The sequence below is a fragment of the Pelecanus crispus genome, chromosome 5 (assembly GCF_030463565.1).
Source record: "Pelecanus crispus isolate bPelCri1 chromosome 5, bPelCri1.pri, whole genome shotgun sequence".
Classification (NCBI taxonomy): Eukaryota; Metazoa; Chordata; class Aves; order Pelecaniformes; family Pelecanidae; genus Pelecanus; species Pelecanus crispus.
Window position 1 is genome coordinate 82,958,535 of NC_134647.1, and position 288,358 is coordinate 83,246,892.

Consider the following 288,358-nt stretch of genomic DNA (forward strand, 5'->3'; position numbering starts at 1 on the left):
TGCCAAGAAAGCCAATTTCCAATCCTTCTGTGCTTTGAATACTGCCAACTCTATTATTGATTTGCAAGGAGAGAAGAGGAAACTGAATAATGAGTTTTGTCCAACAAAATTTATTTGAGGAGTATTAAAGTACAGTCAAAGTGGTTTTGCTCTAGTCCTACCTCAGATTGTAGTTGTTACATACAGCAGTTGGAGAAATGGAAGGATAAAAGAGAAGTTTTCCCAGAAAATGTGTGTTTGAATAGACTTTGCATACTGAACTCTATTTTTCCTATTTTGAACTTAGAAAGGATGAACTTTTGCAGGTATTAGTAAACTTTTTGTTTCAGTGAATGATTATTCTTTTTGGAAAGCTTTTTTCATGCTGGTAAGAACCAGTTACATTAATTAGAACATAAACTCATTTCTTGGGGAGGTATGGGGGACAGGACATTTATCAGACTATGGTCTGGGTAGCAAAAATATAACAGCTAACGAAATTCCATAGCAGCCAGATAATATATAATACTAAACCAAGTCCACAAATTATTAATTTTGCAATAGTTGCTGTAGTCTTGCTCTGCTATATTAATCTAGTAGCTGATTTGTACACTAAAGTAATTACAATACTTCAGTAAGAGGTAAGGCAGAAGAAATAATTCATAACAATAGCAGTAGTAGCAAATTGTCTACATAAACCTTAATAAAATCAATCCTGGTAGCTGAACATGTTCTTTATTAACTTTATCCCAGTTTCCCAAAATGCAAAAGAAGAAAGGGGAAAAGTGCTGACTTAAAGCCATGTGAAATAAAGCAAAAGGTGAGAAAAGGTACTGTGAAATAGTGCATCTGGCTTATAATACATTCCACAAGCCAAGATCCTGGAATATTAAGTGTCTGGTGTTGTGTTTCAGGCCTAATTTTCAATTTCTGTGGAGGACGTGGGAACTCAAAGTATGGCTTTGCTTTTTCAAAGCTTTGTGAAACCTGAAAAATTGGGAGGGGAAAGAAACCTCTTTGAAGAACAATGATAAATTAGAGACTTCATTTTTTTGCTAGGTGTGGCTGATGGGCAGCGGTGAAAGGTGCAAAAGATCTTCTCTCTGCACAGTCCAAGTCTTGGTTTTTGGCTTCCTGGATACACGAAGTGTTTAGCTGCTTAACACCAGGAAAGCAAATGTAAGCTTTTTTTGGAGGAGTGATCCGGGAGTGGATAGTTGCAGATCCAAATTTGTTAGGGAATTGGCCTAAGGTACAGGACGTGGAAACATCAGTGATGCCTGTGCAAAAACATTGACTTCCACACTTGTCCTGGAAGGGCTTTTGGAAGGTGGTTGGGAAGATGGCAATGTACTCTGTATAGCCCCTCTTCCACTGACTGCCCTGAAGAATTAGCCAACCTGCCAAGTGCCTTTGAGCCTCTTATCTTCCTCTTATGACTTCTCACTCTGAAAGCCAAGCTAGACAAGGATGCAGCTCCTCTGTTTTTTTCATTTGGGGAAATCCTGGTGCCAAGTCCATAATTAGCAAGACATTATGGTACTGTGACTACTGTTGTCCAGAATGCCTTGCAGTCTCTCCCCTCAGTTCTTTGACTACTACATTTGTTTCAAACTATAATGTATTCTATCTTTAATGAAAGTTGGTTGGTAGAAGAAATATTTGGTTGATTTTTTAAATGACTTGAAGGTCACCTAGAGAAATCTTTAAACACCTCAGATACAGTCTGAAGGAATATTTGGGCCCAGAAGACAATGTTTTATACAGAAATCTAATCTGATGGTAACTTGTTTGTTCCTTGGGTTCATTATTTAATGTTTTCTGATATTAACTGTAGCATGATCTAGTAACAGAAATCACCATTGCTTATCCCAATAGCAATGGTTTGATGGAAAATACGACCATGATATCGTTCTGTATGAAAGACAGATTGTGAGTGTTTGATCAGTGTAAAAGAAAGGAGAAAAGGGAATATGAGGAAATAAAAAAATAAAACCTGGAAGGAAGGAGAAATTAAAAGCTAAAGCATGCAGAAGGAGGCTGGTATGATGTGTCAGGGAAAGAAGATTTCTTCCTCATCCTCTTTTTTCTGCCTGCTGAGGCTTGTTCGCTATCCAGTCCTGAATATTCACCTGCTAGAATCAAGTGTCATTTGTGCAAGCTAAGTAATAAATCCATCAGTAGGATTTTTCTTTCAAGTTGGTAATTTACCATGTGGTTGAAACATAAAAAAAATATAAGAAGAAAGTGTAAGACATAAAAGGATAGAAATCTGAGTAAAAGCTTCATCTGAAGTATATTAGATATGCCTACTGAGTTCAGAAAATTAGGGACTAGCCCCAGATAGTTTCAGAAAACCTGAATAAGCTCTGTTCACTGACTCGAACAAGAGCTCTGACGTGAAAGAAGTGACTCCGTCAACATGATATATATCAGGCTGCAGACCTTATACACCTGGGTGAAATTCAACGCTGTTCAAAGAGCTGCAGCTTGTAACTCACACCCTGGAGCGGCCCATGGCATAATTTTGGAAGCCCCAAGGAGCCACCTAAACGAGTGCAATCACCCTCTGCCTGCGGGCCAGCAGCACTGCCCAGCTCTCTGCAGCTCTACCTGGTTCAGCCCTGGTTTTGAAAAACCTGCCCCATTTTCAGGCTTGTGCCAGGCATGTCCCTTTACACAGGGTTTGTGAGGCGCTCTTTAGATGCCCGCTTATGACTTGCCAGTACCTCATGCCAAACCACTCATTTTGCATCGCTGAAAGGGATGAACAAAAACCTCAGCCCAGGAGCACAGTATTGATGGCGTCAGACACACAGGCTAGAACAGTCTGTGTCATTGATTGATACTGCTCTGTTATTACTACAAAGAACTGATTCTGAATAATCCCTCCCATAAGGTATAAATACGTAAAATTACAACTGTGTAGTGTACAATGAGGGTGGCAGAACGGTTCATGTCGCAAGATTAGAAACCATGACAGTGCCTGTTTAAGCTGTTGAAGACTCTGTACGTGAATGATCCGGTGAGATCCTACACGTTAGTGCAAACTACTGCAGACTTGGGTCTCGGGTACCTGCAGTAAAGTTAAGAAGTATATAAATCAGGGTGGAACTTGTGTACGTTAGTGCAAACTACTGCAGACTTAGGTCTCGGGTACCTGCAGTAAAGTTAAGAAGTATATAAATCAGGGTGGAACTTGTGTGCAGGTTCTAAAATGGAAACACAAATGATAGTTTGGTGCAAGTTTGAGCAATTTGGGATCAAATTTTGAAGAACTGTCGTGAAATTAGAGCTATTAGAATGTCTGGAAGCCATTGAATTGTGAGAGCGTCTCAATACGTGGAAGATATTGATTCAGAACCATACAACAGGTGTAAAATTGTACTAAGAAGTCACTCATATAATGAAGGATTGGACTTTTAGTAAAGCCTTTGACACTGTTTCCCACAACGTTCTCCTGGAGAAACTGGCGGCTCATGGCTTGGACAGGCCCACTCTTTGCTGGGTGAAAAACTGGATGGATGGCTGGGCCCAAAGAGTTGTGGTGACTGGAGTTAAATCCAGCTGGTGACCGGTCGCAAGCGGTGTTCCCCAGGGCTCCGTATTGGGCCCAGTTCTGTTTGATACCTTTATTAATGGTCTGGAGGAGGGGATCGAGTGCACCCTACTACATTTGCAGACAGCGTGGCCAGCAGGAGCAGGGAAGTGATCATCCCCCTGTGCTCGGCACTGGTGAGGCCGCACCTGGAATACTGTGTTGAGTTTTGGGCCCCTCAGCACAAGAAGGACATTGGGGGGCTGGAGCGTGTCCAGAGAAGGGCAGCGGAGCTGGGGAAAGGTCTGGAGCACAGGGCTGGTGGGGAGCGGCTGAGGGAGCTGGGGGTGTTCAGCCTGGAGAAGAGGAGGCTGAGGGGAGACCTCATCGCTCTCTACAGCTGCCTGAAAGGAGGGGGCAGGGAGGGGGGTGTTGGTCTCTTCTCCCAAGTAGTTAGCGATAGGACAAGAGGAAATGGGCTCAAGCTGCGCCAGGGGAGGTTTAGGTTGGAAATTAGGAAAAATTTCTTCACTGAGAGGGTGTCAAGCACTGGAACAGGCTGCCCAGAGAGGTGGTGGAGTCCCCATCCCTGGAGGTATTTAAAAGACGTGTAGATGTGGTTTTTAGGGACATGGTTTAGTGGTGGACTTGGCAGTGTTAGGTTAACGGTTGGACTTGGTGATCTTAAAGGCCTTTTCCAACCCAAATGATTCTATGATTCTATGATCTTCCGCCTGTAGACTTGCAAAGCATGCTGGTTTCAGTGAAGCCATGTCAATTTACAGCACCTGACAAATTGGCTTTAAGGGTGTTGAATAGAAGCTAAGCTATTTAGAAACACCAGCAATAGATTACAAGTACAGCGTCATGAGGACAGATGCTTAACACTTGAGAAACCATCTCCTATCAAACACATGAGAAAAGAAAATAATAAAATTTTTTTAAGCATGTTGTAGCAAAAGACATCTTTGAGAACAGTGCCTGAAAGAATTCAGACATCTATGATAGTATCTTATAAAATATATTTCTAAGTGATTGTTGATACTGTCTCAGACACAAGCAATAAATCTACACCAGACAACTTAATGTTTAGCATGGTGTTAGAAACGCACAACCCAGAAATCATGGAAGAAATCTAGTCATTGATACTTTATTTTGGAAATGAGCTGCCTTCTAATTTTTTTAAAGGAGCTATAGCATATGAAGATCCCTGAATCCAAGCCTATGTTCAGCTTTTATAGCCAAAAGATGGGCTCCAAGTGAAACAATCTTTTCAGACCAAAGAAATTGTCCCTTTTAAAGTGGTGCCAGTTTAAGAAAATAAGGACAATCATCTTGACAACTGTAGAAACAGAGATCCATGAGAAGAATAGCCATATCTAATGTCATTAAGATGAATGGCCCAAACAGTAGCCTGTAAGAAAGGAATCAGAAGGCAGGTCTGTTAACATCTTTGATTTCAGCTAAATTCTACTGGAGCTGCTTATGCTTTTAGACAGAGTTAATTTTCCCTGGGAATGTAGCATTGAACCTTGTTTGCATATAGAACCAAAATTAAGGAACAGATACATCTTTCTAAGTAATTGGCTGAAGCTTTATTTATATAGTAATGCAAAAAAAAAAAAAAAAAAAAAGACTGCCTCATGGCCAAGACTATTTTATTTATACTAAAAGGAAAGCTATTTGAATAGGTGATTTTTGGAAGCAAAAATATTAAAAAATTGTTTTCTATGCTACTTATTCTAAAACTTTTACTTCTGGGTAATCTTTTACTGCTCACCTGCATTCTTGCAGGCAAACATATTTCTGACCTCAGACTGGGAACTTCAGAACTTCTGGCCTTTAAGACCTGGCTGGCAGTTGTTCAAGAGTACAGCTTCTTGACAGATTTTCTTCAATCACTGAATTCACAGTAACAGCAAGCATTTAACAGAGTCTTCTTCTAGAATATAAATCGTTCACAGAATCATAGATCTGCTTGATTGGAAGTGACCTTCTGAGGTCATCTGCTTCATCTCCTTGTACTGAGGCTGGAACAAGAACTCCTGTTCTTAGAACCTGTTACTGAAGGGATTCCATAGCTTCCTCTGACAGAGTATTTTAGTGCTTATTTTCAAAGTTGCAAAGTTGTTTCTAATATCTAACTTATATTTTGTCTACCGAAACTAAATTGATCTTTTTTTCTTGGGCTTCCAATGGAAAACCGATAACTGATGATCATCTTGCTTACATTTTCCATCCACTGCTCTTCTGAAGGTGGTCTCTAGATTTCCCTCCTTCCTTGCAATTCAGGGTTTGGGGTCTTGGCTCTGCAGGGTCTCTGCAAAGACGCTGTCAATCACCTGTCTTGCCTGGATTGGACACGATGCAATACGCCACCGCACTCTCATCACTGTATAGGAGAAATGATGGGCTTTGGGGCTTTTGTGTGCTTCTGTTGCACAGCTAATCGCTGTGACTCTGTTAGCTTGCCGTGCTCTGGGAGCCATGCTCTTGCCTACTCTTGTTCATGTCTTAGTAAGGTTACAATGTGCTAGCTGAGACCTTACCACAACAGTAAGTACATAGGAATAATTATATTACAGACTGCAAGATAGCTAACTCCCTTCCACACTGTCCTGGTTTCAGCTGGGATAGAGTTAATTTTCTTCCCAGCAGCAGGCACAGTGCTGTGGTTTGGATTTAGGATGAGAAGAATGCTGATAACACGCTGATGGTTTAGTTGTTGCTCAGTACTGCTTATGCCAGGCAAGGGCTTTGCAGCTTCCCCTGCTCTGCCGGGGGCACAAGAAGCTGGGAGGGGGCACAGCCAGGAGAGTTGATCCCAACTGCCCCAAGGGCCATTCCATACCATCCGGCGTCATGGGCAGTATGGAAACTGGGGGGGTTGGCTGGGGAGCAGCGATCGCTGCTCGGGGACAGGCTGGGCATCGGTCGGCGGGTGGTGAGCAATTGCATTGGACATCACTTGCTTTGGATATCGTTATTATCATTATTATATTGTTATTATTATCATTACCATTTTCCTTTATTTCAACTATTAAACTGTTCTTATGTCACCCCAGGAGTGTTTCTCACTCTCACTCCTCCCATTCTCTCCCCCATCCCATCGGGGCAGGGGCAGTGAGCGAGCGGCTGCGTGGTGCTGAGCTGCTGGCTCAGCAGTGGGGCTAAACCGTGACACACACGCCTTTTAAATATTGATTCTTCCACACCTTTGTTAGAAGGTTGTCATTGTTGACTTACTTTCCGGTTGTGATTCACTGTCTACCATGTTTTCTGTAGTGCTGTTACCCGAGCAGCTGCTCTCTCTTGTGTCTTGGTCACATGGTTTCTCCTCATTTTATTTTCTTTGAAACTGCTTTGAAAATTTAAGTCTGACTTCTTAAAATGCTTTCCATCCCACCCTTTTTGGTATCAGTCAAATACAGTCCCTTCAACTTTTCTAACTATAATTTAAATGCCCTATTAAAAAAGTTGCAGGGAAAATACAATCACAAAAGCAAACCCTAGGGTGAGCCCCTGTGTGACAGACAACTGAGATTACAGCTGACATAACGTTCCTGCAGCAAAGAAAGGTACATTTTGTTTGCAGTGGAAATCTTTATTATTTTGACTGATTAAATTTTTCAAAAGTTTTCTTAGAATCATAGAATCATAGAATCGCTTAGGTTGGAAAAGATCATCCAGTCCAACCATTAACCAACACTACCAAGTCTACTCTAAGCCAATCAAGGGTAGACCAGACTGAACCATGTCCCCAAGTGCCACCTCTGCCCGTTTTTTGAACACTTCCAGGGATGGGGACTCCACCACCTCTCTGGGCAGCCTCTTCCAATGCTTGACTACCCTTTCCGTAAAGACATTTTTCCTAATTTCCAACCTAAACCTCCCCTGGCACAGCTTGAGCCCATTTCCTCTCGTCCTATCGCTAACTACATGGGAGCAGAGCCCAACACCCCCTCCCTGCCCCCTCCTGTCAGGGAGTTGTAGAGAGCAATCAGGTCTCCCCTCAGCCTCCTCTTCTCCAGGCTGAACACCCCCAGCTCCCTCAGCCGCTCCCCACCAGCCCTGTGCTCCAGACCCTTCCCCAGCCCCGTTGTCCTTCTCTGAACACGCTTCTTAGAAGCTTCCGCTGCGTGCACTCCTGTATTGATGCCGTTCAAAACAACGCTGGAAGGCAAGGACTAGCAAACGGAAGGACTAGTAAATCAGCTTACAGCTAACTGAGCTCAGAGAGAGCTCGGCAAGGAAGGGAAGCCAGGCTTCCGAACTCCCAGGTTCAGTACCAGTTTGTGATGTAAACCTGCTTATCCGTCTTCTTTCTACCGCTCGGTGGAACCGAACTGACTGGCACACGCTGTTTTCCGGATGGCTTTAGATGAAGCGGCGATGTCTCTAGAGACTGGCGTTCTCTCCTCCGTTGAAGATAAGCTCTTCTCTCTGCTGCTTTTCCTCAGAAGTTAAAACAGAGTTTTATGCTGACTTGGCAATCTAAAAATAGCACTGCTGAATCTGCTTTTAACTCCTTAAATCTGCTTCAAACTCTAAGTGTTTTTTTAATCCATAACATTAACGCTGCTGTGCTATTCTCACATGTGCTGTTCTCACAATTCACCGCAACTCTTGGAGAGATCATTGTGAGAGACTTTGGTTTTAATGACCTGTGAGCTGTGGAATCCATTGGGGTCTTGTTAAGCATCTCTTTCCCAGGCTATCAAGATAGATATCAATACCTTCTGGAAAGGAGGCTTTCTCTAGTGTGATAAGGGCAGCATGGGCTTAGCAAATCAGGCTATAGGCAGCATGCTGGTTACAAATGTCCACTGTTTTGAGACATACCTTTTGGAAGAAAAGTTAGGTTTAATTTTTAAAAAAAAATATCCTTTTTTAATCTTTTCTTAAATATTTTTTTTTGTTTTTGGACAACAGGCACATTATTCCATCACTGGAATTTCAGTTCACAATTTCTGTAATTTCTGCTAACAGCCGTGAGAGAAGAATGAATATTTAAAAGAAGATATCATTCAGGACTGTTAGGTAATATATTTTCCTGTATGTGTGTTTTTCCTACATGACAAAACCTTGTTTCCCCAGTTTAAGAAGGTAGTTCTTCAACACACAGAGCATTAAGGCCTTGAGTAGTCCTACGGACTCCAGGACATTGAGGAATGTATGGGAACAGCAGCTATTGCAGACTTCTGTTTGGGGCTCAAACTTTCAAATTGCTGTTCCTTTGAGCAATTACTAAATATCGCACGAATGTATCTTGACTAATGTAGTAGTGTGTCCTCCCAGTGTTGGAAGCAAATACCCGGATCAAAGATTATCTCAAAGATTATCTCAATTAGTTCTAAGACATAAGCCCTAAGTATGATAATTAAGAGAGAAGTGCTGAACATCTGGTATCTTGTGATAATGGTAGCATCAGATATGAAAATTACGTGAGGGTATTATAAAACACATAGCACCACAAATATTGAACTTTTAAAAGGCAAACTTTGAAGGAATAAATAATGGATGGGAAGAGATTGATGAGAACCACTGGCTGTTTACTATGGGATGTTAGAGGTGATTATGATACAGGGAGGAAAAAAAATCACACTTAGTTCAATAAAAATAAGGATAAAAATTAAATCTGAGGTGGCTAGAAAGGAATATAAGAACTGTTAAAAATGATAAAATAAAACGTTTAAAAGCTGCAAAGTATTTAATACATAGCAGGGCAGAACAGAACAGTAAATAGCTGCAAATATGGAAAAATAACATATCAGCAAAGAGTACGACTCTTTTTTATCACCAGTAAGTAGCTTTAGGCATAAATGTTGTCCTCTTAAAAATAATCTAGCAAGATTTTTTTTTTTCTTTCCCAGAAGGAATAAAGTTTTTAAATAAGAGGAAAAACACTAAAGATTCAGTAAGCACCCTGTGAGCATTGTGGTAATTATTGAGGTCCTGCAAGACTACTGAATTGAAATCTGACCACTTTTAAAACCCAACATTCCTAAGAAATTGCAAAACGTTATATGTAAGTACACCCTTTAAAACATTCTTTGAGGGGGCATGAAGCAAGAAGAGAAATCCAGTAATTTCAAAGCAACCGTATGTTTGGTAAACTTGTTTAGTAGTAGTTGAATTGAAGGTCATAGAATCAAGACAACGTTACATGAGAGGACAGAGAATCCTTGAGAGCTGAGCAGTGGCTAGGAGATCTCGGGTCACCCTTTCAAAGCTATGTAGATGACTTTGAGACATTGGCACCCCAACATCAATAATTAGGAAACAGCCATAGAGACAACATATGATACATATCATATCATATCATATCATATCATATATTGTCATGAGACAACAATAGCCTCTCAGTCCCAGAAGTGATTTAAGCCTTTTGGACTGTATATTCAGAGGTATTTTCTGTAAAATAGTTGTAATTTTTTTATTGACTTGCAGCAGAAGTTAGACACCTGAATACATTTAAATATAAATGGTACTGGGAGGTAGAGATGTTTAACAGCAAAAATGGAAATTTAGCAACATTTTGTTTTCTTTTGAAAGGTGACACCTAATCACACCTGGTTTCTTGGAATGATATCCTTCTATTTTTGAAAGCAACTTGGACCTAAGTATACTTCAGCGCTCTTGAATATTTCCTTACAATCTGTATGTCAAATACAAAGAGGGTTCCAGGCAACTTCTTACATGGGGAAAATAATGCACGCAGTGAGGAGTAATGGGAAGGTACAGCATCATAACGAAGCAATTATTTTGTAAATACAATGTCTGTAAATGAGGAAAAGTGATATTCTAAAGGTGGAGGTGCTGAGGCCATTTTGTCTGTTAACTGGAAAGAAGTGAATACAGTACAGTGAGCAAAATATTCATGTGTGCCAACTGGGTAACAGAACAAATAGAAAAATCCAATCAGATCTAGAGGAATTAAGATAATTTAACTTTTCTAGTTCCTTTACTCCAATCAATTATTCTGCTGTGTGTCCCAAGTATTCAAGCTGAAGTTTGGCCAGGTTTCAAAAATCGATTTCTCTGTATCTTATCAAGCTCTCAGATGTCTTTGATGACAGCTGCTTAGATCCCAGTCCGTTGGATTCCTGTGACTGTCTAAAATAAGAGGGCAGCTGAAATGGTTTTCTGACATAACCACTGCTGCCAAATGTCTTTCAGCGACTCTCTGTCACTAGTTTGTCATACTTTTTAATAAATTAAGATTTCTACTTATAACATAGACCACCTTATTTTCATTTTTTAAGTGCTTGGGTTAGTCCTATACAGCTATAAAGCATCAGCTGCTATAGGAAAATGTGGTATCATCAGAAAAGTAAAAAACATCAGTCATGAATGCTGAATTTCTTCTTTAAAGCACGAGGTATCTAGCCTACACATCAGTATAATTTTTTGATTTTTCAAGAATGAGGATGAAAACTTTTTCACCTCTGAAGATGATGAAATACCAGTAGTGCATTACAGCATTAGCTGAAAAAAAAAAAAAAAAAATCCTTCAAAAATTGCCCTGTCTTTGAAACACAGCTGCATCACAGTAACTGGAAAAAAAAGTGGACTTTCTTAAAGATGCTCACACTTTCAAATGTTATCTCAGATTATGCAGGCTGTGCTAGGCACCTTTTCCTTATCGAAGGAAGGTTTAGATTGGGTACGGGGGAGGTTTAGATTGGATATTAGGAAAAATTTCTTTATGGAAAGGGTAGTCAAGCATTGGAACAGGCTGCCCAGAGAGGTGGGGGAGTCCCCATCCCTGGAAGCGTTCAAAAAACGGGCAGAGGTGGCACTTGGGGACATGGTTCAGTCTGGTCTACCCTTGATTGGTTTAGTGTGGACTTGGCAGTGTAGGTTAATGGTTGGACTGGATGATCTTAAAGGGCTTTTCCAACCTAAACGATTCTGTGATTCTAAAGGCATTTCTTTGTTTACACGTGCTAATACGTATCAGATAGAGATTTAATTACATTTTAAACTCTACTGTTTAGAACAGTTCTGATCTGAGAGCTGTCCTGATTTGAGGGGGGAAAAAAAATAAAACCCCGGTGCGTCATCGTTGCCCAGGCCAGTGACAATTGCCATTCAGAGAAGCGCTGTCACCTGCACGGTCCTTGCGTGCTTCTACAAGTCAGAGCTGTGCGCTGTCATGTACCTGCCTGCCCTGAGACATTGGGCTCTGGGAATCTATTTCAATATTTATAACCCCCCCCTTTTTTTTTTTTAGTCTGACTGATTGGTTCCAAGTAAGGGAAATTCTGCGTTTCACACCTGCGTGCTTAGAGCTGTCTCCGCATAGCAGCAAGGGAGGTCAGGCGGGCCCATGGGCTAACAGACTTCAAGTGCAAAACCATTCAAAACAGATCTGCGTGAATTATCGGAGCTTTAAAGTACTGGGGGTGGTCTGCGCTTTTTGTCCTTAACACTTGGCAGTTTCTGGCTTATTATGTTCCTCGAGTCAGGCATTTCTGGCTTATTACATGAAAGCTGGCAGCTTTTAATGAGCACTCCGATCAGAATGGCAGCTGCTACTCAGCACTTGGGGCTCCTGAATTGTCCAGCTGGGTATATTATGCTTTTTTATGCTCCTCTATGTACCATGTTTGCTTGAATGAATTCACCTTGCTGGTTTTCCCTGCCAGAAGCCATGTGTCATGACAAAGATTCTAGTCCCTGGCATTACGGTTTCTCAGGAAAGTTAAATTTAAAGCTAAGGTTGAATATCTGATCATGGGAATACAAGACAGATGAGCCACATACTGAATGATGCTAAAAAGAGGGAATAAGCAGTTAAAATTAAAGGTCAACTATTCTATTTCTGTATGATGTTGTATAACTCTCCAAAACCAGCGACACAGTGGGAAAACATCGCCGAGTCACTTGCTCAGCGGTAGTGGCAATTCCAGATTTTTCAGCACTTTTGGAAAAAAGCGAAAATGATTTGCTAATTACTAGTATGGGAGGCATCTGAAGGGCATCAACATCAACAGAGAATTTTGTCTCTTTAGATACACAGTGAAAGTAAGATGTGGCCCTCACCCAAGGGAGGGGAGGGACAAAGAAAAGGAATCGCTTTTGTTGGACACATGGAGAAATGGAGTGAAGAGATACTCAATGCTTTGTTAAAGACAGAACAAAAAAATGTCTGGCAAGACTAGAACATGAACTTGTTAGTTTGGATAAGAGCTTTTAGACAGTGTCTCCTTCCCTTCTTAGGTAAGGAGTGCTCCTTGTCAAGCTCAGAACTCGCTGTTGTGTCAAGATAAATTGAGTCCTCAAAGCCTTGCATATGCTTCTACGGGGATCACGCTTGGATAGAATACCTTCACTGATGGAAGCCCTGCCCACGTGAATCAAGCCCTGTATCTTACCGAAATCTGTTTCCTAGGATGCTGTTAAGTAGAAATGCCGTTTGATGTGACAACTCCAAATCCTTGTTGTCTGCAGTCATTGAAGATCCCATTATATATTTACTGCAACTTAAGCCATACATTCTAGTGCATGAAATCTTCAGCTGGATTCCCTTCTTTTTATAATACATTTCTTGTCGGTATACTAGAGATCATAGAATCATAGAATCATTGAGGTTGGAAAAGACCTTTAAGATCATCCAGTCCAACCATTAACCTAACACTACCAAGTCCACACTAAACCAATTCAGGGGAGAGTAATAACAAATTTCATGTTTCCTGGCTTGGTAGCTAGATTATTTTTTAATGAAAGTAAAAACTAGGAATCATTAAGATCATATGAACTGAAGTTAAAAAAAAAAAAGAAAAAGGTAATTTTTGACCTGGCTTCTAGTGAAAGACTGAAAGGTTATTCCCTAGGAAATGTTGAGGTAATTTGTTATCTTGTTTTATGAGTGTGCTGTTAAAGAGTTGATACGTTTCCAATGATAGGTGGCTGCAGTGGTGAAATGAAATCAATTGCTTTGGTGAAATGATCCCCAGAGCTGGATAATTAATTGCATTTTATTTTAGGTTTGTGCGATCTTTTGATTGTCTTTGGGACCAAAGGCAATATGGAGTTAGAAGGTTGCTTTTATTTATTAATGAGGATTTTTTTTAGCACCAAAACTATACGAATGCAACACGTAAGTGAAGAGATACAGAGAAATGCAGACAAATGGAGACCCTCTCTCCTTCTCTCTCTCTCTCCACCCCTCCCTTTCTCTTTCTCCTTTTCCTTTGGCAATAACAATTCATTCCCTTGGTCCAGGAAATTGAAAAAGGAAAGGGGAAGGCAAGTGCAGGCTGAAGTAATTAACTGGGTGAAGACAAACCGAACCAATCATCTCTATTATTGCTTCCCTTTTAGTTGGTGCTTGTCTTAGGTACAGCCTGACCCTAAGGACAGCACAAGATGGAGCAAAAGAACTAATATTAGCATAGTAAAATCCATTCTAGTGCAGGATTGATAAAATCTCTGTATCTACCTCCAGACCTCACCTCTGCGATGGGATTAGTTTAAACATTACGTTTTAGCACTGCTGGTTACTTGAGGACAACAAATCAGATGTCTCCAGAGACAATATTGTAGTGGAACCAGTTGCTTTCATTTATCTTTCGATTTTATTAACTGTTTTTTCCTCACGTGAGTTTCTCTAACCAGTTCTTACATACAGATGCATTCTCCAAAGGAGCGGAACATAGCAAAGTGTATCCACTGCTGATGTTTCCTTTGTTTTGCTTACCGACAGGAGACAGACAGCAGCGTAAAAGCTTCTGTGTCTTTAATAATTAACCTGGGCTGCCTAATTAGGAAATGTCTCCCAGAAGACTGCAGCTAATACTTTGTATTGCAGTATTTTAGAACCTAGAAATTACCAGTAAGGTTACAAAGTTGTCCAAATTCTGCAGTCCACCCAAAGGGCAGCTGAGGTGAACCTCATCACCAGGGCAGTAACGCGCGGGAGCGCACACGAATCCTGTGCCCGCTGTGGTGGGTTGGCCCCGGCTGGATGCTGGGTGCCCACCAAAGCTCTCAGCTGGGCAGGGGAGACAAAATAAAATGAAAAATCTCAAGGGTCGAGATAAGGACAGGGAGAGCACCCAGCAGTTACCGTCACGGGCAACACACACTCGACTTGGGGAAAATCAGTTTAACTTATTGCCAGGCAAAACTGAGTAGGAGAGAGGAGTGAGAACCTGTGTAGGGCAATGAGAAATGAACCCAAATCTTAAAACACTTTCCCCCACCCCTCCCTTCTTCCCGGGCTCAACCTCACTCACGATTTCTCTCCCTCCTCCCCGCAGTGGGGCAGGGGGACGGGGAATGGGGGTTGGGGTCAGTCCATCACACGCTGTCTCTGCTGCTCCTTCCTCCTCAGGGGAGGGCTCCTCACACTCCTCCCCTGCCCCAGCGTGGGCCCTTCCCCGGGTGCAGCCCCTCAGGAGCCGCCTGCTCCCCGTGGGTCCCCGCGGGGTCCCCAGCCCTGCCAGCAACCCTGCTCCAGCCTGGGCTCCTCTCCCCACGGGGCCACAGCTCCTGCCAGGAGCCTGCTCCAGCGCGGGCTTCCCCCGGGGTCCCAGCCTCCTCCGGGCACATCCCCTGCTCCGGTTGGGCTCCTCCCCGGGTGCGGGGGGATCTCTGCTCCCCGGGGGCCCCCATGGGTGCAGGGCACAGCTGCCTCGCCATGGGCTGCACCGGGGGTGCGGGGGAATCTCTGCTCCGTGCCTGGAGCCCCTCCTGCCCTGACCCGGGGGCTGCAGGGCCGCTCCTCTCACATAGCCTCACTCCAGCTGCACCTTGTTTGGGTTTTTTTCTTTCCCCCTGTTTAAATCTGTCACCCCCGAGGCGCTGCCACCGTCGCCGATGGGCTGGGCCTTGGCCAGCGTTGGGTCCATCTTGGAGCCGGCTGGCGTTGGCCCTGTTGGCCATGGGGGCAGCTTTGGGCAACTTCTCACAGGAGCCCCCCCTGTAGCCCCCCACTACCAACCCTTGCCAGGCAAACCCAATACACCTTTAATTTGCTGCCTAGCGTTTCAGCTCAGTATATTCTAATGCAGAGAGTCAAATTTTCAGGGAAATAAGACTTGATTTTCAAAATACTTCCTGGCCGCTTGACACGTCAATACACCCTTTTTTTTTTTTTTTTTAATTCTTGCTAAAACATTTACATTTAGAGTGTCTGTTAATTAACATTGCATCTGTATTCACCACAGCTTTATTTTTCTCCAGGGTTTGCTTAGCTTGAAGAGGCAATTGTTATAGAAAATGCCAACCAAGTATTATGACAAACCCATCTGCAAGAACGTAAGCTGCTGGTGTAAGAACAATTAGAAAGGCTCAGATGAGCAGCTCTGCATTGTTCCTTGGCTTACGGACGTGAAGGGCTTTACACATTTATACAAAACCCAGCATCGTTATTGAACAGCTGTGAGGTGATCACTAGAGGCCCAAACTTCGTCAAGAAAGATCCTGAAGCTCAGAAACATGCTTAGATTTTGTTCTCAAGAGTGGAACACTCATTTTGTGCACTTTTCTCACTGGGCATCTGAAAGAGGGAATGTAGTATTCCAAATAAGAGTAGAAATGTAGATTTCCTTTTCTTTTTGGAGGGGAAAAAAAGTAAGTATTTAATAGGGTGGTTTTCTTAATGTTACAAATCCCTATTTTTGAATATAAGAGAAATTTCCAGATCAGGTGGAAGATTCAAGATCGGAATGGGAGGATTAGAATGATAACGCCAGACTTAGCATCAAGCTTTATTTAATCTTCTGAAATTATGACCCACTACCAGAGGGCAAAAACGTAAGAACAAGTGCTTTAAGTAGATGTGGATAAAACTTTTTCATTGATGAGGATATTCTGAGGTGGCGGTATTTTGTAATTGCCTTTAAGACACGTAAATAACTGTGCCAGCCACAAGACGGTGCGTAATCGGTCCCCAGATATGAGGTCTGTGCCACCTGCCAGCAGAGCTGCCATATGTTGGTGAGATGAGCAGCCAAGCAGTAATTTGGACGACGTAAATTAAAAATATGTGGATAGTGGTACATGAAGGAGAAGGATTTAAAGCTAAAGGGGAGGAAATAGGGAGGCCTGGGAAGAAGATGTTAGTGTTGCTTATGGACAAGGGGAGCAGATGGTCACTTGTTTCATGTAGGGAATTGAAATAGTCACCGAATTATGGGTCTGGTGAATATAGCTCCCACTTTCTTGTTTCCTAGTGAAATCACCATGATTCGAACATAATTCTCTTTGAGGTTCCAGCCCAAAACCATGGGAAAATCCTTGCGCAAGAAGAAGATTATTGCTACATATGCGATGCCTTTGATGTTGGCCAGTACGCAAGTTGAACCGGCAATCTCCAGATTTCAAAAATATGAGCAGTTGCAGCCTGAGCCAATTCTTCCTCCTGCACCGAAACGAAGTCCCTTGGAACTGCTGCAGCTGAAACTGTAGCAGGCTCATGATCTGTTTCTTCAGTAGAGAAGCAGAGCATGCTCATGAGCTGGTCGCACACCTGCTTATGAGGGAGGAAAGCTGGGTCTCATGCTGGGTTCTCCCTTTAGCTGGTCTACATTAAGGTCTGCCCTTGGGCTGACAAAGTATCAGTTTCTTGGCCTGTTGGGAGCACAAACCACCCAAGTATTCAAGAAGAATTTAATATATTTTAAAATTTTACCTGTGGAACAGGCAGCCTATCCAACCAGTTACAAACCCTGTCAGTTTAAAGAGTTAAGTTGAATGTCTTAATATAAAGGGTGCTGGAATAGGGGAAGTAAAAGAAAATTTCTTCTTATAGCTTAAAGGCTTGAGCGTGAAATTTGGGGGAGGAAAATCTCAAATGGAGAAAAGTATGTTAAAGTGATAATACTTATCCTTAAAGGAATCCTATTATATAAAATTACATGATTATTTTCAAAGTGCAGCTGACAATTGATGTGGGTACCTTTTATTAAATACTTTATTAAAGTATTTTTTTATTAAATACTTTACTAAATATCTGTTAAATACTATTAAATACAGACTTTTGCTGTCGTAAAGTAAATGTATCTGGTTTCTGTTAAGGTGACTTGCAAGGAAAAAAAGGGTGTGGGTCCCTTCTTTGCTTCCATTTACTATGTACAGTTCAATGGAAATACGGACATTTTAATGTAGCTTTGAGGGTTGCATATGTTTCCTTATTTGAATCTTCTCTTTTTTTGCATTAGCATTTTGGTGTTTGGGTTTATTTCTATATATGGGGGTTGTACCGTATTTGACTTTTTTACTAAGACTCTATAATCTCTTTTCTTGGATGCTTCTTGGGTAATTTCACTAATTGCAGTAGGAGGTCACCAATCACAGAACTGTTGCTTGGAAGGGACTTCTGGGGGTCATCAGCTCCAGGCCCCTGCTTGAGGTGGTGCTATCTCTAGGACTTGGTCCAGCCAGCCCTGGCTGGTTTTGCTGAGCCTTGAACACCTCCAAGGTGTTCTCGCGCAGCACCCTGGCCCTGTGCGGCATTACCTTCCTTGAGAAAAAGGGGTTTTTCCTGATGTCTACGTGACTTTCCTTCAACTTGTTTTTCTATTATCAATTTCATATTAATCTTGAGCTTTTGGAGGGAAAAAAAGCCTCTCGCTGCTTACATTTCAGTTCTGTTGCCCTGTTACCAAAAAGCTGAACAATCCTGTTGTGGTGGTGGTTTTTTCTTTTTTTTCTTTCAGTGAATCTTGCAGTATAATCAGGGAAGAAAAAAATGAGTTACTTCTAAGAATTCTGTTCTTTTATACAGACCCCAAACATTTTTAGGGAGTAAACAAGCAGAAAATGGAAAAGGAACAGATTTTCAGGCTCCTTTCTAAATGGAAACCAAGCTTTTCTTTCCTTACACGCAAGGGACATTCACAGTGAAAAACCTATATTTTGTGTTTTCAAGTAATAGACGCAATAACTAAATAGTTGCCAAAAATAACTTACAAATTGGTCTGAATATCTTTTTATCACTTTATGTTTAGAATAAGATGGTTGAAAACGGTAACACAGAAATCCCAGTGTAGTGGGTAATCTAGTACCAATTAGCTCTTTGAAATCTTTTTACATCTTCAAAGTGCAGTACTTTAACTAATCCTAACTGCCTCTCGTGGGTACGGGATTCTTACGGGAACTAATTACTGGTGGCCTGAGGACACCTCCTCGCAGCATGTGTTCTTTCCCAAACTTACGTCCTTCAACAAAGGAGTGCATCTGGCTGACTTGTTTCCTGACAATGAGTGCAAGCCTGAGAAGGCACACAAACGGCTTCAGAAACCCACTCCCTTCCTGTCTTCCCAAGGTAATCTCAATGACGTTTATGGCTTGGCAACGTACTCTGGGTTTAAAATTATTTCTTTTGTTAGAATCCTGACCATCTGAACATGTAGTTTAAGAGAATATTTTTACAATTTTTCAATCATTCTATATCCATAAAGACAAATTAGGAGAAACTTCCAGTCAGGACTCTTTTTAACACACCATTAGAACAAAAATGGGCTTCACCGAGTGGTGGCAAACCACTTGGGTGCTTGTTTTGCAGTTCAGTTACAGAGTCTGTCTCCAGAAATTTCTCCGGTTTACATTTTTGTTGAAGCTGAGACCCCCTGTGAGCTGAGATCTCTTATGAGCTTCCCACACAGAGAACACAACGGTCATTAATCTGTTACTAATGTCCAGGAAACAGTTGATTTCGGTATGTGAAGGCTGTAAAATCCTAATAACTATTTACATGATTGAATGACAGATATTAAAACAAATCGGCTCCCCATCTAATAATAAGTGTTACTTCATTTTACTTCATTATGAATACTCCAATGTGCCTTTGAGAAATGAAGATATTATTCATGCAAGCAGCTTGGAAACTTGCAGTTCTTTAAAATAACAAAGAGACTTTTGAGAACAGGTACATTGCAAGCTGGCTGCATGTATCTTGTTTTCTGCTGTTATTGGAGAGTTCTTATTTATCATAACAAACAAATTCTATTTGACTGTTGAAACAGAATGAGAAATACAGGCCTGGATAATACATTCATCTACTCTGTCAAGCTGAGGGCTGATTTGAAGGTCAGTCCTATGTCCTTTTTCCACGTATCTATAAAATGATGGCTATAATGATATGTGTGTAAGCTAATTTGGGAAGAACAAAAAAGGTTTTCAGATTTCTGACTATAATTCTGTTTGAGGTTTTAAAATAAATGTGTTTTTTTAAAAGTGAAACAGAATTTTATACATTAGCATCCTTATAGCATTCGTCATCGGAGCCAACCCTATTTTTGCCTGAAGTGTAAATGCTGACAGAATCAGAGCATGCTGTCCTGCATGAGCTTGTTCCTGATTCGGTGGGATTACAAGGGTAGTGGGATGTCAGGTTGATGCTTTTCCTCTCTCTCCAGAGAGCAGAACAGGCCAAGATACTCAAGAGATGTAGTTCCAGTGCCAACACTGGGGTGAGCCATCGGTACCATTCATTGCTCAGGAAATCTAAAAAGGCAGGTACATGTAGACATACAGAGAAAAAACAGATGAATTCAGCAGTTAGCAGTGTAGCAAATTAGATTTGATTATTTGATTTATGTAGTCCCAGCTTGGGCTCAAAACAGCAAATATGAATACTTGGGAATGTATTTCTGGAAAAGGGGTGTGGAGAGGCAGGCAGGGAAGAGAGTTGAGAAGCTCTCCAAAGAGACAGCTGGCTCCAAAGCTGGCCATATCAAAAAAGCTAGGAAGGAGGTCTGTTACCATCAGAAACATAGACTATAAGAGCTTAGTTACATACAAGGACATAGATCTATCATCTACTGGACAATGTTGCCTACTCACAAAATCACAATTTGTGGTTGCTGTAGCCGGGACTGGTCTCTCTTGCTGGTTGGGAACTAGTTGCGATTTGACCCAGATGATGGATTGAGGCATTCTGAGTTTGAGTAGCATCACTCTTGTTACTCTCAGCTCTGTATCCGCGATCACCTCCACGTACAGATACATGAATGCTATGCCAGTGGGAGATGAGTTATTTCTTCTAGCCTATCCACTGCTTAGGCATGTTCTCATGAAGTTCACTTTGAGCATCTTATTAACTCCCCTGTGGCTAATGCGGAAGAAGAGTAAGGTGTACAGAAAGGAAAGGAGTGCACATAGGCATATATCCTTCATGAAGCTGTTTCTTATCCTGCAGACATTTTTACTCTTAAATGTATTTCAGAGAAAATGAAAACGACAAGTGTTTCTAAAAAACACACCTGCATCCGATCTGATCTCAGCGGGTCCTTCAATTCCTCCAGCCCATCTGCTGCTGCACGGTGACAAACCACTTTGCTTCCGAAGGAGCATGAACCCGGTTATCTATGCACAGACCCCATGACTTCACTGTAGGCGAGAGCTGAGGAGCAAACCTGAGCTGCTGATAAATGTTGATTCTTTAGTGAAGTGGGGAATATTCAAATTAACCTATTTCCTTAAGTGTGCATTTTTAGACTTATTAAGCTCAGTGCTGTAAAAGGCAAAACTATTCTCTCCATGCTCTCAGCCCACAGTAGTTACATTTCTTCTATTACCAAAGGTTGGAAGCCAAGGACTGGTAGTAAAAGGCGGCTGTAATGTCAAAAGCAGCCCTGGGAATGTTGAGCATGATAATTACTGGGGACAAATTTAACATACGGACTTTGTAATGCTGTGTGGGATTAGTCTAGTCTAGGATCCTAACTCCTCAATGATCAGCACCAGCTGATTCGGAGGATAAAGCCAGCAGCTGGTACTTACACGAGACAGTATCTTCAAGAAAAGTTCTTTTTAAGGCACAGTAGCTAGAGATTGTAGAGGTGCTTCAAATGGCCTTGTGTTTAAAGGCTCTGTTGCATCTTTCCAAGAACTGAATATCTTGAACATCTGCTAGATATTCAAAAGTGATTCAGATGTGGTCTCTAAAGAGGAAAAGTAACAAGGTTTTGTAAATATGATCACCTCCTACAATAATAACTGAACCTCAGTGCCAGCATTAACGAGGAAAACCAGAAGGTGTTAAAATGAGCTAGAAAGCTTTTAGGCCTATTAGTCGCTCTGCCAAATGAACAGATTTAATACGCAAGTGTCTAGGATGCTCATGCAGTTATCCCAGTATGTTTTGTAATGCTCGTCTTGCCAGTGAAAGATAAGGATTTCATGACAACAGAGCCACTTTTAGTGAAAATATCTGCTATTTCCTGATTGCTTAACAATTCTGATTTCTTCTGATTTTCAATCCCACAACAAGAATTACAAGCGAAGGAGGATTCCTATGCAGCTGCTTCAGAAACTGTGTGTCTGCAGTGGCACATTTGTTTTCCATCTGAGTGTTCGCTTAAATTGCGTTTCATCCCTCACTTATATTTTTCATCTGCGTGATAACGTCGCCCACGCTGATGCAGTTTCTCTTGCTATCATCCACATGACTTTCTGATTTCATTTGATGCTGTATTAAGGTAGACCACGTTCTTGTTAAGAGTAATAAGCACCAAGGCGGTTGAGTGCTGCTTTGAATGAAGACGAATGGAGGGAGAGGGAATGACTGTACACATTGTGAAGCAAAAAGGGTGTCTTAATGGCCCGAAATCAGCTTATGAGGATAAAATGACCTCACTAACATACAGTCGAGATGGATTTGACTGATTCAGGCAACAGCTTGCTTAAGGTACCATATCATTACCATATCACTAAGATCTACACGGTGAAGGGTTCTCTGAGTCTGATAGCTCTGGTAGCACTCATGCCTGTAAAACCTAATTTTACTCCTGGGTAGGTACTTAGTCTAATTTATTTCACTAACATATGCTTATTGCAGAGAATATATTTGGGCATAGCATTTGTTCCTTAAGTACTTTGAAATAAAAAAAGCCAAAGCTACCAGAATGTCCTATAAGAACAGATGTCACAAAGCGAGTGGCCAGTTCAAGAATTGTTTTCAGTGAAACTGGCTGTGAAATCACGGTAAGGTTTTCCCCTAGTCTAATCTTCACACATTGCATAACTTAAACTGTCAGCTGCTGGATGGCACAATATACTTCCAGTTGCAACAAGCATTCACACAAACACTATATGATGCACAAAGAAAAAAAAAATTATTATAATGATTTTATCATGGTTAATGGGCCAGTAGAGTTCCACATGGTGCTACAGCATGTCTGCACAAAGGTTTTTGTTATTTTAAACTTGCTAAGGCAGTTAATTTGGAAGGAATACTAGCAGGAAATAAACTTTAATACTTGAGAGATGGTTGAAATAAAAAATACATTAAATCCAAGGCAGCATTAAAAAAACAGTTGGGAGTTCTCCGTCTTTATTTTGTACTTCTACTGCTAACATACAAAACCATCACTGACTTTATATATCCAAGGGTATTTTTCATATTATATCATTACTTTGCTGTGTCTTCTAGCAAGTGACATTACTGGGAGTAGGTCTATGTATGTATATGGACAATTTTTTCCAATATTTTTACTCAAAAGTCTTGATAAGGTGAAGCATAAATGTAGCAAGGATGTCTATTCTGTATCCCAAGAACTTTCTTATGAAAGTTGGGACACCCATTTTCCAAGAATTCCATGGAGAGACAGGACTTTGTCGTGACTTTCATTTTTGACAGTGAATTTTATGTGTTGGGCAAGCATTGATTCAACCAAGGAGCAGGCTTTAAGAAAAGCCCGATCTTTTAGCAAACATAAGAGATACTGAAAACCACTTCTCTGTATATTTTTGAGGATGGGCAAATAATTCCAAGCAACAAGTCTATAGGAAACACATTGGACCACTTTCTGCGGCACATTGACTGTACTTGCTATTCATTTTAAATGGCTTCTTGTATTGTGTATAAAGCGCAAATATTAGAAGTGTAATGTAACCGTGACTGGAACTTTCTGTCCTTTTGGCAGTGAACACGGAACATTATTCAGATCCTGAGAATGTCAATCATTTAAAACAAGTGGCATTAAAGAAGTAACAGGAGCTCCTTTTTCATCCAGTCACAAATGTTACCTTCTAGGATTGCTCTGGTAGTGAAGGCCAATGGAGTGGATACACACTGCTAGAATTCATGGTCCGAAGCACGTTGTGTGCGCTATGTTTTGTGCAAAGATACAGCACATTATTAAGAGAGAAGTGCAGTAAGGGATCAATAGTACTGAACAAGGAACTCTTGCCTGGTTGGTCTGAAAACAAAGACGTTGTATAAAAAGTAGAAGCACGCTTGAGAAGGAGCAGAAAGGAATGGTATACATGTGGCAACAGAGCCTGGAAATGTTAAGTCACAAGGTTAACTTTAATGGATTAATTTAGAACTGAAGGAAAATAATTTTTTTTTAAATAACTCCATTCAAAAGGAAAGAGAAAACCAGAAAACATAAAATATAAATCTGATGCTGAATGGATAAAGAGGAATAGCAGATAACAGGAAGTAGGCTCATGCATTCAATGCATTTTTATATCATTCTTCATAAAGGTTAATTATGAGAGATTCAGTTTATTTAACAGGAGAAAAGCAGACCAGAATTGGAAAGAACTATTTATTTGTTTGTTTGGTTTTGATGCATTATCATCATGCAGGCTGCCCAGAGAGGTGGTGGAGTCCCCATCCCTGGAAGTGTTCAAAAAACGGGCAGAGGTGGCACTTGGGGACATGGTTCAGTCTGGTCTACCCTTGATTGGTTTAGTGTGGACTTGGTAGTGTAGGTTAATGGTTGGACTGGATGATCTTAAAGGGCTTTTCCAACCTAAATGATTCTAGGATTCTATGATTCTAAGATAATAAGATAGCACAGAGTAGGCAACAGTGGCTTTACATGACTTGCTCTTGACAAGTCTAGCCAATCTTTTCCTTCAGCGGTGTAGCTGCCTCAGTGGAGAGGCAAAGCAATGGCTGTCACATTGTGACTGTGCTGCGGCTTTTGATACTGTTCACTACGACTTTCTCATATGCAAACCATGGAAACTTAACTCCAGGAAAATGCTGTAAGTGGGTGCACAGTGACTGAAAGGTCCTATTTGAAACAGCTTTCAGGGGTTCATTCTCCAAGGGGCAAGATGCCGAGGTGAAGGCTAGATGGGTCTTAGATTTTTTCTAGGCAAATTCCCAGTGCCACCTCCTACACTGTTAAAGACAACACTGCTTAGAGCCAGACTTTGTGTGTGTGTGGCACTGAGTCAGGAGAAATAAGAAGGAAGACAGAAAGTGTCCGGAGTTCAAAATCATCTAGACAGAGGGGTGGATTTGGTCTGAAGGCTGTAAGACAGAACTCAGCAATAAGTGCAAAAGTCCTACCTGTGGAAAAAGAAATTAAATGTGCAATACAGGTGGTCTCATCATCCACACATCAGCAAGGTGGAAAAGGATGAGTCCCAGACTGAATATAGGGTTAGAACGTGAGGCTATTGCAAGAAAGAAACTGTCATATATAAAGCCTAGGAAGTAATTTTTCCTTTCTGTTCAGTGCAGGTGAGGTCTCAGCCAGCTAATTCTGGCACCACAGTATTTTTAAAAAAGAGATGTGGACTAATTGAAGAGGATCCAGAAGAGAACCATGAGAACTGTAACAAGATTAGAAATACTTCCTATGAGGCAATGCTGAGGTGATTTCAATTGGCTTCAAATTGTTTCAGGGAAATGAAATCTCTGGATATTGCATAGGATAATAGCAAGTTCAAGCCGTACTTGCTGTGGTTGGATTCACTGAGACTGAAAGAAATATCCTCTTTGACATTAGTGGACATTCAAACCTCAGAGGAAAGAGAGCATCACTAGCTAACAGACACGGGTATTTTTTGAAAATGGGGAACTTGCTGCAAGTTATAATAATGCCAATATGCAACCAGCATTACAGAGAAAACCTGCACGTACAACACACGCAGAGGTTAAAAATTCTAGCCCTGAGAATGCCTTTTAATTGCTCCATTCTCTGTTCTTACTATCAAAGATTAGACAGAGATGTTCTGCATCAACAAAGGACAAATATGGTCCAAGAACAGCTTTAAAAATTGCTTACTTGATGAATGAAAATATTATGTTGGCTTCCGTTGCAGAGAGAGAAAAATATATATGCAGTCTAATCGTAGTAGAAAGCAGCTGGATGTGGCGCGTTGACAGAACGATGACCACAGGCACAGGCTGTACTAATGACTGAAGGCTCTGGTCAGACTGTGCACAACAAATAAGCACCACAAGCTCTAGGCCACCGAGGCCTTCATGGTGATTGTCACTGTGCCGCCCAACACGGACGACAAACTTCGCAGAGGCACTCGGAACAGAGCTCATGTCCGCACCCCGACAAGGCAATGACATAAATTCCTGCCTGGCAAATTGCTCTTAAGAAGGTCTTCAGAGAACCTCTGTCTTCCTGCTCGACTACATCCCCATTGACACCCTGCGCTCGCACCCTCATACGTCCCCGTCGCTACCAGGCAGGAGAACAGACTAAATGTGTGGACAGAGGGAGAAGAGGAGAAAGGCCCCTGCATGCCAAAATGGACCAAAAAGGAGACAAATCTCTGTAAGACCAGCGCTGCTATGACCCAAAGTGCAGTCCCCGCAGCCTCTTCAGACCTGAGATTTTGGACTTCATCCATCTTTATTTCTGACCTTCTCTATAGTTAATATCTTCAGATTTCCCCCCCCCCCCCCCCCATGTATTTTGAGGTATCGCCTATTCTCCTTTCCAAGCTCTCCATAAAAAAGAGAAAAGTAAGCTCGTATAGAAGAAAATTCCTTAGAAAGAATAATAAGATGTGCATTATTTTGGCTGTAAAATCCATCACAATGCTAATCAGAAAATCAGAGTCTCTGGAAACCTTTACAAGTTTGATTCTCTGACAGATGTTATATCATAAACTGATTTATTGCAGCAACAATTTTTGAAAAATAAGTTCACCGTTTCTGTAGAGCTGTGTTCTAATTTTTCTTGACCCTTATTTATGTAAGTCTAGGAGAAAAGTTTCAGCCACCAATGAGGAAATTTTCATATGAAATTCTCGCTGTTTTTAATCAGAAGTAATAAGCTGCTGTGTTTCATGGCTAACACCTTATACACTGCAACTTATTGATAAACTGATGCAAAAGAAAATCAATAGTAGCTAGATAGGGACATACAATTTAATGAAGCGTTTGCATATATGCCAATAAATGGAAGACTGTCACTTACATTCAGATTATTTTTCTCACTGTTGTAGATGAGAGTCAAAAAAATCTCATTTGCACAATCAGTACTGGTTTGTGTCATAGCAAAAATAAGAGTGAGCTTTGAAAAAAAGAAATTTTAAGTACATTTTGATATTTTTGTTGTGTTTATTGATCACATGCTGTTGCAAATGCAACAAAAAAAGATGGTCCATGTAACATATTACAGTCAGAGTCTTATCGATGAAGTAATTGCCACATTGCTTCAAGCTTTGCTAAATATTCCCCTGTTCCTGCTACTGATTCCAAGCAAGCTGGCTGCTTTACCCTGAGAATAAATATCAGAGACCAACCATAACTACAAATGCTGCTTTGCTGTTTATGATTTGGAATTATTTTTTTCCCCTACGACCAGTCTTTGAAAATTTATTCTCCTTAGTCTACTTTCAAATCCCTAAATAAAACCAGGCAAGGTGAGGAGCTGCCAGCTGATTCTCCTGTGGTGCATAGTACTCCTTTGTGTGCTCAACACGGCTGAAATGCTGACCTCCTGTTTTGGAACTGACGTCTTTTAGCAGACTTTCTGCTCCAAAATCTTAGGCCAATAATGAGCAAGCAATGAAGTAAATAAGTAGGTCCTTGACTAGCCAGAAAGCGCAGCTACTGGCCTGTTCGCGAGGGATGATTTTACATTTCCCAGCACGCGTCAATTTTGGAAGTTATTGAGGGGGATTTGGACTTCCAGGCCACCGCAGAATGATCACTGAACAGTCATTTGCTGGAGACAATCACTATTATTATGGCCCTGGCTCCACATCCTTTGAAGGCATTGAAGGATTGGTATTGATTTTTCAGTAGCGTTTGTAAAGGACCTGTGCGCCTGACCACAACTGGACCGACCATAGCAGTAGACTAGCCGAGGGATTGTTCATCAAATACATTTCTAAAGGTAATGCTAATAGAGGAACTCTTAACCTCTGAATCAGAAGACGGATGTGCAAGAGGGGTTAGTATTTTAAAAGAAAGAGCGTCAAGAAATCAGCTGCTAAAAGTTTGAAGTTATGGCTCACAGCTAGTCCTCTGATTTATGAAGGCAGCACAGTAACAGTTTTCTAATTAATTGATCTGATTGTCCTCAAGGGTGTTGGATTCCTAATATTCACAGGAGTCGATGAATAGCAAAAACCTATTTCTTGGCTCCAAAACAAAGCGGGCTCTCAGAAAAAAGAACATAAGAGCTGCTTGGCCACACTCAATGCGCCTGTGGCAGCTGATAACGCAGAATGTCGAGTCCCATGCTCACGGACTGACTCAGCCAACCTTCTCCTCTGACGTGGTCCTTCCTCCCTCGTATCTGCATTTTAAACATTCCCAGCACAGCTCTGAAGCTGCCTGGCTCTGGTGACGCCGGGAACTGGCTGGGTGGGACCCTTTCCCACCACGTAGCGTGAGAAACCCTGCTTTGCGCTGGGCTTTGGGTGAACGCACCTGAATGTCTCGCAGAACAATTCCTGGGATTTTGTAACAGGATTTTAGAATCAGGCCAGATTGGGTTAACTGAGATGTAGGTGAGCTTACAGTAAATTTCACCTCTAGTTAGTTGAGCACTGATAGCACCTCAGCCAGAGAGGCTGTCACTACTTTGGTAGCAAGAACAGATTTCCACCCCCCCCACCCCCCTCCCCCCGCCAAGTTACAAATAAAATTTTGCACGGTTAACTTGGAAACAATGGCATCTATAGCTGCCAAGCAAAGACTAAAATTTATTTACTGCAAGGAGCTAGAATTTAAAAAATCAAATTGACTTTCTTTTTCTAAATTTTTCTTTAAAAAAAAAAAAAAATCAAGCACACAACTCCAGTTTTGTCTTTTGTCTTTGATTACTTTTAATCTCAGGTTCTCAAGCAACCTAACTCACTGTTGCAATAAATAGAATCCAAACAAGAATGCTGGTTTTTTTGGAAAGAAAATACATATTCCCAGGGTTCTACACTCAGAATCAAGAGAAAACATGAGGAAATTAGTCTTCAGTTCTAGGAGTTTCCCTTCTTACTACAGTCTGGTAGTTATCTTGACCACCTTCTTAGCTATTAAGTTTACCCAAACATGTCAGGTACTATTGTAATTGATACTGACAAAATGCTTATGAATACCTTCTCCAAATTTGTGACATTTATTAGCAAGTGAGAAATATGAACTTGAGAAAGCCAACAAATTTTTATCTTTACGAGTCTGGAAATGCCCTTCCGAAGAACACAGATTTTTTTCCCAGAAGTTTGGCTTTAAGAAGTCAAAAGGTTTTTGAAAATATTTACTTAAAACACAACACTTTGCACCTGTTTTGCTTGTAAATAAAGGCTAACGTAGTGCAGAAGAAGCTTATTTAAACTACGCATACAAACATGCGTGAATGCCAATTGTATTCAATTTATCCTGACTTAATTTGAATTAATTTGATGGGTCTTTTGACACAAGCTGTACTGACTAATTGTTGCTTATTTGGGTGCACTCTGTCAGTGAGCATGGCAATCACAAGCTCAGCCAGATGTTCATATTTTCTTTGATTGCCCACAGCCTTCGGTTTGAAGAAAAGTCAATCAGCAAAATGATTCTTCCCAGCATCTGTCAAGGTAACGCTGATCGCATTACTGTAGGAGCGGCAGAATACGCGGAACGGCTGATCCCCCTTGCACGTACCCTGGCACCGGCCTTCCGTGGATCTCTGCAGTCGTGGTCTGGTACCATCACAGACCATGGAAATGATGTGAAATGAGACCAAAAGTCTTTAGAAGTAGTTGATATCAGCAGAGTGAATGTATTTTTTTCTTCATATGAACTTATATTAATGTGAGTCACTTCTATAACAGTATCTTCTATACATTTTATACTGGTATATGTTTATGATGAGTTATTGACGGAAGGGTTATTTTTTCCAAGCATCAACTAAAAGCTTTCAATAAGCTGAAAAATGAAATGTATTTCACCTGTGTGCAGGAAACCTAAGCCTACTGAAACAGTTTCTTTGTATTTACTTTAAAGCTTTTGGAGACCTGTAAGACACACCAAGCTTTTTATTTCCTGCACAAACAATGTTTTTCAATTCAATAGTGTTTTCATGAAAGCAAGCGCAGAAAATCAAGGGTTTGTTTTGGTTTTTTTTTTTCCTTTTTGTGAATTTTTTTTTCAGATGTTCTGAAAGCATCTAACAGGTGAAGAATTTGCATTTATTTTCAGGAAGGATACAGCTCAAACCTGTCTTAACCTTTCTCTCCTTTCATCCCTAGGTGTTCTTGCATCTGCATAACTGGATCCCAGCTCATTAAGGGTAAGACTTTTTTTTTTTTTTTTGCGATCCAGATATAGGAACAGTGGTAACAAGGAGAATGCATGGTTTGCAACTGTGTTAATTTCAGAATTACCATGGTCTGGAGTTCTCCCAGGAATGTTTTAACTTACAGTCCCCACCTGCCTGCCTGGCAGCTGAAAACTTTGAGCAAGAATTATCTTTCCATTTCTTTGCCTAGGACACCCTCAGCCCAAGACAATTCATAGCTAAGGAGAACTGAGGGGAAGAGAGCTCCAGCTAGACCACAACTGGTAACTTGCTGCTTGGCTGTGTAGGACTGGTGCAGGTCTCTTACTTTGCTGTACGTGTTACATAGAAACATTGTAAAACTGTGAACATAGAAGAATCCTTGCCATGGTCCTTGAAGGTGATGGACGGTGGACAAGAGGATTCCTGATTTTCAACTGTTTATCTTAAAAGTTGCAATGAAATGTCATTTGATTTCAGCAAGTGCAAAAGCAGACCTGTGGATGGTAACTGCACTGTGTGCTTCTTCTCATGGCCTCAAGCTGCGCCAGGGGAGGTTTAGGCTGGAAATTAGGAGAAATTTCTTCACAGAAAGAGTGGTCAAGCATTGAACCAGGCTGCCCAGAGAGGTGGTGGAGTCCCCATCCCTGGAGGTGTTCACAAAACGGGCAGAGGTGGCACTTGGGGACATGGTTTAGTGGGTATGGGGGTGTTGGTTTGATGGTTGGACTGATGGTCTTAGAGGTCCTTTCCAACCTTAGTGATTCCTAGTTTTACTTTAATGAAAAAATAGTCCAGCCACCAAGCCAGGAAACTAGAAATTAATTATTACTCTACCCTGAACTGGTTTAGTGTGGACTTGGTAGTGTAGGTTAATGGTTGGACTGGATGATCTTAAAGGTCTTCTCCAACCTAAGCGATTCTATGATTCTATTCTATGATTCTCCCTTTTGAGTAATGAAACTTGTACTTCTCGTTTACACAGTTTAATGAGTGTCATGTCAAAAAGATGAATTTAACCTAACAGATGAAGATAATAGGGGAAAGATTCTGGAAATGTTATTATGGGCGATGAGCTCCAGCAGCAATTGATTCAGGAATGAGTTTACTGAAGGCAGCTCCCAGGCTCAACCACAAAACCCTGAATGTGGCTTAGCTTTCAATCCAGGCTTTCAGAGGAAGAGATTGCATGAAAAAGGGGCTACCACATCCGCCACTAAGCTGCTTAATATGACTCACGTCTCAATGGAAGAGTTTTCAGTGTAAAAACTCTTTAAACGCTGTTTCAAAACTAATGACACAAATCGCTAGGTAGTCTATAAAGTTGTTTAAATATCGTTAGTGTTTGCATACCTGCTGTCAGAAGTCCCACGGCTAGTCAGGTTTGGCAGAACTGTGCAGCCCTTTCTACCACAGAAACACCCAGGAAAATGAAACAAATAACCCCTTTTTCTTCCCTTTACTCTTTCAAAAGGTTTCTCACCTTAGGTCGCATACGTGCAGCTCTTCAGAGAATAATCCTCAGATCGGTGCTAAATCGTAGGAAGTGTTTTGGCATGACGGGACAAAACATGAGCGAGTGGGAGGTGGCACTGAGCTCTGTACGACAGCAGACATGCGATGGGTTCATGTGTCTGAAGGAGGGGAAGGCAAAGTTTGTATTTTGGTGGTTTTTTTACCATGCTTATGCCTCCATAGAGGGAATAACTAAACTTGAATTCACCTCTTCCACATGCAGAGATACAAAAATCTGAGGGTCTGCGACTGGTACGTTCTTAACGGGACATTTTTAGGAGAAATAAGAGTTGAGGGGAGAAAAAACCTGACAAAAAAATAGCAGGATTTTTTGGGCGCTGAGGGAGATGGGTCACTCTGAAACCATGCTCCCCTCGGCTGGCTGCGGGTGGAGCCGACCGATGGTTGGCTTTGGGGCGTTCTCCATGTGAAGGGAATTCTGCAGGTGCTTCCCCCGGGTCGTTTCGGGCTTGCTGTTCTCAGCCGCGGGATCGTCAGACCCATAGCTCGGGGCCAAGGCTGCCTCCCACCGCAGCCGAGCCAAGGCCACCGGCTGCCGCGCCACAACGAGCCCTGCCGACCGCTTGCAGCCCAAACTCCCTCCTTGGTGGCGGTGGAAGTTTTGCTCAGAACAACCACCCAAATAAGCGCCCTTACCACCACCTGTTAAGAGCGGGTTTTAGCGTAAATATTTCCTCAGCTGTACGTGGTCACCTTTCTCTTCATTTATAATCCTCTTCTGTCATGTGCGTAGTGTTTGCAGGCGCCGGTCTTTACCCTTTTCTGCTCTTTGCCTTGTTACAGCCCCGGCCTCCATGCGTGGGAGTTGGCCCGCGTTTATTTACAGAGGTTCAAAAGCATGCGTCAAGCTGTGCGTTCCTTCATCGTGTTTAAACAGAAGAGGGCTGAATGCTATCTGGCTGTCACTACCTCTGTAATGAAAATATCCCAGCGTTGCAAGAGTGAGAGCGCCCTGAAGTACGTTGGTGGGTTTTTTTTGCTTCCTCTGAGTTATGCGTCTCATTAGAGTTAAACGTATCATTTCATACACCATCACAGCCGAGTTCCACTTGGGTAACATGCATCCAAATTTGCCGTACGTCTATACGAAGTATTTATCGTTGTGCATATTAAGAGGGTATTAACTAACTGTGCTTGCATATGTTTCAGCCCTTAGTTGGCTTTCAAATCTGTGATTTCGCTTTCATCTTCATTTTATAGTAGATAATTCTAACCTACTCATTAAATTTAATGAGTAATCACACTGGCTAGCTGCTGTTTCTACATGGTACACTTGCGCATACAGTCATCAGAAAGATTATGCAAAAAACATGAGAAATGAATGCACACATGCAAAACTGCAGAATGCCTTGATAGTCAAGAATCCTTTAACGAGGAAATTTTTCAGGTATCACCAGTTCGTGCGTACTGTCCTTTGTTTAGGTTTTTTTTTTTTTTTTTATTGCTTTCTCCAGGAAAATTGTCGTGGCGAGATGCGACACTAGTTCAAATGGGTCCTCAGGATATTACAGCTTTGTTTTGAGGTTAATATGTTTAGAAAACAAAGTGAACCAACATTAATGTTGTCGTGGTCCAGCCCCAGGCAGCAGCTCAGCACCATGCAGCCGCTCGCTGCCCCTGCCCCATGGGATGGGGGAGAGAATGGGAGGAGTGAGAGTGAGAAACACTCCTGGGGTGACATAAGAACAGTTTAATAGTTGAAATAAAGGAAAATAGTAATGATAATAATATAATAATGATAATAGTAATAATAATATCCAAAGCAAGTGATGCCCAATGCAATTGCTCACCACCCGCCGACCGATGCCCAGCCAGTTCCCAGCAGCGATCGCTGCTCCCCGGCCAACCCCCCCAGTTTCCATACTGCCCATGACGCCGGATGGTATGGAATGGCCCTTGGGGCAGTTGGGATCAACTCTCCTGGCTGTGCCCCCTCCCAGCTCCTTGTGCCCCTGGCAGAGCAGGGGAAGCTGAAAAGCCCTTGACTGGCATAAGCAGTGCTGAGCAACAACTAAACCATCAGCGTGTGATCAGCATTCTTCTCATCCTAAATCCAAACCACAGCGCTGTGCCTGCTACTGGGAAGAAAATTAACTCTGTCCCAGCTGAAACCAGGACAAATGTGCAGAGAGAGGTTTCACACAGTCGTCAGGGTGAACTGGTGCTGTTTTCACTGGACTTTTGCTGTAGGCCGCCAGGTACCGTGGTGCTGCCTGAGCCGCACGCTTCTCTGCCGCAGGAACAGGCCACAGCAATGGAGCAGCCCTTGTCACTGCCTATTCCCGATCGGGGCACCCGGACGGCCCAGGCAGGCTTTACCTTTCATGAGCCTGGCAGCACGTTAGCGTGGCCGTGTGTTGAGTCCCCAGCCTGCTCCCCCTCCCGCCTCGGCCTGTCTCCCTCCTCCCAGTACCTGACCTTCACAGTTACGCCTCTCGTCCCCCTTTTCAGCCCTCCTGCACCTTTCAGTGCCACAATAAAATGTGGCTGCTCCGTGAGAACGGAGCTCCTGCAGAGGAAGCAGCTTCAGGAATGTCTGGCAGAGGCGTGCGTGGGGAGGGAGGCGAGGGCCGGGACGCGGCTGCGGGCAGAGCTGCAGGTGTCGGAGGCGCCATGCTTCCCTCTGAGGCCTGCAGCGTTTGCTGCTCGGTTTGGGTGCCAGGTTACAAACAGTTCTTTATAAATCAGTTTTGCTGCTGCCCCCACCTTGCAACGACGCTGAGGAGCAACGCTTGACCACTGCTGTACTCCAGCAATCCCGAGGGATGCTCCCGGACTGGGCCATAAAGATTTCTTGCCCTCCCGCCCTGGGCTGAGGAGAGGAGGGAGCCAAGTTCTGCTCCCATCGTGCTCTTCCCATGTATTTCCCCGCTGCTTCCTTCTTTCCTTTCTTCCGCCACATTTTTCTCCCTTCTGTCGCACACCGAGAACCATTCCCACTCGGGTTTATTGTGCCTTCCTCTTAGAGCTGCCCTTCTTCAGCTGTCAGCGTTGCACTCGCCTCCTGTCCCCCTGCGCACGGGGAAACGATCTCAGCGTGGCTACCAGTGGCGTTCCTCCTACCTGTCCTGGTTTCGGCTGGACAGAGTTAATTTTCCTCCCAGCAGCAGGCACAGCGCTGTGGTTTGGATTTAGGATGAGAAGAATGCTGATAACACGCTGATGGTTTAGTTGTTGCTCAGCACTGCTTATGCCAGTCAAGGGCTTTTCAGCTTCCCCTGCTCTGCCAGGGGCACAAGGAGCTGGGAGGGGGCACAGCCAGGAGAGTTGATCCCAACTGCCCCAAGGGCCATTCCATACCATCCGGCGTCATGGGCAGTATGGAAACTGGGGGGGTTGGCCGGGGAGCAGCGATCGCTGCTCGGGGACGGGCTGGGCATCGGTCGGCGGGTGGTGAGCAATTGCATTGGGCATCACTTGCTTTGTGTATTATTATTATTATTATTATATTGTTACTATCATCTTTACTATTTTCCTTTATTTCAACTATTAAACTGTTCTTACGTCACCCCAGGAGTGTTTCTCACTCTCACTCCTCCGATTCTCTCCCCCATCCCATCGGGGCAGGGGCAGCGACAGCTGCGTGGTGCTGAGCGCCTGCCTGGGGCTGGACCCCGACACTACCACTCAAATATTTTTCAGTCAGTTTGAAGAAAAACACCTTAGAATTTCAAATGGAAACATGACAATTAAAAGAAGGGGAGCATACTCCGTTCTGCTTGGAAATGCGCGTGCCATGGAAATTTTTTATGAGCTCAAGTTTCATTTTTGGCCCTCTCTGACAGTAAAAAGCTTTGCTCAGTATCTGTGCGTTGAGCAAATCTGCAGGCCCAGAGCAAAGTGGACATTTCTAAAATCCTTCTGAGGAAGGACAAAGGGGTAAGCGCTCCCTATACATTCAAATCAGAAAGTTACTGAGCAGTGACTGTTATGAAGATGATAAATTTGTGCGTCCTCCAGAGCCTGAGCCTTCGCAGCGTGCTGTGTTATCTTGCCAGCCAATTTGGGCAGCAGGACCACGAAGCAGAGCTACCTTCTCACCTGAGCTGCCCTGGAGATGATAGTCTGATAAAAAAAGGCATAGACTCAGGGCTGTATGAATAGAAGGGGCTTCTGTGTTCGTTCCTGCTCATCAGGATGACCTTGGGACTCCGGGCAGCCTTGTTGTCCCAGCCCTGTGCACTCAGAAAGGTTCTTTAAATTACCCCTTACATCCTTACTATGGTGAAAACAGCAGAAGATCCAGTTTGGAGACCTTCTGGGGCTAGAGAAGAATTAATTGGGTTTTCTCCTTGCAAATAGTTTTACTGACCACAATTTAAGGCATAAAGCAAAGGCCAGAGCACAAAATTAGAAGATGGCTTTGCAAGCTGTTGAAGAACCCTGGCAGATACTTACATCCCATTTTCTGTAACCTACACAGAAGAAGAAATGATGATAAATGTTCCATCAGCTCTTCTGCTTACTGTATCATTTGGAAAGAGACTAATTTCCCATTTTCTTGTTATCTGTTGAGGGCTTATTGACACCGTTTGTGGCAGATGGTTCTTTGTTTTAAAATCATGAAGGAGGTTGAGTGTGCCTTATGTTGCTCTGAAAATACCAGCTGAGTGTGAGGAAGAGCAGTAACGTGAGTCACTTGGGTGCAGAATGGCTGACAATTGGGAAATTGAAAACTACTGCTACTGTTAGATAGTAATAGCTCATGCAACGTACACTAGACATCGAAGGGCACTCAAGTGGTCAGCAACATCCACCAAAATGCAAATTAGCAAATGATGACGAAAGGAAGTCAGGTAACAGACTCAAGGCTGTTCCTGGAGAGTCAGCTCTGGACTTGAACAGAACCACTGGCACCGTCAAGGAAGGGAAGCGAAAACAAATGCATTGACTTCTTATTTGTGGGTTTCATCATACCCCACTGACCAGGCCCTTGCTCGTCTCTTATTAGATAAATTATGTTTTAGTAGTGTATAATGTAATGGCAGCGTATTGGATGGACTGAGTTTTAATTTTCATCTGCGTTTTAATCACTTTGCAAGCTGGTGTTCTTTTATGCTTCAGCAAGATTTAGCGACAATGTCTTTCTGATATTAAAACCCCAATAATTTTTTAGCTCATACCAGGGAGCAGAGAAGACACGGAGGTCCCAGTCCCGCTGCTAAATTCTTAACAACTCCCGTCTGTCTCACTGTAGTTAGTTGTGTTTTGAGGGAGATCACCTCTCCACCCTTGAGAAACTGGAAACAAAGTCAAGGTCTGATGAAGCTCCTGCGAGACCCTCGACCAAACACATCCATGGTAGCATTGCAGGCTTTGGCTCCGTCCTTTCTCATTAGACCAGAGCCTTCATTCACAAAGCTGAGAATAAAACAAGCCCCATTTCGGCTAGAGCAGCGTGTCTGAACGTCTGTACGCTTGCAGCCTTCTTCACTGTAATAATCTTTGATGTCCTGATTGAAAATGAAATGAATAAATAGCTTTAGAGCAGTCTACTCCTTTGCAATAATCTTGGCATTGCTTTTTACCAAAGTAACAATGAGCCTCTTTGATAATTTATATGCCTAGAAAAGGAAAGGACCACAAATGAGGCACCTTTCCAGGTAAATATAACAGCCATGACATTTAATATCCCGTCTTTGTCATTTTCAAGTTATTTTGGTGCGTGTACAATAGAAGATGTTCATTCACTGAAAAATGAACGTGCTTGTAATAGAAAATCAATTGCTGTTAAGGCATCTCCTACAGTCATTAGCATGTGAAGCTTCATTTTCTAATTACCAAAGCTGTTCCCAAGGGGGAGAATCTTAAGCGGGTAACTGTGCTTATTTTTTGAAACAGATGGTGGCTTTTTGTGTCACAAGGTGACCGCTGATGTTAGCCATAATGACTGCCCACTTACTTAGACTGAAAAAAAAAAAAAATCTTCATCATGTTTTATGAAGTTTTCCAAGAGGTGTGCCAACCATGATGACTTGATATCACTCGATCCTGGATTAGAAAGAGGAAAGGGGGCAGAGGGGGCGAAGAAACTCTACACTTGCATGCAGAGGACAATTTCTACCTCTACAGCCAGAGCCTGGCATTAAATGTCTACCGTACGCCCACGCACGCTGGACAGAACATCGCCCCAAGCCCTGGTACTTGCTGGCTCGAGTTTGCTGCGTGCCTGCTTACGCCATTTCCATGCACCACGACAGCAGCCTCTGCGGTTGCAGGGAAGAACCCGTGTGCCGGCTCCGGCACGGCTTGTCTCTGCGGCCAGAGGCGTGAAGCCGCCTTCCAAGAAAAACTGCCCCGTCTGCTCTGGGGCAGGGTGACACCGCGAGATCACAGAACAGCCCAGTTCTGTTCTCTTCGTTTCTTGAGGTAAAATCCAGCTGCCATACAGCAATGTCCATCTTTTTTGTGATTAGACATGTGGTGTGAAAAAAATATTGATCCCTGTTTTCTTACAGACTTGTTTGAGCAAGGAATTTAGCTTGCATAGTTTTGGAGCAGGTATTTTTTTTTTTTTAATAACTGCATATGATGTTGCTGAGGTTTTATGTTTCTATGGCTAGTAGGATCTGACTACCGAATCTGAAGTTTATTTCACAGAAAGACTGATGCGTGAGTTTTAATGTGAAATTTCTTTCTGTTCTCAAGAGTGCTCTTTTTGTTTGGTGGGGGTTTTGTGTGGGTTTTTTTTTTTTTAAAGCACTGCTAATATGAGATTTCTGTCAAGGGAAAAATAAATAGCATAATATTTACTTGAAGGCAAGAATGTATAATGGCAATTTTTCCCTTTTAATCAGTAATTTTGAGAGAACAAGAACAGCAGACTGACATGGAGACTAGACGGAGTTAGAATAACTAGTGGGGGTGAGTTGCTTTCATGACGGGATAAACGGTAACGTCCCTGGCTAAGGCCTTAAGAAGGGCTAAAGACTAAACCTGACGAGTCCGTGCCTGAGACGTGTAGAAGACTCAAGTTCATTTTCTCCTTTGGGATTTTGTCACCACGACCCTGGGCAAGACACTTTGACTTATTCTGGAAAAGATCCGCGTTCATTTGGCTTCTTGCATACACCACTGCACTCGTAGAAACACCGTTCTCCCGCAGCCTAATCCTGACTCTGCCAAATCACAACCATCTTTTTTTTTTTTACCTGTATCACCCCAAAGCACCCGACCCAGAAGTGTTGGGTTTTTTTAGACAGGGTTGCACAGCTCAGCACCTAACTTAACCCAGCCCGTTCGAGCAGCGGAAAGTAGCCGCTCCTCTGCCAAACTTATTGGAGCTGCTTTCACAGCTGTTGTGCACATAACTGGAGCTCATAAAGAACAGTTAGGAGATTAAAAAAGCATAAAGTGTTTTGGAGGAGGCCCCAGGTGAGATATGTCGTGTCTCTAGCTCAGACCCATCACCCGTTCTGGTTCCACTATGTCAAACAAGGCACTGGAAATTTTGTGGCCCAGTAGTTTCTAGGTCTTGGTCTAGTTCTTGTCTTCCGTTTGCCATCAACAAATAGGGTCGTTCGCCTACCTCATGGGCTCCGACACGGATAAGCACGAGGTAGTGACGCACTCAGACGCTGTAGGCTGTAAGAGAGTGGCTGGGGAAAGAATATGGGGTTCCTGTCTTGTCTGACAGTACCACGCGGACTGCTGCCGCTACGGATCCACACGAACAAAACGTGGAATGATCAGCCTTGCTGCAGACTGCCGATGGCCAGCTCAGCATCGCTCCTGCTAACACTCCTCTTCCCAGTGCTGCTGCCCAGTGCTTGCCAGCACACGTAGGAAGATCGCTTTTTTTTTTTTGAGTCTGGATGGTCTGGAAGCAGAGTGAAGTTACACTAATACCAGTGGGAGAGTTCCGGACATGGAAAAAAGAGAATGACCAATCCAGGTAGACAAGACTTGATTTTATTAATAAAATTTGTATTTTCCTCTTTGAGGTGACAGGTACAAACTTTGGTTCAAAAATAAAAGAAAATATGAACAGCAAGAGGTTGACTTTTGAAATCTCACTTTTACATGTATAAACGTGCATAAGAAAATACCAGTTGGAAATGAGCCAGCAGAAACTAGTACTATTTAATTTAACACTTTATAAGAAATAGAAACAAACATTTCTTTTCAAGTCTTACATATATTATGAAAAATAATTACAAAAGGATTTGTGTTGTAAAGCTAAAATGTAACTTCTACTTCCAACTACCTGAATAAAATGTTCAGAGGGAAGGCCAAACCAACTTTTCGGGGGTGAGATTTCAATAAAATTGGAACGGTTTGGGTCAAAGACAGCTCAGGAGGAAGCAGGCCCCTCGTACGTTGCTTAGCAACCACGTAGAATCACATGACCTAGACATATTGCATCCCTGGCCTTCAGGTGAAATAACAGGAAAAATGGTTCACGTTCATGGGGTGGGCAAATATTGTATAGGAACATTCTCTGGAACTTAGAGTATCCAGTTCAGGAAGCAAACATCCACCTTTGCTTACATAAAAATCTACGTGAACACTGCAAAAATCCATAAATAACTGCTTAGAATCCAGTTTTAATATTTATGCAGACCAAATAAGCACAATGGAAACAAATTCAGATGAGATTAAAAGAAAAAAGGAAAGCTATATGACTAATTTATTTCACACAGATTTTTAACGGATCTCTTACACAGAAGTTGTGTCCTTCTTTTCTTATATATTTTCCCCACCGAAAAATATAAACTTGTTTATTTTAGGTATATACATGTATCTTATGAAATACTGGAATTAGAGAAGAAAATAAAAAGTCTGAGGTATAGCACCATGGAACACAGCACCTTTGAAGGTGCTTTCGTTACTGAAATTCATCATCACAGAGCAGTATCAGCAGAAAAGAGTTGAGTGGGCTGCTCAAGATCTTCCAGTTTTGCCACCTTAAGTTTTGTTGGCGACTTCAAATAACACAGCTCTTCGACAACAATATATACAAAGGGATTTTATTATTAATCAGAAATGGAATTGGCTTCACTGGCAATTACAGCTTTATTTTTTCAGACTACATACACAGTATTGACACTGTAGTTTTGTAATTATAAAATAAGGGCCAGGTGCAATTCAGAGACACATGCAAGTTTTGGAAAGGGACAGAGAAATAACAGTATAGTACTGTACATAGAATAATTACAGTTTATTAAACACTTAACATCTCTTTGTTGTAGTGGAAGGAGCACCATGTCGTTCGTGTTTTTACAGCACCAAAGGAATCCAAAGGGGGTGTTCCTAAAGCGAGCCCTATGTTGTCTGTCTGTGCCACAGCATCTTTGCAAAATAAGTTTAAGTCATGTGATTCTGGCCCTACAAGGGCAACAATTACTTTCTAGATAAGACATACATACCCAGCGAGACACATTTTCTATGCCATCCTTATTCAAAACTTGCATGTGGCATGAAGTGGGTTGGTAGCACCAAAGTGCAACATTTTTGTTGATCTGATTTTTGTCTTAAGCTTAACCAAGGAAGCAGACAGGACCGACCTCAAATCCAAACTTCTGGTTCTGATCACCAAAGTCATTGATCATCACGTCAACTATAGGCACTTGGTCTATTTTGGGTGTGTTGATTTCGATCACCGTCTTCGCATAGCCCTTTCTTGACTGTTAAAAAAGAAGCAAAACAAGGCAAACATGGTTATATATCGGAGCAGTAAGCATGTGCTGTAGATCTTCATCGGTTATCTCTGAAGTGTAGAATTTATAAATTATTGCCCCCTCATGTGCCAGATATTATGAACTCTAAAGTTTATGTTTTCTTAGGATTTTATTTTAAAAACGTAATATGGAATGGTTTTGATTGTAGAAAGAGATGGGCCCATAGCTTTTTGATTTACTAAGACAGGCCTACAAATGAAAAATTATCTAAGACATTTAACGTTTCCTAGAGCATTCCGAGTTCACACCTATGCTATTTAATAAATAATAATATTCTCATAGCAGCGTGCATGTCTTCCTTGCGAAGAAATCGCTAATTAGTTCTGAAAGACAGAAGGAAGATGCCCTTCTCAGAAGCGAGCCTGTAGCTGTCTCACAAAGTATTACAGCAGCTGTTTGGACATGAAGGAAAGCAGTAGTGTGACAGGGCTGCCAACTGATGCACTGAGAAACCAGGTTTGGAGGCACACCCTTCCTTCCTACAAAGGCTCTCTACCTCCCCTGAATATCATCCAGCCAAGTCATGCCGTTAGTTATCAGGACTGCACTTTGTTCAGATGGTCTCTGATATCTGCCGAGACCCCTTTCAGCTAGGCCAGGGTCTTGGAGTTCAGAGGAGCATCCAAGTTGGTAGATCTGAGTGTTCTCAGTTTAGTGACGGAGTTACACCCTAAATCGCTTCCAGCTCTCTCTGGAGCTCTACACTCACCCACTGTGGATAACAAAAGCAAAATAAAGATACAAGACACACGGAAAGCAGTTACGTGTTAGAATCTCATTACTGAGGGGAGGAGACTCTGCATCTATAGAATCATGGAATGCTTTGGGTGGAAGGGACCCTTAGAGCCCACCCAGCCCAGCCCCTGCAGTGACAGGGACAGCTTTAACCAGCCCAGGGTGCTCAGAGCCCCGTCCAGCCTGGCCTGGGATGGTGCCAGGGATGGGGCCTCCACCGCCTCTCTGGGCAACCCCTTCCAGTGCTTCACCACCCTCGTTGTAAAAAACTTCTTTCTAATATCTAGTCTATATCTATTCTTCTTTAGTTTAAATCTGTTATTCCTTGTCCTGTCACAACAGGCCTCATTAAAAAGATTCTCCCCATCCTTCCTGTAGGCCACCTTTAAGTACTGGAAGGTCGCAACAAGGTCTGCTCACAGCCTTCTCTTCTCCAGGCTGAACAATCCCAAATCTCCCAGCCTGGCCTCGTAGCAGAGGGGCTCCAGCCCTTGGATCATTTTGGTGGCCCTCTACCTGAGCTGCGTCTCAGGTACGTATCCTGGCACTTTCAGATCTCTGATTCTCTATCGCTGACTTCTTAGGAACTGCCTTCAAAATGCTCCTATATCAAACCCCAAAATAACTAATGAGGCTGCAACTGTCACTTGCTCCTTTGATGTCTTTGTTTCAAAGCGTTCAGTACAAACCACTCTGTTTCTGAGAAGAGGTCACAGTTGCTATGCCTACAAAGACCCAGGTCAGAGAGCTGACGCACGGTTGGACGGCTCCAGGGATTTTAGGCCAGCTAAGAGAGGATTCTGAAACCACAAACTTTGCCTGGCTTTGACTACCAAAAAATGAGAGAAGGAAATACAAAGTCACATATCAAACTATGTAATTCACAGAATCATCGAATCGTTTAGGTTGGAAAAGCCCTTTAAGATCATCCAGCCCAACCATTAAGCTACACTACCAAGTCCACACTAAACCAATCAAGGGTAGACCAGACTGAACCATGTCCCCAAGTGCCACCTCTGCCCGTTTTTTGAACACTTAATTAATTCACTATGTTTGGGTACATACATATGGCTCAGTTCATACATGTTTTTACTGTATTCACTAAATATTCTAATATTCTGTTTGCGTATGCCTTGATTTTGAGTATAAATATATTCTGCCGAAGGGTGGCCTCCCTTTATTATGCTTTTTTGCTTCTGTTCTTTCTTATTCTGTGCTCATACTAGCAGATAGTCTAGTTTCAGCACATTAGTGCTGACAGCCTGTATCCAGGTTTCTTCCATTTCTGATGCTTCGCTTATGTTTGGTTGGTTTTTTTTTTTTTTTTTGGTACACATATGAAAATTAAATAAGGGACTAGGGTACTGTAGTTAAAAATCTACTAAAGGGCAGTCTATTAAAAATAAAGTCTTTAGAAAGCTTTTCTCAGAAGAAAGCTGTGAGAAAATGAATTTGTTTGATTCCTACTTTAATTGACAGGCTGGTTTTGTAAAGACTCTTCTGAACCTCTACTTACTGCACAGCCGTCGTGAAGAGCTTTGATGTAAGGATTGTTGTCGTAAGACATTTCTTCATCATTCGATCCTAAGAACCTTAGCGCTTTGTCATAGCTGTCAGATGACGCATCATGCCAAGCTACGGACTGATGACAGTTGTAAGTGAAATTTTGTCTGGCAGAGGCACTCAATAGTTTAAGGAATGTCATTTGGACCATATTAATGGAATTGCCTTCAACATCCAAATAGGAAAGCTGGAAAATAGAAGAAGTTACATGAATATCGACCTATTTCCTTTGTTAAAATGCAAAACAAAATTATTGTTGACAAAAGAACCATATAACTGTCCTTAATGAAAAAATCAACCAACATACAACATTTTATGGAATTTTAAAGTTCAATAAAGCTAGGACTGAGTAAAGAGATTTTCATGTTGTGGCAACGTATTTAGGATGAAGAGCTACATATTTTAGTTTCATTCTAATGGGAAAGACAGGGAATTACTCCTACCATACAGCGTAAACCAGCAGAATCTCTTTGGGAATCTCTTTTTAGTTAACTATAAAGTTACGTCAGCCTGCAGTCTCATCTTCGCATACTCAGTGTATTTCCAGGTGCCTAGAACGGGGCAGGGGATCTGTGCTCCGGCTGCGTCACTGAGGTTCAGCGGTGCCGTGCGCTCTGCCAGAAGCCAGATCCTGGCCATCAGCTGTGCAGGCGAGCACTGGGATCATTGCGGGACAACGCGGAGCAGGCTCCTGCCGTCCAGTGGCAAGAGGCCGTACAGCTGCTCTAATATTTAGGGCAAAAAGGGGGTCTGAAAAGTCTTTTCGTTACGTAAATATTTATAAAATTCCTTGGGATCTGTTGATCACTGATAACGTGTACTTGCTTTGTGAATAACTGTTATGTTGCAGTGACAACTTACAAGTTTGCCTCGCTTGAATTCACTAAACCAAGATCCTGGATTCTCCTTTGGCCATGATGAAATTCTAACCTGTGAGGTAAAGCAGCAGAGATAGAAGTATTTAAAACATACGTTAACAGATACGAAGGTTTTACATTAACTGGGACAAATTTCACGGCAGATACTAAAGAAGGGTTCTTCTTTCTGAGATTTCAGCCTCTTTACAGCTCTAAAATACGATGCTTTTCTTGTATAGAATGCCTTCAAATTAGTGACTTTGAATGGAATCCAAGGTGATGGCTTAGAGAGAGAGATAGTTCTGTTTAAGGGAGACTGTTGTCCTCTGTTAAGATTCAGGTAAACTGCTGGTATAAATTGTTCCTGTGAAGTGTCTAAATTAGAGTTTTCACTGGTGTTGATGCTGATAGATCTCTCTCATTTAGGCAAGCTTTTAGAAAGCCTTCCTCTACATACGCCCCATCAGAGGTAATGTCTAACGAGTGAGGGCACTGTTAATACAGAGTGCTTTACATCTACTTTGCATAGGTATAAATGAATAGATATAAATGAATCCACAGGAGAAACGCAGCGTGAGTTTAGCTTTCAGGTGCCACATGCTAGATTACACGCTTTAACTGGCTGCACCGCAACGGGGCATTCTGCGTGCAGCGACAGGTTAGCAAGCAGGTGCATAGATTCCCCACCTAAGCAAGTGAGTGAAAATGCTGATTGTTAACTCCATGTACCATTTCGCCACTCCATTCAGATTTATGCAAATTTCAATGTAATCAGACAGACGGATATATGAAAATGTGACAGTGTAATTATCTTGTTTAGTTCAACATTGCAGCAGCATAGCAGGATCTGTCTACAGCCAACTGAAAACACAGATTGGTACTTACTCCTTCAGATTTCTTATCTGGGTAGATGCAAGTTTCCCCACCTGCTGTGAAATTGCAATATACTTTGAAGGAGTCTCCAGAACAGCCCTGGTTAGGATCAATCCAATATTCCCCTAAAACAAATCAGAAAACAATTGCCTTATATAGTAGAAATGGTATTTGGAAGATCCAGGTTTTAGTCCTACCTAATGGTCCTCCAAAGTTTGTAGCAGTTATTTTATCTGAACGATGAGAAAACAAGTCTTTCTTTTCTGCCTTGTGATTTGTTGTTCTTGTTCTTTATGAAAGAAAACACCGGGATCAAAGTCTATTTTTATCTGCGTGGTTTTGTGTTTGTCTAATTTGACTTCAAACCACAACTCTATTGCAGGATGCTGCTGAGGTTTTGGAGGAACTGCGGAGACCTCAGTCTAGAGGAGGAAGGACGTTCCGTGTGAAACATACCTTGCAGGTCTCAAAGATTCGGCCATTTCACTGTTTCAGCTAGGAGGCTGATTTGTGCCTGTGGTGACAGCACTCTCAGAAAGAGAGCAGCGGCAGCCTTAGGCAGAAACAAGCCATGGCTGAGGTCAGAGAGCGAAAAACGGAGTCATTTGCATACCTATCTACACAAAAAGGTGGTGGCACAGGGCTTGCAGAGGTTGTACTGGCACAAGTACCTAAAGCTTCCATCGAGAGAGAGACACCTCCGGCAAAGATATTTTTCACTCCTGGGTTACGAAGCTGCAACACTAGCGAAACTTGCGGCCGCTTTAGTTGATAAAAGCACCTTAACTAATGCTTGATGAGGTGACACAGCGGGAAAGAGTGTTAACACTTGCACGAGGCTTCCCATCGTTTCAGCAGCCCCACCAGCCTGGCGAGATTGAGAATTCGGGCCCTGCGAAGCTGGGGTGAATGGAGGCTGGGGATGAGAGAGAGCTGCAGCCAAGCCGAGGACCATTAAAAATCAGCGCTTTTTAAAATCCACCATTCTAATATGACGACGATTTCTGTGATGTGGGGCCTTAGCTCCAGCTAGTTTCACAGCAGGACAGCAGATGATTTTCTGACACTACTGTTCTAGTCCAGTTTCAAGCACATAGTGGAGGTTTCAGAGGCACGACAAATCCTTTCACCAGTTCTGTCTTCTGAATACAGGGCAGAGACAAAGCACTTGCGGTATTTTAAAATTCTATTGATTCTGGCTGTATTTATTGAAAACAGTCTTTCCCACCTGTAAGTCTTGTCCCTGGAGAATTCTGTATTTTAATGAATGCATTTACTTTTATTTTAAGCAAAATAAGATTACTTTGATACGAAGAAACCTCCAAATAATAAGCAAATACTGGTAAATGAAGAAGGTGAATGTGTTCTATAAAAACCATTCATTACTATGGAGGTACTGAATTGTAAAATATGTACTGTTCATATAGCACATACACTGCGTAACTACTCCTCAAGGCAAGCATCTGTTTTCATCTATCTAGAGTGAAAGCAATAAAATATTATTAACTGTCAAAATCTATTTTCCCTCCCATTTAAAACCAGAAAAATATTGTTTTGAACTGGGAAAAAGATCCATTGCAATCAAAAAAAACATGAAAGGATGAAAACTCTGTGAAGGTTGGCTTTCATTTAAACCTTTCCAGAGGGGTAAACTCAGTTAGGAAAAAAAAAAAAAACACCAAAGAATAATTAAATCAAGACAGTTCTTCAGAACACAGTGCCTTGTTCATACCACCGTGCATTTTATTAAGCTAGTACTTAGTAGCATTAAGCAGTAGCAGAGAAACTTGCAGGTCTATTTGCTGAATGATATAGAACAAACAGTGGCCACGCAGTAGGAAAAAGGACTGTTTCCAAGGGTGAAAGAACAGTAAATTCTTTGAGAGTCACAGTCAGTAATAGATGTCATACAATACCAATGCTTTTTTTTATTATTATGCTAAGCTAAACTATACAGCTACTAAAATAATTCTCGTTTCTTTTAAAAAGAAGCTATTAGCTATCCCAGCATGCTGACATTTGGGATTTGACTTTGCATCGATCTAAATAGCATCACTCTGTCATCCCTCTCCTGTTTGGATAGTTCCGGAGATGCAAGGCCCACCTTTCAAGACAATAACTTTTTTTTTATATAGCACTTTGTAAAGTTTTAAATCTAAGACCAGATCAGGTTATGTATTTAAAGAATTTTGGCTTTTACCAAGATGACGTCTCTTATACATTTTACGAACCGCTACACCTGCAAAAATGGATTTAATGAGGCTGCATTTATCGAGCAGCTATATTAACCATCTACCAATAATTAATTACTCTGCCAAAGTATCTTAGCAGACCATAACTTCAGCCTTGTCTGCCTCCGCCCTGCAGTATTAACATACCGTCTGGGAAGTCCGGGTGGCAGAGCTGCAAGTCTTTGCAGGTTCGGGCTGGGTTGTTCTGAGTGCCCATCGGATACTTCATATGCTCAATGTCTTGCTTCAGTGAATTCAGTGAACCGAAGATCTCTTCCATGCCATCGGAGTAATCCAGAATGTTCTCACCGGCATCAGATAACATGTAATCAGGAGATCTCCTTGTCTTTTTGGGTGACTGGATTGGCAGTGGCTGGATTACCTCACCCGGAGGCCCCTGAGTGGAAAACAGCAAACCTGGTGACCTTTTCTGCTTGTTTTTCAGCTGCATAAATACGTGGAGGAAGACCACGGGATGCGGCTTAGAGATGCTTTGAATAGGCTTTCTTCAAATTCTTTATTTCTTTATTTCACTTATTTCCTTCAGATTTATGCCTACATGCTTTGATTTACTTAAAGGAAAAGTTGATGGGGGAAGGCCAGACCACTGTCGTGCTCCAAACTCTTCCCACTACATGGCTGCGTGGGGAAGAGCGTGCTGCCCTCATGTACGGTAGGGGTGCAGAACTGATTTGCGATTGTCTCTATCCCTGGCGATTCCCTCAAGCACAGGCATAGCCTATGACAAATGAAAACTGTCGATGTTTCCTCTGATAAAACTTTAAAATTCCCACTGGTGGTCTGTGAAGCTATATTTAATTTCAAGGAATTGAAACACTTGGATTTGGACTGTTTTCATTTTAGATTGTTCTGATATGAAGAAGAAATAGTGGAAACAGAAGAGTATTAACAGGGGGAAACCAAAATCATTCCACTTCCTGTGCTTCAATATAACACATTAAATAATTATTACAAGGGGCTTTTTTTGTTTGTGGGGGTTTTTGTGTGGTGGTTTTTTTTTTTTTTTAAAGTTTCTAATGGCTTTTTCAGTGCAGACAATGTATTTCTGTGTCTGGTGTATCTGTGTTTCCTGAAAAATGAATTTTCAAACAATCATTAATATTTTCCTTATCTGAAAGTTCACAGATAGTGTTTTCTACCCTTGTCAAAACAGGGTCATCATGTCAGTGTAATGCGCATGTGTGTCAAGTAAGAGTTCTTACTTACTGGAGGACCAGGTGGACCAGGTAACCCGCTGTCACCCTTTTGACCAGCAGGACCCTATAAAGCAATGAAAGAAATGCAGTGTTGACCATGCTACATGATGTTAAAAAATAACAAAATGTTAAAAAATACTTTTAAGTAAAAGAACAAAAAAATATGGAGGAGAATTACTCACGCTGGATCCTTTGGAACCTTTTGGACCTTGGGGACCCTACGGGCAAGAACATATAACTATAGTTGGAGTATATTCCACACAACACGGGAGCGTTTTGCACGGGAGGACTGGATGAAATGACTTACAGGTAAACCAGGAGGACCCGGGGGACCGAGTGGACCAGCAGGACCGGAAATTCCCTAAGAAAGAATAAGAGAATAAGTACAGAACTAAAGTATTTGACATACTGGACTGGAGTAAAAAATGCGTATCTATGAAAAAGGCAGTCCTACGAAGTGTCCAACCCTGACTAGTTTTGATTTAGGCCATTTGCTAGGGTCCAAAATAGTTTGTAAGTTTAAAATGTTATCCGACAGTTTGAGTTGCTTGTAGTTGTTCTTATGCTGCAGTGCTTATGGCCACGACTGCGTTCCCCTTCAGATTGGCTTGGAAACCTCACTTTTTACATAGTGCCTTAAAACGTGGCTTAATAACTAGGAGAAAGGAAGCTACTTTGGGTAGTGCAGTTAAGAAACACGATGAGATTGGCGCTGCTAGTTTTATCTCATCCCTAACTTAGGTGTATGTGTTTCCTTCATCATCTGAAACGCTCTATGATCTCGCTTGAAGCTGTTTAACTTCACTGTGTTTGTACAACACCTAGGAAAGTTCTAACCACTAGCAGGGGTGTTCCATGTTTATAGCAACTTTACGTCTCGCAAAAAAAAGACTGGAACGTGTACTCTTTGCTTGCACGGAACTCGAATGAAATCACAAGTATGTTTTACTCACTGCATCACCCTTGGCTCCAGGAGTTCCCTGCGGGCCAGGAAGACCCCTATCACCCTTTTCACCCTGTTCTCCTGGAGGTCCAATCAGGCCAATCAAACCGGGATGTCCCTATGCAAGAGAGAAGAAAATACAGTTAAAACTCAACATATATAAAATAAATATGCCTTGCAAACACACAGATTAGAGCTTTGGAATGTCCTCGCTGTTGCTAGACAACAATTAACCCGAAAACAAATTATTCTGAAAGCATATTCATTGTTGGTAGCTGGCCTTTAGACTTGCAGATTATTTGCAAGCTGTCACCGCTTATTCGGTGAGAGAGATCTAAGAGCAACATAGTCCTTAATGAAACTGATACAGAAACAGTACCTGTGGGTACGAATTTCATACCGACTTTCACATTTAGACGCTATCAGCATGTTTTAGAGTTGCACATTTTTCCCCACATGTAATATATAATATTATATGATATGTTGTGTGTGTGTATATATATGTATGCATACCTATATATAATAATATACGTATAAACAGCTGATCCAAGCACATAACCAAAAGCTGAAATTCACAAGATATAATCATATTCACATCCCTTTCTCTAGACAATTTTTCTCTGATACACAAGCAATAAATTGTTGGGATTCCATTAGAAAATGCTATCCCGGGTGTCTCAATCCATTATTTCAAAAGAAAGTGTTGTAGCTCTTAAATCTCAAATACTTTGTATTTCTACTTACTTTGGTTTTGTAAAATGAACAGTTCTCGTTACATCTACATCTTTGGGATTTTGCAAGGAAGAATCACATGGTCAACAGGTTACCACACGGGCAGTAATCTTTTTCTTTCCACATACCTCCAGGATATCAGAAGTGGCTTAAAGCTTCATGATTACTATTAAGGCCATGGGAAGCTGATTGGTAGACATGGTAAGTTGTCTCGCTTTCCGATACAAAACCCCCAGTGCTTCTTTTTGCTAATTTTATACAGACTTTTAGACTGGATCGAGATTACAAAGGCACAAGCGATGAGTAAAGTATACCTTCTCTCCTTTGGAGCCTGGGTCTCCTTTCAGGCCAGGCAAGCCAGGTGGACCCTAAATAAATCAAGGGAAGTAATGTTAAAATAAGTTTTAACATACTGCACAGATCATGCTCTCTTGAAATATTATTAAAGGCAGTGTAAGTCGAAGTGCAGAGTCATTCAGAGGTTGATGGTTGTGATTGATGGCATGTGATTTAGGGCCCAAGATAAAGTTGAAATCTATGTTTAAAACTGCATAATGAGCTACTGTAGCATTTAAATTACTTTATAATTAGACATCTGTAAAGCATTGTATGATTAGAAATCTATGAAGCAGAGGGTCAACTAAATTCTTAAAGAGCACTGAAAGCATCCAGTGAAGCAAGTGATATTTAAAAATATATTCAAATAATTTTTTGTTGATTAGCCTAATTTTGCTTGTGGTTACATTACATGCTTTCAATTATTACTTCCACCTTAATTGCTGTACCTTATTCTAGTTGTTTGTTTTAGCCCTTTCTTTCATAAGACAGCAGAAAATATCCGCTTAATTTGTTTTCTCCCAGTTTACTACAGCTCAGTAAGATTTTTGCAGAATATAAATCAGGTGGCTTATAAAAACTGCTCCTCAACATTGTTTTGTTGGGGAACTACCTCGTATTTTGTTTCAGCACTTGGGGTGTTGTCTTGGGATTATGGTTTCCTTGACTTGCCACCTGAAATTCCTGTATGACCATGAATAATGCATTTAAATCTATATTTTCCAAATATTCAAGTCTTTTCTACTCAACATTGCAAGCTTACTTAATGTGATCTAGATGTGCTACCTCCGCTGACATGTACAAGCTTATGGTCCTTTGTCACTTTTGTAAATGTGATTAGTTAGACAAATTACTTAGGTTTTGCAATACCAGTCCGGGCAATCCTAAATGCTTTTAGGAACTGCCTTAGTCTCTTCGGGCCTCCACTCCTCATCTGTTGCATAGGGATAATACCCCTACCTTACAGAGGTGTTAACCCGACACCTTTTTAGGTACTTACATGGTTCACATCATTTAAGCAGCTTACAGTTTTTAATTTGTATGTACAAGCCATCCTTTCTGCAGCACAGTAAAGGCATATGTTCCTTTACGAAACTGAGTAAGAAATACTCTTTATTCTAACGTTTATTTGCAGTTCTCCCTAAACATTACTCCATGCAGCTAGATTTCTGTAATCAGAAATATGCTGGGGCTGGAGACAGAGCCATGAACAACCAACACAGGCTCAACAGAACCATTGTAGAATGGCCCTTCCACATTTTTGGGGTGGGTGTGGGGAGGGGACAACCCAAAAGACTCACTTTTTTCAGATGTAAGCTGCCGCTTAGAGAATCTATTGGAAAACTCTATTGCAGTCTTGCTTACTTTTTTTTTTTTTTTTTTAGTTTTTACTTTCGTTATAAATAATCCAGCCACCAAGCCAGGAAACATGAAATTGCTACTCTACCTTGAACTGGTTTAGTGGTGGACTTGGTAGTGTAGGTTAATGGTTGGACTGGGTGATCTTAAAGGGCTTTTCCAACCCAAACGATTCTATGATTCTATACTGGGGAAACTACTGCGAAGGATAAACACATCCACATGGATAGGTCTTACTTTCTGCACATCCTTTGCAAAAACCACTGAATAATCTTGTTACAGCTTGAGACAAGCTTCTTTTCCTTGACAGTGCTTTGTTTGTCTTTACTGGGGTCATAAGAGCAGTCCATTGAAGATACTATTTTACCAATAGTCAAAAATATAGCTGGATAGATGGCACAGAAAAAGATTATATATGAAGCTTGTTAGAATCTCCCTGGTTTGCTTTTTTCTCCGTGCTTTCTAAATTATTTTAATCCTGATCTATAATTTTAGAAGAGTTTTGAGGCATTTGAGAAACCTTCTGAGGTTCATAAGAACGGCAGTGCGGGTTTTGTGTCATTTGTACAGAACGAGGTGAAAAATTCAGGCCATGCAGTGCATCTGCAAGCACAGAAAAGGCATTCATTTCTCAGAGGCTATTTATCTCACACTGAACATGTATGCATTAGGCGGAGAGCTGCTAGCCTAAGTCAGTATCTCATCACTACTAGTCTCCCGCTGGCAGTGGACATCTGTGAAGTTATGATACGGGCAGCAGTAATAAGTGACCTTTTCAACCTGGCACAGATTCAAAAGTGCCGTAACACTTCATGTACAAAATATTATTCTGTGCGTACCCTTTCCATCTCTACTTCAGGATATCATTAGATGCAAAAGCCTCGGAAATACATAATTCATGAATGAAAAGTGAAATTTTTAAGCTTTTGGAATACAGAATCAGACATTTTCACCTGCAGTGTGTTGTGCTCTATTGCAAATCTGCTTTCATATTCTTCTCCTGATAGCTGAGGGAGGGAGGGAGGGGAAGGACAGAGACCTAACCTCAGCAACTTTACATACAAACTTTACTTTCTTAAAATCCAAAATAAATTTTAAGTCGCAGCAATGCATCTAAAAAAAGTTCTGGTTGAGCTGACAGGCAGCCTGTGCATTTGGAGGTATATAGTTCATTAATACACTCAGCTTCAGATTTGAACTGAATATTTAAGCTCTCAAATGTTGGAAGAGAGATCTCTTGATGATGTATTTAGAGGCTTCTGGTGACTGAAATGTGGGAAAGGGATGCTTATTCTTGCCGAATAATTGTTCATTGGCTTTTAGATTTTAGCACAGAATTGTAACTGAGGGGATCAGTTTTCGGTTCCCCGATTTGTCCCCCGTGCATTTTATTTGTAAGTTGGGCACATAGTTTAAAAACTGTGGTGGTGGTCCCATCATAAGCTCTTTGGAAAGCAGAGGTTTTTATTGTGGGCTTAGCACCGGGGAGTCCTTTTCCTTGCAGCTTCTCATTCATCGTTCCCACCCTCTGACTTACAAGCAGTATGTTAGCCATGAGACTTCAGACAAAATTAGAGTGCTAACAGGAAGGGCAACAAAGAGCTATAGTGTCAGGTTTCCCCAGCACATTATTTGCTCATTATTGTTTTCTAAGGGACAGAGAAAAATGAAATTATATGTAGGTGCCATTGTAATACCATCTGTAATTATATACACAGAAGTGATTGATAGATAGACCTATGCACCAGATCACTGTGCATGGGGAGGGGGGGAAGTGTGTGGCATAAAAATATATGTTCTGAAACTCTTTGCTTATAAGTTAAGAAGTTGCGTGTTTGGAACATTTTTCGGGAATGTAAATAGTTACCCAAATACTTTCACCCATGAAAGTGTTTCAGTCAATGAAAGAAAAGGCAATTGCTCATGATCACATATGCACATGAACGTGAAGGATTGCTTTAGGATAAAAGTCTTAATTTATGCAGCATTTCAGTTTAAATTCCCCATTTTTCCACTTTCATTTTTATATACTGGGAAAGTCTGATACGGAAATTTTATAGCTGATGTTCAGACCCTGAGTTCTCACTGGGAACCGGAATGCTCTTTGGAAAGATTTTCAGTTCACATATATAGCTTAAGCGCAAAAACTTTCCGTATTAAGGCTACCCAAGAACCTGTATCCTTTGTATCCTCTAAATCCATATAGGAAAACAAACAGAGGATTTCCTTCACACTTCCTACTCAGGGCCTTCCTTTTCCCCTTCAAGAACCACATCATTTCTGAAGCAGAGGATGGCTCTTGATTGCCCTGTTCTCCTGCACTAATCTCGTTGCATATATTGGCATAGTTAATCTTCCGGCCAAATTAACAGACTGGATTTTACTTAGGAGGTGATAACACTGCCTGCAAGCTGTAAAGTGCCTTCATAGTGTTAACACTTGTTTATTTTTTCCACCAAACTTTAACAGTCCATGTTTTGCTTCGAAGCTTTTTCTTCCCAGTGTGTCACTCAGCTGTGATGAGAGAGGTGCACGCTACTGCAGTGAGTTTGGAGAGCAAGGGATATGAGAACTTTCCACTAACTTGGATCACCTCTGCTTGACACCCGAAGAATTAACCTGCTGGCCATACAGTTCCGATTTGAATTTCTGCACGTAATGCTGAATAAGAACACCAATATCGCGCAACTTGTGCTCACAGTGTTGGGTTTTTTTTAGCTTGTTAGAACAAATGCACTAAAATAGCAAGTGTAAATAGAAGCAATGATATAATTTGATAATGTGTCATCTATAAGATTCCCTTGCTTTAATCATATTATTAACACAGAGCAGAGCCGTGGTATGCCCTAGATGCCCTAGAAATGGGGAGCTTGGTTCATGCAGACCCTTTGAAACACTTTGGTCATGGATTACACCTCCTGGGACTGCCACAACGAACAACAGACATGATGCTGCTGTTCATTTTTATAAAACGAGCATGTTTTCTTCTTTGGCAGAAGTCCCCTTTTGGCCCTACTTCTGATTTAACTTTTGCTTTCTCTAAGGAATAGATATGATCTAAACTTACCCTATGAATAAAGTTCTCCTAAGCTAGCAGCCATTAAAATCAACGGATGTACAAAATTTACCACTGCTAAGGAAACAAAACTGTTTAAGCTATTAAGCTTTGCTGATGTGGGGACGGAAGTAGATTTTTTGATTGTAAGCTTCCTTCATTTTATTTTTAATTCTATTCAGGGGATTTCAAAAACTGGGATTTACACTGCCTTATTCCACTTTTTACCTGGTATAACTCAGCAGCGTTCAGCACAGCTGCCTGCTAAAGTACAGCAGTAAAATGAAGGCAGTCGTGTATCAGATTTTACCAGCACAGAAAAATAGTGATTTCGTGCTAAGAACTGACTCGTAGATTCATTTTTCTATAAATGCACAGACACGGTGGTGGTATATTTTCAAGGGAGCTTTTTCTGTTTTGGCACTGAAAGGAAGGGTACTCACCAGAGGCCCAGGAGGGCCGTCCTGACCCGGCGCTCCAGGTAGACCTTGTTCTCCCTAGAAAAAAAAACCATGAAGTTTGCTTTATCAGAGGATATACGAGAAATGCAACATTTAAAAATATTATTGTACGCTCCGCTGACTTACCACAGGGCCTGGAATGCCCCGGAGACCCTCTGGGCCAGGCTTTCCTGCAGGTCCCTGTGGACCAACGGGACCTGTTTTTCCAGGAGCCCCTTCTGCACCAGGTTCACCCTAGAAAGAACGCAAGCAGCAGGTCAGAGGGGAGGACCTGCCTCCGGTTGGCCCTGCAGGGATGCACAACCTGCAAAGGGAGAGCAAAGCTTCCTCACGCCATCTTTGAAAAGCTATTCTAAAAGAGTGCTCTGCACAGGATGGTTTTCGGAACAAAATTTTGATAGCTTTATATCAAGATGTGGTGCCAGCAAAGCACGCTCATCTGGCTTTCCCGCAGGGGTGAGCCAAGTTGGGGCTGCACTGCCCAGAGTCCACCACAGACTCCATTACGTACTGCTACTAATTCTGGCTCTTAATTTGCATTTTACAGTTCACCCATTATTACTTTGATTAGTTTCACACAGTGCACGATAAACGATTTACTTTTCATTTACATGGAGTTTACATTTCCATGCTCCTGAAAAACCAATCCTGAACGTATTACCTTTGCACCTTTTTCACCCTGTCTGCCTTCAGCACCAGTTGCTCCGGGAGGTCCCTGTAAAAGATGGAGACTCAGCTCATAATCTCAGTTTTCTAAAATATTACCAGTGAAAAAATTCTGAGAGTGCAATTTCCACTGTATTAATAAGTATTAAATGCTAACAAAAGAACGTTTGATTTCTTTCTGGACATTTTATTCACAGGATAAAAATCGCAATCTGTCATATCAGCTCTTTATGAAATTTTCTGGGATTTTAGAATATCTAAAAGAATATATATCACCTAACACCACTGATACGATGAGGTTAAAAACAAATAAATAGCTTGGAAAAAATCAAAACAGGATATAAAAGTAAAAGGAAAAGAACAATAGTAATTTACATATACAATAACAGTTTTCAACTTGCTTCGCATTGGCTTCTGCCTGTTCCCTGTAGTTTATCCACTGATTCCAAAAGGGCCTGCCATTCTCCAGTGCACAGAACGGCACCTCCTGCTTTATTCTCCAAGTCAGGGATGGGCTCAGTAAACCTTCTGATTACATTTGGACAGCCAAAAATCAATACATGCCTTAATATTATGCAGTAAATATGAAAGGGGGGGGGGGGAGAGAAATCCCATGACTGGAGGTTGTAAGGAATGAGATAAAGACACTGACTGCAAAGAGCTCTTGGTATCAGGATTGCTGCCGTTGCCCTGCAAAAGCTCCGCTGGCCTGAGGCGCTGGAGCTCGTGCTGCAGGAGGATGGGGCCATGGACAAGGTTCAGGCGAGGGCCCCGAAGCAGGAGGCGCAGCGCCTGGCAGCACCGGCACTGCTGCTGATGTCACCCACCTTGCAGTTTCTTAAGGTTTCAGTGAAAAATAAAGAGATGTTTTTCTCCTCCAAAACATCAAGGGCTGATTTTCAGGTCAGGGAATTAATATTCAGAGCTTCAGCTGTGAACAGAAGCAGTGTCTAGAATCTAATGCACTCTTTGAAATGGCTTTTTTACATGTACACTTGGCCTCCAAAAGAGGCACTCCAGATAACGGACCAACTGTTTTCCTACAAGGTTAATTTTTAGCCTGGGAAATGTCGTTATCACAAGGAGCTATGTCTTGCCAACCAATGAGCAGCTGAAAGCGGAAGGAAAGAAGAGCGACTGTGGTCAAATACAAGGTGATTTTCTGAATCTATATAACTTATTCCCTAAGACTCATCTGTTCACTAATGCAACAAGCAGTTCGTTACGTAGAAATTAAAAAAAAAAAAAGTTCTAAGGACTAGCAACAAGAAAAATTCAATCACTTCCATTTATTTACTGCTTTTTACTTCATAACAATAGACAAATAGCAGGCTGTGAAAAGTGAAGCACTAAAACACATTCTTAATTTTACAGACAAGAACGGCTCTTCCAGTCAAGCACCTACCTGCATGCTTTGTGAGCGCAGGGCTTTAGGACCAGAGCTGATGCAAGAGCCATTTTTTAGACTAGAGCTGGATTTAGCCCAAACCTTTTATAGCCTGATATATTTCACCATCCACTACTATTGGCACGTACCTTGAGCAACTCTACCAGTTTTAATTTAATTCCTGGAAATTTACGTTCATTTTATAACTATTTACATAGAAGTATATTAAGATCATTCATTTGCTTCTGAAATTAAGCTTTCTCCAGGGTGGAACTGAACATCTGCAGGACTGTATGAACCTTTTGGCCAACACAACTTTTGGATAGTTCATGCTTTCCATCAAAGGTAATGCAAAATGAGTTAAATTATCCACAGGGGACTTTGGTCATTTGCTGGGGGTATCACCAGGTTGTTCTCTTTGGTGTTTTTAAGAGATGTAAGTGGTAAAGCGCTTAGTTTTACCTCTTCAAAATAGAGAGAAGCTAAAAAGCCCTGGGCAGCGCGGTGCAATTGCTGACTCTTTAACAGGAAGAATAATTTAAATCACTACTGCTCCAGTAATAATCTCTGATGCACTTGCCCCTTTGTGTAGGTTGTAATTGGTTGGGTGGATGACAGTTCGCAGCAATCACAAGAAAAACGATTAGCAGGTATATAAGCAAACTCAGGAACATTTTAGAAACAGGGCTTTTTTTCTTACATGAATTAATTTACACGCCCGTTGTCTTTACTGCTTGAAAATTCCTTTTACGCAAGTTCCCTTATGGATGATAATCTACCCTACCCAAGAAAGTGGAAAGGGTTGAGAGTGGTAGTTTGTATTTGAGAAAGATGGTCTCCCCATAATCTAGAAATGCAGCTGCAACATGAATTAGCAGGGCTAAAACCACCGTGATCGCTGAATTACCGATAACAATGAGTCATGATTGCTAAACAAAGGGGGTGCATTCATTATCAAACAGTGCCAATGCTGCAGCGAGCGCAAAGCAGCTAAACGAACTGCTCTTCCTAATGGGCTGTGATTGCTGGCATGGCACAGATGGTGCGTCTACAGAGAAAGGCTGCTAATTATTATTTATCTTACCTTCCTACACTTCAGTTGTTGGAGTGTCTGGTAAATTTTAACTGACAGAAAAGATCTCAATAACAATAATTTTAAATTGACGCATGGCTCCCCACCCTCAGAACCCCAGCTACCATGGTGATTTTTATGATCATTACACTTTAAGTTCGGACGTCCTGCCTGATGTATTTTATGCAAAACCGAGAAGACAAAAGAACCTGTACAGAAACAAACTTGTCCTCAATTTTTGTTATGCGAACCCATTGGACATTTTTGTCTGCTCTTCCATATTTCAGAATTTCATTAAAATAATTTAAACTGTCATTTATTGCTGTCTGTCATCTGACTAAAAACGTGATTTCCAACACAGAAAACCATTACCACATTTCATCAGTCTGTTAAGATAGGAACCTGGCATCTTGTTAGGTGTTCTGTGCATTTTCAATCAAGAATGAAAATCGGCTTAATTTTTAAGTGATGCGTGCACCCTGCTGAGGCAGCATGATGTTGTAGCCAAAATGGAAAAAATCTCCTTCCTAGAAACACTTCCTTTTTTACTAAGTTATTCAACTTTGTATATAAAGGCAACTAACCAAATAAGCTTTCGCTTCTCAAATTTAGAGCCTGGCTTTGTTGCAGTATTGACATCTGTTCTTTTATTGCAAGCAGACAGTATGCCCTCCAGTTTAGGGGAAAAAAAAAAAGGTATTTTAGTCTTGCACTTTAAATTCCAACATTTTTAGATTAATATATGGAGCCTTATGTACACGTGATCTAGACATCTGATTGACTCTAATGAAGCAAAGAGCCAAACAGCAGAAAACACAGCTGAAGGGCCTAGCACACCGACAGGCTGAGAGGAACATAAGCAAGAAGTACTATCTGTGCTGATTTTTGTTGATTGTGTATGTTATTTGGTTTCAGAATGAATGTTGTTTGATGGTGTCTTTTCTTAAAAATGCTATTTTTAACATTTGTCAGATAGAATTCAATTAATTCAAACTAGAGATATTACCCAGTACTATATGGCAAAACAAAAACGTCCCAAAAAGTATGTGCGAAGAATTAAGTTTCAGAAAAAAGTAGTAACAACCTAACTGTGGAGGGATTCAGTCTTTGTATCTACATTTCTAGACAAGCAGGCATTGGACCAGGAGGCCTTCTGAGATGTTCCACTTCTCACTGATGACAACTCACTTATCTCCTACAGTGGCAGGAGAAGCCGGAAAACAAAACACCTCTTCAGAAACCCAGCCTTCACACAGTGTGCTGCTGGTCGATGCTGATGCTGTTATGAGCAACAGGAAAGCTGTACAGCTGAGAACTCTCACTGCCAAGCCCATAGCAATTTGTGAGCTCCTGGTTGCCTTGGATTGCTCCGACAATAAAGTTAACTCGATAACGCAGTTTTTGTCTTCAGAACATTTAAGAACACTTCAGAAGCCACATCCTTCTGCGGGGTTGGCAAGTTTCATTCTTCTTTTTTTGCACATAGAGAAATTGAGATGGCAATATTACAAATGTTCAACATGCATATAATGGGAAAAGGATTAGGAAAGGGGCTCCTAGTCCCAAAGCTGTACTGGGCTATTTCTCTGGTCAGCCCGGAATGTAATACACATACATGTAATGCCTCAAGTTTTCTAGAGAATTTGGGCTGACTTCCATCAGTGGAGAACTTGTCAAGGGATTTGATGGTGGAAAGCCCACAGTGAGAGGAAGATGTCCTGATGAAGAGCAGCCATTCTCAAATCAGACAGAACTGGTAAGGCTAGAGCTGGGTCCTGGACAGCTAAGAAGTCAAGTCAGCGATCTGCTGTGGGCTACCTCTACCAAAAAGCCTATGGTGCTGGATATTTTTATAAATGTAAAGTAAATATGACAGCCAATGAAGTGGTAGCCATCGCGCCTAGCCTCTGAGGTCCTGATTTGGCGAGACACTTAAATGAGCACTGAAATCTGCAAACACAAATGCATGTTTCCTAGCAAGCTTGTACGCTATGCTGAATCAGGAATACTAGGAAAGTTGATCAATTTTTCAAGTAGCTCTAACAGTTTTCTTTAAATAGTGTAAGTTTACTTTAAAAGTTCTTTCATTTGCACCATAAGGCTTTGATGGCTTTACATAAAAAAATATAATTTTTGGAAACATTATATTTAACTGCTGCTGAGCTGCCTTCAGAAAGATGGTACAAAACTGTTAGCATTGGCTCGCTAGAACGCTAAGTTTAGCACTAAAATATTGTAGTTCAAATTGCTCAAGTTTTCCCATCTATAGTTATGAAAGAACATACATATAAATGTATATTACACAACTGACAGCTTCATTTTCTGTTTGACTTCAATAACAATTATGACATGCTTTTACTTCCACACTATTCTCACTCACATTCTGCAATCAGTATTCCATTAGCTGACTACTTCTGTTTAAGAAAGAGTAGCAAACGCTTCTGAGTACCTTCATTTTACTTTAGAACTATATACTTTTTGGGGGTTATCAAGTATAAGAAAACTTTTTTGAACCAATGGAAATATGTTTTCCCGAAATACTTCCAGCATTTACTGCTGTATTTTTATTGTTAGTATCTGCTCTTATTAAAAGTTATAAACCCAGATAGAATTTATACAGAATAAAAATCCTTCTTGACTATCCAAGTAAAGCAAGGGTTTTTTTTTATATATATATATATATATATATATATATATATATATTCTTGTATATAGGAAATACTGAGCATAGTCTTTTACTTCATTGACAAGATACTCTTTAAAAGAATTGCTATTTTTTGAATTCTTTACAGGGCATTTTATCATTGAATTCAAAACCAGAGCTTAGTCAATACTAAACTAGTCCCTGAAAGTCTGATCCAATGAATATGTATTTTTAAATGAGCCGGTGTTTTGGGCATTGATCCTCTCTTGCACTGAACTAGAGAATCTGGCCTTCCCTTTGTTAATGAGAAAATCACTTCAGCTGTATGTTTCCCTTGGTTTCATAGCTCTAATTTTCTAAACAGTACCTGCACAAATCCACGCTACCTGCACACACAATTACTATGATTACTTGCACCATAACTACCTAGATGTATAAAGCCTTCTGAGCATGTACGTAGCTGATCTGGTACAGGCACAGATCATTTCAGAAGTCCGGATCTGTAAAATATTAATTATGATTTAATGAAAATTTAAAAAACCCCAAGAATATATGTAATCACTTTGAGAGACTTTATCAATGACTATGTCACAAGGTTTGCCCTTCATAGATTATGTTTTTGGCCTATAAGTATTTAATCTAGTCATTCATCTGAATATAGGACCTTCTTCTGAAGATACTTTCAGTTTTGTAAGGGAGAGACCAGTGTATCTGTGGTATTAGGAGAGTATATATTTCTGTGGTATAAGGCAGTGGTGAAAATATTTTTTGGAAGAGCAATTGTTAGGTCTGAAAAATCATACGTTAGGGTACACGTTTTGTGGATGCTCTAATGATCTATTTTTTTTTCATCCGTAGATTTAACCTTTTATTTCGATTTAGACTTGAGCTAAGTCTAAGGCCAGCATGCTAGCCAATTTTACCTTTTCAGAGTAGGAATCTGGAACAGGCTTATTGTTCTGACATGTACTGCCGGAGTGGTATTTCTTCAAAGAAATTCACCATACTGCTGGTGCCCAAGACCCTTGCTCCATCTGCAAGGCTCTGGTATTTATTGTCAAAGCCTTTAGAGCACCACAGTAAAACAGTTTTGGTACTTGCTTATCTCACCAACTAATAGTAATCCTATTACTCTTACCCATCAGTAACTAGGAAAAATAGTTTACTCTTGGCCTTCACTTGATAGTTGAATGTCACTGTAAGTACGTATCTGTAGCTGAAGTCTCTTAGATACGATGGGAAAACTCTATTTATGTCCATGTCTTTCACTAGAATTTGCTTCCCAGGGAAAGCTGGAGGAACCTCTTTGTAACTGGCAATACTAGACACAGATTGTTCAAAACTCTGAAACCTGGTAATAAACCATAAAAAAAAAAAATTAAAAAATAATTCATAAGACTGGGCAGTGAAACTGAGTTCAGGCCAGTTCCAAAATACAGGGGAAGAGGGGAATGAAAATGAATAACAGGATAAATGACTGTACAGCTGAGGAGTTCAAGGGACTAGATTTAAAAGTATGAACCCTGAGCTCTGCCAGCTTGTCATTTCAGAGACAGAAAAACAAAAAATGGGGTGGAATGTTGCTTTCTAGTAGTATAGCCAGAGCTGCACCTCCATAGGCAGCGGGATTATGACTGAAATGGTATGTCCTTCTTAATCCAGGTAAAAGGACACTTCGGGCTTTTTGGTGAAATTCATTCTACCATAAAAAATGCTCTTCATTAGTTCTCATCAGTTCTATGTTCATTCTGCCAGTGAAGTATGAAGCTTTCAATCCTTTACTTTTTTTCTCTGGTATAACGTCAATACAGTACAGACTCTCCACAAGCATTCAGGCACTCATGTGATGTAGAATCTGATTCTACGAAAAGTTTTCTTCAGAATTTAGGAATGGGATTACTAGGCAATACTCAGCCATACATTTTCCCTAACTTGGAAATGCGTCAAGCCGCAGGTGATGCGACACTTGGGTTTCTAAAGTGTTTTTTGTTTAGGTACAATCAGATGCAATGTCACCGATCTGTTAGGAATGAGCTACTGCCCTTCTGTGTAATAAAGTAGGAAGTTCTAATTTGATGTTGAACAAACATACTAATTGCTAATATTCAATCCAGCCGTATTTCAGTTCTAGTGATAAGGTTGCTAATGCTACCATAATCATTTACAGTATTATAAATGTTTTGCAAGTTGTTGGAGCAAATAGATTATTGTGTAAAATAGATAAAACTAATTAGGCATGGCGGTTCACTCAAGCCTCTTAAATAGAGCAATTTAACACATTTTGTTAAATAGCTCTCAGTTTACATTTAATGATGCCCCCTCCCCTGTTTTTTAAAGTGTAAAAACTGCATCTAATTGCTCTCTGAAGCAGACCTAAAGGTTGATGCATCTACTACAGTTCTGTAAGTGTAATGTTATTTACTGGCTTTGATTAGCTACATTTGTAAAGCCCATGAAGCTTCAAAGACTTTAGAGATAATGGAATGGCTTCATAAGTTACAGAAACGGCTGCTTCTTCATTTTGTATGCAGAGGGGATGACACAGGTTTGCACAAAAGCTGCACTGAAAGTATTTAATTTCAGAGGCTAAAGACACCAAAGCAGACACACTTCTTCCTGCTCCCTGCCAGCAGTCACGTGCCTAAGGATGATGTCTTGTATCACGCTCATCACCACTCACTCCTCTTAGCAGCCTAATTCAGACGACACGGAATTCTTACCCTAGCAGACACCGAGTTCACTTGGGTGAAAAGAAAAAGCGCGTTTATAGATAAGGAATACATTCTTCCCTACGTATTTTTGTTCCCATGTTCCATGTAACCCGTGCTAAAGGGTTTTCTGGGCTGTTGCTATTTTTTCATTTCTCCCATTACATTTCTTTTAAGAAACTTCAAACGTCATGTATGAGTGTCGTGACCTGGAAAACAGGTAGCTGAAATTCTGTAGAACATAGTGTCTCAGAAAGAGAAATGTACAAGAGGAAACGAGAAATTACTTACTCTTTTTCCAGGTGGACCAGGTGGGCCAGCTTCACCTGAAGGACCTGGTGGACCCTGCAATGGAGAATGATAAGCTCCGTGGTAACAAAAGATAAAGTTGTTATCTTCAGTAAATGCAGCAAACACCTGCAATACGTTGGCCCCTTTCAATGGGCAGGACGTAAGTACCATAAATACACACAGAGCAGTATACCTGCTTATTCAACAAATCCTTTCTTAGGGTGGTGTTTTGACATTTTTAACAGCTTTTGTTATTGTACGAGATGCAATCATTCTTTTTTTCTCTTCCTGTTTGCAACAAAACATTTCAGACCAGAAAGTGGCTGCACAGAAGTAACATACGGTCTTAGCCTCCTGCCTAACTCCGTTACGAAGTGTCTTGCTTTGTCAGTGCTGAAGTTGTTACTTTTGCTAAAATTTTTCACTTACGCCTGTGAGTTAGCTGCCCCGTGGGTGGCTTTCTCTTGAAAACTCTTTTGTGCACTGACAGCCATTTGGCTACTCCATCTTGGTAAGCTGTGATACCTTTAAATATTTCAGGGTTGCTGAACAGTTTGATAAGCTTTTCTTCAGGAACACAACATTCTAAAAGTACTTGCTGTTAAGTAAGATGTACAGATCCTAATTTCCTGAAGTTTGCAGGTAAAACCCAGTTTACAACTTACTTCCAACCATACGTTCAATGTACTAGCATTTTCAAACTGTACTGTATAGGATAATTCCCGGATAATCAGAACTTCCAGAGCTAGAAAGAGACTTTCCAAAATGGAAACACTAACTTCTTGCAATAAAAGAATTAAATTAATGATGTTTTAATATGGGAATTGCAGAACTACAAGAACTTTGATGTTAATATGTGTATTGCTCAGATGCTTCTTAACTTTCTTAAAGCAGAAACTTCAAGGTTTTGCTTCATTTTATCAGGTCAGCTAATGAGGATTATTTGGCTGCAGTGTTCCTTTCTTATGCTTAGAGTTGCTCTATTTTTAGTGCTCCTCAGCAGCTCCAGCAAATCCTTAACACATCATTTGTTTCTACTTGTAAAGGAAATTGTGCTCTTTGTCCAGATTGTGAATATAATACGGGCAGTTCTATCTCTACAAGGAAATAAATAGGTATCTTTCAGAATAATAGAAAAAGCATCCATTTAGAAAATATTTTTAAGACTATGAACGTATAGAAACCACTGATTCAGCAAAAGAGACTTTCTTAGCATAGGCGAGAACATGCAGCTGAAATAAAATGACAGAAACAACTCACAGGTTGACCAGGATCACCATCTTCACCCTTCTCTCCACCAACACCATCTTGACCCTACAGAATTCATGGGAAAATAAAAAAAAATACAAAATTCAGCTCAATTAAGTAATTTAGTTGCATATATGAATACGAGAACACTACTTTTCTACACAGCATTTTCCTAAGGACACTAGTTTTCAAAACTTTTTAAAGATTTCTAAACCTTTTTTAAGCCTGAAGAAATTTATGAACAGAAAAGCAACAGATCTTCCAGGCAAGACCTCATCCCCAGACAAGGACTAGGCAGGGTTAACTAGCCTTTAGTGCAAACCAAGACTAGGACCTAAAACTGGTTTTTAAGTGTACTTACAGCTGGACCAGGTTCCCCAGGGGGACCAGGATCTCCAGGAAAACCAACTGGGCCCTAGATAAATCAGGAAAGAAACCCAAGGAACGTGTCATCCATTGACAAGCAGGTAGCAATCATCACAAATACTTTATGAAACACATCATGAATTTAGTTCAAATGTAGCAAATTATATACAGTTCTAAATGTAGCACAACTTCAGCCGTGCTTCACAATGCTTTGTGTTAAAATTATTAAGCTCACTTACTGGGTTACCCTTAGGCCCATCATCACCTGGGGGTCCTTTAGCACCTGGTGGTCCAGCTGCTCCGGGTGGACCAGCCTCACCTTTTTCTCCCCTTTCACCTTTTGGACCCTGTAGAAAACATATGAACACAAAAATGGCATCTGGAAATTGAAACGGCTGAAGAAAGATTACAATGGCTAAAACTGTTTTTCAGACCTGGGCAATGTTACTCAAAAACTGCTGGCATGTGAATGGGAAATTAGGACCTCGGCCTCAGATTGGAAAGCCTGTGAATCTCAGGTCGAGTGCCAACACCTGCACCCAGTTTGCATCAATGAACTGCCTTCAGAGAGAAAAACATGGATGTCAAAGTTAATACTTTTGGAAGAAAAAATAAGTAGTCTCTTAGGAAGTCCAGCTTTGTCTTCTAGCTGTTAGTACAAGATGTGGCTATAATTATATGGAAGCAAATTGCATTTTAAAGGTATAAGTTCTTCACTGAAAATTTAAAGAAAAATGTACACAAGGGCTCAAGTAATCTGATTAAATGCTTTCTAGAGTAAGCACTACTAGATACCTTAGTTCACCATAATGAAGGTTAATAATAAAACAAACCCCAAATACTCACAGATGTTCCAGATTCTCCAGGAGGTCCAGGGTTACCAGCTTCTCCAGGTTCACCCTGTAAATGTGTGAGGATAAATTGATAAGTCGTTAGGGAGAATAATTCTATGAATTTACTTCTGTTATTACATATTCTTCTCATGCTTATTCATGTGAACAGCTTACAGGAACTCTCTTTTATTTGGTCTACCTAAAGGGGGTTGAGTTACATATGGTTTTGCAGAACTGGCATCTGAAATTTTAGAGAGAATACATCAAACTAAGGTTTTAGTGAGCCAGGGAGACTAACCTTCCCTTTGGGCTTTGGAAGATCTTCCCCTTTATTATCCCATATATTGCAAATTTCCTGTTTGTCATCTTTCTTTCTAGTCACAGAAAAGCTGAAGAAGTATACTGACTGCATATGGTTTTTTTCTCTAGAAGATACATTTTGCCTGGAAGCAAGTTTCTACAAATAAGAGAATACTATTTGGAAATGAATGTCAACGGAGTGAAGATATTATCACTATAGCTGCTGTTAGAATAAAAAATTTTATGAAGAAGAAAAGCATAAGTATAAAATAATAGCATAACAGTTAGGGAAACTTTCACCACAAGCCACAAAGGTGTACGCTATGTATTTGCCGCTGATGGAAATTGTTTAGTAAAGCAGACGGCTTTGAGGACAACACCATATGAAGAAAATCTGTGCAAGTCAAAGATTAGACACTGTTAAGTCAATGTTTACATTAATTCAGCCTCTTTTTTGAGCTAACATACAGTTTTGGCTCAAAGACTGTCTTTGCAATTGTTCGTTTTAAAGTTTATTATGACTGATTATTTTCTAGCTCAGTGGTCTGATAAATAAACCTTTATAGAAAACTACTGTGTTAGTAGAGTATTTAGCTATTAGCATCACAGACACACAAATCTGTGAAAGGATAACAGAATCTGCTTTGTGGCTGTCACGGAGTGCTGAGGTAAGAACTATATATTTTTATTCCAAAGGATTTCTCAATGTAACTGCTAATAGGGGGATTTTTTTCCCCCCATATATATTCTTTTTCCAAACCAAGTGAACCTTGACAATAATCATGCCTATAAACAAGAGTACTTCAGTGCCAAAAATGCATTTCACCCAATCGCCTCTATTGAACTCAGGCACAGATTTGGAATAAATTTGTGTATCCTTCATATCCTGCCTGACCTGCACACCCCTCTTCATTCTATGACAATCCAATTCATACAACACGCACGTCTGTCATTTCCACGCAGACAGTATAAAAGTATAAATCATAAAATATGAATTTTAAACAAATCTTACGGCGTAGATACTGAACTTTTTTTCGTAGAAGCTCATGGCAGCACAATGACCTCACTGGGTCCGGAATTTGGCCCAATGTAAATATTACATTAGATGAATGGAAGAAGATCCGAGTACCCAGCTGAATTCCAGAATAGGATAATTATCAGGTTACCACAATTTTAAGAGCAATATTAAAATGTCTTTTAGAAAGGGCACTTCCAAAGGGTGAATTTGCCTTTAGAAACCGTGGTATGTTTTATTAGACATACTTAAATTTGCAGGAATATTAAAAATTAATGATCCCTCAGTACTTAACGTTCATTTGCTTCTGTGATACAGCATTCATTATTTTTAAAAAAAAAGTCTAGTGGATAGTTCAGGTCAATAAGCATTAAGTACGTTTTCTAGGAAAATTCATAATCTTCATTTCCTTATCCTCTGCACAGGGTTTACTGAATTTGCAGCAGCATTAGTATTGTTTTTTTGTCCATGCCTACTATCAATCAAATTAGATTTATACTGTACTGAGGGAGCTGGCAGAGGAGCTCGCCAAGCCACTTCCCATCATCTATCAGCAGTCCTGGTTAACAGGGGAGGTCCCTGATGACTGGAGGCTTGCCAATGTGACGCCCATCTACAAGAAGGGCCAGAAAGAGGACCCGGGAAACTACAGGCCTGTCAGCCTGACCTCGGTGCCGGGAAAGATTATGGAGAAGTTCATCTTGAGTGAACTCAACAGGCAAGTGCAGGTCAACCAGGGGATCAGGCCCAGCCAGCATGGGTTCATGAAAGGCAGGTCCTGCTTGACCAACCTGATCTCCTTTGATGACCTGGTGACCCGCCTGGTAGATGATGGAAGGCTGTGGATGTCATTTCCCTGGACTTTAGCAAAGCTTTTGACACCATCTCCCACAATATTCTCCTTGGGAAGCTGGCAGCTCATGGCTTGGATGGGCATAGTCTTCGCTGGGTGAAAAACTGGTTGGGTGGCCGAGCCCAGAGAGTAGTGGTGAATGGAGTTAAGTGCAGTTGGTGTCCGGTCACGAGCGGTGTTCCCCAGGGCTCTGTTTTGGGGCCAGCCTTGTTTAATATCTTTATCGATGATCTGGATGAGGGGATTGAGTGCACCCTCAGTAAGTTTGCAGATGACACCAAGTTGGGTGGGAGTGTCGATCTGCTGGAGGGTGGGATGGCCCTGCAGAGGGACCTGGACAGGCTGGACCGATGGGCCGAGGCCAACTGTATGAGGTTCAACAAGGCCAAGTGCCGGGTCCTGCACTTGGGTCACAACAACCCCATGCAGCGCTGCAGGCTTGGGGAAGAGTGGCTGGAAAGCTGCCTGGCCGAAAAGGACCTGGGGGTGTTGGTCGACAGCGGCTGAACATGAGCCAGCAGTGTGGCCAGGTGGCCAAGAAGGCCAACAGCATCCTGGCTTGTGTCAGGAATGGTGTGGCCAGCAGGAGCAGGGAGGTGATCGTGCCCCTGTGCTCGGCGCTGGTGAGGCCGCACCTGGAATGCTGTGTCCAGTTTTGGGCCCCTCAGCACAAGGAGGACATTGGGGTGCTGGAACGTGTCCAGAGAAGGGCAGCGGAGCTGGGGCAGGGTCTGGAGCACAGGGCTGGTGGGGAGCGGCTGAGGGAGCTGGGGGTGTTCAGCCTGGAGAAGAGGAGGCTGAGGGGAGACCTGATCGCTCTCTACAACTCCCTGAAAGGAGGGGGCAGGGATGGGGTGTTGGGCTCTTCTCCCATGTAGTCAGTGATAGGACGAGAGGAAATGGGCTTAAGCTGCGCCAGGGGAGGTTTAGGTTGGAAATTAGGAAAAATTTCTTCACGGAAAGGGTAGTCAGGAATTGGAACAGGCTGCCCAGAGAGGTGGGGGAGTCCCCATCCCTGGAGGCGTTCAAAAAACGGGCAGAGGTGGCACTTGGGGACATGGTTCAGTCTGGTCTACCCTTGATTGGCTTAGTGTGGACTTGGTAGTGTAGGTTAATGGTTGGACTGGATGATCTTAAAGGGCTTTTCCAACCTAAACGATTCTATGATTCTATGTAGCAACAGAGAATGAGGTCTGGAATTAGCAAACGAATTGATGTTATTCAAGTTAGTAGATACATTTTATCTCTCAGAGTCCACAATATAGACCCTTTCAACAAGTGTCTCCATTGCAGGACTAACTAACTGAGCGGCATAAGAACGCTAATTGTGCCAAGTCTTGCCTGACAAGTACCTGTGCCAGTACTATCCCCTTCTAAGCTTCTCAGAGCGCAAGTTCTTTTTCTGCCTTTCTGCCAAATGATATTGTAATTTATGATGATTCACACTGGATTTGTAATCCACTCTCTACCCTGCCTGTTGACAAACACATCTTCATTGTAGGGTATCGCGCAACAAGAGAAAAGACGGGCTTTCTCTGACGTCTGGCGCTATACGTAGGGACAACGGGGGCACACGGTGCTCCTGGGATGCCAGGGTCCCAGCTACAGCACGCATGTTGAAACTGGCAGATGCAGGCAGCCTACGCGAGCTCTGCGCATAGCCTATCCCCCACAAGCAGCAGCGTGGAAGACAGCGAAATTGGAGGGGCTAGCAAACGTCAAGATGCTCCCTTTAAAGGGCTTCTGTGAAAGATGAGACCAGTTCAAGTTTCATCTCACATTAATACTTCTAAATCATTGCTCTATTAGAAAATGTGACTCTTCCCTGTACGCAGCCCTTCTTTTTTCTGACACTGATTTTTATATTCCAAACATTAGGTCCTATGGAAGGTTGTAGTTGTTTTAGACAGCCGTTAAGGGAGTTAAACAATGTTTTGATAGACATTGTAGCTGATACATATTTGCAGAGTGCATATTTATAGCTACTGGAAACTGTGCAATCTGTAGGTTATTGTTTGCCCTTGTCTGTCTTTGCATTTTTGGTAAGCATGGTATTAATTCAGAATCCGATGCACCTTCTCCATGGGAAATATCTCGTGTTCTTTTGGGAAATAGATTTTATGATCTAGTAAAAGCTTTATTCCACCTCTGGAATTTTTTTCCTCTTTTGCTATCAGGTCAGATCTTTTAAAAGTTAGTGTGGTCTTTCTTAGGCAAAGCCTTTCTCTGACAGAATTTCAACAAGCAAAGACAGAAATTCTAAACTACGGAGTCATGTCATTTCATGGACACGTTTAAGTCTGAAAACCTCCTTGGATTAAGCAAGCAGAATGGTTTGTAGCAGGCTAAGGACAGCAGTTTAAAAGTCCTTTGTTTTCCTTACTATGCCCAGTTCTAGAGAACTGTCCGTACAAAGCCCGGAGACACAGCGGATGGAAGGCTGCCACCTTTTGGTTAAATTCTGGGACATGGTGATTTATTTTGTAAGGACAAGAGGCAACTTTGCAGCTGACTGGGTTGGGAAAAGGATTCAGTTACACTTGTGCTCCTTTTTGCCATCCTTGCAAGATAGAAAAAAAGAGAAAAATTGTGACTCTAGAAGACAATCCCTTTTCACATAGGTATGCATACGTGACTGTGTTATATATACTATGGCTCTGCGGAGAAATAAATTTAATCAAGACATTCTAAAGCGGTGCTATATTTTCTGGGAGGGCTTATGTTTACAAGCATGTTGGAGAGATGGAGAAGGATGAGAAGAGATCCCAGTCAGTGAGTCATGTTATTAAAAGTAATTTGTTAGGACAGATATTCAGGAAGCATAAACTGTCGTAGACACATCTTGATTAAATACCTTAGTAAGTGTCTGCACGCAGGTGTGTGGAAAAATGATATGCACACATCAGGATGTCTGTGCAAAGTTATCAGACATGTTTTTAAACCTAAGGCCAGAATACTCAATTGATTTTGTCCTTTCACGTCCATCTGCAGTATAAATCAATGACGGATTAAGCATGTAAACTATCGATTTCACTTGTTTACTGTGTTGGACTCATTAATGTACTATTTTAAAAATTAGTTTAGAATTATATAATAGGAAGGAGTATAAACCCAGATGAGTCTAGTGGCTTTCTAACATCAGACTTTTTCGTATAGTAAACCAGATTTAAATTCTGAGAGGCTACAGAAAGAGTATTTCGGTTCTGCAGACATTCATTTTGCATTACGCATTGACTCCGCCAGTTTAGCGCACACCGTGGAAGGGAGGAAGGGTGAAAGAATGGCACAGTACTCAGTGCAGTTATCACAGATGAGCCTAAATTAGAAAGGCAAATTTATTTTATTAGGCTTCGTGTTCAAAAAACAGGGAGATGTGGCACCTGGGGACATGGTTCAGTCTGGTCTACCCTTGATTGGCTTAGAGTGGACTTGGCAGTGTAGGTTAATGGTTGGACTGGATGATCTTGAAGGGCTTTTCCAACCTAAACCATTCTATGATTCTATGTTTCTATGAAGAGAAGCGTGAGATTAATGTTACTTGTTCTGTTTCCTCTCTGTGTTGTAAATTCTTAGAGGGTGTAAAACATCTAAGGCGCAGTTTTGAGAAGTCATGAGCAACGTAGTGGGTATTTAGGATGTCTGCACATTAGGCCTTTGATATCAAATTAGAGATAAGCATGTGTTGGTACATTTTGTTTTTCCGTTTTTTCTTCGTTGTAAGCACAACAAAGAGAATAACCTCTGGGTGGAAGCTGGGTTTAAGTGCTTCTGGTTGAGTGTGAGTCTCAAGACTTCCCAACCGCCCCGTGGAGGCTACAGGCATTAATAATGCAAGGCTACGCGCACATTTGTACTGCAGATGGCTTTGAACATTTAGGCCTTTGTGTGTAGAGCAGAGGAAAGAACAGGCTAGTTAAAAATACATGGCACTGTGACAAAACTTGTTTATAATTTGCCAGATGATAAGGGGGCTTTGAAATCCCAGTATTAATGACAAGATATCTCTTAGTCTAACCGTTCAAAGACAAAAGCGAGCAAATCTATTTCACTCCCCAACAGTGAGAGGGAGGACGCCGAAATGTTTTTCCACGCTCTACAATCAGCCCTGCATTGCATTATCTGTAGGATGGCACGTCTTTCCCGAACGGGACGCAGAGGCCAAAGCATGCTGACGTAATAAGAAAAACACTGGGGGAAAAATACGTGGGAAGAAAAGGAAGCGAGAAAATGCATGTTTTGTTGAAAGCGTGAAGTGTCTTCCCGGTGCGGGAACTCCTCCTGACAAAACAACTCTTTATGATTTCTAAGCTTGCAGAACTCATTAAATGGGACTGAAATTAAGAAGGAAGGTATCCTAAGTAGGAGAAAAACTGGCATGTACTAAAACTTGAGAAGGAGGAGGAAAGTAATTAGAAGAAATAAAAACTTCCAAAATAATATACGTGGAAGCTTCTCTGTGTGAGTGCAGAGAATATGGGAAACAAGCAAGAGGAAATAAAAATGACAACCAGTGATAAACAGTCTGAATTTCATGTTCTTGAATTAAATTTGGTGGGCTGATTATCACAAACAGGGATTCTAAATCACAGAGAAGAGTCACAGGGAGAAACAAAAGAGTAAGGAGTTCAATATAAGTCGATGTTTTTACAAAATGACTGGAATATAACTTGATCATGAAACAGTAAAAATTAAAGGGGTGATTGAAAGCAATGGCAAAATTCCTATTGACTTCAATGGGCCACAATATTATACAAGGTGGTTTTCGTTTTTTTTAAAGCAGTGAATATGATGGGTGCTACCCTGGATGTAGTATTCTCATAATAAAACATTTTTCTCAGAATTTTCTTCCCACAGTGCCCGTTTTTTCCCCTGTATTTCACTGACGTACAGAGTCTCTTTTTCCAATAATTTTTTTTCCATCTCTACCAACTCTTACGTTCAGACACGGTACTCCTCCCAGAGAGAAAAAACAAATCCTGCAGCAATTCATGAGGCCAAGCTCTCTTTTAAGATAGGCTGGAGGAACAATGTCACAAAATTGGGAGATTAGAGGGAATATCCTTGTTAATAATGCAGTCAAGCAGGAGGGCATCATGTTTTGTACGTCTTATGCAATTATGGGTGAAAAAAATGGAAGACACAAGAATGCCACTGCTACCGAGAGGTGTGCTGATGCTCAGAGCCACATCCTAAGAAACAGGGAATGCAATGAAGCACTGTCAGCTTAAGACATGACAGTGCTACCATGAAAAAACCACAGGATAAAGTTAATATTTTCATCTGCTTGGGCTCAGTACCCTTTGATCTCAAAAGACAAAGAAGGGAGGCAAAGCAGGATATTTTTCCATCAAGCCATATATTATATTACATTATTCTAGTACTCTCTTCACCACATCCCAGAGCACTGCTAAGTGATTTATTTGATGGGCATGTAGAAAAAAACCCATGAAACATCTGAAGATTCTATTAAAAGAATAGTTTGGTCATACTGATAAGAAATTGGTGATTCCTTTTGACATGGCCCTAATATAAGTGAAGGGTTATTTCAAGAAAAGATATTTAAGTGAAACAAACAGACACATAATCAAAATTTTATGGCAGATGTCAACAATATTGAAGAGCATCATAAGAAAGATCTTTTGTTATCACAGGGGAACAAGAAGCTTGTGAGATACTGTAGGATGAACTGCAGATTTTATTTTTTTTTTAATTATTATTAGTCACACAAATGATCCTGGGAAAACAACAACAACTTCCTTATCTTGTGAAAAGAAAGAATACCTAAAAGCTCTGGGAAGCAGAGCGACATGCTTTTGGACAGTGATCAGGAAGAAGATCATGACAAATATAAATGATTTTGATTGACCTGGTACTCGAGTCATTATTTGTAAATTCATAGATCTGACGGATTTGTACCTAAAGGTGCAATACTGGTACACCATGCCCAAGAGAGTATGTGGATAAATGAAAGGGAGCAGAAGTTCAGACTTCTGAAGTGCTGAAGTTCAGTAATGGTGTATGAGGAAGATGAGGGAAAAGGTACCCGTGCATTTAATTATCTGATGGGACAGGAAGAAAAAGGGAAAAATTGCTTCACATTCCGAAAAGTTATCAATACTGTGGGCTTTCTGAGAAACTACCAATACTAACATTCCTAGGGATGTCTTTTCTAGGATTCATTGATATCAGTGTTCCATTGAATACACACGATATTCCATGGCAAATATTTAAATACTCAAGGGCAATCTACATAGTTTCTCAACAAGTTATTTATACAGTGGCCTGGAATGTATTTCTATTCTGTTTCCTTCACCTTATGCTCCTTTCAAAATCTTCTTTCCAAATCCAAAGAAAAATTTCATATTAACTCTGTAACATTACAGCAAAATGCTTTTACGCTTACAAGCATGATATGGCTGAGGTCATCTAACTTATTAAGAGAAACATAAATAGGAATTTCAAGAGACTCTCTTTTGAATTTTGTGTTTTTATAATAGTTTACACTGGTGATTCAAATAAATCACACAAAAAAAGCCATTATGTCTATTGAGTACAGTATTTTTCCTTTAAGAAAAAGGAAGATGTTACCTGGCATGTTCTTTGGGTAAGATAGGAAATTTAAAAAAACCCCTCCACCTCATATACTGATAGGAAATTTTCTGAATAGAGAACTGAAAACAGCAATGAAAATCATTTTGATGAATGAACGTCATATAGCATCAGTCTTAAGTCAGGTTTTCAACCAGCACAAATCATCCTCAAACCTTTGATGTTACTGGATCTGTATCTGTCTGTATGAGGAACAGACACATACTGATGCTTCAGGTCTGCTTCACCTCACAGATATGTTTACCACTGATACATTAGGTAATAGCTTATATTCTTAACGTTCCAGGTAGAGGGCTATATGATATTCTAAGCTACAGCAGTATAAAATGAAAAACACTTGAAGCCAACAGTGTTACTGTGGCCATCAAACTATGCAGCTAAGGAAATCACGATAACCTTACTTTAATCCTTCACCCGAAACCTACCTCTTCTGCTCCAAAGCTCTTTCCTCTGATTGTTAAATATTTTTGTGATGTAAAACGTGAAATAAAAAGAGCAACCTTGGTAAGTCAGCCATTAGGAGTATAGCTAGATCACTATTAACAACTACTAGGTCAATGAAGGATATTTGGGAACTGTAATATATCTATATAGCTCCGAAGAAGAACCAAAATGTATATTCACATTCCTATTCCAGTGCTTTCTCTTTCTAGGAGGGTATTGTCACCACTCACCTTTTCACCAACACCTCCAACAGAGCCGATTGAGCCTGGAGGGCCTTGAGGACCCTACAATGATAAAAGATGTTAGTTATCCCAAATACAGTCATCCCAAATATAGTGCTTATTACTGAGAGGAAAAAAATAGGTTAGTTCTTACATCAGCTCCGTTGGGACCCTGGGGACCTCTTGGACCTGGAGGGCCAGGTGGACCCTGTATCAAAGAGACAACTTGGTATAGTTACAGTCATAAAGAGTAAGTCCAGTGGGCTTTTATGGCCAATGAAAAATCATCTACTCAATCTGTAGAGGACTTTTAATCTTCGCAGTGCTACAGAAACAGCAGGGCCAGACTGCTGCCTGTTGCACGAGTTGACAAGGTGACGGGATCCAGGCTATGTTAGGCAGCACCTGAGCTGGGAACGCTCTGATGCTTAGGGCTCCTGCGGATTGCTTTCCTGCGTTGTATGTTCCCTGCAGGTTACCTGCACCCCCCTTCCACTGTACAAAGACGCCGGTGTCGCTTATCTGTCTAGTACCAGCCATGCGACAGTGCGGCACCGTGGTGCCTACAGACAGGCCATAATAAAGCAGCCAGGCTTGGCGTGGGGCGTTGGAGGCAAACGTGTACTGCAGAGAGCTTGCCTTTCCGGCAGGACCAGCCCGGAAGGCATTCTGTCAACAGTGTGAACAGCTGGAAAATGCAGTCGCAAGATCACCCAGAGTAAACACAGCCAAGTAGCGTTTACCAGCTTCTGGCCTGCAATTACCTGCAGCTAAGGGACGATGCCCTGAATTTCAGAAAAGCAGCTCCAAACTCCGGTGCAGTGGTGTCTCCTTTTTCTCTTTCTTTCCTGAACCTGCTTGCCACTGCCCTGTTGCAGACGCACATAGCATCTGCTTTGCTACCCACTCTTCGGAGTATTTTCTTAAGTTACGTAAAGCTTGATATTAAAGGTGAGGAGACGTGGGAAAGCAGCGTAAAGCCCAGAGAGAGTCTGTGTTACAGAAAACATTTCATACTCAGGCACCAAATTCAGGAGTAGCTTATCAAATTGTGAGCTCCAGAGAAGAGGCAATAACACACGGCCGATATTTACGGCCCCCAGAGTGAGCAATGGGGAAGAAATCTTACCATTGGGCCCACATCACCATTTTCACCCTTTTCACCTGGTGGGCCTGGCAGACCCTAAAACACACGGAAGGGTAAAGAAAACTGTTAGTAGGGTACCTGGAACGCTGAGTTATAACTCCATATGAAACAATATAAATCCAATCTACATGTGAAACTTGGAAACTTGGGGAGGGGGAAACAAGAAAACAAAACCTATTTGCATTAAATCAAAAAAGAAAAAAGAAAAGGAGTTTTTTATATTACAGCAAATGTATAGGTAATCCTAGGATGTTTAAACCAGGTGAGGTAGAAAATTTTTGAAAAAAAACGGACATAGAAATGCTAGGGTGGCTTGGCTTTAAAAACACCGCCATCACTATCCAGACCCCACTGGGCGTTTGGATAATTTGATTTATGCTATGACACATATATAGGTGAAGAAAACACGATCAGTGCGGCACAATGAAGCGGTACGCAAAGATGTCTGAGCTACCTGAGTACTGGAAGCTGTATAACTGCTTTAATACGATGTTCAGCGGAGGTAATAAATCCTGCTGAGAGGCATTGCATTGGGTTATGCAAACATCTCCTCAGAAGCAAAGTGTCCAAGTTTGACGAGTAACAACCACCAAGAGAAGGAAACGGTAGCCCACGGTAATACTGCTATCTACTATAACGCTACCCCACCGAGAAGCACTGTCACCACTAAGCTGGGCACTCCTAAATGTAGGATCAAAGTTTGGCTTCTATAAAAACCAGATCTGCTGGATCTGGAGCCAATAGCATTATATTGATTTACATGACATGAAGATCATCCTGGCTTGTGTCAGGAACAGCGTGGCCAGCAGGAGCAGGGAGGTGATTGTGCCCCTGTGCTCGGTGCTGGTGAGGCCGCACCTGGAATGCTGTGTCCAGTTTTGGGCCCCTCAGCACAAGAAGGACATTGGGGTGCTGGAGCGTGTCCAGAGAAGGGCAGCGGAGCTGGGGCAGGGTCTGGAGCACAGGGCTGGTGGGGAGCGGCTGAGGGAGCTGGGGGTGTTCAGCCTGGAGAAGAGGAGGCTGAGGGGAGACCTGATCGCTCTGCAGCTGCCTGACAGGAGGGGGCAGGGAGGGGGTGTTGGGCTCTTCTCCCAAGGAACCAGCGATAGGACGAGAGGAAATGGGCTCAAGCTGCACCAGGGGAGGTTTAGGTTGGAAATTAGGAAAAATTTCTTCACGGAAAGGGTGGTCAAGCATTGGAACAGGCTGCCCAGAGAGGTGGGGGAGTCCCCATCCCTGGAATTGTTCAAAAACGGGCAGAGGTGGCACTTGGGGACATGGTTCAGTCTGGTCTACCCTTGATTGGTTTAGTGTGGGCTTGGTAGTGTAGGTTAATGGTTGGGCTGGATGATCTTAAAGGGCTTTTCCAACCTAAACGATTCTATGACTCTATGATTCTGTAAGATCTGGTTCTAAGTTTCACCTCCTGGGTTCTGCTACTTTCAAAGTATGTATCAAACTATAACTAACCAGACTGGAAAGCACAATTTGCCAGCTTTGCTACAAAGCTGTATAAAAAAAAGTATGAAGCATAAACTTAGCCAACACTATGTCCGTTCCCCAGCTGCCCTCCTACTTGGACACAATCGGAGCAGTAGAAAGACTTGTCAAAATTCAGAAATACCTTTTCTAAAAATGATGTATGTCTCTTGTCTACTACTGCGAAAACTCGGCTGACCTGTCAGTGCACTGCGTTGTTGTGAAAGCCTGTTTGCCATTAGATAATCAGCAGGAAAAAAGCCAGCTTTAGTTCATGTGGCGACACAGTGGTTCTTCTACATAATCCTCATTCAACTGCTTGCAGAGGAACTATTTATGCAACTTCAAAGGCAATTAAACATTTACTTGATATTTCTGGCTTTGAAAAGACTTCCAAAGCCATTTGGTGAACTATTTCAACATTGAAAGACTCCAGCTGATTTCACTGAATCAGTATTTCATGCGTTATTGGGCATGGTGTTTTGGGAGTCCTTTCAGTTCCTTTTGGCAAGAAGTAACTGAGGTGTTTGTCATTTAATATTTCAAAATTTAAGTAAACTTGCCATAAATCGACTGTAAGATAACCTAGCTAGGCCCATGGAGTTTTTCAGATTGTCTTTACTTTCAACTCCTTTTGTTAGAAACTTCCTTCTTTTTAAAAATACTATCAAAATTAAATAGCAAGGAAATTCACAATTAAGGTAATAAATATTCAAAATTACCAATGTTCACTTTTATGAACAAAAACACTTTTTACACAATGTCCAATAAAAGTAATATCCGTAGAATTTAACTGGAGTAAGTGTAATATAATTACCATGGAATATTAAATATAAGACAGAGAAAATTGTTACTCCCCAACAGTTCATAATTACCATGAGAACTGCATTACTGAATAAAAGAAACTCCTGATTTCTCAATGGTACTCCAATACCATTAGCATTTATGGGATCTCAGTCCATGGACCAACATATTCAAACTAAAATCTTAATCAGAGAAATAAAATTCTTCATTTGAAATAATTCATTTGCGTAATTCTCAAGCTAATTGATTTTTATATTTATGTGGCTTAGTGTTCATTACATTTAAAATGTGAAGGTGGACTTTATTGAAAAACAGCAATTGAAACAGTATCCTAGATCTGAGAAAAATAACAAGGATAATTTTATTTCACTCTCTTTAAAATAGTACAAAACTTAAGAATTGATAACAAAATTTAGGAACCATTTTTTTCGAAGTTATTATTTAGAAATAATAATTTTAGAAAATAGAGATGTTTTCGACTTTAAAGGCAATACAAATCTACACAAGACATATGTGTTGGTGCAGTGATGAACTGTTTATCTTCCATGGAGGTTTGCAATATTTTATAATCTTCATTGTAGGTTTTGTGAATTGCATTATGTAAAAGAATTTGAAAAAATGATAGGTACAGGTTAAGGTTTGGCTTAGCGAAAGAGCTGAGTCAGTTTGCGCATGATGGATAGAAAGGAGACATAGACGGTTTAATGTATTCAAACAGTATTGCTACAATTTTCCATGTTTTAAAAGACAGTATATATGACTCATACTACAGCTTAATGCATGGATTAAAAATAGTTTCAAAGTGCTCTGTCGTCTAATGTTAATTACATGGAAAAGAATCCTCAATGTCTTGTTTGCATTTTGCTATATTTAAGCAAACTAAATTTTTGAAAAAGCTGGATTTTTCAACTGTAATTCTCTGGATGCAGCAGTGAGACGCCTACAGTTCACTGTATGCTTGCTTGGTGTTCTTTGACTCATAAAATCACAATTTTAAGAGGAAGAAACATTAAGTTAGAGGAACCTGCCAATGACGGCAGCAGTGCATAAGCATCATGGAGCTGGGCTAATCTTTCCGAACACAAGTGGTGTCTGCGATGGTAGCACTGAGAAACACACCACGTTGCCAAAACCTGTTGTGAAAATACAGTAAATGACTAGGACATGGCAAATCCTCCTCCAGGTTGAATCTTTTCTTTCAAATGTGTATCTCCAGTAAAAAGAAGTGCTCTTAATAGAGAAATTGCTGGACCCTATACATGAATGAGTTACTGAATGAAATTCTAAAGCCTATGGTAGCCAGGAGTTCAGTCTCAGAGCGTCCTACCAATCTTCTTCAGCATGAAATCTGCTCTTTATGCATGAACTCTACGAATATGGGATCTTCCAGTTCTCAGTAACTGATGCTATCGTTTACTTAATAGAAGACAACACTCATGCAGTTTCTGACACGGAAGTCAGGGTTCTTACAGGCAGAGGGTAAAACAATCAAGGAACTTACCTGTAAGCCAATAGGCCCTGGAGGGCCAGGGAAGCCTCGAGGACCTTCATCACCTTTTTGCCCAAACATCCCTTGCTGACCTCTTGGGCCTGGCTCCCCATCACCTCCCTGTTTGGAAACAGCCAAAAGCAAAAATATCACAGGTCTGATAATAACAGAAAAAGCTCCACTGGAATCACCGGAAAACAACAAAACAATCACTCCTAATGTCCTTACAAATGAATGTACACCACCTGGATTGAATGAAATGTGTTACAGGATACCTGCATGCGCCCTGGTTTAATGTGGGACAAATGATACTGCGTATCTCACAAAAATTTTCCCTGAATACCTTTTCTCCTTCACATCTGCGTAAACACTCTAGCTGTTGAATACCTACATATTAGAAAATATGAGTATAGTTCTACCAGTCTTCATGGTAGAAGAATTCAAAGCCGTCTAAATAAAAATAAAAATCAATCCGCCTGGTGTCAGGTGGATTTTAAGAAAAGATACTTTCTTTTAAATGCATCTGGTACCAAGCTGATTTTACTGACTGTCATACAAACCATCAAAGAAGTTCACTGAAAGGACGGGCACCATTCGCTGTTTACACTATTTCATTTTTAAGAATTCCTTCAAATTATTGCCGTGCTGTAAATCTGAAATAAAATAACACCTACGCAGGCTTGTTTACAATAAACAACTGCATGTAAGAGGACAACGATAGAACTGTTAATAGTGATTTGGCATATATTCCTGAGTAAGGAGCACGCAGTTCAAAGAACTTCTAAGTGTCAGAGGAGTTAGGGCGAGTGGGGTTCGCTCTGAATCGGCTACTTACGGCGATTCCAGGGGCACCAACAGGACCCTGGAGACCCGGTGGACCTGGAGGACCCTGCAACAGAGAGACATCCAAAAGGAAAAGCTAGTGATTATGGCATCTGGAATGAGGTTAAAAGCAAATATAGAGACAGCCCTATTTGCACAATCAGGGTCTATGAGGCATTTCTACATTTCTGCCTAGAGAACGTAGCATTATTCACAAGTCATTCCCATTCAGTCCAAACAATTGTTATTTATCTCTCAAAGACTCAGATTTGCACCTCTAGAATAGACTTAATACTGGCATTTCTTGAAAACACATTTGTAATGTTTCACAATATTTAAAATAGATTCCTATGCAAACATGAATCAAAATGAATTTTTTTTTCCAATTAAAAATATCAGACCTTTCAATGAGATTTGTGCAGAAAAAGTCAACCTTTAAAGCATCATCTAACAATCTATCTTTAAATGGAATGCTTATTATTTGGAATAGTTTTTATGAAATTGCAAATTATTTTTGCAACAGCACAAAGCTTATTTTGACCTCCAGGAGACATGAAAAAGTCTAACTTCTTGTTGAGCACTGGGAGTCACATTCTCTTTGATATTAAGTCTCTTTTCAACAGAATGGCAAAAAATATGTCTCTGAGAGGAAGTTCTTAATTTTCTCAATCTTCTTACAGAGTAATAACTTTCTAAGTTATATTGTGCATACTCTGCAGTTACGCAGATGTGATCTAATGAAGATATCTAACACTGAGAGTATGAGAATTCAAGATACTAGTTTACGATGGGGTTCAAATTAGGTGCTACGCTGAATTTGGTTTCTACACCAGCCAGAGAGATCAGACTGATAAAGAGTGAAGCTAAGAAAGCATAAAACCTTACACCTGGCAACGGCTGAATTCTAGTCTGCTGTTTCAGATGACGAAGAAGTTGCCTGCAGTTTCTAGGCTGGGAATTCTAATTTCGTGCAGAATAATGCTTGGATTTAAAGACCTTGCTAGGGCTAAAATTAGATTATTCTGCCCTTTATAGAGAGATTAGGAAAAGGGACTATTTACGTCTTGTAGTCTATTTCTTTCTTTGGGTTCTATGTTTTTTAGAGTATCTTATTTTCTAGGGAGTTGAAGTGCAAGTTACGTATTTTGTCTCTTTTATAATTTTCTTTTCATCACATACCTGATGGCAATAGGTAAAGCAAAGCTTTTCAGCCTCTATGGTGACATACCTAAATGAAAGGACTCCTAGGAATGCTCCTGTTGACTGGGAGGGTTACCATGACAAAGGGAATTAGCATGCATGAATTTTAAAAAGAAATCATATTGGAAAAGATTGCTTCTATACTCTGCAGAGTGCTTGTACCTGCTCCTTCATTTTATAGGGCCCAGAACGAGATCCATACATTTTTAATCTCATTTTGATATAAAGCATTGTTGGAAGGTACTTTGCAATTGATTAATGAGAAGTTATTTGGACACATGGCCCGACTCTTTTTTCCACTGCTCTGGAGGGCAAATGGAGAGAGCCTGATCAGGAGAGAATCTTCAGTTAATAAAGGCACCCGTGGTAGCAGCGGAGGTTTTGAAGCTCAGGAGAGGCCGTACATCAGCAATAAAATTGTGCTGTCCCTAGCTAGGATACGGCAACACAATATTTTTTGTTAGGCACAGTACAGCTAAACCCCCAAACATAAATCCTTCTTTGTTTCAACTGGGAATTGAAGCTGTTTCCAGCTCTTCTTGAACAGGAAAGAGCAATCAATTCTTCTTTGCTGAGGGTCCTGGCTGTGATTAGGCTCTAAAAACGGGCAGAGGTGGCACTGTGGGACATGGTTTAGTCTGGTCTACCCTTGATTGGTTTAGTGTGGACTTGGTAGTGTAGGTTAATGGTTGGACTGGATGATCTTAAAGGGCTTTTCCAACCTCAACGATGCTATGATTCTATAAATGCCCACCAAGTGTTTTGTGGGTGTCTAGGCATGTGCGTATCCATTCTTTACGTCCTGCCATTTCAGAACTAGGTACTTACTTCCTCCAGAATCTTTCAGAGGTGACCAACAAGGCCTCTCCCCCCTGCCCCAATGTACATCCGGCAGCGCGTTGAAAGGAAAGCAGATTTGAAATAAGCACATTCTGCAACTGTCAGGGTGGAATGACTGCAACTGAGCGCAAGCAGGATTCAGTACACGTGACTTCAAACGGGGTGACGTCCACTTCAACTAAGCAGGCCTGAACACTGAACCCTGTATGTCAAGGAAAACACGCGACATTCCCGAATGCCTTAACCCTTGAGACGGAGAGCGCAGGATACGTTCTCAAATGGTGGTGCTGCAGAGACTTTATTTGTAAAGCAGGTCTGCTGGAACGTGCCCAAACACATCAGTACTCACTACGGGAACCGTGGTCCCGGCCTAATACAGCGTAACTAGCTACGCTAAAATAGAAATAGAAAAGTGCGGTGTGTGTTTTTTCTGAATTTCTCTGATGCGGAAGCATCTCTAATGAAGAGGCACGTCAGAGGGGAAATCAGAAGGATATGCGTGCGATATGAAGAGGCACGTCAGAGGGGAAATCAGAAGGGTATGCGCGCGCCACATGCCAAGCCCAAAGTGGAACTGGCCCGTGACCGGCTCCATACGCTTCCTCTGCCCGCTCCTCTAAACGCCAGATTTCCCTGTGCCCACAGGGCCTGGGCAATGAACCTCCTTAGGGCGGCCAAGAGGGGCTGCGTCCATCTCCCTGTGTCCCACAGCTGGTTTGCAACTACAACAGCAAAGAGCTTAAGACTGGTTTTCAGTTAGCTGGGAGCAAGTCCAGAGCTTTAAAACTGACTTTTAAAAATGTTTTAATTAGGTAAATTAATTTTACCAAGTCAACCAAAGCGTTCGGCTCAGATCATGCAAGAGTAATTTTAGTCTGAAGCAGAATTTGCTTACAATCTGGTTACACGTATGTTTCTTGGAAAACTGGGGTTTCTAATAGAAGTGCTCCCTCATCCATATGTATAATATTACATTGCCTGAGTTAAGAGGGCATTACAAGTAGTTTATTATAGCACTTGTGATTTGATCTGTTAAAATAGGATTGTGAAAAGTATGTCTTCTGCACTGGAAACTGCAGAAATCTTTCTCACAAAATAACTGAAAAGGACAAGCTTATCCTTAAAACAAAAAACCCCACCCTTGTCATTTTTTTGCACATTTTGTCTCCACAGTTTTTTCTATGAAATTATCATAAAACTGATTTGCTTGAATTTGTATGTATCCTCCTATAAAACATCATCTGATTATGTGTAAGCCATAAATTTGGTGCAATTTTTAGAGGCAATCTACTTTTATGATGCTCTGTAAGTTGTTAATCATAATAAGCACACAGTGTTTTCAAGATAGTAAATATGCTTAGTTATGAATAACCCTATGTTGAGTTCTGAACCTTGCGAACTGTGAATATGGATGAAATATAATAATAAAAATCTTTCTGCAATTACTTCTCCATTTTTTCTTAAGGACAATTATTCAAATAAAATGCCAGTTTATCTTGAAATTGAACAGAAGTGAAAACAAACCTTTTCTGAATTTTTGGGAAAGAAACCAAAATCAAACAGGAAAAAAAACCCGCTAGTTTTATTCTTTCTAGGTTCAAATAAATTAAAACGATAATGGAAGGGTGCTTAGGAATGTAGTTTACCTGTCTATTTTTTAATGATTCTGCAAGCTCAAGAAATATGAGAAATACTAAAGATATGCATGGCTCAGTAAGTACAAACCTCCAGTGCTGCATTAAAACTCAACATTATTTTGAAGAACCATTTCTGAAGCGTGTCTTTGTTTCTGCTCATTGATGTAGCAAGGCTATCTGCATACTTCATGCATGAATACTTTTGATTTATGAAGAATGTACTGGACAAAGGATTTTGCTACTCACATTTTCTCCCTTGTCACCTTTACTACCTTTCTGACCCGGTTCACCAATTTCACCCTGTAATTGAAAGTTAAGAGTTAAACTTCTTGTTTAAAACGGTCTCCTTGACACTTAGCTGAAGTCAGTATCACAGTAGCTTTAAATGTTCCCGTTCATACGATCGTTCTGTCTTTTACGCTGCTGCTTCAAGTGTGAACGCCTAAAGGGGGTGATTCTGCATCGATCAATAATACGTCATATTAATCCAGATATTGATTGCTATACTGCGAAGGGCAACAAGACCTGGCTTTGAAGTATAATGCAACTGAGCTCTAAATAAAGGAAATTGCGTTCCTCATGTCACCTTCAATATGAACTTACAATGAAAGCGCCCTGATTTACAGACTCATCTAACCGTATGTGACGGAACAACGGCTTCTCACTGTAGCGTACAATATTTCAAAACTTCAAAATTATTCAAATTACCAGGAAACTGCATCAGAAAGAAAATGTTTTCTTTATACAGTAATAAAAGACGATTAAATTAAATCTCAGAAAATACTCTCTGTGGGATAAATAACACTCATGCATCATAAAAATGAGCCTCAAAGTCTTTACCTTTACCCTACGCTAACTGACGTAACAGTGCTGGATCAAGCACGCATACAAGATGATCCTGAAAGGTGCCATGTCCCTAATTCTGCCAGAATTCAACAGAATATCTCTGCTGTGAACATATTATTTGGACACCCTCAACCTATCAACAGTGCTTCCCGATCACTAGACGCTACTGAGAACATTTTATTATACTCATTCAGCAAACCAAGTCTCTAAAATAGGCAAAAATCAATTTTGACATCATCTGCCTTGAGTTATTTTGCCACACTTTCATCCTTGTTTCTTTGCCAGGATAAATGTTAGTCTACTAGTCCTTGAACACAAATCCCCACGTCCCATGGCATCTGTCCCTCAGACATCCGATTACAGAAGGGTTTTTTAGCTTTTTGGCAGTGGGCGGAGGGAGGTTGGGGGAGGCAGGGCTAGGAGTTGCTTCATCACCATATTTATTGTGAGGAAAGCTACAAGCAGAGAACTGCACTGACAGACCTCACAGTCGCACTAATACCGGTTATAATGATTCACCTTGTCACCGTCTTCTCCGGGAGATCCACTGGGACCAGCAGGCCCGGGAAGTCCTACAGGACCCTGGACTCCATCACGCCCAGCTGGACCTTGAGGACCTTTTTCACCCTGGTTTTGAAGAAAAGGAAGCGATCCACGTTATCACAGGAGAATAATGAAGATTTCCGTACAGGGAGTCACATCGCCAATGCAAAATGTAAAAAAAACCCAACAACAACAGAAAGGAAACTATAAAGGGGAGAGAATGTATCGGAAAATTATACTAATAATGGCGGCCAATGACAAATACACTTGTACTCTAATGTGCAGTGGCTGGGTACAAAATTTTAACGACAGACTGATTTGACAAACTTTTTTATTATATTCACTCCCTGCTCTGGTAATAATGGGTTTAACCCTTCTTGGGTGTTAGAGGGTATGACAGTAAGAATTTTACTATTTACTTCATTGTAAATATAAAAGCAGTAGGTCAGGTATTCTAGGATGGTTTTAATAAGCAAATACCAGCGTGGAAAAAAGTAACATTCTGGAATGAGAAGTCTGTGCTGTGATGGTTTTCTGTGACTCTGCGGTTACTTACGGGAGCACCCTTCTCCCCTGCGGGGCCTGGGGGTCCCTGAGGTCCAGGGCGACCTGGTAGACCAATGGGGCCAGCAGTGCCTGCAGCTCCACGTTCCCCTGGTGAACCCTGGAATGAAATAAAAAATTGTAAGAAAATTCTGATGTAGCCCTGATAACTGCTGGTGGTTTTCATGACGCAGGACAACAGAGGAGATTCCTGTTATTCAGTGACATTCCAGCTGGTAGAAAGGTACATGTTCAGCATGTGTACAGGTGAAGAAAAAGGCTGAAAGAACTAACTTGAAGTTCACACTCAATACCTTGTGTTTGTCCTGGTTTCGGCCAGATAGAGTTAATTTTCTTCCCAGCAGCAGGCACAGCGCTGTGGTTTGGACTTAGGATGAGAAGAATGCTGATCACACGCTGATGGTTTAGTTGTTGCTCAGTGCTGCTTATGCCAGTCAAGGACTTTTCAGCTTCCCCTGCTCTGCCAGGAGCACAAGGAGCTGGGAGGGGGCACAGCCAGAAGAGTTGATCCCAACTGCCCCAAGGGCCATTCCATACCATACGGCGTCATGGGCAGTATGGAAACTGGGGGGGTTGGCCGGGGAGCAGCGATCGCTGCTGGGAACTGGCTGGGCATCGGTCGGCGGGTGGTGAGCAATTGCATTGGGCAGCACTTGCTTTGGATATTGTTATTATTATTATCATTATTATACTGTTACTATTAGCATTACTATTTTCCTTTATTTCAATTATTAAACTGTTCTTATCTCAGCCCAGGAGTGTTTCTCACTCTCACTCCTCCCATTCTCTCCCCATCCCATCGGGGCAGGGGCAGCGAGCGGCTGCGTGGTGCTGAGCGCCTGCCTGGGGCTGAACCACGACAGTGTTCAATACTGATTTGAACTTTTTTTTTTTCCATAAATACCTCTTTCTGTATTCATTCATCATAATAGGAGTGTGCTTCAGCCTGTTTTCAAGAACTTTTTTCCCCTCTGTGTTTCCAAATGTATTAACATACCACTTTGATGAAAGAATGTTCACCGTATTAAAACACAGAACTAACCCACACCACAGCCCAAATGTTTGGTCAAGTTTTGTTCTGTCCAGTCTGCGTTGATCAGTATGTTTCTGCATTTCAATTCACCTGTGTAAAAATCTATTGAACTATAATGACTAATTTGTTGTGTTATACAGAGGAGGCTTGGATGTACAGGTAGCTCTAGACAAGCACAGGAAAAGTTAAAAATCTAATATTGCAAATTAAATGGAAAAGACAGGTGCTGTATGTGGAAAAAACACTGGAATTGTGTATTCTAGAGTATAATTTACAGAGAACAATAGCAGAGAGGAATAATTTTTACTCTAATATCATTATGCCTCACTTTTAAATGAGTCATATAATTGTCATTACTGTATTCCTTTAATGTTCTAAATAAGTTTTTTTTTCTATCTGAAACTACCAGAGCATCCATCAGTGAAAATTTAGTTTCGATTTTCCCTGTCGGTTCTTTTGAAGCAGCATAGGCCTTATGGCTGTTCCATAAAAAGCCAACCTTTCTTTTACATATGTCAATCTGCCAGAGAGCCAAGCTCCATAACCTTTCATAATTTAAGCTGCACCTTTATGGCTTCCACTGGATTGAGCTAACTAGAAAAAATGGAGAGAATGACTACATATGTAAAAATCTGCAGTGCTCTAAAAACAAAGAGGTACCTAGGGTGGACTCATGTTTTCCTGTCTTATTTATTGCACTCTCTAAGAATACAGGTTTTACTAAGAATACAGGCATATACTTTGAAACAGGGCTGAAGGGGAAAAAGGAAAGGAAACAAGGTGTTGTGGTACTAAAAAAACCTTCCTAAAAGGATACAAGGGAGCAGATAACAGTATGGAGTAGAGCTTCTACTCAAATAGATGGAATTTCAGAATCAAAATGTTAAATTTTGGCCTATCCATATGTGTTTATCATTTAGTCAAAACCCACAATGTGGAGTACTGATTTTAAATCCTTTTTGCAAGCTGGGTTAATTCCCAAACAGCGATCTGTAAGCAACGTTCCCTGTAACTCAAGCAAAGAAATGGACGACTCCTTGGAGTCACATCCCAGCAAGAAATGACAGGGAGCAAAAGGCATTTACACTGGAATTCCTAATATCTCCTTGATCACACAGGCAGATTCTGACCAAGCGTTCTTCTGGATTTGTGAAATGGTTGGACTGGGTGATCTTAAAGGTCTTTTCCAACCTAAACGATTCTGATTCTACGATTCTATGAAATGGATTCACGAGAGCACAGGGGAAAAACTCCCTGAGTGCTGATGCAGAGGTACCTGCCGCCTCACCTGCCGCTTCTCGTCCCTCCGCACGGCTCAGCATGCGCAGGGAGACAGAAGCGCGATGCTCGCCTGGGTACGGGCAGAGCGGGGAGAGTGGCGGAGCTTCTTCGCGCTCTTTTGCACCATCACTGGCTGAGAAGTCTGGCAGAAAATCCAGCCTTGCGAGTCCTGCTGCTTCCCGAGGATTCGAGATGCTGTACATCCTCCTGTGCCCCGCATGGGAACAAGAACGGAGCATTCCGTTCCATCCTGTTCCACGTACCAGCTAGCCCTGTGCCTACAAGTCTAATGGGAAAAACTTTCACTAAGAGCAACACAGTTAACCTTGACACTTGTGGACTCACTGGAAACTGAGCAGCAGAGAGCTGCCCCCTCTACATTTCTGTATTTTCACACTTTTACAGATCTTTGTTTTCTGTCTTTTAAATAATTTACAATTTTTGCATCCATAGAGCACTGTTAAAGCTTTGTTTGCTGTGTACTAATACTTCCCCAGCTTTTCAGCTTGACACCTACAAGACAGTTTGTAACACTATTTAAAGTTATTGATAATTGCACCTTTGCAGCTGATATACTGGAAGTGGGGTGATACATCATGGAATGGCAAGTAATAGGTGATGCAGCCTGAGGCTCTGAATAGCCATTTTTTTTTCCATGTTTAAGCAAGATCAAATTTGCTGGCTCTTGGAACATTGAAATTTTAAGATGCTTTCACCTATGAGGGCCCAATTTTTTGCTTTTATTCATGGCGTCCTTTTCCTGGACGGAGCCGGTTAGCATAACTAGTAGTAATTCCCTAATAAGGTGCTTTTCCCTCTGGATAACCGTGGCAGAAGAGAATGCCGAACGGTTGCTCCAAATATTTTTGCAAATTATCTCGGTAGGATCTAGTTTTGCATGAGTGTTCAAAAGAAGTGTTTGTGCATGAATCATAGATGACTTTATCCTTCCAGGTGGTTTTTTTTTTTTTTTTTTTTAAGGCTGGGTGGATGCCTAAGTTTCAGTCCTATTTCTGTTATTTTACTTCCTAAGACTTCAGTGAATTCAACAAGAAAAATTCGCTACCCCGCAGCCATACTACCATGGTCTCTGATCTTGTCAGCTCTCATAAGTTAAACAATTTTAGGTCATCTCATCAGTAGGATGCAAGAACAGAGAGAAAAAAAATCCAAATAACTCATAGATCTCTCCTATATCAGACAGCAGACCGTATCAGTGGCCGTAATTTCTAGTAGCTCTTTTTACTCAGCCAACTTTTCACATTTCTCTTTGCATCATCTTTATTTGTTATACTTAAACTTCACATGAGCTATGAACAGGAAGCACGCTCTGTGAGAACGGCCTCTGATCAAAGCGGAACACATTAAACTACGGTCACAACTCGGAAAAGCATTTTAGGCAGCTTCTGAAGTCTGTTCTCTCTTTCTATGTTTATTGCCTTTTTTTCATCCCGCTATGAAACAATCCCCTCCTATTACTCAACTCCTTGTTAACCTGAGGTCTTGCAGTGGTACTCACAGCCTGGAATCTTTTTATGAAGTTGTTGGGGTTTTTAAAAACTTTTCTACGGAATGGAATTGTCATGCTTCGTCTTGTGTTTCTCTTACACAGACTGTAAGCTCATTAGTAGCCTTGCTTTTCTCTCCCTTTCTGTGAAGAGATATGTAATTACAGCTATCGTATACATTCCACAGTAGTAGCAATACTTTTTACTGGTGGTTAACAAAATGCTCACCAAGGGAAGATCCCCACGATTGAAAAATGTTATCAGGTAGAGGAAGAGAGCTCTAGATAGCTCAGTACGGGTAACTGGGCAGCCTACAGCTGGCTTATTCTGAGTCCAACTTGGGCATCCAATTCCTAAATGAGCTAATGAAAAATGACTGATTGACATTCCGAAGAGGTTTCTCTCATCAGCATTCAGCATTCCACACAGTAGTATGAGAAGGGAAGAAAACAAACAGAAGACAAAGATAGCAGATAAAAGAGAACTGTTAAAAAAAACAAACAAAAAACCCACAACAAAAAAACCCCAGAACAAACCCCTTGCTCTGGAGCGCATTCATGCATCTCTTGCTTTTGTCCAAATCCCTCTAAGCACAGTAATTGGCATGCACAGAGTTTGGAGCAGTTATTTGTTTGGTATGCTTGCAGATGCATGCGCTAGCCAAATAAAGCTTCTAATTGACGATATATGCTAGTTAGAAGCAATTGGTATTGGCAGGGAATTGGAGGAAAATCATCCAGTGGCATGAATTCCCTTCCTATTCTAAATGGCAAATGAAGACTCCGTTATAATTACTCTTCTGTGTGTACCCTCTGTTGGCTAAAAATACATGGGAAAATATTTTAGGACTATTTGATGTTCGTGGTCTGCTATGAGCTACTCTGAAAAAAAGCAAGCTATTGTGGTTTAATTGTGGTCCTTGCAGATGCACAGAAACCCAGAATTAAGGGCACCTATGCATCTGTTTTCACTGAAAAACACTTTCAAGATAACAAGTTAGTAATTAAAGATGAAATAGAAAAAAAAAATCCCACTGAGGGCTTCTGGAATACTCTCAGGTCGGCTTGGTGCTGTTTGTGCCTCAAGTGGCCCGCCTGCACTACACTGAACTCAAAGTATATATATAAAAAACCAAAGTTATCCTTCAAACTCTGTTTCCACTCTGCCCACAATTCCTCCTACCACTACATCTGTTTCTCAAAGTCTGGAAAAACAATATGCAAAAAAATGTGAGCTTCCCAAGTGATTCTTTCATGACCCCGTTTACCTTAGCAGGAAGCATGGCCCCAACAGGACGGGATTTATAAAGTGATGAAGCAGTTGGTACGGTGCTCCTGCCACCCATACTCTATTTCTGGACTATACTTCACGACAATTCTAGTCTGGCACTGAACGCCCATCAGCTGGCGTGTATTAGAAGCGCTCCTGGAGTTTCCCTTCCAATTTAGTTTCACATGAAAGGAATACCGGTCGTGACCTCCACGAGAGCTCCATGATTTGAACCAAAGGATGGGGAATGGGGATGATCGAGACATTCACCTCAGAAAGGCTCTGATGTTTTGAACTAGAACACTAATGTATGCACACCTGATAAGAATTAGAAAAACATGGATCACCTGAATTCAAATTCAAACACATGTATTTCAGAATATGGACAACCGTCACTGAACAAGATACATGCTTTTGCCTCACAGCCTTACGTGATGCATATTTTTGAGAAACTACGATAGCAGTGGCGCAGCTACCGTGTGGGCACCCTGTCTGGGAAAGTGGGGTGTGTTACATGTCAGGCACGCCTGTGCGCGCTCAGGAGAGCTCTGGTTCATTGCACCTGAACTAACCATCTGCTCGAGAGGTCAGTCCAGCCTTAGGGCCTCCTTCAACAAAAAATGAAGACATGACCTTTAGATCAAAGAGACTGTTCTGGTCTATGCTTTCTTGGTTTTGACTCATCTTTTCTTCTAACAGTTCAGGTTCTTCAGATGGGGTGGGATGGTATCCCATTTGGCTCTCCCTACTAGCTTCCACTCCATTCCACTCCATTCCACTCCATTCCACTCCACTCCATTCCATTCCATTCCATTCCGCTCCACTCCACTCCATTCCAATCCATTCCAATCCATTCGATTCCATTCCACTCCATTCCATTCTGCTCCACTCCACTCCATTCCGCTCCACTCCACTCCATTCCGCTCCATTCCCAGCTACCTTGTTTTGGTGCCTTTTGGGAATGTACACGTACTGCACAGTGTTAAGAAGAATTGTAAATCACAAATGCAAGTTTTTGATTTAAAGAATAGAAGCTTAAAGGCATTAAGAATTTAACAACTAAATTTAAGAATTCTAGTACCAAGTATTAAGAAATCAAGAAGTAAAACTTCAAGTGTGCTACAGCAGATCTTTTCCAATAACGTAGAAATAATCCAAAAGCAAGAACCTTTATACTACGTTGGTTTTTTTTTTTTCCCCTCCCTGTTTAATGCATTCTAATCTCAGTATGAGTTGCAGGGACATGAGAGGTTTATTGTTGAAATACATAGAATTTCAGCTCTTCCATTACTTTTTTGTCTAACAGGAATAGCTGTGCTGATTTTTTTTTTTTTTTTTTTTTACTTCAGTTGCACTCAATGAAAGAAACAAGTTGACAAGATGACTATCAAAATCTACCCAATTCACATTTGGGAATAACTGTACCATGTTTTGAATACCAGTGCCTCCTTGTAGAACTTCCTTGCATAAAAAATGGCAACAGAGAATAGGTAACTTTAAGCATATCTTACTTCAAATACCTTTCAGTGGGTAACTTCCAGAAACTGAAGCGAAAGAGGCAACAGAGGTATAAACAGTAGAAGTCCAAACATGAAACAAAAATCTAAATGCAAACAATAGCTGAGCACAGGACCATCTGGAAAAGGCTGGTCACACTACTCAAGGGAGAATAATGGTTACTGGTTTTGAGGAATGAGTACATATCACTGCTTTTCTCTCTATCATAATCATAAAGGAAAACAAATACAATGACACAAAAAGTTGGCAAATACATCTTCATGCCTATGTTGAGCTTAAAATATTGAGAAGGAATATTACTGCATGACATGATTTTACGGAGCTGTTATTAGCCAAGCAAACCTAATTTGTAACAGTTTCACTGATCCTGTCTATAGGCATGGTCCACACAGGAAGTCTTCAAACGAATGGATGGGTTTTGATCATCCTATCTTCCTAAATTCTTAAGTAATTGTATGATGCATCGTTTCTTTACATGCTCATAAAATGGTATTGTTAATAAGCCATTCTTATATTCTGGCATGATCTATTTTCCCGTGGATTTCAATGGGAGATTTCAAGTTGCATGTTACTATCTTCCAAAATAAGATTCTTTTTTTACAGTGCTCATTATACTTTCTCAAAGTTCTTAAGCTTGCTCTACAGTTTTTCCTTTTTCCTACAGAATCTCAACTTGCATTGAAAATTATTTTTTTCAGTGTAGATACTGTGGTGAAAATAATGGTATAGCATGCCTGCTGCTATATCATTCACTGTACCAATTTCAATGCACTTCAAAAGAGGCTTAAGATGTGTTCCCTTCTTTAAGTATGCTGAGGTATCTAAACTCTGAATGAAAAATCTCAATGGATTCTGATAGGACTGGCTTCAAACTTTTCTTTTTTTAAGATAGCAAATAAATAAAAAATTCTAAAATAGTAGTGGCAAGAAATAGGCTACGTGACATTTCCCAACTGTACAGAAATTACTGAAGATTAGAATATTTATCAGTTTTATTGTTCATTTATGAAACATTCTGCTATCTCAATCTAAACAAAAAGAACCTGTTTCAGAATGAATTAAAATGAATCAAAACTTACACACAGGCTAGTAAACAGTTCAAAATATTAGGTGCAGTAACACGGGTGCAAAAGCAGTGATCCCGCATATTTAAAAGCTAGCTTAGGCTACGCAGCACACCAGCAGTATTTTAAACGTGAGTCAACTGCACGAGTGACCTGCAGTTGCACAAAGGGACCGGCTGTACGGGGTTTGCCTGGCAAGGGTTGGTAGTGGGGGGCTACGGGGGGGCTCCTGTGAGGAGCTGCCCAAAGCTGCCCCCATGGCCAACAGGGCCAACGCCAGCCGGCTCCAAGATGGACCCAACGCTGGCCAAGGCCCAGCCCATCGGCGACGGTGGCAGCGCCTCGGGGGTGACAGATTTAAACAGGGGGAAAGAAAAAAAAACCAAACAAGGTGCAGCTGGAGTGAGGCTATGTGAGAGGAGCGGCCCTGCAGCCCCCGGGTCAGGGCAGGAGGGGCTCCAGGCACGGAGCAGAGATTCCCCCGCACCCCCGGTGCAGCCCATGGCGAGGCAGCTGTGCCCTGCACCCATGGGGGCCCCCGGGGAGCAGAGATCCCCCCGCACCCGGGGAGGAGCCCAACCGGAGCAGGGGATGTGCCCGGAGGAGGCTGGGACCCCGGGGGAAGCCCGCGCTGGAGCAGGCTCCTGGCAGGAGCTGTGGCCCCGTGGGGAGAGGAGCCCAGGCTGGAGCAGGGTTGCTGGCAGGGCTGGGGACCCCGCGGGGACCCACGGGGAGCAGGCGGCTCCTGAGGGGCTGCACCCGGGGAGGGACCCACGCTGGGGCAGGGGAGGAGTGTGAGGAGCCCTCCCCTGAGGAGGAAGGAGCAGCAGAGACAGCGTGTGATGGACTGACCCCAACCCCCATTCCCCGTCCCCCTGCCCCACTGCGGGGAGGAGGGAGAGAAATCGTGAGTGAGGTTGAGCCCGGGAAGAAGGGAGGGGTGGGGGAAAGTGTTTTAAGATTTGGCTTCATTTCTCATTGCCCTACACAGGTTCTCACTCCTCTCTCCTACTCAGTTTTGACTGGCAATAAGTTAAACTGATTTTCCCCAAATCGAGTGTGTGTTGCCCATGACGGTAACTGCTGGGTGCTCTCCCTGTCCTTATCTCGACCCACCAGCCTTTCATGATATTTTTTGTCCCCCTGTCCAGCTGAGGAGGGGGAGTGGGCACCTGGCTTTGTGGGCACCCGGCTTTGTGGGCACCCGCCGTCCAGCCAAGGTCAATCTACCACAACAGCAGGAGTCCACTATCCACTATCCGTAGATTTGCCACTGTGGAAAACCTCTTTTATCTCAACAATAACTTGTGGAAGCGGCGAGTATTGAGCAGCAAGTAATTTTCATACCTGCTGATAGAAGGCTTCAGCCATTCACAGCCTTCACCTTCCTTGAATGTTTATTAGTATGGACAAGTAGTAGAAAATAATTATCGATCACTTTGAATGACACACATCTGTCTGCTGTTTTACAGACTGCGTTGATGAAAACACCACAGCATGTAAAGAAGAACAAAGTTACTATGCAATACTGTTTATATTTCCATAAAATTATTGTGTTTACTTACAACTGGGCCAGGTGGGCCTTGCGGGCCTTCCCCTCCTTTCAGACCAGCTGGACCCTAAAAAATGGAGGGGGGGAAACAAAAAAGCTTATCTCTTACACCGGAAAGTTCAAGAGTTATTTTTGCAACATATGTAATAGCAAGTATTACATGCAACACACGTAAAAATCCAAAGACAAACAACTGAATAAATTCCTTTTTGCTTATCTAGCCAATGACATTTAACAACGGAGGATGCTTGATGTCTGTTCTCCTGTTGCATTCATTTTTAAGCACAGTAGAACGTTCCATGAAATAAGAGTTAATCCATTGCTTCTTGTATTTAGAAACATCATGTCAATTGTTCTAGTGCTTGTATCGTACCTGAGCGCCTGGAAGGCCTCTTTCTCCAGGGAAACCACGAAGACCGGCTGGCCCATCTTTCCCAGGAATGCCTTGAGGGCCTGGGTCACCCTTGGAAACATATTACATTTTGATTAAAACAAACAAAAAAAAGTTTAAAATGCTTATGTTAAGTCATTAAATGAGTGATTAAAATGAAATACCAGATCCTACTTATAGTAATGACAAAAAAGATTATGTCCCCACCTATTCAGCCACTAATTCTTTTAAGATTTTCAGTAGAATAGTCTGCCAATATGGTTAAATTTATAACAAGCTTTGACAAAATACAGTATTAGTTATAGAATATAGTGAAAAACACAGCAAGACGTAAAAATACATGTAAAGATACATTCATTAAAAATTTACGATGCCCATTTAAAATGGAAGACTGAACAGAATTACATAGTAAGTAGATAAGCAATATTTTTGTTGTGTCGCAGTGGTGGCTAAAAAGTAAGCAGAGAGCTAAATTTGGCTAGTGAAATTCTGCCTTGTAGCCAGTACTACATGGCCTACTTCAAATGCCAATGCACAGTTTTCCACCTTGGTGTGAACACGTCATTACTACATCTTTCCATAGAGAATGTGTGGTATATGTAAACTAGTTTTTTATTTTTTATTACAAAAATACTAACTATTGGCTCAAGAGAATTCTCATTATTTCAATGGAAGCAGACACAGCTCTAAAATTGGAATCTTCCAGTCTTCAAAATCCTTCCGGGTGAAATGTGCTAGTTGTGATTTTATATTGTATCTTCTGATTTTATTCTGCATGTTCTGCGTGATGATTTGAAATGTGAGACCGTCAGCAATTTATCTGTCCCTTCCAGGTGGTTCCCCAAAGCCACATCATACCTTAGCACCTTCCTTTCCTGCAGCACCTGGGAGGCCTTGTTCACCTGGTGGGCCAGGAGGACCTGGGTGCCCTCTTTCACCAATTGGGCCAGTCTCACCAGTTGGACCCTAAGCACGAAAGTAAAACTTCAGTCACCTCATGCTATTTAATGTCTTGGGGCGGGGGTCAGGGTGGGAAGAAGCAGGTTCTTAATATCCACCTCTTATGAGTATCTTTTACAAAACAGTATTACCATTGGTTAGCATACATTCCTCACCTTCCCTCCAGGCAAAGCTGACTTCCAAAATATCTTTGTCCTATAAAATAAATCTTGCATTGCATTCTGCCTGCAGACACGTCTGTACAGCTTCCAAAGAGTCAAATCCTGACCTTGCTGCTTAAGCAATGAAGCTTTAAAACACAGTGCGTACCCACGTACGGGAGGCGGTTACAAAAAGGACACGGGGGGGAAATCTATGTACTATGCTCGTCTTGAAACACTGTCTCTACTGTTGTTTTGCTGAATAATATGAATTGGGAGGTTAGGAGAGTTGAAAGGTATCTCTTCAGATTCACTAGCAGAACATTTTCACTGAGGGAATTACCTAAAAAAGCTCATGCAATCCAAATGCTGGATTTTGTTGCAAGTAAGTAAGGTTAGATCAAACGAAATTCTGATAGTGAATCTCTCCACAATCTATAAGTTACTGAAATTTGGCATCTGACAAGAAAGTGACACGTTGTATTGTTCTTTTTGAATTATTTCATGGCAGAGAACTCTGCGTTCTTGACTTCTGTAAACGACCAACTTCATAATCACATGAAGAAAATACACAAAAAAGGAAGTGGAAAGGTAACCCCCAACATTTGCATATTTTGTGGAATCACTAATGATTACTAAGTACACATTTCTAAAATTGTTATGCATAATTTGTTACAAAAGTTAATATAACCATCAATATGGTCCTTTTAATACAACAAAAGCAACTGCCTTAGCCATAATATAACCATTAAACATTGGTCTTATGAAGTTAACTATGAAATTAAATGATGTACCTGAGGGCCGACAACACCACCAGGACCAGGAGGACCAGTTTTTCCTTGAAAACCCTGTGAAATAATTATAGAATACTATGTTACCCAGGACAAGACATAGAAGAGCAAAATTCCTATCTGTGTTGAAGAGGAGAAAGAGAAATTCCATGTCACGCATTCCTTCTCTTCAGGAAATAATAATGAGAAATTCTTTTTTCCTGTGTATACTTAGAAGTGAAATACTGATTAATCTTTTTTATCTCTATCAGTTCCAATCTCTCTGAGGTGGTACAGCATTAAAAATTCCAGTCAATTTTACAGATTTCTCTAGGTGAACTTGATTAGGTGAGTCTGAATGCATAAGTGATGCAGCTAAAAGACAGCTGAAAATACATTTTTACATATATACATTATGAATCATACAGCCAAACATACAAATGCTTTTTAAAGAAAGACACAGATGGTGGATTAAGATGGAAGGGCATTAAAGATAAAGGGGAGGTTAGACAGAAAGAAAATGAAAAGAAATGGGGAAGATGAAGGTTGTATAGAGATGGTAAAAAAGGCAGCATGAGTGCCACAAAAAGCACGAAGTTAATGAGAAATTGATACGATGACAAAAACTGGGAAGCAGAGGATAGGAAGGAAATGTTTTGGGGCCAGTTTTTCAGAACAGTGGCGAATTTTACAGAATTTTCATTTTCTAGACAGCGGCCCCAGACTTCCATGGAAAATTAGTCAATAAGCTGACTGACAACCTCACTTTACAGTAGCACTGTTTAATGTATCTTTGAAACGTGCTAACTTATTTCTTTCAAATAATGGAAGTGTGCTGCTGCACAAAGTCCGGAGAGTGCGTTCACTGCTGTATCACGCCTAGGGTTCCACGCCGTATCGCCTGCCTAGCAGCCTAGATCTGCCTCCTATGCTGTTGCTGCTCACCCGCAGAAGAGCACAGGGGTCATCTGGCCCGTATTTCTTACGGACGTTGGGCCCTGCCCAGCGCTCCTCTGGGCACAGTCTCACTGACTGTTGCCCCATTCCATCAGATTCGGCTTAAGCTTTTTGTTACCTTCCTCAATCTGATTCCCTCCTTGCTGCCAGCCAGACGTTACCATGGTTCAGTTTGGCCCGTAACTGTTTAGGAACTCTCTCTCAGACCTCTGAAATGATCCAGATTAAAAACAAATACAAAAGTACCCTGTTGCTCTAATGACTGAAAATCAGATCTGCTACAGACGGAATCATTCATGCGTCCCTTCCTGTACACCGTCAAAGCTTCTTCTGAAGCCTTTGTAAAGAAAGACAAAGGAATGTTGAATATTACCCATTTCCTGAAAGTACCTTGAGAAGACCTGCTAATCCCAGGTTTGCAGAATGCATTGATACTTTGCAGTATATTCAATGATTCTTGATGCTAATGATGGTTTTACTACTCTGCTTTCTCTCTTATGTCACCAGCTTATCTGTTCCTACGGATTCAGATTTGTAAAAGAAGTCATAAGCAAAGGAGATTTCAGCAGCAAATATTCAAGATGACCTGCACATCCCATGGGTTCATCGAAACTGTTTAGTATTTAAAAATTTACACTAATGTCTCATGCCTGTGTTTGTAAGTCCTAATTAGCCTCCTTTTTTTTTTTTTTATTTTCTGTGAAAGACAATTTAATAAAACTGAGCTTATTGTAGTAAGAAGAAGGTCCTTGATTAATTCTAATAGATGAAACAGCTAGTATGCTTCTATTTTATCCTTTCACAGGCATGAAACACTAAATTCTTGCATAACACTAGAGAATCTAACAATCTCTGCAACTGATGCCTCCTGCCAATCTGAGGTTGATATCACTGAAATCGATAGTCACTTCTAAGGAGTAAATTGCTTAATATTGGTTTTCAGTATCTAGTTTATTCCTACATTTGTATTCCCAATTACTGATCATGGTATCGCTGTTCCTGTGTCTAGAACTTCAGCCAACAATGGCAGTTTTTCAAAGGGCATATGGCTTACTGCGGGAAGAAGCTGTAGCCTTTTCTCCCCTAATACGTACCTCAGTTGCTGTCAACATATGCTTATTATTCCATAACCAAGCTGCAGAGTGCAATCTGGGAATCTGGTGCTCTAATTTGTTAAGCTTGAGTATGCCTCTTAGCCTAATCCCCTAATTGCTGTAATGCCCACATGCACCACTGAACTTTAATGAGATACACGCCTAAAGAAGAAACAGAATTCTTAAGACACTGATTTACCAGTGAGTGCAATAAACATTTTCTGATTTATACATTTTTAAAAAATCTGAAATGGAAATGTTCATTGAAAAAAAAGTCAACAAGTCTTTTTTTTGTTTTTTTAAAAAAATCTGGTTTTCTACAAAAACATATACATGAGAGCCCATGGGGGAAAAAATATTTTTAAAATAATTCTAGCCCAAGTATACACAGGGCAGAAAACAATGCTAATGAAAAGCTGCATTTGCTCCTAAGTTACTCAAGTTTTGTATCAGTCTAACCCTACTAAACCTAAAGGAGATACAAAATTAGAGAAACAGAGTATTGATGGAACCCAGAGGGACCTGATCCGAACATCACACAGTAGCAGAGTCCATAGTTTCACTGTATTTTGCATCTTTCATTTCTAGTCGTGAGTGAAATCAAGAAATCACAGAATCACACAATGGTTGAGGCTGGAAGGGACCTCTGGAGGTCATTTGGTCCAACTGCCCTGCTCAAGCAGGACCACTGGGAGCTGACTGCCCAGGAACACGTCCAGACGCCTTTTGAATATCTCCAAGGATGGAGACTCTGCAACCTCTCTGGGTAATCTGTGCCAGTGCTCGGTCACCCTCACAGTGAAAAAGTGTTTCCTGATGTTCAGATGGAACCTCCCGTGTTTCAGTTTCCACCCATTGCCTCTGGTCCTGTCACTGGGCACCACTGAAAAGAGTCTGGCTCCATCTTCTTTACACCCTCATATACTTTGATAAGATTCGACCTGAGCCTTCTCTAGGCTAAACAGTCCCAGCTCTACCAGTCTTACTCACAGGAGAGATGCTCCAGTCCCCTAATCATCTCAGTGGCCCTTCGCTGGCCGCTCTCTGGTAGAGCTCGCTCTCTTGTCCCGAGGAGCCCACAACTGGACACAGTACTCCTGGCCTCAGCAGGGCTGAACAGAAGGGCAAGACCACCCTACTGCAGCCCAGGACACTATTAGCATTCGTTGCCGTAACGGCACATTACCGGCTCGCGTTCAAATAAATAAGAATAAAGGGAAAATACTAACTGTGCTTTTTCTTAGCAGACTAAATCACAATTTTGAGCTTCCTGCATTCTAAACAATGATTCAAATGCATTCTTCCAGTACACAAGACTAGTCTTTGCATCGTTGCAAAGAAAAAGAACAAAGTAGAGTCAATAATGTTTCTCTCGCACACAAAAAAGCCACTATCATTGCAAAGCGTTACAATGGTACAGTACTAGCAGAAGAAAATACAGTTTTTAAGAATGATTTCTTACTCCAAGCTCTGTGCTCCCCCTTCCAGCAGTGGAAGTGACTCAGCAGTCACTAACAGATTTACAGTCAAGCTGGAACCCAAAACACATTCTACATGCTGAGAAAACTTCTCTCTAAATTCATTTATGGCTTTCTCTAGCTCTGAAAAATCTGAGTAAGAATTTTATTTTATTTTATTTCAGCGGGAGATGAGTAAGCTTTTGGCACTACAGAAGTAGAGAGGTTTTTTAAATAATTCCATTAAAACTGTTGCATGTTAATGTCTTCATTTTGCTGCCAGAATTTACTCATTGTGATTCTTAGGGGGATTACATGGGACATCATTTCTAAATTTAAGATTTTTTTCACAGGTTGAATAATTCCTGATCCTACTTTCTAAAGGTGTTGGCTTTTGAGTTTCCTAGCTGCTTATCATTAATATTTATTATGTTATTATTCATGTTACATGGCATTCAGTGAGAGAAGAACCATCTAGTAATTGCCTGACAAATTTTTATTAAAACTGAGATCCAAGTATTAGTTTCTTTTACTTCTATTGACTATTGAAGCTCATTGTGATGTTACTAACGAGGCATAGCAAAGAATAACCTCACTCTTGTAGCATGGGAACAAAATAAAGCTTTCTCATGCCTAACCTACCAACCAGAAGAAAACTATGGTTATACACCCTCTTAGTCCCAGCCTCTTCCTCTTTTCTCTGTTGTCTCTGTTTCTTTAGTTTTGGTCACACAGTCCTGGCCTTCGGAGGTTTACAACACTAACGCAGTAGAGTACATTTACTTACGGTCTCACCCCGCTGTCCTGGGTGCCCAGGCAAGCCGTCTTTTCCAGGTGGCCCCTGAAATTGTAAAATACATAAATCAAAGCATTTCTTAGCCATCTTTAATTCTGAAAACAAGTGTGCAATTACCTGTAAGAATCTCTGATCTCTTTGTTTTTTTCTAAACTAGTCTTCAGTGCAGCTTAACTGCTCCTAGATCAGCTAACTGTAATTTTAATAATACATTTTCCTTGTGTCCTCCTGGCGTGCCTTAGCAATTGCTTGGAGAGTTACTGTTAGGTTGTCAAACACGTGCATGTTCAAAATGGATTTCTGTAAGTTCAGAAATCATGGAGAGTCCCTATACTTCCCTTCCATTTGTCTTTGCTTAATGACTCAGTTAACACAAAGCTAAGCATTACACGAGGAGTATTTGATGAAATTTCAGGTTTTTGGCATTGGATATAAAAATAACAAATGCATGGGTAAAAAAATCACAGGTGGTTTGATGCTTTCATACTTAACTCCACATGAGCAGAAACACAGTAGAAGAGCAGTTGGACTCAAACATAAGTAGTTCAGGCTGCAGCTCAAATGTGCTGTTACTTCTATATACTTCTGCTACTAATGAATGTCTCCTTCCTCTTCATTTTTGACTCAACAAATCACTTTTTAAAAGAAAATATACACCAGCAAAGTAACTAAACTCAGTCTGTCACCATTGGCACCAACATCCTAGAAGATTTGCAGTTTAGTATATTATGCTGAATGTCATATGAGCTGCACCAATGATCTTTTTGAACATGTGAGTTCTTGTCTTAGCCTTAAAGCTCAATAAGCACATTTGTAACCTATACATAAACCATTCCTTAAATAAATCTTCAAATACTAACTTCAGAAACATTGTATGAAAAATAACATCCCTGTTGTTGCACATACTTAATCAAAAAGATACTCACTGGAGGTCCCTTTGGTCCGGGGAATCCAACAGGTCCCTGAGGCCCTTGCGGTCCCTAGCACAAAGGCAACGAAACACAAAGTTTTACTCTAGCTGCCATGACACTGGATTGAAAAGTTTGCTTCAATTATAAAATATATGAATGTCAATTACAAAATATATGAACTCTGCAGATAATGTCTGGTTGTAAGCATAAAAGCTCAGCTCTGCTGCCATAAATACTGGTAGCAACAATTCACACGCATGGACATCGGAGGGGATTTCCTGAAACCAATACTGCCTGTGCAGGAATGCAGTAAGAAAAAAGACAGACTACTCATATAAAGTATGTCTGCGTCTGACCCCTGAAACTGCGCACAATAAAGTAGGAATCAACTGTGAGGAAGAAACATTGTTTTCCGTGTTGCATAAAACATGAGAATTAATTAATAGCCTGGTGGTCTTTTTAACTTTGAGTCCAACATTCATCTTTGGTGGTTCTTACACTCAGACAGGATTTCAAGCCAGTACAACAGTACAAACTTCCAACTAGAATAAGCTTTCCAGAGTTACCAGGGACTAAATACAGCATTCTTGCTATTGTGAAAAACAGTTGAAAAACCCATGATGCATTTTGTATATACACATATATATGGAGAGAGAAAATTTTCATGCAGCATGGTTTTACAAATTTAGTTAAGGATGATCATGTGAGTTGGTGCATTGTGTATGTTTATGTACAAGTATATACGTAAACATGTGTACATACATGTATGTCCACACACATCTAAGCACACAGGTATTTACACAAAGTACTAGCTTACATGACTGTTTCTAAAGTTGTCACCAAAGAAAATGGAGGACAGCTTTAAAATTTATTGTTGATAAACTGAAAGGGACTATTGACAGCTTATTAAAAGAGTTTTTCCTGTTTAGTTTTTAGTGTGCTAAGTCAAAGAGCAGCAACCTGAAAAACCTTATTTCTACTACACGGTCCCACAGCAGAGCCATGCACCCTAGTCACACAGTGCAAGACTTCATCCTATTCTACTTGGTATATGATGTCCGGTTTTGCTAACGCATACAGCTGTCAAAATGTTAGAACTGTTGGTTTTGGCAAGTTTGAGGCAAAAGATTTGAAGCAGGAGGCCACATCTCCCAATCTACGCTACCCTTTTGCTCCTCTGATAAAGGAGGAGCAACCTAGGAGAACATGCCCTTAAGTGAATCCTGTTCCAGGGCAGACCTCGATTATACTGTCATACTAAACCTGAGTCAACTAAGAAGTGCTAGGTAAAGGAAGAAATCTTTATAATCTTATTGCATTATCCATCATTTTTATTTTCTCTTCCAAAACAGGTGTAAGGTTGTTTCGGAAACCTCCATAACACACAAATATGTTCCATATGAGGGTTTGGGTTTTTTTTTCATTCTGCTGTCTCTGTGAACAAATGACCTTTCCTCATTTGCTTCTGGGTATAACATAAAGCATAAAGTTTCCAGAAAAAAATGGAGGAGTTTTATAGAAGAAAACTCCTAAAATTGATTCAGCTACTGTACAAAATATATGAAAGAGATTGGTCTCTCAGGAATTGGGTTATAAGAGCACAACTCAAAGTTTTACTGTTAGTTGCACCTTCTTTCTCATAAATTCCACTGTACTTCGATCCTCACATCTTGAGGCTTTTTAAGGAAAGAAGACCGGCATTTTTTTTTATTCACAATATGGCTTGCAGATTTCAGGCCACTGGGCTGATGGATTATGTGAGAAAAAGCACTAGAATACTAACAGCATGTTATCAAAACTACATTTTCTTTTTTGTCATTAAATTTAATTTTAACAGTAGCTACACAGGACGGATTATTTAGTGTTTACATGTCTGGTACCTGAAATAGTCCCAGCGGAGTAGAAATGACAGTTTTATTTTTTGGCTGAAATTCACCCCCACTGGGAAGCAAATAGATACCTCACACTTGTATCACACAGGTGATATGAGATGTGGTGCTCTGCGATTCTTCATCTCTCTGCTCTAATCAATTTCTCTCCAGGGATGCCTCCGTCTTGGCTTGATCTGCTCATTGTTTTCAGTCCCCCCACGGCTTCTCTTCCTCACAACCTCTTGGAGCTGTGCCCCCTCAGCGTGGAACAGCCTACGGTTCCTTTCTTGGGCTACGCCTAGTGCGCGACATCCAGCACCCCAGTTAACTCATTCCCCTCTTGAATCCCAGCCTCCTGCCCCCGCGTCTCTCTCTCACTTGCCACGCCATTCCCATTTCACCCAAACTTTCCACTTATTCCCGCTGTCCATCTTCCGCTCGGTACGTTGTCTTTTGCTTGCCATAGAGGTACTTTCACCTTCTCACCGCGGCCTCCCTTGGAGCGTTGCCTTCCATAGGCACTGGCCAGTCCTCAACCTCCCCTCTGGTCAAGCCTACTTCTCCTTACTGCAAGAACCGCTCTCCTGCTCCACTAACCAGTCTCTGCGGCAGCTAAGGAATATTCTGCTTCAGGAACGGAAGAGCTAGAACGATGAGTATGAAAGGTTTTTAGTAAACTAAAACTTTTTTTTTCCTGTGTACTTGGTATTAATTTTTCTGTCATATGCTTTAATGGCTTTCAGTCAAAAGGAAAGGAATCCTTTTCTCAAGCAGGAAAACGTGACATTAGGTATGCAGGCATGTGCATTCCTTTACGTGTCTACAGCAGACAGAGGTTTATTAATACTCTACCTGCAGCTGCTAAGGAGAAATGAAACAAAATTAACCTTAATTGCTTTCTGCAGACACACAAACTGAAGATTTGAGATTTCTAGAGCACACTCACGCCATGCTCTTGTTATCATTAGTTTTATGGATGTCCTTATCTCCAGTAATCAACTCAATCAAACCACGCGATCTGATCCTACGGCCTTCTTCCTTTTTCAGTTTGCGCAGTCATTTTAGCAAAACCAGTTTGCTGCTGTTCTGCCAGCGCCGTTACACTAAGTGTGCATGTATTCAGCAAGGACGTAGGGTAACAAAGTGACATTACGGAACAGGGGAAAGTGCACGAGGAACTCCCTCCTGAGGCGTAAGACTTCTGGAGATCACTGGGACTTGGGGATGGGTACTGGGAAAGGATTTATAGATTCTCCACATGCAAAATGTTAGCAGTTTAAAGAAATATGACTACGAAAGAAAAGCTTGCTCTTAAGCTTTGCAAAAATACTTTGGCAGAGAGCACGTCCACTTAAATTATCTGAGCTGGTTTTCAAGTGCTGCTGTTACAAATCTGATTTATTAATATTGTCTTTCTGTATACTGCTGCGTAATGGGCTGCCGGTATATTGGATTTGTGTATTGACTGGTAATATAATAGCAAGCAGAAAATTTTATTTTAGCAAGCACAATAGGATTTCTCAAGCATGCAAAAAGTAGGTTGAAGGGAATTCTTAGCTGATCAGGACAAAAAAATCAGCTGCTTCAACAAAGAAGCTTCTGGAGATGGCTTGAGTGATTTGTAAACCCCATAAACACGCAGTACGCTGCAGCAAATGGGGCATTCTTAAGAGCATAGGCTGGTAAGTACAACTGTAATTTGTATGGATATATACAAAGTGCACAGATATAATACGGGGCGTGTATTCTCTGCATCCTATTTGCACAAAACCGAGCTACAGACGGAAGAAGCTTTCAGCAAACTGCAGCTACCCCATTCATAGCTTTGTGCAAAGCATCGCTGGAATTCAGGTTGTGTTAGTTCTGGTTACGCCGGTCAAAGGAGGGCAAAGACGTGACAGGGAGAGCTAAAGCTGAAACAAGCCTCCCAGCCTCCAAGGACCCTCCAACACAGAGGGAAAACCAACAGGTACACAAGGAGCTTTCACATACCCTTTCACCCGGTGGGCCAGGAGGACCGTCGTTGCCTGCAGTACCCTAGGAAGGACAGACAAGACGTTCAAAGATCAGACCTCTGTTTTATTTAAAAGGAACAGCCCGCAGCCAATCTCCACGGTGTGCCTGACAATTACCTTCGGACCTGGTTTGCCAGTGGGACCCCTGGGACCTCTTGAGCCTCGTGGGCCCTGTCAATTTAACACAGATGCACTTGAGGACAATTATTGGACACTATAATCAAATCAAAATAATTCTTCACAGTACAGTGGAGGCAATGGATACAGGAAAGCCTCTAAACTGCAAAGCAAAAGTACATACTGTTGGTCCTCGCTGTCCTCTGGGGCCTGGTTTGCCGTGTAAACCCTGCAGAGAAAAGTTCACAGAGATCACCTTAGCAGACACTGTATTTGTGAGATAAAGGTTTTTTTTACTGAAGTGGGGGCAAAATGCAACTCCCTTCGGTTTGAAAGTTATCTTTAAGTAGCTACTTTGCATTCCAATTTACAGAATCATGGTCCTTGATAAAATTGATTATCTTTCCGAGTTTGCTGGGACCTGTAGCTAAATGCGCTAAATTTGCCTCAGGGTCAGATTCTGTCATAGGCAGGAGAACATTTTAAACGACTTTAAAATAGTAGTAAAGATGGCACACAAGAAGCAGAGTCCCTCTGCAGTAGTCTAAAGGACTTGGCATCATTTCCAAAGTAATAATAGCTTTGCGGACAAAGTTCCCAGGTTCCCATGGACAGCTCCACAGATTAACAGAGCAAAGAAAGGGCAAGACTCTCTTTTTTTTCCTAACAGAAATGCGGACTGTAATACCTACCGGGATTCTGTGCACTTGCACAGAGGTACAGAACTTGCCAGAATACTAGCCCTTACTTTTTGCTTCAATGTCTCTCCTAATCACACTCAACAGATTTCTTTCCTTTAGGCCCGGCATTAGTATTGCTGTGCATTCTAAGGCAAAGAAGCTTAAAATTCAATAGAGTATTCTTCAGGTAGAAAAAGGAACCTGATGACTGGTACTTTCTAATCTCTGAGGTACACACAACAATCAGCAGAGATGTTTTAGCATAAAGCTTGCTTTTGTTGGAAACCAATTAAATGCACACACCTGTTTTCCTGAGGGTTTTCTTGTGGGGTTTTTTTATATGGACTTTATTTCACTTATCAAAATAAAAATTATGGCTTATTCTTGAAGTGCTCCACAGCTTGTGAACTTCTCAGGGACAATGACCGTCTTTCCGTGTACCAGTGCGTGCGGTAGCATAAAACACAATGATATCCCTTTAGGCAAGATTAATAATAATACCTGATTCACATTACAAAAGCAGCAGTTATTGTCTCATTGACAATCAGCATAGTACTTAAGTATGCATGCAGTTTGCTGGTATTAATTATGTGGTTAGTGCCCTGGCTGAATTGAAAGCTTTATGAAGGCCTGATAATGGATCAGCGTAATTAGACCTTCATAATTTTAAGTCTGCGCTTTGATGGTATTATTTTGCTTGGGTTTTTAATCTGCTATCTTGATTAGCAGTCATGTCTCATTTTTCCCAATGAGGATGAACTGAACATTGTTTTATTGCTTGTCCATAACAACATATCTTTATCTTAGCTAAAATAATACAAGAACAATTTAAACCATACATAAGCAACACAAATGCAATTGGATTTCATATGTTTCATCTTAAAATCATGAATTTCTGCTTGGTTTTGTGCTGCAAATTAAAATGGATTCTTAAGAACAGTGATATGCATTACTTCAGTGTGACTTTAAGTTGCTATCATTGATGAATTCCGACTCATCCTCTTAATTTCATCATCTTTCTAACAACATGTTCTGCTATGTTCAATTGAGCTTTAGAGGCAACAGCACAGTGACCTTTTTTCTAACTGATATTTCATTTTTACAGTTTGAAGAATATGCATAACAGATTTTCCCTCACCTGCTTCAAGTAAAGAAAGCAGCAAAAGCTGTCATTTTACATTTATTTTTTAATATACGTAATAGTACATGTTCTTCATCTTGTCTGGTATATTTTGCATTTTTGAAGCTCAGCCTATAAAAAAGCTTGTGGCAAATCAGAATACTTATGAAATACGAGTTGAATTTCCTTCAGGGTAAATTGCATGGTAGCAGGAAAATTCATGGGATACAGGAAACCAGTCCTTGCCAACTCACTCAGCTACACTGTCAAAAAACATGCTTCAGCAAAGGTGATTTCTTGTCTCTCTTTCGATATATAATTGTGGTAGCATACGAAATGAGAAGGTGTTTGAGTTCTTGTATATTTAGATTAATACCTTAAAGAATGAGAACTAGTGTCTCAGTATGTCCTGGTTTACTTAACTGTAGAGGTTCATCTTAAGCGTGAAAACCCTGTTTCTCTAGTTCTTTAGACAGTAGCTTGTATCCTTAGGTTTCAGCGACTTCGCGTAGCACCGAGTTCCAAAAGTTAATTGAGTGTCATGCAAGCATGAATTATCATACCCTTGCACCTTTCTCTCCATTGGCACCTGGAAATCCTGGGAAACCAGTTGAGCCCTAAGTAAGAAATCAACGCAAATATCAGAGGATATCAACAGCAAAACAGTAGTATAGGCAACATTTAATTTATACATAAAGCGCACCTCCAAAGTCATATACATTGTACACGTCAAACTGGGAAGTGTGACAGCTCTGATGAATAGCTGCAAATTAACTTACCATAGCGCCTCAAGTCCAGAATGCATTAAAAAAATCAGTGTATAAAACAGACATTATTTGTCATCTTATTAGACAATAAAGTATTCATTAAGCCCGCACCACTTTTAACAGCAGGAAAGACATTATCAGTAACAGCCCACTAGAAATAACTGTATCATAACGACGAGGACCAAACAAGGCCTTGTTGCCTCACAGTATAATAATTCTTTTACACAATAACTTCATTCGAAATAATTGTAAGGCATTGCCAGCATTGCCACGTCTGCACAGTGGTCCTCTACTCACTTTACCGAGCTGTAAATTACTTCAGGTGCTTTATTCACTGTAGGCTGACCACTGACCACTTCCATTCAACCGATACATGCAATTGTACCTGTACGTACATGCTCATCTCCTAAGCAGAATATATGGGGAGACTGATTCTCTCTATAGAAACTGCTTCCAGGCGTTATTCCTGCTTCTCCCTTTTTCTCCCCTTTCCCCTGCTAACTGCCCAGCCTAACCTGAACAGTACTGTTTTCTTCTTTATTTCTAGTATACAGGTCCAGAGGGACAGCAGACTTGCTACCTGCCAAGGTGTTCATTTGTCATAAGGGACTCGGGGTCAAAGAGGTGACAGACTTGATAAAATATACTTTGAAGGGACTGGAGACAAAAGCCAAGGCAGTGCTTGGTTTGGTCAGCCACTACAGCTACTGGCCAGACCCCCTGCTGTGACAATGCGCCTGGATCTGTGCAGCTTGCTATTGGTATTTTAGTGGCAAATCATAGAATCACAGAATCGTTTAGGTTGGAAAAGCCCCTTAAGATCATCCAGTCCAACCATTAACCTACACTACCAAGTCTACTCTAAACCAATCAAGGGTAGACTAGACTAGACTAGACTAAACTATGTCCCAAAGTGCCACATCTACCCCTTTTTTGAATGGGTATGCATGTAACAAAAACTTAAAATAGAATTTCATGGTGCTCTTTGAAATGTCAGTAAGTATTTGTTCCTTTTTTCTCTTTTTCTTACTTGTGTTTTCCTTTTAATGAATCTTGTTTCACACAATCATTCCAATTATCCATTAATGACTCCGGGGGAGTACAACTTCACTGACATGGATTCTAATGAAAACCTGACTGGTATGCACTGGTGGGAGAAAAGTAAGAGGTTTTCTTTTCTATTCTTTCTTACTTTCTTCTTAATTCTTCACCAGTTAGAACTTAAAATGTGAATAAAACTGTGAAAATTGTACTCTGTGAAGCCCAAGCATGTTCTTTGTAATTAAAAGGCCAAAGGAAAAAAACCAAACTCTAATGCTCAGGCGTTAATAGGCATGACTCGGTTGTAAATATCTTATATATACGGTACTTTTTGCAATTGTGTTAATCAAGAGGGACGGGACAGGAGAAAAAAGTACAGTGATATCAGATAATGGCAGTACTCTAAGAACAATTCTCACAAGAAAAATAATGAAAAGCAAGTAAGTGACAACAAAAAGAATGGTGTGAACCTTCTTGACAATACTGGGCCAAGATTTCTTACTTGCTTTACACAGCTGATATGTTTTTCTGCTGCTTCTTTTTGTCTCTCTCCCTTACATTGGGACTGTGAATAAGTTTCAAGACAAGTCTCTAGTGAGTTGATGTATTGTAGCTGTTACTACTCTTCCTTGGAAGTTTACGTGACAAATTAGAAAAGCAAACAGTGAATTCAGCTTGAGAACTATTTTCAATTTTAATGTGATAAAAAATTAATGTAAAGAAATTCTTGATCAAGTCTTTGGTGAAAAAAGAACCAATCAACTTTTATTTGAAGCGTTACATCATTTTTGTTATTGGAACTGAATAATGTAAAACCTCTTTGATCTTAGACTTTTCAAAAGCCAGTTCCAAAGGAGAACAAAAAGAGAGACTGAAATCTCAGATACATGAGTTGAGAAACAGAAACAAAACCCCCATGTCTCTCAAGGTGAATAGTTTTCATGAATACTTTCCATAGATGGTTTTGGTATTTTTCACTAACACAGAGTGTTCAATAAAAAAGCATTCTTCAGGTAGTTCATTCATTTGACTGAAAAGGGCCAAAGTATAGGCCAGAGTCAGAGAAACACTTTGCTTAGCCAGCCAGGAAGTTGTATTTCTTCCAAAAAATCGTAATTTCAAATTTGAAAGCAAAAATAGATCCCAAAGTAGAGCAAAGTTGAGGATTTTACTGCAGGTTGGTTGTTCAGTTGCGTAGAAGGGGTGAGGGATTCTTTTACTTGCAATATTTCCCTAGATGTGTCGTCTTTGAGACAGTCTCCCAAATGGCCTACTCTGCACTGGGAAATGTCTGCAGAATTCTGTTTTCATTCCATTTTTTCTTTTTTGCTAATCTCAGAAAAGAGAATTTGCAATTAATTTACTGTGCCCATTTCCTGAAGCTGTGTTAGGACAACCTTTTTAAAAATATGTTTCATAAAAATGTTTTAAAAATATAAGCCTTCACTTAAACCAGAAGCCACCTACACGGTTTTCTATTGAAATCAGAACATAAAAGATAGCTGAAGGATAGACGTAGGCACATAAATCAACCAAGGGTTGGGTTTTGTCATGTGTGTCTTAACAGAAGCAAAAGGAAAACACGATGAAAATTGTAAATTGTATGTTTCAAAGAAATATGGCTTATTCTATGGAAGAGGCAGTAATGACACAAATGGAATCCTTGTACCACATGGAAAATTCCCATCACTCTCAGCACCCATTTAGTGGTCAATATAGTGCTCATTCTCTTTCAAGCACATCAGCAGTTCCTTCGTTTTCAAATTGCTTAATGCATGCCAGCCTGCTGCTTGCACAAAAACACAACTCATGAGAGGATGGCAAAGGTTTGAAGGCAGTAGAGTTAAGAAGAGGAAAGACAGTGCTCCTTAAAGAGCCTGCTTTAGAGATCCAACATTTTAAAAGATTTTACTTCCGAACATGATTTTCAAGAAAGAAAATGTGAAAAATGGCCCTTGCTTTGATGCCCACACCCTGCTTCCCCAAACACACAAATAAAATAACTGCCGTTGTGACTAATGTCAAAGCACAAGATACACAGCTCATTTACAGCTCACCTTTGGACCTTGTCTTCCTGGATATCCTGGCAATCCGGGGACACCGAGCTTACCCTGCAGTAAGAATGCAATGTTAGGTTTTATTTTACCCTTCTTAGTGGTTCAGCAAACTTCTATTGAAAATATTTTTTCCACAATTTAATGTGATGATACTTCATGGAATATAATATTCAATTACATAAATTTCTCATTTTAACTATTCATCACCAGTGGGCTAAGTTCCCTAAACGGACATAAAAATCCCACTCCAATGAATGAGCTCAGCAAAGCCAATACCTCAGTGTCTTCTTTTTTTCTCCCAAGAAGTCCTGTGTAGTGATGTGGGGCTGAGGTCATTAAACTATTAATATTCTCTAAGAAATCAGGGTGTCAATAGGTTTAAATGAGAAGAAATCCTTTTAAGTTTATCCTTTGCGACAGCTGCTTTGTTTTCCACAGACTTTTCATGAATAGGCATTTGAAGAATCAACTGTTTTCTTTAATAGTTATAAAGTATTTGAGACTGTGATGTTATACCCCACTGACTATTCGCTGACAATAGATTTGTCAACAAATCTTACCACCTTGCTATGTTCAGAAGGGACGAGAGGATGAGCAGTGTGATCAACGCCGACATCAGCCATTCCTGGAAACGAGAGGCAGTACCCTACCCCGCTGAGTTGGTCCCCACTCTAAAGGACGAGGGACGGTTTGCCACTTTCAAAAGCAAGGGAAAGCAATTTCAGTCTTTGAAAGATGGGAACTCTGGGGAAGGATTTGCCTATTTGCCTATTCTAAACGCAGCCCATGTTCCAAACTATCACATTTTGGAGAAGATCTCAGTGGAAAAGATATGGTTGTATAACATGATATGGTACTCTGCAGTAATCTTAGGTAATGAGAAAGAGGAATGAGAGACCTGAACAGGAAAGGAAATTTGCCAAAATAAACACGTCTATTCTTAAAAAATGCAGCACATGAATAAAGATGTTGCGTATTATCATATTCATGTAAGTGCATGTGTCTGGCTGAGAAATTATTAAAGAACAATTCTTCGATTTATGAAAATAATGACGATGCTGCCAGTTATGTGCCACACTGAAACATGCTGCACACATTATAATGATTGAAATGTTTTGCAGCATGACAATGTATCAAACTCTTGCCAAATTCACTGGAAGTTTTGTCCCTGATTTTATGATTAAGCAAACCCAGTTGCCTAGGTTTTGAGTGTGGATACGGATGGTTTTTTGATTATAAGCTCTTTTCTGCTATGTTCCTCATTTTTTTGGCACCATACTCGGCATTTTCTTCAGTAAGCAAATCCAGCCCTTGACCTACTTGGGAAAGAGAGTTTTCTTATTATGGCAACAGGTGAACATAAAGAATAGGAGACTATTCTGGTACTTTCATTACTATGGGAGAGTGGTACCTTTGCATTAAATAAGTCATAGGAACGACAAGGGAATAGGACATTGATAACTGGTCTTACAGGCACTTCACTAATATTGTGGGGAGATCTAAGAGTTCACAAAGATTATTCCAGTCTTTGTGCTAAAATAAGTATCACAGGACTAACATCACAGAATTCTTCTCTGACCCAGTCCGTTCTGGCCGTGTATCTACAGAATATCCACAGAAGATGTTTGACTTTCAATGGGCTAGAAGAGGTATAAATATTTGTAGAAAAGGGAAAACTTTAGTTCTACAATTCCAAGCCCAGCTAACAATGTTATCAACACCAATAATTCTTTCAAATACGTTCTGATATTTTGAGCTTCAGATACTGGACTTGTGAGACTGTGAGAGTCCCATATATGTCACAGTGAAATAGAAATGCTTGAAAACATGAACCTATGTTCACATTGAGTAATTGGAATAAGAAGAGTCAAAAATAGCTCAAATTTATATTTAAAAACTAACAACTATAAAACAAAGTTTGGTTTGGTTTGGTTTGTTTTTTTTTACTTAGGTTATAAAGACTTGAGAAAGACGGACTGTTTTGTAGATGTCCTCAGTCAATTAATTGTTCTGCAGATATCATGACGACAATACAAATTTTTGTAAGATTCCTATTATTCTTACGTTTTCGTCAGGTCAGCGATACTGAAAACAACCATTGCCATGAAACATACAGTTCTTTCTGAAGAATGTAAATATCCTGTAGGTGAAGATAATGACCCTTATTATACCAGATTGTTTTGCTGATCTAGTTAAAACTGAGTACGTTGGCTTTCTGGTGTGACCTCAGCTTGCATTCATGTAGAAGAATAGTTCGGAGTTTCTTTTTTTATATGTTCTTTGATTCATGACCTAGTGAATTAATTCAATGACCTAATAGCTGGTGAGATATCTTGCAAAATTGTGGAGAACATGAATTCATAAATATTTCCCAGTAGTTAAGTAAACCTGAAAATAAATCTTTTTTTGTAATGTGTGAACTGAGTTTTTGGATATATACTTTTCTAAGAGTTTCTGAATGACATCTGGCTCAAATTATAACCCCAACATCTTTCTGAACTTCTACTAATGACATACTTGCAAAAAGCAGCAACTTCTGATGAAAAGAGAGTTTGTTCCCAAGTTTGCTGAATACACTTGTTTCTTCCTAACAAAACTCTTAGCTGTGACCCTTGTTACCTTTTTAGTAGTACCACATACTTAAGATTTGAACGTATACTTTCAAAGACTGTATATAGATAAAAAGACAGAATAATTAATCATGATGTCAGATGGGATGTTGCTGGAAAATACTAACTGTCCCTATTTTAAAGACAGCAAAAGTGAGAAAGAAATGGAAAATGCACCATCGGTCCTATTCTTTTCAAGACAGAACAAGCATTAAAGCCAGTTACCAAAAAATTTAAAGGGAAATATTTTCACCAGTATCTTCTCGCTTTTGTGAAATATAGTAAACACATTTCTGAACCATCATTTTTGTTTTATTTTACCATTCCTTCCCAGTTATCCAAAACGCTACTGCTGAAATCACCTTTCTTTTCTGATGCTCTCACCCAGTGACATATGGTACCCACACACGCATTCCTCAGCCTCTTTTCCTCCTCTACATCAATCTCAAGATTCTATAGCGATTTGTACTTATCTTTTTGCTTGTTCTCTCCTCTATTTCATATCACCATCCTTTTTTCAGTCCTCCCTTTTACCAGCCCCTTTCACTTTTGCCAACTCTATTTTGGATTTTTATTCAGGATGTTTTCTGTTTAAAACAATCTTCATGTCACAATTTGTCATAATATGTCTGTGAATATTAATTCACTCTCCAGCAGCACCTTTATCCTCCTCTGTGCCCAACTGTTTTCTTTGCATCATATTTTCCTTAGTTGGCATGCACTGTATGTAATTTGGGATAAGAATTTAGCTGCCTTATGTGCCAATGAGCATTATAATGCCTTTTTGTATACTTACAAAATAATGATTCCCAATACTTGTTCAAATTGGTCTGCTGCAGTAACGTCTCATAAAAGCTACTGTTAGGTAACTAAAGATTTTGCAGATCTGGAGGCTTGTTTTTTTCGGGATGAAGATCATGGGCTCCATCTATGTTCTGAGGCACTGGCGTGTTTATGTTGATCTCTGGCTACTGACCTTCTCCCCAGCTGGACCAGCAGCACCTGGGTCCCCAGACGGACCTGCTCGACCTTTTGGACCTTCTGGACCGTCTTCTCCTCGTGGACCTGGCTGACCAACTTCTCCCTAAAATACACCACCTTATAAATATGGAACAATTGCCTTTATCATATATTAGAGACACTACCTACAGTTACTTGAAAATAAGTTTTCAGTAAGTGCAAATAGAGATTAGAATCATAGCATCATGGAATCATAGAATCATAGACTGGTTTGAGTTGGAAGGGACTTTTAAAGGTCATCTAGTTCAAGCCCCCTGCAATACACAGGGACACCTTCAACTACATCAGGTTGCTAAAAGCCCGGTCCAATTTCCAATTAGGAAAATACTACTGCTTATGTTCATTATATAAATGCAAATACATATAAATTAGGCACTGAATATTACTTTCACAAGTGTTAGAGCCCAGTCGCCTTGCCTGAAGAGATCTGCATTTGGAAACTGCATATTCTTAGTTTTCCTTCCCTAAATTCTTGTGAAGGCACTCTGGCAGTCCGTAGAAAGAAAAATGTCTGTATCTAAGTACTTAGGTGGATACCATCTTCACAGTTATTTATGTATACAGACAACAGATACAGGCCAGGAGCCTCTTGTGAGAAGTTTTTTTAGAACTTCCACAACACTTCCTGCGAAAGGAAGTAAGTGCCCATGGGGCTAAATAAACAACATTTTGGCAGAGACTGCAAGATGCTAGGTTGGAATGGAAACACCTCCATCCTGGAGAGATTAGTTTTTTTCAGGCAAATACTGGAGATCTTGGAATGTGGAAAAGGAGATTCCCTAAGCAGCAGCTTAGTGAAAAGGATATCCAAGACTGACATTCTCTTCCTCTTTATAACTGTGCCACTGTTGACTCATAAGAACCAAATCTCCGGCTCAAATCTGTGCACACACCGGGAATAGAAATAATTTAAGTGACTAGCTTTTAGTTTATTTTTGGTTTAAATTTATTTGTTCACTTCAGTGATCGTTTCAAAATAATAAGACTTAAACTTTTTAAGAACATATGGGCTATGAATAAATGCTTACCCGGTCACCTTTAAGGCCCATGTCACCTTTAAATCCTGGAAAACCATCTTCACCCTAAAAAAGGCAGAAATGCATGTTATGACTTTTAGTAATAGAGAGGAATTTTTTTTTTCTGCAGGCAGAATAAGAAAACAGATTTACTACAGATTAAAATAATTTGTATAGATAAAGTGAGAACTTCAGACACCAGAAAATCTAATATGGCTATTCCTATTTTAGAGGAAGTAAAGCAGCACACTATACAAAATGACTTTTTAGTTTGAAAGATCCTAATAACAGCTGTTTAAAGCTGTTCAAAATCTGTTTAAAGATAGAGACAATATAATTCTTCTGGTTTACTATGAATTATCTTGTAAAGTCTTTTCTTATCTCCCAAGCTTTTTTTGATTATCATTCTTTTTAATAAGGTCATCCATTCAATTAACTAAAAAATTGGTGGCAAATTATTCAGTGTTCTTCTTTTTGATATCAGAACCTCCCTTTTAATTAATTTTTCTTTTAATTTAGTGTCTTAATAGCATCATGAAAGGAATAAAAAATTGCCTGGTTGTGACATCTTAATAAAAAAAAAAAAGACATATATTAATGTTCATAATGTACAAGGAGAAGTAGTCATTTCCATATAGTAGTTCGATGTCTGGCAATACTCAACCCTGCCTACTCTCATTAGGTGGTGTGATTGAAAGTAGAAAAACCAACAGACATTAAGATTGAATCCATATACAGTGGCAAAACAGGTGATATCATTGTTATTCCTAGTGCAAATTACTTATTTACTGCCTAGTAAATTCTGAGTAAATTCAGAGTTTACTCCAAGCATTTTAATAGGTCTCCATGCTGAAGGACAAGCAGACAGTGCTCAGACAAATTTCATTTACACCTGTGTGAGTTAGTTCAGATACAAACAGAAATCTCCAGAGTTGTTCAGTGGAGTTGCTCATGACTTGCTCTAGCATAACTCATCAGCTTTTGGTTCCCTCTTTCTTAATCTAACTCATCATACAACTACTGTTCCAATATCCAGACAACAAAGATTATTGACTGCTTTTTTATCTGATGCTCACTTATATCCTGGGAGCAAAGGTCTTTGTGATGAATGAGCACATAGTAAAATGTTTTACTATGATGCTGTTAGGTTTTTTTATATGCTGAAGTAATATTGCTGGCTTAGAATCTGAGCAATGTTTGGATGGCCAATAAAGCCAGAAAAGAGTGATACTGTGCTCTACGTTACTGAAAAAGCCAGGAAAGGTTTTCTGTTTCATCCTCACATTGAAGAAATAGTTTGCATTTTGCATTCCTGGGCCCACAAAAGCTTTATCTTCTCCCTGATCAGCAACTGAGACAGATTGCAAGGCTAAAGCCATTTTGACTCTATTCACAAGTAGTCATGCTGCTTGCGACAAATAACCCTAGAAAGGGTGATAGAAATAGATCTGCTAGTGGTAAAAGCTCAAAATATGTGAGGAGACATTAAAATAAAAACAAAAAAAATCAAACAAGCAAATATAGTTTCTCAATAGTATGTGTTCACGCAAAAAAAGATGAGGCAACCCGTCGCCATTCATTGGAAAAAAATATACTAAAAACCATTCTAAAAGCAGGTTTTCCGTGCTTTCTAGATGGTGAAACTAAGCTTTATATAGTCATCTTATATTGCATAAAATGATATTTCAAGGTGGTCTTTCTTAAAGTGTAGAGAGAGGTGAAAAAGGTAGAGTGCAGAATACACGGCAAAAAGCTTTAGCTGTGCAAGTTGCTCAGTTGTGGCCATGGCCAGTAATCGTTATGTGAGAAGACTTTGCAACACGTCCGAAAGGACTGACCATGTGCCAACTACTGACCAAACGGCTGCCAAATGAGCCGAAACTCTTCTTCAGCCTTCACAGTGAGGTTCCAGCTACTGAGCTCTACAAGAGGTTGATTTTATTCCATGTAGGAGGAGAGAGCTGAATGCTCTATTTCCTCTTCTGCTGTTAACAAAAGCTAAAATGGCTAAGGAGTTCTAGTGACATTTACTGGTCAGTACAGAGATGGACCTCCTCTGATATCTCTGGGACCCTTCCGGATCTACAGAGGCTTTCCCGAACGATCAGTTTGTTTATTTCTGCCTCTTACAGCGCTTTCCCCCGGGTAATGGCATCTAAATAATTCCAGTAAAAAAGGCCTGTGTTACAGATTTTTAAAGCACTGTGAGGACAATCTATGAAATATCTTTCTGTGACCTTCTGAGGTATTCACTAGAGTTCAGTGTCTTACTGCAACTGTGAGATCAATTTTTAAGAATACAGAAATATTGTGGAGATTACACTAATTGGTATTCATTGATACACATATATATATACACACATACATATATTAAGCTTATTTATATGTATTCTATATATGTATTATATATATTATATTATATATATTATATATTATACGATATATATTCTTATATATTATTTTTATGTATTTTGTCCTAGCTGGATATTAATCACTCAATAAGGCACAAGAAAATCTGCTTTTCTGAACCGTCCAGTCTCTGCAGGTATTAAACACACTCTTTTTCAGCTTAGATTTAACGAGCAACTCTAAAACGAGTATGCGGACTAGACAAACTGTCGCTTAGGAAAGCCTGAAAATGTACAGCAGCTCTTGGCATCTGAGCCTGACAGAGATCTCTAGCGCTGAAATCAAGGCTTTTTGGCAAGAGTGAGTCTTCTGCTTCAGACGTAGCTATAAATGTACACAGCAGCCACCAGAGCCACAAGGCTGAATTTGCCTGTGAGGTCAGGAGGGATGACTGACGCTGCGCGTTAGCTGTCTCCCATTCTGAGTGCTGAGGAAGGAGGGAATTCAAACCAATACTGGCCGTGCTTTCAGCCACTGCAGTCCATCAGAAGTCAGCAGAGATCGCAGCAGTTGGTGTTTGCTCTAGTGAGAGCTCTACGTACAGAATTAACGGTATCAGGGGGATGCAAAAGCTTTCTTCATGTTCATATAGACGCATCTGACTGGGGCTGTCCATCACTTTGGCAAAGCCAAATATCTGGGACAAAAATGCCTGGAACCTAGGAAACCAATGGAAGATACGCCCAAACGCCACAAAATCTAGCCTACAGCACTATCAAAATAATACTATTAATAAAATATTAAATAAATATTAAAATAAATATTAAAATAATACTATTATCACTACAAATGTCTGTGATGCACAAGCTTCTCAGTATCCACTACAGTACCTATTAACAAGAGCAGGGATGTCCAATTCCCTACCTAAGAACACCTTAGAGAGAAGTTACTTAAACTGGTGCGAAGAGGATCCAAACCCATTCTGCTAACTGAAGGTTTTCTATTCACTTCGTACCAGTGTAAATAACCACGGAAGTCACTGATTTATGAATTGAGCTTGGTATGTCCTTCGGGTACAGCAAAAATAAACCCACTGCTGCGAGGGTAAACACACTGCAGTGAAGGAGACGGAAGATGTTGCAATGAAATAAGGAACACAGAAAAAGGGAAAAGGAATTAAATGCAGTCATATTTACCTTTTCACCTTTGGATCCCTTGAGACCACGGACACCATCAGCTCCCTGAAGAAAGAATATAAAGAATTACCCACATGCATATATTCAAAAAGGGGTGGGGGGAGGGATCTGTAATTAAATCTTACCTTTACACCACGAGGACCTGGATAGCCAATGGGACCCTGAGGACCTGGAGGCCCCTAAAATATATTGGAGTAAAGAACCTTTGTTTGTACAGTGCTTGGTTAGCAAGCGGCTCTCTTCTGAGTCTAATCCTTGTTCTTTCATATAATGCAGCAGTCTTGTGTGAGGCATCGAAATAACACTGGGCTGCCTGCCACTAAAATCACGGCATCGCAGAGCACCCTTCAATGTCACTATAAAACTATTAATAAAATCATGAACTTGGTTCCACTTGTGTATTTGGGCAACATCTATCCACAATATAAATGATCTGAAACAACAGTAATGCAAGACTTAACAAACAAACAGATCCAAGCAAAAAGACCTTTTTTTTTCAATTTGTTTTTTCAATTTTTTTTTCAATTTTTTCAATTAGAAACCAGTGGTGTCTTGCTGGAGAAAATGCATGTGTTAATGATGATGATGATGACGCAAGTCAAAAGTAGAGATCCAAATAATGATACTAATAAAAATCAAGGTCTTTTAAAAAAAAGAGATTCCAAACCTGAAAGCTAAAAGAGTAAAGAGTGGAAGCAAGGAAACCTGGAAACATACACATCTGTGGCCGAGGCCGAGCTGCTCTGCTGATCCTCCGATGTCGGAGACGGACAGATAACGTCTTTCCCTAATGCGGCCATCGATAAGGTCTTTTCCCCTTTCCACCTGTGCCTTTGCACAAAACCCTTAGACTGTTAACATCTCTCAGAAATAAAATTGTCTACCAAATCTGGCCGACCTTGATCAGTAAATCCAAAGGGCATAAGGAACAACTGACAGGTGGTCACATACCTCTACTTCCCAAACGTAAGTGCTCCGTGTAAGCTGTATTTTCTTAAGAAATCAGGATAAAATCTACAAGCCTCTCACAGATAACAACATTTTGGACAAACAGTAATATGCCGGTGTCAGTGCAATTGTACTTTCTGCAATGTCCTACTCATTCATTGATCCCATTTAGCCAGAATACAACCTTCTAGTATTGCCACTGAAACCAGTACTGCAACCGAAACCGATTTCGGGTGCTATAAAGCGTGTTATTCGGGACAGCGAAGGGTCAGTACTGAGCAAGCAGAATGCTTTAAAGAGCCCCGAGACCCTTCAGTCTGTCATAGCGAAATAAAGAGATTACTTTTCACTGTCACTGACTTGAAGGTGACCTAAAATACACAATGTGTATCCATGCATTTGTAAATCTTCAAAAAACAAGGTTCTGAAGAACCCTCGTGGGTACTCTATACAATGGAACTGTAAACTCGAACTATTTGCAAGTTACCTATATGAAACGTATGCAACTTTTATTGATTGCCATTCTGTCAACTCCACAATCAATTTTACTTTAAAAGAGTAATCTCTATATTATTTAGAATCTCTGTAATATTTAGAATATAATAAACATGTTTGTCTGCACACAGACGCTTTGAATGTGTCGTGGGTTTTCTATTACCTTCCTAAATAGTTGCTGGAGCTGGAGCAAAAAAAGTGTTATAAAGCCGAAAAACTGCCAATGATTTTCTTGAAAGCTATGTAAATAAATAGAAAAGTTTTAAAACTCACCAATGCACCTTTATCTCCGGACTGACCCTCTTTGCCAGGATGACCCTGATTTAAAAGAAATACATCTGATTTGGAAAATACTCATTTTTTGGTAGTGTCATTTTATTAGAAAACCACAGTTGTTTAAACACTTAAATTTCAGGTCACTAATCACCCTTATTCTGTATTAGAACACACACGCACAAAATTTTGAGGAAATATTTTCCTTTCAATACCAATTTAATTTACATAACAAAGGAAAAGCTGGACAATAGTTATGTTAATATTAATGTGTTTAGGAATATCCTGATCACCCCTTCTGCTCAGTTAATGTTTCAGTAGTAAAAGGTTTTTAACGCAAGACACTCTCAAATTTGATTTTGAAATGAGCGGGGTGATTAACACTACAGCATGAAGACGTTCCTAAAATTCTTTAAAAGAATATTGAATTTATTGCAGAAGCTAATAGAAGGCTGATCTAGTTTTAACATTCTATGTCTTTGTTTTAAACTGTGACTTGCTTTGAAAACAAAACACGTTTATGTCCTAGTCTTCATTCTAACTGACGCTAATACTGCGGTGCTCAAAACATTGACCCGATCCATTGTTTTTCTTTCTTACAAAATTTACACTAAAATGCTGTGAAATTTAAAGGCAGCTTAATGAAACTAAAGATTATTGTTTACGAGAATCAGTCCGGAACCCTTTTTCTATTGATGTCCATCAGTCTTATTAGAGGGGCACAGTAAATCTCTAGTTTTGCCGAGCACGTGGTCCCACCCAACATGTAGCCAGGGGCTCAAACCGTTCCTGCTTTGGTGTCATGGACATCCTGAAATGTTTTCAGTGTGTCAAATATGCTATGACTTTGATGTGGCTGTTGATCTTGACAAACCCTTGGTGCTTATGTTCAATTTTCTGGCCTTGGAGAACAGTTTAAAATGTGTTCTTTATTAAAAGAATTATTAAAATAAAAAGTATTTAATACTTGCTTACCAGCGATTGCTAATTTTTCTTTAAAGAGTTTACCTTAGTAATACTGAATATTTGTTATTTGTTTTATAAAACAGACATATGTCCGTTGTTTAATCCTAATCTCCTAGAACATTCTTCTATACAAAATGTTAAACCTCCATCCAGTATCAGAGGTCTCTATACCATTAAACGACTTTTCGAATGCTGCTATTAAAGAGCATATTTGTATCCCTTTAGACTTCCATTAATTCCAGTATAATATACCACTGTTAACAGTGCCTCGCCTGCAGAATAGGACATTTCCTCACACCGAAGTGGAACGAAATAGCACAGCAGGGATGTGCCCGATCTGAAAAGACGCCCTTCAGCTTTCCTGATGCTGACAGCAGCACGGGCTGGTTAGGCAGCCCAGGAAGGTCCTGCTGGTCGCCTTCAACCACCCGCGAATTCCCCGGCCGTGAACGGGTCGTGTCAATGAGAAGGGGCTTAGCTGAGCCTGCCGCTCCGCCCGTCCTCTGAACAAACCCACTCGTGCAAGAGGGAGACAATCCGGGGAGGCGTGCTGGGTCTGGCTGGGACGAGTTCGTTCTCTTCTGTGGCGGTGCATCCTGCGTTCGTGGCATCTGCGGAGCAGCCCACGCGGTGCTGTGCTCTGGAATTGCGACTACACCCGTGCGGATAACGCGCCGCTGTTTTGGCTGTTGCTGCGCAGTGCTTGCGCTGCGTGGAGGTTTTCTCCTTGCTCCGTTCCAGCCCCGCAGCGAGCAGGCTGGCGGTGGGCAAGAAGCCGGGAGGGGAGGCGGCGAGGACAGCAGTCCCAAACCGAGCAGAGAGACCGCGCCATACGGTGTCATACGTAGCGATGAAAGCTCAGGGGAAGGAGAAGGAAGGAGGGGACATTCCTGGTTGTGGTGTTCGTCTTCCCAAGTTACCCTTACGCGTGCTGAAGCCCAACTAGCCATCCGCCCACAGGCTGGAAGAAGGGAATGCATTCCTTCTTTTGCTCGGCTTGCGCGGGTAGCTTTGCTCCGCTCATGAAGCCGTGGTTCCCTCAACCCACGAGTTTTCTTGCTTTTGGTCTCCCGGTTGTCTCCCCCAGCCCGCTGCGGGAGGAGCGAGCGGGTGGCTGGGTGGGTGCTCAGCTGCTGACGGGGGCCAAGGCGCCACAGCCGGGATGTCTGCCAGGTACAGACCTGCGCTAACACCCGACTATCTCTCACAGCGCTTCCCCCCTGCTTGTAAGTTTAACAAGACACAGATTTTAAAATAATGCTTATGTTTGGAAATTAATATCGTTGCCAGTATGCAGAAAAGGATAAGGGGGGTAGGTCAAATGTTTGGACAATGATTCACAATATTGAATTCCAGCTGGGCTATCACTGCATATTTAACATTCTCCATGAAAAAGGTACTTTGGGGGGTAAAAGAGATTTTGTGAGAGTGCTGGGCGCAGTTCTTTATTTGTAATATAAGCATCTACGCAGTGAAACCCCTGCAGTGGGTTCTGTTGTTCTTATCTTCACAAAACCCTGCTGAAAGTCAGGTTTAAGAAACGCAGATTTAACCTAAGAGAAAAACTGTAAGGGAAAATGGCATGGGGAGGTGAGAGGTGGTCTGGCAGGTCACACTGACTCTCTAATGGCTCTTGGTGGCGTAAGAAGGTGATGGTTTTGGTGCAAGAAAACTAGTGTATACGAATGTCGTTTTTTATTGATTTATATATTTTTTTAAAAAAATATTTATTTATTTATTTTTATATATTTGATTTTTTTATTGATTTATATTTTATTATGAACAATGATTCCACCTCAGTTGAATGCCTGAGCCGTAAGCAACACTCCTCAGGTGGCTGCGCTCTGTTCACGTGAGTGAACGCATCCCCAGCGCTAAGCTGAATTCCTTAGCGATCGCAAGATTCCAAAGTTTGCCTCAGGTCTGTCCCAGTGTAGACAATGCAGGAAGCAGCCCAAACATGTAAGAGGCACCTTTGGTCAGGAAGCAGAGAAAGATCTAGTCTATCCTGTGTTTCCTCAGAAAACAAGTGGTGAGCATTTTTACAGATGACTTGCTTTGCCGTACTGACATAGCAGGACTACAGCGAAACAGTATCTGGCCCTCTGTGTGCCAGTTAGGTTATTTACACATCCCTGCAGATGTTTCAGATGCATTTCATCATCTGGGACAACATTTTAAAAGCCCACAGCCATTTTTAGCAGCTGCTTCAAAAATGTAATTATCTTAAGTTTTAACAGCTCAAATGATCCAGGGGTTTTAGATGGATTTTGATAACGCTGTTGCCAACTAGGACTACCAGTGCTTTTACTCTCCATTTTGTTTTTGCACTACAAGTATCCAGAAATATTTATTACTTGGGAAAAAGTATTTAAACATTCAAGGGATGCACTATTCAGTTACTTACAGGAGGCCCATCAGAACCAGGAAGGCCAGGAAGGCCAGGCTTGCCTTGAGGACCCTAAATGCAGTAAGAGAGACACATCGTAAGAACAACAGTGAACAATCTGCCACTTGCTGGGATGATGGAGGATCATCCTTGCTGAGGACTGGGATGTCCTAAACCAGCAAACTACCTTAAATCTTTTTAGTATTTTAATCTCTGTTAAAACAACTGGTGAACCGACCCCAGGTGTAGAGAAGCTATATGAAAAAGAATAAAAATTTAAAAAAAAAAAAAAGGAAAAATAAAACCCCACCCATATCCAATACATTGAACTCTGAGAGCTAAGGATATAAAATGTAGTTATGCCTAAATCCCTTGATATGAATATCAGGGATAAACCAAAAATATAACAAAACTAAACCCAGAAAGATACTATCACACAATATGTAAGTGCAAGGCCAGTTCTTACAATCTTTAGGCAATACAAATCACCTGTATTTTTCAACAAGGTGCTTGCCTGAGAACAGGCTTCAGGAATTACCCTACGAACACGCACACACACAACACAAGGTGGGGAAGAATCCTCCAGTGTACAACATTAACTAGTATTTAGAATTTCAGGAATAAAAGGATTCGCCATACGTCAGATACCAACAAGATCAAGAGGCAAAGAGTAGAGGTTGCAGAACGCCAGCGCTCGTAGCTGAAAGGCGTGGTACGTCTTTGTGAAAGCCTCTGGCATGAGTACAAATGGCTAGGGTAACGCTCCTTAGGCACACAGGCAGGCAAAAAGCATGTATATTGTCTCCTAAAATCTCCTTCAGTTTCTCCTAAAGTATATACTAAGCAGCGAAAGGGAGCAAAATCAAAGACAAGTCAATAGAGCAGGAATTCAGCAAAAAGGGGAGAAAAGTAAAATTAGCGTAAAATTCAATAGCGACATTTTTAAAATTAACAGAAGACATGCTTCAAGCCACAAGAACGTGTACAAACAGACAGATCAGGGAAAAAACCACCAAGTGACACCACAGTATGCCAGTCAGACTGCAGAGTTATGTCAAAATATAATCCTTGAAAAAAGAGAACGGACTCGGAGTTCAGTAGGTAAAACTTTGTTATAGAAAAGAGATTAATAAAACTAATTTTCACAGCTTGCTGTGAAATTAATTAACATACAAGTGCACGGTGTTTAATATTGTAGATGGGATTCTGAAGCTAATAACAGAAAATTAATCCAAAATAAAGGGAGGAAATTATGCTCGTGAAAAAGCGTATATGAGAGAAAAGCCAGGCCTCCATTGGTTATTCATTTACTTGAGGATTTCAGGAAGATCTGCGAATTTTTAGATCTTAGGTTACTATTCCGTAAAACAGCAAAGCCCTTGAGCACATAAGCAAGGTTGTTGCACAGAACTGCCTGTGAAATACCAGAATAATGCTGTAACTTACTTTTTCACCAGGAGGTCCAATAGGACCTTGCGGACCAGGAAGCCCCTATTAAAAAGAACCCAGTGTGAGAAAGCAGGGAGAACAATATACGTACATTCACCCTACTAAAGGTCCCTCATTAATCTGTTTAAACACGCTGGCAAACAGAAGTGGCTTTCCCCCCCCCAGGAGCTAGACCAGGGGTTTTGTGTGAGCCTTGTGCGCAAGGCACGGCGCTGGCAGTAGGGCTGTAACAAGATCCTATTCAGAACCCTCCTCCAGGTGTGGCCCTTCCCGCTGCATTCCAGGAACACTGAATGACTCATTTTTCTCCTGAATGAAAAATCCCTCTGAAAGCTGACTTGAAAACTCTGCTCCCACTGCCCTCGGCACATTTGCAGCATTACTTATAAAATCCTTGAAGCTTTATCAGTTTTGCACATGAAAAGCTAACCTTTTAGTAATTTCCATTTATTAAACATTTGCTGCGCGCTACATCGTATTTCTTCAGAGTTATTTTACACTTACTTGTGGGCCTGGGATTCCTTGCTGACCAGGAGGTCCTGGTTCCCCTTGAGGACCCTACCATGCAAAAAAAATACCCGGGCATTAGGTTTGCGTTTCTGCACTACAGATCTTCATTGTCAGGACTAAAAGGAATACAAACTCATCTTTGTTCCTCCCTCTTTAAAGTCCACCACCAACTTTCTATCCAGGATGATATTTTTTCATGCTAATGAGTATCACGGCCTTTTCTTTAGTAGAGAATAACAGCCCACGCTAGGACCCAAGCACTGGAGTCCATGGTGCTAAAGGAGCTTGAGAGGACGCACGGGTAGGCCTTTCAGCTGAGAAGCAAGTACCAGAAGGCTTCTCTTTTCTGAGTAAGATCATCAAGCACTGGAACAGGCTGCCCAGAGAGGTGGGGGAGTCCCCATCCCTGGAAGTGTTCAAAAAACGGGCAGAGGTGGCACTTGGGGACATGGTTCAGTCTGGTCTGCCCTTGACTGGTTTAGTGTGGACTTGGTAGTGTAGGTTAATGGTTGGGCTGGATGATCTTAAAGGGCTTTTCCAACCTAAACCATTCTATGATTCTATGATCATGCCGCTGAATATTTTGACAGAAAAGTTTAATTAAATGGAAGGGACTGCGTAGTGGCAGGGACGAGAGAGTGCAGATTCCTAGAATCCACTTCCCTTTTTAATTCCCAACTTACTCACCATGTTTCCTTTTGGGCCTGAAGGTCCATCAACACCTGCAATGCCCTACAACAAACAATATAAACATGAGCAACTTGCAGCGGACTTCCATTTCTCGTCTGGAAATTGCAAACACAAAGCAGTTTGTACGTACCGGCTGTCCAGGGGGACCAGGCGTACCTCGGGGGCCCAGTAATCCCCGTGGACCCTGTAAGAGACGAAACACGTATTAATGCCTGCGTGGGCTTTTCTGAACAAAGAGAGGCCCGGGAGCAGGACTGGGCAAGGAACGTTGTCCTGGTTTGGGCTGGGACAGAGTTAATTTTCTTCCCAGCAGCAGGCACAGCGCTGTGGTTTGGATTTAGGATGAGAAGAATGCTGATCACACGCTGATGGTTTAGTTGTTGCTCAGTGCTGCTCATGCCAGACAAGGGCTTTGCAGCTTCCCCTGCTCTGCCAGGGGCACAAGGAGCTGGGAGGGGGCACAGCCAGGAGAGTTGATCCCAACTGCCCCAAGGGCCATTCCATACCATACGGCGTCATGGGCAGTATGGAAACTGGGGGGGTTGGCCGGGGAGCAGCGATTGCTGCTCGGGGATGGGCTGGGCATCGGTCGGCGGGTGGTGAGCAACTGCATTGGGCAGCACTTGCTTTGTGTAGTATTATTACTATTATCATTATTATATTATTATCATTACTATTTTCCTTTATTTCAACTATTAAACTGCTCTTATCTCACCCCAGGAGTGTTTCTCACTCTCACTCCTCCCATTCTCTCCCCCATCCCATCGGGGCAGGGGCAGCGAGTGGCTGCGTGGTGCTGAGCCGCTGCCTGGGGCTGGACCACGACAAACGTCTTGTGGGATAGGAAGGATGAGGGGAAGGCAGCATGGGGGTTGAGGGAGAGAGAAAGAAAGGAAAAAAATTCACTGATAGCAGATTCTGCTGAGGGCCACTACACATCTGAACAGGGTGTCAGTGAAAGGCCAAGCTTTGATTTAGCTGCTGTGTGGTCATTTTGGAGAACGGTAGGAGATAACTTTATATTTCGCGGTGCAGAACACTGGCACAGCCTCTTCCACTGAAGTTTCAGCTGTGTCTTGGCCTGAAGGTCTGACCTGAATAGTAGCATACATGTTTGTATTCCTGCTTTTAGAAAACACGGAGGTCTGTCATACTCTATAGTACTATTCTAAGTGTAAAACAGTGCTTTTATCTGTAGTAAAGAGCCAATAAATAATTAAAAACTACTAATAATTTTATTATAGTAAGTGCGAGGCATTCATGAAACCAAAATCAGATTTGCTTCTCTTACCCCTAAAAAAATTCCACAAAAGACCAAGGCCTGTTCTCCTAAATAAGGTGAGCAAGATTTGGCCTATAACATAATCTTGTGGCTTTATACTACGTAAATGAGTATTAGTTTCCATCATTTGTGTCACCATTCACGTCACGCTGCTGAAGTAGGCAGGACTGAGTCTCCAGTCTCCTCATGTATGATAAAGTCACAAATCACTAACACTCAGACTCTGTAGAGACTTCTTCCTACTTTGCGAGTAGGCAGCAGTCTATCATACTTTTAGGGTGAAATTCCCCTTTCTGAGGCTTGATTTCTTCCCTGCAATGCAGAACTCTGCTCTGCAGTGACAGCACCTGCAGAATTCCAACTGACAGCAGTGCAAATTCTGTATGTGAAACAAGTGTAAAAACACACCATGAAGCACAGCAGTGTGAAAAAAGAGGAGAAGCCAGGCCTTCTTTTCTAATAAATAGATGTTTGGAAGACATTTTCAAAGCAAGAGGGGCTTGGTTATATTCTCATGTAGCAAGGACTGCAGTGACTGATTTTACACAATAGCCTTTGTGATGCTGGAGGTTGGGTATACTTGGCTGGATATATCCCTGACAATTCTAATCCTCTAAGTAGTGTTTCACCCCTAACAAAACCGTTCATTTGTTTGCTTTTCAGCCAGAATCAGTCCTTTCTATATACCCGCACAGGCAGTAATTTTTATACCGGGAATTCAGAACAGTTCAATAGAAAGGAAAAAAAATCTGAGAGTGACTTTTGTTTGTAACAGAAACAGAAGAACAAGAAAGCAATGCTTACAGCTTCACCTGGGAGCCCTCTTGGTCCAACTTCCCCATCTTCTCCCTGTTTTTGTATAAAGGGAATAGAAGCTTTAGAAAAAAAGAACATGTATCACGACCATATTCCCATGACATGAAGATTCACTCTGGATTTTGCTGTGTAAATAGCAACTTACTCTTGATCCGTCTTCACCAGGTAAGCCAGGAGGTCCCTGTGGGCCGCGGTCTCCCTATAGAACAAGGAAAGTGGTTAAAATAATACATCTGTTGCTGCAAACAATAATGGATGGGAAGGGAAATGAAAACAAATGTGTTCGCTGAAGTCTGATGTGTCAAAACATGTCTTGACACAACGATACACATCTGTAGGTTACAGTACTCAGTAAAGTCTTTTATTACATTAGTATAAGAACAAATGAACATTATTGAAACAATGAACTATTTGTGTGTGTAAAATTTCACTCTGCAACTACTCTTGGCCCCAGAGCATACACAAACTACTCCTACAAAAAGCACTTACCCGCATTTTTTTTTTTTTTGTTGTTGTCTCATCAGCACCTTCCCGCTCCCCCTACACGACGTATTACTGCCAGTAAAATAAGGCATGTGTACGTGGGTCAGAAGTGAACAAACCAATCGCTGGGCCTCGGAGTCCCCGCGGTGAAGCGCAGTGACCGCCTTCCCGAACCACGCAGCCTGGCACCAGTCACCGAGAGCCTTGGGACCGATTTGTCTGAGGCTTTGGAAGGCAGCCAGGCTTCCATGCTTCCCCTCAGAGGCCGGGGCTTTTCAAGTCTCTATATGCAGAGCCTCAGTAGCTTCTGGACCATGCTTTTAGGATTTATTTTTCTTTCCCCATTTCTGAAGAGAACTAGTGTGCTGCATAGCTCAAACACCACTGACTGACCTCTTTATGGGCAGCGGGTTTTTAGACTGTGACTTCCTTCTGGCATTGGAAAACAACCAAGTATTCATGCTGTTTCCCTTAATTTTATCAGTGTCTCCAAGGAGCCTGACCGCTGCTGTGGATCCTAGCAAAAGATATATGGAGTCACTCTTCAGTGGCTCCGTTCTTTACTCTTTCAAACTTTCCTAGGGTATTTTAGGTAACTTACTCTCTTACCCCAGAGCTATGCAGTATTAGGGATGTCAGGGTTTTATTCTACTGCCTTTCTGTCCTCTTTAAGTTGGGTTTGGTGTGGGAGAGAATGAAATACTATGGCCTGCGCTTTCATACCTGTAAGATGAATTAATACAGCAATTTCTACATTTTGCAAAGTTTTGGAACTACTCAACGTGATCTGCCGGCAGAGCATGTGTTTTTCTATGTGCTAAATGACAATCCCAAAAGGTGACACATGAGACACATCATCTGGGCTCTGGCTTCCAATTAATATCCAGGTGAAGACTGACTTAAGCTTTCAAATACTGGAATAGTTCATCCCCTCGAGGGCTACCTTTCTTGTCTTGCAATCCCATGGCACTTAGATTAGGAGCTCGCATTCAGTGTCCTTGTACTGTCATGCAGTAAGAACAAAACCTCCTATCGTTATCAGCATTCTCAGTTCTTTCCTTCAAATGTTCTGTTAAAACCTGAGTTTCTTTTTCCTTAGACCTTTTCTTCTAGTATATAGTGTCTTGCTTTTATACTGGAGAAGGGTTACGCATCTGGTAAATCTAAATAAGAAAAGTTCAAAGTCATAGATATTGAGGCTAAAAGGGATATTACGCCATGTGGTCTGATCTCCCCTCCACTGGAAGTCAGAGGCTCTCATCCCGTAAATCCTGTCTGATAACTTGCGTTTGACAGAGTCATAACCTCAGAGAGACATCCAATTTGCAACTCATACTTCCACTATGACTAATTCTAAAAGTAGTCCTACAACTTCTAAAGTTATGGGTTTTCATCATCAATTCTCTTACAGCTGAAACACAACTACAACAGAAAAAGTGTTTCTCTTCTCTTTCTTTCTGTGCTCTTTATTGCAAGCCAAAGAGAACTGAATATTTGCATTATATGCTGTTGGTACCTACGAATCCGAAGAGCTACACCTTTGAATTGAGCTGCTTTCAGAAAGATCATAGGTTGTACTTTTACAGAAGATTTCCACAGACAGATAAGAATGCAGTGCTTTTTAAATAGTGGGATGAAAGAAATGATGAAAGGAAGTCATTATTTTCCTTACTATTTTGCAAATTTCAACCCAAACTTATTCTTCTATTTTAGTTTTTCTTATTTGTTTAGGAAATATGAAACAAATAGAATATTAAAAAAAAAAAGTTTAATTTCTTGATGACTTGGAAGGTCCCACCGACAGACAATTGTAGTATTCCAGGTTGGAAAGCAGACGCACATTCCCTGACTCTGAACCAATTTCTGCTCAGCCTTCCAAGAGTGAGGTAGCGGCAAGAGCTTAATGTCCAGCCCCCTCTGCTGGTCACCTGCTGATGAAGCTGGATTTCAATTACATGACGCGCCGATTGCTTTACACTCTTTTAAGTCAAAGGGAATGATGGAAGAGGATCAAGACATTTCTGTATCACACTAGAAGTTCTTTTCGCGTTGCAAATAGAACTCAAAAGAGCATCCTTAGATACTAATACAAAGAACTGCATTATGAACCAGTAGCCGACACAGCTGTGGTTTTCTGGGAAGTGCTAACCCATAGAAGCATGAGAGCTATCGTCATTCCTTGGTCATCAAGCTTTAGCACATATGGGAATGGTTCCGTTGACATTCCCACTCCCTGCTTCTTTTACGGTGCGTTGCACTTACCAGGACAACAGTAAGGGAGGTACATTCAGTAGAGTCTGTTGTTACTAGCATCTACATTGGGGTGTAATTTAAAGCAGAAATCCCCTGCTATGATTATTTTCACACCTTGCAGGGAAAGAAGCAGTCTCATCCTACAGATTGGTACAACGTAAGGAGCAAGTACATTAGTTGTTTTAAATATTACTTCAAGTTTTCCTAACTTATCTGACCTGACTCTGATCTTTCTTTAAGCTGCAGTTGTTGGAGTAAACCACCCTAAACAATTCAGTTTGCAATTCAAATATTCAAATGCATTTTTGAGCAGGCTTCTCAGCAGGTTAAAATTTGTCACGCTCCTGATACAGAAACTTCATGCTAATTTCCTTTTCCTGTTACTATTTCCTTTAACAATCACTTTGAATCCAACAGGCAAATTCCTTAACTAAGAAAAATTAGAGCAAAGCCTAGCTGAAGATGTGATCTGAATTCTGAAAATATATTTAAATCATTTATATATATATATGAATTTTTGCCTATTGATTGATATTGCTCAAATGTTTCATGAGGAATACATTACCTGACAATATAGATATTATTCTGTAGTGTGAGCAGCTGTTTTAACAGACATTCTGTTTTAACTTTCCCCATAGTCCTTAGTGCTATTCTTAATGAATAGTGCATTATTTCTGTGATGGTATCAATTTGTTGTTGTATAAATACACATGGTTTTCTTACCCTGTTACCTTTGTCACCAGGGAGGCCAGGAAGACCATCAAATCCTCTGTCACCCTAGGAAAAAAGAAATCACAGCTTTAGTAAATGACTATTTTGCTGTGTATTACTCTCAATAAATTGTGCCTTCCCTCTAAAAGTTAATTTCTACCTTTGGTTATACGTACACTTTTGTTATTGAATGAAACACGTGGAGGGGAGCAGATAGATCAAATTCACAAAATTCGCTTCTGTGCATTAACGCAAGAGAAGACGCTGCACCAGCTTTTTCACTGTGCTGTAATTATGCTGTTCATAAAAAGAAGTCTACATTGAAATGAAAAGCTTGATTCCAGCTGCACTTTGCAGTTGCAAAACTGACTTTACTATTATTGATACCCTGGAACTAGAAACTGACTCAGAGGGACAGGAATCGTGCCCCAAGAATCAAGTTACTTCAGGGTCAGACTACCAGCCATTACCATTAATTACCATATTTTAAATGGATGATTCATTCTCGGCTCTTGCATCTGACCCAGCTATCTGAAACCACGGTATTTTCACTTGAGAGGAGAATTTTGGGTTGGCCTGGAAGAAACTGTGGCACCTGCATAAAATCTGTCTAGCCCGTTCCAAGACTGAAATAAAGCCTCGGGTCTTGTTATTATTTACCTTTGCACCAGGTTCTCCTGGCATTCCTCTGGCACCATCAGCTCCAGGACGTCCCTGCAAAAACCCAAAGGGGCAAACATTTGAAAATGCAGTGGAATCAGTTAATATTTAAATAGAAACTATTTATCCGGAGCAGGATTGATCCATGCGCTACCTACCCTTTTGCCAGCTTTTCCACTTGGACCAGGGGCACCTTGAATACCACGAGGACCCTGAATTTAAAAAGCGTAATTCTTAGAATCACATTCATGTCAGCAAAAAGCTAGTTAAACATCTCACCTTAAGAACAAGATAAGATTTTTTTTTTTTTATACACAAAGCTGCATTTTTTTTCCCAGGAGATGGATTCTGGTTTCCAAATTCCCATTAGTTTTAATAGAACACGGGCATCCAAACTGGCCTTAGCACTACCAATTGTAACGCTAGTTTTCGTGAGATGGCACTGTACATGGCATAAAAGCTTCTTACATTCTTTTCACGGCTTTGAAGATCTCAGGCCTGTCGTTTGAAAATCCTTCCTCCTCTCATGCCAAAATTATTTTAGTCACATAGTAATTATCTGATGAAAACTAAAGAGCGCTTATTTCAGATCCCTAACTCATACACAAACATGAGTTGTGCTGGTAAACAGCTCACATGCTGTCTTAGCTTTACACAGCACAGTTTTAACTAGAGGGAGAACAAATTACCCTAGACTGAAAAACCTAATTCTGCTTTTCAAACACATGGAACTTCCACTGACAGCTGTGTGGGCATATGTTTGTGTGGAAGCTTTCTCATCACCCACCCAAATGCATCTTCTTTAGGTGAAAATAGCAATGGTAAGGACTAGCCATCCAAAAATACTGAGTAGGAAGAGAAAAAAAATCTAAGAATGTAAGTAAGCAAACTGGAAGACTGACCAACTGTTCAGAGTCCTTTTTTGTTTAATTGCTTTATTTTTCTTCTGCAAATATCCCTGTGGAGTTTTAAGACAGGCACTTAATAAAGTAGCAAATCCATGATGCCACTTGAGATCTGGCAAAATCACTGTTCCGGAGACTCCTATTACGATTTCTTTAAGAACCCCGTATTACTTTCAGGTTTAAGCTGAACTATTTCAATGTGTTTCAGTGCTCTTTAACACCACTGCACAGGAGCTGACATAATAGTAAGCTGAGAAGAAAAGCATGCACTGATTCCTAAAGACTTATTCTTGCTATGTCACGTCTGCCTTGAAAATATCCTGTTTAATTACCAACTAAATTCAACCTCTCTCACCTTATGTGATCTGATAAGATCAGAGCCCAAGGCCAGAGAATTGCAGACTGACATATGATTATTTAACCCAGAACAGAGCCTGAAGAGACAATATTAAACCAGGTTTTCCAGTGACGACACTCTACCTGTGATAATTGCTCTGTTATACAAAGATTGCTACTTTCGTGCTTCAAAATGAACAATCAAGCGATTGCATTTAATTAGGATAGTACTGTAAAAGCTCCTTTTCTTCAATTGCACACGGAAAGCTTAGCATTGATTGATTTCTTCTAAGTGATATGAATGCATTCTCTTAAAGATAAACAAGCTCAAACATAACAGGCAATATTATTGTACCTGGGGACCTGGTTCACCACTTTCACCCTTAGCACCTGCTGCTCCAGGTCCACCCTTGATGAAAAAAGCAAAACATACTGTTTAAACATACAAAAACCTCTTTAAATGAATGTTACTATTTCTGTACATTAATTACAGGGAGAAAAAACAAACAATCCCCTATGCATTAGGAGGTGTGAATTCACCATTTGAATCTGCAGGTATACCCTGATATGTCATTGTCTAGACACTGGGCCTAACTGGGCCAAAAATCTTTCCATTATCAAAGAAAATTCCCCTCGATTTGAATGGGGCCAAAGGTAACCCTTTGCTCTATATTAATATTTGAGAGCTAAATATGAGCACAGTACGGAGCTAAGTCATGCACACAGTGCATCTGCTGTAGGGAAGGCAACAGGAATGAAAGCCAGCTTTTTTTACCTTTATCTATTTCTGTGTTGTACAGAACACAACAGAGTCGTGGAGTTCAATCCAAAGATCACTACAGTCGATGAAAAATACCCTGTCTAATCCTGTCATGAACTTCAGCGACGTTTTAATCAAGGTCTTTGTGCACCTGGCCCTGACAAAGTGGAAAATCTATATAACTGCACCTCTTTGCTATCGTTAAATGATGATACAGATTTTCAGAGTAAGTTTTACTCATAAACAGACCTAAACCAGACCTTCATCCAGGGTAAGATACTGTCCATGGTATCTGGGGCAGAACCAGTCGAAGTAAGTTTGTGTTTTCTTAAGAGTGGTCTCACAAAAATAGACAAGACAAACCAAAAAATCTCGATGTGCTCACAGAGCATACAGGCTCAGGGAAGGAACATGGAGTTTCCTATTACGGGCAAAAGAGTTTTCCCATTTCTGACCTCTGAAACAGGCCGTGACCAAATGTATGCATTTAATAGGAAACGAATCTTGCAGACCTTGGAAAACTGGTAACCCTCCTGTATTCACCATAGTGCCCACCCAAAGAAAGAAGCGGTCTCACGGCTTGGCTTAGTGCCCGCCTGGCATCCTGGAGTGGAAAGATTCCCGCTGGCCTTGCGGGATTTGAATCAAGTCCTAAGCAAACTGAAAATCAGATCCTGAGCTGGTACTGGCAGTGGAGAGAAGAGGGGCTCTGCTAGGTGGTGACTGTCTGTTTGGGCTTCCCTGATGTGAGCTCTGCTTTCAGTTAATATAACTGACTACATTTAGTATCTGCAGGCAGAAATTTATTTTGTATTCTATGTTAATTAAGCATGTGAACTCCAGACCCACTGGAGCTAGACTGGGGCTTTGACAGTGCTATGTTTAAGACGTCTAATAACGGATATGTTTCTAAATGAACCTTACTGGCTACTAATAATTTAACAAAATACAGTTCATAGTAAGAGTAAAAGCTCCAACTATTTCATTCTTAAAATAAGCTGGGCACACGAACAATTGACAGGCCAAGAATCTGTAGTTGCTTCTGGAACCGTAGGCCAAAAACGCTGCCAGATTTCTAGAGCCTCCTGGTGGCTTAGAAGCAAAACAACTATTAATATTACTCATTTGTTGAACTTTGCATACAGAAATTCAGGAAAGCTTTTAAAACATGAAAGCACGAGGCCAGGTTATACCTCAGCTAAAGGTCTACAACTCACTGTCGATGTTATACTGGTCTTTACAAATTAATGCCTTGCTTACAGCAGTTCTATAGTTATTTTGTCAGTATAGACTGCATGTCATCCTGCAGGGCTCTTGATTTAAGTACACTGCTGGAAATAGTGTGTGTTTGTTAAATAGACCCGGCGTGTTTGACTATTGGTAAGTATTGCGTACCTAATCGTGATGAACTAGGGGTCTGTGAGCCAAATTCTCTGCTTGGTAGCAACTATTTACTTTGGAAGAATTACTCTAGAAAAGAATTGTTCTTGTATAGGTCTGCTTAAAAATACGAATAATGTCCAGTGATTTCAGTTTCTGGGGACCAAGTGAGATTCTGGTGGGATATTTAGCTAAAATTTACTTGAAAACAGTAAATTTCACCTAGCTAAACAGACCAGATCCATGAGGCTGGCCAGTCTGGAGCACAGCATAATCTGGAACCGAGTTTTTGACGCTACGTGAAGATGAGGCAAAGCACTACCGAGGCAACCGAGAATCCAGCTTACCACAGTTTTAGTACCACGGAGCTTTCAAGAGTCACTGAAGAGAATGTTAAGCTGGTAGGAAGAACATGATCCCAAGTATTCCTTATGCTCTCTAAAATAGTCCTTCAACGGTACGTGATTATTTTACGTCCCCTTTTATTTGTTAATAAAAGTGGTCACTGGAGGGAATAGCAGCGAGAGCCACTGCGGCAACCTTGCAGTTGCATTTTGCTGCTGTAACACACGAGATGGACAACCACCTAGCCAGTATTTGCTGTTGGTAGCAGTAGGATGCCCACCTGCCTCTCCTGCTTCCAAACTAACGGAGGCTGTACATTAAGGAGGGTAAGGATGAGAGGGAAAAAGAGGAGGTTGGAAGGAGAGGACTTGATTGTTACTGTTCAGCTCTGGGCTGTTGCTGAAGCATCACATTAAAGAAGGGAAGAAGAGCAAAAGAAGGGAAAGGAACCATATTTCTTACACTACAGTCTCACCACTTCTAAATAATGACCCAACCTCCACAACTGGGATGAATGGACGGAAACTACCTTGGAGGAAAATGCTATTGCATTCTGCGGCAAGGAGAAAACCAGGTGGCCTCCAGCAGCTTCCGTTGCTGTCTTCTATGTATGCTGCTATAGTTGTGACTGGCGTATCGCTGCAGTCATTTTTAATTCACACAATAAACCAACAGCAACTTGTCTCATCCTTTTCTCTTGGTTACCCAGCGGTCACTTGCTTTCATTTCTCAATAGCACAATTGTATTCTTGTCTGTGTTTTATAACTAGATGCTTGTCTGATCTAATGAAAACTGCTAACATTACTCTTCGCATCCATCCCCATAATGACAATACAAATAAAAATTACAGCAGACACAGGTCAAAATTTTAGAGGCCAACCTAGCTGTGCCATCACAGCAGAAAAAAAAAAAACGGTTTCCAAATTAAGTGGATCTTTCAAATACAGATGCTGTACTAACTGTACAATAGAATTTCACTCTACATCAGAGGATAAATACAATCACCTGGGAGAAATTTAGAAAAGACTGGTCTTCTACAAAGCTTATAACCTTGGCTGCAGCATTTGTTATTTTATACCATGGTACAGATGCTTTAGAATAGCTTTTTGAGAGACGGTAAATGCTAAATTACACCATTTAGTGGACTATTGAGTCTGAAAAGTATCCATTTCCTAAAAGAGGAAATTGCAATTGCAAGATTGATCAGGTGGTTTTGGCTTGCTGAACTTCCTACCTGGTTTTATTCTTTCGTTGTGAGTATTGTCCTTTTAAAGTGTTTGTAGGGAATACAGAGGCAAACCTATTTGTGATCAAAAAGTTGTTTTGCACATCATCAGAAGAACTGTTGTGTTCCCTGTACAGACTTTGTACAAACATTAAGGTTTTTTAACATCCACAAGGCCATTTTCCAGATCATTCGGTATCAGCAGTCAAGCCAGATTAAGGACTAAAGTAAAAAACCTACATTTCTTTCAGAAATCTGTATGGTTTTTAATTGCTTATAGGAATGCCTCTTAAGAACTTTCCAGATTCAGCTTAGTGAGCCAAGGTCACCCTGCACACTCTTGCTCCTTCTGTAGAGTTTCACATTTACCACAAGAAACTTTGTGAATATTAGTACAGAGATGACTGACTGTAGAGGCATATGTAGTTGTTTCTGTAAAATTACTCGCTAGTTTTGTAAGTCTACCGGTGTGCTCTATCCAAACACCCCAAAATCTACAATAAAAACTGATTTAGTATTCAGGTTGCATTGCAGACCTTGAATAAGAATAAAAACTATGGCTTTAATTATATCGGTTTCTTTTCAAATAAAATAAGTACAAATACAGAGGTGTAGGCAAGGCCAGAATGCGATCCATGGACTTGCGTTACTGTGTTCTTAAATCCGTGCCCCTGTTTTCTTTACATACCACAGGACCTGGTCTTCCAGTGAGTCCCATGGGACCAGGTGGACCTCTCATAGCGATCTGAGAAAACAAACAGGACAAAACAACAGGTATCAAGAAAAAGTTGCCAGCCAGCATACAAATTCTACGTTAATACAATTCCGTAATGCATTAGCGAATAGCCCCCATCATTGACTCAGTTGTCAATACGGATAACTACGGCGATGAGGTGACGCTTAGAGCTCTCTACTTCACATCCTGCGTGATAGAAAATGGAATTTTTTTTTTTGAGCTGTACCCTTGTGGCAGTTTTGTTTGCAGGCTCCTTGTGCTCACCCTAGCTTGCTGAAGAATAGCTTGCGCTTGAGCTTCTTGAGCTGAGATTGTCGGGCCCTTCTCACCATCTCCACCAAAGCGGAACTGCAAGTATCAAAACAAGAAAAGGATTCAGAATTTACCAAATTAAAACCAGACTTGTTATTCACTGCGACTGTGTAAACCACTTCAAAGACACAGGGTCTCAGTCTTTAGTTCGTTCCACTAGCTTCAGAAGACTGCTGCATTGAGGCCACTGGAGCCAGTGTGAATATTAAGCCATGGGTAATAGTTTAGAACTGAAGTGCAAACCTAACCCCTTATGAGCAAAGATTTGCTTGATTTCATAGGATTTTGGTTTTCATTTTGTTTGCTTTTTTGTTTGTTTCAAAAAGAGGCCAAAATAGACTCTAAATATCTGGAAAGCCTCATTAAAAATATGTATCAAAATTAATTAATTCTCTGTACATCAGTAGCTACCCACAGAAAAACATGATTCAATTTAAGGCAGACTTCAATGTGAAAAAAGTTTGGTATCTAAAATGAAACAGTTTTGTGTCATTTCTGACAACTTCAAAATAAATTACAGAATAAAATTTAGAGTACTCAGCGCTGCACTGCTAGACTGTTACTGCTCATGAAACTGCCAGCAGAAGCTCCGCAATGTTGCAGAGACACTAAGGTGCAAGAAGCGCTGCTTTCCGAAGGTACGGCGCAGGCACGCAGGTACCGGGGCCACAAATCCTTCACTGCCCACAGCAGTTATTTCAGTCTGCCTACGCCCAGCGTTGGTGCGTAACCGAGGTCTTTCTCCCGAAGTCATATTATCATCAGAATGGAAGGATTTTTTTAGAAAGTGATGGAAAACTGACTGCTTTACGCCCCTACAAATGAGCACTTTTCTGACTTTTTTTACTGGCTTTTTCTAAAATGAGAACTACCAAGCCTTGTATCATTTGAAAGGGGGCCAGGTGGTGTGTAGGGATCTGCATAACGTGGACTCAACCACATTTTCAAAATACTTTTGCAAGCAAAAGTGCCTAAATTCATTGTCCTGCATCCATTGAAAAGGTGAACCCATTTTGATGAATTCAAGCCCTACACATGATGACGAAAAGCCACACATTCCACAAAAGTTGCATCCCCCGCATTCCTTGGTGTCTTGAACGTATCTCTGTGACGAGATGGCCTGCCACCGCAAGATTCGATTCCACCTGTTTGCCCCTTTACACCAGGACGGCTCTCAAGCTAGCGAGCAAGTCATCTGTTATAAAAGGATAGCGGCTTCTCAGTGGGGTTTATAAATGTGGAACAGAATTCTGCATGGGCGTTAAAATACTAGGCTGGAATTTGGGAGACCTGAAGCCAATTTCTTCCTTCCTGAGAAATTTCTGGTTTGACTGGCGAATCACTTGTGTTGAGACTCATTAACACCTAAAAATAAAGCCCCAAACTGACCAATAGGTTAAGTATTAGTCCACACTTACTACCTTTAATGGAGCAAACTGATACAGCAGTTACAGACGGAAGAATGATTTGGGAATAATTCCCCTAAGGAGTAGTGGCGTTTTTCCCATCAACTAATTATTGGTAAACAAATATTTCTGTTACACGGCCAGCTGCGATAACAGAACTTGGTGCAAGCACGAGGTCAAAAACATTAGCTTATTTGAATAAACGTCCATTGATTGTTTCATAAATAGAAAATAAACTTTATAAAATCATCCTTTCCTCATTGATACTGATGGAGTCCTGCCTCCTGTACCAGAACTGCAGCAACTACAGCTCCGAGACTTTTTACTTACTTTGCTTTACTTACCAAAATTACTACCCCTTCATTTACAGTTGGTTTAGCAGTTCTCTGGGATGGCAGTGCTCACCAGAGCTTTCACATACACACATACACTTAGGAATAATGAATTCCACGCATATAGTACTTTTCATACCACAAAGCTGCAAGATACTTTAACAGCTTTGGGCTTGTTCCTCCACCTGCTAAAACAGATGGTGTTTTGCTTTGACTCCAGTGGGAGCAGAGCTGGCTAAGTGCATATATTTCTATTCAAAGGATGCACTGACTCTTCAAAGAAGACACTGAGGTCCAATTTTCAGCACGGAATGCTTAAAATCCTCCACGTCAAGGAGACTTGAGAGCACGCACGCCTGCTGGGAGTACATGCCCTTTGTGCAACAGCAAACTCCTTGTTTAGGACGTATAGTAGCAAATAATAGTTACTGTTGAAAATATAAGGAGGATTTCAGTGAGTGTAATACGTTCATGTAGGTTCCAATCTGGCAGCCATGCAGCAGCTAAAGCGTATGTTTTGTTTGAGGGAAAAAAGGTACCGTAAGATCTTCAAATGCTTACACCATACAAGAAACTCTGTATCATCTCTCGTTCCAAAGACAAAGTCAGATGAAAAAAGAAAACACCTATACGTTTCTTGACACGCACTTCCTCTTTTTGAAGGCTGGCTACCCTGTGATCGTAGTACAACTTACCGGCAACATTAACATGGTGCCTGGGGGACCTGCTAAACCATCAGCACCAGGGAGACCAGGGCGACCGGGTGGACCCTACGGGAACAAAGGGAGGAGAGAAAAAGGGATGAGAACAAAAGGATAGTTATACAAGATCAACCTTCTGAGTCACTCACATACACTCCTATTCATCATGACACACTCGGAGGTTTAATATTCTCTTTGCAAATGGTTTGGGACCGCTATTCATTATTAGTGAGGTGATTAAAGAACTGAGTTTGGGGAAGACATTCGGCAATAGGGAAGAAAGCTATTCTCTTTCATTATTTTACTTACAAATTGTATTAAAAAATGGAGTACTGGAGTACCTAATTACAGAGGCTCTGCTCACGATTTCATACACTGGGCTGAGCTGAGATTTCCATTGCGTTCCAGCGTTTGCTTTATTTGATATAGAGAGCTAACACTGCTGATTCTCTTTAAACCCTTTGAGTAGGCTTAATTTTCAAAGGCTATGTAACTCCTGCAGCTATGACTTGAAATCTGGTTTTCATGAAATCAAATTCTCCCTTACAGTTTAAAAAGAGCTAAACTTTTGGGGCAAGCTGGAGTTGAAGAAATGTACCAATGTGTGTACATGATGCTCACGAGTATTGATCCAACATGCCGCATAGATAAATATTGCTGTTGTGACAGCAGCGAGAGTTATAACTGCACCTCTCCTCCCAGCAATTTGCATGCTGCATTTTTACCAGCTGAAGCTGTCGAGGGCAGGAAGGACCTGCATCGGGAGTGCTCATTTGCCTGCTGCCAAACGAAGCACTCATTCCCCAGAAAGGCTCTCTGCAGGGTTGCAATGGCAGACCAACAAGCATCGAACTGTCTTAACTGGTTCCTCCCGCTGCGCAGGAGTTGAACAAAACAATGGGAAAGCTGATCTGAAAAATTTTGGTGTTTTTTCCCCTCTTCAAGAATTAAGACCAGTAGTCTGCTACTGAGTCCATTTGAGCTCTTTTTGAAAAAAACTTGAAGCATCAAAAAATAATTCCCTACTAATAATGAACTTAAAATCTTAAATTGAGAATTATTACTAATTCAGATGCAAAACACTGAATAAAATGTTGTAATTGTTAAAAAGAACCATTGTATATCCAGGCAACTTTGAGTTAAGGTTAAAAAATAGAAAAATAATTAAATGCACTTGCAAAGCACCCGAAGAACCTTCACTCTGACCTGCAGTGACTTTATGCCAGGTGATTATGAGTCTTTGCGAAGATTAGAACTGAAAGATTAGATCAGAAGACGATTAGATTACTGAAGATAGAACTGAAGGTTAGATGAGTTTTCACTTTCTTCTTCCATTGCACCATTTTGTATGAGTGAAATTCATCCCTATAGTAAGCAAAAGTGGGACCACTTACGGTCCTCTGCAGAAGGGTATGTTCATTCATTTCTCAGTTGTCTTGTACCCATTATTAGGATTAGAATAATTTAGTACAAAAGCTGAAGCACCATAGGCAACTACAAGAAGCGGTAGATTTCTCAACTAATTCTTCTGCAGTTCCGTGCTTAAACAACATTCTCAATTATTCTAGGTATTAATGCGGGCTTTTTAAAACTAAGCCATGCCATTTTCTTGAGTGGTAATTTTCTCAGAATGTTACTTTTCTGAATTTTTTACTTAAGATGAAAAGTAGTCAGAATAGTTATAGCAAGAGCTAGAGCCTTTATTCATATACACTGATTGTTGTTTAAGTAAAAACCCAAACCTGTCCACATAAGTTTAAAATATAAAGTAAGACATGTTATTTCATTAGGATGGAATCTGACAGCAGAATCCAGTTGCAGAAATCTGTGTTGTTGTCATGAATTTGGTAACTCATTTCTACAGCTATTTATTTGTGTAATGTGTCCTTTTTTATATAAAACATGAAGCCTGTTCCATGACAGCCACATGATGTGTTTAGTCAAGAATTTCTTTATGATTAATTCAGTAAGAAGTTAGCTAAAAAACTGAGTATTATCAGTAGTTACTCCATTACAATGTCTTAAAATTCCCATTTAAATATGTTTAAATTCCAAAATATGTTGTTTAGTTAATCTACGGGAAAGAAATATGAAAGAAGGGTGGACGCTGACTTACTATCAAGGTGAAGTATTGTTGGGATTTTAACATTACCTCATTATTCAGCAAAGCAATAGCATCTTCTCAACACCTTCTACACACAAATACAGCATGAGCATGCTAGACTCATCAGTAAACCATCACTCGTAAAACTCCGGGAAGTTTTTTTGTAGCATATTTTCCAGCATTTTTAGGCTGTTTCAAAATTGTGTTAGTTGTAGCAGTAAGAAAAGGCTTGTGAGAACACGTCAGACTAAAATAATAGCTTAAATTTCAATATTCATGACTGGATAGGGTTCTCATGCAGTATGTTATTTAATATGGCCAATAAATTCTGCTTGGATCATCTAAATATTATCCATCGCTTTCAATATTTCCATGTGTATTTCGATTCTGCAGAGCTTGTTTTTCTCTGTGTGTCTACATGTTACAGCTGAGGTCATAGTGATTTTTTTAAAACTCATTCAAATCCAAATGAAATGTTTGTACCTATTGCTTTATTGTATTTTAAAATAATTCACATCAAACCAGAAAATACAGGCAAATAGGAACTTAAATTTTTTCCTGTATTTACAGTAGACATTTCTACCACTAAGGAAATGTTTGTCCAGATTCTCAGTTGATTTGCCCAGCTGAGTAAATCAGCCTTGGTCCCACTGAAGTTTCTTAACCTGTGTGTATATATTTCAGATCAGGATCTAACCCACCTACTGTTACAGCAGTTAGTGCAAGACACACCATGAATACCCAGGATAATCTGTGTGTTGACTTACCCTTTCACCAGGGTCACCTGGAGGACCAACAGGACCTTGTAGACCTGGGGGACCTGTAAGACCCTATGGAAAATGAATGACATTATTATGCTGAATGACGGCTTGCAGCACTTTCGAACTATTTTTTCTCTGGAAAGTTGTGTTGAACACACATTTGGATAAAATAATTTATAAGGCAGCATACTTTTTTGTCTTAAAAAGATTTATAGTCAACATTAAAAAGTTTGATTTTCACGTGCACTCAGGTTGTAGCGTGCTGCCACTGAAAATGCTGGAGATGACCTTTTTTTACTCCCTTCTAAAAACGCTAAGTCCGTTATACCATTTGGGAACTATGATAAGATCAATATGAATTGTGTTAACTCATGAATACCAAAGCACAGTGGATAAATCAAAGGCAATAAAAGGAAATTGTGATTAATCTACTTACAGCAGGTCCTCTTGGTCCCGGTGGTCCTTCAATGAGCATACCCTAGGGGAGGATGGAAAAAGATACTAAATTGGTAGGGTCTCGGGGAAAAATATAAAACATCTTTTTAGCTGAACTACTTAAGTTAATATTTCTTAGTGCTTTGATAAACTTTTCTGGGGGTCTTCTCTCCCCAGTTACTAGAATTGGAATCTGAATTGCTGGGTGGCTTTAAAAGTGAGAAAGACTTCTAGGCTGGAGGGATCTCACAGTACTTGATTCAAAATATTTTTTTTTAAATGCTGTTAAAGCATTTGATGTGAATAGCTCTGGCTATTTCTATGTTGTGGGTCTTACAGCACCTCCTAGTTTCTTTTTTTCAGTGAAAAAAAAAAAAAAAATTTGGACACTAGTCCAAATTGCAGGTCATGGTAAGACCTACAAATACATGATCCTCACTTGTGCTTGGCTTTCCATAGGAAGGACCGGACAAACAAGCTTGAAGCTACATGCAGGGAACTCCTACAACGTTGGAGACTGGCAGTGGATATCTCTTCAGTATTATGGATGTAAACTAAATGTATCTTGCAATGGTTTAAAAAAGCCCTGCATTTTATGAGCCAAGACACTCTGAGCTTCTTCACAGATCATGACTGAGAGGTCACAATCTTCACTTGTAACTTGTTGATTATTGGAGTCCTTTAACTTTGGTGATCAGCAACTTAACCAAATGCTAATCCTGGGGTAGGAATATAGATTTAAAAGGGAGCTTTTGGATCACAGAATCCAGACATTTGATATTTAGGTAACAACGACACATCACAGTATTTTATCAGGCTTCAACTTAAGCTAGTTTTTTCCCTTGATATTTCCGTACCTAATTTTCTATAAAATAAAAACCAGATTAAACTTTAATTTCTATTTTGCCAAGTACATATTTGAAAGCAGTCCTTGAAAATTCTAGACAAGTAAACCACACTGGCATTCAACTCCTGCTAGGTATTATAAAATGATTATTTTTCTATAATCTATGTTTTCTTTTAAATTCAGTTACATTTTAGTTTCTAACTGTCAAGCATGCTGCTACAGTATAACTTTGTCCTACTGTAAAATCCACTTAGTTACTATACTTCTGTTTAAAGACGAGAAAAATTCTGTAAGCTACTGATGCATTACTGTGCTTATGACCAAGTTGTAACCTCCGAAGAAAGCATTTAATTAATCTTTTAGCAGTTTGATTGCACCTGCACAGGTTAAACATACAAGAATTTATTTAACTTCTCTAAGGGACTTCCTTGTGCTTATTGAAACCTGTATTTACAGTGGCACCTGTGCCTAAGCTGGAAGCTCTCTCTGTAGGTCTGTCCAAGCTGTAGTTACTGCATGGCCTGAGGAGCAGATCTATGCTCTGTGTTCCTCTGCACAAGAAGATTCTCCTTGTTTTAAGGAACGTGTGGTTAGTCCTTTGTGTAATGGGAAGAGAAGGCTGAACAGGCTACTGCCTGTTATCACTTTTACACCGTCCACGCTGCAGGTGATTGTTTCAGAGATCACGGGTAAGGTTACCGTCATCCTATCGTGAACAACATGGTTTGATAATGGTGTATCAACAGTGTACATATGGTATACAGTGCTAAAGAAAAACTCACCCACATCTGTACTTACAGGTTCAATCACAGCTGGTTCTCCCTTTTGGCCTTTTTCTCCATAAGCCCCGTGTCCAGTCACCTGCCCAGTAAAAACAGCCCCGAAAATGGAAATAAGTAGAAGGTCTAAGGACCTGGTACAATAAAGAACTGCAGCAACCTGTAACTGAAAGCTAAAGCTGGAACTGACCTGTGTTATGAAAAACACATCACAGGCACAAACCATATCAATCAAAAATATTTAATACATGAGAAATGGAAAATGCAAAACCTGCATGCATACTTTTCAAATTATTGGATCTTGTCCATTTGTAGTTTTTCCAGTGAGATGCAACAGTCTGCATCCCACGGTCTGCACTAGGACTTTGGACTAAGAATCTAAAACTTCTGTCACAAAGTTGTTTCTTTTCTTGTTTGAAATGTTGGGCATATTCTTGGCAATTAACAAGGATTCTTCATGGCTTTCTGAGTCAAGCAAGCCTGAAGTAAGCCGGAAAGAAAGATCCCTTGGGCCCATATGGACAGTACCCTTCAAGCTCCTAATGTTATTCATTAGACATCCACAACATGTAAAGGAGCCTCAGAAGAGTCTGTGACTTCATGCCATAAATGGCAAAGGAGTTAAGTGGCACTGTAAACATGAAATAATATTTCATGGATAGCCAGTTATGCCTCCTAACTACATGAATTACCATCAACTGCAAAATTCTTTTAAGATCAGCTCTATGGGAAGTTTTGGGTTCAGAAGTACCTAAACCAATAGGTCAGTAACACATGCTAATGGCAGAACACAGACAGATTCAAGTTTCAAACAAAGAAAAAGAAACTGATTTTTTTTTTCAAACCAGGAGGTATGTATTTTTCTTCAGAAGTACCTCTCTTGATTGCTAACATATCCACTGCAAATTAGAAATTAAATTCAGCTCTGACCAGATGAAAATTTGGAAAGTTATTTTTATTTCAGTAGAGTGATTCCATGTTTATACTAAAATAGCTGGGGATTTGAGAATGTTAAGGATAATGTTACAGCATTTCAATATGAAACATTTTGGAAAGGAAAAACAGAGATCTAGATTCATGGCTTGGTGCTTTTTGTATTGCTTTATAAAAGGCACAGATCGCACTAGTAACGATGCAGTAGTTCATAAAAATCAAGTAGCAAGAGGTATAGATAAAAATGTTTTATTACATTAATGAAAATTGTCTGTAAAAAATTACATCAGGTCTCCATCTTTGGAAATATTGCCCCTTTTTTGAAAGTTTCCAGGTAATGAGTACTTTTCGTCTTGCCTTTTTTATCAAAGGTAGAACTTCACTTGTTCCAAATACATCCACATGCCAAAGGAAAATGATATATCTGGTTCAGCAGATGAGAGTCGTAATAAAGCTGGCACAGGTCAGAGCCTGGCTTCTAACTCAAGCCTCCTGACTCCTCCGGTTTTGCAGCAGGGCATTTTAAGTTGAAATTTACACCAGGGGATAGAGTCTACACAGTCATCTGCTTAATGCAGGCACAAATGGTGCCTTATGGGCTCTTTGCTGTGCAGATAATCTGACCTTTTCTGTGTCATTCTGCCACAGTGTCCCCATCTGTGCTAGAAGGAAAAAAGTAAGCTTGTATCACATTGCATAGATAAGGATCATTAAAAAATACAATGACCCCAGCAGGGTTTAGAAAGGAGTGATAAATGAAATACAGAAGTATGGGTTTCAAGGTTGGCAGAGAAAAGCAACCTCACAGCATTTGCTGTTATTTCTTGGATCCTTTGTAAACTCAAGTTTGGAGTTTGTGAGGAGAAAATAAAGACGAGACTGAGCAAACACTGCAAACAAAATTCTCCTTTCCTACTATATTCAGGGCCTTCCCAATTAAAAATCCAAGTGGGAATTAATTTTGCTTCCAGTCTTAGTCATATTAGCTTTCTTTGCAGCTTCCACAGTCTGGTAAACTGGTAAACGAGGATTTTGGCACAACTAAAGGAAAGTTAAAGCCTTGCTGTTAAGCCTGTGATTAAGTCAGAGGGAAGGAGAGAGCTATAAAACACACAAAAAAGAGCATGATTCACAGGATCCACCATGTCATCCTATCTTCCTTTATATATACTGAGCTGTTAAATCACTCCTGCAAGGTCATAAACCTGTCATCATTGACTAAGCTTATTTTCATGAAAGGGTTCAGACCTCCACCTTCCCACTCATGAATTTTCTCCTTGGAAAGCAGCAGAAGCCATAGGATTCTCAACACTTACATGCATTTCCAGTTCTTCGGGTAATCATATAGAAATATTAATTACAGTACTTGCACCTGCATTAGAACTTACATTCTTTCCAGCTTTAGCTCTAGTTTAGAAAGATTTTTAAAACCGTTCATTTTATCATTTATTTTTGAAATTCCACCTCTTCTTTACTTCCCCTCCCATCTTCAACCCTCCCTTACTCCCTTCACCAAAAGACAAGAACCCTGCATTTAATAAAAATAAAAAGTTCAGGATTACTAAAACAAGGACGGGCTTGATCCAAAGCCTATCAAAAGTGAGAACATATCTAATATGTACAAGGAGCTCCGGATCAGGCTCTGTACAGTTCTGAGACTGTACAACTATAAAAGAATCACTAAATTAAATGAATCTGCATTGTGCCTTCAATCAACTTACGCTCGTTTCTGTGATATCGGTCTCTGCAGGAACACCTGGACCAAACTCCTCATTAGTGGAATCAGTTGGTTTCTCTTCATATTCTTTATATTCATAAAAATCATATTCGCCTAAATCTCCATCTACCAGCAGATCAGATTCACTGAGGTCTACTCCTCTGCTTCCATATTCAGTTTCCTCAGTTTTTTTATCATAATCCTCTCCAGTTATGTATTCTTCAGCAAATACTTCTTCAACAGGATTTTGCTATTCATAGCAGTAGCAAAGATTTGGGAATAGGAGGAATACGTGAGTTATTGTTAGTAAAGCAATATAAGCATATGCTGATCCACCATGACGACTTGTCAAAAGAAGAAAGAACAGTAGAACTACAGCAAATTGTCTTTTAATTAGAGTCTGAAGGAATGGAAGTCCAGCCTTTCAGAGCAATTAAAAGATCTTTGTATAAGTAGTACAAAGAAGTAATGCTTTCATATGCTTTTTTTTTTTTTAATTTCCAAACCCACTGAATTCAATATATCCAGTCTGCTATGTGTACTGCTTGCTTAATGTTACTTTAGTGCCAAATATAGCTACATTTCCCTGCTTGGTTTCACATTTACAAGCATTCATGAATAGACATATGCACCACAATGAGCAGTGAATAAATTCAGGCATTTTTACAATAACAATGTACAGAAAGTGCAAGCACCACTTAATACTTAAGCCCAGCCTTCTTTATTATTTTGTGTTTGTAAATACCAATACTGAGCTAAATGTTTCAGCTTCTTTTCTCTTGTTAATGATTTGGCAGTTTATTTATCACTCAAAAAGTCATGGTTCATGTCTGTCATGGCAATTTATATATTTTTTGGATAGGTCAAATTCCACCTGCAAAACTCGGATCAATTTTAACATTTCTGAAATCTAAGGTTTCATCTGCAAGTACGTAAACTGTCAAACCAAGCAACCAACTTACAAGCACCAAAGCAGTTTAAAAGAATGCTATATTTGAGATGTACAAAACCATTTGTGAAAAGGATTGCTTTATCCTCTTACAGAGGTCTCTTGAAAGGATAATTTTGAAAGAAATCGAAGTTCAGATATTGCTAATAAGAGATGGATATTCTAGATGGTCAGACAAGATGAACTAGTGAACTAGCATGGTCTTAAAAAATATATTAAAATGCTAATCAACAACCAGAGTAATTAAAAGTATGTTGATCTAACCATGACATTGAAATATATTGCAATTAAAATAGAAGGCCAGATTCTGATTTAACAGTTGCCTAATTCCATTAGCTACAGGACTTTGCCTTACAGCTAGAGTAAATGTGGATCTGAACCAATTCGAAGCCAAATTTTGCCTTTACGCAGGACTGCTCTTGCTAAGGAAAGCGCTTAGCACTTTGGATCCCCCTCATAACAACTGTGCTATTGTACAATTGGTCCACACTTGCCCAAGAAAGAGAATGATTTAAATATGCCTCTCTCGATCAACTTGTGAGAAGGAAACAGGAGATTTAACGCAAGAATAGTTTACAGTAGAATGAGTAAAAAATATCTTAATCCACCTTCGCCTTCCAACATACAGAGGAGGAAAACCAAAACCAAATGGGGAGTCTTTTTCTCTTTTCAAATGTTGGGGAGGGGCAGTTTTGTACATCTTTTAAGCAACATATCTTCATTTTGAAAGGAAAATGTGAAATAAAAATGAAAACAGTATTTCTTATAATCAGCCATCATTTTTCTAAAACTAGCATTAATTAATATGCAGACATATTAATCAACACTGGCTTTAGGTGTAGTAATCTTAACAAAAGAATGTTTAGGCTTGTCATTGTGGCTTTCTAAGTGGTTTCTAACATAAGTCAAAATAATATTTTTATCTTTTTTGACAGTTCAAAATACAATGTTTCATAGAACCTCAGTGAAAAATAAATAATTTGGCTTTGTTAGCTGAAGAACTATTAAAAAGAAATTATGGCTTCTGACTCAACTTCAATATGCTGCTATGGTTGTAGCCGTCCTTGGTCTTGTGTTAGGCTCATTTTATGCTGCATCTTAGAAGTTACAAGAAAAACTAGAGACTTCACTTCCTCTTAGGTTAGGAGGACTATGTCTAGTATTTAACCTAGTTTATACTAGACATAGGTCCGCTCACATCCACACTGAATGCAACAACCCTGCATTTCCACAGCATGTATCACTGAATGATTTCCAGAATCATGAACTCTGCAGTCTAAAGATTCAGCAGATCTCTACAGAATTAATGGGAGTTCTGCCCAAGAAAATAGTAGGTTCTGATATTGGCTGAGAAAGCATAAAATTGCATTAATTGCTGTTATGTATAGCTATGTATATTTATGCAGACGGATGTTCACCCTTTTAAAATGGGTTTGTGCTTTTTTAATCATCGACACCTGGTGGGCAAATATTTTTGCCTATCATTTTCTCGAGCCCTCTTTACCTCATTTGCTTCAGTAGTTCTGGAGGGAGCTTCTGTCTGGGGCCCGTAGTCATTTTCAGCTATGCTATACTCTTGAAATCCATCAACAACATTTGCCTGGTATCAAAGGAAAGGTACATTATTAAAAAAATGCTGTAGGAAAAATTCAAGAGGTATCAGTTTTATTCAGGTTATGGTATTAACCAGACGTATTCATCTAGTGGGGTTAGGTATATTTTTTCTTATTATCAGAGATCTTCCAGTCTTGGCCTGGGAAAGATCTTGATTATTTCTTGGCTACCTTTACCCCTAGTTTGCCTTTTGTTGCTGCTTGATAACTGTTCTTCTTCTTGGATGCATATTTTTCAGATTTTTTTGTTGTGGCCTTTTGGGGTTTGTCCTTTGAGCTAGCGGCCACTGTCCTCTTCTTCTTTTTGACCGTGGCTTTCTTTTTCTGCAAACGTTATGAAAGATGGAATGGGAAAACATAAATAAAATGAAAAGAAAATTGAGAAAGCGTGAATGAAAGAAGGGTAACCAAATGTGAGATGAATGCTGTCAGCCGTGAGACCTTCCATCTCTAACTGAAAGCGAGTGTTACAGCTACAGAGTAAAGAAATGAGTGAAAGGAAAACATTAAGCTTATAAACAGAAGACACAAATTGACAAACCATGTGGTAGGGGACAGCTGGACACCACACAACAAACAGATCAGATGCTGTTACCTCTGTTTGTGCTACTGTCTCTTCAAACAGTGGGGGTCCCTCTGTTACAGAATCAGTTTCTTTATAATCTGCATCCCCATACTCATAGTCATATTCGATAAAATCTTCTGGCGTGTACTACATTGCAAATGGAAAAATATCAGGCATTCCCATGTTAGTGGTAGCAAACTAGATTAGCAATACTGGAAAGCATCTTAACCTCTACCCAGGAGTAAAGCTCAAGAAAATTAAGAGAGTACGAACAATTCAATACAGTTATTCATTTGGGGGAAAAATACCATTTCTTATTTCTTTCAAAGCACAATACAAAAGCAATAAAAACACAAGTAGCAGTGCCAGGAAAAAACTCTCTTTTATTAGACTGCACAGAAGAATCAACTATAATTTGGATTTCTGGGAGCACCAACTGACCTTTGTGAAATCATATATTTATTTAATCTTTAAATTGCAAATGATGCCTCTTTTTACCTATACTCTTTTACCTGTGTTTTCTTCAGGTGACCAGAAGAGCGGAGAGATGCCAATATCTGACATGAATAGGGTAAATAATTTCCGACACAGGAAAGAGGCCACAACTCCCAAATAACCACGGCTATCCTCCTCTTGTTTGCTGGAGCGTTCTCAACAGGCGGGCAGCTCCGTGGCACACATTGCCTACGCAAATGCTTCACTGGTATCATTTCATTTAAAGGTCAGATCCTCAGCTGCTGTAAATTGCTCCATAGCCCTGTATCTAGAATAACTAGGTATCAAATGGAGATTTGGCCCACAAAACTTCTGCAAGAGAAAATGGGCTTAGAATTGGCTGGTGTAATGTTGTGAACACGATCTAGGGAGCCAGGAACTCCTGAGCTGTCATCCTGGCTGTGCCACGAAGACACTGGTCTAGATACTACGTGCACCAAGCACTGCTCGTCACGGCTGAGAAGAAAGGGCAGCTTTAAACTCTCTTACCGCTCCTGCCATGCTTGAAGCTACAGGAACTGGCTGGTCCTGCAAATTAAAGCAGTCTCATGGCTGCTACCCATTCTCTTACATCCCCAGGGAGCCAAAGGAAGGCGGAATTGTGGCCAGAATCTGGCCACGTGTCTGCTTTCCCTTGTTTAGGAAGAAATATTCTAGTGTGCCTCATGTGAGCTAGCCACTTCTGAAATCTCCTCTCCTGTTACAAGTCAGCATCATGGTCTGCAAAACCAAGACAGTATCTGCTTGTTTCATTAGATTGCTGAGAGGATGAGTACGTTACACTTCCAAATGACTCTGAGGATTCACAGAAGTCATAAATATCATCAGCATCAGACAGAGATTGACATTTTAGAAGAAATTATAAATGAGATTAAAACAGATCTCCATATTCCAAAATACATTCTACCATGTGACCAAATTACTGGTTTAACTGTTTTCTGTCAAAGCCTTTTGACACAATTCTTGCACTTACGATTTTAGCGCGCAGAAAATATGGAGAAGTTGATTTCTTCAGGAACTATGAGACTAACACTGAAAGGCCTTAATCACTTAAAAATCCCTTTACGTGGGTTTCTGTAACTTCACTCCTGTGACTCCTCAGAGTCCTACTATGACCAACAGCTGTTCTTAAAAAGAAGATACAGACTTTTTTAAGACGTCGGATGCTTTTTGTTTGATTGTCCTTTTGATTATTTCTACACCAATGCACATATAACTTGGTTACTCATGAGATTTGATGAAAATATAGAAAGAATATAGCATGCTTTTGGTAATTGTCCAAAACTACATTGTACATTAATAAGAGAACGTCAAACTGCACTTAAATAACAAAACAGTTATCATTTTAGGTGGGGAATATCCTCACCGTGAAGTATATTAGCGCTTTATATCTGCCTGCTAGATAAGGTAAGCAATGCTTTGATTTCATCAGTGGTATCATTGGCATTACGGAAGTAAGTTGACTCTATTTAAACTTTTCAAAACCAGCAGCACTTTAGACTTAAACCTGGTAAGTAATATGTGATTATCCTCTCCCTGTTCAGTAAATTAAGAGTCAGTCCTCATCCCAGTGAAGTCAATGAAACGTCTCTGACTTGTAAATGGTGTTGGCCAAGGCCCTCATGGGCAGTGATGACACATTTTTACCGATGTGTAAATGTATAAAAACATGTTTTCTGGCTTGTGCAGTTCTGGAAATGCAACTCAATACCACTTGTTTCTAATGAAGTATGCCACTGACATCCAGAAAACAAAACACAGCAACAAGTTTCTACGAGACCATAAGCAGCCATGTAAAGCAAGTAAAGAAAAGACATAACCACATGGATAGCAATAGCTGTTTTGAAGTAGTTACAGAACAGCATTGAAATTGCTGTATTTCTTTGGAAATCATAAAAATGCATGCAAATGCACAAAATCTGATTTGCTTATCTTCTGTCAAGAAATCTATGCAAACTAGGTTGACCTACAAGAAAAAACAAACGTCTTTAGTGGAATATACCTCTTCAAATTCAGTCATTCCACCCTACCAGCGACAACCCATTACGTACTTTTAAATGCCTCCTCAGCCAAACAACATGAATCAAACACTCTGCTATGCAATTTTTATTGGTACCAAAATGATAGACACTACCCACGTTAAATATTACCCAATATGTTAAGGGATAAGTGGAGGAATATTTTGTAGAGAATTACTGCTTCATTACCTGGATTTATATTTAAATATGCTGTTAGGAGTTTGTTTTAATAACTTCCAGACACATAGATTCCTTTTTAGTAAGCATTGTACACCTATTCTGAAACTGGAAGCATTCATTCCAGCATTCACTTTGACCAATTAACAATTAAAATAGCACTCCGTGTTGCTCAGTATTATAACTGTGTTTCAAATCTCAGTAGTATGGCTTCCCTCAAGGTAAGCTGAATGGCTGTGCTGAATTGTGCCAACTATGCAACTAATAAAATTACAACAGTGGGTTACAAAAAGTTCTTCAGAGGGCATAAACTAAACAGAAATGTTGACTGGAAAAAAAAAAAAAAAAGACAGGAAAAATAGCTGTGCCAAGTATGTTAGTATTAAAAAAGAAAGTGATGAATAAATGGATATTTATGCTAAGATCGGCCAGAGGCATAGTTTGGAAAGCCAGACATTTATGAATGAGAACTAGAAAACACTCATACAAAAAAGCATGAGTATGTGGAGAGATCTATTGCATCATGCGCAGTCACACAGAAAATACTTTACCTTTGGGTATTATGCTTCACTTATTTCTATTAAAGAAAATGAAACTTTCTTGACATATGCAAAATATTATCACAAATAACAGCAGTACATTTGGGTTGCAACGATATGCAGGCACACAGACAAAAAGAACAGGAATGGATGAGAAGTGGGGAATGCCAGTTTCCATGCTGGAATCAGATTACTGCCAAGCAAGTGAAGATCTTCTCCATGGTCTTTTTTCTTCCTTTTTAAGAGCACAGTATCAGAGGGGTATTATGGAAATTCTTGAACCTACAAGCTAGGACATGTGGCCACCGTGCTGAAACCATATTCAAGTAGTTTGTAATTGGCGGTACTTTGTAGTCCCCCTGGTGCAAGGGGGACAAGTGGGAATATGCAGTAGCCCTCAACTTCCTACGTAGAAAGCCCTTATTCTTAGCAATCCTTCCTTTCCAGATGTTTCCTTCTGAAAGACCAGCAACCCTAGTCTTTCACACCAGCCGATAAACAGAGAGAATATATTTTGTACTATACGGCACAGGTCCTGTTGCAATCCGCGAAATGTAGATGCGAAATCTTCCAGGTGTATTTCCTGAGGCACAATTCATCCAGATGGAGGAATGCGTCTCTACACCCCTAACTGGTGTAAAGATGCACTGTAGGAATGACTTACTGCGCAGCATGATTCGACCAACTCAACCCGATAAAGTCTATTCCCCGGTTTTAAGTTGAGATAACAGGACTGGCGAAGGACTGGCCAGTTAAATGAGGACTGCGTTGACAAACACCAGGAACAGATTTAACGGAGTGAATAATGGGGCTTTAGCCACCTGCTGTGAAGCTGGCAACTCACACTTGCCCTGCCACGAGCAGTCAAGAGTGGACACGTGGCACACGTCCCTTCTTTTTCTGGAGCTACACAGCTACGAGGTCACCTTTATGAGCCGCCCAGAGACAGAGGTGTGACCCACTCAGCTCGAGGCCTCAACACACCTTGAGAAAAGTGCCTTCACATTTCGGATGCTAACATTTCTGAGTGCGAAACCCACGCTGTCTCAGGTCTTGCTATCAGTTCACAGAAGTTGGGGAGTTCACAGAAATCTGTCATGGTTGCGCTGCTAAACCAAGGAAAGAGAATAAGTAGACTCTTGAAAATATAGGAGAAAGCATCTAGAATTTCAAAATGAACTAATGCAAATGGAAAAAATATCTTCTGCCACTTCCTAAATTTAGTCAAGACTACTAACTCCAGCAAGAAATCAAAGCAGGGAATGAAAGCAAATATGACAGAGATGAAGAGTGTAGTTGAAGGGAGCATCATTTGTTAGCTCTATACCAAAGGAAGACATTACTGGCCAGAAACGCAGCCAGACAATCAAGAAGCTGGAATGGGATTTAAAGGGGCATTCAGCTTGTGGATCATTCTGATGATCCTTCCACGGGTACAGACTTAGCCAAGTGCAAAATACACCTACCACAGCTGTGCAGCAGTACTTCAGCCCTGCTCAAGAGATCTGGCTACGAAAGCTTACCTAAACCCTAATACTGCTAGATAATGGGATGGTTACAGATCTGAGACAACAGATGAGATTCACCAAGCGCTCACAGTAATAGCAAAATATATACAACTGTACTAACTTTCCCAGTGATTTCACATGAATATCAAAAAGATTGACTCGAAATTCTATCTTCAACTTGGACAATAGCCGGAACTTGGTGAGGGATTTCAGCTAAGAGACATCAGGTAACACATACTTAAATGTGATGCAATTTTCTGCTGTTTTTCTTTCTTATCTTGTAAGACCACCAATAGTTACAGAACAGCCATTCTTGTAATGAATATTGCATATGACTGTTTTCTTACAAATGAAAGGAAGAATAAAACCTGCTGTTTCTTGATGGGACAAAATCTTTCCACTATGACCTCATGCTTTCTTTACCAGAGTGATTATATTACACTACCAGATCATCATGCAATTCCAATTAAAGAGATGGACTGTTTTCTTCATCAGCTGAATTTTAGAAGCAGATCAGCAGCATGCAAGGCCTATTGCAACTGTGGAATGACTTAAATATTCTGAAGACAGCCTTACTTTGAAAATGGATTCTTCTGCTATCCATACTCCAAAAACCGACCCCCGCCCATTCCAAGATGTAGATTTTAGCAATTTTTGCTTTGCCTTTCCAAGTTACAAGGAACTAACAATCTAAATCCTAAACCAAAGAACTGTCATAAGCTCAATTTTTCCATTGCCTAAAGATTTTGCTAAATCATCTAGCTAGCTGAAGAGGCAAAGATGACTTTGAAACTTTCTAGGCCCACTGAAACTTTACAAAATGCAATAAAATAAAGGATGCCAAGCAAAATGAGAGTTTAAAAATCAGATGCAGTAATATAAATAAATAAATGGTAGTAGAAGGAAGGGCAGAAGGAAGGTTAAAAGATTTAAAAGATGGCCTCTTCTACCACATAGTTCTTATATTGTTCATAAAAGTGATAAAAGCAAGGAGATAAAAGGACATGAGAACAAAATCTTCAACTTCCAAAGACAGCCTCTGTCAAAAGGAGAACAAGGCACTTAAGGTTCTTTATTATGTTAACTGCTTAAAGAAAAAGTTTCTATATCTATACAAAGAAAAAGAGAGCTTGGAAGATCACACTGCTAAGTTAGCTAACTGCAGTTCTAAACATGACATTAAACATGAAAATAATAATCTTTCTGTATTCTTCAGAAAGCTAGCCTTTCTGATCAGTCAAACACCTGAAAGGACACTAAATTAACGTGGTCTGAAAGGATGCATGAGGCCTCCAAGTTGACTTATTTTGGGGGCCATTTGCACCTTTACTTTACCAAGTTCATTTCATTAAAGGCAAACATTTCATTTCTTCAAGTAATCCATGAGGTTGGGAAACGTCCAAAATAAATGAAACAGAGTTCCTTCAGGGAGCAATTTCTGCAGCAGAAGTCAGACAGTGTGATTTATTGGGTTGCAGAAGAATCTTCCAAGAGAAGATTTGAAAGCCTGATAGCTGGGTCCATTGAAAACTAGAGCTGACGACACTCCAGAAAATATACTGCCCAACATCAAGGAAGAAGACGACTGGCTAGGTCTTTCCCTGCTCTAATTTCTGTGAGCTGGCCAAGCATATGTGGTTGAACTGGAACTGAATTTAATACATTTCCATTTATAGCAGAAAGGGTTTTGAAAACAAGACAGAGGCCAGACTATTCACAAGGTATTTATAAGAAAAGCACAGGTGCGCAACTTCCTTAGGAAAAGTAATCCCGATAATTTTAAAATATAATTTCATCCCCACATTTGATCCTTAAAACCTAATTATACATTCAGCATGAAACAAATGTAATGATTACTGAATTAATCTTAAAGCTTAGTATAGAAAAACTCTGAAAAAAATAGTATAGAGCAAAAAGCTCAAATAAAATCAACAGAGGAACCTTTTCTCCCAAATACACTATTCAGCCAAATGGCTAATTTGCCACTATGTTCATGAACCCTCACTGAATGTTAGAATTGCATGATAGGTTGAATTACTATGGAGCCGCTGGCGCTAGCCATTCAGATACATCGCAGGGATCATGAAGATGCCATACGGTTAACAATCAGACTTTGTTCTGTAAAATTCTACAATGGAAGGATAATAATCTAGCACAGAGAATTCACATTTCTCACCCATTTCCTCTCCCTACTTCCTACCAGTTTACCTGTTTGCAGCTCTTTGCCCCTCAGTTTGTCCACTTTCTCTACATAAAAACCCTCCAAAATTTGCAGGCCTCAGGAAGATTTTTCATGGCAAAATGACTGTGACACTAGACTGAAATCACGCTAATGCACTGTTCTAGTTACTTTCTAAAGTTCCTGGCCAATTTGTTTTCCACTTAATTCTCTTTACCCAAAAGCTATTTAATTGTACCAAACGTTCTGAACTCGCTAGCAACCCTCTTCTGACATAAGACAATAACATGCAATGCTTAATGAATATATGTTAGGATACAGTACGTTCCTTAAAAGATCTGGCAACCTCCTCCCTGTTGTAAATCAAACACAATAACTTTTCTTTGTTGCTTGGAATTTCTGAGAACTGAGAGTTGTGCTCATCAAGCAATGATTTGGTTTGGTCCATTTGGGAAGTACCCTCTCTCCCTTGCTGTGTTCAAATTTGGACATTTTCTATAATCAGATACCCTTTCTTTTCCCTCTAGAAGCAACTACAGATTCAGCACAATTTTTTAAGCAACTTCTAGGCAACACCTTTTTGGTGTACTGACAACTGCTGAGGTCATCACTCTGTACTTGACAGTTACGGAGATCATACCTAGCTGATATATACTGCAATCAAAGCAAGTCGTGAAGGCGGAAATAAACGATAATAAACAACAGAGTAAAGTGTGTGGATGTTACTATTAATCCATTGCTTTCCCGTTTTCAAATCTCAGACTGAATGACACTGAGGTCTGATGAAGTTGGAACAAAACAGAGGAATAGAAGCATCCTGTGCAGGAATGTCACTCATATGCATCTCCATTCTAACGGCTTAGCCCGAACTGCCAGCAGAAAGCCCCACAGTTCCAGCAAACAGCCAAATTCAACAGATTTTTTTGAAGAGCCTGCACACAAAAGGTAGTTAGAGGTTACTCGGTTAAATAAACCTTGTTTAGACATATGTCATGGTTACTTGGATCCAGAAAGGGACTGATATAATGAAAATGGAAGTGGAAATACAGCATCCAGCTCCAAAGCTTATACCTTGAAGTCTTTAGGTCGCTCCTACCCAACCCCCCATAGGAAAGGAGAGGTGATGGGAGAGGATGCAGGAGGTTGACCTTGGTTAGGTAGGAGAATGGCATGGGGATCAGGACAGCACAGCTGAGTAAGCCTGTAGAGAAGTGCTGAATTTAAGATATGTCCTCCCTTTGTAAGCTGGCTAGGTCTATGTCTTTATTCACAACTTGCTGTTTTTGTGAATCCCATTGTGAGATGCTTGATTCTTCCTGAGCTTTATTTAGAGCAACCTCAGCACTTAATTCAGGGATGAAGGGACCCTGCAAGTAAAAGTATGTCTGGAAATCCTCACTGTTGCATCACCCAAATCGTAATTTGAATCTGATGCTAATGTAAAAAAGAAAACACAACAAGAAAAAGAAAATCTCAATGCAGCACTAAATTTATCATCTGTAAAGACACTGTGATTATAAATCAGTGTCCAGTAAACCTACATATAAGAGCAAAGTCAAGGTCTTAAGGTCTTGAGACAAACCCAAACATTTTAAAAAGCAAATATTGCACTCCTGAAGTTGCAATGATGTGACGTGCATCCTCAGGCTCATTTAATGGAAGATCACTACAACATATTCCATCATTTTTCCCATTTTATGGTTGGTAAATTATTTCTAGTCTAGATCAAGTTGCAGATCTTGCCCCCAGCAAACACATAAACAATTCTACCAGCTGAACTGGAAAGATGGCATGCGGTGGAAATGAGTACAGAAGAAGGAAGGACTCATTTAAGCCAGCACTGCCATTGAAAGAAATGCCCCCAAAACCACAATGTTGGGTATCTGATTGTTTGCTCCTTTGCAGAAAGAAACACTGCCTAGAGCAATGAGGATTACACTCAGCTAAACAAAGTACTCTTGCCTTTAAACCTACATCATCATAGACAAATCTTTCTCTCCAGGTGTTTCTTTACTAGTCTAAAAATCATCCAGCTTTTCAGAATGACTCCATTACCAGGCTGTGAACTTGCCAGGAGACTACAAAGGTGTGCGATATCAAGAGAAATCCTATTCAGCTTCCTAGGTGCAACTCCGCAAACATAATTCACTATTTCACTGACAAAAACCAACCGCTTCCTTCGGGTTTTGTAGTCAGTGCTGGAAACACACATTAATGGGCTCTGCAATCACATAATTGCTCTCTTTCCTCTAAGCCAAGTATCAGTTTCTTATTGTGGTCTGCAATAATTCAAAGGCTCAGAGATGTAAGGCCAGAACGGACTATTAGATCACCTTGACTAACTCCTGTGTACTTTCAGATTTCAAAGCTTCTTCCAGTAACCCTGTAACTGAGCCAACTCGGGTATAAATGACATTTCCCAAAACTTTTAGAAAGGTATCTGTCCTCGGCTTGAAGATATCTAGAGATACACCATTTTGGTCATTTGTTTTTTCATCACTAAAAGTTTAAGTAGATCATTTCCTATCTGAAATTATCTAACTCTTCCTTTTCTCCCCCCAACCCATTCGTCTGCAGCCAGTATTTTCTTTTTGTGAAGGTTCTTCGCATATGCGAACTGAGCAATATTTCAAGCTTCCATCATTATTGTGGATGAGTCAAACACATTAAGTTTACCAATTCCCAAAGTTACAATTACGTTACCTTTTATTTGAATCATTTCCATTTTTGCAGTGTTTGTTTTAGTGACTGAACACCAAGACAGTAGGTGATGTTCCAGTATACGTTTCAACCAACAGCATCCAGAGAAGTAAAAGCACATCTGGATTCTTATTCCTTTGGTTACAAACCAAGACATGCACTGCATTTTTTTGCCAGTTTTGCTTTGAGTGCTCATGTACAAACTGTCTCCCTACTTTAATAACCAGAACCTTTCAAGGCTACTGTCCAGCCAATACTTTCAGCTTCTGCTGGCTTAAGCCACAGCTGATGCTGAAAGACAATCCTGCTAGCCTTCAGCCCAGCCTTCTCTCTTCCCTCTTTCCATCACAAGAGTTTCTGTGAAAACATGGGAGATCAAACCAGAAAATCACTCTAGCTAAAGAGTAACCTCTTCAGGTTGGCTTTCAGCCTGATCAGTATCCCTGTCTGGTAAATCACGTACCCCAAAACTGCTTTCACTGGTAGAGCAGCAGAGGAAGCCCACAGATGGGGACAACGTGCTGCACACGAAAGGTGCTTTTGTTACCGCATGCAGGCAGGCGGTACTGCAGCGCCTACTTCCCAGCTCTCTACGATTGCCTGCATTTCTGGCTATTCTTGTATGCATGTAACTTTGCCTTTAGTTGTATTATCATCATTTACTGCTCTACAATATCGTGACTCTGACAAATTTCAATAGCACCCATTTTACACTCATTTCTATAACGCTAGCACAATTCCTAAGAAACTCAACTAAAAAAAAACTTACTTATCATAGAATCATCGAATCGTTTAGGTTGGAAAAGCCCTTTAAGATCATCCAGTCCAACCATTAACCTACACTACCAAGTCCACACTAAACCAATCAAGGGTAGACCAGACTGAACCATGTCCCCAAGTGCCACCTCTGCCCGTTTTTTGAACACTTCCAGGGATGGGGACTCCCCCACCTCTCTGGGCAGCCTCTTCCAATTCCTGACTACCCTCTCTGTGAAGAAATTTTTCCTAATATCCCCAGTGATAGCTCTCGGTTTATAAATAAGGCAGCCAGATCTGAATCTCTTTGCCAGGTACTTTATCTTTGCCATACAATGTCTTTTTTTTTTTTTTTTTTCCCTCATTCAAATATCATATGTTGACAAATCAGAAGCTTTATGAAGGTCTAAGTCTATAAATTCTATCCAATATCACTATCAAACTCATAATCTCCTCAAAACATGCAATCAGGCATTTTGAAATCTTTTTTTTCCATATAGACTGGCTGCAATTATATTCTTACCTCTTAACACCTTATTTAATTTTGCATGCAACAGTTTAAAAAAAATCAGCATTGCTATCTTCTATAACTTCTTCCAGTACCTAAATAAGACTTGTTTCATTTATTTCCTTAAAATGAATTATCTATGTGATTTGATAGGCTGCATCTCAAAAGATAACAAAATAGCCTGCTTTAACAAGCTGCTTTTTTATCATTTAACAGACAATTCTATCATTCTGGGCAATTCAGTCAGTCATTTATTCTATTGCGTGTTCATCACACCGGTAGTATTGCTGATACGATTATTTCAGATTACTACTACACAACATGTTAAAGAGATGCATTGACTTCACTGGGAATATTCAGACGAATGAACTCATGGATAGCAACAAGGAAATTGTGTCTTTGTTCAGGAAGCAAAATGATTCAATCACCGCTCAGAGCAATAAATGGAAGGAAACAGAAATGGCAGTTCTCCAGTTTTTTAATCTTTTAGCTCTTTTCACATGTTTTCAAATTCATTTAAAAATGTTACGTTACAAATTAAGATCTTTGATTTTCCTTTTTTCTCTGTAGGTGCTCCCACAAACTATATGTGTTATTACAGGGCAAAAAATAGGCCTTAGAAAAACAAATTAAAGAACGTTAACCCCAAGAGCATTTTTGCAATGGCTGCTGAATTGAACAATAAGATATTTGCCGATGCCAGTGGGCAGCTGCATAGGTGATCTCTACTCAGGATGCTCAAGGAGAACAGCACCAGTCGTTTGATTTTATGGCTCCCTTTCTTTGTTTGCTGCTCACAGTTTTCAGTAGACGCGCAGTATACCACTGGGGATTCTGTATGATGAGCATATAACTATACCTGTGCACATAGTTTTTAGGACTATGATGAGGCTTACTTTTCTTTTGATCTACAAATGAGCGCTCTCAACTGATGCTAGTGTTAAACAGCTTTGATACAGTATAAGCCTAGTATCTAGCTATATATATCTAGCAGGATATTTAGCTAGTCATCCATTATGGAGGGAGTGTAATCCCTGGGCTATTTTATTCATATTCTACAACCTTTAGAAACATTGAATTACACTCTACCAATTCACCAGTAGTCCTTGCTAATAATCAAGCACAAGTATTCATTCTTCTTCACCCTGAATAGATTTGGAATCTACAGTCCGATCCCAACTCATTTCTGTGGACTCCAAGCCTTGTACACCAAAGGGCAGGAGCCATCCTTGCCATCAGTGGTGGCCAGAGCAAACAAATATTTGCAATCTCTCTAAGCCATCTTAACTCCTGCTTAGGAGCTGATGTGAGTTTGGAGGTGACAGTACTCCTAATTTAGTTAAAGCATTTTAAGTACTTAGATATATTCCTCTTCAAGAAAGAGATCGAGGGATATTTTAACAACTTTTTCCCACAAAGATGAGTTTATTAGATTGACTACTCTTCAGTCTTATACCAAAGTAGAAAAGCACTAGCCTAGTCAAACCTTCCAGGTCTTCACACAGGAAATAGAGAAAGAATCAGAGTGCTAAGTCACACAGCAGCAAAGCCCAAGAAAGCTCCCAAGCAAAATTTCAAACTTCTTTGAAATTTAATAATGAGAAAAAAAAATCGATTTTGTTATCTTTTATTTTCTTGCCATAACATATCAACAATATGCTTTCAGCCTGTTCTGTTTTGGAATACAGTGCATGGAGATCCACGGAGCCAGGCACACAGAGAGAAGGTCCGACAGGGTCCCCACGAATGGACCAGCCTCCACACACTAACGCAGCGCAAAGGCCCCTGCCTGGGTGGGATGGACCTGACACATCTTGGAATACACGTCTGGCGCAAGGCACACGGGAGTCCCCTTGAACCAAGTTCTGGGCCCTACGAACCTTAGCCACTTGACGACTTAGTTTTCAGTCGGATGGAATAAATAGTAGCAACAAATAAAATCATCATTATTAGGAGAAGTTCTGCCTCAAAATTGGCTCAGAGCAGGCATCTGAGAACAATTCATCAAGCTTTTAATGGTGATCTCTTGAGTAATCAGTAACAGCAACCAGTCAGATCACACACAGCTGAGTGCATACTAACTCTCCAGAGCCAAGTTCAATTAAGACTAGTTACGTTTTGCAAAAGCTTTCCCCTTTACAGCGTTTGACGCAAGTATTTAGAATGTGTACCATACACCCAACTGCTGACCCTCAGAGCTCTCATCTGAGGAACTGTCCTGCCCTCGGGGAATTACTCAGTTTATGGCTGTGAGAACTGTCTACAGTGACAAATGGTTTCTGTAAACGTTTTTTGTGTTTCTGGGAAAAATTCAAGCTCTGTCTTGTCCCTGTTGATATTTACCTGCTACGAGTGGAGCTGGCTGAAATAATTTTGTGTGCACATGCATTTGTACGGTGGACACAGCTCATTAGAATACACGGCATTTCTAGCAGAAGCTGTTTACAGCTGCAGAATACTCATAGCTCCCATATCTTTCAAATGTGGCATTTGACAGTACTCAGCATCAGCGAAACCATACGTGTACGCAGGAAGAACAAATAGGTACAACTAAACAAACACATATTGCTATCATTTTTTAAGGAATTAGAGTTTAACTTTGTTGAGCATGCTGGTTATTCAAATACCAGTGTGATAGGTTCCTTCAAATGCTTGACATAAATGAGTGGATAGCAAAAATGAATGTGCTCCTGCAACCTTCCTCCCTCGTCCCTAGAACAATGCGTGCCATTTAGCTGAAAATGCTCCTGGGTAACTTGTATCCAGCACAGCCACTAATGTGCAATAAATCTAGTAATACATGACCGATTACTCACCTCATCAACTTGAGGATCTTGAGCCTGAGCAGCATTGGGCACTGGGGAATCACAGTCTGGGCTATAATGCTCACAATAGTCGTACGCGGCTCTGGGGTCACCTATGATCAGCAGCTGCTGGATCTCACCCTGCAGGAAAGCATATGCAGGTTCAATGACAAAATCAAAGATTGGCTACAGTTCCTCAGAAGTACAGAGTTTTCATTCAGAAAACAAAACTAGGCACATAATACTTAATCGGATAATATATTAACATTTGTGGTTATAAATAACATATCTACTTAATTTCTGCTGCTATTCTGGAAAACATCCTATTATTCTTCACATGGCAAAACAATGCAATTAATACCGAATGGACTCGGTGCAAAATTCTGGCTTAAAATGCTGTCTGCTTTGGAAAGGAGAGGGCGGGAAGGTGTAACTCCTGCTCTCTCATTTTCATGCTGTTTGTTTACTTCTTCGCTGGGAACCAGTCTAAATTCCTAAGATTTAATTCAGGGCACTTCCTATTACCAGCATGCAGCTCAGCATGCAAGTGATCAACAGTCTAATTCTGAGAGTTTGCATCACATCTGTACTCTCAAAGAAGGGAGAAAATAAAATAAAATTAAAAAGGCTGTACCAGAGACACAGTTATTGGAAGAAAAAAATAATTAAATAAGCACCGTGTAAATACACACTATAGAATATGTTGAAATAGAAATGTTAAGAGCTAACAAATGCTATTTTCATCTCTATTCCCATATATCATGTGTAAAAACAACATCACAGCAAAGAGACCCACTATGCTGGATAAGAAAAATGGCTCTGCTGAGATCCCCTACAGAGACCTCGTATGTTTATCATTTTCCACAGAAAGCTGTCTGGTATCCAGCGCATTTCTTAACATAGTGGTACCATTTAAACAGCTTTAGGTAAATTCCTGCCAACGTTTCCACTATAAATTTCCTCTTTCGGGAGCTTCTTATGCTGTCATAAAAATAAGGTTGTTGAAAATTGGCACATGTTCTTGGTCAAAACCCATTAACTTCAGTCTCTCACTATTCCCCCTGAAGGGGGAATTTTTATGCTTTTATATACTTCTAATGTAATTTTATTTTGTTTTTACCAAAAATGGGGGCAAAGGAGTAACTTTGTTAGTGTACCTGTGCATGTTTTGTCTTTAAAGAGAAAATATCACCACTGATGGAAAGGTGCAGCTGGGAAAATTCACAATTATCTCAGTATTTCCAAAATTGCTTTCCATCTCTCAGAACAGTACCCTTTAACAAATTAACAAAATTGGGGAATATTTTAAAATAGTAAAGAATAATTTGTAACACTCCTTCCTTTCAAAAAGAAAAATCACAGAAAATCAAAAAACCCTCAAACTGAAAAAAATCAAGCAACCTTCTGCAATTTTCCTAGTTCTACAATACTTCTTACTAACTTATTTAACACAAAATATGAAATGCTTAGTTTCATAGCACATAATGGCTATACACTACAAATCTGTTTTTTACAATATTGTCAACTCATTTTACTTTATAGACTCATGTGTGTCTCAGGTTAATTTAGAGTTGGAATATAATTTTTTTAAGCTTCCAGAAATACTGGAAGTTCCCCTGCCAGTGGTTCTGGACTGTCTCTTTTATTTTCCTTAGCTCACTAATGCTTCATGATTTGGATATCTTCCTATAGAACCTGCTATACGTACAGAGAAATTCCCCCTTTGATTCCTTACAGGATTCCCTCAAGAGTTTGAGTGCTTTGAGAGGTTTTAGACAGTCATTGGCAGCCTGGGCTATGCATCCCCCATCTCCAGCAAAGTGTTTCCAAAGTGATCTGCCCTTCCTCTTTCACCAGCCAAACTAAAACTGCGTGAAGCAGAGGAGTAAGTTAGAGAGAATTAGCAAGCACAAGGCAAAAGAGGTAACTCTTTTGGAGCAACCATTAGAGAGGGATGTGTAGAACCCCTGTCATAGAATCACAGAATCATTTAGGTTGGAGAAGACCTTTAAGAGCATCCAGTCCAACCATTAACCTAGCACTACCAAGTCCACCACTAAAACAATTCAGCGGAGAGTAATAATTAATTGCATGTTTCCTGGCTCAGTAGCTGGATTATTTTTTAATGAAAGTAAAAACTAAGAATCATTAAGGTTGGAAAGGATCTCCAAGATCACTAGTCCAACCGTCAACCCAACACCCCCATGCCCACTAAACCATGTCCCCAAGTGCCACGTCTGCCCGTTTTTTGAACACTTCCAGGGATGGGGACTCCCCCACCTCTCTGGGCAGCCTGTTCCAGTGCTTGACCACCCTTTCCGTGAAGAAATTTTCAGTAAAGAAATTTTTGCTAATATCCAATCTAAACATCCCCTGATGCAACTTGAGCCCATTTCCTCTCGTCCTATCACTAGTTACTTGGGAGAAGAGCCCAACACCCCCTCACTACACCCTGCTGTCAGGTTGAGCTCAGGTTATTGCCTTGCTATGGGCCCCTGAACACACACGGCTTTCTGAGATGCCCACAGAGAGCACCACGTATGCAGTACGCCAGCTAGTGTGAGTAATGCCAGAACTGCTCCCGAAACTACTGCTGTGGAGTACGATACGCTAAGAGAAGCCAGGTGGGGGAATACAGCCAGCATTGTGGAGCTTGCTTTGTGGTGATCTTGAATGTCATGGAATTTTGGCACTGGGTTTTGTCGGACTGTGTGTTTGCAAGAAGCACTCAGCATGCTGTTACCACTTGGCTTAGATGTCCCTAAATTGGTTAAAGCTGTTCCCGATCCATTGACTGTACTTCCCAGCCCCTCCCGTCTGCCTGTCGTGGGTCCACATCCTGGGAGGCCCTCAGAAGCCTTGCACCGTATACATAAATTGCTACTGGCTACTCATGTGTGAGAAGTTTACCGAGGAACTGATTGATTTTACATTGGGCATCTCAAATGTTAGTTTTCCTCCTTTCCTTCAACATCTGCTATAAAAACATTTCCAGTAAATGATTGTTTTTCTATTTTTTGCTTTTATTTTCTGTCTTTGCGAATTAAATGGCTTCTTTGAGCATCTGTATGTGATGTATTGGCAGTGCTGTTTCACTAGGCAGTGAAGAGCGTTCATTTCAGATCAGGTCAGTCGCCGCAGCACGTGAAATTCCACATACACTATTGCAGATTTCATCGTTGTGATTTAGTTATCATTCTAAGGTATTTGTTGGACAAATCTACACTCTTTGAGAATTTCTCCCAGAACAACTTCAGTCTTCACAAACACATTCTTTAACTGCTTCACTTCGTGAGGCTGAAATCCAATTTTATACAGCTCTTTGCGAATATGCTACAAATACTTATTCTGTCCATACTTCACAACCTGGAGTCATAAATTATGCACTATCCGAACAAGTCCCAAGAACTTTAAATGAAAATATGGATAAACGGAGTCATGGGTTATCAACAATTCTAACAGTTGGTCTCTAAAACAACACTGAGGTATGTAAACATATATGCATATGTGCATAATGTTATATGGAAACTGCAGGAAAAAAGGATATCTTACAGGATGATGAAAGCAAGAGAGGGAGAACAAAGGTGGGCACGGAGACAGGAGAACAGAGTAAAATTTACAAATACACCTGAGCATCCTTAAGTACTCTGAAAAGTGCACAGAGGGGAAAAAAAAAGTACAAAAGGCAGCTGTCTATATAGATTAATTCTATTTCCTTCCCTATGAAATCGTGATGACCACCTTTGTTGGGAAAGACTGCTCAGGCAATTTCACAAAGTCGACAGATGATACATAGCGTGTTATACAAGCCAAATGTTTGATGTCTCTGCTGAGCCAGTCTTCCACCATGATTTGATGTCGGAGATAAGTGGGATGACAGTAGAAGGCAGAGAACTTGTGGTGAGGTATCAGATATACACAGCCACTTTTTCATCTTATTACTTATAACAGCGTGCATGCTTAACTTGCCCCCCGAAGTGCTAAAAGCCTATTTAGCACTTAAGAAGAAAAAACTGCTGCCTTATAACAATTTTTTATCCCGGATAACACTTAATACAATGTATTTTAAACAGTGGTTATCAGATATTTAACATCACTTGCATATTAGGGATGAGAAAGCTGAGAGCTAGGTCTCTGCCTTAGTTGCCCCGAGGTGAAGGGGAACATCCAGCAAGGTATTCAAGCATACCTAACGTTAAGCACACAAGTACCGCTTGTAAGTAAAACAGATCAATTTGGAGTCTTAATATTTAGTTTGGATCACAAATACATTATTGAAATAGTCACTAAGTTGTTGCTAAAGCCAACATATAACTCACGAAGTCAATGCATAGTTGAGTAATTAATCTCAAAATGGAATAAAAATAGTTAAATACTATGAACGTTTTAATTCCTCTCTATTTTGGGAATGTGCTCATAATTAAAATCAGAGGCTTCTGAATCAGCCTCATGGTTATATGAAGAAAGCTGCCTGAGAATCAGAAAATATCTCGCCCACCAGTTATGCCTAGCATGTAAACATGGTACGGAAGGATTACTTCTGTAGCACCAGCCTAAAAGGTACTCAACCAAATAAGCTACTCTTTGCAGAATCCTCCAAGACTATTAAAAGGAGTTAATTAGATCTGAAGAAACATTCGCTTCTTTGGGGCATGCCACAGCAAATGTGGAAAACCAGGCTACGGAGCCACAAGGAGAATCTGCTCCCATCAGCTGAACGCTTGCCTACCGGCACGGCTGCGCAGACGTCCACTGGAATTAACCGTTCCACAACGGGGAACAGCCCAGCTAAGAATGAGAACTGTGTGGTGAACTCAGTCACTGCAAATTCCTCTGTGAATCTCACAGGCATGCCATGGTGACATTCTAGAAAGTTTACGCTTATGTACATTTCCAGGATTTGTTGAAAAACACACCTCACTAAGTAGTAATGCACAAGGTGGGGTATCCACGCTGAACACGTAGCTTCTTGATAGGAAAACAGTTTGCAACACTGAAAAAATACAGGGTTGGCTAACAAAAGAAGAAAATGGAGACCCAATCTGCAGGAAAGCAGTAGACTACCAAGTTCTACTTCCAATTTTACTGACTTTCTCTTGATGCAATTATTGCTTTGGTTCGCCTCAGGGTAGTAATCGCTGTATTTGATTCCACCTTTTTAGAGCCTTTCTTAGATTCCACACCAGAAATTGGAATGAGGAAAATCTGCAGCGAGACGTGGTGTCAGATTTTCTCAATGATGTAAATCACTGAGGGCCTGAGAAGTAAGGAATTATTTTATCATTATAAGCAATAAATGTTAATGGCTGCTTATTACCTTAATTGTGACTTCATAACAAGTCTTAGCTATTATCTCTCTTCTTCAAACATTCTCTTCTCCTTTTAACTATGTAATCGTACTAATGCTTTCTAAATATGGTATATTAGAGAAGTACAACCCTAAAATACACATTTATAGTCTATTTATCAGCTAAAAGTTTCTAGCATTGATAGAAGACATCTCTACTATCACCCTCCAGCATTGTTAAAAAGGCAAAAGTATGAATTCTTATGAGGTTGTAAGGCTACTATATGAAGGAATCAGTGTTGAAATTACTGGGTTTTCCACTATTTAAAATTTTATGGTCTAGTTCCCTAGTTCTACAAGAACCTCAGACAGTTCAGTTGTAGAGACAGGTTTTTGGGATATCTCACAAGAATCTTAATAAAACAATAACCCTGCCAGGTGAAAGCAGCCCTGGTCCAGGGAATAGCAGGCAAGCATTACTTGAGAAGCTCTGCAGGACCCTCCCCACAGAAGCAAACTTCCCAAATTACTCAAAACATGTAAAAAAAAAAAAAATTCAAAGAACAAGTGATCTTGGTAGTTGCACAACCAGGACGCTACATAAGAATGTGACTGGACCAACTCAAGTTGTAGTTTCTTATTCTAAAATAATGAGATTTTCTAGAAGGCTTTCTTTAGGAGAAAGCTTATTGTTCTTTTTCCAGCTTGACAAAAAAAAAAAAAAAAAAATCAAAAATAATGCGGCAATTACTTAAATGTCTAATTTACATATTAGAGGTTCAGAAAGGCTTTCCAGAAATAGAGGGGGTGGGTTAGTATTAGCAAAATATCATCCTTCTGATTCATATTCTGGATAAAATGAGTACCTCTTATGTGCTTATAAGGATAATTAGATTTTAAAGATGACCACCTACACAACAAAAACAAAACCAGTGCTAGGCACTATATCAACTCAGAACACCACCATCAATATCTTTCATTTTTGTATGATGGCTGAAGCCTAAGAATTAGAGTGGACTCTTCAGTAAATCAGCAGAAAGCCTAACCTGTGTATACGTGCCAACTTTCTCTAATTAGTTATGTGACAGTACAACTATAGACTCCAAAGAACAAAAGTCTAGACAGCCTGGATATTATTACTACAGAATTTAGAAAAACCTGCTGCAGAATTCATTTAATCTTCCTGCAAAGATTTGAGGAATTGAAGAATTCCAGGGGCTTTTAATATAATATTCCATAACCCAGGCCCATTGCATAATATAGCTAGAGAAAGATATTAAGAGCCTGCCAGACTGAAGCACTGTAAAAGCAATAAATTGTGAAAGCAGAATTCTGTACAGGTCAAAGTTTCCATAGCAATCAATGTCTTCTTGATTCTTTGAAACTCCGTGGTTATAGCAGTATATATTCAGCTTGGTTAGAAATAGGTTGATATACCAGTTATAATTTTTAACTTTCAAAACATAGCTGTTCACAGACCAAAGTCTACTGCAATTCTTGGCCGAGAGATTAGATTTTATTACAAGGCCTGTATATACAGCACGTGTAGATAACGCACACACGCAGACACACGCACGTGAGACCACGGACATCCTATTTCCTTCATAAAAGACCTGCAAATCTCTTATATTGTCATTTATCTTTGAAACCTCATTTACAGCTGTTCTTTAAAACTTGAATGCATTACACACAATATTAAATGAGGTGATAATAAATCCTATCTGTAAAATTTGCTGGAGCTGATGTAACAGCAGCATTTTTTGAGCCCAGCTTGTTAATTTTAAGTGTAATCACAGTTTAGTTAAGTGACCATTCCTTTGTTTCTTGGGAATATTCCTTGAAAATGAACTTGAACTCCCATGAACTACCAGAGCTTTGCTTTCTTTTTCTCACCCCTTCCTGCTTTCAAAAATAAGGAAGGGAAACAAGGAAAACAGAATTATTTACTTTTGTTCATCGACCATAAGTTTGGAAAGACTATAAAAAAAACAACAAACACAAAATCACCATTCTTACAGATTCAAAAAAAAGCAAAAAACCCCAAGGCAAATAGAAAGCTTTTGTAAAAAAAGCTGGGTTTTTATTAGGTGCCTCTGAAATGGAAAAATTTTTTGGTTTGCTTTTATGTTTTTTGTTGGTTTTTTTCCCTGCCAATGCTGGAAGTTGGCCACTTCTCTGGTGCTGATAGCTAGAAGGTTGCTTCTAACTATTTTTGCCTGCAACCTATTGAATTTTTTGCTTTCTGTCCCACGTATGTTAAACCTTACTTTTTAGCCTGACTGTCCCTAAACATTTAGCGAGCCTCTAGCAATTACTCAAGGTGACGAACGATGGGAATCCTTTTGGCTATGTCTATCTTAGCGAGTGGCGCAGCTCAGCAGGACAACAGGTGACGCGCCATTCACGCTGTGCGCCTTTGGGGGAGTTTTACTTTGGGCTAGCTTCCTCATTCTCCGTTAGCCGTACCGCAAGTTTGGTCAGCCAGTAAAAGCTCTACCCGTTCTGCTACTGCCACCTTCTTCACGGAGCGTGCACGCGGATGAACGGCCCTTCTGCCTGTGCACGCTCGGCCTTTCCGCGCTTACAGATACGCGAGGGATGGGTACGCATCCGAAGGGATCTGTAAGTTAAACCATATTGCTGTTAAGGTACTATGGCTCTTCAACTGCTCACTCGGGCTATTTAGAGGAATCCTGTGCTGTACGTAAGCGTATGAGTGCTTTTTTTCATGAAAATGGGTTAATGCCTAATGTCAAAATCTAAAGCCTTTATTAACAAGGATTACTGCAAGGATTTAATCTCATAAACTGTGCAGCTAAAGCTTTCATTGGCTTTAAATGAGAGTCTTATATAGGTTTTGTCTTGTTATATACAGCACAGTGCCTAAAAATCATTGTATTGGTCTGGCACGTGGGGAGTTTTGAAGGAAAAAAGTCTCTATAGGGAAATATCTGCATAAAGATTCTGTTAGTTATTAACTTATTATAAAATGCTTATTATACAAAACTTTTGTATTGTTCACACCAACAGTACTAAATGAGGAGTGACAAATCCTTGAAGCTGGCAAAGAATAAAAAGATCCCTGTTATTTACCAAACATTTAAGCTACAAACATATTTCAATGGGCACAATTCAAAATTCTTTTACTAGGTGCCATGTACCAGCATCTGATAAATTTCTTCTTTTTTTTCTTTCTTTTTTCTTTTTTTTTCCTCTTTTTTTTTTTCTTTTAATTTTTGTATGCTATTGTAGGAGTTCTCTTCTTTGCAGGAAGCACCGACAAACCAGCCCTTCTTGCACTATGTATTTTAAAACACAGAAGAGATTAATGTCAAATGACACATGTAAAAGTTTGAGGTATACTGTGTCAGTCTCTCCTAAACAAGCATTCGCAAATTAGTCCCACAGATATCAACAGAGCCACTTCAGTGACCAATTGTATTCAATATCTTGTTTGTGCCATCATACTGATTTCCGTATTAATTGAGCATGATGTCATAAATTCTCAGATTGGCACTTACATTCCGGAATGAGCAGCAGGCAAATCCAAATTGGAATTTCCTCATATAAAAATACACAACCACCCCATAAGGTTTGGAAAATACTTAAGATACATTTTTGTCTTGCTTTTAAAGCCAAACCAGAAGATCTTTCTGAGAGCACTACTAAAAAATGCCCCTTAGCTTTAGCACCAGTAGGGAGACTTACCAAGGAATGTTTGTTGAATATACAAAAATAGCAAATCAGGTAGTCATTTATCATGCTCTTAGGACACTAATCAGCCCTTTCCTTCTTTCAGGGGTGATCTGCCTGATCACCAGCAGGGTTGGCAACACAGAAATACTACCAAGGAGCGCCACGGAACCACCAAACGTCACTCTGTGCTACCACGAATGAGACGGACAGAACATGTACGACACATCCAGGAGACTCAAGCAGGAGACAAATTTCAGGGAGCAGCCCCAAACTTGAGAAATTGTAGCAGCGGTAGCTAAAGGATGGATGATCTTGTTAATGAAACCAAAAGAATGCTGTTTAGAGAGTAGAAAAACATGAGACAAACTCAAAAAGAACTAGATGGCGTTTTGCTTGGCCAGGCTTTGAAGGACACATATCATTAAAATGGTATATGGCACAGTACTTTGTTTAAACTTTGAGGGACATTCTAATTGCCTATTTTCAACACGCACGTTTCTAGCTAAAGATTCAAACAACTGAACGTAGGTATAAATGCACCCATGGCGGCTCTACAATAAAAGAGAAAGCAGAAACCTATCCCAAATGAAAAGTCTGTAAGCTTCTAATTTAAGTAAGAGACTGCAGAATAAATCTAAACCCCCAGCAATTACAAGAACAGCCTTACAAAAATGTAACTGATTTCTCTGAATAAAGCAAGAGAAAAGGGGTGCAATCAGTTAAGTGAGGAAACCCAATCACTGGAGGAATACAGAAATGTACAGTGACGTTACAAATGGTAGAAATGCTGCTGTTCTCAGTGCTGAATGTTAAGATTCAGCCTGTCAACTGACTTTACAGACAGCTGCACGACTTCTCTGCACATCCAGAGAAGGGCAGCGGAGCTGGGGCAGGGTCTGGAGCACAGGGCTGGTGGGGAGCGGCTGAGGGAGCTGGGGGTGTTCAGCCTGGAGAAGAGGAGGCTGAGGGGAGACCTCATCGCTCTCTACAGCTCCTGACAGGAGGGGGCAGGGAGGGGGTGTTGGGCTCTTCTCCCATGGAGTTAGCGATAGGACGAGAAGAAATGGGCTCAAGCTGCGCCAGGGGAGGTTTAGGTTGGAAATTAGGAAAAGTTTCTTCCCGGAAAGGGTGGTCAAGCATTGGCACAGGCTGCCCAGAGAGGTGGGGGAGTCCCCATCCCTGGGGGTTTTTGAAAGACGTGCAGACGTGGCGCTTAGGGACGTGGTTTAGTGGTGGGCTTGGCAGTGTTAGGTGACGGTTGGACTCCATGATCTTAGAGATCCTTTCCAACCAAATGATTCTATGATTCTATTCTACGATTCTTTTGTGAGTCCAAAGCCATCTTCTTAGTGGGTCTCAGCTGGAATTGAAGCACTGCCTTGCCATGTCAATGCAGGAGATTTCAGCAACAAATTTGACAGAGGATCGCTAGCTTCCTTTTTTATCCTTCCAACACGTGACAAAATCCCTCAGAGAAAAGCATTTTTATTTAAGTCATTGTAGCAAATTCTGTTTAAAGTTATATCCTCATGTTCGTGTTGACTTCACATACGTTTGACTTCAAGAAAAATGTAGGATTATTTTTTTCTTTTTTTCTTCAATTAATCTGCTAATTCTGATTTTTAAGTACCAATTTCCATTTGCTAAGTATGTCTTCATCAAACCTTACTGACTCTTCCAACCAAAGTTGCTAGCCAAAAAATAACTGCATTCTACCACATCCCTTCCCATCTCTTCTTCCTCTATAGAACTTGAAAGTGTGGAGTGAATTGTATATACAACTGCAAAAGGTACGGATGGAGGAAACTATGACTGAGGAGGAACTGCTAGAGTAGGAATTATTTTGCCTTGAAATAGTTATTCTTTGTCATGACTCTAAGTTTCATCTTTCTTTCTGAGTGGCTAATAAACTTTGTGACAGAAGAATGACATAGCAGGAAATTTTCAAAACTATCATTTTATTTACCCCTTAGATAGCCTATGCTCCTTCCGTATTCCCATGAGAATGGACTTAATATCTCTGTAACAAAATTTTCTGGAGGATTTAATATTTAAAACTGTTTAAAATATAGAGGACAGATACAGTATCATAATAATCAACAACTTCAGAGATGAAAGGCCCCTAGCATGCTTCTCTTTTACTCAACATGTTACTTAATGCAAATGATTAAAACAAGTATCTCCCTTCATGCACATATCATCAACCACTGCATTTATTTTCAAACAGCTACGTACAATCGTTTCAGCACCTATGAAACTTCAGACAGGTCTTTTTATTTAGCAGTTGCACTGAGTAAACCAAACCAAACACCAATGTTTAGTTATTGCACAGTTTCCTCCTTGACAACTTTTAAAATGGTTACAAACTCTGCAAGAACAAGCCAGGGCCTGTTGCCTTAGTTTCCATTAGAATCTAAAATCACTTGTAAAACACTAACAAAATATCAGTTTATCTGCTTCTATTGCATTTTTTTGCTGAATTCTTTTCACTTATGTATATTAACGTTGCAGATATTTTGACAATTTATTGCCAAATACACGTACTGTGGGACTTTGTTCCTGACCTAAGAAAGAAATACAAATGAAAATTGAAAGTACTTATCTCATGTGGAGACCAAAAATCCCTGCCCCACCCCGGATAAGGCATCTGTGGAATTCATTTTCAAATGGAAAATAATGTCCCTCAGATGTGCAAACTGTATTGGGGACTACAGGTAAATTAGGCTGTGAATACCAAACATATCATACTGGTTGACCCATTAAATCATCCCAGAAATTTCCCCATTCAAAAGTTTCATGTTTCATCATGTCCATGGAAACGAAAGATAACAATGCCACAGTGTTACACTCAAAATTCCTATTTCCTCTCCTGATACCTATGCAGTTTCTCAAGCATAAGCTCTGCTTAAAGCTAGGATTACAACTCTGGACATTTATGGAGCACAGATGTTCTGTATACAAAGTAAGTTAACTACTGATCTGTATTTTCTTATTTTTCAGTTTTAATTTAAAGTTGACAGTTTTGACTGTTGTATAGCAACATTATAAAAGAAACTCAGTAGCGTAGATTTAGAGAAGCTTCACTATTAGCCTGTAAAAATAGTCGTTGACATAAGGATTGTACCTAGAAAGGCCTCATGATTGGCAGTCGCATACTTCCTTCAGAGGCATTTTACCCTTCCTATATGTACTTCTTGGCCCGTAAATGATGGAAACATATATGTCCTTATTGCCAAAGTATGTTCCAGTTACTGGAAAGAGTTATAAGTGGGATAAACAATATAAGGGATTCATATTACACAGAAAACTTTCCAGGTCCTTCTACCCCTCTCTCAAATACTGTTAGCATGCACAAATATCCGTAAGTGCTGAAAAGAGACAGAACTAAAATGATTCAGTATCATACTACTCAATTTTCACAGATTAATTCTCCTAAATATCTCAGGTATCTCAGTATTGGGCAGAAAGACAAAAAAACCCAAGCCCCTTCCAGATACAACATAATCTAAAGAACAGAAGAATGCGTCATATCTTCCAACAATAGAGACGCTTCCCTGTTTTATTTCTCTTTTATTTCAGCCTATCCTAACAGGTTCTATAGATGAAAGTTTCTGCATTATACCAGCTTTTGACCTAAAAAATTTATCCTGATTTGCATTAAGCACTTCACTCAGCACAAAATCACTCCGTTCCATTTGTTCAGTATTGATTTTTACCTCAAAAACTTCTTCATCCAGAATCCTGGTTCCAAAGACAGTGATGCCATTGGTGTCCACAACTGTTTTGTCACTTCTTTCAAGTGGTTTTGTAGTTTTTTTGTTACAGTCAACAATCATTGTAACACTTTTTTTCTCCACACTAATAGCTACTCGATGCCACCTATTAAAAAAAAAACAATTCTACTGTAATTTATGTTTTTAAAACTAGGTCATTGTGTTCTTATCAAGACAGTTTATTGGAGATTGGGCACCAATCAAGTCACAAATAAAATTTTAAACACCTCCATTTATTTCCTTCTTTCATACGTACACAAATGTACACAATGTTTTGTCTATTCACTCTAGAACTTCTGTCCCTTAGTACAAAGGAATCTGATCCATAGCTCATTGTGAATATCCTATCTAAGATGAAGTTCAAGCTGACCTTTACCCAGAGAACATTAGTAAACTCCAATTAGAAGTGAGTGCACTCTTCACTTTTTATTAGACTGAATGATCTGACAGCAGATTTTTATGAATGTGTTTGATTTTCCAAATTACTTAAGGAATTACTTGTGCAAATATATTTCATCCAGCAGCTTATTCTTTGTTGTTTACATTTTACTATTTGTTCGCTGTGATCAATCAACAAAATTTTATCATGTTCTTTTTCTTATTTGGATGTATCCCATAGCTATAGAGATTTTTTCAAATACGTACAACAGTTCCAACATAGATGCTTTTCCAGATATATAGACTTACAAATGCTCACCAATATTCCTGCAACAATAGCTTTGCCTACATAAATATTCACCAACAAGTGAATGAAGTGATTGAGAACACTGACAAATGATTTTATTTTTAAGACATTTGACAATAAAGTTTTGTACAATTTGCCCAAATATACTGTGTTCTTTATGAGACTTTATTGTCATGACAGACCACATGAACTTAGTGAGCCTCTCTGCTATGACGACTTAAATATCTAAAAGCAAGAGCAAGCCACTCTGTAGTCTAACATGGAGCAAAACATCAAAGAATCTTTGACAGACCAGGGCAAAAAGTGTCGAAGTATGTCATATTAGTGACTGGTAAGAGGAAGGCTGGAATCAAATTATTTTAGTTGGCATTTGTGGCACTGAAGTTGTCTAAACCAGAGAGACAGCTTAGATCACTGTCACAAAGAGCTCCTGTATATCAAAAGGAACTCCTCGAAGCTAATGGCATCTGACTGCTAAACAGTGTCACTGAGCCAGAACGCTAATTCCATGTGTTCTCTGGAACACGGTTGAACATTATCATTATGAAAGCAAACCATCCATGCATCCTCAGGCACATTACACTGTTTACACTTTTTAAATATATCTCATTTTGAGACGAAGATTGTTATCCTAGATCCTTCATAAAACAGCTGAGTCAGAAGAAAATTGTCGGTCTACCTTTTGAAAGCATGCAGAAGCTGAAAGCATGAAAACATAGCTCACTGTGGATAGGACTGACTCCAGTTGATTTGGAAGCTGTATAGTCTCACTGAAGGAAACTGTACCAAACCAAGTTCATTTTGATTTCTTCATTAGCATGAGTTTCTCAACATTTTGGGTGAAATTCTGAAATCCATGTCAACGTTTTGTTATTCAGTCAATGAAAAAAAAAAAGTTTGCTGCTTTATTTTGTCACTCCTTCTGCTAGGGAAATGCATCAGGTTCAGGTTTCATGGTATAATTCCATTCTCTGGTAATACAAGGACTAGAAGACAATTACTTTTTTCTTTTTTTAACCTTTAGTGCTTTATAAACATATTTTATTATAGTTGAATTTTTGCCCCTCATTCTCTACTGATTTGTTTTGTTTTGCTTTAATAAAATTTCATTCTGTGTATCTCTGAAGACTGCGGCTGCTCTTCCTGGACTGCAGCGCAATAAATAAAAAGCCTTTGAAAAAACGAATGTCCATTTACAAGCACTAAAATGACATCCCCGGAGAATGATTGCTTGTCTACAAAGGGAAGTTAGGTACAAAGAATTAACAACTGCCTTAATAATGCAATAGGTGTTTGAGATTAATTGCCTTTACTGAGGATGCAGGATAAGTCCTTGCACTTCAGATTAATTGTCCGGCTTATTCTTCGCTGATTTCCTTACGTACAGACATCTCAAACCATCTTATTTATCTGCTGTTGTGGTTCAGGACAGGAGAAATTCTATGGTGTCTTGTCAACTTGTCTTCACTCTGCCTGTCACCTTCAAATGGACAAGACAGCCCTTCTAGTGGGACTATTCCTTGAGTCTTTTTGAAAACAGAGTTTCTTTCCATATTGCACAGGAAGAATCTTCACAGGTTTAGTTTTGGCAGGTTTAACTTCTGTGACTATTTCTTCACTCTTGATTTATAGAAATGGCAAAGAAGAAAGGTGGTTTGGCTTCATTTGTAGCTGTATACACCATTTGAAGCTGGAACTATGTTCTGCTGCAAAGGTTCTGTGATTTTGTACCACAGCAGTTCGACTAGCTGGAAATTGTGTTACTGATTTATTTAAATATTTAAGATAACTGTTTGTAAAGACCATAATCACCTATACAGCGGTCTGTGGTATTATTTTTCATCTTAAAATTTTACACTTACTTGCCATCAGCAATGTTGACTGTTCTGAAGAGAGGATAGTCTTCTGGGACAGGTTTCCCATTTTGGTCTTCAAACAGGAAGACAGGGGATCTACCAACTTCAACACCTACTTGCTGAATTCCTTGTTCGTTGTAGACAGACAGAAGGAAGGACTGGATACCCTTCTTCGGCTTTACTGTCATTAATATTGAAAAATCTTCTGGAAAATCACCATCTGTAAACAAAGTGATATATACAGTTACAAGCTCAGAAAAGATGAAACCATTCTTTAAAGGTTTACATTTTTCTATAAGCACAGAGGAGCCCGCATATTTTATCTCTTTTTTTCTTTCTGGTTTCGCTTTAATTCATGAAAGATATACCTTAATGATTCTTAAAAACATGACTTGTAAATCTATTGTGGATTTATGTTATAATACAACATATGCAAGAACCACGATAGTTTCACATTAATTATTTTTTCTATTATATTTCTTTTTAGCAATCTTCTAATTTAAAGCGTGCACTACAATTTCACTTAACAAAATAAGTATCTGTATTATAGCAAATATGTTCCCAGGCACTTCATCTCCCTTGATAACCACTTGTTTTAGTTTTTCTCTCACAATATATATTTGAGTCTTTCTAGAATAATAATGTGAAGAACATTGAAAAAATATGTAAGTAGTTTTATTTAATAGGAGCTTTAGGCAAAATCAAAGAACATTTAATTTCATGTCTTCTCTGATGCTCTCTCTTTGAAGTAGAGATTATATATCAATCATTGCTTCAACCCTTACAACTAAAAATAAACAAAATTAAAAGTGGATATAGTTTGTTTATAAAGGAAGGACTGCGGTTTGTACTCAGTACTGCTCCTGCTGAATCTGGTGGTAAATCCGCATTTCACTTGATGTGAAAGTCTGTTGGGCTTAATATCAAATGAAGTGCAAGACTGAGATTCTAAAATTCAGAATATACATTGGATCCGTGTGGCTTCAGCTCCAATTTGCAAGAAATGCAAGAAATAGAGGGATTAGAATCTAATCGTAATGTTGGCAGTGAATATAACTGCAACTTTGCATGCATGAGAGTGGGTAAAATGTTCTTAAACATTTTAATAATATAATACACTAAGTTTCAATAAAATAATATAAGTTACATTTTTGTAATGAATAAAAGTAAGACTTCAATATCAAAAGCTGATTTAGGAATTGCTTCTTCCAATGGAGAAAATATAAGATTGTTTCCAAGACAGGTCTTGCAGGAAAATGCTTTCAGGATTTTATGGAGTCTTCTGTGAAGACAAGCTATTGATGGCATTAACTCTTTAGCTACAATATGAAAACAAAATGCATAAAATCTTCATTGCTCTTTAAATGACAGCCTACTCTTCTAAAACAGAAAATCCTTAGTCTTATGCTTATTATATTGTCTGCTGCAATGTTGTTTTGTGTGCTTTCTACCATTTTGTAACTTTTTTTGTAGAAGGTTGTTGAAACACTGTAGTAACACAGACCACTTTAGGGCTTGTTTTGACATCTTATGTTGAAGGGAACAAAGCTCAATACATAGAAGCATTTCATTTACTCTGGTGAGCCTTTGGGCAAGCTTTTTAATGACAAAGCAAAGCTTCTAGTTTACAGATGAAATTAAACTGTACGTTATACCTTTTAATGTCAGAGTAAACTGATGACCAAAAAAGGAGAAGAAAGAGAAAAGATGACTGTCAACAAGGGCCAAAGACATGATTTGAAAAGCACGGAACACTTGCCCTGGCTGCACTGTTAATCTGAAAGATATGTTGGAAATACTTAAGGCAGGTGACACCAATTCAGGTAGTCCGGGCATGTGCTCTTCAAACAGACAACGTGCTATGAAACACAACCTGGGAGCTTTCTAAGAAAGGTGACTGAAAAAGTCATGCGCCTCAGCTCAGCAGTTTCTGTGACATAACATTCCCAAATGGTTTATCTTGCACCTACATTGTGTAATTACAAGTAAATTTCCTCCAAACACAGTTTGATTGCAAAAGTAAAAAAATTAATAACATTCTAACATGTAAATCTTTATGCATTGCTGTGTATATATAGTTCTTGGACACATATCTGGAATCGTTATCAAAGTCTTCTCAAATACTTTTTAAATTTCTTGTTTATTGCTATGGTTCTATTTGAACAATAACCAAAAATAACAATTGGACGGGAAATCGCTAGAAAATTCTTTGTATTGCCATTCCTGTCATTCCTACATGTTTTTGTAAAAGATAACTAAGAGCATATAAACAAACAGGACAACAAAAATCTAAGCAGTTATCTTTACAATTATATAATGCCTATCAGGCAGTGAAATCAATGCCGATTATATTCTGGGAAGTTGGTAAATGCTATTAGATCCATTTTTGAAAGATGGATGTATTGATGTTCCTAGCTTTTGCCAGTCATAGCTGCCTTTGAGCTACAGTAGCTACAAGACACCTATACCACCCGATGAGTTATAGGAGTTAGATGAAAGCAAGGATAGGGTGCGCGACAACTTGTATTGTTTAGCTAAAATGATGTCTCGCAACTCAGTCTTGTCTCGAATATCTTCTGTAGTCTTTCCGCTACTATAGAGCACTAAGAAAAAGGGACACGAGCACTCAAATATCTTTAAGAATAATCTCTGAAAAAGAAGGATTTCTTGTGGTGGGGAGAGGATGCCTGTTCCGCAAGATTCAAAAAGAAGTAATTACCATAATTGCCTCCAAAAAATTGTTACTAGGTTCTTTACTGAAGGAGAGGATAGCATGACGTTTTCCTGTATTAAGCAAAGGCGGCTTCTTTTTATACTGTGAGCGAGCAATGCTTTTTATTTGTCTCCTGCACACAGAAGTGTTGCAACAGATTGGTAAAATCAAGCAAACTCATTCCAGTTGTAAAGCAGAAACCGCAATTAATTAATAAGAAGAGTACCTAAATTAAGGCAGTCAAAGGCTATAGAAAATCAGATGTCAGCCAACAACATGAGGTACTTATTTGTTCCAGCATTCAAGAATCCTATGAACAGTTATTACTGCAGCTGCCAGATCTCCTCTTTACGCTACGATTTGATTCATGAATAAGCCCAAGTCAACCCAAGCTCTCAGACTTCCAGCTCTAGACTCTCAGGGTTTGATTTAGCAGAAGGTGCTTGTGCTGTTCTGAACTTCTAAAAAATATCAGCGATTCCCAGTCAGTTTAATCTTCTGTCCAGTTGTGTCTGAATGCTCACTTAGAAGTTTTTTGTTGTACCACTTGGCTTCAATGACACACATTGTAAAACTCAGAATGTAAAGGTGCCAACTTACTACACTGTGCAACTTGTGCAGTTTTCCAATACAATGGATCATTTTTGCACTTTTCTTAAGGAAAAAGCAGCCCATATTCTGCTAACCTTACTTAGGTGAAGTAGTAATTACACACACAGTCCCACTAATATCAGCAAGACACTGTACACTGTAACGTGCCAATCGGTGAATGGTATTTTCAGCTGGATAGCTGTTAGGCATATGCAATTTAGTTGAGAGGATATATTAAAAACTGAAGAACTGTGTTAAAAAAGAATATAATTATTATATCTGTAGTGAATTTTGCTTTGATCTTCTTCCACAAACAAAAAGTAAACTGATGAGTCAAGTGAACATCTAAGTTACGCTTGAACTGTGCATAGCTGTCTCCCGTGTTGCTCTGGGAAGCTGGTATTACTACAAAATACCATGTTTCCCCCTTTTATAGATCTTGGATGATCTCTATATGATTGCTACTTTGAAAGACAAAAAAGAAAGTATTTTTCTTTGTCAACATCTAATCTGTATGTTTATAGACAGATTTGTTCAAACTCTGCATGACGTATCAAAGCAGAAAAATTAAATGTTTCACTATTTTGTTTTTTAACATTCTTCTTATCATTTCCTCAACAGTTTGGGTCAAGTGACAAGTGACAGCAAAATAATGGAATAAAAGCCTCTCCTCAACATCCAAAGAATCTTTTCCAAAATGTGATTATTTCATTTCAGAGAAAATTGAGAGAAGATGGAATCACATTACCTGCTTTCCACAACTAGCCTTGTTTAGTCCCCCAAATACCCAGATACTCCTAAGTAATTCTTAACAGATGGTTCTTCTGGGAACGATTTTGCAATGGCCAACCACAACTCATTTCCACCGCTGCAGCATTACTCCAGGAAGGGCTGCTTTTAAACGGGCTGCTGAAACTGGAGGCAACTTGCCAAAGCCACCAAATAAGCTTTCCATCAGATAGCATCATGAAAGAACAGGTAATGCGACTTGCGGGCCAATTCTGCCAGGGACACAGAATTTGATGAAGAGCTTTATAACTGAATCCAATAAAAACCGATTCATTCGGTGCATGAAGAGCATGGCCTGTCATTTGTATGCAGGCCCAACTCTCGGGATAACAAAAGTGTTTTGTGGTGCTGATGATGGGCTACACGCTGTGCTTCAGATGCCATAAAAGCGCAGGCAGTAAGATAATTTGCCAGAGTGACGGCTCTCTGACAGCCTTACCTGGGTACAGCTGCTTTGTTGGGGCACTCAGCTGTGCAGTTTTTGAAACCCTGTAGGCGACATCCGATCCTTTCGAATCCCTTCTGTTTGTGCAAAATCCTGCTGTTCTTGATACTCCTTCTGGTGAATTGTGAAATTCTAATGCTTTTAGCACATCAACGGGTTCGGCTGACAAAGAAGAAAAAACAAACAACAAAAAAAATTACTCATCTTACATCTCTACAGTATGCAGCCTCTAAAAAGGATATTAATTTCATTGCAAAAGCGTATGCGCAATCATAGCAGTAGCTGCATCCTATTTTGATTTATTGCAGATTACTCCTACACCAGAATATTATTTTAACAGGATTATGCATTTTTAAATATCTGAAAGTTCATCCCATCCAATGTAGTTGTTATGATCAGGTTTTCAAACCACTTAACTACACACTGAAAAGCACTGTTTCCCAAGCGCGAGAATCTGGGTGATTGAAGCCTACAACACATTCTTTTAATGAGCGAGTTCCAAGAAGTGCAACTGATTTTAAAAGTTTGCACAAAAGTTTCAGAAGCATTCAGCTACTAATAATCTGCTATCAGAAACTCATCTGTTGCTAACATTAAAATATATTCTGATTACATATGACTGCTTTCTCAGAAACAAAGTGATAAGGAAGAAGCTAATCTTGTTTCTCATCCAGTTAGAGAAAGAAAAATGTACCTGCTTTGCCTGCAAGGAGTGAACGGACCGAATCGCAGACTTTCATTATTTCCAAGTTAAATTCAAATGGACTTCTTTTGTACTTTAGAGCCCAAGTACAATCAGGTTGCATTTATGCTCAGGTTCTAACAATTTAAAGTTGAAATCCAGAGCTGCTACTGAGCTGATATTGATACAAAATTATTAAAAAAAAAAAAAAAAAAAGCCAACAACAAAGCTTTAATCTATAGAAGTTCACCATGGCAAAAGGGCCAAGTACTGAATGGACAAGCACTTCAACAGAGGCAGTGAGAGAATATAGTTTGCCTACTGCGTATCTTTTCTCTTAGAAAAAATTAAGATGTTCATTCTCATACCCCCTACAGATCATGGCTTCACTAATTTATTTTTTTGAATGGAAACAGGATTTCAACAGGCCATTTTTTCACTGCGACTGTTCTGCAGTTTTTATGTTGGCAAACTCATAACCACTTCATGTTGAAAGACAAAGTTTTACATGACTTTCACTGTTAAAGCTGAGAAACGTGTTTAGTAAGTCCGACCCTTCTTCATGTCTTTGAACTGCACTGTGGCGTTCACTATAGCGAGTTTATTCTCTATTATTATTCATTTTATGTGTCAGCAAATACCAACTTAAGGCCCAAAATTCACTGTGCGTGAATATTCAACTATCTGAACAACTATTTGCAAACAAAAGTGAAAGAGTGTAAAAACATAGGCAAAGAGATATTCCAACTGGAGTCACCAATGGAAACATCTCTACCTTCTTTCTTACTATTTGTACAGTTCTAGGCAGTGTTACTATTTTTTTGTCACTGTACTATCTCAGAAGTCACTTCAGCATATTCAGTACCAATAACTGATGTGAACAACGTGAAGTTTAACTAGAGCATCCTATTCACCTCCTGGCATTGCCAAACATGAAGAACTCAACCTTGTGGTTAAACCTATCTTGGAATAAAACCAAAAGTATATTCTTTAAAAACAAAATCTGAGGTTTTCCTAATCAGCCTAGAATGCACATAACTTCTTCTGTCTTAAAATATATTCCAAGAAAATGCCTGTGAGCTTCTTTAATATTTTTTCACACCATGCAACTTCTCATTTCCATTTTCCATCAGACCGTGTGGTCAAATATAAACCCAACAGCCAGTGTTTGTTGCAAGCTAATGCATTTTGAATGAATACTACAGTATACACCGGAATTTACGTAAAATCTACATATCCTGCAGATTCAAGAAAGTATATTTAAACATTCTCAAAAGAAAAGTTTCAATAGTGTGCAAATTCTGAAACATTAGTCTTACCTCTCTGTTAAGTACTGACTCAATAATTTTAATGGATATAATGTATTTTCTATAGGTATTCCACACAATTGTCAAGTTACTACCATACTGAAGGAACTGCCACACATTTTTTTCTGGTAACCGATGGCTATTTTTGCAGTACCTCAAATAATTTGAACCAGTAAAGTAATGTAGAACTAGTCACTGGAAATATTAGGAAAAATTCCAAGTCGCTGTATAAGTCAACCACTGCTACATTCCTCTTTTCTTTGCTCTCTTCTATAATTTGTACCAGATTCTTCATTATTTTTTAGAATAATGGCTGCTCTTTGCCTGGCTGACTGGGAGAGTATTCATCCCTAAACAAGATTATTCATTACTCCCTGCTAGCTCTGCTGCTAAAAAACTGGTTCCAGACAAGAAACAGAATAATAATAGAACAATCCACAAATCACAAATTCGAAATAATTAGAATAAACATTTTGTTAATAGTCCATAGATGACATTTATTTCCGTAAACTGTGATCCACAAAATGTAAATAGCGAAAACACTAGCTAGTGGACAAGGATTTCTAGAAATATACCTTGTCGTAGAAATGACTAGGTATATGAAGTAACTTACACAAAAAAGGTAATTAGTCTATCCCCAACGATAACACGGCTGACTTACTAAATACTTATAGATCACAAGGAACAGAAACTGTTTTGTTAATTTGTAGAAAAGATTTCAGATAGCCACTTCGACCAATAGTTAAAAAGTAAAGAAGACTTCAGAAGTCTTTAGATGAACCAGGCAGGAACGTATAAGATTTAATATGCTGCTTTACAAAAATTTGCTTTTGATAGAAACCTACATACCATTCAGTCTGTGAAATAAGCAGACTGAGTTTGTGCCTCTTCCTCATAAATGTTTTTCCACCATTCTTGTGTGTGTCATTATTCAACCTGGGCTTGAATCTCATCAAATGGCAGATCAGGATGCAACCAATCCTGTATTTCAGCTGGGAGGCAGCGGGCCTGGAAGTCTCCTCACAGCTGCTACTGCCATCTCCCAGCTGAGAACAGGGCTCACCAGGTAAAGCACCTCTCCCCTACGCTCCTCCTCCGTCATGCAGAGGGCCACCACACGTTGGGGGTTCTGCAGAAACACCCTCTTTCTGCTAGTGGAAATTTTGTCTTGGTGAATTTCAGGATTTTTTCACATTTTCTGGAATTATGGCAACCTAGCTGGAGCAAGTGTTCCGTAGCCCTGACCAGGCTGCCATGACATTAGTCTCAAAATTCTTGCCGAGCTCACTGTGCGTGTTCAGATGATCCGCTCAACGCCGCTGCAGAAAGCACCGGGCACCGTTAATCTCAACGCACCACAGAGCACACGCATGTAGGAATCCAGTCAAAGATAAACAGCTCTTGAAAACCAGCAGCGCTTAGATCCTAACTGGTTAGAGGTAAGCTGTTTGAAGCGTAAAGGACGACAAGAAGTCCTCGCACGGCCAACGCTGGCCTGCTTGGAAGACCAGGGCAGAGAGGTAGGCAGGCAACTCACAGAGTCAGGGAAGAGCACAGTCTGGAATCTGTCAGCTCAAGCGGTGGCTTCTCTCGGCCAGTTTGTCAGTCCTGCAGTGATCACTGCCACTGTACCCTGGGAGCTTCGGCTCTTCCTGAAAACTGCCTCTTCTCTAGCATTCTGCTCCCACACAACTTCTGGGAATGGTAAGCAATAGCCAGAAACAGCACCGGTGGTAAGGCCCTGCAGCTTTCCTGTTTGCACGATGCACAAATGAAGATTACAGCTTGTATTTATATGGGGCAATATTAACGTAACCCGTATACTGGCAGATCTACGGTCTCTCACAAGAACTTCCTTACAGTGCTTAAAGCAGCTTGCCTAAAAGATTGCACCTTCTTGTCTACTTTCCTTGGATAGTTTTCTCATAACAGAAGTAAAGAAAACCGCGAATTAATGATGTATGATGTAATGCTTTTGCATCCTTCCAGTTTGGTGCTAAGATTTAAGACGGCAAGGAAATAACCAACAACTAAGCATCATGCAAACAGCTCTGGCCACCGGTTCTTGGGGTGCAGTTAATTCTCCTTATGAAACTTCGACACCAGCTTTGAAAACTCCACTCTGTTTGCCACGGTAAAGTTGACAAAACACAGGATCCAGACCCTGAAAGCGGGTCCCTTCTTGCAGATATCGATGGCCACACTGGGCTGCTGCTTGACGGCCACCTCCTGCAGGCAAGCCAGACAAAGCCACAAGATAACCCTTCGACAAGAAGCCTGTGCTCACCAGGGCAAGCCCGCATTTTTCGGATTAAGCTCTCCTAAGTTTCAGACCGCAATTAAAAAGCAAGTTTCCACTGTGCTACTCTTCCACTGATAGAGAACCAACTGCAGGGGATCATTCTTCTCACAAATATTACAGTGCAAAGTTCAACAGCGTACGTCCTCGATTCAAAGAAGTCCAGAGAGACGTGTGCTGCCGCTAACAGACTACAGAGTATTAGCCAGAGGAGAGGTGTTTAAAAGTGCTGAGATTTCTGCAATGGCAAAGCAGAATTCTTCAGAATTCCCTTTTTAGAAGACAGAACTGTGCGAGATGGGAACCTGAGCGTCCTAGGATCTTTCAAGATACCAAACTGTTAATCATTTAGCTCCAGTGTAAGTTCCTGGTTTTCAAAAATAAAGAAGGTAAAGCACAAAAAAACCATTAGTGGCGTAACGTCTCAAGACCTGAAATAACTTGTAACTTGCAATATTTAAAATTGTAGAGCCAAATTCTGGTCTTCATTACTGTGGTATGGCTGAAGTGCATCCATTCATTCAATGAGCTTTCCATATTTATAGTGGTATGGATAAGAACATTTGGTCCAGAGCATTTCATGTTAAATATAACTCCAAAACCACATTTAATCTTCCTTTGCTTTCCCTTTAGCTTTCTTCCATTGGAACTAAATAGGAACCTTACGGGAAAAAACGACAGATTGACAGAAATGTAAAATCTCCTAAGCTACCTTAAATATGGGTAAAAATGTTAACTAAAAAAAAGAAAGAAAAAAACCCCAACTTCTGTCAGCATATCTCTGCTGGAAACTAAAAGGATTCCATGCAGTTAGGTAGTTGTAAACTGGATGCTAGATCATACTTTTACTCTGCCAGGTCAGGGCAGAATATCAGGAGTGAATTATATGAGGGAAACTTCATGTGTTTTCTGTTTCTTTGGAGAGGAGGAAAATGCATAGAAAAACTGACTTCCAATTTTGGTCAGCATTTTCAAGCCTAGACTTCCTATATACGCAATGATTCATTTATTTTAAAGGCTACGACAATGCATTCTATTCAATGAATTAATAACCACATCTTTTAAAAATATAATGCAATTATAGATTGAAAAAGAACCTCTGTAAAAATCTAGACTACATTTTGATCATATATTCACAGTTAGAAATATCATAGCTTTCATTTCATTCCACAATCTCTACAGTGAAATAAAATCTGTGATACATCGTTCCTATGAATACTGATATTGATACTACACATACGGATCAAATTCTGATGCCTTTACATTGCATTATACCTAACAACGACTGCCACTGTTCAACGTGATTTCTTCTGGAGTTAAGTAGAAGCTGGTGAAAAACTGCAGATACATTTCTAATATTTTATAATGTCATAAATACAAATAGCACTTATTACACAAGATCAGAGGACTTGCTTCCCTGGCTTTGGCTCCCGGACATGTCCGAGCTGGAAGCCATCAGGTAGCACGGCTCTCCCTTCTCTTGGTGGAAGCGGTCCACGGAGGCGGCTCCCAGGCACCCTAACTACGTACAGGTTATGGGATCAGGAAACGAGGGACTGAGAAACTGTACAACAGCGCAGAAAGCGCGTCCTTTGGACACACAGCCTGTGCTGATGGCTTGTTCGATAGGTGACATCAAGCCGCCTTGTCTTAAGGATGAGCTCAGTTTTCCATACAAATGCTTAGCATTTCCACATCTCTCTATGGGAATGCTTCTTGCAGGTGACCAGATAACCCTAGGCAAAAGGATATACATCACAAGACAGGGACAAGTTGTATGACATGCAAGAAAATGCACAACATTTGGATTTACTTAAATGCACGTGGTATATAGTTTATAAAATACGTATCCTGTCTGTAACTGAGATCATGGCAAACAATATCTTAGTGACAGGCAATAGAATTTCTTGTTTGTGCTTCAGCAGCTGCTGTTAAAATTCTGTGTTGTGATAAAGCCCATCTGACCCGGCAAAGGCAAACTGTACAGACCACAAAAAAAGATGGATCAACAGTGCATCTAACGGCAGCAATGTCGTCTTTAGAACTATACCAGCAGCAATCATTTTGGATAAAAGGGTAAAATCTATACATATCTTTATAGCTACAATTGCGTTGTAAGGTTAATTATCTTTATTTTAATTACTTTGCATTTATGAAAATGTTTGGATTTACAACAGATGCTTTTTTACAATTTTCTAGCTACTGACCAACTGCAGCGATGATCCAAACCCAAAAGAACTTCTCCGTATAGGCTTACTCAAACAGCATAGGTTTACTCAAATCAATCTAGTGACTGACATTAATGTAAATGTGTCCAGTTTTGGGCCCCTCACTCCAAGAAGGACACTGAGGTGCTGGAGCATGTCCAGAGAAGGGCAACGGAGCTGGGGCAGGGTCTGGAGCACAGGGCTGGTGGGGAGCGGCTGAGGGAGCTGGGGGTGTTCAGCCTGGAGAAGAGGAGGCTGAGGGGAGACCTGATCGCTCTCTACAGCTGCCTGACAGGAGGGGGCAGGGAGGGGGTGTTGGGCTCTTCTCCCAAGTAGTTAGCGATAGGACGAGAGGAAATGGGCTCGAGCTGTGCCAGGGGAGGTTTAGGTTGGAAATTAGGAAAAATGTCTTTACGGAAAGGGTGGTCAAGCATTGGAACAGGCTGCCCAGAGAGGTGGTGGAGTCCCCATCCCTGGAAGTGTTCAAAAAACGGGCAGAGGTGGCACTTGGGGACATGGTTCAGTCTGGTCTACCCTTGATTGGTTTAGTGTGGACTTGGTAGTGTAGGTTAATGGTTGGACTGGGTGATCTTAAAGGTCTTTTCCATCCTAAATGATTCTATGATTCTAAATGCTAGGTATGCAAATGTTAGGCCATTAACACACACTGAAAACAGAGCTGTATTGTTTCACTTAAGTAGAATGTTCTGCCCCGTATCACTCTAAGCAGCTAATGTGCACGTGTCAATAAATTTACACTGAAGCACGTCAAACACTGGAGCTCCTGTTCCTTAGCATACATACCAGCTTCCACTCACAGCATCTTACTAGTCATTTAAGTCTGCTGCTGTCACAAGTCAACTGACAAATTCTGTGTTGGATTCATTTCATTGACAGAAAATGACACTCTATTACAGGAAGATTTTTTATCTGCAGAAGAAAACATTTTCCTCGTACTTGTGCTTCCTCAGAAATTCTTTTTGACCTATATAGGCTACTTGGTTCAGACAGGTTTCTAACAGCCCTTTCCTACATAAAGCTGTATTGAGAAGCAGTTTATGGCTCAATTCCATGCGTGGCTGCGATTCCCCACTACTGTGGATCTCACTCAGTATTTCACGTCTTACTCAGATCTTAGGTCAAACATCTAGAGTGATCCTATCACAGATGCATGCAGTGGTCCTCAGTAGACCTGGAGTACATGCAGACTGAAAAGATATTATTTGTTGAATTGAGAGCTCTTTTGAGAGAATTTGATTATTCCTCAAGAGATAACCAAGGAAGTCAGAATGCACAATTATCCTTCTTATCTAGAAGGTCCCACACCTTGAGTTTTCTTCTGTTCTACATGGAGGCTGCTGCAAGCCACTTAGAAGCTGCAGTGAGAGATGAACATAGCCCTGAACCTTTTTACATAAGCTCTACCAAACTTGACATCTGTTTCACAGAATCATCGAATCGTTTAGGTTGGAAAAGCCCTTTAAGATCATCCAGTCCAACCGGTAACCTAACACTGCCAAGTCCACACTAAACCAATTAAGGGGAGAGTAGCAACCCCACGCCTCCTGGCTTGGTGGCTGGATCATTTATAATGAAAGTAAAAAGCTAGGAATCATAAAGATTGGAAAGGATCTCCAAGATCATCATTCCAACCATCAACCCAACACCCCCATGCCCACTAAACCATGTCCCAAAGTGCCACATCGACCCGTTTTTTGAACTCTTCCAGGGATGGGGACTCCACCACCTCTCTGGGCAGCCTGTTCCAATGCTTGACCACCCCTTCCATGAAGAAATTTTTCCTAATATCCAATCTAAATATATCTAGATATCTAAATATCCAATGTGTCCTCTTCCTATGAACTGTACAGCAAAGCATTTCCAGCTGCAGGTAAAGGTGCTGGTGACTAAGGACCAACCAGTTCAAGACAGACTTTTATTGAAGGAAGGGTATACAGAGGGAACAACCATCTGTGTTTTCAGGAAGGACTTTGCCGTCAGGCCTGAGTGAAACTCTCCAGGACTGACAGGAAAGTGACTGTGGTGGCAACTTCTGGCTACAAAATTCACTCCCATAAGAAATTGTTCAGACTCATTGAGACTAAAATATTTTTCTTTCTGTTCAAATGCCTAATAAAGCGTAGAAGTTGAAATCCTATTATATTTCAATTTTGGCCTGGTAACTCCTGGGTCTTAGTCTTTTAATTTTATGAGAGAGCCCAGGCACAATGATCCTTCCCTATTTAAATGCTATGTTCACCTAGATAATTTACAAGATGCTCCCAGATTGCATGCTGGGGAATGTACTTTAAATGCAAATAATAACAAAACTCAAGGGGAAAAAAAAGAGCCAGTATTCTTTTCTTTACAGATACACCTTAGCAAACCAAGTGTGCAACAGTTTGCTATACTGTTAATAACTTTGGTAACTGTGGCTTTGCCTTTTTCAGGTATAATAAACAGTATTGTAATTTTTTCAGATATAATAAATAGATTAACTTCTCGAGTTAACATAATTCCTCAGCAATGCCCTTCTTTTGACCAATGTGAAAGTGAAAAACCTGTGGAGTGATGACTCCACAAGTAGCCTGTAGGAGTTACAATCAGTAACTCGTAATTGGTGAGATACAACCCTGGAGCAGAAAAGAGCTTGATTTGCCCCAGTAAAAAGAATTCTCTGAGAAATTTAGGAAGACTCGTGTTTCTAAATTACTATTATCTTACTTCATATTTTTCCATGGAAATATGTTTCATTCTGCCAGTAATCTGTTCCAACGGAACCACTGCAAAACTAAAACTTGAGAGTGTTGAAACATTAATCTTCAATCCTAAATGAAGTGGCTTTTTAAAGTTTAGTCCAGTTTTGTTTCACTGTGACAGTTCATTTAAAGAGTAGAAGCTGTTATAGCCTGGTCGGCTAAAATATGCGTATTTGGTGGGTACTGATGAAGGGACTTCTTATATTTGTGGACAAGACTTTCAAAATAGGCTCACTATGGTTACATTTCTAGGTATATATTTAGGAACTTAAATAGAAGGTACTGGCTGCTCCACGGTTTTTTGAAACTATGCTACCTATTAAAGGCATAATAGCCTACAGTTATTTAGTTTATTTACTTTTCTTAAAATTTTGAATCTTCATAACTATAAGTGCTCATTCTAAGGACTCTCCATGTACTCTATAGGTGGGTAAAGATAAAAACTACTGTGACGAAGGTTTCAAACTGACACTCATTAGACAGTCCAAGGCTTAATGAATGTAAGAGGTGAAAATATTTGATATATAGAGAAGAACTCATATGAAGGGGTAAGTAGTCTTCAGTTTCTGCTGTAGACCTCTCAGAACAGGGCTGTCAGGCCAGAACAAGGGAGAAATGCTTTTCTTTTAAAACCAGTCTTAAATACAGATTGTGTCGAAGTTCCTCCACACAGTTTTATTTTAGCTACCATTTGTCAAGCTGTTTCAGCAGTTCTCCTACTGTGAAACTTGATAACTTCTCCCCTCCTTGCATTCCTTCTCCCAGATTATTAGTCCAGTTCCTGAGTCTATCAACAATTAGCAAGCAGTTTAGTTTACCAGCTAGAGCAGAAAGAGTAATAAATGCTGCCACTTTGCCAAATGATCAATAAGGAAGTCCTGCCTAGCAGCGTTAGAACCTGGATTTGTTAACCTGTGAGTTTGGTGACCTTTAGGGTGCAGTACGAGGCCCATCTATTACCAGAAACCTGTGCTATTCCTAATGTGGTAGGAATACTTTGGTTCTTATTTTGACCCTTATACACGTCTACTTACTGTGGGCAGGTACGATGGATATCTTTTAAAACCAGAAACACATACAATTATTGTTCTCTCTCTACTGAGCACCCAGACGTGTACCAGAAGACTGTTCAGGGTGCGAGCATCAACAGCATCAGTTCTGCAGTGTCCGCTGTGAAGGTTCCAATACTTTTCACCGACGTCAACCAAAGGACTTTACAGAACTGGATGACATGAACTCTCTGCTTTATGGGCTGCAAAACCGAGTTACAGAGCATCTTCCAGGTACAAAAATGAAACTTATTAAGCTGCCTAAAGTAATTACATAGTGCTCCTGGAAATCAAGCTGGTTTTTCTAGGTACCTAAACATAAATTTATGAGATTAACTGAATATATATTGCCCATGTATATGTTTCTAGAGGCATACTTCAAGGTTGTTTTACCTGTTAAAATTTTTCCTACACGTTAACTTTTAGATGAATTATGCAATTGGGATCCTGGCTGGTGACATTTTTAGAAGAAGGTGTTATTGCAGTGCTTTCGTATTTAATGATTACAAGAACTAGAGATTATCCAGATGCGTACAGGAATGCTTTAAATGGCCTACGACTGACTACACCAACAGAGCGCTTGTGTGAAACTGCTCAGAACTGGCTACTTCTGATTCCACACCAGTTATTTGGAAATTTTACATTGACTTCCTATGCTGCAAAATCTACTAAATACATAATAGTATTTCAAAGGCAGTAAAGACAGCCTATGCATATATGGGACGCATTTTTGAAACTCACCAACTACTAAGTATATCTCTTTTTAAAGACCAATCTCTAACACTCATAAAGTAAAAAAGAAAAACAAACACCAAAAAGCACTTAAATCCCACATTGGAACCAGTGGAACACTGGCCTATATACAGCTACGCGCTCAGATCGTTAACAAGGTTAGCTTGCAGGCTTATTTATTTACGGGAAATATTCAGCAAAAAATAAGCATAGTTCTTTCTGGTTTTTCTTACGTTGCACAATTCTGCAGTGTAAGCTAGATTTTGAGACCAACATTTCATATTCGCTTAATACATTTTGCCAGAAAAAGTGACTTTTTTTATTACTTACAACCTTCTTTGAGGCTAGGTAGGTTGTACTTTTACCACTCGTTCAGCACCATTGACTACAACCAAGCACTGAAGACCTGATCCTGATTCCACAAAATGTTGCACTTGTTGCCCACAAAAGATTGGGCTAGTTCATCGTCTGGTGCAGACCTGCATCGATCCATCAGTTTACAATATTTTAACAGCTGTCTCAATACTTCTGTGGAGTTATTCCTATTTTACACCACAGCAGATTGTATCAGAACTGCAGTCCAAGTGTCTCACTATGTTGAGGCCTCTGCTAAAGATTCAAAAAGTTCTTTTTGTACAGACAGTGGAAACAGTACTTCCAACTGTGAAAATCAGCAAAACAAGTATTAAATTCTTGGAGTATCCTGTTTCTATTACCATAACAAAAAAAGACACAGTCTAAAAATGGTCACCACTACAGGAAGAGGCAAGGTGCTCCCTCAGCAATTAAACATGAAAGAAATTGAGCCCACTTAAAAGCTTTGTCGATCAAGATATTTATTCAGAAATAATCCCAATAGACTTCAAAAATATCTTCTAATAAGTGGGAGTTTTCAAATGTGGAACATTTGTACATTTTTCAGCTATAAGGACAGGGAAAAAAAAAGCAAAACACAGCTAAGGACGAGATTTACAAATGGTGCCATTTAAAGTAACCCTATTTAAGTCGACAGAGAAACAACTACATTTTTTTTTTAAATCATACAACCAAAAACTTTCACCATACTTTCACTGATGTCAAAGGTATTACCTCCCTTTTGAGAGCAATGCAAGGAAACCAGACCCAGTTCTGTACCCCACTGATATTAGCAGGAATTCCACCTAAGCAGACAGCAAGGTTGGAAAACCTTGAATTTTACTTTTCTATAAACTGTGATTGTTTGATAACCTATTGGATTACTATGATAATTTGAGTAAATACACAGGTAAGGGGCAGAGTAGATAAAACTTAGGCTACAGTAATCCTTTAACAACGTGACCATAATTTGACTCTTAACTAAGTTAATTTGTATTACAGACAAAGCTTAGCTGCCAGTGACATTATTCACAGCAGGATCAGGATCTTTGGGGTTTTTAACCATATTTTACAATACACCTTTCAATTTGCTTTGCAGCAAACACTTTGCTTCCATAATATCAGCTCAGCCAAACAACTTCTATTTCACATACTGCACGCATTAACACTTTGACACAGAGTGAAGTCCCAGACCTAGAATTTAACAAAGGTTTTTACAACCCCTTATGTGTGATAATGTGCTAAAAAGAATTTAAGTTCTGCCAGATTCTACTGCTATTGTAATAACAGGGTCAACAATTAATCCTTACATTTACAGTCTGTAAACTTGGTATTTAATACTGAGTAGCACAGTTACAAGCCCTTGCAACAGGCATGTGTGTTCACCTAATTCCTTTTAAGCCACTGCTCTCTATTGTGTCCATCCAGAGGGCAAATCTTTATCACTGCATGAGACTTCACATTCTTAGAACATTAGCGATTTCTCCCAAGCCCTGCTTAATTTATTCCCCCCTATTATCAACAAATACTCAGAACAACGATAAATTAACCAATGCTGGGAGGCTTTCTTGTGAAAAGCAGCAGAGCGCTCTACAGAGAAAAGCAAAGCAACTTCTTAATCTTGCTGGCAGATGGAAACCCTACTGTTCCCCACTGTACAAAACAAATCCGGGAGAGACATAATTGCTCCAGTGTGCTTTAGGTATAACTTCACTTCAGCAGTAATGTCACGGCTCTTTTATTATGCTGCAACCTTGTTAGAATTAAGGGCCCTGTTTGGAGGAGACCAAATAACTTTGGGCAAGACAACTGTAAAACTGAGTGTGACAACGCCTTTCCTACATTTTACAACTGCTACAGACACCAGTTTTACCAACGTTGGGTTTCCTTTTTTTTTTTTTGATGATCAGAAAACACCATAGCACCAGGAAAGGTTTTGTATCAAAGATTATTTTTTCCGTGACGTTCCAATAATAGGTGTTAGGCACCAAGCTTATTTCAAGCCAAAACCACTGAGTATTTGTGGGTATTCTATATGTACTTATACACAGTTACATTTGTTAAGATATACACAAAACTGAAGTTGAGAATCTTCTTTTCTGCAGAGCTCGTAAAAAGACACAGTGTCCTGCAGCCTGAATAGTCCTTTCTGGGATCCTTGTGAAATCTCCTTCCAAATTAAATGCAAAGATTCACGCTCTAGAGAATCCACAACACATACCAGTCATTTTTCTGTGTCAGATGTCTGCTGCTGAAGTCGAAATAATTATTTTGCCTTAGAAACAACTGAAAAAAATCTAAATTATATAGCAAAACAGACATATACATGCAGGTCCCTCTTGCACTGTACTGGCAAGACCGGACCATTTCACCTGCTGGTCCCTGGGACTCAGGAAAAACTTCAGCTAGGACCACTGGCTGAATCCAGTGAAATCACCCCTTGATGTAATAATCCCTTTTGCTCACTTTGTGAACATTTATCTGAGAAACCCCTGTACGTCCTCTGTTTCTGCAGGTTAATGGCATTTCGTTACGCTAAAAAAACTAAACACAAGACTATTTCACTGTAAAATAAAGGAACAATGGAAAAGTTTATATTCCTTTTCAACCTCAAAAGTTAATTGATCAGTTAAAACTCAAAAGTGATTTAACATCACTAACAGTTCTGGGAAGAGATTCGGGCTTTTCTAGTTTAAAACACCTTTTCGTACAGGTTCAGACTCGCCAGATACATTAAACAGTTTTCATTCAAGAAACAGATCTGCATCTTCCCCGTGTACCTCACTAAGCAATTACAAACAAGTAACAGCATTAAGTGTGCATCCCCAAAGAAAACTCCCCTTTTGCCGTCACTAGTGGGCCCAGTTCTGCATTCCTTCTGCACCTAGAACTCCCACCCGTTTCCAAGCCTGTGTGGGGGACGCACAAGGAACCTTTGTATTTCCTAAGACAACTGTAAAAACTATCTGTTCTGTATTAGACACAAATCTGCTCGTCACTTACAGAGAAGGTCCAAAGTGTATTTTCCACGTATAGCTTCATAGCCTCACTGTCAGTAAGGATTCTGAAATCTTTCTGCGCTCAGACTAAGAGCTGCATTTCCATTTGCGTGAAAAAGCTTATAAATAATAAAAAGACTGATTTTTCATTTCTCGCCCATGAAATTTAAATCAGCATCACAATAGTGCATTGATGCCAGGCCCTTACAAAAAATTTATAGTGTTGAAGCCATGCCATTTCGACTAAATGAGTTTATTCATTCCAAACACATTACCAACAGATTTAGTATTAAAGGTGAGGAAGGGGAAAGGAAATCAAAGTATGTCTTTTAAAATGCTGGATTTTGTTTACTTTAGCCAAGTCATAAAGCAAAAATATTTTCTAAAGAGAGCTGCTTAAGAGCTGGTGGGCACTGAGCTGACCAAATATGAGTCACTAGTTTTCCCATTCAGTTGCTTCTCACTTCTGGAACTTTTCCTCTCTAAAGAAGAAATAACTCAAGAGCCCAATCGGATCTTCACACCCCCCTTCTTGGTACTAGGAAAGACACCTCGTACTTCTCTTCCCTTTTTTTTTTTTTTTTGTGTTAAATAAAGAAACTTGAAAAAAAGTCAAGAATTTTAGGAATCTTTTGAGGTTTCTCTAGACGGAATGGGTTCTGTTGTCTTAAAAAGAAGCCACTGCTATATGATTAACGCTTTGTATGAATACACCGTGTAATCTTCATTACATAGGGATAGTTTATGAAAAGACAGTTGAAGAATATCTGATTTAATTTAACAGAGTTTATAAGGGCAATGATTCATATTTTACCCAGCATTTTCATTTAGTCATATAGTTTACCTGCTGTAGTATGCTATTTTATTTTACTCCTTGGTACTCTCCTTCTCCTACTCTCAAATACGAATCATTAGGTCCTATTTTATCTTTTAACTCCTTTAAATAAGATTAGACTACGTAAAAGACGATTCAGAAATATCTCCCCTGTACTCCGTTAGGGAAATTAGGTCAAATTCTACTCCCCCTGTAGTCAATGGAAAAACTCTTACTGACTTCAATAACAGATCAAGCCCTTAACACACAGCTCCCTGTAGTTTCTAAGCCAATGGCATACCCCATTTCAGAAAAGTTAAAGCACCAAGTGCTTTTCAGAATGCTTCTACAAAGACAAGAAGCCCGTAGTTTTATGTTTCTGAAACGCCCTTTGTACAGAGGACTAGAGGAAGGGATTTTTAATAGAGCTTTTTAATTTTTAACAGAGTTACCAAAACCACATTAGTCTGCCTAATGTTGCTGCACATATTTCAGCAAGTACCAGATCACTTCTGTCGATTTTCCCTGGGCTGCTGGCGCTTAGAGTTTTCTTTTAACTCCTCATTTCCATCCAACCCATTACGTATGGATAATCTATATAAATCCTACTTGATGAAGTCAGTTCTACCGCGGTCACGCAAAAAGTGGCGGAAGAAATCTACCCTGCCTTTGCGGGCGGCACGGCTTCTTGAAGAAATTTAGTTTTGACATAGTAAGGAGGAGGCGACTCCTCGAAGCTCTGCGAGGTTAGCGCACCCTGGGTGGAACTCCACCGGAGTCTGCGGAGTTTTGCAAGTGGGGTGAAACTGGACCCCGGCCACCCCTGCCAGAAGCGGGGCCGGGAGGGAGCCGAAGCCCCGGCTGCCCTGACCCCGTCAAGGCTGTGCCCAGGTAGGAATGGCTTGACTTGATCGCCTTACTGGGCTCCCTCTGGGGCGCCTGACGGTTCAGAAAGTGGGAATTCAGATGGAGAAATACTTAAAATAATCCTTAAAATAATAAAGGCGTAAAAAATAAACTTTTCTTTTCGGAGCGCGAAGCCCCTTCGTGGATGGCAGCCCCAGAGAAAAAAAAAAAAAAAAAACAACTCAATGCCTTGCCAGATTGGCCCCCAGGTGGGCCTGCGGGCTCCGGTGGGAGGGAGGGATGGAGGGAAGGAGGGAGGGAGGGAGGCAGGCAAGGAGGGAGGGAGGCAGGCAAGGAGGGAGGGAGGCAGGCAAGGAGGGAGGGAGGCAGGCAAGGAGGGAAGGAGGGAGGCAGGCAGGCAGGCAAGGAGGGAGGGAGGCAGGCAAGGAGGGAGGGAGGCAGGCAAGGAGGGAAGGAGGGAGGCAGGCAGGCAGGCAAGGAGGGAGGGAGGCAGGCAAGGAGGGAGGCAGGCAGGCAAGGAGGGAGGGATGGAGGCAAGGAGGGAGGGATGGAGGCAAGGAGGTAGAAGCAGCATTCCCACCCCCGCGGGAGGGCAAAGCGCAGCTCCGCCGCCGCGCCAGCCCAGCCCGGGCAGCCGGAGCCCGGACGGGGCGGGGAGCGCTGCGGGGGGCAGCGGTGCGGGGAGCCGGGACGGGACGGGGGGGCTGGCACCGGCCGTGGGGAGCCCAGCGACCCGCAAGCCGAGCACCCCGGGCACCCCCGGACCCGGGCACCCCCGGACCCCACGGCCCGGGCACCCCCGGAGCCGGGCACCCCCGGCCCCAGACCCCACAGCCCCGAGCATCCCCGGACCCGGGCATCCCCCGGACCCGGACCCTACGGCCCGGGTACCCCCGGACCCGGGCATCCCCCAGATCCGGACCCCACGGCCCGGGCACCCGCGGACCCGGGCACCCCCGGACCCCACGGCCCGGGCACCCCCAGAGCCGGGCACCCCCGGCCCCAGACCCCACAGCCCCGAGCATCCCCGGACCCGGGCATGCCCAGATCCGGACCCCACGGCCAAGGGCACCCGCGGACCCGGGGTCCCCCCGGCCCCGGGCAAGGCACCTGCGGGGCCCCGCTGCCGCCGGGAGCTGCTCCCCTCCACGTCGGGCAAAGGGCCCCCTTCCAGTGTATTTTCTCCTCCCCTCAAGTCCTGGAAAACTTTTTGCCCACTGAAACCCTTTTGCAAAGGGAAAAAGTTAAAAAGAACAGCCAACACTGAACAAGCGGAGAATGGAGAGAAGGGGAGCGGAGAGCCCGCGCCGCCCAGCCTTCCCCTCCGAGGCGAGGGCAGGGACTCGCCGCTGCGCTGCGGCCGCAGCTCGCCGGGCTCGGGCAGGGCACCCGCTCCGCCCCGCCCCGCTCCGCTCCGGCACGCTGCGCACCCGCGGGCCGGCTGCTGCACGGGCAGCCATCACCCTCCGCAAGGAGCGCCTCCTCCCCCCGCCGGAGCATCCCCGTCGCACCCAGCCGCGCAGCCCAGGTGAAACGCCAGGCTGGGCGGCAGCCGGGGCGGGGGGACACGGCCGCGGCTCCCGGCCCCTCGGCCCCGCTCCGCCGCCCGCCCCTGCAGCGCCGTGCCCCCCGTCCCCCTCCCCGAGGCCGGGCGAGCGGCGCCCGCAGCGCCCGCCGTCCCCTTCCTTACCTCCTCCCACCTCCGCAGCCCGCAGCAGGACGGCGAAGGCGACGAGCGCGGCCGCCGCCGGGTCCCAGGGCCACCTCCTCGTCTTCCACCTCGCGGACCACCTCCGCGCCTCCATGCTGGGCACCCGCAACGCCTGACTTCAACCCGGGCGCCTTCCGCGTACACCCAGCTCCGTCCCGGCCGCTATATTCCCAGAGAGGGCTTCTCCTATAGAGCCATACGTGACACGCCGAGCGGGCTTTCCCCTCCCTCGCCCCCCTCCCGCTCCGCCCGGCCTCCCGCCGGCCCCTCCGCCCCGGCCCCCCGCGGCCCTGCCTTCGGACTGGAGGGAGGTGAGGGGCTTGAGTCGGGAGGCGCCGGCCGCCGCATCCCCCTAAAGCCTCGGCCGCGCCAGAGGGCCGGGCGAGCGGCGCCCGGGGCCACCCCTGCGGCCCAACTGACAAGCCCGGCCGCCCCGCCGAGGCCAATCGCGGCTCCGCCGGCCGCCCGCAGCACCGCCCTCCGCCGCCGCGCCGGCCCCCGCGCCGGCCGGGAGCTGGCCCTCCCCGCGGCGCCGAGCGGGGAACGGCGGGGCGGGAGCCGGCCCCGGGCGAGGGGGGGGACGTGGCGCCCGCGCTGCCCCGCCGCCCGGCCACCGCCGCCCGGCCACCGCCGCCCCCTCGGGCCGCCGCGGGCACGGGGCATGCGCGGGGCTGGCGGGGCCGGGGGGCGCGGAGCGGGGCTGAGGGGGATGGCGGCGCGGGGCAAGGGCACGGGGGCGCGGAGCGGGGGTGTTTGTGGGGAGAACGGGGCGTGAGGGGAGCCGGGGCGGGAGGGGAGGGGAGGGGAGCCGGGCCCTGAGATGAGGGGAGCGGGGAGCTGGGGTGAGGGGAGCGGGGAGCTGGGGTGAGGGGAGCCGGGCCCTGAGGTGAGGGGAGCGGGGAGCTGAGGTGAGGGGAGCGGGGCCCTGAGGTGAGGGGAGCGGGGAGCTGAGGTGAGGGGAGCGGGGAGCTGAGGGGAGGGGAGCGGGGAGCTGAGGTGAGGGGAGCGGGGCCCTGAGGGGAGGGGAGCGGGGCCCTGAGGTGAGGGGAGCGGGGAGCTGAGGTGAGGGGAGCGGGGCCCTGAGGTGAGGGGAGCGGGGAGCTGAGGTGAGGGGAGCGGGGCCCTGAGGTGAGGGGAGCGGGGAGCTGAGGTGAGGGGAGCGGGGCCCTGAGGTGAGGGGAGCGGGGCCCTGAGGTGAGGGGAGCGGGGAGCTGGGGTGAGGGCAGCGGGGAGCTGAGGTGAGGGGAGCGGGGAGCTGAGGTGAGGGGAGCGGGGAGCTGAGGTGAGGGGAGCCGGGCCCTGAGGTGAGGGGAGCGGGGAGCTGAGGTGAGGGGAGCGGGGCCCTGAGGTGAGGGGAGCGGGGCCCTGAGGTGAGGGGAGCGGGGAGCTGAGGTGAGGGGAGTGGGGAGCTGAGGTGAGGGGAGCGGGGAGCTGAGGTGAGGGGAGCCGGGCCCTGAGGTGAGGAGAGCGGGGAGCTGAGGTGAGGGGAGCCGGGCCCTGAGGTGAGGGGAGCGGGGAGCTGAGGTGAGGGGAGCCGGGCCCTGAGGTGAGGGGAGCGGGGAGCTGAGGTGAGGGGAGCGGGGAGCTGAGGTGAGGGGAGCGGGGAGCTGAGGTGAGGGGATCGGGGCCCTGAGGTGAGGGGAGCGGGGCCCTGAGGTGAGGGGAGCGGGGAGCTGAGGTGAGGGGAGTGGGGAGCTGAGGTGAGGGGATCGGGGCCCTGAGGTGAGGGGAGCGGGGAGCTGAGGTGAGGGGATCGGGGCCCTGAGGTGAGGGGAGCGGGGAGCTGAGGTGAGGGGAGCGGGGAGCTGAGGTGAGGGGAGCGGGGCCCTGAGGTGAGGGGAGCGGGGCCCTGAGGTGAGGGGAGCGGGGCCCTGAGGTGAGGGGAGCGGGGAGCTGAGGTGAGGGGAGCGGGGAGCTGAGGGGAGGGGAGCGGGGAGCTGAGGTGAGGGGAGCGGGGCCCTGAGGGGAGGGGAGCGGGGCCCTGAGGTGAGGGGAGCGGGGAGCTGAGGTGAGGGGAGCGGGGCCCTGAGGTGAGGGGAGCGGGGAGCTGAGGTGAGGGGAGCGGGGCCCTGAGGTGAGGGGAGCGGGGAGCTGAGGTGAGGGGAGCGGGGCCCTGAGGTGAGGGGAGCGGGGAGCTGGGGTGAGGGCAGCGGGGAGCTGAGGTGAGGGGAGCGGGGAGCTGAGGTGAGGGGAGCGGGGCCCTGAGGTGAGGGGAGCGGGGAGCTGAGGTGAGGGGAGCGGGGCCCTGAGGTGAGGGGAGCGGGGAGCTGAGGTGAGGGGAGCGGGGCCCTGAGGTGAGGGGAGCGGGGAGCTGAGGTGAGGGGAGCGGGGCCCTGAGGTGAGGGGAGCGGGGCCCTGAGGTGAGGGGAGCGGGGAGCTGAGGTGAGGGGAGTGGGGAGCTGAGGTGAGGGGAGCGGGGAGCTGAGGTGAGGGGAGCCGGGCCCTGAGGTGAGGAGAGCGGGGAGCTGAGGTGAGGGGAGCCGGGCCCTGAGGTGAGGGGATCGGGGCCCTGAGGTGAGGGGAGCGGGGAGCTGAGGTGAGGGGAGCCGGGCCCTGAGGTGAGGGGAGCGGGGAGCTGAGGTGAGGGGAGCGGGGAGCTGAGGTGAGGGGATCGGGGCCCTGAGGTGAGGGGAGCGGGGCCCTGAGGTGAGGGGAGCGGGGAGCTGAGGTGAGGGGAGTGGGGAGCTGAGGTGAGGGGATCGGGGCCCTGAGGTGAGGGGAGCGGGGAGCTGAGGTGAGGGGATCGGGGCCCTGAGGTGAGGGGAGCGGGGAGCTGAGGTGAGGGGAGCGGGGAGCTGAGGTGAGGGGAGCGGGGCCCTGAGGTGAGGGGAGCGGGGCCCTGAGGTGAGGGGAGCGGGGAGCTGAGGTGAGGGGAGCCGGGCCCTGAGGTGAGGGGAGCGGGGAGCTGAGGTGAGGGGAGCGGGGAGCTGAGGTGAGGGGATCGGGGCCCTGAGGTGAGGGGAGCGGGGAGCTGAGGGGAGGGGAGCGGGGAGCTGAGGTGAGGGGAGCCGGGCCCTGAGGTGAGGGGAGCGGGGAGCTGAGGTGAGGGCAGCGGGGCCCTGAGGTGAGGGGAGCCGGGTGTGAGGCGCAGGCCGGCTGCGGGGTGCGGGCACCCCAAACTCCGCCCGCCGGCCTTGGTGCAGCGGCGCGTCCGGCCCCCACGGCCGGTGCCCCCCGCAGCCGCTGCCCGGCGCCCCGCGTCCCGGCACAGCCTGGGCGGCCCCGCGGGGGCTCGGCCGTGAGGACGCCGTAAGGAAGGCGGCAGCGGGGCGGGAAGGAGGAGCCGCCGCCTCGGCGCATCGGGGAGCGGGGTTGGCAGCTCCTCCCCGGGGAGCCCCCGCTCTCCGCCGCGTCCCGCCCGCCCCCCCTGCACTGGCAGCGGGGTCCGGCCCGCAGGCACCGGGGACCCTGCGGGGCTGCATCGTGCGGCTGGTCCGGCCGAGGTGCTCCGGGGGGATCAGGTTCTGCCCTGGCTCCCCTGGGAAACGAGAGGAAACTATGGTTGCCTTTTAGTAGAAGCATGTAGCAAATTTTTAAAATCTGCCCTCATCAAGGTCTTTCCGCATGAATGCCTTACAGCGATTAATAAGCGTACGGTTTATCTACATGGCTTGTGTGGGCAGCAGGAGCAGGGAGGTGATTGTGCCCCTGTGCTCGGCGCTGGTGAGGCCACACCTGGAATGCTGTGTCCAGTTTTGGGCCCCTCAGCACAAGAAGGACATTGGGGTGCTGGAGCGTGTCCAGAGAAGGGCAGCGGAGCTGGGGCAGGGTCTGGAGCACAGGGCTGGTGGGGAGCGGCTGAGGGAGCTGGGGGTGTTCAGCCTGGAGAAGAGGAGGCTGAGGGGAGACCTGATCGCTCTCTACAGCTGCCTGACAGGAGGGGGCAGGGAGGGGGTGTTGGGCTCTGCTCCTAAGTAGTTAGCGATAGGACGAGAGGAAATGGGCTTAAGCTGCGCCAGGGGAGGTTTAGGTTGGAAATTAGGAAAAATTTCTTCATGGAAAGGGTGGTCAAGCATTGGAACAGGCTGCCCAGAGAGGTGGGGGAGTCCCCATCCCTGGAAGCGTTCAAAAAACGGGCAGAGGTGGCACTTGGGGACATGGTTCAGTCTGGTCTACCCTTGATTGGTTTAGTGTGGGCTTGGTCGTGTAGGTTAATGGTTGGACTGGATGATCTTAAAGGGCTTTTCCAACCTAAACGATTCTAGGATTCTATGAAAATACCTGTTGCTTTTATATGTCAAATTAAATTTCAGAAGCGTGTCATCCTTTCCTACAGTATCTTGCGTCTCACCACGCTGTATGAGTACACCTGGCTCTTCCTGCCCTTGATTTTTCCGAAACAGTTGGTAACATTGTCGCTGGGTTTACAAATGGACTGAGGCGCGCAGCACAGCTACATCTCAGCTCCCTCAAACACCGCGCGCTGGCTGCCATTCGGTGAAGAGCTACGCGAGGTTGCTCTGGCACCTCGAGCAGTTAGCCTCGGTGCGGCTGCGGAGCGCCGGAACGCCGTGTCTGTCCCGCCTGTATCAGAGCTTACTCCTTCAGAACCGGTCGTGCAGTCGTCTCTTAAAGCCCAACTGCACACAGGGCCCCAAAAGTCAGGAACCGGTTCTTAGTGCTATTATTGTCGCCCTACCAGCCTGTGTCATTCTCAGTTGTTTACTAGATGCTTCCTAGGACAGATCAAGTTAATTCCTTGGTAGAACAGAATAGAATCATTAAGGTTGGAGAGGACCTCTAAGATCACCAGTCCAACCATCAACCCAACACCCCCATGCCCACTAAACCATGTCCCCAAGTGCCACCTCTGCCCGTTTTTTGAACACTTCCAGGGATGGGGACTCCCCCACCTCTCTGGGCAGCCTGTTCCAATGCTTGACCACCCTTTCCGTAAAGACATTTTTCCTAATTTCCAACCTAAACCTCCCCTGGTGCAGCTTGAGCCCATTTCCTCTCGTCCTATCGCTAACTCCATGGGAGAAGAGCCCAACACCCCCCTCCCTGCCCCCTCCTTTCAGGCAGCTGTAGAGAGCGATGAGGTCTCCCCTCAGCCTCCTCTTCTCCAGGCTGAACACCCCCAGCTCCCTCAGCCGCTCCCCACCAGCCCTGTGCTCCAGACCCTGCCCCAGCTCCGCTGCCCTTCTCTGGACACGCTCCAGCACCCCAATGTCCTTCTTGTGCTGAGGGGCCCAAAACTGGACACAGCATTCCAGGTGCGGCCTCGCCAGCACCGAGTACAGGGGCACGATCACTTATGCGGGTGGATATTTCATCCTTGTCTCACTTCTGGCGCAGATCTACGTTTTCTAAGGGTTTTCTGTTGTACAATTAATACTGGGAAGAAAAGTGACTTACAGTTCTTCAGTGAAGTGAACCCTTGTAAAAAAATGATGTCTTACAAGCGGAGATTAGTTGCATGATCTCTGAAGCGTTAATGGGCTTCGTTTTGTAGTTTTAAAGGGAGAGAACAATATGAACGCATGCATATAGACAAAATAAATGACAGTATTTCCTTCCACGATCCTATCTTCAAGAAATGTAATATACCATTTGCTACTACCAGCAATAGCTTACAGCTCCATGAGCTCCCCCAGGTCCTTTATCTGAGGTTCTGAAGGATGAAGCCAAGGCTTTCTCTGTGCCCCACCAAACGTTTTGGTCTCAGGAATGGCTCAGTGTCCATTGATTCTTTCTTTCAGATGCCCAAGAATTAGGGAGGACAGACGATAGTAAAAGAAATTTGATACAAACCAGCATAGTTCAGTACTCATTAGCTCAGGTACCGAAAGACTACAGAAACGTTAGCGTTACTGATTTTTTTTCTGTCGAGAATGTAAAGAAGCCTCTTCAGTTGAGAGAGGCAAAGCTGGAGTGGCCGGATGCAGCTGTGCTGCGCAACCTCACACAGCTCCGAAAGCAGGGCTGTGAAGGGGCTGCAGATGGGATGTCTGTTTGTTGCTGTATGTGTATCGAAGATTGAATTTGTATGGTTTCTGGTGAAAAATTCCTTACAGTTTTAAACTGAATGCGCACTAATTGGAGCTCCTACTGGAAACACCAATGTGGGAGATCATAGAATCATAGAATCGTTTAGGTTGGAAAAGACCTTTAAGATCATCCAGTCCAACATTAACCTAACATGATGAAAGCTTCTAGGCCTGTGTAAGGAATCAAGTTGGTGTCAAGGTTAGAGTTAGGGATTTAAAGGATTAAATGATGTGACTGCTGTTTGAAACAGGCGGTCTGCTGGTTTGGGAAGGGGGCTGTAGCTGGCAGGAGCTCATACCTCGCTTTTGCCGCAGGGGTTTCTCCCCTTTTTGTTAATATGGTTAACGTTGAGAGTTAAAAACATACGCCATCAAAATTGCATCCTGTTCTTCAGGATCATGAAGATAAGAACAAGTCTGGATAAAAGCGAGACAATAACCTGTGTTGTCTTTAGGGATGATCCTCATAAATAAGTACGTACGATCCTCCTGCCAGAACTTGGTTGATGGAAACAAGGGATATATTTGTATTTAAGGGCATTTGATAATAAAACAAAGGCTCAAGCCCTCACCTCGAAAACCAGGAAAATGAAACTTCTTTTGTGCTCTGAAACTGAATTGTAGATAGGTACAAAGGAGATAAGCAGAATAACATGCAAGGCAAAATTCCTAACTATAACCTTTCCACAGTCTTCTCCAGCGAGGCAAATTCCAGGCCAGTTGATTGCTTCCTCCTCGTGCAGTAGCGCGTAGTTTACAGTGTAGGATTGTCACATCTTCCTGGATAGCAAGGCCAGATTCAAGCTGCTACTGGTCCCATTTGGAGCTGCTTCTTTTCTGGTAGCTGCTTGTCTCTCTGCTCCCGGTAGGCGTCCCTTCCCTTCCCGTTGTCTGCTCCTACGTCCTCCTCCCTTTCCGCTTCTGGCATCGCTTCCTGCTCCCCTCTGGAGTTCTCTGGGAGAGAACACAAAGGCATATGGTGTTTTTCTTCAGCTTTAGGACTCAGCTGCCATGATTCATAAAATTAGGGTTAGGAGAGGTTTATGTCAGGGTTTTGGAACATGACGTGTAAAGATACTAGTTTATTGTAGGATGATAAAACAGGAGAGGGCTTGGAAACAAAATTATCAAGAACTTTAATGTGGATCTGACAGTTCCCCCAGAAGCTTCAAGGGGCCTGGGTCAGAAAACCCATTACCCCTTACAGTGTTATACTATAGTGATTAGCCCTCGTCCTTCCATAATTTATATATGAGAGGTTATATATGGCGTTTGGGCGCAGTCTGGGAAATCTTTTGGTTTTGAATTTGGATTTTGTGGACTCTGCAGAGATTGCTGTTGATAGAAACCAATACCTGAGGAAGTCTCTCCCTGTAGGCATTCCTGTCACTGTTAACAAGAAAAGGGAAAAGATTTGGCACAGGCTTAGGGCTGAGGATTTTGAAGTCTTAAGAAACCGGATTGTTCCTGGACCCTGCTGACCTGTGGAGGTAGTAACTGTGTTGAGAGAAACCTGTGCCTTGAGCTGTATCGGTTGCATAGGAACCAGTTGACTATCTGTTCAGGAGGTAGATACCACAGTTTGGTTTAGGCTGAAGGTTTTAGCAAAGAGCTCAGGGTACGATACCTTTCTACAAGTTCCCCCAAAGTTAAGCGTGTTGGTAGAAACCATTGACTAATATTGTCTTTAACTACGGGGTTTACTCCCTTATGTGCTAGTTAATTCATGTTACAGTCCGTGTTCGAGTAACAGTGTTAGGGTTTGAGAATCGTAACTGTCCTAGACCCTGAGTAATGCTCAACTGTGCAAGACTGCCAAAGATGAGTAGCAGGGAGGTATTAATAGAACCTGATGTACTGTGTTGCAATTTCCTGTAGAAATTGGTGCCCTTCCTAAAAATAAACCTACTATTAGAAATGAGATTAACGCTGATACTTGCATCATAAATTGTCACAATTTCCACTTGCATTTTGAACCTGTGAGAGACAAGGAGATAAGAAGGAGGTAGGCGGTGATAGGAGCCAGTGCCTTGTGCCAATTGACAGAAACTAATGCCTTAGTCTCCTGGAGCCTGAGAATAAGTCTAGTGTTAGGCAGAGGGTTTCAGGCTTAGGAAAATAAAGCATCAACAGGTAAATTCATTTCTCATAAATGCAAAAATCTTGGCAGCAAGCTTTGTGCTAATGTAGTTAGCAGCCAAAGCCTTTCCTCATTTTCTACCTCAAGAGAAAATAATATTTCTACGCCAGATGGAGAAATAAGCTAAAGGTCTGTATTTTGTTTTACAGTTGGAATTCATTCTCTAGACCTGAACAAGTTTTTTGTTACACTTGAAGTTAGGGTTTTTAATATAACGTGTCTGCATCCCTGAGTAATGTTCTATTCTACAGGGTCCCCTGCAGGTAAGCACAGAAGCAGTACAAATGAAAACCAGAGACTGATACTGTCTTACATTACATCAGCAGGTTCCTACGTATAAATTGCAAGTTAGTGTTGGACTCTGCAGAGGCTACAGAGGTGAGAATTGGGCAGATACTGCTAGAAGCCTTATGTTGTCTTTTTCTCTGGCAGTCTCTGTAGGAATACTTGCCCTAGGAGAGTGTGTTAGTGTTTAAAACAGGTTAAGGGTAGGGTTTTGGATGACTAAGTATAAAGACCATACCTTATAGAATCATAGAATAAAAACATAGAATCATTTAGGTTGGAAAAGACCTTTAAGATCATAGAATCATAGAATGCTTTGGGTTGGAAGGGACCTTGAGAGATCATCGAGCCCAACCCCAACTTGGCACTATTAGCACCATGCTCTAACCAACTGAGCTAACCCGGCTGGTCATTAGATCATCCAGTCCAACCATTAACCTACACTACCAAGTCCACACTAAACCAATCAAGGGTAGACCAGACTGAACCATGTCCCCAGGTGCCACCTCTGCCTGTATTTTGAACACTTCCAGGGATGGGGACTCCCCCACCTCTCTGGGCAGCCTGTTCCAGTGCTTGACCACCCTTTCCGTGAAGACATTTTTCCTAATATCCAACCTAAACCTCCCCTGGCACAGCTGGAGCCCATTTCCTCTCGTCCTATTGCTAACTACTTGGGAGAAGAGCCCAACACCCCCTCCCTGCCCCCTCCTTTCAGGGAGTTGTAGAGAGCGATGAGGTCTCCCCTCAGCCTCCTCTTCTCCAGGCTGAACAATCCCAGTTCCCTCAGCTGCTCCTTTAATTACAGTAGAATCTACAGGGTTCCCAGAAATAAGAATTAATAAGACTCAGCTCATACGAATAGACGCCAATGGCTTTTGCACTAGTAATTGATCCTGTAGTTATTAATAATGTGAGAGTTAGAATTGGAGGTATAGGAATTTAGGATTGCTGTTTGGGAATCTTTAGACTGAATCTAGTAAATAAAATGGGCCAGGGACTGCCCTGTGGCCCTGAGGCATCAGGTCTTCCGGGTAGGGTTGAGATTAGATTTACTGTCTAGAATTCAATTTATTGCTGGTCTCTGGAAGGTTCTTAGAGGCAGGAAAGAGACCAGTGATGCTGCAAGCTGATGCCATTTGTCCTCTGTCAGTAATGATTTACTATCTTTCAGATTAAGATTAGGGAAGTGTCAAGACCCCAGTTCACCATCAGTTTTTCCAGATCCGAAGAGTTAGGGAGGTCGCTGTCAACAGGAGGAGAGGTTTAGATGAGGACGCAACCACATAATTCATAGACAACTCAGTCGATTGGATCTAGAGATACAAAGTGGTCTGGTATCGTCAAGATCCAGTATCTTATTTTCAGTTTACTATCTTTTCTGTTTGCCAAGCCTATATATAGTTGTCATTAAGGTTACGCTACAACAACTGACTTCAGGAGACCGGGTTATGGCTGAGGAATAAGCAGTAGCTTATTGCTATCACTGTCCAATGCCTTGTTTTCAGGACTGGGTATAGTGAAGGCTAGGGATAAGATTGGCTTCGAGATTAGGGTAGAAAAAGAGTATTTTCAAGACCCACACTTACAGCCAGACTCTGCAAAGCTTGCAGGAGTAGGATGTTGTATGGAATCACCATGAGCTTCCAGTCTTTTTGAAAACCATACGTATGCATATAAAATTAGGGGTTGGGGGGGAGTTAGGAGGTATCATTTAGGAAATGGAAGCTGGAGTGTGCTGGGTAATTGCTGGATTCTGCACAGCTCGCTGCGATAAGAGCAGCTTTGACATTTTCATGGGCCATTGTCTTAGTTCAGATACAGTGTAAGTGTTGCCAACAGACTACACCTTCGGTTACAACTTAGCACAGCTTGTACAGATCTATCACCTTGCTGCAATGGAAGTAACATTTAGGATTGGGGTTATGTTTAGTGCTTAAGGCAATCAAAATTCAAGAGTCTTGCTTTTCCCAGACACTGCAGGGCTTGCTAGTGTTATGAGAAGGCATCATCTTTTGTTTTGTTACAAGCACTGGTTACCTAGCTGTGTATTACAGTTGGGCTTGAGAGGAATTCACCTGGAGAGCGTGAATTATCAGTTGATTTTGTGTGAGCCACAGAGATAGTAACAGGGGTCAGTCTCTTAGTTTTATGTTTGCTGTGGTTATTGGTCTGATTAAGGTTGTGATTTAGGAAAAGAAGGATGAGGAACTCTCCCCATGTGGATTCTCTGTGCATCAAAGGGAGAGGAAAGAAACTGGTGTTATCAGAAGCTAATGCATTATTTTCAGTTTTTCTGTTGGTTTTGTTTACTTGGTCATAACTGAGACCAGGGTTGTTTGGAAAAAATCATCGAATCATTTAGGTTGGAAAAGACCTTTAAGATCATCCAGTCCAACCGGTAACCTAACACTGCCAAGTCCACCACTGAACCAATTAAGGGGAGAGTAGTAATTTCATGTTTCCTGGCTTGGTGGCTGGATTATTTTTTAATGAAAGTAAAACTAGGAATCATTAAGGTTGGAAAGGACCTCTAAGATCATCAGTCCAACCATCAACCCAACACCACCGTGCCTACTAAACCATGTCCCAAAGTGCCACGTCTACATGGGTTTTTTTTAACCCCTCCAGCGATGGTGACTCCACCATCTCTCTGGGCAGCCTGTTCCAGTGCTTGACCACTCTTTTGGTGAAGAAATTTTTCCTAATATCCAATCGAAACCTCCCCTGGCGCAGCAGGGGAGCAAAAAACCTTGTTTATTGCTTGTTTCTGACCCGTCTGTGCAGACAAGATGAGGGCTTGTGTTCTTTCCTTGAGTCCCCTAGCCCTTTGCTACTTTGATGCACACCTCCATGTCACACAGTCGTCTTCCTTCAGGTGTTCTTCTCCCCAGCCCTCCTTGTTATCAGCGTGCATCTATATTGTTATGTGAGAGGAAAAGTAACTGACTGCACTTACATAAAATCCTGCCACAATTAAGGAGAGCAATTTTTTCATTAACTTTGTTCTTTCGTTGATAGATGTAGTCTGACAAATTTGTAATTCTCTGTGAAGTTCCTCCTTTCTTGCTTTACATAGCATTAACACACGCACAAGCAAGCACTGTCCCGATGCTGATACAGATGACCGATTTGAGGAGCTACAGCATATGGCATGACTGGGACGATTGTTCCTCTGTGGACTGTGGGTCCGTAGGACCACACATCTGTGAATGGAAGATTTGGTGACAGGAATTGTTCTGGGAACATGCTATGTGTTTGGCCTCAGGTTAAAAGAGAATGTTAAAACGCCGTCAGCCTCTGCAGTTCATTACAGAGAAGCAGCGATCGCTGTCCTGCCTGGTCTCATTGACTTTGTTGGGTCTTAATCATGACTCTCTTGTGGAATAGTCTGATCTTCCTGCACGTCCCTCGGTAGAGAGGAAAATATTGCTGAAATAGCATTTCACAGCGTATAAACAGCACAACATTTCCATCCTGTTCAGCAAGCAGCAGGAAGTATCAAGTATCATGCAGCATTGCCAGCTCAGCTTGGTAATTTGGCCAAAGTTTTGGGGCTTATTTCAGCCAAACTCCCTAATCTTTCAAGGTTCACCCACTGATACTTTATAGCACAGCCCAGTGTAATTGATACAGCAACCCACCATTCCTTTTTCATTTGCATGGATTTCTTCTCGGGACTGTAACCTGTTATAATCATAATTATACTTAATTCAAGAGGAAAAAAAAATATGTGAGCAATTAGTGTAATGTGCAATACGTCCCTAAAACATGACATATTAAGGATACCAGGACTTTCCTCGTTTAAGACAACTGAAAATGAGACATACATATTTGATGTAGGGATTAGTTTCTCAGTTTCTGTCTAGTTTTTAGATATTGCCTTTACACGCCAGAACTGTCAAAAATCTACATTTTGATTGCCATTTCAGAATGTATTCAACGGCCAACAAAAACTTACCTTTAATTGTAAGTCCGTCGTGGTTTTGCAACACAAGACTTTCAAATATTTGCCTTTAATTGCCAGTATCTAATTGGTTCCTTCATTTGTTTTTTACGATTTATCTGAGACTTCCTTTTGCTTTGGACCGGTTGAAACAGATACGTGGGCTGGGGGAACTAACAGGGGACAGTTTGGGCAGGCTCAGTTACTCCCATCCCAACTGTTTATCTTCAGGCAGAGTCTTCCTGATCAGTTCTGCTTTAATCAGTTTTGTTCTCGAAGCAGCGGGCCAATAGCTACATACCACAGTCCGTTTTTAATTATGACTTTTGTGACAGACGAAGGTGGCGGATGTTTAAGTGGGAAAGGCCTCTTCCAGTCCCCGTTCCGCGTTGTCCGGAGGCGTTGTCTGGTGCTGGGGAGTAGGGGTGGCCCACCCGGTACACAAGGAGGCAGTGCAGGCACAGGCCAATGGTCTGCATGTGTCACACACTTGTAGCACGTTTGTTATTTTCATCGAATCACAGAATCGTTGAGGTTGGAAAAGCCCTTTAAGATCATCCAGTCCAACCATTAACCCAACATTACCAAGTCCACCACTAAACCAATTAAGGGTAGAGTAATAATTAATTTCATGCTTCCTGGAAACACTTTCAGGCCACACTAATGCTACCACCCTCACAGTTCCTCTTAACTGGGGGAAATTAAGGCAGGGAGAGAACTAAGAAGGTGAATAGCTAACAGCAAATTCATTTACGCCGAGTCATGACAGTCCTGTGCATCCTCTTCTTATGCGTAGACACCTCTCAGCCGAATCACTTGTTAAAGTACTTTGGAGTAGAATAAAAGTTTGTCCTGTTCTAGAAGAAAGAGCACTGAGAAAACGAAGGTAACGTTTCAGGGAGGCCTTCTGCCTCAGGTAGCTCCCTGTCTCATGCCTGCCCTCCCACTTGCCCAAGTCTGAGAAGAGGAGGACCAAAACATAAGGTGCGTATAAATAAATAAAAAGAAAAGAAAAAATATGTTAGTAGTTTATCATTCAATAAGCATTTAAGTCCCATTATATTGAACTCATATTCCTCCAAAAGAACACATCCTGTCAAAGGACTCACGGGGGTTGTCAAATGACGACTGCCTCGGAATACGAGAGTGCTGGCAGACTTGTGCAAATATTTCTCATTATCCACCTCAGTTCATAAAAAAATGGCCATTTTAATAGTACTAGCTGATGAAAACTGAATCACGTGCATTATCATGCCATGTAATAATTCTTTGTTAGGCATAATTCTATATTTATCAGAAAAAAAAAAAAAGAACCCCCTTTGACGAAAGCGGTGAGTTATGGGTAGTAGCTTTAAAATTAAGACATAGCAAAGCTTTTCATTTGATTTGGTGCCTTTTAATTGTTTAAGATTTGAAAACTCTGCTTAGGGCTGGCCATGACCTTTTGAAATGTGAGGCAGCCTTCAGCACGTAGCCCTATCAAAGTCGCAGGAGGCCAGCGGGCTGCGTGTGTTAACAGCAGTTCCCAGAAGGCAATGAGTGGTGGGGAATAACGAAACAAGGATTGCGCTAAAACTGCCAAATTGCCTTGAGCTTCCTGTCCACGGACATGGATTTCTGCAGAGCACGTAATTCCTCTCTCAAAGGCAGTGTATTTACATGGTTTTGTGCATTTGCATGCATGTCGAAAAGGCAAGTCTCTTGAAAATATTACTTTAATCATTGTTTAATGTAATAAAATGTGAATATTCGCATCTGATATTAGGACAGAGGAGAGCATAGCAGCTCCGTGAGAATCACAAAAGAGTAAGTGAATGCAGGACCAGCAGAACATCATTGCATACACTTTATTTCCTATAACTATTTCCTAACTTTCCTATTTGATGACATTGTTGAAATGTCATCAAATGACATGTTGAAATTGTGATTCACCTTTTTCTCTATAATGTGTGTTATACTAAACGATCAATATGTTGATTGCTACTTCATTCACTCATAGTGGTATTCATCTCCCCTTAACGCTTAAAAAACCATATCAAACAGGTGCTTACAATGCTTCAATAACTCTACTGCAGTCTGTAATAATCTCAACTGCCTGTATTTTGGTTTTTTTTTTTCCCAGAAAGTGATTATTTTTTTAGTCAATACCATGAAAATTATTAACTTTATCAGAAGAATGTCAAGTTTTTCTTTCGACATGTGTCTTCAAAGCAGCAGTGGGTGTCCAAGCCCTGCTGCCCGCCAGGCACATTGCCCAAACCATGAAATAATTAGAGTCATTTGTAGCCAGCCTGGACTGAAGCAAAAAGGAATGAGGTCTAGTGGTGTAGTGAGAGTTGAGGAAGATGCAAACAGTAAACTGGAAAAAGATATAATAGATTCTTAGAAACAAAATGTAAAATCCTAGATTAAAATCTAGCCTAATTTACGAACATTAATTTAATGAGATACTATAAAATAGGCAATAAAAAGATAGGAATATGAATGTTCACATTTGGATTCTTAGTTAAAGAAATGCACGTTCCATTACATTGCTTCTTCCGCTACTGTATTATTTTATGAGTTATGTGGTCCTGACACACAGGATTAAAGTTCTAGGCCACTGATTATTAAGTTATCATACTAATAAGTAAATTTTATACTAGATAACAATCTTCAGTAAATGCTAGTGAGCCCAGAATGAGATTATTTCAGTATTAAATTTGTTCTGGTAATTTTCACATACTTTATGAGAATGTAAATATTTTACTTATTTATATACTGAAAGTTCTATAGGTATAATGAAAAAAAAAAAAATTGAGGAATTTATACGTAATGCCCTGAGATTAGATCGCTAAAGCAAAACATCGATCAGAACAAAATCTGAACGTTCCAAAATGTAGTACTGTCAAATGACTATAAAACAAGTTGCAAAAGTCCTGAAATATGGGGGGCAAAACAATGAAGGTTGAAATATGCCTATTGATTTGTGCTGCTGTCAGACATCGAAACCAGAGATCACTTCTCTGTGCCAGGTGCAGTGTCAGTGTAGATCCTCAATGTTCGGAGAAGTCCAGGTGCAGGTATACTTACAGCATCTACAGTGTATGCTTGCAGGTTCTGAAGTGTAGGAGGCAATGTTTACTCTATTTTATGCTAAGGATTAATTTATTGTATCCAGATTGATTCCAGATGATGACTGAAGTAATTTTCCAAAATTTATTATATGGTTTGGTCTTCTAATTCTCTACCAAATTATAATCAGACACGAGAGCAAGAGAATGGAGAGGAAAATACACATTTGACTCCAAATGTTAGTTACATAGCTACCTTGCTATCGTCCCCAGATTGCTCAAAATCCTTTAGTCCTCCTAAAGATAGACCTTAAGGATCATCACATTTGCAGACAACAGCCTTTTCAAAATTGGGCTTTGTTATGCCAATAGCATTTTAGACATCTGCTTTTATTTTTTGGTATGTAAAAAGCTCAAAATTCATTCCAGATGATATATAGCAATCTTGTCTTTTACTTTCCCCTAGGTAAGAACATCCAAACCCTCTCAACCATAAATACTGGTTTTATTCTTTATTTATTCCCACATCTGCAAGCCAGCTATGACTCTGATCCTTCTAATACTTTGGCAGGTGCTTAATTTTTAAGTATGCAAGTATATCTGTGTACCCCATTGGGGTACATATATATAGATAGATAGATAGATAGCTTTTTCTCCACAGGACTACTTCCAACTACTACAAGGTAGCTAGGCATTTCTAAAAACACTGTATGTAAGTGGTGTTTTGTATATATGAAAAGTAGAATCAATATATATTTCTTGGGCATCTGCATGGTGGCTAAGACACAGATAAGCCGGACTGATGTTACTACTGTTTTGAGTTGGAGGAGAGTTGAAGTGGATGAAAAAAAGGAAAAAAAAAAGGATGATTAGGTCATTGTAGATACCCTTCTGTTGGACCCAAAATGATTATGGTGTTGAAAAACCTGGAAAGAGCTGTAGGAAGCGGGGAGTGGGAAAGGCTTATTCGCAGCGCTCTGCTTTGGGAGCAAAGAACCACTAAATGAAAATGGACATTCGGTCGCCATCATTCAGTGACGCCGGCGCTGCTGCCGCCCTGGGAAAGAGACTGATGAAATACTGGTGCTAAAACCCAGTAGAACAATCTCAGGTAGCATCTAAGATAAGCTCCAGTCTTGCAGTTTTAACTTTTGAAATAATCCCTTAAATTCCTACTAACCCACGGTAAATTGAGCCTAATTGACGAGGATCAGAATATCCCACATTTTAAGATATTGAGGCAAATTTCTTCATGACTAAGCAAGCATAACTACTGACTTCTGTGGACTCCTGTCAGATTATTAGAGCTCTGAGTTTGGCCTGTTTGCCTTTGGAGCCTAAAGTGAACGTTTTGTGATTGACAGCGTTGCAGGAAAGATGCATTTTGACAGGAATGAGAATAACGAGCAGGCAGCTGGAAATACCTGGGCATGTTGTGCTTCTTGGCAGACTTCACAAGCAGTAGAGCTGCTGGCTTCCGAGTTGCCGGTGGGTCTGCCGCTTTGTTCGTCCCTGTCGGGGTTGATTTTTCAGAACTATTTTGTCTCCAAGGCGTCATTTCCCCGATGGCTTACCTTAGCCTGTAAGGAATTTATGTCTTATTATCTGCTTTGAATATGTCTTAAATTCCCAAGAAAACTGAGGAGCTGTTTCTTTATTCTAAAGGGAAATCTAAATTCTAAAGGAAAGGATCCTATTCTATAGGAAAGAGGCGGTAGGTTGTCATCCCATTATTTGTTTAGAAATGTAATTTTTGATAGCCTATCTTTATGATATGTTTCTGTAACTCACTGGACTTACTGGTTTTTGAGAAAAAAATAATTTAGAAAGACCCATGAAATTACCCTACGAAATGAAGCTGCTAGTTTATTTGATATTAGCTGCCCTTACACTGTTAGTCACATTGTGAAATTTAATCTACTACTGCATTGAGAAAGAGGAACACAAACTGGTTTAAAAATTGTGGTGGTTGAGAGTGCAATAGTACACTGTCACAGCAGATATTCACAAAATTTCAAACACCTACATTGACCAGACAATAAAAAACGGAATGAAAGAGCGCACAGTTTGACTTCAAACATGTCAAGCTAGTGCAGTCTACTAACTTTGAAACCTGACCACAAGTTTGCATTACCCACTTCTTCTGTTTGATTTCCAGCTGTGGGAGCCACAGGAATGGGCTGCAGGCATGGGAATGCTGCTGCTGTCCCTTCAACAGGGAGTTTCCCTGTTCCTGACTTCCCCTCCCCAAAGGCAAAATGGTCTGGCCTGCGCAACAGCGGCTGCTTTCTATGCAGAAGACAGCAGGAAGAAATGCAGGAATTACTTTGTTTCTTAAAAATTCCCCTTAAAAATACATGTTTGGTGCTTTGCTTCCTCTCTCACTTGCTAGGTCTCTCAGTTTAAAAAATGTGTTCATCCTCACTTCTGAAAAACTTGCCGCTTTTATTTAGCCAGATTAAAGCTGCGTATACCGAGGGTCATGATTTGGTAGATCACTCGGATCCAAGGTTTTCAATAGTTTGTTTGGAGAAAAGTTAAGTGTCAAGAGTTAATAAGAATTAAAGCCCATGCCAGCCTTCCATTGGTCTACACCAAACCTATGTTTGGGGATTTAAAAAAGAAAAACACAAAACCAAAACCCAGCAAACTGTCTTAATACCAGTAAAGGACATGTCATGGGAAAAGATGACCTGTCTCAAAAAACCAAACTCTGCCCTGCTGTTCCTCCTCCATTAAAGCATTCTTGTCTGCAAGAGAAATATGCTCTTATATCCACCCAGCAAGTATTTGAGCCTGAAATTAAAAAGTCTCATTTTAAGTGAAAAGAGCAGAGATCAGGGAGCTCTGCTTGATTAAGCACATGTTGAAGAAAAGCCTCGCCGAGCTCCACACGCGAGAGCTTCCAAGGGTTCTCCGCTGTTGTGGCGCTGCCAGGAAGCACAAGCAGGGAGGGCTGAGCGGTGCAGAACACCCTGCTGCACTGCAAAAGCAAGCTGAATTAATTCAGCAGTCACATCATTCTAAAGTTAACGCTTACCAGCTGAGCACTGTCTCTCATCCACGGTGTGATGGAAGGGGTATTGCGTCACTTGTTTGATCACAGCTTATTGTGTGCTACGTTTTATGAAAAGGTGAGAATAGGCCTGATGAGGGATTTATTCAGTTCAGGTGAACTTCCCCAAAGCGAGGGGATGGTGGCCCTTCCCCAAAATTAGTTTCTGAGTGTTACTGGCTGTGCTCAGCTGGCAAAGCTTCCGCACCTCAGTGAAAGCAGCTGGGGAGTTTGCAGAGGACCTGGGAAAGTCTTACAAGAGGCAGGGAGTAGCCAGGTAGCCATGCACGAAGGGCCCAGGGACGTCTCCTCAGGCTTTAAAGAGGAATGCTGAGCTTGTAGCCATGCAAGAAGTGAAAGCTGCTGGACCTGGGAGCAGCATTTGGATGTACAGGTACCAGGGGTAGGGAGGAGGTTGTTTACAAAATGTTTGTGTTTGAACCTGTCCCTTTCAACAAGTTTGCATTTCATCTCTTTGAAAAGCTACCTTGTTCCAGTTTGGGTTCTACTGAGCCCGAGCTTAGGAATTGGTAACCTTTAACTGCTTTGGAAGTGATAGTCCTAAGGAAAAGGTGCAGACGCTTCTGCCTTAAAGTCCTGGCTTGCTTGCTGCCCTGTCACACAGGGCTGTAGAAGCAGTCTCCTCTAAGGCAAATCCATTGATTCTTGTGGTGAAGCGAAGCTGGAACTGTCTCTTTGCCTGCACGTAAGCATATGGCTGCTGGTACCCCTCTGATGAATTATGGAGTCATGGGATAAAGCTCACTTATTGCATGTCTTTGACTTCACCTGTGTCTGCCTCTGGCCAGTCCCCCACAACATGCCTCTAACATTCCAAACCTTTGAGCAGTCTTGGTCAGCTGACTTTCTCTTTCTTTAAATAAGCTGCCACAAAAATGCACCTTTCCCATCTTCCCTGCGCCAGCTATGGAGTTTCATCTCGCAGTTATGCTAACCTGAAGCCAAGAAGGGCAATGGTCCATTTTTGACCAACGTTGAATTGCTTTGAGACAGGCTGTTAGAGCAAGACACAAGCAGTGAGAGCTAGAACTAGGAGCCTGCTATCGTTAAAAAGGGGAAATTGCACTCTTTTAATGAGTCCTGAGATGCCAGAACTTAAAGCTTAACATTCCTATGCAAAATAAAACAGACTTGGTTACTTTTAAAAGCAACCAAGAAATACAATTTCTCAGTTATACTATTTCCCTTCTTTCAAAGTCTGCAAAATGAGACTCATCAGACTAAGGCAGTCTGGTTTGCAATCACAGGAATTTAAAAATGTAACTAAATTTAAATGTTTTGAGTTGAGTAAAATATCTAAAAATGCTATCTGCTTGCTCTAAAAGAATACATATCTGTATGGTTTACTGTGAAGTTTTTTATCACTGTTGAGGTTTAACCCTAGCCGGCAACTCAGCCCCACGCAGCCGCTCGCTCGCTGCCCCCGCAGTGGGATGGGGAGAGAATTGGCTAAAAGTGAGGAAACCCCTGGGTTGAGCTGGGGACAGTTTAAGGGGTCGAGCAAAAGCCGCGCAGGCGAGCAGAGCAAAGCAAGGGATCCGTTCAGCCCTTCCCACGGGCAGGCGGGAGCTCAGCCATCCCCGGCAAAGCAGGGTCCGTCCCGCGGCACGGTGCCTGGGGCAGCCAAACGCCATCGCCGCCAGCGTCCCCCCGTCCTCCTCCTTCCCCCAGCTCTCTGTGCTGAGCACGACGCCATCGGGTGTGGGACAGCCCTGGGCTCAGCTGGGCTCAGCTGTCCCGGCCGTGTCCCCTCCCAGCTCCTTGTGCCCCCCGGCTGCTCGCTGCTGGGCTGGGCTGAGGAGCAGAAACGGCCTCGGCTCTGCCTCAGCTCTGCTCAGCAGCAGCGAGAGCATCCCCGTGTTACCAGCACTGTTTGCAGCACAGAGCCGAGCCATGGCCCCCGACCAGCTACGGGGGCAAAAATGAGCTCTGCCCCAGCCAAAGCCAGCACAATCGCTCATTGTTGGGCCATAACTTGCCTAATTTGGCTCAAAGTCCTGCTGCGGTGAATCATATAGACTTAACTTCCTTTCCACTCTTGTATCTCGATATATACTGTACAATAAGCATTCAGAAATTGGTGGTAAAAAAAGATAGCTAATGGCAAGCTTGAGTTCTCAAACACGAATATCTCTGTAAGAGAATTTTAATTCAGACCATACGGAGCATAATGTCATCCTCATACCAGTTTCACGTGGTTGATTAAATAGACTTAGGTCCATATAAATCATCAAGAAGGGATGTCAGAAGCACATGAGTTGATGTTCATTAACTGACGTTATGCTGTTCATTTGCTCATTATGCACTTAAGAAAATCAACGTATTGGAAGTATAGATTTTTTTTTTTCCATATATACTTATCAGGGTGGATTACCATAACCGTATTATGAAGTGTTGTGTTCCTTGCCAATATGTTACTAGGAGTCCTTTGCCTATCATTTTTTGACAGATGCAAAAATGGATCCCTGTTTACTGCTTCAGTATTTTATTATTCCACATCAGTCTTAAGAGGTAATCCTGTATGTTTATATTCCATATGTCCAGTTGCATTTTCTCAAAACTTACTGGCTCTGTAATTCCTGTAAACCACTGCCCTTTCGCATTGGTCAGAGCAGTGGCAAGAGGCAGGCAAACTGCTCTTCTTAATTTCCTAGCGTTTCAATTCCACTGTTTCACAAGGAGAAAACAAACAAGAATACCAATGATATATAAAGTTTATCACCGTTTTGTCCAAAACTATGGAGAAAGAAAAGATTTGGTGAGAAAATGGGAGTTCTTTCTAGGCTCGCTTCTATTTTTGGTTGTGTTTTGGTTTTCCTATTTATCACTTGAAAAATGGTTTGTGGTGGAGGAAGGGAAAAGGAAACAAAAAACCTAGAAATATCTACCTAAATAATATTTAGGCAAAGATGCTATTTCTGTTCCCGAAGGTTTTCAGTGTAGGACATCCATTTAGATTTACTAGTATCAGTTTCCCCCTTTTTTAGCGCTCTTCAGTTACTAACACTGAATTGCATGCTAAATGAGCATTTTTAATTTATCTGTAAAATGACAGAGGAAAAACGAGTTCAGATTTGTTCAAGATACAAGTTAAAAATTGAGAAACCTGTTCCTAGAAAATGGTCTCATTCAGAATTAAACTGTGTGCATAACTTTAATGTGTTTTTAGAAGGAAAGTCAGTTAAATTCCACTTAATGCTGGAGACTAATTCTGAATAAATTTGCCTACTCAGCCTTTTGATATGATGTTTGCAATGCGATTTTGAAATTTAATTTGGACTGTTTTCCCAAGTGACCCTGTAAAGATTGACTTAGATGTAGTCCTTAATCGCTAGTTTATTCCTATTACTTGGGCAGTACAGAAAATTGGCGTTCTCTTGAACTATCCACAGTAGAATCTGTAATTTTTTTTTATTCTGCAAAGAGAAGGTTCAATTTCATGTCTGAAAATAACTAAGATAGTGGTGTTAATAATCCTATATAATATGAGATCGTTAAATAATTTGAAACAAGCAGCAAAGGAATCATCACAACATTGTTTGTCTCTGTAATGTTATAATACCAGGAGAGAGGCAAGCAAATGCTTGCTGTAGTAGTACCCTGTTATAATTATGCATGAAAACATATAAAATAGCTAATCCAGATGCACTTTCCAAGTATTTTAGAACTTTAACTGTTTGCTGTCATCTTTGTGGGAAAGAAAGGGGTGGGGAAAGCTGAGAAGAGATTTGAAATGTAGAGATGAAGTGAAACCATAGCAAACCATAGAGCCATAGGCTGATGTTGTGAATGTTTTCTAAGCCGGGATAATTGTCTGCGTTGTTATTCCCTGTAGGCATTTATAGTAATATGGCAAGGGATAAAATAGTAGATTCTTGCCTTGTTCAGTAGCAGTGAAAACAAGTAAAACTGGGGAGCGGAGCTCACCAGGCTTTCATTCAAAGCAATAAAGTGGGGGTTCTAAACTTGTATTTTAGTAAATGCCAAATAACCTAACTTATAAATGGATAAAATCAAGATTGTGGATTGTTGGAAAACCTGCCTAACAAACTGGACAAATTATTTACTCCTTTTCTAAATCTTAACTGGATTTCCTTCTCGGGGATGAAAAACATTTCGGCCACCATGTTGCATGTAAATCAAGTCAGGATCTGCACCCTTTGACTTCTTGCCTGCTCTTTCTATTCACCTGGGCAGGATTTGAAGACTGACTCGCACTGATTCTCTAGAAAGCAGAGCACACATCTCCCTTGGGACTGTATAAAACACCAGTCACAGTAGCGTCTGTCAGTACAACTAAAACTTCTTTTATTTGCTGGCAGGCAGGCATCCATCTAACCTTTTTTTTTTTTTTTTTTTAAACCCCCAGTTACAGTTGTCAGTACCTCTAGGTAAATCTTCCCAGCCCTTCCTGATATTGTGAAGAACATGAAGTCACGGCTGATTTGAAAGCATTTTAAATAAGACAGATGCAGTTTGCTGCTTTCCGCCTTTCTTCTGTTCCTGAGCAATGTTCTTAAGTAATTATCATAAATTCAGGCTGTAAGACTGAATTAGATGAATGCTTCAAGCATTGTGCTAGTTCATCTCCAAGGTAACGATTTCACAAATGTCACTTTTATGAAATGCAGAGGGTGAAATCTGAATGTGCAAAGGACCGTTTCTGTAACCTTGCCTCGCACTGGCTTGCACTTCCCCACTCAACTCCTCGTGTTTATGCCCAGGGTGGGTATGCATTTAAGCTGGACATTGACTTAGTAGTAATGACCTGAAATGGGAAGCTTGGATTGTATAAAGGAGTTTAGTTCATGAAAGAAGATTAAAATGGCAATGGGAGAAGGAAAATGTTGGTAACTGAAGTATGGAATTGAGAACTGGTCGTAGAGTGTGACCCCTTTCCCAACATGGAAGAAGGCAAACCCATGGTGAGTTGCTTTAGAATGGGGTAGACCAGCCATTTTGTGAGAGCTAGTATGATAATAGATCTGTCTTCTGGGTGACTAGAAATGTATTTTTATGGCACAACTGGGTTTTTAGATATTTTAAAGGGAAGGCTTTGGTTTATTTTCAATTTTTGGCATAGGGTAGTACACACAGCCACACCATAGTCTATAAGGTACATGGACAAAACAATACACATCTGAAAGTCTTGGTAAACCCATTATCAAACCTACACACAGTCGATTCATTTAAGAATTTGTTGCTGCGCTAAACACAGGGTCTCCAGCTTCTGAAACAAAAGCTCTGTTATGAAGCAAAAGAAACGGCTCCCTGAGCTCAAGCCAGCTGAGTTTGTTATATTCAGTCCAGACTGCTTTACAACCAATAATTCTTCTAGTTTATATACAGTACCCTGCTATTTCCAGAGGGATGGTTTTATTTGACTATCCATTCACCTAGGATACAAGTTTAACTTAAACTTGATGGTGCCAAGTATGGCAAGTTGATCTTGCACCACTTTGATATCTCACTTTACAAAGCCAAAACAAGCAATACCACGCTCTATAATTGTGGCTTACCAGATTTACCGTTAAATGCAGCGTTTTAAAACTTACTGTGGCATATCAAAGGAATGCGATCATTGAAATGCCCAAGACCAAAATTGCAGTGCCAGAATCATATCATTATGTACCGTTTCCTGCATTTTCTTTACACTGTCATGGAACATAAAATGGATGCTACAAAACATAGATTAACCAAGAAAAACATTAAAACATTTGGAAAGTATTCCTGAACTTGAGAGGTTAAGAAATTTGTAAAACCTCAAGAAAATTAAGTTTCATAGGTATTTTTAACATTTTTTTTTTCCCCCTTTAAAATGCTAATTTCTATTTGTGGAATGAAAATTAAGCAGGGTTAATCTATACCAAATGAAATACATGTAGTGCCTGGCCTGAAAGTAAAGCAGCTTTACAGGAGAGTTGTAACTGAGAGGCTCCTCCTGAGTCCCTGTGTTCCTCACCCTCGCGGAGGACAGGGGAGCAGGTGACACTTCGGTGCTAGCAGGAGGGCTTGGGTTCTCTCCCACACCGGCGTGTGCTCTTGACCGCGCAACCGGGCCATCTTCCGTCCCTCCCCCTTGTCTGCGTTTTGATATGGTGCTGTGCCGTGCAAGGGTAATGTGGGAGGGGGATGTGACAGCTACCCGCGGAGACTCCAGCACAGCTCCTCGTCTCTTGTTAAAGCAACCAAGGGCCGTGCAGCGGGGCTTCCGCAGACTGCGCCTTCAGCCAGTGTCGCATGAGGGAAACCGGTGTGAGGAAACACGAGGGGGGAAAACCCTTCACCTCCCCTCGCCGTCTGTGCTGCGAAGGGATCTAATTGTCACGGTGGCGTCGAATCTGCGACAACGAGCCCAGAGAGTAGTTGTAAATGGAGTTAAGTCCAGTCAGCGGCCGGTCATGAGGGTGTTCCCCAGGGCTCTGTTTTGGGGCCAGCCTTGTTTAATATCTTTATCGATGATCTGGGTGAGGGGATTGAGTGCACCCTCAGTAAGTTTGCAGATGACACCAAGTTGGGTGGGAGTGTCGATCTGCTGGAGGGTGGGATGGCCCTGCAGAGGGACCTGGCCAGGCTGGACCGATGGGCCGAGGCCAACTGTGTGAGGTTCAACAAGGCCAAGTGCTGGGTCCTGCACTTGGGGCACAACAACCCCATGCAGCGCTGCAGGCTTGGGGAAGAGTGGCTGGAAAGCTGCCTGGCTGAAAAGGACCTGGGGGTGTTGGTCGACAGCGGCTGAACATGAGCCAGCAGTGTGCCCAGGTGGCCAAGAAGGCCAACAGCATCCTGGCTTGTGTCAGGAATAGTGTGGCCAGCAGGAGCAGGGAGGTGATTGTGCCCCTGTGCTCGGCGCTGGTGAGGCCGCACCTGGAATGCTGTGTCCAGTTTTGGGCCCCTCAGCACAAGAAGGACATTGGGGTGCTGGAGCGTGTCCAGAGAAGGGCAGCGGAGCTGGGGCAGGGTCTGGAGCACAGGGCTGGTGGGGAGCGGCTGAGGGAGCTGGGGGTGTTCAGCCTGGAGAAGAGGAGGCTGAGGGGAGACCTGATCGCTCTCTACAGCTGCCTGACAGGAGGGGGCAGGGAGGGGGTGTTGGGCTCTTCTCCCATGTAGTCAGTGATAGGACGAGAGGAAATGGGCTCAAGCTGCACCAGGGGAGGTTTAGGTTGGAAAATAGGAAAAATTTCTTTACGGAAAGGGTAGTCAAGCATTGGAACAGGCTGCCCAGAGAGGTGGGGGAGTCCCCATCCCTGGAAGTGTTCAAAAAACGGGCAGAGGTGGCACTTGGGGACACGGGTCAGTCTGGTCTACCCTTGATTGGTTTAGTGTGGACTTGGTAGTGTAGGTTAATGGTTGGACTGGATGATCTTAAAGGGCTTTTCCAACCTAAATGATTCTATGATTCCATAACGATCCACAGCTACAGAATAGCCCTCCTACTCTCCTTCCATTTTTGGAGAGAATTGTTTCCTCCAGCTGCTGTAGGCATCTCATTACTAGTTTGAGGTGTGAAGAAGTGTTGGCATTTAGGTTTGCACAGTTAAAATAGTTTATAAAGTACCTCTTTTCTCTGTTCTTTTTAAAGTACCTGCAGTTATTAGCTGGCTCTTGTACAATCAAGTCCTTTGCTCAAAGTACAGCCAGCTTCAAAAAGCAAGTCGAATGTTTGAATGCATAGGGATCAGGATAATGTGGAAATAAAGCCACAGGATTACAAGAACGGACTTCCCAAAGTCTGCTCCTCTGGGATTTCAGGCAACTCTTAAAATACAGTCTCTTTTGTGAATTTATCAAGCCTCATCTCAGATGAGTTCAGCCATTTCTGTAATGGAAAGACTGTTCCACAAGTCCATCTGCTGATGTGTGTAAAAAAAAAAAAAAAAAAAAAAAAAAATCAATCTTCTAATTTGACTACATTTATTCATGGCTAATTTATACTTATTTTTTATGCAAATGCATGATTACTCTTCTTGTCTCCAGCCACTCATTCATCTGGTATATTAAGAGAAAGTTATCATACTCTCTGTTAGCATCAGCTTTGGTGGACTGAATCAGGTTGTATTTTCAGTCCCTTCTTGTAAAAAGAGCTCTTATCATCCCTGATACTTCTTTACATCCATTTCATTTTGAATGCATGTTTTAAATGCTTAGGCTCTTCAGGTGAAAGCTTTACCTGGAATACTTGTGCCGTATAGATAGTTTGACAATATACACTGTGTGTGTGTTTCTTATTTTTATGTGTTATTTTTTGTTATGAAACATCATGCAGAATGCATTCAAAAGTCCACAGCCTACTGTAGCACCTGGTTTCAAAGGAAGTTGATTGTCTTGATCCAAATTTCCTGGTGCAATGCAAGTCTTGGATACTTTTGCTGCCCTTGGCAGATTTGGGTTTTTTTGTGGGTTGTCAAAGTGTACCAGAGCCCACAGTTTGGTCTCATGTATCTTCTTCACACCTGAAAGGTTCAGAAGAACAAAGCTATGCAACAGGTCCCCAAACTACATATTCCATATTTACTAAGGTATGCTCTCAATTTGCACTATGCTTTACAAATGTATAGATGATAAAACTCTAATTCCATTGGGTTTGCACCCCAGCTTCATTAAAATACAGAAATTGATTAAAATGTGAAAAAAAAAAAAATGCAAAAAAAATTGAACCAAACTTCTAAAAGACCCACATGTCTCTGGACATAATAAACTAGAGCTAAAGACCTTGCTTTAGGCTTAAATCTCATTAATTCCTTTCACTGGGAAGTACATATTTAAAAACTTCAGGATTTTTTAGGGATATTTCCTGATATAAGGATGCTTGCTTTGCTGTGTTAAGAAAGTTATACAGATCTGTTCTACTTTCAATGATTATTTACAGGCGCAGCTGGGAAGACGTTTATTAGCGACGTATTAAGTCTGAATACGAGAACCCTGCATGGTTGATACTTTAAAGGGCGGAGGGGAAACCCCTTCATCCATGTCGTTCCCAAGCTACCCCAGCTGACAGTTTGACACAGCAGGCGGAAAACCAAGTGCGAAGACAGGTTAAAAAAATGACAGATGGTAAAAATCTACTGAATTATTCTGTCGGTCCTGTTGTGTGCTACAGACTTCATTTTTTGAATCGTGGGCTGACTGTGTCGGGCTAGGCCCAATAAACTTATTCCTGAAATGTTCTTTTTAACATCAAAGAATAATTATTTTAACTTCTAGCTTCACCCACACTATTCTTCAATATTTACTTTTGGTAAAATGAATAATGAGCGAGGATGAACTATGTAGTGGTTGTGCTACAGTGATATTTGAAGAGGAAATACTTTTGATTTATCAAAAAGTATGCAAGTTTTAAGAATAGTATGTTATTGCCTCTCTTGCTATGTTGACTCATCTTAGTCAAATATATTAAGACAGGCTATCTTTAAAGTGTCACATGAATTTAAAATAAACATGCTACATTAGCACATGGATTTGAAGAATCTGCAAAAGTAATTTCTATGAGAAGAATTGATTCTTAAATACGCACTGTATTATATAAAGGAGAGGTAAATACTACAGAAAAATAGGGGAGGGAACCTCAATTTATACAAGTAAAGTAAATTTCTAGGAGAGAGGCATGGGGAGAAAGGAAAGAGCTAGATGACAGATACAGAACAAGAAATGAGCTGTCTTGGATATTCTTTCTTTGACTTCTTTTCCTTAGCGGGATGCAAAAAAAGGCATTAAATCAAAGCGTAGTATCTGTCTCTAGTGTCAGTACTAATGCAAGATAAATACCCTGTGGCGCCTTTCAAGGAGCGGAGGAGACGCTTGCTTTACGCAGCCGACCGTTTTCGACAGAACAGATTCTAGTGCCTCAATTGTTTCCGAGCCAACTGGTGACCGTACAGCAGTAACTTCACGTAACTACAGCATCACTAGTATTTAACTTGGTATTTCATGATGTGCATGATTTGATTGCTTTAATTCTTAAATGTAGCGCATTTCTGTAGGGTTTTCAAAGTTGATTTAAATACTGCAAATACAGTTTTCTTCAACATTTCTTCAGGATTTGTTTCAGAATAGCTACAGCTTCTTTAGTCTTTGTGCCAGATCCTCTCGAATTACTGAACTTCCTTAATATAAATCAAGGGTTTATCACCTCAACAGGGCAATTTTTTTTCTTCTTGGCCTAAAAAAATCCGAAACCCCAGCAGACATAGCTTCTGCAGACACTGACCTGTTATTCATAACTTCCTTTGTCCTTGAACAACTGGAACAATGTACTATGACTGGAACCGTAGCTGGCTAGAACTGAGCTGGACAAATGACAAATCACTTCAGCTACTCTCAATATGAAAATAAATTAATTCTTTCTATTAATAATCTAACTATTTCATGTACTTCTGAATTAAAAGGTGACAGAATTATTCTAACCCACTGATTTGCTGGTATGGATTTAGTGTCATCATGCAAACAAAAATGTTTTTTTACATCAAATCACAACATCAGTTATAATCTTACTTAGAGAATAGAACACTCCTATTAAAAAAATATATATATATATTGTGAGACATTTGGCTCTGTCTCCACATTAAAGCTAGGTCCATCTTGGGTATTTCTGCTCATAAAAATGGGATTGATGCGGGCAGTCATCTTGCTCTCTTACGGAGTTAGATTTATGGTGTAAAATGCAGTAGTGTCTAACTTTGTGCCTACATCATCATTTTCTCTCCTGCTTTATTCATGGTGAATGATCACGCCTCATGAGTCTAAATGACTTGCTTCGCAGGGCTGGCCGCCTTTAGCGGTTGGTATGGTGCCGTCTCTTCCAGCCGTGCGTTTAAAGGCAGGCGCCCCTTGCTTTAATGTAGCACGGCTACACATCCTGGGACTACCTGTTTCTGCTGCTTTCATATTTGGGAGAACTTCAGTAAATGGGAAATGTAAACCCACTGCATTGCCTTTTTGTTCTTTATTCAGCTAACATATTGCTTTAGTCCCTAGTGCTATTTGCTAAAACCTGTGACTTCATCCTTTAGAAAGCATTTTACCTGATACCTGCCTTTCATACTTGGTTGCCTTGCATGTACATATATTCTACACATCTGTGCTTTTTCTGTGGTTTCTGTTACTACTGTATTTGCGTCACCTAATTTAAAACAGACTTTCAGCTGTTTTCAACTATAATGGGTTTGTGGCTTAGTATGTGAAATAGAATTGACTGCAGAAAATGTGAAATTCTGATGCTAGACATTCCGGCTAGGTCTTTACAGACAGGAATGTGCATTTGTCTGGGCAAGCAGTATAGTCCTAGGGGTGCTTAGCTCTTTTAGTGACAGTCTGAATATGTTGAAGTCATTCAGTTTTTAAAAAAGGAAAAAAAAAAAAAAAAAAACCCAACGCACCCCAAAGCCCCCAAAGATAGAAGAAATAATTTTAAAGGAAAGAAGAAACTGCCTTGGCACAGCTCCAGCATTTGCAGTGTAAATCTCACACAATACAAACTGTGGAAAAAATTGTGAAAGAAACATTGAAAGGAGAATAAAATATCTGAAGTATATAAAGCCCTGAATACTAAGTAATCTGTACAATTTAAGAGAAACATTTACTAGCAGGGCTAAGTCCCACTGAAAGAATCTCTGAAGCATAGATGGCTCCTAACCATCATCTACTGATATTTAACCATATCTGCAAAGGAATGCAAACACATTAAATCCACAAATCCTCTAAAGGGTTTTTAAATTTTAAAGCATGAGATGGCTTATCCCATTTTCCAGTCCCACCTCCAGTTTCTGGAGACAGCAGATACTTCGTGTTGCTGGCAGTGATGAGCACAAGCCACTAGAACAGCCGCAAGAGGGTCATGGCAGAGCGCAGGCTGTTAACTGGAGCTGGCCCCGTGGGGAAGGGACAGTCTCTCTCGACAAGGTTAGGAGAGAACGGAGCACGAGGGAGGAGAAACTCCCACTCCCAGGATAGGAGAGAGATGAGGAGGAGGAGTCTGAACTCCTCTCTAACAGAAGCTTCTCAGGGTGGACTGATGGGAGTTAACGACTACTGGAAGTCCAAGTCTTTTTTTTTTTGTATTTAAGTTCAGGTTTCAGAATACAGAAAACATCTTCCAGCTTCTAAGAACCACCTCCTTCCCCTGCCTCGAGCGATTGCAGCACGCCCTGCTATGGCTTTGCCTTCTAGAGCTGCCTATAAACCTCTGGTCATCGTTCCCGGGGCAGCAGCAATTGAGCAAAACCCATCTGATGGACGCGCAGATACGTAGCGTGACCATGTAGTCATTCCATAGGAAATCATGGCGCTGGCGAGGCCGCACCTGGAATGCTGTGTCCAGTTTTGGGCCCCTCAGCACAAGAAGGACATTGGGGTGCTGGAGCGTGTCCAGAGAAGGGCAGCGGAGCTGGGGCAGGGTCTGGAGCACAGGGCTGGTGGGGAGCGGCTGAGGGAGCTGGGGGTGTTCAGCCTGGAAAAGAGGAGGCTGAGGGGAGACCTTATCGCTCTCTACAACTACCTGAAAGGAGGTTGTAGTGAGGTGGGTGTTGGGCTCTTCTCCCAAGTAGTTAGCGATAGGACGAGAGGAAATGGGCTCCAGCTGCGCCAGGGGAGGTTTAGGTTGGAAATTAGGAAAAATGTCTTTACGGAAAGGGTGGTCAAGCATTGGAACAGGCTGCCCAGAGAGGTGGGGGAGTCCCCATCCCTGGAAGCGTTCAAAAAACGGGCAGAGGTGGCACTTGGGGACATGGTTCAGTCTGGTCTACCCTTGATTGGTTTAGTGTGGATATGGTAGTGTAGGTTAATGGTTGGACTGGATGATCTTAAAGGGCTTTTCCAACCTAAACGATTCTGTGACTCTATGATTCTATCAGCTGAAAAATACTGCATTCCTGATTCCTGGGCCAGGCAGTGCCAGCGATCTTATGTTGCCAACTCCTGTTCTCCAGCAGCCTGGCTATCTGAACGGGTAGGACTCCTCAGAGCGGCGCCCAGGCCGCTAGCAGCATTCTGCTCGGGGGCTCTCCGCAGCCGTGCTGGTGGCTCCGGTCACCTCCCGGAGCAGCAGGAGAGAACAGGCCATGGGCTGGAACGCCAGTGTAGAAATAACTCATTTCTGTCTGTTTCTGTAGTGTCAGCTTTATGTGTTGGACTCTGGTTAAATCAAATGGTGGGCCACTTCATGCTACTAGCTCTTTTAAAGAGTGGAATGAAAAAAAATAGCATGTGTCTTGGATCCATTTTTATCGCTGGCATAGAACTTGCCTCCAAAGTAATGTTAACTTCATTTTAATTGGATTCTTTTTTATGAATAAGGAGACTGATTTTACCATGAACCGAAATGCAAATGCTAAGAGAAAACAGAGCTCATGTTTATGTTGTATTACACAGCAAGGCACGAGGCTCCTGAAAGACAGGAAACGGATTGTTTGAATTGGTAATTCTCAGTTTTTTCCATTCTGAAACTCTATCCACTCCCAGGACCCTCCTTGTGTCTACTCAGGAACTAGAGAAGATTTCCTGCCTGTTGAGGAAGTAGCCAGAGGCAGAACAACTCAAGTTAAAGAGTTGCAATTTAAATACCGTATGACCATTGAAACAGCTGGATCATGCAAGCTCCTCTCCCAGCACCATCAGAAAGCACCGCGGTGCTTCTGTAGCCTTCGCGCGCGGTTGTACAACAGCGAGCATGGCTGCGCTGCGTCAGACCCGCGCTGCGTCTAACCCAGTACCCTGACCCAGAGAGTGGCCGGGAGCGAAGCTCACAGGCGTGCAAGAACATCGCCCAGCGCCCTCTCCCAGCTCCTAGGGATCTGCTCTTAAAGACGTTCTCGGGTGGAAACGTCTTCGCCATCACGTTAGAAAGCTACTGACAATCATATTTTACACCAACTTGCTTAACGGGTTTTTGAATCTATCTATGCATTTGGCATTCAAAATATTGCGGCTACGAATGCTAGCGTTTCAAGATGCAATGTGTGGAAAAAGTATTTCTTCCTTTTAACTTTAAATCTACTGACTGATAACTTCAGGTGACTGCCAGTTTTTTGAGTGATAAGAAACAGTAAGAAATAATTCCTGACCACTTTCTCTGTTATCATTTCTAACTTTTTATGTCTAGAGGAACTCATCTCAAAGCTGAAGAGTCTTGATTTTTTTTTTTTTTTTTTTTTTTTTTTTTAAAACCTACCCTTGCCCAGAAACCATTCCATAATTCTGCTCAACCCAATTACCTTGCACCGACTTAGCGTGATACCGAAACATCCTTTTGTGGAAGGTGATCACTGGCAGCAGTGCTCAGATGTGCATGCTGGGGATCCAGTCAGTGTCTGATTTTTCTCTTGTTTGTGTTATCTCACTCCTATTAACTTTTAACTTGCATTTAACGCAGAGCAGACCCCACGGCTCCCGGCTCCTGTGAGCACTGCAGAACTCGGATGGCAAACGGGAATTATGTTTTTCTAGAGGAACAGGTTGAAACCCCTCACCCTGACGGCAGACTTACGACTGCTTTCTAGTTTTGATTAGCCACAGAGAAGATGCATTGGTGTAATACGCAGTTAAGAAATTTAATACTCCTCCAGGGTTATCTAAAATATTTCAGTATGTACAACAGAATTTTTGTATGCCTTTGTGTGAGAGAGCGCTGTTGAGAAATAGCTTTGGAAGGCTGCTGTCAAAACATTTACTATGAACCGAAACACGCTTATAAAGTCCGCTTTCTTAAAGAGCTTGTTAGCTGTTGCTATCTTAAAAGTAATATGCTACTGCATCCTTTTTTCCACATTTGTCACATACTCATGTAAGAAAGACCCAAGTTTTAGAAAAAATGAAGATGTAAATGAATACCCAGTTCATGAGCACATGCATCGAAACTGAACCCTAGTCTAATCGCTTCCTGCGTGCATACTACAGTTAGCCAATTGGTCTCTTGGTGTCAGTAACAAAGAAATACGTATGATTGTAATTCCTAATGCTTAGTGTTTACCAGTAGCCTACTCTATGATCTAACTGCTAATGCCTAAATTATAAGCTTTACCATAATTCTCCTCTTATTCAAGCCAAAGTTACTGTGCTTAAGTAGTAAGCTTCTAGCCACACTTTCCACTGTTAGCTACATGGAAATAGGGTCTTTTTTTGGAAGGCTACATATTTAGAGAAAAAGCTACAAAATTGCCCCTGTATTAATAGAATCCAGAGCATTCCTTGGTGGCGGCTCAGCACATTACCATGTGAGTTGCCTGCCCTTGAAAAGGCATAATTTGATCTTAACAGTTTTCCTGAATTCTCTGGTAGTTACAGAGAACAAGTGACCACAGTTCGGCTCCTCAAGCAGGCAGCTGAGTTTAGAACCACAGTGGTGCTGACTTACATGTTTCGGAGATTCAACAAGAGAAGGAAAATTTTTTCTTGCAACTGAGTCTTTCTGATTCTAGTGAAGAGTTGGAAAACTGAAAATAGCAAAGTGGTCCCAGATGGAGATTTTTTCTTTTTTTTTTTTTTTTTTTTACTCAAGGCTTCTTCAACGGTAGAGCTGTCAGCTTCAGTAGATATCTCTGTGTAGGGTGAAAGGCTGGATAGTGTTGTGCTTGACCCAACAGGAATGTCGGGCAAACTCTAGAAAGGGCAACATTTGTACTCTTGAGCCTATAAAAATTAAACATTTAAGAAAATACCTTCAGTATTGTTCAGAGTTTTTTCAGCACACTGCTTATTTCTAGCAATAGCTAGATGTAAATCTTAATTACCAAGGAAAGGAGTAGTAGTAACTTAAATGATATCCAAGGAATACATTTTCCCAGAAGACCAAAGAGTTAATAGAAGGTTGGAAAGCTTGGAATAAAATAACTACACACTTCCTATCAGCTGCTCTTAAGCAAGAGAATGGAGTTCAAATGCCACATGCTGGTCTTGGCTACAGCAGGGCAAATCCAGAGCTGCTATCTGTGAAACAGTGGAATTGCTGGAGATTCACATCAGTGTGAATAAAACTAAAATTTGGCCAGTAGAAACTTCATTATGAGGGAGCGTATACTTATCCTGCTAAGTTCATTTCCTGTATCAGGACATTGGTAAATTCTGTTTGTAGCTGTTTCAGTGGGTTTCTCTTCTTAAATTGGTGGGTTTTTTCTTGACTTGCCTTTGTGTCTAGCAGCAGAAGGGTGGTATGCTATTGGGTTTTGATTGTGTCTTATTTAAGTAATGATGGGTTTTGGGTTAGTGAGGTGATGTGAAGTGGTATTATTAATGGGCATTGACCAGTGACGAACCAGAGCTGCATAGGCAGATCTCTGGTTGGGGCAGGGAGGTGGAAGTGGGAAGCCTGCCTGGAGCAGGGGAGGAGCGAGCCTCAGCAGGGCACAGCACGCAAGATGTCTCTGGCAGGCGCGTGAGTCGCAGCTGAGAGGATCTGACAGACGTGGATGGCAGGCACCGTATCTCCCACGAGGCTAAACAAACAGAATGCCAAAGATATGCAGCCTTAAGCTGGAGGAGAGCTGATGCAAGTCATTTCTACAAGGATGCTATACACGTGTGCCTATTTTTTTATTACTTGCCATGAAGCTGACTCTTCAGTGAAGAGTTATTATGTAGAATTCAGAAGATAAAAAAGTAATAACTTCTAAGTGAAGAGGATAGGACAGAGATCTCCGTTTAATTTCTAGTAAAACTTGTTACTCTTACATGGAAATGAATAGCCTCTGTCTGCAACCATATAGGAAGATTGGTTATGGCTCCAGCAGAGGAGATGTATGATGTATGGGTTTCGTGCTCGCTTTCTGCTTCATTAAGGATTAACATTAGAAATAAACAGTTTCTAATTATTTCATTCAAAATGGATAAATTGAAAACGTTATAGGTAATTATATGTAACAGTTTCAGCAGGAATCCTAGTGGGCTAGCATTGAAGAACCATTAATGGGGAGTTTCTTAACCTTCAAAACACAGGCCAAATCTTTGTTTGAACACTGTACAGATGGCAAACATAGGAAAAAGAAACAAATGGGAGTTGGTCCCAGTCTCTACCATAAAAATGAAACACCAGTTCTAGGTGAGATGACTAGCATCAAGATGGTGTCATTGTGCAGACAAAGTTCTCCATGAGAAAAGCAGCAAAAAGCCCATGCAGAGGCATGCCATGAGGAAACTCCTGCAAACGTAATTCCCAGCGAGGTGGTGAATTGTATGGCTTGGTACATAACCTTGTTAAACAGCTGTGAATGTTACAGTTTGCTTGCATATGTGCAGCCAGTCAGAATTTGGATTGAAAACCAAGGTTATCAAATGATATATTTTGAATAGACTTGTAACAAGCTGGTATTTTGCAGTAAATTACGCTCTCAAGTGGTACAAAAAACTTCTTTAAAAGTATAATATTCAACTGCAAGCATGCCTTGTATTTAGAAAAATAAACATATAAACCACTAACCTGATTTAATTTTTAGATATGGAAACAATAAATATCAAGATACTCACAAGCAAGCTTCTTTACAGCAGACTGACCTCTAATTCCCATCAGGAGTTCGGACGTTTTTGCTGTTTGCACAACAGTGGGCTAACGGGTTTGGACACCTGGTATCCCCTTCGGCACATCTGGAAAAAACAGCAGTAATTTGCGGTCTAGCTAAGAAATGTGCCATCATCGGACTGGCTAGTATTTACCTCATAGCATTACATGACAGAATGTGCTTATCAAGGTGGTGTTAACATTTTAGCTCATGAAAAAAAAAATAACACTAATTGAGAAAGAGACACTTTCAGTGTTTATATGCAATGGGGAGCTGTGTGGTGTGTATAGCTCAGGTTATGGAAATATCATTAGTTAATCTGCTCTTCAAAAATATATTATTTATGTTATAGATTTATTTTTAACTCAGCAACTGAATTCAATCTCTATATTTGATATAATAAACCTTCCTGAGAGAATGCATTTTCTGGTTTTTAATGAAGAATTCAACAGTTTATACTGAGAAAAGATTTAGGTGTGATCCTTTCCTGGGAGTTTGCTCTAGGTTCCATTTTTGTGTGTTCCTCTGAATAATCAGTTACCACAAACTGCAAACCTCACGTGTTCATGCGAGCACACGCAGAGATGCCCGCACACAGTAATTCCTGCAAGGCAAGCCATATGTGGAACGTCGGGATCAGACTTGCAATTCGTTTCTCCCAGGCATCTCAAAATGCCGACACCACCCCCCACGGGGGAGATGGGCAAGAGTGGGTGGCACGCGAGAGGGAGACTGAGGTTCAGGTTTGTAGAGGGGGACAGGGCCTGGCGTGCGGGGATTTTTTCTTTATTTTTGTGCTGGAGATTTACATGGATGGAGGTGGAACTGGAGCTCTAGGGCAGCCTGCCACAGGCCAGCGCTTTAGTCGAGAGGCAGGCGGTTTCTCTGATGTTGCCACCTTAGCACTTGGCGGGGATGCTGGCAGAGACCCTCGGCTGTTTTCTTACCAGCAGAAAAGTAGTGCTTTTCTTCTCCCACGTAGCTGGTGATAGGACGCGAGGAAATGGGCTCAAGCTGCATCAGGGGAGGTTTAGGTTGGAAATTAGGAAAAATTTCTTCACGGAAAGGGTGGTCAAGCATTGGAACAGGCTGCCCAGAGAGGTGGGGGAGTCCCCATCCCTGGAGGGGTTCAAAAAACGGGCAGAGGTGGCACTTGGGGACATGGTTCAGTCTGGTCTACCCTTGATTGGTTTAGTGTGGACTTGGTAGTGTGGGTTAGTGGTTGGACTGGATGATCTTAAAGGGCTTTTCCAACCTAAGCGACTCTATGATTCTTGTCACTGCTTGCACAAATTAATGTGACAGAAAAGACAATGAAACAGAGGCAAAGAAATGCTTCCGTTACCAGGATGCTCTGTCATCTATCCACTGTTTTTATTACTTGTTGCCTTTGCTTTCATTTCTTTTTTTATTCTAATAGAGGCAGATGTTCATAAGGAGATGAGGATGCCTATGCCGTTAAGTGGATGTAGACTTGTTATGGATTCTGGAATTCATTTTTGGCATTTTGCTTGGTCAAGTATTATCTTAGTCTGGTTTTAATTTTGCAAACACATACATCGACATACAGAAGGCAAATAGTGGTCACTGCCAGATGCTTCAGAATTAAGTGGGGAAAGCTTTCTTATGCTTCTAATTACATCTTAAGTAAAGCATATATGTTGGAAAAGGGACTTCTACCTAAGAACTGAAATTAGCATTACTACTGTTATGACACGAGGAAGAAGATGGGGATGGTGTTGTTGATTTTTAGTGTGGCTTGTAAATGCAGTTCTGAAAAGACAAAAGGAGAACAAACAGGCTGGGGCAGAGTTAGCTAAAAGGGGAAAAATAAAAAAGAAATGGGAAGAGCAATCAGCAAATTATATAGTTTATGCACACATTTGCTTGACTCATTCCGAGTGACACAATTCCTGAGTATTAAGTGAAGCCAAAATGAGAGCTTTGTGAATGAGTTCCTGGAAGTTACAGCATGTACAGGGCTCAAAACCTGAGCTGCGAAGCTGGGATATGGTCACTAAGTAGGGGTTAACATGAAACTGGAGTTTGGGGGTACCCACAATAACTTGTTTCTGCATTTTGCAGAATCTGTGTTCTACTGGCGGTACTTCTGCGTGAAGTTTCTTGCATGCGCTCGCATCTTTTGAAGCACATGAAATCACAAAGATTTGAGATGTTTTCTGGACATTACAGAATATGAGGGAATTTGGCTGCTTAACCAAAGTGGTTTTTGAAGTATGAGATGTCAATACAGTCATTAACATGGTGTGCCTTAAATATATAGGATAGAATACAATTTTCAAAAGTATCCAGCTAACCTGAGTCACATTTCCAAACCTGAGTAAGGCACCTACATTCCTTAGGCGCTTTGAAAATTTTGTCTCTGGGGCAATTTGTTAAATATTTGGCAGAGCTGATAAATTCAGAATGCAAAAACTGTTGATTCATAACTATAAAATATCTCTTTGAGAGTATTATCATATATTTTTCTTTGTTTCATATTATTATTCTGTTTGTCACGGTAAGTGGAAGGCTTTTTTTTTTTTTTCTCTTGCAGCCTCTGGCATACAGTAGTTATTCAGCTAACTATTGGCATATGTTCTTGAAATAGTTGCCAGGAAGATGACCTGTAGACTAAACAAAATCTGTGGAATCTGTTGCTCTACTTAGACAAACCAAAGGACTGATACTTTAAAAAAAAAAAGCAACAGGTAGCACTATAGTAAGAAGTTATCTTAGCATTATTTCTTACTTAGCTGAGAGGAAAAATTGTTGAATGAATTGCGTATGGGCCACATAATGCTCAGTCCCTGATTTTGACGGTAATCCAAACCCACTCTTTCATCTTCTAGTGATGTTTAATTTTGGCAGCAACGTGCTTCATGACTGTAGTAGTCACAGTGCTGCAAATATTTGACCACTTGACTATATCGCAAAATTTAGGTGAGGCACAAGTTGCAGGTGTAATATAAAATGTGCTTGCAAAAACTATAGGCCGCCTAAAAGATATTTAACAACTTGCCTAGGATTAGTGTTGAACTTTCAAGTAGGTGGAATAAAAATGGGGAAAAGTATCAAGTCAGAAATATTCCAGAATTCAATATTCTGATTAGTAATCCTGGTAAATTGATTTTTTTGTTTGTTTGTTTTGATATTACAATAACAGAGGTATAGATTTATTTTTAAACCAGTTCCTTTTGTGGAGGCGATCTTACAGAAATATAAACTCTGTAATCTTAGAAATGCCATCTAGTGCAATATTTACTAACTCACTTCCTTGGTGGGGCAAAGAGCGCTCTGCATCAGGAGGCTGGAACTTTGCCATCAGACATATGTGATCCAAGCGAGAAGTTGCAGTCTGGGACACTGGCTAATAGAAGAAGAGGTGAACAGAGAATTTGCCGCGCTGAGTTTGGGCTTTTGTTTCTTCAGAAAACTTTGGCCACATTTAGAAATTCAGAATGAGATACGAACCCAGTGGGGCATGCTGAAATCTAGCTAATTCATTGGAACAGGCAGCAGGCTTTGGCTAAATTTTTTTGAAACACTACTACGTAGTTTGACAGCTGTTCCTGTTCCTTTAGCTGAGAGACCTCAGGAAGGGAATGGGCAGTAGGAATGGCTTAATAGGAAACAGCCACGGGTAATGTTAGGGATAAGTGATCAGCAGAGCTGCTCGAGACCTGCAAGCTACGTAAAAGCGAGCGTTATCCAACTTCTCGGTGCAGTCGGGGTAAGTCGCATGGCATCTGTCCTTCCATGGTTCCCACCAGCCTAGCACCAACGTTGCCCAACGGGCGAGCAGGAGTGGACCAGCTGGTACCCTTCTACTGGGCTCCTTTTGCTTCAGAAGAACTGTGAAATAGCAGAAATTAAACAAGGTTTTTTTTTTAATTCACAGCAGTTTAAAGAAACAAGTTTGAATAGCATTTGAGGATTCATTCCTTGAGGATGAAATAGTCTTAATTTTTGTAGGACACTGCTCGTATGTATACCGATGTGAACAGTTTATCTAAAACCTTGGCTCTGACGTGTCATTTTCAACCCATGAAAGCCAAACGTTCTCTAGAAATATGACTTTTTGCTTGAGTGAGAAGGGAAACAAATCTCTGCAAATGAGGAAGTATTCTGTGCCACCAAGGAAATGAAACGAGTAAAGTAGATTCTTCTGAGAATTTAGACAAAGCCCACAACACTTAGGTGTAAAGATCGATATATATTTACTGTTGGAATCTTGAAGAAATTCTACTTTTGTTTTAAAATCAGACTTATCAAAAGTGAATTACTGCTGAGGTTCAAGAAAGGTCCTGAAAGTCATTCAGAAGGAGGCTTTGTGTAGCGTTGGGGAAAAACTATGGAGTCATGTGTGAATGTCTTCAGTTACGCACTTGTGGATGCCCAATCTTATTGTTTCTTAAATTGGAAAATAAGGGGAGGGGGGTGTTTTATATTTTCGCCTCTCCTTCAATATCTAGGAGATTTTCTTCCTTTTCCCACAGATATCAATTTTCCTTGTTCCTCCGTTTATATTGATAGCTTGCTCTGTGGCCATTTGGCATTCTAGCTCTGGAATCTCAAAAACTCTCATGAGTTCTGTTTGATCCAAACCTGTATTTTACCAAGGAAATAATTTAGCTGGAAACGTTTGCCTGGTGATGACTTTGCAACTGCACTGAAAATACCCTTAAAGCACTGTTCTCTGCTCCGTTTGCTTACTGAGTTTTGCCAGGTGATTGGAGCGTGTACAGGCTCTTTGCTCCCCTCGTGATGTCCAGCTGGTTTAAGTGCCGGCACCAACGCGGAGGTGAGGACTGACTCCAGGCGAGGTCTCGGTAGACGCCTCCCTCGGGCAAAGCACCCGCGTCTGGTCCGGATTGCTGCAGAGCCATGCTCTTGCTGCTGCAGGTGGAGGGTGTGAAGGCATGTAACGCGGTAGCTGTCGCAATAAGAGTTTCTTCTTACAGCAGTAGCTCCCTCTACCCCATCCGCTGGCAAGGTCGCCTCTGGCTCGTTCACAGGGAAGCGGAATTTTATTTTTCACTACATCTGCAAAATGCCTTTAGCTACTTCTGACAAAGGAACATTACGCCGGCCGTGGATTGGGGGTCTACAGAGTGGACTCTGGGGGACAGGAAAATAAAAAAGGCCTAGGAGGGAACGGTGGCTCTCCTTCCTTCTGGGATGTTCAGAGGTTTCACAAAATGTGGTGCCACTTGCTCAGTGCAGATTTTAAATTTGTGACCAAACACTAAGTATATGCACTTCTATTATTCTGTGTGCTGCTGTCAGCGTGACTGCTCTTCCCGTGGGGCTTTGTGGTGGAAGAAGAGAGAAAAAGAGAGACTGGGAACATGTATGGAAAATCTAGGTTCGTGGGTTTTTTCGTTTTTTAATACTGTTTTGAATGAAACATTTGGGTCCCATAAAGACATTTAAAGCTCAGTTTTTTCAGGGAACACCATATGGACTGCTTGATAGCTTTCTCAGATGCGAGGAGGGATTGGAGTTGGGATAGGTTAAAAATAGTCTTCCTACTTGGTTCACACTTTGGGGGAAAGGAGATCCAGGATTCTGGTTATAAAAAGGGAAGCTTTCCAAAAGCAATCGGAGTGCTAGTAGATCTGCTAAGTTTAATTATTAGTGAAAATGGAGTTTCTCAGAATATCATGCCTTAGTTTCATGCATGAAGACCTCAAGGTACTCTGTGTTTATGGAAAATACTAAAGGAAGGATCGCAAAAGTAAACTTGGTGTGTGTGAAAAATGAGAGCTAGAAGAATATCCTCCTTATCTGTTTCAAAGCCACCATGAACATCCAGCTGTAGCTACATCTCTTAATTAAATTGTAGGTATGAGTATCGCAGCGCAAGACAGGAGAGCGAGGAGCTGCCTGTGGCGAGGACGGTACCTGGAGAACTGGCTGAAAGTGGAAGAGTGAGATGACTGAAGGAGTCTGGGAAGGACAAATGGTTTCCTCTGGCATTTGTTGGGAAAAAAAAATTGATTTTTTTTTTTTTTAGAGCCTTTAAAAAAGAAAAAAAACCCAAACCACCAACATTTCCAAGCTTTTTAAATTTGTTCTTCAAACAGATTCACCTTTTAATGGAGCGTGAAATAAATGCCCGGTGCAAAAGTTCCTTGGCAGAGCTCCAGTCTGCCGTGGCGCCGGTAACGCTGTGGGTCTGGCTTAATACAGGTGAAGATGAAGCCCTAAAGTAGAATCATAGAATCCTAGAATCGTTTAGGTTGGAAAAGCCCTTGAAGATCATCCAGTCCAACCATTAACCTACACTACCAAGTCCACACTAAGCCAATCAAGGGTAGACCAGACTGAACCATGTCCCAGAGTGCCACCTCTGCCCGTTTTTTGAACACAAAAAGTACGCAAGAACTGTCTCATTTGTGTATGAGGTCACTTCAATAATACGTTTTGCCAGTTTTACCCCATTACTTTACTTCCTGCATTGCAGTACTAGCATTTTTTTATTTTTTTCCCCACAAAAATTAAATGTAACTTAAGAGTTCCTCCTGAAAACGAGATGTAAGCACATTTAATGTAACATATATTGCATCTTATGCCTGGGATTTCTGTAGCATGCAAGGTGTTTTATTTCAGACAAGCAAGATGGAGGTTTTTTTCTTTACCAAATATAAGTAAAAGGAGGGAGATTATTTTCACTTGATAAGATAACTCAGTCCAAGAGATAGCAATTGATCCGATCCCTCTATAATTGGGACAGCTGGAGGTTTAATTTAAACTAATGGTCAAAAATATGGATGAATGAGTATTGATCAATACATAGTTGCCTTCTAATTAACCCTGAAAGTATATTTTAACCCAGCCGTTAGACAAGGCCTGACTAATGTAGCCTGATTTATCTGCATTTACTGAGAAGAATTACAAGGGGGTGGACTGGATATATGTAGCAGTTCTTGACTCATTTTTCAGCATTCCAGCCTCTTGACCCCTTAGTAGACTACGGGTAGGATGTGGTGCCAGGCTTGTATCTCGCCCAGGAGGAATGTCCTCAAAGACATCTCGGAGGTGTTCTGTCTAGAAAAAGAAGCTGAAGCAAGATTATGACAATGTATTTCTTTTTAACTTGAAAGGAGAAGGAACAAATTAATTTCTTGAAGAAAATGTAAACAAGGAAAACCGATTATCCTAATGATATCAACTGCTGATGACACACTTTCCTTTCTATTTTGTCCTCTAAGCTTAGATCTAATAAAGTAAAAAGCCCCGATGAGAATACTGAACCCATGAAAACAGAATTGTTTTTAAATACTAGGAAAGTGGAAATACTAAATTTCATATGCGATTGACAAATATTCATGAGGCAGAAGCACTTATGAAGTTCTGTCATAAAGCAAGGTGTCTTAAAACTTTAGCACTGATGTTTTTCTTCCCCCCAACATTGGGTTTTTTTCTGCTGGAGATGTAGGTATCTTGGCTTCCTTTCTACCAGGTGCATACCACTTAAATTTTTTACTATTTTAATATTTGTTCAGGGGTAACTACTTGATGAAAACTTGTGAAAAATTTCTTAACACCTTTTTACACATATCCTTTCATTTAATTTAGTTTTTATTTCTTAATGTAATAAAATTGGCTCTGCCTTTATTGTTAAGTTTTTATATAATTGGCTGACAGGTTCATTGCAGAGCTACTTTGCCTTTTTGGTGAATAATGAGAACATATTTGTTGAGAAACTTCTGCATTTCATGGATTTTTCTTCTTTGGTAGGAAAAATTAGATCTTTTGGTGATATTACTGTTGAAGAAAGTGTTGGTTTTTTTTTTAAGGGTCTTCAGTGAGAAGTAAATCATGCTACTTTTGACAAATGGATCTATATTCATTTACATTTTTTAATCAAAAGGTCACAATCTCTGTGGAAAATTAACTTTGTCCGAGAGGGGCTTTTTTCCAAAGAAATCTATTGCTTGCTTGGGCTTCTTTAAGCAAGATATAACAGCAGACAGAACTTGAAAAACAGTAAAGGTTGATGGGGAAGGTTCAAGTGCTGCTGGTTAACCTTCTTTTATGTAACATTCTAGCCCTATAGGCTTTGATATATGATAGGTTGCATTTTGTGATAACTTTTGCCATGCACCGAACCTGAGCATTTTGTAGTGGATTTATTTGCATCTTATATGCATTATGGCAGTCTGACTACCGAAGTTTATAAATCAGTCTTCCTCTCGGTTTGGAACACTGTGATTTCACTAGACTATGTTCAGGCTACTCTATTTTTACCTTAATAATTCATACAGTTAATTAGATCATCACATAATGGTTTATGCCAAAATTATTCTAATTTGCTCAAGCTTTTCCATGTTAGATTATCCACTGGGACTTATTTTGAAAATGGAGCAGTACTTTCTGTGATCAAGGCAACTGTTTGTTGAAAACTTAATTGCTTTTTTCACCTTAAATAAAATTGGGATTTCCCTCCACTTCCTCCTCTGAATTTCTTAGATGCATTCCATATACAAAGTTTGATTAAATTCTACTAATTCTTTGTGGATTGTTTGTTTATAATCTTGAATTTCATATGGATTCAATATTTAAGTTTGAATGCTACAACACCTTTCCTCGGAAACAGTGATTCTTCCTTGCTCCACCATCAACTATTAGATTGTTCTGGCTGCTGAACATGCTGCTTCTGCTATTTCTGAACACAGAAATCACCTTTTAAACCCTAAATTGTCAACTTCTATGAAAAAATTAAAAAAAAAAAAAAGACTTCTGGAATCTGAATTTACTTGCTCATTATAAATTCTCACTTTGTCCCAGTAAAAGATGATAGCTTTTGCATTAGCAACTGTGTGGAAAATAAAATGGAAGTTTGCTATAGAGTCTCTCTAAATGTCTTCATGGGAACAAAAAATAAATGTAACCCAGAAAGTATTTCTGTCAAGAACCAATAGCATACAATTAGCAGCAAAAGTGTATAAGAGGTTTCCCCTGATATATATCTAGCTGTAAAATACTGACTTCTGTCTGGAAATTCCATTTTATTGTGTAATATATGTTGGAGCAAATCAGCAGCTATTGAGCCAAGACGCAAGTGCTACAAGAAGTGGAATTTTCATGACTGCAAAACCACTGCCATATCTTTCAACTGCTTTAAATAAATCACTGAAAGAAAAATGTATAAACGGAATCTGGTACCTAAAAATCGATTTCCATAGTTTGGCGCACGGCTATTTCAAGTCCATCATTAGATGGACCTCATTGCAACAGGCACTAAGCTAGACATTTTGGGAAGACAAAGCATATAACCTTAACTGTTCATTTTTCTCTTTAGAACATGATCAAAGATTTAAGAATTCCAGGAGTGAAAGCTATTTAGTTCCTTCATGTATGCCCCCGTCATTTCCCACCTGTGAGAACCCAGGAGAATCCCTACTTTCCCTTTTAGAATGGCACTACAATGCATTTGGTGCGGAATAAAGTTAGCGACAAAATCTTATCAGGACTTAACTTTTTCTTAATTTTGCTTTACCAATGAATATATCGGTCCATAAAGTTGTCAGCCAGTGGAGTTGGTGTTTGTTTTACAAAATGCTTATTTTTAGCTTTACGGGATTCTACTTTTTCAGGGTATAGGAAGATAGGAATTCAGAGGCAAAGCAGAAAACATCCCTGTAGTCAGGAGTACGGCTGGGCACAGGCAAGTGGCAGGCAGGAGTGTCACCAGTTATGGAATATCCAGGCTGTGCTTGTGCACGGGCAGGAGGTGTGAAATATGTTAACCAGGCAAAGAAATTGGGTGTGCGTCACGCAAACTCGGCCCTGCTACCTTCCGGTAATAAGCCACAGACGCATACACAGGAAGCTTATTCTGATCATCTTAAATAATCAAGCAGAAGTTTCAGATGTGAGATTTGGAAACAAAGCTGACTTTTGTTTCGCAAATTCTCTGGTTGCGCAGCATAAAAGCTTAGATTTACAATTCCCAGACTTCACCGATTTCATGCCAGACTCTGACTGGATGCTGGATTGCATCTTTCATGTAGTGTTTAAGGATTCCATAATCCAGTTTGGGGTTAATTGTATGGTTTAATAAATCATAATAAACAGTACCCAAATAGACCTGACAAACGGTGAGAAAAATAAATGTATTTGAGAGAATGTCCAATTGCTTCTAGAACACTTTAGTAATGCTGACTAATAAATGTATTAAAAGCAATATTTTAGAAAAATTAAACTTGCAAAACCCAGGAAACCTTAACGTATGATTCTTGCTGCTGAACAAGCTTGGTCATACTTACCCATTTATGAATAATTCATCAAGCATCTGCAGTGTTTATTGTAATAACATTATAATGGGGCTAGTGAAACTACCTCATTAGCAGTGTTGCTAAATGTAGTGGTGGGTTTTTTGCACATCTCTTGACATTCACTGTTAATTACTGTGAAGATAAGTTTAAGAATATATACATATACTGTTCTGTAACCTCTCTTAAAGTGAGAAAAGCGAGTGAAATTTTGTAAAACAGCCCTATGTTAGCTAAAGGTCTAGCCCCAAGTTGTGAGGAAGGCTTGAAAAAACTGGTTGTAACAAAAGAGGGGGTGAACCTCTTGGAGAAGCTGTCAGAAGAGGAACTGTGTCCTGTGAAAGTTCCTCTCTGCATAATAAATATGAAAGTCTGAATAAAAGCAGATATATCTTTACTTACCAGCAAAGTTGGTTATATTCTGTCACTAACCAGAATGAAATGGTACAGTTCTGGTGGTCTGGCGGTCCAGGATAAACTGCCATGCCCCATGGACGGGGTCAGCACTCGAGATCGTTATCTTCCTGCCAAGAGTTTTTGTTTTGTGGTTGTGAAGTTGGGATACAGAAAAGACGGAGCCCAGGCTCTCCTCAGAGGTGCACAGCGGTAGGACGAGAGGCAGCGAGCCCAAGTTGGAACATGGGGAGTTCCAGTTAGGTATGAAGCAAAACGTTTTTACCGTGAGGGTGGTTAAATACCGGAATGTGCCGCCCTGAGTGCTGGTGGCATCTCTGGAGAGAGTCAAGACCCAACTGTAGAAGGCCTGGAGCAATCTGATCTCATTAGAGCTCTTTTGGGCATGGGCTTGGACTTAAACGATCTCTGGAGGTCCCTTCCAAAGTGAATTATGCTATTATCCTAGACTTAAGGGAGTACAGACCTTAAAGTGGAGCAATTCACTCTTCTGAGTAGCACTTCAAGCAGGGGTAAGTTAGCAACTACCACGATAGCGTTGTTGCGTGCTAAGGCACTGTGAGCCCGTTCTACTCTGTCTTAAATTGATGAAGCCCTCCTTAGGTGCGAGTTGCAAGTCCCATTCTGAGAAGAAGTAGCTTTATGCTAGCTTTGTGATTGCCGATTCCTGTTCAGGAGAGTACTTTCCATACCTACACATTCACCTCTATTTATAGATGTTGTCTAAGGCTTGCACCTTTGAGTCCAATCCCGTTTTATTATAAGGTCTGTGACAAATAAGGCTTGAGCAACCTAGCATGTCATGGTTTGTCTCCCTGTCCCAAGGGAGGAAAACTACAGGTTCTGAATGTACCATGCAATCTTCTTTTTTTGTCAGTGCACAGGCTTTACAGCTCGAAAGTTCTCTTGCTGCACGTTGAAAGTGAGCTCTCTGCTCGCATTGTGGATGTGAAGAGCAACTTACTCCCTTGCTTTCTCAGCATGTTTTAGAGAGTGCCTTATTGCACATTTTCCTCAGTCTTCTCTTTAGAGAATAAATCCAGTTCTTTCAAGCTTTCTGCACACCTGACAAGCTGGTACTCTTCCTTCTGGAATGTCTCCACACATCTTACATGAAGGGGGGTGCCCGGAGCATCCCAGACCTTCTTGCGAAGTCTTTACCTGTGCTCTGCAGAATGGAAGGATTTAATTTTGTGTCATATCTGGCATCCCTGTCTATACGCCAAATAGGGTATGCCTTCTTCAAATAAAACTTTCTCATACTCTTTGATTTGGGTTCAGTCTGTGATTTTTTTTTTTAAGTGTAACTGCTGTTCTGAAAGCCTCTCAGCTCAGTTCAAGTCGTTGCTTATCTGCATCTACGTGTAGCACCTTACCCATTCAAATGTAAATACAGATTGAAGTTGTTTCTTAGGATTGATCTCTTAATTTTCAAGGCATAGAAAACTGGCATTTTTCAGCTGCGCAAGATAAAAATGCGTTGTATTTGTGTTCAGAGCTCTAACAATGATGTCAATTCTAATTCCCAGGGCAGCTTGGGTATTAGAGCTGGTTTTGGATGCCATCAGCGAAGAACTTGTTCTCCTGGCAGCTGATTAAAATTTCAGTCAAATCAGAATGGATCATGTCTGTGACAGAATTGGCATAATGTAATAATGTGTGTTGCCTTAAAATACCTCTTAATGATGAAGGACCTGTCTACGAATAGAAGGCCAATTTCACTGAACTTCGCTTAAAAATTGTATTTTAGTTAAAACAATACAAATATGCATGTGAGCCATCTACAGGATTTTTTGACTGTTTTTACCATGAGGTAGTAGTATTTGACTTTTATCTGCTAGCTTGCACTGATTTAGAGCTGCACTCAGGTTATAATGAAGTAAATGAAGATTTTTCCCTTTGCTTTAGATGAACTGAATGAAGTCCTTAAAGAAACGTTTATTTTGGGGTTCTAGCTACTTTATCTGGTTTTGCACACTAAACACCGGCGCCGGTGGAAGGTGTCCCTGCCTATGGCAGGGGGGTGGCACTAATGATCTCTAAGGTCTCTTCCAACCCAAACCATTTTGTGATTCTATAAAATGACTAGAGAGGATTTTTAGCAGTAAAACTCTGCTTTCAACATGAGACTTGCTTAGGCCCTAAAACCCAGACATTCAAATAAAAGATTGAAAAGCATACGGCAATCCTTGCGTATTTCTCTAAAGGTTGGCAATCGGAAAGTTAAGCTGTCGCGTTTCTTCCGATTAGCTTTTGCGCGGAGGATCCAGACTTCATTTCTTCTGATAATCCAATAGACAAAACTAAAATAGCTCTGCTTGCAGACAAAGACTTCACTTTGATGGAATGCCAACACTCGTTGTAATTTATAGTTTGAATTTAAGATTACTGGTTTCCCAAAACAATGGGCTGTGTCCCAGAAGGACGCTGTTATCAGGTCCTTGTCAGTAAATGGCCTTTACCGGACGTAACCGCTCGCATTCTCTTTTTAGGAGTGTTTGTAAGCAGTCTTACAATGCTGTGAAATAACATTTCCTAACAATAATATGACAGAATTATTAACTCGCATACTGCAGTAACTTTATGCATTTAAAATACAACTTTAGAAAAACAGTGTATGTGGAATAATCACAGAAATAATTTCCTTTCTGATAGTGAATAATGTCAATAGCTCTGCTTGTTGTCCTATTTGTAGCAGCAAGTTGAAAGGAAGCCTTCCAACCTACTGTGTAATTAGTACATGTTTTCAATTTTTTTTTTTCCCCTGACCTGCTCTCCAGTTCTTAGACGAAGAAAGAAAATGAGTGAGACACCTAACAGCACAAACTTCCAAATCTACAACAGGAAAGTAAAATAAATATGAAAAATTAATCCCTTTGGGCCCTGAAGTCCAATTTTCCAGACACAAGCTCCACTGGAATCCACTGGCACCACTGCCAAGGAGGTAAGTTCCGTTGATATATTTTGTTTACTTATCCAACTCACTTTGACTTTCTGGTCTAGTGTGTTTGATTCCCCGCCTCCTGAAAACATATCGGCCTGTTTCATTTCTAAAGACAAACCAAAATAGGCACCCTAGCTGCACGGGCAGGAAACAATCAGCTTGAAGCACTGTCCTCTCCTTCTCTCTTATGCTTTTATTTTTGGCAGCAGTAATTCGGGCAGCCAGGTAAAATGCTGTGGGAGCTGGCCGATGCATGACCTGGGTTACCGTCAGCCCCTGTGCCTGGTCAGAGGTGCAGCGCTATGGCAAATCTCTGCACCCTCTCAAAGGCTTTCTTGGGGCAGGGGTGTGGGCGTGAAAGGTTGGCTTTGTCTCATTTCCTTGATTTCTGCTAAGACTGTAGTTCCTAGTATGTACAACTCCTTAGGGTTGACGCAACTGTTTCTTTCTTGACTTTTGAAAATATTGTTCCCTGTGCAAAAAAAAAAAAACAAAACAAAAAACAAAAACCAAACACAAACCAACCAAGGAGCCAACCAACAAACAAGAAAAGAACACTTAGGAAGTATTTCTGAAAGAGCCACACTTGACTCCACAGCTGTAAACCGCTGACCTCTTTCTTGATGGGACACAGATTCCCACTGGCAGGAGAGCTCATGTTTTTTCAGCTTTACCTTCTCAAAAAGGAAAAAAAAATTGTGGTGCAGAAATCGGACATTAAGAGGGAAAACCATTCTCAAATTCTACCTGAGCAACGCAACACTACCTGTATTTGTAATAGAAAGTTGAATAGTGATACTCACTTTCAGCAGCTATCTTATCTGATTTTTTTTTTTTTTTTTCCCCCTCCAAGTGCTTGGAAAAGCAAATTCTGTGCATCTTCCTAGGGAGCTAAATAGTAATACTGCTTGGAAACTAACTTTATGGTGTTCAGATGCAAATGTTTGCCCTTAGGGAAAAGAAAATGTCAATTGTTAAAAGGAGATGTGCAACGTATTTGACCTCATAGTGGCCTTCCACTGGAAGGACCAACATTTTTGTTTGAATAAATGAAAATCAGTGATACATAGGATACATAGAATAATCAAATTGGATGTATTTACAGTAAAAAATGGTGTGCCTTTTCAAGTTCATTTTCAAAAAGCTAGTGTATCATACCTTGAATTTAAAGTGTCAAGTGATTTTAATATGTCACTTGTGAGTGCTGAGGAGGGTTCATTTCAGACGTTTATGTAACACTGAATTCACATTTAGTCACATGTAAGGGAAGCTGGAAATTGCAGACTGCGATCTAAATAGTTATGATTTTCTGCGAGCTGCACGTGAATGGTTCTTCTGTGAAGAACAGCCCCACAGACTCCAGCAACAAAAGCAGGAAAAAAAAAATTGGTTTATAAGAACAATTCTTATAAAGAAGATTTTCAAAGTGCCTGTGAGCTCACTGCGAGGTTGTCGGTTCCAGTGTAAACGGGCTGGCTTCTTCCCAGCGAGCACTCGCTCTGAAAGCCAGCCTGGCATCCACCAGCAAGACGAAGCCCCCAGTCAGCATTTGATTCCTCTAATACGCCAGGGCGCTCGAATTAAGTTCATCCACAGGTAGTGTAGCTTGAATGAATTTTCTTTGGAATGAGTTGCCCAAACAATCAATGCAGTAAAAGACCTAAAATGAAAGTAGTCGTAAAATGGCAACTGAAATACAACTGGTACAAATAAACTCGATGATGAGAGTAGACACTGGGCAGGCTCGGGGCGCTGCTACATGAGCAGTGTTGTGCTGTCTGGATTTCTCTTCTTTATTGGGCTGGACTGAATGACACAAAACTTCTCAGCAGTTGGTATTGTGCTGTTGTCTTCATTGACATGGTCTCTTGTCATACGCTTTCTATTAGATGACATACATACACTTTCTATTAGATGAAAGATATGTACCTGCCATGTGATGGGAGGTCAGCGGCGAATCCCTCGTACGATCACTGGCTAGTCATTTCTCCATTTGGTCCGAAGAAATATTCTCCCTCTGAACCAACAGCAGACTTCTTAGCTTAGTGGTTCATTGGAAGATGGAATCCAGCTGCTTGAAATTTGAACAGTCAAAAGCAATATTGCTTAAACGACAGCTTGCCGAGTCTTTGTGGGTCAGTGGGATAATTCCTGGGATCTGCGATGCACTAATAGTGATGCTTTTTCCTGGGAAGCCAGCAGCCCCCTCCCGTGAAGGCCTGGCGGCGGGTCTGGCTTCACGGCGGAGGCGCGCCGGCCAGGAGGCACTGGTGGGGCTCTGGGGAGCGACAGCCGCTGGGAGCTGGCCGCGATTGATTGCCCTGGCTCCTGCAGCCCATTCCCAGCCTCTGTCACTGTTGGGCCAAAGAGTTTTGGGTGTGGGCTGAAAGCAGGCTCCGGGCGGATCTGGTGCAGATGGATCGTGCTGCCCAGAGCAGCATGTGTCACACACGCCAGCGTCATGCTAGGGTTGTAGCCCACATACTAATGATACGGATACGTCCTGCCTGCCCTACCAGAGAGATTCGTTACCGCCGTTGAAATGCAGAGTCTATAGCTTTGATTTAATTATTTACCTCAGTCGTATTTTTTCCAGTCAGTCTGTCTTTCTCCAAGAAAACACTGCGTGATAATAACCCAACTGCTAATCTGTGCTTCAGCGGACGCTCGTTGCTGTAAGACGGAATCAGAAACCGTCTCATTAACTCCTTGAATATTTTGGAGTGTGTTCATGCATAGAAATTAGAGTATGGGTGAGGTAATCAAAATTCCTGCTGCCCCTTATTCTGGGATGAAGACCAGCTTAGATGTTAAGTCACCACATATCTTTGCCTTGCAACCTTTTGTTCTTTATTAGCAGAGAATAACATTTTTATCCCAGGGTATAATTGCGTTCCCAACATTCAGGTCATTCAGATCAGTCCAAATAGAAGAAGAAAGCTGGCCAAGAGTACATCTGGAAACAATGTTAAAAGCAGACGATTTCTGTATGCTGAGCTATTTGGAAGATCTGAAAGTTGAACAGAAAGGGCTCACACGTCTGATGTTCCAGTAGAGTAGCAAAATGTTTGAGTCACTCCTTGAATAATACCTACCTCTTGGACTGCTCGCAGCAGCTGGTTATTTATGTTCTTTTTTTGTTATGAAACTTTTAATCACAGGGTACCCTTCTAATTAGAGCATTTGATCTCTCATATGTCTGTATGAGCCTACCCTGTTCATTTTGGGAGACACAAATGCAGCAAGCCAACTTGTGAAAATAATACTCGTAACAAAAGAAGTGGTGTCTTGATATGCCCTTACAGCAGCCACTTGAACCAATTCCATCCTTAGCTTTAGTGTAGCGAGAGAGTATTTTTCTAGCACGCTGCTAAGCTCACAAATCCCAAGCGCTTTAGTTATATCACTACAAGATCCCAGCTTTCATACACAATTATATATAGCTTTTTTTGTTGCCTTGGTTAATTTTTCCCCAGCTTTTCTAAAAGTTAATCTGGCAGGCTGCCCTCTTGCTAACTCTGCAGCAGATACCATTTTTCTTTCCCCCACCCCTCCTGGACTTCACAGCAGGATACGCTGATCTGGGGCTGTCTAAATCCTGAGCGTGGCAATCGTATGATGTGTCTAGCCAGTGCCACTCTGCTGCCCGAAACCTGACGTTGGTCTCTGACTTTGGGTCCTTGCACTCATGAAACGAGGCAAGAGAATTTTGTAGCACCACGCTTCCTTTATTTTGCAGTCTTGCTCATTCTCGCGTGCCATCCTCTCCATTCCGAGGCTTTTGTGTGATGTTTTTCGCTATACTTAACAGCTGCCTCTCCGGCAGGAGCACTTGTCTTTTTAATGCCTCGTTTCAGTAACTTCACATTCTTCAATGCATTCCTCAAGTGCATCAAATGTTCTTGTGCTTACCAGGAACCCCATTAAAATCTTAGGGCTGGGGGAAGGCTAATAAAAGTACAAAAAAAAAAAAGCTGAATTTTCTTTAGTTGACTGGGGAGTAAGACTGTAGATCTAAATCTTATATTTTTCTCTCCATATTGCACCCATTTACCTTTGGGATCTTAATTTCCTTCCTGCTTCCTTTGCTTTCAGTTCTGCATCAGGGCTTCATTCAGCTCAGTATTATATTTCTAACAGGAAGAAAGGAAATAATTCCACAGATTAAATGATCGAAAGAAAAATATTTTCATACCCCTCATGTTGCTATGTTTATAGATGTTATTGTAAACAGGTTTTCATTCTTTTAGCAACCCTGTTCTGCATCTGCATAATTATTATGATAGGTGCTTGTAAATTTTAGCTCATCACTTTTTTTAATGATATAAGTAACTCTTCTGCAGTTTTATAGAGCATACACTCATGTATTTTATTGTTTTCTTTTTTTTCGTTATTGCACTGCCATCATTAAAAGTTCCCTGTGAGATCTCCACAGCTCCACATTGTCTTTTTCTTTTCCAGATTGCTTCAGAGTTTTTCAAATTCGCTGTTCAATCCAGTGAACAGGATTTTTTAGCTTGGCTTTACTGAAGCTTAAACTGAAATCAGATTTCAAAATATCAATAAATGATTGGCCACCGTCCTGACTGGAGGCCTGGCTAGCCTCTTCTGACAGGACTACTGCAGGTGCCTTTCCCTCTCGACGACTCCTTTTTCTGGCAGACAGACTGTTCTGCATCAGCCCTTCCCGGTTTGCTTTTTTTGCCTGTTTAAATCCTTAACCTACATTCCCTATTGGGCTGTAACACTTCATTATTTCTGCTTTGTCCCAACACTGCACACTTGGCTGTTACGCTTTGCCCAGATCAGACTGCTGAGGGAAGTGCAAAAGCAACAGTTCAACAGTCTACACCGAAAATTACGCACTTGGCCACTGTACTTAGCAGTGCTTATTTCCAGCTCTTCTGTTTTGACATATTTTACTTCTCTTAATTAATGTTTCATAAAGGAAATGATAGAAGGGTTTTAAATTTTTTTTCTGAGAGGTTAACAGTTTTCATCTCATGCCCAAGTCTGAGCTGGCCACTATTTTTCTCATGAAAACTTACTCCGGGGAGTCAGATTCTCTCTTGGCAGAAAAGATCCCAGACTAGTCCCCGGTTTTCTCATTTCAGAAAAATAATTAAATTAATCAACATGAAACATTTCATGTAAATTGTCACACACTTCAGGAATCACCATAACATTTGTTGGACCGCACTATGGCAAAATGGTTGAAAGAGCTTTTGGAGCAGAGAGAGAAAGAAACCAGTAAAAGTAGATAAGGTGAATGATGGGGTTCAAAAACTCTGGAGGGATCATTCTGAGGACAAGCGAATTGCCAAAAAGATGCTTTGCACGCAATTATTTCCACACATTGGATATTTGACTTTACAAAACCGACCTGATTAGAAGAACACTAGTACCAGGAGGATCTGAGAGAAGTGGACTATGCTAGTGATCATGGCCAAAAACTTACTTCACTTCTGCACATCAGTCCCTGGTCTTCCTGTCCTGTCCTTCATGGTGGTCCATGATATTTTTTTCCTGTTTAATGTAAATACTGCCATTGGTTGTATTGTCTTTTTGCTCCTGGAGGGGCAGCAATCTGTCAGGTACAAGCATGTTACATGTAGAGCCACTTGACAAGCAGTAACAAGAGGTTTGATTCCTTTTTAACTTTTCCTCATATTCTGAACTCCATCTCAGCTGACCTTTCCCCCTAAAAGTTTGTGGTATCTTTTAAGTGCCTTTATTGGCTACCTTCTGAGGTTGGTTGGTTTGGGTTTTTTTCTGTAGCAAATGCTCTGCTTGGAGATCCTAGCTTTTTCCATTCCAGTTACGGTGTAGATGAAGCCCTAGCAAGCTGAGTTTGGCAGATGACCAGTATTTGTTATAAAGTCAAGAGAGTGTGCATCCAGAGTCGGGACTAGGCATGCTGGAGACATCATCCAGTCTATGAGAATAAAATGGTTGTAAAGAGTCCAAGAAACATTTTAGGATGTAACTAAATAACTGCACTGAACTTGGTTCCTTTGGTAATTGAGAAGGACTCTAGCAGAAAGAATCATTAAATGCTTTTCAGTGTTTGTCAGTCATTAAGCAGTGAAATTCGGTTGGATTTCACAATTAGAGTAATCTAACAAGTAAATGAGTAGAACAAGTATAAATAAATATCATTGTTATTTCCCTACTTAGAAAAGGAAAATCATGATAAATTATTATATGGTTCAGTTAGCTAGTGTGAATAGTTCAGATAAGAGTTTAAAAGCCCACGAAACTGAACAGTACTGTGTTAGAGAATTTTGCTTTTTAACCATGCTACTTTGACTTCCTTCATGCCGGCACGTTCATTGTCATAATTAAATGTGCTTTTTTATGTGTCTGGTACAAAATAGTTTTCCTTGGTTAAGTGGCAAAATACAGCTGTTTGAATTTCTCTCTACTTCTAATTGGACCCCCTGAGCTTTGCAAAACTAAGGACTGTGACTGAATGGATCTAATTTCCTTTTTAAAAAGGTATTGGCCAACAGGATGCAAAATAAAAGGAGCTCAAGAAAGAAGTCGTCTTTTATTAACAGAGATTAAATCCTTCCTACTAAAGCCAAGAGTGAAACTGCCCTTAACTTCCAGCGGGGGCAGGACTTCATCTCGAGTGAAAGTAGGATGCGAAAATTAGATTTCCCATTGGCTTTTGTCCAACCTGTGTCGCACTGGGGGTAGGCACCTTGCAGTTCCTTAGCGGAATACGATGTTTTTGCCAGCCCACAATTAGACAGTATCCAGACTAAAATTAATTTAAATGATACTGAAAGGTTAACTGTTTTGAGACACATTTCTTGATGCTCAGGTGCTTTAATTGGTGTAGAGTCTGAGGGATATATAGGCTGGTAGGGTGGTTTGCAGGGTCTGTTGAACATCATTCTGCCTCTGTAAAAAAAATACCAGCTCTGAGGTACAACATAACGGGTTTATCACTTCCTAATGAAACTGATGTATTGTGAATTGTAATTTGGGTAAATCACATTTTGCTTTGTCAGATTCATTCATATTAACTATGTAAATGAGTTCACAAAGACTGTAATGGTGTATTTTTACATGTTTTAAAGACTAACTTTAGTAAATTTGAGACAGTTCTGATACAGGCAACACTTCAGATGCAACTGAAATAAGTAGTAGTCAGCAGTTTTGATAGTTAATGTACAGAGAGACTCAGACATGGAACTCTTGCACTGAATTCCATAACAATATTTTGCCTTCACAGGCCTTATGTGGCATCCCGTGTTGATCCTGGTGGGAATTAAAATAAATCTACATGGATACCTAGCACAGTGACGATAAATATTTCTGATCTGTAAAAATTTCTAATTTACCTGCTGCAGGATGTTTCCGATGTCCAAATGCAACGTTTTATGTGTTAGTGACTGCTTTAGCAGAAAATGTCAATCCATGGAATGACTACTGGGGTGTTCTTTCCACTCTGTAGAGAGACCCAGACACGTTCATTTTGCTGTTGGACCTAACAGTTCACGTTACAAGTCTATTTGCCTCCCTAAGCAAAACTCTGCTCATCATGTAACCTATTTGTCAATAAGAAAGTATGTATCTCACTTTTCCCCTTACGCTAGAACTTTCATTATCATAAATCCTTTAATAGTTCTTGTCTGTGAAGTTCACGCACATTTAATTAGAGTGTATACCAATTAAGAAATACAAAAGGAGACTGTGTTGTGGTCAGGCAGCACTGATGTGTGCAAAGCTCATCTACAGACTGGGATCTTGCAAGGAGCTGAAACAAGGCTGGTTCCGTCTAAGCACCCTCCAAAGGCTAACTAGTATCTACCAGCAGCTTCAAGGTTTAGAGCCAAATAAATGTGTAACATCAAAAAAAATCCTATTGGCTTTTCCTAGTGTTAGACCTCTCAAATTAGACCTCACTGCGCATGGCCTTAATTTTTAAGTCCCTATGTGAAACATGCTTTTTGCCTCCAAATTCCCCCTGGCCCATCTTGAAGAGTAAACGTTGCATTTGTAAAATGGTTGATAATTATAACTCGGACATAAAATGTGTGTAAAAGGTAGAGCAAAACTGAATGACAAACATCGGGGGTTTTTTGTTATATCCATGCCTGTGTGTTGTCTCCTTTAACTGCAAATACGTGGTGGCAGGATCCCTACCGTTCCCGTGAGCCGCGCAACTGCTTAAAATCCTTTCACTGCTGCTGAAGGATATGACATGGTCATTAACGTCAGCGTGCGTACTTGATAATTATCTTATGTGAAGTGGGTGAACAAGGAATAGCTTTTTAAAGCAAAGAAGGAAAAAAGGTTCCTAGGCAGAGAAATACAGTCTTGTTTCTCACTCTTTTTGTGTAGAAATGGATAGCAGGGCGGCCTAAAGGACAAAATATACATAATCTAATTTTGAGGACCAATACATGGTGTTGATGGATGGGCTGAGTCTACTGACTTCATTTGCTGGCGCTAGTATTTCATACGCCTTTCAAGCTGAATTTACTTGTCACCTTAGACATTAAGGCAAAGATATGTGAGCCAAAACCTGGTGATATTTAATACTGGCAACATCCAAAAAGATTAAATAATCATTATTCACTGCTGTAGATGGAAACTGCTTGCTCCTTGACCTTTAAAATAATTCATTGTGGCAAGCTAGCTGAGTGTGAATGCAAACATATATCCATATTTAATAGGAGGATTCCATCAGTATTCCCAGAACATCTTCTCCAAAAATTACATTTTTTCTGAAAGAATTTATTGCTCTTAAATCACTTTCTCTTCTTGAATTGTAAAGAAGGGAATTTTCAGGTGGTACAATTGGTAGCTCTCAATGAATTTTTAGTAATGAAGCCACCTTTTTATGTCTCCAAGAACAAGTTGAACAGCAGTGTTTAGTTACAGACATTGAAGGTGCTTTTGGAGGGCAAAAAAGGAAGACTGGAACTGGACTTCACATTGCACAGCATATTGTGGCTAGCTGGCCCAGAACAACAACTACATCTAAAGCATTTTTCTCTTTCATTTTTTTCTCCCTCAAAGTTGTTTATTTTGAGTATGTTAAAAGGACAATAGAAAGATGAATTTTTTCTGTTCCCTCCTTCAGGCAGATGTTGTATTTTCATGTCTGAGAATCTATTTATTGATTATGTTGATACTGGCAACAGCAAAGCCATCTTTTTAAATCTTCAGTATGTATATATATCACAATTAGTACATGAACTGAGTCCAATCCATTTCTAGAGTTATTTATGGCTTCTCTTACGGGAAAATGAGTAAATAAAGGCAGACATGGGAAAAACTTGTGGTAATGCACTCCTTATGAATTCACACGGGCTTTCAAATAATGAAATAAAGTTATCAAGGCAAACAGGAAAAGTAGAAAGGAACATAAAGAACCTCTTGTTCTTGTTTTCCTATAATAGACACAAACGTCTGAGAAGCTGAGGCCTTACCAATGTTCTTGGCAGTAGCAAGTCAACAGCAGTAGTTGCAAGGCAGGAGTAGTGCCCTCAACCTTTATTTCCAGCCCCCTCAAATAAACCCCTCAAATTATTCAAGTCATCGCACTTTTTAACAGGAACATTTCGCTTTTGTAGAATAAACGTTTTGTCTCTGCACGTTTGGAGGGGATGGGTGAGTAAGCAATGTGGATGGCTGTTTTGTCCTTTCTACAGCCAGCCGTTGGTATGACGAGGCATCGGAGCGACCCGCTTCAGCATGCCTGGGCGCCAGGGGAAGAGTGGCAGGGCAGGGAAGAGCCAGCTTTCTCTTAGCTGCTGCGTATTGCTTGCATGCCATGGGAAACTGTACTGGGGAGTTACTGACTCGGAACTAAGGAATGAGGCCAGTGCATGACTTGCAGTTTGCCGGTTGAGAGAGCGAGCAAAAAATTCTTCTAGTCTGCAGTCAAGCTTAAACCAGAATTGCCCCCATCCTATTTCTTTTAATTTTGCTTCCTGTACAGTTTCATGTGTGTTTTCTACAGGTATGTGGGTCTACTTACTCTGTGGTAGAAAGCTAGGGCAGTAAACTCCGAGATAAGACCAGCTTTTTGTTCTGCGTTTGCACAGCGACAAACCCCGGGGGGGTCCTTCTTGTTCGTGATGTTACATCAAGTCTGGTCCTGAAAAACAAAAGGATAAATAAAATATTTTTTCACTTTCCTTCACACAAGCAGCCTTTCACAGTGAAGGTTCTCCCACAAAAGGCAGCGGCGCCGTATACGTGATAAGCAAGATTTGTCCCTCGAAGGCAGCGCTTCCGCCACATAAATGTCTGCACTTTGCTTGGACAACTGATGAATGAAGGAAACTACCAATACATGTTTTCCATCATATTTATGGAGTTACCTGTTTGGAACAGGCCCAGTTTTGCCACCCTTACTGTATGTCAAATTGTCCTTCATTTCTGAAATACTCCCACTAATTTCAGAAGGACTTCCTTCTTACAAGGAAGGGGTCGACTCAGCAAAAAAAGTGGCAGGAGATGAGACACTGGTGGGCTCTATTACTATTTTATCCCACAGTAGCCCCAGAATAACTAGACATAATTCTTAAAAGTTGACAATATTTGTCTTCCAGAGAGTTAGGCAGAGGTCTTTCTCCTGAAGCTGTCACGTAGCCCAGCTCTGCTAGCTGTCTTGGAAATTGTTGTGGTAACTATGAAATATAACAAGGGGAAATAAATCTACCCTTTTATTGTGGTTTTTTTTTTTCCTTCAGACTAATTCAGAATCTATATCCATTCAGAATAGAGCTCAACAAATACTGCAACGTGGAAAAAAATATCATTGCTACCTCATGATAATTCAGAATTGAATACTCATCCCTTTCCCCCTGTTCCCCCAGCCCTTCCATTAATGAGATTAGAAAATGCTTTATTCACAGCTGAGTAAGCTTGTGAAAGGTTTCACTATTTTCACTCAGTACCTCAGTGAGAGGTATTGATTCAGAATCCTTAGCTATAGCACAATATATGTATTTTGAACTGTTCGGGAACTTTTAATAAAGTATTTTTGTTTAAAAATACCTGTTTATTGAGATAACATCTCATGAAAGTTTCATTAAAAAAAGACGGGTATGACTTATCTCATTTTGGAAAAAAAGACGAAATTTTTTTCCCCTCAGTTCAAATCAATGTTGCTTTCACAGTTGAATCTGCTCTTAGCGAATGGACCTTTTTCTGAATCGGAAACAAAAACGTACTTTTTGATCATGTAAAAGAGCACTTAGGTTACTGCAGAAGTTACCTCCTCCTTTTGTGAATAATTAGGTTTTTTTCAAAGCAACCATTTTTAGAGCTTTTTGGCCAGGGAACCCTCGTTTGCCGTATGTACCACGCTCCACACCATTATTAAACGTGGAAAAGGAAATACTAAAAAGAAAGGAATCCTGAAGCAGTTCTAGAGCAAGGCCGTAACTTCCCTGGGTGAGTCCCTGTGGTTCAGGTGGGCTACTCTTTGTTGGCAGCTGCAGATCCGGGCGCGCGGAGCTCCCCGAGCCTGGCCTGGCTTCCTTGCAGAGGCAACGGAGCGGGGCGGGCGGCGGAGATCCGTGGCGCGGTTCGCCGGGCGCAGACTGGAAACGAGGGCTATCCTGCTGCCGGGGGATCAAGCCGTGGCGCGCCGCTGGAGAACCGTGTCTTGAGGAACAGCATAGAACATTGTTCCAGAGTGTAGGCAAAGTTCAGAGCTTTTCCTGTGACTACTGCTCCGCCGTCTGCCCTAAAGTCATTCTTTAATTAGTAATACATATTTAATTATGGAGCTGATATTGAGAGAATACTGAGGTGGGAGAGAGATTAGCTAAAGAATACTCTTCTAGGCAGAGTTAAAAGGTAAAGGAATTATTTAATGTGAGCAAGAGTACAATAATTTGTCTCTAAGGCACTCGCACGTACGCTTCAAGTATCTCTGCAATTTCTTGTGTGATGATTAATAATTTTTTCAGATTCACAATTCAAAAGGCCATTATTAGGTTCTATCAAATAACATGCTCTAGAAATCTATTAATTTTCTCATTTAATTTATATGGTAGCCACATTTAGGATCTGAGAGTGTCTTCTTGCTGGTTTTTGCTCTGCCCAAACCCACAAATGTTCCTTCCCTCGGCAGCCTGATGTAGATATGGGCCCTGGAGACGCATACGGACTCGATCCATCACTGACAATTTCCAGTGGCAGCAGCATTCGGATGAATAGCCCTACGCATGTCAGTGGTGTTTTTCACTGGAGTTAGAATCGTAGACTCAGACTTCTCTAATATTTTAAATATCTTTCAGGCTCAAGTGCCCTTTTGTAAATGTGTATTATATGTCGATTTATATGTTTAAAGATTATTTTTTCCAAGTGAAATCCGTGAATGTTTTACCTGAATTAGCCCAGTGTGCAGCTGCTTGGAGTTAGCTCACAACAAATGACGGAGGCAGCTATAAATCTTAATTCCCGCCTTGCAGTTTACTCAGAGATGCAGGGAGATGCCTGGGACAATTTGGGATTTTATGATCCAGAGCTGGGCCGTTCAAGCACAGGCACCTTGCAAAACCCTCATGTCTCGTTCCTTTTTGCAGATGAGCGACACGTTAATAGTCATCACGTAGGAAGTGAGTGCTTTTCCCTCTTTTCCTGAGTGCATTCGCCTCCTTGCCTGCCACCGCCAGCCCATAACCTGTCCCGTGCTGGTGCAGCCCTTCCTCTACTTTTTCCCTCTCCAGATGGTTTTCTGAATTTTAGCCTATGTCTGTTTAATGGAAAATGCACACCTGATGGTGGCGATGGGCTCCAACACCCACACCCCTCACTTGGGAATATACATTCGAATCCTGTCGGGCTGAAGAGGAACCCAGCTGGAATTTCATGGGCAAATAATCATTAAGTAGTAAAAGGGAGGAACAACTTTTCTTCCTTTTTTTTGCTTTGCAGGTGATGTTTAAAAAGAAGGTGGGGTGGGGGTGGTTTTTACTGCAGCTTGGCAATTTTCAAAACTCTTGCAATGCAATGGCTGAAATAGGTTATAAAGCGGCTCCCTGCATCTCATGAACATTTTCAGCTCTTTTAGGTCATTCTGTGGCCCAAAAACCTCAAGTTGAGTAGCTGGGGAACCGAGACCCATATATAGGAAAAGTGTCTGTGTGTCTGTTTTGATTTTGTTGTTTGGTTTTGTTTGTGTTTGTTTTTCCTCAGGCAGGGCTTTAAGGGGGTGGGGAAAGCTGTTGGCCTTCACTTCAAATAGGTGAACATCTGCTGGAACTCTCAAAATGGATGTATATATTTCTGTTATACGTTCCCGTGGCCAGTTTTGTGCCGTAAATATATGATTACGTTGTACTTTGTATTGTAATCATCTGTATCCCTCTCTACTTGCAAGAGAACGCCTTTCTCTTTTTTAACATTTGTTCTGTCATAAACCCACAAATGACAACCTAAAGAATAACTAAATATTCACTCTGGCAAACCCAGTGCTCTCTTCATGAATGCCGTGCCTTTTGCATTAGAGCATCTCATGGTAAAATGGCTTTGTGCTGAAGGACTGATGCATGTCTAATTGGCAGAGGCAGCATTTTATACAAAGCTTAAACTAGAAATGGTTGGAAACTTTGTGTGACAATATATTCTCGATCGATAATGCAGTTTCTACAAACTAGACTTTTTAATGGCTGTTAATTTGTTTAAGGGTTTTTTTTCAGATGAGGACACTCAAAATGAATTCAACTCTTTAAAATCTGCTTGACCCAGATCAGAACTTATTATTTCTTGTCTGAATTAAATCGTTATTTCAACGCACCCTAATAAACTACATAACTGTGTTGTGCTCTCAGTACATTGCTTTGAGTCTTTATCATCTTAAATAGGACTCCCCAGTGGCCTATAGTTCCCATAATTTATGTCAGATTTGCAAGATCTGGAGCTGCAGTACTACTGCAGATATAATGATGCAGTATTAATTTATTAATTTAAAAATTAGTTTAATAAAACCAAAACATTTCAGGTCACTTCTGCAAGCTGAAAAAACCCCCATTCAGTTCTAGGAATATCACATAAATAACATGAAAAGACTAGTATTTTGAAGTTGACTTTTTTTTAGAATTGCCATTTTGAACCTGTTTTCTTCTATCATCTATATTGAGATGGAGCAATTTAGGTGTTGAAATGCTGGAATTTCTCAGGTGATCAAGATTGTTTGTCTCCAGTTTTTGAACATTGTTGCTAACGTGCAAGATCTCAAAAACTGAGTTAAAAAGAAAAATGCAAATCGCATCAACCATTATGATGGAATCTGTATGGGATACACTCATAAACTAATTGACAATAAAAGGGTTTATTGGAATAAAAGAAATACGTAAGGAAATAAATTCGAGCACTCAACATAGCAATTACTTCATGAAAATCGAGCATGTGGTAAGTGATAGAAAGGCACCCTACTAATCGTCCCATGAACGTTAATAGTTCTGTATTCTGAGAAAAAGAGCTTTCATTAACTTTTCTTCCAAATCTGTTATTTTTCTCACGTTTTAATTTTATTTTGATTTTAATGGGTAAATCTGAATGTAAATACATACCCAAATGGTACGTCAGACTGAAGTAATTATCCATTAGGTACAGTACAGATTAACCGAAGGAGAAGAAAAATATGTCAGCAAGACTAAATAACCAAAGTATGGTACATTTTGGGTTCCGGCCTTCATTGGGTGTTTAATCACTTTGACAGTGTCAGGATTTGGTATTTATTTAAAAAAATATGTTGGCCTACAGAGTTTCTAGCAATGTAGTCAAATTCTTCTACTTTATCTAAATGGTCTGCAAAAAGATGCTGAAACATTTTTCTTTGGGGTAAAAAGATTTTTGTGATAAAAACCATTCCTTGCAGAGGGAAAAGTTGCTCTTTCCAGTTTTTGTACCGGAAGTTGATTATACAGTAGGTACAACGAAAAGTTTTCAGTAGTGTCCAACAGAAAAACCCATATAACTGCTTTTCAAGTGATGATGGGATACTTTGCTGCCTCTTTGTGCCATTGAGAAAGCTTCCTCTGACTCACTCCAATGTTCAGTACTCTCTCGCAGAACTGTTTTCTATGCTGCTCTTACTTTTCCGAACTTTCCAAGCTAAGAAAATAGCTGCTAACAGATGCCAGTGCTTGTTTGAAATTCTATTTGGTTTTGCTTGTTACTGATGAACATGTTTAAATAGCTTTACACGGACATTTAATCAGATAGAGAAAGTGTTACAATATATAAAAATTCAAAATCTGTGGGGAACTGAGAGATTATTTTATGTTCCCCAAAAACCTGCTCCAAATCAAACAAATGAATGGAAAGATTCTCTGTTACTGCTCTACACTGAATTTTTTGACAGTAGGAGCTCAAGTAGCAGCACATCATGAATGCTTCTCAGTTCCTCATTATACCACCATGAACAACATTTTTAACAAGAAGAGTTATTCTGAAGTAAGTTAAGCCTCAAGAATCCTAATCTACTTCACAGACATACCTATTCCTCTAGCTCTTCTGACTCCTGCTGAAGGTGGTATGCAGATACATGTTGTAGCAGATGGTGTGCAGTTCAAGTAATTGCAAGCTTGTATTTGATTTTCTAGAAGCAGGAGACTAGAAAACCATTTGTTTGTGGTTTAGTGGATTCAACTTAGAATAAATATAGAACTACACCTTTCAAATCTACAATTTTCACTGACTAACCTTAGCTAAATGTAAAGGACCACTTCCTTTTTCAAGTTTAATATTTAGTAACCAATAATTTAATGCCTAAATTGCTTTACTAAGTAGAAATACAACTCTATGCTTGCATTTGGCAAGAGAGATTTAATGCCAGAAAATAAGCTTGAAGGAATTCAAGGTCCTGGGAGGCTTTCAAATGAGCTTTCCAAATAACATCAAGTAGACATGCAGTTTTGTGGAGAAAGAAAAAAACAAGCCCCAACCAACACTCCTCTCCCCCCACCAAAAAAAAATCCCAAGTCTTCAAACAAATTAAAAAAAAAAAAAAAAAAAAAAGACGACTCACAAAAGAGGAATTTGAGATAGTTATACCTAAAATTTGGTTGCAGTTGTCATTAAGATCAAGATATATGGCCTTTATTCAGGCTGGAATTATAACTTTGTATAGCTTTGGCACATTAGCCTAGCCGAGAGATTATCTCACACCAGTCTTCTACTAAGTCATATCTTTATTATAATAATCTTTAGAAAATGAAAAATGTAGTGTTTGGAAAGAATGGAGTAATCAAACTATCTTATCTAAACAGAAACCTGGCAAAGAATGAGAATAGGGGGTTGCAGTTTTTCTATCACTTGGGAAAGCCACCCAAAATTATGATGTGAGAAAGGTATAACAGATCTACAAAAAATGGTCCACAGAGGAGAACATTAGCCACGAAGGTGTAGAACTGCAGAGTAAAACAAATACTTGAATCTGAAGAGTTAGTGGATGGGCTAATAAGGGAATGAAAGGGGAATTTTAATAGTGACAGTCCTACTGAAATCCTTTCCTTTGTATTTGTCCTTCTGGCAGGGAATTACAGTTCTATTTGTTTTCTCTTTGTCACTGCAACACAGGAATGTGAATTTTAAAGGGTATCTTAAAATGGTGTTTTGCAACTGAAGAGTTAAAATAGCATCTACTTAAGAAGTACGAACTGATCATAAAAACAAGTGATAAATGCTTGGCAGAGAACAGATTTGTTTGTAACAAACCCAACACATTACAATGGTTGTGTGAAGCACAGCATGCATATAGCAAAGCAGCCATCTACAAAAATGTGTTGGAAGCATGATGAGCTGTGAAATACAGTTATGTTTAAAAAAGATACTAAGCAGCACTAATCCGTGCTGCTGCTAATGGAATGACAGAGTTCTTTACTGGTTTCTACAAAATTGATATTCAAATAAAGCAAGAATGAATGATAGAAAATCCTTGACAGAGTCGAAGTGCCTCGCAGTCATGCTGTTGTGAGAATTAAATAGCGTAAATAGACACAGTGGGTTTGAAGAGGATGGGTTTGTTTTAGAGAGCAGAAGGTTGTGCATAGGCTGGAGTGTAACATGGAAATGCGTGTGATGACAGAGGTATGTAAGTGGAGGTGGATGGAGCAGGCTGTCGAACACTTTGCTAATTACTTCATAGAAATAAATAAAATAAATAAATAAATAAATAAATAAAAGATGGGATAGCAAGGAGACACTATGTCATAGTGATGGGGATACCAGCGCATCATTAACGTACGTGCAACTCTTAGCAGTAATGGTTTGAGTTTATCTGTGTACAAAACCCATAAATCAGACTTTCCGTAGGAGAACATTAGAAACTGCTGAGGAAAGAACACATTGCAGTTGGCGCAGTTGAAAATGTGATCATGTGTTGGCAAAGTCAGAATTATTAAAGATCTACGAAAAAGGTCATTAAATGTTAGGTTACAGCGTGAGACCCTCCAATGTCCAAAAGTTTGTTAGAGAGCTGGTTCTCTATGTCCTTTGGCTATAAAAATCATAAGAACACCACTCTTTAATTTGCAACAGGAATATTTAACTTATACATCAGGAAAACGAAGTAGGAAATCCCAATTTAGGAAAACTATTTAAGAATACCTTAATGGGAAATAAACACTACACCGGGCTACCCTTCGAGGCTATGCAATCCTTCACATTTGGGGGTAAGGCCAGACGAAAACCTCGTTCTGTGTGCAGCTGATAATGCTTCCTTGCACTAAGGGGTGAGCTCAGCAAGGAAGATCTCTTACCGTTGTGCGTTTCTGTGATACGAAAAGCGCTGAGCAGAGCATGTCCTGAATGCTGCAAAACTTCAACTGTCTGTGGTGGGGTTATATTTCAGTGGTTTGTGTGCAATATTACTTCAGCAGTTAAGGATGCTGCACCTAATATTTTAGAGATGCTGGATGGATTGGAAGCAGTAATGGATGATCTCCAGCTTGCTTCCGAAATAATCAGCAACAAAAGAACATTTTAATAAACGACAATGAAAATAACCAAAGGTGTACCCCATGTTTCACACTGGTGCACCTTGAATGGTACCTGAGCAGCTTGCTTTTAAAATCAAGAGCAAAAAAGATCATCCAATTCCATATGGATTTCAGGATATGTCAGCTTTCTTTTGGTTTTAGGATATAAGCCAGACCCAAACAGGGTGAAAAGCTAATATACAAAGGAGTATCCTAGAAGATGGAGATCTTTCCAGCCTGTCAGGATAGCTAAACAAACTCATTCTCACTTTGTCTGAAATAAATCTCATTCAAATTGTTCTTTGAGCGTGGTGCAGAACGGCAACGGGATGACTGATGGGGTCTCAGAGGGGCATTCAGTGGAGAGTCTGAAGTACCGATGAGTGCAGAAAGACGGTCTGGGATGCAAACTTACAGTCAAATGAAATGTGAGAATTGCGTTCAGTGTGGAAAAAGTCATGGAAGGGTGAGTGAAGGAGATGTCGTATGAAGGAGAAAAGCCATATTCGTGTTTGTCTTTTTTTTTTTTTTTTTTTTTTTTGTCTGGGATTTTAAGATAATATTTTTAGTGAAAAGATGTGGTGATATAGTTGAATGCTGTGCCCTTCTTGTGTTGCAGTAATTTTTTTTCTCAGTAATTACAGCACTGTCTCTCAAACCAGAGAGCATCCTGAAGAAAGGGATGTGATAACATTTGCAACTGTAGATGGTCAGTGCAAGGTGGGATTAGTTGAGAAGGTGAGAAGAGTAGAGTTCACTGAGGAGTAGGGCACAGGGAAAAATAACTCAGGAAATGCTGGATTAATCTCTCAACCTGCATGCTGCTCTCTCTCGGGTCAAGTTTCTCTTGTTTCTTTGTGTCTTCTCTGTATGTAACCAATCTGCAGTCAGCTCCTCTGCTTGGACCATTTATCCTGGTCAGCGGCCAAAAGAGCTCTGAGCACCCGCTCAGTAATATCCCAGCTAATGTTTTCACAGTTGGATAAACTGTGCCGCCTGAAAACCTTCATCGTACCTTTCATAAACACTTGCTATTTTCTGTCTTAACCAGGTACTGCTTGTTCCTTCACTCTGTCCTGGATGCCTGTGGCTTCTAAGTTATGCAGACATTTACCAGCACATGGCAAAGAGGACTATTGATTAAATCTGTCTTGGAAGATGAGGGAAATGTAGACTAAGTGTCAAAGGCTACAGAGGAATTTAACTAAAATTTTCTATTCTGCAATTAATTTAGATTTTTGATTTTTTTTTAAAGGCGCAAATATAAGGCTCCTTTCTCCCATAAAGACCTTGTTCTGCATTAGCGAAAATGGATAGAACATCCCTACTGCTCTCAGTCTTGAGTAGAGTGACAAAAAGAAATCCATATATCCTCATGACAGGAAAGACAGAACAGCTACTACATTGAGAAAGTACGTGTTAACCACTCTACCATCTGAAATAGCTTCTCCTGGCATTGCTTGATGAAGAAGACAGGCATTTCTTAAAAGGCAAAATGTATTTCAGGATCTGATCTAATGAATCTGTTGTGCTTACTTTATCATACTCTGATCTCACACCACTCTTGACTGACTGGATATGCGGTTACCGTGCCGCGCCACCATGGGCCTACCATTAAATTTATATCTCCATCTCAAACACGGCTGACAACTGAATGTGAGACCAATGCCACCAAACCCGACATCCTTGCACTTTTCAAATGCCCAGCATTTTTAATGGGAATTTGTTGCTGGAAGAAGGCAGCCAAGAAAAGTCTCAGCCAAAACCAGCTGAGTCAGAACCACCAACATTTCCGAACAACTGACTCCTATTTGCATTTGAATTTATTATTTTCAGTTATTGATCAACACAGTTCGTATTGTTGAAACACAGTTGCCCCCAGAAATCAGACATAATTATGTTCAACTCAGAAACTTACAGAATCAGATACCAACAGAATGCATCTCTTTGAGCGAAAGCTCAAAGATATGATATGATATCCATATGATACTGGAAGTTAAATACATTTGTGGTCCTACATCATTCACCCAGTTTCATAAACCTTCTTCCTTTATTTCACTTATACGTGTGAACACCGTGTTTCTAGACTTGGATCCATAATTCAGCTGGAATTAGATATCGTCACAAAAAAGGGCGCCATAGGTTTGTACAGACCTCTCTTGCTTCTTTTCATCCTAAGAAAAGAGATTGGCCCAGAACATGTTCTGTGATCTGAATGATTTCACTGGAATCGGGAAACCAGAATTTCCAGCAGCCAGACTTTAATGGGATGAGAATTGCAGGGCTAGGTGGAACTCTGCCTCTGTCGTCTTCTGTACACCAAAGTACAAAACAGGCACCGATCTCATTTTGTCGGCAATCAACCTCGAGTGGAAGGCAGTGTGTTGAAAACCTTTAAACAAAAAATGTATTTATCTTTTCTAAAGTGGTATGTGAAGGAATACATTGCTATTCCAAAATCTTTTCTGTCATGTGTGGCTGCATGCTCTTTATTTATATAAGGAATTTTATACTGCTTAAATGTAACATTGAGCTGAATTTATTTACAATACTGAAGCAACGTTCAGGCCTGTTGGTTGAAGAAGAGATTATTTGATAAAAAAGCATTATGGAATACTCTAGCCTGAATAAATGCATCAAAGTTGGTTTATAGTAATACAAGTTAAAAAACGATTAGGATGAAATGTGGACAGCTGCTTACAGTTAAACTCTGTGAAAAAAGAACGCAGGTTAACAAATGAACTGACATTATTCTGCATGAAACAGCATAGCTTGATATTTATCCTAGGTTTGTTCATTGATATTCATGTTTATTCAAGCACTTGTTTGAGTAAGAAATAATAATACAAGCACCCTGGTCAAAGAAAAATGTATGCATTCTTCCTCTAGAAAGATCATTGCCAAGACCAAGAAAATGAAATCTTCCCTGCTTTCTTGCGTTATGCTTATCAAATGCAGGTTTTGTTTGCTTACTGAGGTGAAATCTCTCTTTAAATAAATCTGTCATCAGCAAGGCGGTAACTTCCCTCAGGGAAAAAATGGGGGGAGTAGATACAGATTTCATAAGAAAGAAAAGTTCATGCCATAAAAATTAGCAGAGGTAGTTTTTGATGAAAGAGACCCTGGGTATCTTCTCAATTGCGGCTACGTTCTGCCTTTGGTTCCATGCCACACTAATCTAGAGTTAGAATGATACTAATTCTAATTTCCATTCTGTTTTTACATGGAATCCTCACCTAGTGAAACCTGGTTGCATGAATGAAAGAAAATTTTCTGCTTTATATATATATATAAGAATATATATATTTTTTTTTTTTTCCCTCAAATCATAGGATTGTAGGTTTAGGTTGGAAAAGACCTTTAAGATCACCCAGTCCAACCATTAACCTACACTACCAAGTCCACACTAAAGCAATTAAGGGGAGAGTAGCAATTCTGTGCTTCCTGGCTTGGTGGCTGGATTATTTATAATGAAAGTAAAAACCAGGAATCATTAAGGTTGGAAAGGATCTCTAAGATCATCAGTCCAACCGTCAACCCAACACCCCCATGCCCACTAAACCATGTCCCCAAGTGTCATGTCTGCCCATTTTTTGAACCCCTCCAGGGATGGTGACTCCACCACCTCTCTGGGCAGCCTGTTCCAATGCTTGACCACCCTTTCCGTGAAGAAATTTTTCCTAATTTCCAACCTAAACCTCCCCTGGTGCAGCTTGAGCCCATTTCTTCTTGTCCTATCACTAACTACTTGGGAGAAGACTATTAATGTATAATGCTAGGTAGGTACCCAAGCATGCTGTTGAGCTACTTTCCTAAGGCTTATTTCCAGTTTTCCTATATCCTGCCATGATTTGAAGCGCATGTAGTTTTAAATGAAGATTTTGTAAAAACTTTTACCACTGCTTTGTTAAACCAATGTGCGGTGTATATATGAGCAGGTACATTAACTGAAATATCCCCCTGATGACCCAGACTACAGCAGGAACGCAGCGCTGTGTAGGGAAGTACAACATATACCATGACGAAAATGCCTGATACCAGAGCTCTCTAATCTCAGCTGGCAGAAGTGTGACAAACCCCAATGCACCCAAGCTGAAGCCAGAGAGTGGAGCTCGATACACTTCACAGCACCGAGGAGTCACCTCTAGAGCAGCTTAGAGAGGAGGTATCTCTATGGGCAGGACATAAACAGCCACAGCTGGCCAGACCTCACTTAGGTACTCGCATTTATTTAAGACCATCGCCTACCAAAGCGTTCTTCAGAACAAAGCCAACCAGGTACTAGCAAGTTCTTTAAATCACCTACTTTTTACTCCCCGCACCCCCCGAAATACTAACTTGTTTATTCAAAATAATAGAATTCATAGAAAGTGATCTTAAAAGGTTTAATAACAACATGGCAATATGTTTTGTCCAAAATAACTGTTTGGAGATTTTATACAGTTAAGATCATAGAAACAAACTGTAATTGCTGGGATCCACATGATAGCATAGGCATGTTTTTGTGGTTGGGGCATAACTGAAGATTTCAATTTAAAAAGACTAAGCATGGTGTTTTGGGTTTTTGGAAATGACAAATTACAAAACGGCAGGTATTATATTTCCATCCAAATCTTTTTATATATCCGTAAGCTCTTTCATTCAGGATTGGCAATACCATAACAAAAAGGAGAAAAGACAACAGAATTTGTACATTCTGCACAAAAGCAGGGAACTGAGCCAATGCCTCTTGTTGTTTCTGTATATCCATGGCTGACATTCAGTGGTGATTCCTGATTGCATTAATCGCAGGATGATGAAAGAGGTGCAATTCTCTCCATGCTAGTGGAAGCGGAATCCCTCTCTTCACAAAATCTTTTATGTTAAAGTTTTCGAATGGAAGCTGCGTCACTCCTATACTATTTCTGCCCCATTCTCAGAATCTTTTCGTTATTTTTAGTTGAGACGCAAAGGGTTGGAGCAGCCTCATAAATCTAGTCCCGAACAGAGGTCTGGAATTGAGCGTGTTAATGCAGAGAGGCGCTGGGGATATCGAGTGATGCCGTTGTAACCCCGGGGACGCTTTCTGCTTCTCCGCTCCTCCTGGAGAATGCACTCAGGCTGCGGATAGGGCACAACACGTGCTTCTGCAAGCTGCCCTTCTTCCTAGCGCACAGGGCAGAAGGGCTGAGGCGAATGCTCCACGGGAAGCGTTAGATGAGGAAAAATTTTCGCTCGCTTGAAAGACTTCATCGTCACGAACAGGGAGCAGATGTCATCCACCTGACAAGCAACAGCTTGATAGGTAAGGGCTGGTTAAAACAGCGTTATCACTGATGGAAGAAATGGCAATTGGGTCGTGTTTGAAAGATAAATGCCAGTGTTTTGAGCTGCCCGTGCTGTCATGGCAGCACAGGTACCGCCTCAGGCTCACATCCAATTGCCTGACTAGCTTTTGGTGGAGGTCCTGGAGTTTTGCCGTGACTGCGTAGCCAGTAATGCCCAGATCAGCGTGGCTGTGCTTCTGGCTACCTCTCCACTTCTGCAAGGCAGTGTTCTCCTCGGATGACTTCCAGCAACAGAGAAACGGTGGCACAGATGTGAGCGGGAATGCACCATGCTGAAAGATGATATTTTGTAAGAAAAGCATCGGAGTCCTGTGCTCATTAAAGACTTTGTGCTGACTCTGCTACTGTGGGCAATAGCTGGAATAAAAATACTAAATTTTGCACAAACAAGAGAAAAGTGATAGTGACAGATGAAAATAGTGGAGTGTTCTGGAGAAAAATGTGAGATTTTTGGAAACTTTCTTGTCCTTCCAAATGACCTGGAGAAGGAATGAAGGAAATACCCTGCACTGACAAACCAATAGACCTAGCGCGTCTTCCCATCCCGAATTTCCTGGATGCTGGGGTTTGACAGGGGCTGATAGGGCTGCAGTGTGGCAGGCTGCTGGACAGACCCACTGCCATTCCCCTGCCATGGCAAAGGGAGCATGTGTGCCACGAAACTGAGTCTTGCTCAGAAGATCTCCCTCCCCAGGCAAATCGATGCCTGCCTGCACTTGAAACGCCTGCGTTTGTTTTGTTAAAGGAACAGAAGCCAAGGCGTTATAGTTGGCATTCTCAAAAATCTTCCCCCTGTTTGTCCACAAAACTGGGAGTTTGCTTTTCACTTCAGTCGCATAGCACGGTAACATTTATTTCAGCTTCGCTACTCACGGTAACAGCAGACGTATACACTGGTTTTCAGCGGATTGGTAGATAAAACAGGCTTCTTTTTTAATAATGTATGATTAATGGCAGGCAATTTCTCAGCTTGAGGTACTTCTGTTGGTGGAACATCTGTGCTGAGCGCAGCAGCTCCAACACGTACATTATCAGTGTACAGTAGTACGGTACAGGCTCATGAAGAATGAGTTGGAAAGCCGGTTCACCAAATATATCACCCTGAGTGAGGTCCTTTGTTGAAAAACGCTTCCAGCTACCATAAGAGTATTCAAATAAAATAAAATTCTTTTATGTGTCAGGGAAATATCTGGAGCCCATCCATGAACGGCTGGAAAGAGTGAACAGTGTATTACCAGTGTCGGATATCAAGGACCCAACTTCAAGTAAATGCTCTTTCTATATACAGAAGAGTCCAAGCTTTATATAAGAGTTAAATATTCAAAAAGTTGATCCCAATACCTTTATTGGGGTGTTAAATATGCTTGATAGTGTCAGAAAAATTGTATATCATCTATTGTGGAATAAATAGAAGAATGAGCTAGTATTTTTCTGACTCAAAATACGAAACCAGATTCCAGGGCAGATTATGACTTTTAAAAGGAGGTTCACTGTGAATGGAAGAAAAGGAGCCGTGCCAGAGCAGGGCTCCCAGGAGAACTGTAGCTGAGTCAAGTTTCTTATTCCGAAGGCTGTAGAGTTGAGAGGGTGAACAGAGGAGCGCAAGATCTGGTCACCTCTCTGCCCTCACCCATTGCACCAGGCACAAATTTTCCTCTGTCCTGGGTGTCAGTTTGAGCTAATTACCCAAATCGGCCTTCTGTGTAGTCCACTTCAGTGCAGGACAGAAGGAATTTATAAATACTAGATATGATATTCATTGTTTTAATAAAAGTTTCAAGTAGAGATAAAAGTTCTGTTTGCTTTGGAAAGCAGCCACAGGCAAAGTTTATTTGCTACTTCAGTGCCAAGTTGCACTGCAAATACAGACAGCGATTCTCTTCGCCCTGACCGCAAAGCGCAGAAACCCTTGAGCCAGCTAAGGGAAGTCCTTATTTGTGAAAATTAATGTGAACATTTCAATTTATGCAGTCTATATACATTTTCTTGTGTTTGTCATGTAGAAGTCTCCTCCAGGATTTTAGAAACAGTTTAATATCGTGAAACTGCAACCCTGGCTATATATATATGTATATATATGTAAATGTTTAAAGCCTGGAATGTGAGTAACATCTGGTGACAAAGGTGTCGCTACTATCTGCAGCTTTGACATATGGTGCTTTATAGGCTTGACTATAACTGTCATTGCCGGCTGGCGTTTCCATTCCTTCCGTGGGCCGACTGACACGGGACCACTGTGCTGCCGTACCCCGGCGAGTTGACATTTGAAGAAAGAGTAAGCCAGAGGTAGGAAACAGGGGGTTGGGTTTTTTTAGTGTGTTGCTAACCGCCTATGAACATTCTCTCCCGTCTTTCTATGATGAAAAGGACAGTGATACAGCCTGGCTTGTGTCCTCTCGGGCAGCTCATTTCTATGCATGATTTTAACATGCTGTGAAAAATAGTTGGTGCTCTCTCTCTGTATTCAATTTTTTTGATCCTGTAAATCTTTGATTTCACTTGATGCGTGCTTTTATAAATCTTTCATCAGCTTCATTTTTCAAGAAAGATTCTTACTCTGACTTGGACATGCGCTTCCAGTGTTGGTAACAGCATAGTCTTTGTAAATGTAATATCCAGCCTTTGGCTGACAAACAAATCTATTTTTGTTAAAAGTATAAACCTATATACAAACACATCATCCACTATATTTAATAGCAGTGGTAAAGGTGTAAAATGTTAACACAAACACATAACGTTCACCTTGTATGAAGTTTATCTGATGGTTGGGACTTATTCTTGTTGCTTGCCATTTCAGAGTCACTTCTAGAACCACCAATATCTTTCAGAATCGCCTTAGCTTTTGGGAAAAGTGATTTGTAAATAAATTCTGGTTTCACCTGCAAAACTGTCAGTGACAGTATATGTAAGCATAAGGAAATGTTTTTGTCTACTGGTAAATATCTCCTCAGCATCAGCATTTATTTTCCATTATAGCTTCCCTTAGAGATTGTGCATCTGCCTAGAAAGATCATAGATATCTTTCCAGTTTCTACCCAGTTATTGGAAGCAAGATATTTTCTTGCTCTAGGGTCCCTAAAGCAATGTATAATGAAGGAAATCCCAAAGCGCAGTTTCACAGGGCGTTTCACGCGGGAATGCCATGGCAGCTGCGATGTCGGAGGGGTCCTGTGGCAGAAGACTTTGCATGAGCAGCTCCTCATTCTCCACTGCAGAGAGACGTTTCACAGCATATTCCAGGGACATCACATTCCTGTTCAAACTCCCTTCTTCTGGATGCAGAGTGTGCCCACATGCATTCACACGATACCTGCCTGCAAAATCCTACGGTGTAGAAGCAGGTAATACATTGGAAAAGAAGAATTTCAAATGAATATTTGTCAAAATAAAATAATTATAATGCTAATATTAGAAAGTGCATTGAGGAGCGTTACATGCCTGATAAGAGAAATATCTCTATTAATTTTCTTACACTACTCTGCAAATCAGCAAATATGTAATCTAAAATTTTACCACCATAAATCTTCCTGAAATGTGCTTTGCCCTGTAGTATCTGCTCTGTGGCTAGAAATTTTTGCCTTATTTTGCATCCCAACCCTTCTCACACTGACTTCAGTGGTGCAGACCGTATTTCAGTGTAAGCAGCCAGTTACTGATTGTGAAGCAGTTTATCTGGGATATTTCTCCAGATTTTTGAGGTTTCCTTTCCTAAACATTAAGACAAGCTTTAACTTTGGAAAAGGTCCATAAACCAACAGACTGAAAGAGTTTACAGATTAATGTAAATGACTTCTGAATTTCTACCATTTCAACCTGGTTGTTTCTTTGGTTTTTTGGTTTTGGGTTGTTTTTTTTTTGGGGGGGGGGGGCTTTTGGGCTTTTTGGTTTTTTTTTTTTCCCCTAAAATAATAACTTGGCATGTCAAAAGAAGTTTGAAAAGGCACATGTCATTATTTTTGAAATTCCATAGGATTCTTTACCAAAATTAAAAGTCACAGAAACATGCCTGTTCTTATGAGCACTTTCATTTTCCACAAGCTGGTGTTTTCCAATAAAAAATATTTTTTGCAAAAGTTTCTGTATGCCCTCTCAGTGTGAGATGCACCATCTTCTTCACTGGTCCTTACCACTTGTTAGCAAAATCAACTGTAGCCACAGAGTAAAGACTGTGTTAAAGATGAAAGTTTAAATTACTTGCAGTTTATGTTGCATTTTATGATTCCCATTTTTATTCTTTATCAGCTGTTACGTTTTCTTGAGCATGCCAGCACACAGACTTTTATTTCATGTTTCCAATAAATGGTATGGGCTTCTGCTTCTTAAGATTGAATAGGAAATATTTTGATAGTCCTTCCTGTCTTGCTGAGTGTGAGGTTATGCAGCTGTAAGAAAAGCCAGAAAAGGTTTAATTCATAACATTTGTGCATTTTTTTCATAGAATTTTGCAGATGTTCCTTTCTGGTGTGGCTTTTTTATTTGGCTTTGCCTCTGCTTTGTTCTCATATTTCAAATTTTAGTATGAAGTAATAAATGACTGTGGTACATGGAGAATTTACAGATGGATCATGATTTCTCTTTTCTTTTTCCATACTGTTTTGGAAAAGTCATATTGCATTTAACTTCTGACAAAATTCTTTAAAAAATACAAAGACCATTAAGACTTTACTGGTACACATTCCACAAAAGCTGAAGTGAAAAATATAAACCACTGATAGCGAGAAAAATTAGTGGTTTTTTTCAAAGAGTGGGGAGCACTGAAAGTGGCCAGTGAATTACTAAAGTAAAAACTGTGAAGAGCAGATTGCCTTGGAGGGGAATACTTTACCAAAACATTGAGTTACGTTGTACTTCCCATTGTGCCTGTTCAAAGTATTCTATACTTCACAGGTTTTCTAAAATGAGACGTTTGCTGGGATTAGGTAGCTGGAGACTGCTAAATTCTCTGGCCCCCTCTGCAGGCATGCAGAGCCCAAGAAACAATGCCAATGTCACGCTGTGTCTGCACTGGGACAAAATGGGGGGGGGGAAAAAAAAAAAAAAGAGCCTCCATGCAGGCGTACAACCCCACCTACGCTCTGCATGTCACAAACCCGTGCGGCTGTGACCCCGGTGCCGATGGGCAGGAGGAGGGCATGAGACTGCAGCTTCCCTGGCCAGGAGCCGTCTCGGGCAAATGGGAGCAAGGGGGGCAAGCTGCAGGAAACTGGGATCCCCGCCCGTGGTCCAGCGTCCTGCATGCTCAGTACAGCGTGCCCAGGGCTGCGCCGTTTAGCCTGTGAAGCGATCTCACCTGCATATTCTCCAGGCAGCAAGCGAGACCGAAAGACTGACGTGGCGAGAGCACGGGCTGACTTTGTGAGGGTGGCTAAATACTAAATAAAATAGGGTACCATCCACTCCTGCGTTCGTGTCAGACCTACAGACACCTACAGATGTAAGATGACTTCAATATTCTTTAAACAAATCTGATTTTCTCTCAAAGCCACGCAAAAGATGTCTCTCCTCTTTTTCTCTCTTCCTCACACAAGCACGCTGCTGCTTTCTTCCTCTGGAGTGATACCAGGAGATGGTTTAAAGCATTCTCTAGGATTTGGAATAAACAGGACTCGCACAGATGAGATAATACTAGCACAACATAAGGTTTGGCAAAAAAAAAGTACCCTGCATGTTAAGTTCTTAAATTAAGAAATTAAATTCTTAAATTTTGTATTAAAGAGGAAAAGTATGATGAAGAGTTAAAAGCACTACACGATAGTGTCAGTGTGGAGCTGTTGATTTTTCCTGCAGAAAGTCTATCCCATAGGAATGTGTCATGCAATTATAAAGATGTACAGAGCACGTAGTGTTTTTTAGAATTCTAGCTGGCTATTTTTTCTCTTGGAGAAATTTCGCCTTGCTGGGTATGAGCGCCACAGGTTCTTACCCCCTCTTTTTCCAGAAAGTGGACTGTGTTGGCTAGTCGTAACAAGCACCCCTTTATACCTTGCCTTCAGAGAGCACAAGGACTCTTTTGAGCTCTGTAACGAAGGTTTGTTCTTCCTGAGATTTACACATTTGGGCTAAGCTCTGCCCTGGCTTGCAGCACTGCGACCCCATTGAGCAAGTTCAGTGGGGTTATGTGGGGATAACCGAATCTGACCTCCTGACTGTCATTATAATAAACAGAAAAAGAATTTGCTTTTTACTTCGTTTATGAAGGTCCACTTTCATCGAGGTTTTTTACAGCTGCATCTTAGGAACTTAACTCGCATGTTGACCAGTAGAGAATCTTAAAAGCAAGTTGTTGATATAAAGCAACGATATTTTACCAGATTCTCTGGAGTGCCCCAGCAACGCATCGCTTTTCCCTCAGTAATGTGGAAACGGGGCGGCAACAGCGTCCAGAAAGCCTGTAGCACTCGCACCTCTTCATGTGTACCCTGCGAGCTGGCTCTGGCCCCTCACTACTGACTGGAGATATTTCCTGTTTTGTAAGATGTTCTGAGGCCAGCAAGAGAGTGAGGAAATTTGAAAGTAAGAACTTCAGGCAAAATGCATCCCCGAAAGATAGAAGTTAATTTTTTTGTAAAAAGACTGTTCTGAATGTTGCCGTGTTTGGTTTTTTTTTCTTTTACAGTCCATTTTCTGTAGCTATCTATGTCTTCTCCAATACGTATCGCTGTGTATGCAAGCATATGCGCACACTCAAAGAGGCATTCACTGGGAGACGTGTCAGGCAAAGCATGACCTGCTCACCTGTGGCAAGGGTGGATGTTTTGTGCCATCAGCTTTGTGCCCCAGCACAATTTCGGAAATAATTGTTGCCTTTCTGAGTCGTTTTGCACAACAGGAGGTGTTATATTGCAAAATGGGGTTTTTTTAACCCAAATCCCGCTCTGTCCCTTGCTTCTCTCTCTCCCCCTCCTCCTTCAACCTCATGCTACTGAGTAGTTTCAGCTTTCACAGGTTTCAGTTTATGATTTATTAAAGCTATTGCTGTTTCCTGAATATCTCTAGATTCCTTTCAGAGGAAAGTTCTGACAAGTCCTTACAAAGACAGCTGGAAGCTACTTAAACCTGCTCCATTAAAATCCAGCTGTAAATAAAATGCATCATTTCTCACTGCAAACAGGTACCTTTCGATGTTGGAAAGAGATGGTCACGTACAGTACCCACGTAACCAGGGTCTAGTAAGAAAAGAGATCTTTTATTTATCTTTTCTATTTCCATGCAGATATCAAATTGCGTGCTCCGTGGGTCTTAAATGCACTTCCTTAGGGGGAAAGCAAGTATCAGGGGAACATTTCCTGTGCAAAGGAATAGCTCAAGAACTGTAGTAATCCCAAAACGTGCTCTTAATCTTCTCTGGTCAGGTCAGCAACGTATTAGGAAATAAACAGGCAGAGGGGAAATGGTGGAATAACAGAAAGAAAAAAAAGGTTAATTCAACATGTAAGTGGAATGATTAAGCAAGCATTGACCTTGCTGCGATTTGTTATGGACTTTTTTTAATTTAAAAATTATTCCTTAGTTGTTTCTCTACTTCTTCACTAATTATCAGCTTTGCCGAAGGGTATGTCAGGGAGGAACTATCTTCATGGATAACTCCTCAGAATTGGGAGCTGCATAGAAAAGAGAAACAACCCCCCTGGCTAGCCTGAGTTGAAGTGGCAAACATTGTGTAGAGGCTGCCAAAAGAGATGGGACCAGAAAGGGACAAAATGAATAGAGGCAATGATGGATAGATGAGAGGGAGTTATTCACGGCTCTGAAAGCATGATGAAATCGCAACTAGATGGGAGCAGACCTTGTGAGGAGGAAGCCATTAGACAAATAAATGTAATAAATTTACAGGTGTCTTGTGTTCCACTGCGTGAGTCAGTCATGTTAATCCTTGGCATGTCTTTTCAGATATTAAAGAGTACTTCATCAAATCCTGCTTATAACTGATACTGAGGCTGTGGAAATAAAGTACATATGGTGGCAAAAGAGTTAGCTCTTTCAATTTGAGCGTGCATCTGACAACGCGTAAGCACTTAGTTTTATTGTTTTTGTTGTTTTAGTGAAGATCACATTGAATCTTTAATGATGGACTTCCTCACATTTATTTTCTTTCTTGACATCAACGCTTAGAATTCATGTGCCTTTTCCCATCCCTGCTAATACTGCTGTACATACGGCCTAGGCAAAGGAAGAGAATTCTTCTTTGATTCTTTTATCTGATCTATTAAAAGTATCCAATTATTTGGTATGGCAAACCATTTAGTTTGTTTTAGTCTTTGTAGTGGGTGATCTCTACTGAGCCACTTTATTTTGCGCTGAGGCCATCCAGATTAGTATTACAGGCTGTCTAACATTTGGGATTCTACAAACATTTGCTACCTGGAGCTGTGCGAGTTGCTCAGACAGCTTTCCAGACCCACACAGACAAAAGTTCCATTGAAATGAATAGCTCTATTCATTTGCGAAAAGGAGGGAAAGGACTGAGCAAAATTTTAAAAGGGCTCTCAGTGCATTTATATAGCTCCTCGAGAAGTCACCAGCTTTAGGTATAGAACAGCCCTTGCTGTCCTAATTGTTACAGTGCTTGGGCCATTTCTTAATTGCTCCCTTTGGACTTCTTTGCGCTCCTGTCTGGGATCTTTTTTAAGTGTCTCCCTTACTAAAACACTGCCAGCACATGGCAGAAAAAGTGAAGAACAGGTCCAGGCTTCTAAACTCCTACATACACGAGGAATTTTAGTAACAGAAATAATCCCAAAAAAGTAAATGGGATTTAATATGCAAGTAAAATTACCTACACGCGTGTTTGCAGGATTAGACCCAAGACATTCATTATTAGCTGTAAGGTTTTATAGTTTTTGCTTCTTGCAGGCTGTGAAATTTTAGCCAGAAGGGCTGATTTGGCACCTCTGGAACCACAGTGACTGAAATAAGGGAAGAAACATGGGCCACAGCAACAGTTGTTCTAACCTACCAATTTTGGTGCAGTTGCAAAAAA

At 41.1% G+C, this 288,358-nt stretch overlaps 1 protein-coding gene across 1 annotated transcript; it reads right to left on the minus strand.

The window, feature by feature from the left end:
- Positions 1-40,958: 40,958 nt before the first annotated feature.
- Positions 40,959-206,568, minus strand: COL11A1 (collagen type XI alpha 1 chain). Its single transcript, XM_075711675.1, has 67 exons — positions 206,454-206,568; positions 188,689-188,856; positions 184,163-184,376; positions 181,559-181,721; positions 168,872-169,000; positions 155,206-155,322; positions 154,502-154,597; positions 152,053-152,298; positions 149,418-149,480; positions 147,774-147,815; positions 147,344-147,406; positions 144,467-144,541; positions 141,986-142,069; positions 141,674-141,730; positions 137,630-137,683; positions 136,192-136,245; positions 136,034-136,087; positions 135,386-135,439; positions 132,072-132,125; positions 131,915-131,959; positions 129,959-130,012; positions 129,826-129,870; positions 129,133-129,186; positions 128,626-128,670; positions 127,198-127,251; positions 123,825-123,869; positions 122,234-122,287; positions 122,109-122,153; positions 118,576-118,629; positions 117,504-117,611; positions 113,919-113,972; positions 110,617-110,670; positions 108,438-108,482; positions 108,254-108,307; positions 108,114-108,158; positions 104,266-104,319; positions 103,331-103,384; positions 99,060-99,113; positions 98,024-98,131; positions 97,148-97,237; positions 96,788-96,841; positions 87,542-87,649; positions 86,962-87,069; positions 85,843-85,896; positions 81,933-81,986; positions 81,110-81,217; positions 77,308-77,361; positions 76,333-76,386; positions 76,188-76,241; positions 66,750-66,803; positions 66,143-66,250; positions 65,899-65,952; positions 65,550-65,603; positions 64,290-64,343; positions 56,183-56,236; positions 55,648-55,755; positions 55,504-55,557; positions 50,625-50,678; positions 49,589-49,696; positions 48,943-48,996; positions 48,818-48,853; positions 48,646-48,699; positions 47,566-47,815; positions 45,200-45,312; positions 44,319-44,387; positions 43,411-43,644; positions 40,959-41,105 (listed from the first exon to the last, which is right to left on the minus strand). Exons 1-67 carry the CDS (start codon positions 206,566-206,568, stop codon positions 40,959-40,961), a joined length of 5,424 nt encoding a protein of 1,807 aa, XP_075567790.1.
- Between the last annotated feature and the right edge of the window lie 81,790 nt (positions 206,569-288,358).

Excerpts from the sequence above, each read along its gene's own strand:
- COL11A1 (XM_075711675.1), bottom strand. The coding sequence starts at position 206,568 with ATGGAGGCGCGGAGGTGGTCCGCGAGGTGGAAGACGAGGAGGTGGCCC. Across the intron at positions 65,953-66,142 it reads ATGGGCCTAAGGGTAACCCA|GGCCCAGTTGGTTTTCCTGG; the intron begins GTAAGTGAGCTT and ends TGATTTATCTAG. Across the intron at positions 43,645-44,318 it reads AATTCAAGCGAGGCAAACTT|CTTTCCTATTTGGATGTTGA; the intron begins GTAAGTTGTCAC and ends TCTATTTTCCAG.